The sequence below is a fragment of the Syngnathoides biaculeatus genome, chromosome 11 (assembly GCF_019802595.1).
Source record: "Syngnathoides biaculeatus isolate LvHL_M chromosome 11, ASM1980259v1, whole genome shotgun sequence".
Lineage (NCBI taxonomy): Eukaryota > Metazoa > Chordata > Actinopteri > Syngnathiformes > Syngnathidae > Syngnathoides > Syngnathoides biaculeatus.
Genome location: NC_084650.1, coordinates 7151561 through 7397809, shown reverse-complemented (window position 1 = coordinate 7397809; position 246249 = coordinate 7151561). Strand labels below are relative to the sequence as shown.

The window sequence follows — 246249 nt, the reverse complement described above, 5'->3', positions numbered from 1 at the left end:
CAGACAGAAGTCATATACGCAGTCCAACAAAGGCAAAGGCACAAAAACACGTGGCAAAATGCAAGGTCCAAAAGCATGAAAACAGGGTCGGATAACCACAAGGCAAAAACAAGACTTAACTATACTTGGCTATGATGGCACAGGAACACTGGCACGTGGCAACGAGGCAAATAGAAAAGGCTCGTAACTCACGCTAGACTCACACAGTCTCATACAACAAAATGGCAACTAGTAAAACAACACACAAGGGTTAAATGCAAGGCATGATGAGTGCCAATGAGTTGAGGAGCTGCAACCTTCGGGAGTGGCGCACAGGGCATTGGCCTGGCCATGCCCCTGACAATTGCAAATGTTTAATTTGTGCTGGATTATCAAGACAAACCATAATTTGTCACTGTAATGTTTGAGACAAAATTTAAAAAATGTGAAAATTCAGACAAATTTTGACAACTTGTTCTTGAAGTGATTTATTTGGTTGGCAGCCCCTTTCACTAAAATTTACCTTTGCACCTTGATGGAGAGATCTATTACACAAACATTGTATTATGTGTTATTGTTTTAATGGGTAGTGAAAAAAGTGTGACACAGGCATTAATTGTATTTCCAGTATTTTTCCTCAAATGGACTGTGTACTCAGCCCCCTCCTCTACACCCACAACCGGGCTCCTGCACCACAGTAACACCATCAATAAGTTCCCTGATGAGACCACAGTAGTTGGCCTCCTTTTGGGAGGGGGGGGGGGGGGGGGGTTGGAGGAGATGAATCTGCCTACAGGGATAAGGTGGCGTGGCATCCAGTGTGCTGCGGGAACAACACCTTGCTCCTGAACACAACGAAGATAAAGGATTTTATCATAGACTTCAGGAAGAGAGTGAGCGACAGTACATCCAGTCACTCATCATCAAAAGGGACAATGTGGAGGATGTCTCAGACTTCCGCTTCCTGAGATCAAGATCAGGGAGGACCTGACCTGGGGAATTGACACTGCTGAGCAAGTGAAGAAGGCCCACAAGAGGCTTGAATTCCTCAGGGTTCTCTGGATAAACATCCTTGAAGAACTGCTGGTGTCCTTCAACCACTGCACAGAGGACATCATCCTGTCATCTTTTTCCATTTAAGGCTATCTCATGCATCTTCCTCTCTAACACCCACTGTCCTCATGTCTTCCCTCACAACATTCATCAACCTTTTCTTTGGTCTTCCACTCCCTCTTTTGCCTGGCAGCTCCATCCACAGCACCCTTCTATAAATATACTCACTGTCTCGTCTCTGGACATGTCCAAACCATTGAAGTCTGCTCTCGAACGTTGTCTCCAAAACATCCAACTTTGGTTGTCCCTCTAATGAGCTCATTTCTAATCCTATCCAACCTGCTGACTCTGAGCGAGAACTTCAACATCTTCATTTCTGCCACCTCCAGCTCTGCTTCCTGTTTTCTCCTCAGTGCCACCGTTTCTTAACCCATCATGGCTGGGCTCACCACTGTTTTATAAGCTTTTCCCTTCATTCTAGCAGAGACTCTTTCGTCACATAACACACCAGACACCTTCTGCCATCTATTCCAACCTGCTTGGACCCTTTTCTTCACTTGCTTACCACACTCACCATTGCTCTGGATTGTTGACCCTAAATATTTGAAGTCGTCCACCCTCACTATCTCTTCTCCCTAGAGCCCCACTCTTCCACCTCCACTCCTCTCATTCACACACATATATTCTGTTTTACTTCGGCTAATCTTCATTCCTCTCCTTTCCAGTGCACGCCTCCATCTTTCTAATTGTTCCTCCGCCTGTTCCCTGCTTTCACTGCAGATCATAATATCATCTCCGAAGATCATGGTCCAAGGGGAATCCAGTCTAACCTCGTCTGTCAGCCTATCCATTACTATCGCAAACATGAAGGGGCTCAGCGAGGAACCCTGATGCAGTCCCACCTACAACCAACTTAAATTCTTTTGACACACTAACGGCACATCTCACCACTGTTCTGCTGCCCTCATACATGTCCTGTACTATTGTAACATGTTTCTCTGCCACACCAGACTTGCGCATGCAGTAGCACAGTTCCTCTCTTGGTACTCTGTCATAGGCTTTCTCTAGGTCTACAAAGATACAATGTAGCTCCTTCTGACTTTCTCTGTACTTTTCCACAAGCATCCTCAAGGCAAATAGTGCATCTGTGGTACTCTTTCTAGGCATGAAACCATACTGTTGCTCGCAGATACTTACTTCTGTCCCGAGTCTAGGCTCCACTACTCTTTCCCATAACTTCATTATGTGGCTCATCATCTTTATTCTTCTGTAATTTCCACAGTTCTGAACATCGCCTTTGTTCTTAAAAATGGGGACTAGCACACTTTTCCTCCATTCTTCAGGCATCATCGCTCCCGCTAGTATTCTATTGAATAAGTTGGTCAAAAACTCCACAGCTAACTCACCAAGTTGCTTCCATACCTTCACTGGTATGTCATCGGGACCAACTGTCTTTTCATTTTTCAGTCTGTTCAGTGACTTTGTAAGGTGTCCCTTACTAATCAATGCCATTTCTTGGTCATTCACGCTTGCCTCTTCTACTCTACCTTCTCTCCCATTTTCTTCATTCAAAGTACTCTTTCCATTGACTTAGCATTCTACTGGCAGCAGTCAACATATTACCATTGCTATCCTTCATCACCTTTACTTGCTGTACATCCTTCCCATCTCTATCCCTATGTCTAACCAACCTGTAGAGCTCCTTTTCTCCTTATTTCGTATCCAACCTGGAGTACATATCGTCATATGCCTCTTGTTTAGCCTTCGCCACCTCTACCTTTTCCCTACAATACATCTCAATGTATTCCTTATGCCTCTCCTCAGTCCTCTCCGTGTTCCACTTCTTCATCACTCATCTCTTACCTTTGGTGACTTTTTGTATTTTGGAGCTCCACCACCAAGTCTCCTTCTCCACTTTTTCCTACCAGAAGACACCCCAAGTACTCTCCTGCCTGCCTCTCTCAATACCTTTGCAGTAATATTCCAATCTTCTGGGAGCTCTTCCTGTCCATCTAGAGCCTGTCTCACCTCTTTCCAGAAGGCCACACAACATTCTTCCTTTCTCAACTTCCACCACCTGATTCTCTGCTCTACCTTTGTCTTCTTAATTTTCCTACCCACCATCAGAGTTGTCCTACACACCACCATCCTATGCTGTTAAGCTACACTCTCCCCCACCACTACCTTACAGTCGGTAACCTCCTTCAGATAACACCGTCTGCATAAAATATAATCAACCTGCGTGCTGCTACCTGCACTCTTGTTGGTCACTCTATGTTCCTGTCTCTTCTAAGTGTTCACGACTGCCAATTCCATCCTTTTTGCGAAGTCCACCACCATCTTCCCGTCAAAGTTCCTTCACTGAATGCCGTACTTACTCATCACTTCTTCATCGCCCCTGTTTCCTTCGCCAACATGTCCATTGAAATCTGCACCTATGACAACTCTCTCTCTCTCTCTCGCTCTCTCTCTCTCTCTCTCTCTCTCTCTCTCTCTCTCTCTCTCTCTCTCTCTCTCTCTCTCTCTCTCTCTCTCTCTCTCTCTGGGATGCTCAAGACTACTTCGTCGAGTTCGTTCCAGAATTTCTCTTTCAACTGGAGGTCACATCCTACCTGTGGGGCATAGCCGCTATTCACATTATACAAAATACCCACTCACTCAATCTGATACTGTTTTCACCTCCAAGACATTCTTAACTAGCTCCTTTTAAAATAACCCCTACTCTATTTCTCTTCTCATCTACTCCATGGTAAAATAATTTAAACCCTGCACCTAAATTTCTAGTCTTACTCTTTTTCCACTTGCTCTCTTGGATGCACAATTTATTAACCTTTCTCCTAATCATCATTTCAACTAACTCCTGAGCCTTTCCTGTCATAGTTCTAACATTCAAAGTCCCTACACTAGGCTGAAGGGTTTGTGCATTCCTCTTCTTCTTATGTCATTCCAGCAGAAATCCCAACACAGTGTACCCTGGAGGTAATGACTAAAACAACTCCTAACACCACCTGTCAGAAATTGAATAGTGTTTATCCAACAACTAAAGCAGTAAATGATAAACCAATATTTTCTACTAATGTTGCATGGACTGATTTCTCCTGTGTTAGCTTTACAGGGACAGGTGTTAAGGTGGGAAGTCTCAACAAAACATGTATCACGTTATCCATCGGCAAACTGCCCCCCTGCTCCCACACAGTGATGTATGGTGGTGGTGTGTTGGTCAAAAGTTGTATGACACAGTGATAAATGCACCAGGAATGTGTGCACTGGTGTCACTGCTCTTTCCTGTGACTGTGTTTCCATCCACAGCAAAGGATATACAATTGGCCGCATCCATCTTTGAATCTGCCTTTGGTTTCTCCCAAAGTCGAAGTTCCTTTTGGAAAGATGGAGATCCGACATACATTGATGCAATTGGCATCCCACGAGGCATTCCAGATGAGTATAAATTGGCTAACCAGATTGCTGCAGGATGGGAATCCATTTTATAGAAAACCCCAAATAAAAACGTTGACAGAATCAACAACATACATTAAAATGTACAGAAACAAGGTAACTATATGGAAGCAGGCTTTATTTCCATAAAAGAACAACTAGTTTCAACCTCACTCATGGCGTTCCACAACCACATGTCGACATGCTCCTGGCCGAGAAGGGTGGCGTCTGCTCACTGTTCAGTGACCACTGTTGTACGTTTATTCCAAATAACACAGCACCTGATGGGCGGCACACATGGGCCATTCAAGGACTCTGCACCCTGAATCACAAGATGAAGGAGCACTCTGGTGTAAACACATCAGCCTGGTCTGAGTTTTGGGAAAACATGTTTGGCAAATATGAAAACTTGGGGTTCTCTGTCCTAGTTTTTATAGCTGTGTTTGCAGCTATTCTTACATTGTGTTGATGTTGTATTCCCTGCATAAGGGCATCATAACTTATAACCACTGCTATTCCTCCATTAAAATTGGCAGAAATATATCCACTATTGGCACAGCTGGCGGAAGACAATGATATTGTTGACCATGATGATGATGTTATGACTTCTCTTCCAGACCTGTTCGTTGATCCAGAAGATTACAAGTAATTAGTGCTATATATTCCTCCTAGTGTAACTATGTTTGTTTTCATAAATGGGATTCTGTAGAATAAAGCCAAAAGGGTGATCTATTAGATGATGTGAGGTTTTGAGCAAATGTAGGATAAACAGAGGGATAATGTAGAAATAATTGTAAATATAATTAAGTAACTGCTCCTGCCTGCAATGAAGAATGCTTTGCTCTGCTCCAATTAAGTAACTCTTCCTACCTGCACTGAAGCATGCTTTGCTCTGCTCCAATTAAGTAACTGTTTCTGCCTGCAATGAAGAATGCTTTGCTCTGCTCTCGATAAAGTGGTAGCAAATCTTGGATAAACGGGGGAAATGTAGGAATAATTGTGAATATAATTATACAACTGCTTCAAATAAAGAAATGCTTAGCTCTGCTTTAGATAACATGGCAGCCGCTTAGCAGGAAATAGCACAAGAACAAAAACATCTAATCGTCAGAACTATTAGAACCAGGAGCACCTGCTGTCTGTTCAAGAAATAATGACCACACATGTACTCAGCAATCTTCCACATATATGCAGACACACACATACACGAACAAACAAGTACACTTTGTTTCCATCTATGTTTTGCTCGCCGGTCTCCTTTTTGTAACATCCATGTAAATAAGGGGCGTTTTGAAAGTAAATACCGTAATTTCTCGAAAATAATGGGCAATTTTTTCCAAAAATATTTTCAAAAAGTCCAGAGAGCGCATTATATTTAGGTATGGATGAAAAAAAAATACAATCACATTTTATAGTCGTATACAAGTACATAGTGTTAAAAAATGTATACATATACATTTCAATATAATATTTGATGTCTTATGTTACACATTTATATAAATAACAGTATTGTGCGCCACCAACCTGAACTCTGACCTCCGGGGGAGGCATTGCATTTTACGATCGTTAGCGTCACGTATTTGTTGATACTCCACTAAACATCAGAAATGACAGCCTGTGAGTTTGTTTTAACTTAAACGAAGACAAAAAATGTCGACTACAAGGGTTAGTTGTGCAGCCACTTTTAAAAGAAATATGACCAAACTCTGGCCGATGACACGGCCGAACCGGAAGCAAAATAACGTGAGCTATCTGCTAACAGCTAACTAACCTAACTACATAGCTACGATGCATATTTTTTAGATTGGAGATGAGTTGTGGATAAACTGCACTATCTACAAAAAAAAATGTGCACAAATATTTAATGCAAAAAATGTGTTAAATACTGTAGTTTATTTATTTAAGACTGTAATATGTGAAATGAACAGTATTAATAAAATGTCATGCCATCGCTGAGCATTTATTTTAGTTTTTCTCGGACTCTGTTCTGACAATTGCAGGGACCAGGACAAGTGTGTCCTGTGTCCTGTCCTAAGATATATATTACTGCTGCATCAGTGCATGCGCAAAGATTATTATTAATGATGACTTTGTAAAACAATACTACTATAACAAATACAAACCTAGAAAAATAGAAATAGATCATTTTCATTTATGCTGACTTGTAACAAAATATAAATATATTTTACTAAATTATGCATTTGGAACATTGTATTAATCATTTATTGTTAGTTGCATTCTATTTAATTAAAATAAACCAACCTCTCTTTCATTCAGTAAGCACTTAAATGAATAATTTGATGTCCACTGATGAAACTCACTCCTCGCGATCTCACCAGCCTGTAATTATTTCTAAGTCCACCAGATTTATGCATGCAACGACATACAACAGACCAACACGTAGTGTTGACACAATTAGGGAAGCTTGCCACATACTTCACGAGGTGTCATTTACCCATCACTACCAAGTACCACCTATCCAAAATGGCTAGTCAGAGTTTCAGAAAAAAAGACATGATTCTACACCACACAAATTAGGCACAGTTTGAACTTTAGCACTCCACTTAAATATAGGAAAATAAGAGTTGAAATATTAAACTATTGCTCTACACTCACATTTACACTTGTAGCAGTGGTGCGACCAACTAAAAAAAGGTGTTTTGGGCATTCTTTTTTTTTTTTTTTTTTTTTATGAAATCCTGTTTAAAATCTATGCTGTAAACAAGGTTGGGTGTGTGGCTGCTAGCTAACTAAATAAATCAATTTGCTCGCTTCATAAAGTAATTAAAACATTTGCAGATCTGTTGGTAATAACAAGTGAAATCAATGTACCATTAAAAAAAAGCTGGAAATCTTTGCAGTTAGTGCCCAAAGGAAAAAAAAATTGAATTTGAATTGAATTGAATTTGAAAAAGCACCTAATTTAGGGAAGTCCCAAATCCAAATGTGACCGGTGGACTTCTGCGTTGTGTAGTGAAGAGTATTTTACTTTTATTGCACTTTCATTATTTGCTTAAATATGACCTTATACATTTAATCAACAGATAAAGTGTTGTCCATTTGCTAATCAGACAAGAATGTGTTGTGGAGCTGGTGGTTGTCCTTGATCTTTGTACACAGAAAACCGGCTGGCTCCATCTTCCTCTCCCAGGCGTTGCCATGGAGATGAACGACACCAGATAAGGAGCGGAAAGTTACCATCCCGGCCCAGGATCTGACTGCGGGAGAGGGGGGGTGGGAGGGCAGCCACTTCTACCATGGACCCATACATGTAAAAACCTTGTGTTACTGGGCAGCTTTTGTCTTCTTCTTTGGCTATCCTGCCAGAAGACACACGTCTCGTGTGTGGCAGATACCTAGATAAGACCCAGACGTTTGTACTGCACATTCCTTTGTAATAAATCCATTTGCTGTTAACTTTTTCTAATTATTGGTCATATTTTTCTCGACTCCTGAACACGCGTAGGGTCCAAACTCGCAAATCCCTACAGTAGTTTTAAAGACCATGTCGTGACAGGATTAGTCTCGGAGGCAGTCTCCATTTATTTGACACAGCTGAGCAAGGCAAAACAAACACTTTGTAGTTTATGTAGCATCAAGCTAGGACCAAAACATGCATCGTCGAAAAGAGGAATACCCGACGTATTAATGAAATGCTTAATACAGATTGTGTAATCCCACAGCATGTCATCCTCTGTGCCATCCATGGCGTTTGTGAGGAAACATTTTTTGAATCCCAAGAGTCATGGTTCCCTTTATTTCTCATTATTGTCAGCACTTTGAGGGGAAGGTTCACCGTGCTACCAGCGCAGCCTCTTGGCCTAGCTCAACTACAATCTGCCTACCTGCCATGAGCAAGGTGAAACAAACACTTTGTAGGGTGGAAAAATAGTCAGCAACAGAGGCTGCATGATTCCTTGGGGCAGGATCCCAGTCATTCACAGACGACAAGAGTGAGGACACCTCATCTTCAGACAAACCTCTGTTGTGGTCCAATGCTCAGGCGCCTTAAACTGAAAAGATATGGCGAAATTGGGGTCAGGACAATGAGTGATGAACATCATGACCACTTCACCCCTGGGGTCCTCCACAGATCTACCCCTCCTTCGAAGGCATTCATCTGCAGCATCAATGGATTAGTTAAGGTAAATCCAGTAATCCATACCACTTTCATTTGCATGTGGCATGGTATGGTAGAAGTCCTTCATGGAAATATGAATATAGCCGGCAAGCAAACAAAATTTAATGTTACTGTGGTGCTTCCCAAGGCAGGAGTGAAGAAAGGTGAAGGTCCTCTGTCCGGCGTCCTCACGGTCCTCGTCCCTTTTTCTTCCTTGAAGTCCAAACACAGCCTCGGCATGATTTGAGTAGTCCACTCAAACGATACACTATCCCAGTTGAACTTTTCATTTGTGTTTGTGTCTGCTGCAATGCTCCACATGCATAGACACTGAATTTACAAGTGCAACTTGGTAGCTTGGGATGAAGTGCTGCCTTTACAAGTGAAAATGCTGGGAAGATCAGACAGTGTCGGGTTTGCATACGACTGACTGTGTTTATAGGGGTAAATATCTCCAGGTCTGACTGCAGCTGGGAATGAGTCTCAGAGTCTACAATATGCTCCAGAAATCTTGATACATTTTTGGCCACTAAACAGGACTGAATACTGTACTTTCTCAATTCAATAACAAAGTATGCTGACAATACTCTGACATATCTTGCATGCCCTCTCAAACAGGTTGAATTCAACAACTAGGGGGTAAAATGTATGCTATAATTCTTGAATTAGTTTTAATGCAAACAGGTCACAGACTTGTTAGTAAAACACTGGGACTTTAACCATCTTATTCACTTAATGACAAATCAATCTTACATAAGTTTCAGTGCATACAAACCCATTATGTATTGTAAAGAGGGACATAAGATCTGCACTTGGAAATAGTGTCAACTCTGGAGAGAGATCTTTGCATGGACCATGGAAAAGTGCACTTCTGGGTAAAGCTAACAAATCTTGCAAATTTGGTATTTTAATATTAATGTGAGCACTTGTAGCCCCTCTCTAGTATAAAATACTTCAACGAGGTAGCCACCTGAGTTCTTTTCTTACTCTAAAGTACGAAACTAATAAATTAACTCAATGTTAATTACTGTAAATGTCTATTACAATTTGACTCTTTACTTGTGCATTTATTTCTCTATCAAAAGTCTTTGAAATAATATTTCCCCTTATGAGTTAATATGATCCCAATTTAAATAATCAAGCTACCAAATAAACTGACCACTATTTTAACTGTCTTGCAGATAGTCAAATAATAAACCTGGTTATATAACAAAAAGTGTGAACATTTAAAAACAAAATAAAGGATGGAAAAAATCAAACATGTATACACAACAGTCAAATAAACAAAGTCAATTTAACAGGTACACAATGCATACATGCTCAGGGCCCAAACAAATATGAATATAGCCGACAAGCAAACAAAATTCAAACCCCAATGTCACTGCGGTGCTTCCCAAGGCAGGAGTGAAGAAAGGTGAAGGTGGTTTTTCCTCTGTCCGGCGTCCTCACAGTTCTCATCCCTTTTTCTTCCTTGAAGTCTAAACAGAGCCTCGCTAGCCGTGTTAGCTCGACGCTAGCGCCCTTGTCCTCTCCTTCGTGGTCAAGTACACAGGCCTGGCTAGCTAGCGTTAGCTGGTTCCTAGCACCCAAACCAAGTCCCATGCATGCATTCAGCCTCTGTGGTAGCGGCTAACTCCACCACGTTACGGCGTGATTTGAGGAGTCCACTCAAACAACACACTATCCCAGTTGAACTTTCAACAGTCCTTGTCGATCAACTTTTGATAAATGTCCACCATTCACTTACTTTGTCCTTTCGTTGCCCTCCAACCACCACTCTTCTGTTGCACTCCATCTAGCCTTTTTTTCTCTCTCTGTTTTTCCCATGTCTCCTCAACAAGTCACTTCCTGTCCTTCTTAAACAATGGTTTCAACAATAAAATGGCAAACAAAAGTATTTCTTTTTCGCAAATGAATCAAACACATTTAAATAATTTCAATAAAGTCAACACACACACAGTTTAACAGATATTCCCCCACATTGCATAAAGAAAACCTATAACCTAATTGCTACTCTATTATACTGAAATTTTACCTGTACCAACTTTTAGGGTTACACACACACTAGCATGCATACTAATGTGATGTGCATGTGTTAGATTGCACTTTAATAGAGTTGTCACACCAACATTTACAGATTTTGGTACTTGGTGTGAACATAAGGTGCAAACTATAAAGTGCCCTGTCTATTTAGGAGAAATTTTAAGACTTAAGTGCACCTTATAGAATAGGGTTTGGTTAAAGAGCAAAAATTGCAAATATGCAGGTCGCGAACGGTAAACCACGAATGGGCAAGACGGTACTGTATCACTAGTTCTGAGTAATCTCACTTGATCAAACCTTTTCCACCATTCCAAACTACAAAAATTAGTAAAATTATGCATGAGTATTGCTAAAATCAGATAGACACAATATTGGCCATAACTCAAGTGCGCGAATTGGTCGGAAATGAAAATCTTGGATCAGGACATCCCCAGTTAAAATTAAGTACAGTGAAGAAAACAAGTATTTGAACACCCCTCTATATTGCAAGTTCTCCCACTTAGTAATCATGGAGGGGTCTGAAATTTTCATCATAGGTGCATGTCCACTGTGAGAGAGATAATCTAAAAAGAAAAATCTAGAAATCACAATGTATGATTTTTTTCATGATTTGTGTGATACAGCTGCACATAAGTATTTGAACACCTGAGGATGTTTTTTAGGTTTTTAGGTAGTTTTTCACCAGGTTTTCACACACTGCAGGAGGGATTTTGGCCCACTCCTCCACACAGATCTTCTCTAGATCAGACAGGTTTCTGCCCTGTCACTGAGAAACACGGAGTTTCATCACCCTCCAAAGATTTTCTATTGGGTTTAGGTCTGGAGACTGGCTAGGCCATGCCAGAACCTTGATATGCTTCTTACGGAGCCACTCCTTGGTTTTCCTGGCTGTATGCTTCGAGTCATTGTCATGTTGAAAGACCAAAGCCACGACCTATCTTCAATGCTTTGAATGAGGGAAGGAGGTTGTTCCTCAGAATCTCAAAATACATGGCCGTGGTCATCCTCTCCATCATACAGTGCAGTTGTCCTGTACCATGTGCAGAAAAACACCCCCAAAGGATGATGCTACCACCCCCATGCTTCACAGTAGGGATGGTGTCCTTGGGATGGAACTCATCATTCATCTTCCTCCAAACACGGTTAGTGGAATTATGACCAAGCAGCTCCACTTTGGTCTCATCTGACCACAAAACCTTCTCCCAGGACTCCTTTGTGTCATCCAAATGGTCATTGGCAAATTTAAGACGGGCCATGACATGTGCTGGTTTAATCAGGGGAACTTTCAGTGCCATACAGGATTTCAAACCATGACGCCTGAGTGTATTACCAACATTCACCTTGTAAGCGGTAGTCCCAGCTCTTTTGAGGTCATTGACCAAGTCCTGTCGTGTAGTCCTGGGCTGATTCCTCACCTTTCTAAGGATCAATGAGACTCCACGAGGTGATATCTTGCATGGGGCTCCACAACTAATGACTCATGTTGAGCTTCTTCCTTTGTTCACCAAGCTGCTTGGCAATTTCTCCGCAGCCCTTTCCAGCCGTGTGGAGTTGTACAATTTTCTCTCAAGTGTCTTTGTTCAGCTCTTTGGCCTTGGCCATGTTACAAGTTTGAGTCTTACTGGTTATAAGGGGTGGACAGGAGTCTTTATCCACCTAACAACCTCACACAGGTGCATCTGATTCAGCATAATACATGGAGTGGAGGTGGACTTTTAAAGGCGGACTAACAGATGGGTCAGAATTTTAGCTGACAGACAGGTGTTAAAATACTTATTTGCAGCTCTATCACACAAATAAATTGTTTAAAAAAATCATACATTGTGATTTCTGGATTTTTCTTTTTACATTATCTCTCTCACAGTGGATATGCACCATCGATGAAAATTTCAGACCCCTCCATGATTTCTAAGTGGGAGAACTTGCAATAAAGCAGGGTGTTCAAATACCTCTTTTCTTCCGTGTTACACTTTGATTTCTTTACGTTTGATTTGTTTGTGGCTTACTCTACTGCAATAAAAATGTTATTTTAATATTATTGTTTATCTAGACACTTGTAGTGTTGTAATTTTTGTCTCAACTGGGCAATGTATAAATGCTTTGGTGTTGAAGAAACATTCTGGTACGCGCACGGCAGCCCCAGCTGAACGGAGGTGGTGTCACAGCAGTGCACTGGAAGTGATGTCAAAACTGTGCATCGCAGACATTCAGTGCTACACGGAAGACAGCATCTGTTTGCTTTGTTTGTGACTTTCTGAACTGCAATTAAAATGATATTTTATTGTTATTGTTTAACTAGACACATGTAGTGTTGTAGTTTTTATCTCAAGTGGGAAAAGTATAAATGCTGTACTGTTGATTAAACATTCTGGCACTCACGCGGCTGCTCCAGTAGACGTCTCCAGGTGATGAATGGTAACTTTACAGTGATATGATACAGTAAGTGTTTTATAATCCATTTTCTTTGCCGACTAGCCTCACAAGGGTCGTGGGGAGTGCTGGAGCCTATCCCAGCTGTCAACTGGCAGGGCACATAAAGACAAACAACCACACTCACAATCAGACCTAGGGGAAATTTAGAGTGTCCAATTAGTGTTGCATGTTTTGGGGATGTGGGAGGAAACCGGAGTGCCCGGAGCAAAGCCACGCAGGTACGGGAAGAACATGCAAACTCACCACAGGGGGGTCCGGGATTGAACCCAGGACCTCAAAATTTTGAGGCCAATGCTTTACCAGCCGATCTACCGTTCCGCCATTTATAATTATATTATACATAATATTAGATTACTGTATATATTATATTAATAAGGTTTTCTAATTAAAAACTTAACTAAATACCTATTTTTGTGTCAAATATGCAAAGTACAAATACTGTTAACATATTTTATACATTCTGGGACTTACATAGACATACATCCCCCGCTACTTCAGTTCTGGTACCAATTAACTGTGGAAAAAGAGGGATTAGTGTAGTGAACCCATTTTTCCAGACGAGGCAGGAACATGGGGTGATGTACTTGAGCAGAGGTAGAAGCAGGCAGGTTGATTACATTTTGTACAGACGATATCATCTAAAGGAGGTTGCTGACTGTGACGTAGTGGTAGGGAGAGTGTAGCTCAACAGTATAGAATGGTGGTTTGTAGGATGACTCTGGTGGTGGAGAGGAAAATTAAGAAGACAAAGGTAGAGCAGAGAACCATGTGATGGAAGCTGAGAAAGGAAGAATGTTGTGAAGCCTTTCGGAAAGAGGTGTGGCAGGCTCTCGGTGGACAGGGGGAGCTCCTGGAAGACTGGACTACTACAGGCAAGGTGATCAGAGAGATAGGCAGGAGAGTACTTGGTGTGTCTTCTGGTCAGAAAAGGGAGAAGAAGACTTGGCGATGGAACCCCAAAATACAGGAAGTCATTCAATGAAAGAAAGACATTAGCAAAGAAGAAGTGGGACACTGAGAGGACTGAGGAGAGGTGAAAGGAATACATTGAGATGTGATGTAGGGCAAAGGTAGAGGAGGCGAAGGCTAAACAAGAGGCATATGATGACATGTACATCAGGTTGGACATGAAAGAAGCAGAAAAGGGTGTCTACAAGTTGACCAGACAGAGGGATAGCGATAAGAAAGATGTGCATCTGGTACCAAGGTAGGCTAGACTCAGGACAGGAGTAAGTATCTGCGAGCAACAGTATGGTTTCATGCCTAGAAAGAGTATCGCAGATGCATTATTTGCCTTGAGGATGCTAGTGGAAAAGTACAGAGAAGGTCAGAAGGAGCTACATTGTGTCTTTGTGGATCTAGAGAAAGCCTATGACAGAGTACCAAGAGAAGAACTGTGGTAGTGCATGCGTAAGTTTGGTGTGGCAGAGAAGTATGTTAAAATAGTACAGGACGTGTATGATGGCGGCAGAACAATGGTGAGGTGTGCCTTAGGTGTGACAGAGGAATTTAAGGTGGAAGTGGGACTGCATCAGGGATCAGCTCTGAGCCCCTTCCTGTTTGCAGTGGTAATGGATAGGCGGACAGATGAGGTTAGACTGGAATTCCCTTGGACCATGATGTTCGCAGATGATATTGTGATATGCAGTGAAAGCAGGGAGCATGCAGAGGAACAATTAGAAAGATGGAGACATGCACTGGAAAGGAGAGGAATGAAGATTAGCCGAAGTAAAACAGAATATATGTCCGTGAATGAGAAAAGTGGAGGGGGAAGAGTGAGGCTACAGGGAGAAGAGATAGTGAGGGTGGACGACTTCAAATATTTAGGGTCAACAATCCAGAGCAATAGTGAGTGTGGGCCAAGATGTATGGATTAGAAACGGTGGCACTGAAGAAACAACAGGAAGCAGAACTGGAGGTGGCAGAAATGACGATGTTGAGGTTCTCGCTCGGAGTGATCAGGTTGGATAGGATTAGAAATAAGCTCATTAGAGGGACAGTCAAAGTTGGATGTTTTGCTGACAAGGTTCGAGAGAGCAGACTTCGATGGTTTGCACATGTTTAGAGGCGAGAGAGTGAGTATATTGGTGGTAGGGTGCTGAGGATGGAGCTGCCAGGCAAAAGGGCGAGAGGAAGACCAAAGAGAAAGTTGATGGATGTGGTGAGGGAAGACATGAGGGCAGTTTGGGTTAGAGAGGAAGATGCAGGAGATAGGCTCAGATGGAAAAAGATGACACGCTGTGGCGACCCCTAACGGGACAAGCCGAAAGGAAAAGAAGAAGAAGACTTCCTTTCTGTATATGTCCATATTATTATGAGTGTGTGCATCAGGTTAAATTTGTATTTTTGTAATAGTTTTTCATGAAACACTGACTGTAGGTTGTGTTCTAAAAAGTGACATTCTGGTCATGATCACTGTAGCTCTGACACAGTTGAGGCTGCTGTACCCCGAGTGATGTTGCCAAACCTAACTGAACTGTTGAGTAGTGTGCAGGGTTTGGCTACTGTTTTCATGAATGGCTAGTCATTCTGCCAGTGGTTTGGCCAAATGGATGGAGTCACGAGACTCCTTTCAAATATCCACAGACCCGCTTTTATTCTTGCCCACGTCTCTTTAGCAATCTGCTTCTTCCTTAACTATTAATCTTTTTTATGGTTTAATACATGTGATGAAGTACAATATAGTACACATACAACATGAAACGCCTGCTATACAGGCTCACTGTTCAAGGTGTCTTTTCAAATCATTTCCCATCTCTCAATAGGAATGCATTGGCAAGCCTTATTTTTATGTGATGGCCCTGTTCAATCGACATCATCGCGCAATGTGGAGCAGACGTTACCTACAAAATGTAAAATGAAATTACACATGAAGGTAATTTCTTCTGAAACGAAAGTACCTATGTGAGTCATTGCAACCACATTGTAACCAAAAACTCAATCATGCTAACTGTACCAGAGGTGTGTAGTTGAGTAACTGCACTACACTGATCAATTAAAAAATCTGCAATGCATTGAATCCGCGATAAATGAACCGGGATTTAGCGAAGGATGACTGTACTTGTATAACCTTTGAACCAGCTACCATTAAAATCTAACTTCTTCTTCTTTTTTTTTCAGCTTGTCCCGTTAGGGGTCGCCACAGCCTGTCATCTTTTTCCATCTAACCCTATCTCGTGCATCTTCCTCTTTAACAGCCACTATCCTCATGTCCTTTTCTTTGGTCTTCCTCTCGCTCTTTTTCCTGGCAGCTCCATCCTCAGCACCCTTCTACCAACATACTCACTCTTTCGCCTCTGAACATATCCAAACCATCTAAGTCTGCACTCTCTAACCTTGTCTCCAAAAGATCCAACTTTGGCTGTCCCTTTAATGAGCTTATTTCTAATCCTATCCAACCTGTTGACTCTGAGCGAGAACCTCAACATCCTCATTTCTGCTACCTCTAGTTCTGCTTCCTGTTGTTTCTTCAGTGCCACCGTCTCTAATCCGTACATCATGGCCGACCTCACCACTGTTTTGTAAACTTTGCCCTTCATCCTAGTCGAGACTCTTCTGTCACATAACACACCAGACACCTTTCGCCACCCGTTCCAACCTGCTTGGACCCGTTTCTTTACTTCCTTACCACACTCACCATTGCTATGTATTGTTGACCCCGAGTATTTGAAGTCATCCACCTTCACGATCTTTTCTCCCTGTTGCTTCACTCTTCCTCCTCCATGCCTCTCATTCACGCACATATATTCTGTTTTATTTCGGCTAATCTTCATTCCTCTCCTTTCCAGTGCGTACCTCCATCTTTCTCACTGTTCATCCCCCTGTTCCCTGCTTTCACTACAGATAACAATGCCCCCAATACAGTAATCCCTCTTTTTTTGTGGTTAATTGTTACCAGACCCAGCCGCGAAAAGTGAAAAACCGCGAAATTGGGGTATATGGTGTTTTTTTTTTTTTGCTTCATAGGTCCTTGTCGTCTTGCTGGGGATGACGCATTTTCCCCAATCAATGCGGCTTCCCGCTACAGTACTGTAAGAATGTCTTCCCGCTACAGTACTGTACGAATGTATGCTGTTTTTTTTTTAAATTATTATTATTCATGAATTAATTTGCTTCATTGGTCCATGTTGTCGCACCCGGGGATGGTGCATTGCCTTCCCCCGTAATATTAAGTACAGTACTGTACCAATGTATGCTTTTTTTTTTCTTTATTTCTTTATATATATTTTTTGTTTTGCTTCATAGGTCCTTGTTATCTTGCTGATGTCGCATTATACCCTTTCAATGTGGCTTCCCGGTACAGTACTGTACTAATGTATGCTGGTGTTTTGTTTTGTTTTTTTGCGCTTCATTGGTCCATGTCGTTTTTTTTTTTTTTCAATTAAATTTTTTTTTTGTTCCGGATACCCACAATGCACTGAATCTGTGATAGGTGATCCGAGAAGTAGAGAGGGATTACTGAACTCAGACAAAACTCAAGTTTATTCCTCAACAACCGGTAGGATGAGAACTATGAAGATGGCAAGGTGTATGGCACCAATGTCATGTATATCTGCAGTTTATATTCAATGTTGTTTCTCTTCATGTGTGCAAATTATGTTCCTTTTTCCAGACATTTATATATATATATATATATATATATATATATATATATATATATATATATATATATATAAACGGATTAGAGACGGTGGCACTGAAGAAACAACAGGAAGCAGAACTGGAGGTGGCAGAAATGAAGATGTTGAGGTTCTCGCTCAGAGTGAGCAGGTTGGATAGGATTAGAAATGATCTCATTAGAGGGACAGCCAAAGTTGGATGTTTTGCTGACAAGGTTCGAGAGAGCAGACTTCGATGGTTTGGACATGTTCAGAGGCGAGAGAGTGAGTATATTGGTGGAAGGTTGCTGAGGATGGAGCTGCCAGGCTAAAGAGCGAGAGGAAGACCAAAGAGAAAGTTGATGGATGTGGTGAGGGAAGACATGAGGGCAGTTGGGGTTAGAGAGGAAGATGCAGGAGATAGGCTAAGATGGCAAAAGATGACACGCTGTGGCAACCCCTAACGGGACAAGCCGAAAGGAAAAGAAGAAGAAGAAGAGCATAAAGACCAAATAATCAAACGAATAAAAGACATGCCTTTGTCGGCAAGAACTGTTCACCATCGTACCATCATGATGGCAAATCAAATTGAATTAGGTTCACGATTAACGGACGGGAGTCTCAACGCCTGCATGACATATGAAAGCACAAGAAGTAGTGTAGCGCCGGAGAAAAGGAGTCGGAGGCGGAGTGTCGGACACAGGAACAAAACTTGTTTTATTGGCAGACATCAAAACACGACTCGCATAACGGTGGGAACTCTGTGAACTCCCCACTCCGGAAGAGCAACAACAAAAACAGTCCATGCGGAACCCTGCACCCCAACTCGAGGACCCGCGGGTGAATTATGTAAACACCACACAAGCCCCCCCAGAATTCACCCATAGTCAAAATCCTCATGCCGTGGAGGGATGACGACCCGACCCCGGCGGGTGTGCACTGTAGGGGCCGAGGGGGGCGGGGCCGCACTGTCCATTGAGTCACGGGACAAGGGCCCAGGCAGGGTCAAGGGCACCCCGGCAGGCGAAGGGGCGCAGGGCAAAGGGGGACGACCCCGGCGCGGGGGGAGGGCCAGCCCCAAAGGCTGGGCAATGTCCAGGTGCGCAGGTTTGACCCTGTCCACGGAAACAGTCTCGGGTCTGCCGCCAATGTCCACGAACAGGCTCTTATCCCCGTGCTCCAGGACCCTGAACAGCCCATTGTATGGGGGGCGCAGAGGTCCACGGTGGGCGTCATGAAGAACAAACACAAAATCCGCAGCGCGCAGGTGATGGGACAGCCGGGCAGCTGGGGTGCCATGTCGCGACATGGGAACCGGCGCGAACCCTTTTGCGGCCTCCAGCAGGATGGCTGCAGACCAGGGCGCTGTGGCGTCCGGGATGAATTCGCCGGGGACCAGCAGTGGCTGGCCGTAGACGAGCTCGGTGGATGAGAACAACAGGTCCCCCTTGGGGGCGCACCTGAGGCCGAGGATGACCCACGGGAGCTTTGGATAAGCCAGTTGCCGTCCGTCAAGCCGGCACGCAGGGCTGCTTTCATGGAGCGGTGGAACCGCTCGCAGAGACCGTTCGCCTGGGGGTGCTTGAACCCCAAACTCTCAGCGACTGCGTTCCAGAGTTCAGAGGTAAACTGAGGGCCACGGTCGGAGGAAAGGTCGCACGGGGTCCCGAAGCGCGCAACCCACGTGCCGATGAACGCCCGGGCCACGTCTGCCGACGTTGTCGAGGAGAGGGGAACGGCTTCGGGCCAGCGGGTCGTCCTGTCCACTATGATGAGCAAGTAGGTGAAACCGTGCAAGGGAGGAAGCGGACCCACCAAATCGACGTTGACGTGGTCGAACCTCCTCTCGGGGACAGCGAAGGGCTCCAAGGGGCTTTCGTGTGGCGATGCACCTTAGCCCGCTGACAGACCACGCACGAGTTGACCCAGGCCTGCACATCTTTCTTAAGACCGCACCACATGAACTTCTGGGTCACCAGCCTCATGGACGGTTTCCTTCCGGGGCGGGAGAGGTTGTGGACCGCCTCGAAAACAGCCCGCCACAAGTTTGCAGGGACCAGCGGCCGAGGCTGATCAGCCGAGAGGTCGCACAGCAACCTGACGCCCGAGTCACCAGCTGTGACTTCCTCCAGGTGCAAACCCGTGTCAGAAGTCTTGAGGGCCTGCACCCCATGGTCCGAGGCCTGGTCTGCGCTCATGCGGGAGTAGTCGATACCCAGATGCACAGTGCCGACGATCGCTCTGGAGAGGCAGTCCACGACCACATTGGATTTGCCGGCGATGTGTTGGATGTCCATAGTGTACTCCGAGATGAACGACAGTTGGCGTTGCTGGCGGGTGGACCACGGCTCGGCCACCTTGGACATGGCGAAAGTGAGGGGTTTATGGTCCACATATGCCGTGAACTCATGGCCTTCCAATAGGGAGCGGAAGTGGCGGATCGCCAGCCAGAGGCCGAGGAGCTCCCTATCGAACGTGCTGTATTTGCGCCTCCTGGGGACCAGCTGACGGCTGAAAAAGGCAAGCGGTTGCCAGGCGCCGCCGACCCACTGTTCGTATACGGCTCCAGCAGCGTAGTCCGATGCGTCGGTAGTGAGAGCATCAAGTAGCCACAGTAGCATTAATGGTAAGAAGTACTTTTGTCATCATTTGTTAGCAACATCATAACAATGTTATTTAAAAGAATTCAGAGACTTATTGTACTCTAAAAGTGTTGGTTCCTAAATAAATGCGCAAATACACCTGTAATTATGTTGTACGGCTCGGGACGACCACACTTCGCTTGTGACTGGGTCCTTAAATGTTTCTTTTTCTTACTGGGCAGAATATGGCACCGAGCCTCCCTTATTTCTATCCGAATTATGGCAAAATTTGGTGATACAGTGGGGCATTTTCACGTGTCCGATGGTGGTGGTACTGCCTATAATGACACTACAAATCGGCCATGATTTCTTTGTTTACGCGTAGAATACGTCACATCCGTGCAAGAAGAAAATGAGAGGGAAAGGAAGACGAGTAGAGACAAGTGTGAAGGACCAGGAAGTGGCAATGATTAGTAAGGGGGAAGTTAGGAAGCCACTAAAGATGAAAAATGGAAAGGCAGTTGGTCCTGATGACATAACTGTGGAGGTATGGAAGCTATTTGAACAGGTGGCTGTGGAGTTTTTGACCAACTTGTTCTACAGAATATTAGCAAGTGAGAATATGCCAGAAGAATCGAGGAAAAGTGTGCTGGTTCCCATTGTTAAGAACAAAGGCGATTCATGTAAAGCACATTAAGTTACCTTGTGTATGAAATGTGCTATACAAATAAATTTGCTTTGCTTTGCTACTAGGCTTGTACTCTTGATCTGCTCTGACTTCCAGGAGTTCACTGTCATGGTCCCTGCGATTGGTCAACTCCCACGAGACCTTTTCAAATTGCCTAGCAATGGGGAAGTACAATTCGCTGTTCCTTTGCAACACATTGCTCTTGTTCCAGTGGGAGCTACTGAGGGTGATGACGTCATCATAGTGGACCTGGCTACAGACCAGTACCTGGTGATCCATATGCCCAGTATAATCCCAGGTGCACCCAAAAGTCCGCTACCCCTGACTTCGACCACTCCCCCAAATTCCTTGTGAACTGACACCGGTAACATTATGTAACAGTCATCCGCTCCTGTTTTCTGACTTTGATACTCTCCTGCAGCTGGCCCAAGCACATGTTGACGCTTTCAGTTCTGATAACCAATGAGAGTGCTTGCGGGAAGTGCAAATCAAATGCCACGTCATTCGCTAATGACTCGTTCCACTCCCCAAGAGGGGTAGCATCAGGAAGGGCATCCGGCATAAAAACTGTGCCAAACAAATATGAGTGCTCATCTGAGATGACACGCTGTGGCGACCCCTAACAAGGCAAGCCAAAAGAAAGTTTATTCGCGAATGACTCATTAGACTGCAGCCTTACTGACCTACAGATTGTCCACACTCCAATGCAGCTCTATGAGGCCACAAGCCAGTGCAATCTATTGGCCGCTCCCAAGCCCGGATAAATGCAGAGGGTTTCGTCAGGAAGGGCATCCGGCGTAAAAACTGTGCCAAAAACATTTATGAGCATTCATCTAAAGAATACCATACCGGATAGGTTGTGGCCCGGGTTAACAACGCCGCCCTGAGCACCATAAACCTGCACCGCGTCGGTGAAAATTCAGCAACTGTGGGTCGAAGAGAAAGAAGAGGAGGAAAGCGGGTTAGTCACCAGAAGAAGAAGAGGAATGCACAGAGCTGATAACTGTGTGTAGGGACTTTGAATGTTGGGACTATGACAGGAAAAGGAGTTGGTTGACATGATCATTAGGAGAAAAGCTGATATATTGTGCATCCAAAAGAGCAGATGGAAAGGTAGTAAGGTAGAAGTTTAGGAGCAGGGTTTAAATTATTTTAGTATAGAGTAGATGGGAAAAAAATGGGGTAGGGGTTGTTTTAAAGACAGCGCTGGATAAGAATGTCTTGGAGGTGAAAAGCATATTAGATCGAGTGATGAGGCTGAAATTTGAAATCGAGAGTCTTATGTATAATGCGATTAGTGGCTATGCCCAACAGATAGGATGTGACCTAGAGTTAAAAGAGAAATTCAGGAAACTAAATGAAGTAGTTCTGAGCATCCCAGACAAAGAGAGAGTTGTGATTGGTGCAGATTGTAATAGGCATGTTGGTGAAGGAAACAGGGGCAATGTAGAGGTGATGGGTTATTACAGCATCCAGGAAAGGAACTTTAAGGGACAGATGGTGGTGGCAAAAAGGATGGCAATGGCAGTAGTAAACCCTTTTTTCCAGAAGACGCAGGAACATAGAGTGACCAACAAGAGCGGAGGTAGAAGCACACAGGTGGATTATCTTTTGTGCAGACAATGTAATCTGAAGGAGGTTACTGACTGTATGGTAGTGGTAGGGGAGAGTGTCATCATAGGACGGTGGTGTGTAGGAAGACTCTGGTGGTGGGGAGGAAGATTAAGAAGACAAAGGTAGAGCAAATAACCATTTGGTGGAAGCTGAGAAAAGGAGAATGTTGTGCGGCCTTTGGGAAAGAGGTGAGACAGGCTCTTGATGGACAGGAAGAGCTCCTGGAAGACTGGACTACTACAGCCAAGGTGATCAGAGAGACAGGCAGGAGAGTACTTGGTGCGTCTTCTGGTAGGAAAGGGGAGGAGGAGACTTGGTGATGGAACCCTAAAATACTGTAAGTCATACAAGAAAAAAGGTTAGCGAAGAAGAAATGGGACACTGAATCTTGAGGAGAGGCAAAAGGAAATCATTAAAATGCGACGTAGGACAAAGATAGAGGTGGCGAAGGCTAAACAAGAGGCATATGACGACATGTACACCAGGTTGGATACGAAAGAAGGAGAAATTTATTTCTACAGATTGGCCAGACAGAGGGTAGAGATGGGAGAGGATGTACAGCAGGTAAGGGTAGTTAAGGATAGAGATGGAAATGTGTTGACTGGTGCCTGTAGTGTGCTAAATAGATGGAAAGAATCCTGTGAAAGGTTGATGAATGAAGAAAATGAGAGAGAAGGAAGACTAGAAGAGGCAAGTGTGAAGGACCAGGAAATGGACATGTTGTTGAAGGAAACAGGGGCAATGAAGTGATGGGTAAGTACGGCATCCAGGAAAGGAACTTTGAAGGACAGATGGTGGTAGACTTTGCAAAGAGGATGGAAATGGCAGTAGTGAACACCTTTTTCCAGAAGAGGGAGGAACATAGGGTGACCTCGAAGAAAGGAGGTAGAAGCACGCCGCTGGATTACATTTTGTGCAAATGACGTAATCTGAAGGAGGTTACTAACTGTAAGGTAGAGGTAGGACAAAGTGTAGCTCAACAGCATAGGATGATGGTTTGTAAGATGACTCTGGTGGTGGCGAGGAAGATTAAGAAGACAAAGGTAGAGCAGAGAACCATGTGGTGGAAAGTGAGAAAGGAAGAATGTTGTGCGGCCTTTCAGAACGAGGTGAGACAGGCTCTCTGGATAGGAGGAGCTCCTGGAAGACTGGACGACTACAGCCAGGGTGATCAGAGAGACAGGCAGGAGAGTACTTGGTGTGTCTTCTGGTAGGAAAGGGGAGAAGGAGACTTGGTGGTGGAACCTGAAAATACAGGAAGCTATACAAGGAAAGTGGCTACCGAAGAAGAAGTGGGACACTGAGAGGACTGAGAAGAGGTGAAAGGAATACATTGAGATGTGACGTAGGGCAAAGTTACAGGTGGGGAAGCCTAAACAAGAGGCTTATGAAATGTACACCTGCTTGGACATGAAAGAAGGAGAAAAGGATCTCTACAGGTTGGCCAGACAGCTAGTTCCCATTTTTAAGAACAAAGGCAATGTGCAGAGTTGTGGGAACTATAGAGGAATAAAGTTGATGAGCGAAACAATAAGGTTATGGGAAAAAGTTCTGGAGGCTACACTCAGGAGAGAAGTATCTGTGAGCTCCGTCACCAATAGAAAGTGTACCACAGATGCACCAATCGCTTTGAGGATGCTAGTGGAAAAGTACAGAGAAGGTCAGAAGGAGCTACATTGTGTTTTTGTGGATCTAGAGAAAGCCAATGACGGTACCAACAGAGGAACTGTGGTACTGCATGCGTAAGTCTGGTGCGGCGGAGAAATATGTTAGAATAGTACAGGACATGTACAAGTGCAGGAGAACATTGGTGAGGTGTGCTGTCGGTGTGACAGAAGAATTTAAGGTGGAGGTGGGACTGCATCAGGAATCAGCTCTGAGCCCCTTCCTGTTGGCTGTGGTAATAGATAAGCTCACAGATGAGGTTAGAATGGAAGCCCCTTGGACCATCATGTTCTCAGATGACATTGTGATCTGCAAAGAAAGCAGAGAGCAGGTGCAGAAATAATTGGAAAGATAGAGGCATGCACCGGAGAGGAGAGGAATGAAGATTTGCTGAAGTAAAACAGAATATATGTGCGTGAATGAGAGAGGTGGAGAGGGAAGAGTGAGGATCCAGGGAAAAGAGATAGCAAGGGTGGACGACTTCAAATACTTAGGGTCAACAATCCAGAGCAATGGTGAGTGTGGTAACGCAGTGAAGAAAAGGGTCCAAGCAGGTTGGAACAGCTGGCGCAAGGTTTCTGGTGTGTTGTGTGACAGAAAAGTCTCTGCTAGGATGAAGGGCAAAATTTATAAAACAGTGGTGAGGCAGGCCATGATATATGGATTAGAGACGGTGGCAGTGAAGAGACGACAGGAAGCAGAACTGGAAGTGGCAGAAATGAAGATGTTAAGGTTCTTGCTAGGAGTGAGCAGGTTGGACAGAATTAGAAATTAGCTTATTAGAGGGACAGCCAAAGTTAGATGTTTTGGAGACACGGTTCGAGAGAGCAGACTTCAATGGCTTGGACATGTCCAGAGGCGAGAGAGTGAGTATATTGGTAAAAGGGTGTTGAGGATGGAGCTGCCAGGCAAAAGAACATGAGGAAGACCTGAGAGAAGGTTGATGGATGTTTGTGAGGGAAGAGAGCACTTGGTGTTCGAGAGGAAGATGCAGGAGATTGGTGCACATGGAAAAAGATGACACACTGTGGTGACACCTAATGGGACAAGCTGAAAGGAAAATAAGAAGATGGTCTGCACTCCGAGGCCCCTCAACAACCGCAACCAGTTGACAAACTTATAAAAGGGGGCACCATACCTGTGATGCTGAATGAGTTAACTATGGGTTGTTCATGGGAAATCGAAGCCTCCCTTAACTTTGTGAGTCCACTTCACCCCTTCATCAATGGAACAGTTATGCCCTTCGAAACTTGTTCTGTGGACTCTCAGTGATCATGCAGGACTTCATAGTGACTTCTCGACAGAGCTGGCCGACTCCCTTGATGGCCGCTATGTCATCTTGCTTCTTTCATGACTTTCCCAAATGCATGGCGTCATCAACAAAAGACTTGTGGGTTTTGTCTCTTCTTGGAGATCTCGGACCTCTTGAGCACTCTGACACCAGAACTTGAAAAGTGCACCTCTGATTTTACACCTGGCCCACCCACCCTTTACTCCCTCACGCACACAAGAATCTGCCCATAATGCACGATGCACGGAACTAAGGATGGCCTGGCCTATCAAGGAGGTCCACCTTCTGTGAAAGCATCCTTGCTACGCCAAGGACTACACCATGTCCTCCAACATATGTGCTCGACCAAGACTCATGTGAAACCGAATGTGCTGCTCCACCGCAAACCAAAAATATAACTGAAATAACAGGTACTTGCATCGCACCCACCAGTAAGTGACACTTGTTGCCTTAATACCATCAAAACGCAGCCTCGAGAAGACCAGTCCAAAGTTCTCAGCACATGAGAAAGCATGCCTGGCAAACTAACCAAGCCCTGGTTGCTAAGTAACACACTAAGAGTAGCCATATTAGTTCTCAACCTTTGGAGTGCAACCCTTAACCAAAGTAGGCAGCTCCTAATAGCTTGCTAGCATGGAATCGTCCAGTGTTCTGTTTTTTTAGAAGAGGTTTAACAGCAGCTACTTAAAGAGCTTTCGGAAACTGTATACAATGTGATTTTATTTTTAATCTATACAGAAATGTAATATGCTCTATTGACTTTTTGAAAATATTTTTGGAAAAGTTTGCGCATTATATACAAGAAATTAAAGTGCCATTGTCATGAAATGCATGATTTTTAGTATGTTAATAATGAAAAAACGACAGCCGACATGGATCCATGCGTTTTTTTCAGCACAAAACATGATTTTGATGTATACATCTTTTTGTAACTCCCGCCATGAAAATCCTCTCGAGGGATTTGTTTTCAAGAAGAAGCAGGGAGTGACGTACAGGACAACCCTCAAGTGAACTTGTTTGTTTCCATTAGTTTTACCTCCGGGAAGGTAGCTTGTTGTTCCTTCATGTTAGCCAAAATGCTGGCTCGTTGCATTGCTGGACATTGCTTGAACACTCGGGAGGCACAAATACAAATTCTGATGGAAACATATGAAGAGTTCAGATGCAAAAGCAGCTATATACATTTTTGTTGTTTCTAAGTGGATATATCTGCTTTTGCATCTGAACTCTTCATATATTACCAAGAAAAAAAATATGATACTTCCAAAAGGCCTATTCAAATGAGCAGCCATTATGACCCATGGGCAGGTACCACTGGCTGAGGGGCGGAGGCTGGCTACAAAGGAGGGTAGGTGTGTACAGTCTATTCGTCCAAATGTCAGTGAAGAGGAAACTTGCTTTCTAGACCTCCTCAGCTGTTTAAAAGCTGTGAAGTCCCAGGGCCTGACTACCAGCAGATGGCGGACGAGGAGATGCCACAGACTCCCTCCATGCCGGGTGAAGCACTCAAATTTGATCTCAGCACACAGTTCATGACATCCAGACTCAGCACACAACCCGAGACAACTGGAAAGACAGAGGTTCTTCTCAACAGCCTCAAGACTCATGAACATTACAACTGAAGAGCGTGCAGACAACAAGAAAAAAGACAATAAAGATAGTAATGTAATGCATTTGCGCAGGAATAAACCTTGCCATTCTACCTTTGCTATGGCCAATGTCAGCCAGTATAGGTCCGATGATGCATAAAGGATGACAATTTGTAAAGCAGGAGTTTCAAGGGACACGTCAAGGTGAATGGAACGTTTTGCATTTTTATGACACTTATGGGTGGCACTCGGGTTTCCTCCCACATCCCAAAAATGTGCGACAATTGGAGACTCTAAATTGCCCATAGGTGTGATTGTGAGTACGACTGTTGTCTGTCTCCATGTACCCTGTGATTGCCTGGCAACCAGTTCAGGGTGTACCCTGCCTCTTGCCTGTTGACAGCTGGGATGAGCTCCAGCACTCCCGCGACTCTTGTGAGGATAAGCGGCTAAAAAATGGATGGATGGATGGCAGGCGCTAGAAATTGGTGTTATGTATGTATAGAAATACATGTGCCATCATGACACCCTAACCTTGATACAATTCCCCTGCATCTGAATCTGAGAGTGTCACTTCAATTTGCTTTCAAAGGTTGATCAACAAATAGTACTGTACTTTCATCCATCATGTTGCAAAATGGGACAATGACATTGCATGTAGTTCGACCACCCTAATTACTGACGTCTCCTTTACTCAAAGTTCCACACATAATGGGACCACGCCAATAATACCAGCTAATGTGTGCCATGATACTGAAATAGCATTTGTGAGGAAAAATGATCTGTCTCCTAAAGGGAAAGATAAAGTCGTACAACTTGCCCCTTGCCCAACTGTTCCCTTAGAGCGTATCAATATCATCCAGCAAACAAAACCACTTACCCTCTTGATATGTTTTATCGCCTTTGCAGACATAGTGTAGTTACGCCTGCCAAGACCATACATACATTTTGTCAGTACCAAGCCAACTTGATAGGTTGGAGCAGAAACAATTAAACATCAAAACACTACAAATTAAACCGCATGTGACTTGGGGTTCCAATGTTCCAGATGACCTTTAACTCGGGGACACTGGAAACCAAGTGGTCTTGTTATTGTTTCAATGGTTAGGGATAGGGAAAATCACTGTAAGAGACAATGGATTATTGATTGGGAATATTCATGAATGCTACTATAAAAACTTGGGAAGCTGAAAATGAAGAACTATCGAGCATAAGATTGACAGTATAAAAAAACAGAATGGTGTTAGATTTACTGACTGCATCGCAAGGAGAAGTTTGTGTCCTGGTAAATTAAACTTGCTTTACTTACATTCCTGACAATCTTGCTGATGGACAAGAAGTGGGTGCTGTCATAACAACAAAGAAAGATGTGAGAAATGCTCAAAAGGGATTTAGTCAACAGGGGATTCAATCCAATACAACTGAGTGTAGGGACTTTGAATGTTGGGACTATGACAGGAAAAGCACAGGAGTTGGTTGACATGATGATTAGGAGAAAGGTTGATATTCTGTGCATCCAAGAGAGCAGGTGGAAAGGTAGTAAGGCTAGAAGTTTGGGAGCAGGGTTTAAATTATTCTACCACGGAGTAGATGGGAAGAGAAATGGAGTAGGGGTTATTTTAAAGAAGAGCTGGCTAAGAATGTCTTGGAGGTGAAAAGAGTATCAGATCGAGTGATGAGACTAAAATTTGAAATTGAGGGTGTTATGTATAATGTGGTTAGCGGCTATGCACCACAGGTAGGATGTGACCTAGAGTTGAAAGAGAAATTCTGGAAGGAACTAGATGAAGTAGTTCTGAGCATCCCAGACAGCGAGAGAGTTGTGATTGGTGCAGATTGTAATGGACATATTGGTAAAGGAAACAGGGGCGATGAAGAAGTGATGGGTAAGTACTACGCATCCAGGAAAGGAACTTTGAAGGGCAGATGGTGGTGGACTTTGCAAAAAGGATGGAGATGGCTGTAGTGAACACTTATTTCCAGAAGAGGGAGGAACACATAGTGACCTACAAGAGCGGAGGTAGAACCACGCAGGTATTATATTTTGTGCAGACGATGTAATCTGAAGGAGGTTACTGACTGTAAAGTAGTGGTAGGGGAGAGAGTGTAGCTCGACAGCATAGGATGGTAGTGTGTAGGATGACTCTGGTGGTGGGTAGGAAGATTAAGAAGACAAAGGTAGAGCAGAGAACCATGTGGTGGAAGCTGAGAAAGGAAGAATGTTGTGTGCGGCCTCCGAAAGAGGTGAGACAGGCTCTCGATGGACAACCGAAGCTCCCGGAAGACTGGACGACGACAGCCAAGGTTATCAGAGAGACAGGCAGGAGAGTACTTGGTGGTGTCATCTGGTAGGAAAGGGGAGAAGGAGACTTGGTGGTGGAACCCCAAAATACAGGGAGTAATACAAGGAAAGAGATAGCGAAGAAGAAGTGGGATACTGAGAGGACTGAGGAGAGGCGAAAGGAGTACATCGAGATGCGACGTAGGGCAAAGGTAGAGGTGGCAAAGGCTAAACAAGAGGCATATGAAGACATGTACACCAGGTTGGACACGAAAGAAGGAGAAAAGGATCTCTACAGGTTGCCAGACAGAGGGATAGAGATGGGAAGGATGTGCAGCAGGTCAGGGTGATTAAGGATAGAGATGGAAATGTGTTGACTGGTGCCGGTAGTGTACTAAATAGATGGAAAGAATACTTTGAGAAGTTGTTGAATGAAGAAAATGAGAGAGAAGGAAGAGTTGAAGAGGCAAGAGTGAAGGACCAGGAAGTGGAAATGATTACTAAGGGGGAAGTCAGAAAGGCATTACAAAGGATGAAAATTGGGAAGGCAGTTGGTCCTGATGACATACCGGTAGAGGTATGGAAGCAATTTGGAGAGATGGCTGTGGAGTTTTTGACCACTTATTCAACAGAATACTAGCGGGCGAAAAGATGCCTGAAGAATGGAGGAAAAGTGTTCTAGTTCCCATTTTTAAGAACAAAGGGGATGTTCAGAGCTGTGGGAACTATAGAGGAATAAAGTTGATGAGCCACACAATGAAGTTATGGGAAAGAGTAGTGGAGGCTAGACTCAGGACAGAAGTAAGTATCTGCGAGCAACAGTATGGTTTCATGCCTAGAAAGAGTACCACAGATGCATTATTTGCCTGAGGATGCTCGTGGAAAAGTACAGAGAAGGTCAGAAGGAGCTACATTGCGTCTTTGTGGACCTAGAGAAAGCCTATGACAGAGTACCAAGAGAGGAACTGTGGTACTGCATGCGTAAGTCTGGTGTGGCAGAGAAGTATGTTAAAATAGTACAGGACATGTATGATGGCAGCAGAACAATGGTGAGGTGTGCCTTAGGTGTGACAGAGGAATTTAAGGTGGAGGTGGGACTGCATCAGGGATCAGCTCTGAGCCCCTTCCTATTTGCAGTGGTAATGGATAGGCTGACAGATGAGGTTAGACTGGAATCCCCTTGGACCATGATGTTCGCAGATGATATCGTCATATGCAGTGAAAGCAGGGAGCATGCAGAGGAACAATTGGAAAGATGGAGACATGCACTGGAAAGGAGAGGAATGAAGATTAGCAGAAGTAAAACAGAATATATGTGCGTGAATGAGAAAAGTGGAGGGGGAAGAGTGAGGCTACAGGGAGAAGAGATAGCGAGGGTGGATGACTTCAAATACTTGGGGTCAACAATCCAGAGCAATGGTGAGTGTGTAAGGAAGTGAAGAAACGGGTCCAAGCAGGTTGGAACAGCTGGCGAAAGGTGTCTGGTGTGTTATGTGACAGAAGAGTGTCTGCTAGGATGAAGGGCAAAGTTTACAAAACAGTGGTGAGGCCGGCCATGATGTACGGATTAGAGACGGTGGCACTAAAGAAACAACAGGAAGCTGAACTGGAGGTGGCAGAAATGAAGATGTTGAGGTTCTCGCTCGGAGTGACCAGGTTGGATAGGATTAGAAATGAGCTCATTCGAGGGACGGCCAAAGCTGGATGTTTTGGAGACAAGATTCGAGAGAGCAGACTTCGATGGTTTGGACATGTTCAGAGGCGAGAGAGTGAGTATATTGGTAGAAGGATGCTGAGGATGGAGCTCCCAGGCAAAAGAGCGAGAGGAAGACCAAAGAGAAGGTTTATGGATGTGGTGAGGGAAGACATGAGGGCAGTTGGGGTTAGAGAGGAAGATGCAGGAGATAGGCTAAGATGGCAAAAGATGACACGCTGTGGCGACCCCTAACGGGACAAGCCGAAAGGAAAAGAAGAAGAAGAAGAAGAAGGATTCAATCCAATCCCTTTTCTTAGTTTGTCTGTAAAATGGAAAAGTGTCTTCCTCAAGATTTTCGTTTCCTTTGCCATTCTGTTTATTCTGCGATCAATTTTGATGGTCGTCTTCCATTTTCTGCATTATGTCTCTGGTTTTGCTTTCCATTTTAAGCCATTAGAGATAATTTTAGCTGAACAGTCTAAAATTTTTTGCACCTCTTTATAAGGTTTCCCCTCTCCAATCAAACTCAAAATCAAAGTACGCTGTTATTCTGAACAATGTGTTGAAGAACCCATTTTCCTCAAGCTTTCGAGGAGAAATGCATGTTCAACAGGTACTAGATTCACCCTTAAAGGACTTTGTTGAAAAAAGTAGAAATAGGAGCACATATTATAAGTTAGCAGTGTAGGGATTTGCGAATTTGGACCCTACGCGTGTTCACGAGCCGAGGAAGATATGACCAATGATTAGAAAAAGTTGACAGCACATGGATTTATTACAAAGGAATGTGCAATACAGACCTCCGGGTCTTAGCTAGGTATCTGCCGCACACGAGATGTGTGTCTTCTGGCAGGATAACCAAAGAAGAAGACAAGAGCTGCCTGGTAACAAGGTTTTTATATGTATGGGTCCATGGTAAAAGTGGCTGCCCCCCTACAATCTGGTCCTGGGCCGGGGTGGTAACTTTCCGCTCGTTATCTGGTATCGTTCGTCTCCACAGCAACGCCTGGGAGAGGAGGATGCCACCAGCCGGTTTTCTGCGTACAAAGATCAAGGACAGCCACCGGCTTCACAACACAGCCTTGTCTGATTAGCAAATGAACAACACTTTATCTGTTGGTTAAATGTACAAGGTCATATTTAAGCAAATAATGAAAGTGCAATAAAAGTAAAATAGTCTTCGGTAGATAAGGGTTCAGTGTTTCTTTTAATGCCATAATTGTCCACAGATTTACCCTAGAAACATCTCTAAATTGGAAAAGTATTATCGAAATTCCTCTCACGCTCAGACATTCCAAAGACCCTGGCTGGAAAACTGACAGCTAATTAGCGTTTACCACATCTGCATCGCTTCTGTTCTGAAATGACAGTTTACACTTGCGCACACTAAACAATGACAGCGGCACTGCTGGCTGCTGTAGTGGATGCGCAATTACACTTTATTCTATTATGGCGGGAAAAAAGCATGTTCCATAGGGTAACTAAAATTGCTTGATAAAAATATAATTATATCATAATTTCTCAAGTATAACCAACTAGTCATTTATTAATGTTCCCCAGATTAATGTTTTACTAATAATCCAAACTCAACTATTACTATGGTGGTGAGGTGGATACTGTTTATTCACTTGGTGGATGGCTCACTTCAATGGAAAAATTGGTAACAAAACCCGTTAATTCTCCAGCAAAGAGGTGCAAATGGAAGAAAGAAAAGAAATACTTTAAAAACAGGGGTTTAGTCACCAACATTTTTTAAATATCTCAGTGGTATGAAAAAAGAAGCCAATTTTTAGTCAAGGTACAGATTTTTGCGAGACATGAATAATATGATTTGGCACATTCCCCCCCCCCGCCACATATTTCTCTAATTTACCAGCTATATACTCTTACATTAAAAGCTTCTTTCTCCATTCTGTAAAAAAAAAATATATATATGCTGTGGCAACCCTGAAAGGGACAAGCCAAAAGAAACACACACTCATTCAAACAGTATATAATAGTATACAAAAATACAGGATATTATAAAGTAATGTATGAAAGTATACTATAATAAAATAGGATTAAAACTGATACTGCTCATTCAAACAGTATATAATAGTATACAAAAACATAGGATAGTATAAAGTAGAGTACAAAGTATACTATAATAAAATAGAATTAAAACTCAATTTGGACCATCTGCAATGTACTGACAGCCTTGGGGTGGGGTGGGGGGCTGCTGTAGCACAGAGGTAGAAAAATCAAGTCATGAGAGTTGTGATGCAGCTGTCCCACATGCTGGAACATCAGATGGTCACAACTTTTTTTCTAAAATTTATATTGTTTCTTTGATTGATGTATGAGGAGAGAGAAGCAGTACTTCAAGAATTTTAAGTGTTAATAGAAGATAATGCAAAGTTGTGACCAATGACCACCCCCAAAGTAAGTAACTGTGGATGCTGCCATTGCTGAATGGCATTGCATAATATTTATTCACTCGACACAACCTGCACAGTCAAACTTCTAAAACCAAATACCATCATTTTTGGGATCAAGATTGACTTCAGATTTGTCTGGATTTAGAATCCAACATATCCATTTCAAATTCATAAATAAAGGTTTTTGGCATTTAACCACTGCCACTTGCCACAAGTAAGTCTTTTGTGTGTGTTTGTCAATGCACTACACAAACATCTAGTATACAGAATTTGGCTCGACAGGTGGGGCAGGGAACTCGACTGGACAACCAGGTCTCAGGTCTTTGCTGGTCTTGTCGGCTGGCGAACCATCGACCCAGACAGGACAGACACCACATGGGTCTGCAGAAACACTGCTCGCACTCAGGCTCAATGTCAGCTTCTAGATAACAGAGCAGTTCAAAAGTTATAGGCACCAACATACACACAAATACCAGGTGTTTATGATTGAGCATATAGACACAACCACAATGGTGTTTAAATAAAACAATCAATAATAAAACCAACAAACAAGCAACAAGTGAAAGTAGAAGCAATAAAGACTTGGGAATGCATCTTCAGGGAGGAAAATCAAAATTTGGTGATGTCGAAGGCTTCGGAGTTCAGTCACTGAACGAGAAGAATTCACAGTGGAGTGGACCTTCACCATTTGTGGGGGATCGGGCCCGACCGGGAATAGCACAAATCTGAGAATAATTGAAGATTTGCAATGAATTTTTTTCAAACTCCCCAAAACCTTGAATAAGGACAGACCCCAAGAAGTTTTCGCAGGAAAAACAAGGCCCTTCTTCCCCCAAAATAAATAAATTTTTAAAAGTTTCGGAAAATAATTCTGTGAATACATGAATCCCCAGGTGCTCAACAGATGCATATATTTGAGCTCCTGACAACATTGGTAGTCTGCATAAAATGGATTAGCTTGCAAAATGGTAAATACAGTGTTCCCTTGTTATTGGGGGGGGGGGTTGCATTCCTTACCCCCTCTGATAACAAAAATCAAGTGAATAATAGATGCAGTATTAAAATACCTAAGTATGATGTGTACTATATTTTTGCGACCATAAGGCGAACTTAAAAGTCTTAAATTTTCCCCAAAATGGACAGTGTACCTTTAGTGAATGGGCAACCCGCGAGTCTTGAGCTGCATGCACCTCTGCAGGAAAGCATATCGAAGTTCTGTTTATGTGCGTGTGCTGTGTTTGAGTTCATTATGGTAGTTGCAAGCAAGCGTTGCTTGCTTTTATTATAGTTGTTCCAGGTATTGTGACAACAAGCTCAGTGTGTGTGTCTGCATGTGCGTCGATGGATAAGTGAGATGGGACTCCACAGCGTGTGCAGTGGAAGGGTGAGAAGGAAAAAGAGCGTGGTGACGACCAGGAAAAAGTGCCTTTAGTGTTCTTGCCGCCCAGGTCAGCTGTGCAACGAGAGAAGGAAGAGTTTACCACCGAGCAGGACGACCTCGGCACGGAGGCCACGTCTTCCCTGCGTCTCCCGACCACGGTCATGAGATCGCAACAGGAAAGGTTACCACTGTATTTTTGCAAAACTGGCTTTCACATTGAATGAAAATAGCTCAAAGCTTCCCAGTCGGATGGTCATCTTTTGAGAATATAATTTGTCTGTTTTGCTTTCAAAATGCCAGAGAAAAAAGCACAGTGAAACAAAAATATGTGGATGAACACAGGACATTTTTACCAGAGTGGGAGAACTCATATTTTGTTGTTGTTGAGCGCAATGGCTCTCTGCCTTTTGTGTCAGACGTCCATCGCATTTCACAGCTTCACTTCAGCTCACTCCACACTAATAACATCGACTTGGAATTTCCAAAAAGCGACTGAACTACGGAGTTGCAAATTAGTGAAAAAAAAAAACCCACAGAAAAGCAGATTCAGTATTTTTTAAAAAAGCATCTAGAGATGAATGCTTGCATCATATCAAGTGGCTGGGAACATAGACAGTGTCAAAAAGCCATACATTGAGGGGTAATTTATTAAAAAAAAAAACCTCGGTAAAAATCTTGAAATCTTGTCCTGAAAACGAAAATCTTATAATAGTATCAGACCTTCAATTGTCCCGCCACACTGTTGAACAGAGAATATCGGACATTAGCATGGCAACTGATCCACAGTTGCACTCAGACCTCCAATCATGTGAGTATTTCGGTGTTTCATCAGATTAGAATTATGCCATACAAGACAAGACTTGTTGAACTGGTAATTTGTCTGTGTGAGAGAGCATTAAAATGTATTTTTTTTTAATTGCAGACGTGTGGTCTTGGTACTCTGTTGGAGTACATTTTTCTTATCATGTTGGTGTGTGACATTTACAATAAATCTGGCTGAGCAACATTATGTGTGTGTGAGGAGGGAATGATGTTCATGTGTATGATATGGCTCTTTGATGTGTATGATTTGACTCTCTGCCGTAGTAAAAAATGGCCACCCCTGGACTTGACCAATGAAGTACTGTACACACCAGTCACATTGTTAGCATAAATGCATGCACTAGGAAGTCCTTAATACTGCAAAGTGCATGTTTTTTGTTTATTTAATCGTAATTTTATCCGTTTTATTATTTGCCAGTTTTGCTTTTCTGTTTGCTGTGGTGTGATAATTTTAGTTTCGATGCGACACAGTGAGTGTCAACGTCTTGAGTATTGGCTTGCCTACACTGTCAGTCTGGGGGCAATGTAAGCTTCTTCTGCTTACAAAGCAAAGCAAAGCAAAGAAAATGTATTTGTATAGCGCATTTCATACAAGAGGTAACTCAGTGTGCTTTACATGATTAAAAGCATTTGAAAACAAAGAGATAAAACATTTAAAACAGGATTAAAAACAATAAAAATGCTAAACAAAATATATATTATAAAAAAAAAAGCCAATCAAGACCGCATACTGTACAAGTAATATGATTAAAATAGTGGTTCCCAAAGTCAACCTGGGCCCGGACCTACAGTGATTGTTTAAAAAGCTCCCGGACCCCCAACCTCAACTTTTGCCAATAATGTAGTGCTGGACACAGCGATGCCATTCTGGTACAAAGAAATACTCAATTTTAGTGGCTCACATGATCTTGGTTTTTATTTTTGCACAATAAATCAAAACGTGGTTCAACATTGGAAAGGGCAATTCTCACATCATGATTAGCTTCCAGAAAATTTCGTTTTTTCGTCTTCACTTCGAATAGAGTTGAAAACAGAAGAAGACAGAAGAAAAAAATTATTTTTTCTTTTCTTCAGAAAAATATTTTATTATTACTCAGACATCGTGTCCCAGACCCCCTGGAAAGACATTTTCAACCCATGGGTGTCCGTGGACCCTACTTTGGTAACCACTGGATTAAAAACTGGATATACTAAAAAAACCTTGAGAAAAAAAAAAGAAGAGTTTTCAACCTGGATTTAAAAACATTCATACTTGGGGCTGACCTCACCTCTATTGGCAACTTATTCCATTTGTGTGCAGCATAAGACCTAAATTCTGTTTCACCATGTTTGCTTTGGACTCTTTGCTCCACTATTTCAGCTGAGTCAATCAATGTTAGAGCTGTACTGGGTTTGGATTCCCTAAGCATTTCTTTCATGTATTCAGGACCTGAATCCTTTAGTGGTTTATAGACCAGTAGCAGAACTTTAAAATCTATTGTACAGTTCATTGGAAGCTAGTGTAAGGACTTTAGGATTGGCGTTATATGCTCTGCTAAATATAACTGTCTCATCTGCATAGCTATAATAGTCAAAATTAAAGTTTTGAAGAATTTGACCCGAGGGTAGCATATACAAATACAGAATAGCATTACTAGCAAATACAAATTTCAAATGTAAAATCGCAATTGTTCCTCACTGCCTAGTGAGTCCCATTATGTGGTAGCTTAGTTACACGCTAAAACACATGTGAGTACGCATGCTAACAATGTAACCAGTGTGTTCAGGTGTAGTTAATTAGACGAGTCACAGAACAACATTAAGAGATTTTGGAACTCAGGGTCCACACAAGGCATGCACACATTATAAGGTGTCTCATCTTTTTAGGAAGAATTTAAGATAACTAAGTGCACCTTAAGGTAAGGAAAATACGGTACTATATAAAAAAAAAACGAGAGCAAAATCCGCGAATATACGGGCAATGAGCAGTGAACCACAAATGGGGAAGAGCATACTTGCTGTACTGTGCTGAACTATACCAGTTCTTAAATTAAAGCGGATGTATGGAAAATCATTTTTTAAAATGATTAATAGTGAAGTTGCTTCTGACCCATCACGTGTCAACTCAAGAAAGTAAATCTTTAGGCATCAGCGTAGTTCTGAAAATGTGTCTGGGAGGCAAGGTTATTAAAGTAAATTAAATTGACAAAATAAACTAAAATTGAAAAAAGATTGGGCAGCATGGTGGGGCAACTTGTTAGAGCATTGGCCTCACAGTTCTGAGGACTGGTCTTCGAATCTTGGCCCCGCCTGTGTAATGTTTGGATGTTCTCCCCATCCCTGCGTGGCTTTTCTCCGGGCACTCCAGTTTCCTCCGACATCCCAAAAACATGCATTCATTGGAGATTCTAAATTGCCCCGAGCTGTGATTGTGTGTGCGAATGGTTGTTTTGTCTCTATGTGCCCTGCAATTGGCTGGCAACCAGTTCAGGGTGTACCCCACCTGCTGGGCTATGACCGCTGGGATAGGCTCGAGCACTCCAGTGACCCTTGTGAGGATAGTCAGCTGAGAAAATGGATGGATGGATGAAAAAAGATTTTCATAAGCAAAATTTTTCTCCTTTGGCTTGTCTCGTTAGGGGTTGCCACAGTGCGTCATCTTTTTTCATCGAAGAAAGACATAGGATTAGCAATTACAAGGAAAACACACAGAAATATACTATGTCGGGCATGGCCAGTATGGAGACTCATCTCGCAAGACCCCACTGCTGAACAAAAAACATCTTAAAGCTTGTTTAAAAGTTGCTCAACAGCATTTGGACTCTTCTTTTCTTTGGCTCTCACTCTAATGAGCTCATTTCCAAACCTATCCAACCTGCTCATTCCTAGAGAGAACCTCAACCTCCACTTCCAGCTCTGCTTCCAGTTATCTCTTCATTGCTACTGTTTCTAATCAATACATCATGGATGGCCTCACCAATATCTTATAAACTCTGTCTTTCATCCTAGCAGAGACTCTTCTGTCACATAACATGCCAGATACACGTAAATTGTTCACGTCGCATGACTTTTTTTGAAGCTGCTATGCACAATTTTTTGGGTTTTTTAAATGATTAATACCGTTTCAAAAAGAGGACTTGCAGGGTTGCTATTTCAGCATGGGAGACATTGATCCATATAATATGAGGCTGGCATCTAAAAAAAATTGCTAAATTTGATTTTTTTTTTAGCAAGGATCATCATTCTTGATCAAATTACATGAAAATGCTGCACATATATCGGGATATATTTTAGAAGTAACTGTCTGTGATTGACAGCTGACTACAGAACATGGAACAGTTTTTTCTGCATCCTCAGAGTGTTCCAAAGGGGTGAAAATGCCTTGATTTTCATTGATTTTGAAGCCTCGTTTTATATAAACTATGATTTTTTTTTAATTGGGGTACTTCCACAAAAGCAACTCACAAATGTTATGAAAACACCTGGAAAGTGTTTTGAATTATGCCGGAAATGCATGTCTCCATTGAAATCATTTTTTGAGCTTCAAATACATTGTGGTGGTGTATAAAACCAAAATCTCAATTTGTGCATCAAATTGCATATACTTACCATCTACATGACAGAGTCTCACCAGCTTGGTGTTTGCTGGCACCTGCATACAGCCAATACACGGCTCCACATCCTGTGTATTCACAGCAAATGAACAACATATCTTGGGTTTCATAATCTTAGCAGAAGCTACACCAGCAGTGGTAACATACAGTACCTGACCACTGGGGAGCAAGTAGGGCTGGTTGAGGTCCACATGAGCTTGGAACGTTTCCAAGAAAAGTTCACTAATTGTTTGGCGAATCACAACACTAGCAGAGTTCCTGATTGGTGCATGGACCTTTTCTCTGAGCTCGGCATACTCTGTTGAGTTCAATCTGTATGTGTGCATAGGTTAACAAAATAACAAAAATAGAGCAGTAGCTTTTTAACAAAACACATGCAGATATCTTTTTAGTAAATGTTTTGGAATAATTGCACCTGATATCAAACGGCTTAACTGCAGGGTTGATACTATGCACTCTGAGGGTGAGGAGCTGTGTGGGAGAGACTGAGTCGGGACTCAGTTGGTGCTGCCTGGAGTCGGTCACAGTCACGTGACAGTCACTCTGTGCAGCAATGTAGACATGATAGGTGGTGACCTGCGTGTAAGGAATGTAATAAACCCATTATCAACCTACAGTGAAGAAAATAAGTATTTGAACACCCTGCTATATTGCAAGTTCTCCCACTTAGAAATCATGGAGGGGTCTGAAATTTTCATTGTAGGTGCATGTCCACTGTAAAAGAGATAATCCAAAAGAAAAATCCAGAAATCACAAATGTATGTTTTTTTAATGAATTATTTGTGTGATACAGCTGCAAATAAGTATTTTAACACCTGCCTATCAGCTAGAATTCTGACCCTCAAAGACCTGTTTGTCTGCCTTTAAAAGTCCACCTCCACTCAAACGTATTATCCTGAATCAGATGCACCTGTGTGAGGTCGTTAGCTGCATAAAGACACTTGTCCACCCCATACAATCAGTAAGACTCAAACATAAACATGGCCAAGACCAAAGAGCTGTCCAAAGACACCAGAGACAAAATTGTACAACCTCATACGGCTGGAAAGGGCTATGGAGAAATTGCCAAGCAGCTTCGTGAAAAAAGGTCCACTCTTGGAGCAACCATTAGAAAATGCAAGAAGCTAAACATGATGGTCAACCTCAATCGGAGTGGAGTCCTGTCACAACCCATCGAAACGGAGGTAGGACCAAATGCAGGAGTCGGGAGACGCAGAGGTAATTCGGGAAAAAGGTTTATTGTTCCATGGTTGAGGATCAGGCAGGCAGTCAGGTGCAGCAGCGGTAGTCAGGACGTCGAGCGTAGAGAGCAGCTCAGCGGGCAGGCAGGAGTCGGTACACGGGAGATCGATCAAAGCAGGCAGGAGTATCAAAGGGGTCAGACTTACGAGGTCGGTCGGGTTGACGATCAGGGATACGGGAGTGCTGGAACGGGGCATGAACCGCAACGATCTGGCGCCGTACCAGTCGTCCCCATGGTCCTATATACATCGAGCCAATCAGCCAGCATGAGGCGCAGGTGTGTGTCTGTCTGGTCCAGGCCACCAAAAGCGAGGCGTCCTGCTGGATAGGTCAGGAGGAGGACCCGGATGCCAAGCACCAGGATCCCCACGGGGCGATTTGGGTGGATGACCTCGGTGAGGAACCCAAGGGCGAAGCAGGAACCAGACCAAGACATGCAACTGCTCCGGACGAGGACCTCCCACGCGGTGGTTGCGAGACGACCAGGGATTGTTCGCCGCCGAGGCTTGGCCAGGAGGCAGCCGTAGACTGGTCACCAACGAGGCTCAGCCACGAGGTGGCCAGGGAGTGGTCACCGCTGCCGAGGCCGGGTCATGAAGCGGCTGGGAACCATCAGAGGCGAAGAGAATGACGGAGAGAAGGACCAAAGCCTTGACCGCCACAATCACCATCACAGCCATCCTGAGGCCTTTCCAGTTCCGGGGTGGCCCATCAGAACTCCCCAACTCCTGTCGCCGTTGAGACAGGGGCGTGGGACTGCAGCGGACCGGTCGCCGTCAGGACTGGAACGAAGACGACTGTGGTTCCGTCGCCGTCTGATGGACAGGAACGTGAGGATGCCAATGAGCCGTCGCCATCCTCTGTTGCCGTTGAGACAGGGGCGTGGAACGACCACGTGCCAGTCGCCAACGGAGCAGAAGGGGGGCGATCGTGGACCGGTCACTGACGAAGCAGGAGTGTGGAGCGGCCGCGGGGTGGTCATCTCCGGGACTGGAACGAAGAAGACTTGGGTTCCATCGTCGTCTGCTGGACAGGAACGTGAGGCGGCAGCGGCGCCATCGCCACCACCTGGATGGGAATGAGAGGCGGCGACGGCGCCATTGCCACCTCCTGGACGAGAACGTGAGGACGCTCCGGAACCATCGCCACATCCTGGACGCGAACGTGAGACAGCGGCTGAGTCATCGCCAAATCCTGGACGGGAACGTGTAGGCGTACCAGTCGCCGTCAAACCAGGAGTGTAGGGTGACCGCGGACCGGTCTCCGACGAAGCAGGATCATGGAGCGGCTGGGAACCATCAGAGGCGAAGAGGATGACGGAGAGAAGGACCAAAGCCATGACCGCCACAATCACTATCACAGCCATCCTGAGGCCTTTCCAGTTCCTGGGTGGCCCATCAGAACTCCCCAACTCCTGTCGCCGTTGAGACAGGGGCGTGGTACTGCTGCGGACCGGTCGCCGCCAGGACTGGAACAAAGACGACTGTGGTTCCGTCGCCGTCTGATGGACAGGAACGTGAGGATGCCAATGAGCCGCCGCCATCCTCTGTTGCCGTTGAGACAGGGGCGTGGAACGACCACGTGCCAGTCGCCAACGGAGCAGGAAGGGGGGCGACCGTGGACCGGTCACTGATGAAGCAGGAGTGTGGAGCGGCCGCGGGGTGGTCACCGCTGGGACTGGAACGAAGAAGAGTTGGGTTCCGTCGCCGTCTGCTGGACAGGAACGTGAGGCGGCGACGGCGCCATCGCCACCTCCTGGACGGGAACGTGAGGCGTCGACGGCGCCATCGCCACATCCCGGACGGGAACGTGAGGTGGAGGTGACGCCATCACCACTTCCTGGACGGGAATGTGATAAGGCGGCGGCGACGCCGTCACTACCTCCTGGACGAGAACGTGAGGAGGCGGTGGCGACGCCATCACCACCTCCTGTACGGGAATGTCAGAAGGCGGCGGCGCCATCACCACCTCCTGGACAGCAACGTGAGGACACTCCGGAACCATCGCCACCTCCTGGACGGGAACGTGAGACAGCGATTGAGCCATCGCCACCTCCTGGACGGGAACGTGTAGGCGTGCCAGTCGCCGTCAAAGCAGGAGCGTAGGGCGACCCCGGACCGGTCTCCGACGAAGCAGGAGCATAGAGCGGCCGCGGACCGGTCGCCACCGGTACTCCTGGACACGGACGAGAAGCAGCTGCAGCGACGTCGCCACCTCCTGGACAGCAACGTGAGGCGGCGGCGGATCGGTCTCCACTGCCACATGAGCTCTGCTCGGCAGCGGATCAGTGGCCACCGCACCGTGAGCCTGCAGTGAAACAGCCAAGACCGCGACGTGGGCGTTGCGAGGTGGCGGATCCGTTCCCACTGCAACGTGCGCTTGGCTCGGTAGCGGATCAGTTGCCACTGCCGCGTGAACGAGAGTAGGTAGACAGTCAGTTGAAACTGCAATGTGGGTGTGTCTCGGGAGCGGATCCGTTGCGACAGCGACATGGGCCTTGCTTGGTAGCGGGTCCGTTGCTACTGCAATGTCAGCATAGCTCGGCTGGTTCTCTAATCCGGGTCTGCTGGTTTCACCGTTGCCGGTGAGGAGTGGGTGGACGAGGACGGCGTCTTTGTTGCCGCGCAGCGGGAGGCACAAGGGAGCGACCGGCCTGAACCCGCACAGCCAGGGCTGGACCGGCAGGACCATGACAAGTCCCATGCAAAATATAACCTTGTGGGGTCTCAATGATCCCTAGAAAGGTGAGGAATCAGCCCAGGACTACACGACAGGACTTGGTCAATTATCTGAAAAGAGCTGGTACAACCGTTTCCAAGGAGACTGCTGCTAATACACTAAGTCGTCATGGTTTGAAATCATGCAAGGCACGGAAGGTTCCCCTGCTTAAACCGGCACAAGTCAAGGCCCGTCTTAAGTTTGGCAATGATCATTTGGATGATCAGTGGAGTCATGGGAGAAAGTTTTGTGGTCAGATGAGACCAACGTGGAACTTTTTGGTCATAATTCCACTAACCGTGTTTGGAGGAAGATAAATGATGAGTTCCATCCCAAGAACACCATCCCTACTGTGAAGCATGGGGGTGGTAGTATCATGCGTTGGGGGTGTTTTTCTGCACATGGGACAGGACAACTGCACTGTATAAATGAGAGGACGAGCGCGGCAGTGTATTGTGAGATTTTGGGGAACAACCTCTTTCCCTCAGTCAGAGAATTGAAGATGGGTTGTGGCTGGGTCTTTCAACATCATAATGACCTGAAGCACACACCCATGAAAACCAAAGAGTGGCTACGTAAGAAGCATATCAAGGTTCTGGCGTGGCCTAGCCATTCTCCAGACCTAAACCCAATAGAAAATCTTTGGGGGAGCTGAAACTCCGTGTTTCTCAGCGACAGCCCGGAAACCTGTCTGATCTGGAGAAAATCTTTGTGGAGGAGTGGGCCAAAATCTCTCAAGCAAACCTGGTGAACAACTACAGGAAACATTTGACCTCTGTAATTGCAAACAAAGGCTACTGTACCAAATATTAACATTGGTTTTCTGAAGTGTTCAAATACTTGCAGCTGTATCACACAAATAAATTGTTAAAAAAATCATAAGGTACATTGTGATTCCTGGATTTTTCTTTTCGATTATCTCTCTCACAGTGGACATGCACCTAAAATTTCAGACGTGATTTCATGATTTCCAAGTGGGAGAACTTGCAATATAGCACAGTGTTTAAATACTTATTTTCTTCATTGTACACATACAATACTTTGTAGCCAGCAAGCAATACTAACACAGTTGAACCCAAGTTTTTAACCCCATTCAAATAGTTTATATTTTCTTCATCGGTAATAGTCACTATTATTTTTTTCCCTTTCATCCCCCCCATTAGAGTTATACTTGTGTGCAATGCATTACCTTCTTTAAACTTACAAGTAGTATATACTGTTCTAATATAATTTTCAGTTCAAGTATCATTCAAAGGTTTTCATACCAGGAAAATATGAACCTCAAAAAGTTAGCAAGGGGCAAATATACACTATTTGCAGACCCTTGGATGCAACTTGTAGTGAAGTGGTACTAACTGTGACCCCCCCCTCCCCCCAACATTAATTACCTCACTCTTTCTTATTGATATGTCCTTGGTTGAAGACGTCCTATCAGATCGGATACTGTAAGAGTTCCAATTAAGGATGATCATGGAAGGCCACTTATGTTGTTTTTACTTAATTTGTAGTCGATTCAAATTAATTGTACACCTAACTTGAGCTGTTTCTAATTTGATGCTCCCTTCTTTTTTTCCTCCACCTTTCTCTTTCCATTTTATATATAAAGAAATAGTTGTGGCATGTAATGTGAGAAACTTGTATACCCTAGTTTTTCCTAATAAAAGTCTAATGACACAAAAAATAACATTTAATGGGTCATAATTTGATCCCATTTGGTCACTCTGAAGTTTGCCAAAATATAATTTGAGTTATGTATATCTAGAATTCATCATTTTATCATGATCACAAAGCTAGAATTATGACAATGTGTGATGTCAATTGACGAGACAATCCATCCATCCACTGCCCGTACCGCTTAATGTTTCAATACTTTTGGAGGGGAGTGGATGTCTGTCTGACAATTATTCTGATGTTGCCGTTGAAACCTATAAGAAAGTTAATTATCTTCGTAACTACACGTATCATAATATCATTTTTAGAGCAATTTTAATCTTAATTCTGTTTTTCATGCTACACGAGTAAAGATATGCAAACAGACCTTTAACACCCAGCTGTCGGTGACGATAACTCTGGCTCCTGGCGCCCCTGAAGCAAACTTGTCGATCCGTCTGAATTCTATATTTATGCTGCTGGCCACTGAAGCCCAGTTAGAATGAGGAGGTTGGACAAGGGCCTGCAAGCCGCTGCTGATAGGATGGTTGTGCCAGCCTTGGCGCGACCAGTAGACGATAAGTGTAGAGCTGGCCAACAGGAGGCACACAGAGAAGACAAAAAACACCCTCCGCTGGTCGCTCATCTAGTGGGACACAACATGACAACACAGATGATATATGTCCGCCTATATATAGTTCTTCTCAAACATTTTGTACACATAAAATGTGTGGTGAAGAATTGGTTCATTCAGTTCATGAATTCAGTTCATAAACATTATCATAGCATAAGGAGTTTCAAATCCTTGTAATTTTCCAAATGAAACAAAATAATGTGTATTTTTATGAGGAAACATAGCACTCTATGATATTCCATCCATTTTCTGTAGTGCTTATCCTCAGTAGAGTTGCAGGAGCGCCGGCGCCTATCTCACAATATTGCTCTTGGTAAAAAAAAATAAAGTAATGACATAAATAGAATTTGCCTCAATTTAATGGCCATTGTGTACCCATTCTGGAGCAATATAAAAGTCTGCTTTCATAGAGGATAACAAAAATCTGAGAATATTTACAGATAAAAGGGTAAAATCAGAGGATTTGGACAATTTTAAACAATGGCTCAAAGCAACAACTTAATTATCAAAATAATTTGACAGTTGATTAGTTATTGATTAACTGATCAACTGTTGCACTCCTACTCCCGTGTGTGGTTGACAAACTTAACAATGATCTTTTTTTCCGGGTGAAAAAAAAAGGTTAAATTGACAAATACTGTAATTTCTTGAAAATAATGTGCAATTTTTTTCCAAAAATATGTTCAACAAGTTAATATAGCGCATTATATTTAGGTATGGATGAAAAATAAGAAAAATACAATTACAGTGTATAGTCGTATACATGTAGTGGTTAAAAAAAAGTATACGTATACATTTTGATATGATATTCAATATCTTATGTTACACATTTATATTTATTATGGTAATGTGCACCCCAACCTGAACTTTATGACTTTCTCGGGGAGCTTCGGATTTTAGGATTGTTAGTGTAACATGTCTGTTGCCAATGTACCAAAAATCAGAAAACGATTGCCCGTGAGTTTGTTTTAACTTAAACTAAGACAAAAACTGTCTACTACAACTGCTAGTTCTGAAGCCGCTTTTAAAAGAAATGTGTCATCGCTGACGCGAGCCACCCAGAATCAGGGCAGCAGTCAAAACAACGAGAGCTCATTGGGTTCAGGTCGTTATCAAAACAACGTGAGCTCCAACTACGTAGTAAGGGCATAATGAGTACATTAAAAAAAAAAAACAAAAAAAAAACGGGAGACCGAACACAATTGAAATGCTCGCTTTTTTAAATGTGCCCATTATGCTCGTTTCTACGTGAAGCCCCTTAGCTCTTAGTGGTTAGAGCACTGGTTTGGTAAACCAGGGGTTGTGGGTTCGTATCCCACTGGGGCCTCCACTCCCTGAGAAGGGTTGTGTCAGGAAGGGCATCCGGCGTAAAAAAAAAAAAAAATAAAAAAAAAAATTGTGCCAAACATATATATGCGTTCATCTGAGATGATACGCTGTGGCGACCCCGAAAGGGACAAGCCGAAAGGAAAACAACAAACAACATGCTCGTTTCTACGTAGTTTGAGCTCAAACTGTTTTGACAGGCATCTGACGCCATAGTGAAAGAAAAATTGTATTTGAATGGAGGGCGAGTAGGGTGCGCTGCTGAACCAAAACTCTTGGGATTCAAAACATATTTCCTCACAAACGCCATGGATGGGACAGAGGATGACATGCTGTGGGAGCAAGATGGTCATGATGCAATGCAGGAGGAAGTGGACCACGTCATCAATAATGAGTTCGACAGTGATGCACCAAAGGTAGCTACGGTGGATATTTTTCAGATTGGAGATGAGTCTGATGCTTCTTTGGAAGTCTTGGCCAAGGATGTGTAATGTAGAGGATAAACTGCACAATGCACAAATGTTTTTTGTCATATGTTCAGGTTAAACAGTGTTAAATAGTTTATTTATTTAAGACTGTTATATGCGTTATCAGCAGTATTAATAAAATGTTATGCCATTATTGAGTATTTATTTTAGCTGGTTGAGGGATTCTGTTCTGACAATTACAGGGACCAGGACAAGTGTGTCCTGTGGCCTATCAGCACATGCACAATGATTATTATTAATGATTGCTGTTTTTGAAAAATGATACAAGTACAAACCTAAAAAAATATAAATACAGATAATTCCTAATATTTTGAGCATATGGGTAGCAGCAAATTGTTGGTGTGCCTTGTACATTGGCAGAAGGGTTTTCCTGATTTTTTTAGGTCAACTTTGGGGGTGTGCATTATACTTCAGGGCACATTATACTCAAAAAATTACGGTATGTGTTTGAGCAAGTTGGTTGAAGTAGTTAACACACCTGGCCTGTAATTCTGAGGATGGGGGTTCAAATCCAGGCTCCAGCCTTTCTGTGTCAACTTTGTAGGTTTTTCCTGTGGTTGTGATGGTTTTCTACCACTTCCAAATACATGCTAGCTTACTGTATTTTCAGACAATAAGTTCAATAGTGAGCAGGACAACAAAAATATCCACAAAGCTAATCGTCAAAGGTATGTTTACATTGAGATGTCAGCAGACATGACAGCTTTACAGTGATGATTGAAGTAAAAGCTAAGTGTTGCCATAAGCTATTTCTATCTCAAAACACTTAGAATGGATAGCATCTAAGACATTCATTCATTTTCCCGACCACTTATCGTCACCAGGGTCGTGTGGCGTACTTGAGACAGCCACATTCAAATTGCTTTGTATTTGATTATTTGTGCAGCACAATGGAACCATATACACTGGATTTCTTTTTTTTTTTTTTTTTTAAATGTTCAGAACACTGGCTGACCTGGTAAAAGTATTGCAAATGTTTCTCCGGAGCAGCGTTACACATCCCCATGAAGTAACCTGCACAGAGTAGAGCCTGTTAGTACTAGCAAAACACACACTGAAAACACAACTTTTCATAATGTGTGGATTCTGTATACACACAAACACATACAAGTGATATACACAAATGTGAAGCTTAAGCGTTACAAATTTCTGTTTAGGTTTCACAATGATATTGAGCTAGCAACTATTGTGATGGGGGCGTAGCCAAAAGTTGACCAGCAATGCATAAAGGGGGCAGGAATTTTCCTTCTTACTCCAGAATATGCTTTCTGGGGAAGATGTAACCACTGCCTCTCTCCTCATCATGCACTTCTGCTTTCCAGGGTTCCAAGAGGAGAGGTTAGTTCAAAGCAACAAAAAAATATTCAACTCTGTAACGCTGGCCTCAAAACTTGAGGCCCATAACACATATGGTGGGTACGGAAAGTATTTAGACCCCTTAAAAATGTCACTCTTAAAATTATACTGCTGTCGTTTGCAAAAAATCATTATTTTTTTTCTTCATTATTATACTGTACAGAAAACACCCCAGATTGAAAGAAAAAATGAATTATTGACATTTTTACAGATTTATCAAAAAAGAAAAACTGAAATATCAATTGGTCATAAATATTCAGACCCTTTACTTCTTATGAAGCAACTCCTTTGCTGCCCGGGCAGTGTGTTTGGGATCAATGTCAGGCGAAAGACTCTTCCACGTTTCACCTTCAATGCCTTTGCTGGTGATCATATAATGACAATAATGGCTTTTGATTATTTTTTCATTGATTGGATTTGACGGAGGAATTAAAAGGAGTGACAGATGTTGCAGCATAAGAGCTGCAGAGTGAGAGTTCTGATGATGAGACAGAGGAGGAGCTTATTTCTATCACCGATATAAAGGAAGTGCTTGCAATGTAGGAGAAAGTTTTGAACTTTGTAGTGAACAAACATCCAGAAAATGTTGCAAGTGGTTGTGCTTTGGTGCCTTCCACATTTCAGAAAACAGTCTAAAAGAGGCACAAACAAACCTCTTGGACAGACATTTTTTTTTAAATGGCTATTGACACAGAAGAACACGTTGTGATTAAGGCTAAAGCTGTGCAAGAGAAAAGACCTAAAGATAATTGAGCAAAGCTAACAAGAAAAAAAAATACAGTAGCAATAAAGTTCCTCCAAGTTCATTAACTGTAAAAGTAACATTAAGCCGAGCATTTAGTAGCTAAGTGAAATGACACATAAGTTCAGCAAAAGTGAAAGAAAAGCAAACGTGTTGCAATTAACTTCAGAGATAGTGTAAAGAAGAGGCTGAGCGAAATTGACTGAGAAATCACCTCCTCCACAAACATCCTCCATCTGCCTCTGCCACCTTCCACCACCACCAGTATCTTCTCTTACCAAAAGTCGTTTCAAAAATCAAAAGCCTTTAATGTCATGATAGGACTGTGCATACAACGAAATATGAGCGCTTCTCCACAAGGTTCTTACGCAAATAAAATACAATAAAATAGCAGAACATGTTAGATGTGAGGTAGTACACTTTATAAAAACGGTTCCTTCTTTCCATTGTCTTTCGTTTTTACACAATATAATAAAATTTGTTGTTTTAAAATACACTTTTCTAATTTAAATATGTGGAAAATCAAAAATTGGGTGGCATTAAACTCATATCTCAAGGTACCACTGTACTGGAGTTGTAGCTGTTTTGTAGTAGATTACATTAAATGCCACCTAAAATTTCACTGTCTGTGTGTCTGGTTTATTTGGTAGCTCCTCTGTAATCGCGAACTCTTATATTTAATGTGTACAAACCTTTAGATTGATTAATAAAAGGTTTGTCATGCTATCCATCCATTTTATGAGTCGCTTATCCTCACGAAGGTTGCGGGAGTGCTGGAGCCAATCCCAGCTGTCATTGGGCATGAGCAGGTACACCGCAGGGTTCATACTCAGTCTGTCCAAAAAAATTTAAGGGCTTTTTAGGGGCATTCTTAGGGGCTGACACGAAAAATTTAGGGCTGACACGAAAAATTTAGGGCGATCGTGGGAAATCAAGAGTAAGGAAAAAAGACTCACCCAATGGTGCCATCAACCGTTCTTGGTTCATCAAATGTTCCAGTACCTCAGTACCTGTGACAGTGATCACCTGTCGCCCCTTCTGGTAGTTCTCATTGATATGACCATTGTCAACGTCTTCACATAACAGTCTACAGAAAAACAGATTCTAACTACAATTGCAACTATATACACAAATGTCTTCTACTGATGTCTGTCTCAGCATCCCAACTCTAGCTCCTTGAGCCTACCCAGTGCCTCCTCTATTTGTTGCTGCAGAGGTGCCAAAGTGGCTCTCTTGTCCTTTGCTCTGCCTCTGCGTGCTTTGGCCTCGGTGATAAACCTCAGATTCCTCTTTTCTTCTACCTCCTCACACAGCCTGTCAGCCTTCACAATAACCGTAGATATGTCAGTCTCTGTTCTGGCTTTTTTGGCTTTGAGGCAGTAGAGATGAAAAGTGGGCAGCGATGCCAAATGTAGCCAGGTATGAAGTCTTCCTTTCCCCACAGTGGTAGTTTTTAGCAATGTCACTGTCTGGGAACATGACTACAAACACTTTCGAATTATTTTCACAAGATTTGTAACTGTAATGGCTGCAGATCACTTTTAAAGTCCACACAATCTCTGCCTTTAACATGTCCGTCTTCGTGTATTGAACTACGTTCATAAAGCCTGACTTCTGGCTGGTTGAAGTCGATGGGTGGACAACTGTAGGTGCGCATGCACTGCTAGTACCACTGCCTGAAGTTGATGCTTCACTATCTTGATATTTTAGAAACAGATTCATACCAACGGAAGATGAGAGAGTCTTCGCCAAATCAGCGTGTCTCCTGTTTTTCCAGTGCGACTCCAGCGCTTTGACACTCATCTTTTCAAGCTGGTAACTCTGCTTGCACAGATGGCAGTAAAACTTACTTACAGCACCTTAAAAAGCTATTTGCTCCTTTTGTTGAATATTTTCCCTACTTTGTTTAAGATTATATTACAAATACAAATAACAGACAAATATAACGCAAGTGAAGTTAAAATGCTGTTTTATAATGGAGCGTTGGGGGGGGGTTACTTTTACAAGTTCTCTGACACGGTGCGTTAAAGTATTGGCCGCCTAAACCAAATAACTAGTTGGATCATACTTACCAGCAACAACTGAAATAAAGCATTTTCCAGAACTGGCAATGAGTCTTTCCCTTCTCTGAAGGGATACAGTATTTTGGGTCATTTTTCAAAAATTGAGGGTTTTCAAGCATGAACGGTGGTTCTGAGACCATCCCGTTGCATTTCAATTAAATTCAAGTTTGTAGGTTGACTCAGCCATTCTAAAACCTGTTTTTTTAAACCATTCAGAAAATTCTGAATCCAGCAGTATAATAGCAGTGCTTCAATTGAAATGACAAACTGGTGGTTGATCATTCTCCTAAAGAGTAGAATTCCAGGTCCTGAAGGAGAAATCCACCCAAAGACAATCACACTACCACCACGTTTGACTGGTGTGATGATGTTTGTTCCCCCCTGAAATGCTGTGGTACATTTACACCAATTTTCACGACCTTTCAAAAACCTCTATTTCTATCTGGTCAGTCCAAATACAAGGAGTCCTCGGTGTACGACTGAGATTCGTTCCCACAGTAGTTACCTCAAATTTCGATTCGAGGCGGATTTCACCGTTAAAGTCAAAATGTACAATGACCGCTGGGATTGGCTTCAGCATTCCCGCGACCCTTGTGAAGATAAGCGGCTCGGAAAATGGGTTGGTATGGGTACTTCGTCAAAAAAACTAAAATACATGAAAGTAAAAAATATAAGATGCTTCACTTACTATTAGGAAAGTGAGGCTGGGATGGCAAAGAATGAAGGGAGGGTACCCTCAGGTCTTGCTAAGTAAGAAAGTGCAGGTAGCCGTTGCTCATGGTAAATTCCTCCTCAGTGTGCTTGCCTTTCTGCTCTTTCAAAGTTAAGTAAATACGCTGTCCCTTTTCCCTTAATGAACATTAGGCTGATATTAAGCCTACGTTGATTCTGAGCCTCGATCCATAACTTAAGTAATCTTATTATCTCGTCAATGATCGAAGAACGTTGCTTTGTTTTTTTTTCTTCACAAAAAAGTTGCTTCGTGATCACTGTATCCCTCTCAGGAGGAAATCCTTCACGTGCGCTAAAATACGGGCTTTGTCCTTAATAATAATCGCCACGGTCATTAGGATGAATCTGGTCCCCCGATATCTTTCAAAATCAAACTTTTTTCTGGAGGTGAGGTTCATCATGTAAGAGCTGCGTTTCAAATTTGAACAAAATTGAATAGTGTTTAGGGGTTCCCCATGGAAATCACATTTTTCAAAATTAGTCAGGTTTTGGTAAAGAGAGTCGATCAGCAATGCGGCCATTTTCCGGAAAAAAATTTCTAAGCTATCGTCGAGCAACGTCGAAAACGTCAGGACAATCCCCGGAACATTCAGAAGCACTCATGAAATCCTTGAGCAGGTTGACCTCTCAGCCCTAGTTGGTGTTTACCTCTCAGTTAATGCGAAGTCATTGAACTGTCAACATGGCTGCTGCGAAACAGAAACACCCGCGGTATTTTTTGCTTGGGACCGTCCCAACCACAGATGATAAAGCCATCAAAGGAGCCAAACCTCCTTCCAGAAAACAGATTGTTCTGTCATTCATTGGTGCAAAAGAGGAATTCCAAAGACAAGAAGTCGCCAAGCCAATCAGGGAAGCTGCAAAATCTGTCGTTCAGGAAGTCGTGATTTTTTTACCAGAAAGCGAGGATACCAACAGTTGCGGAAAACAAGATGTCGAAGAAGGGTGAATCGTTACACGCTGATATGCAAGAGCTGATGAAAATTCCGAAGGATCGACGATTGTCAGGAAGACCGCTTAAACGCATCGAAGATTTCAAATCCGGGTTGGAGGAGACGTTTTCATTCTGGCCACGTGATGTCTTTGATCGTATTTCGAATGAAGAACACCCCCTGTTCCTGAAAAACATGATGGAGACCAGAACGAACGTGATGGGAGGCATTGATTCAAACTTGGCCACAACCGAGAAGAAAGTCGCGGAGCGTATCAAACAAAACACCATGTGCATTGAGAGAGAACGGCAATGACAGCTTGAGACAGAAGTGAATAAGGAACTGGTCGAAGACCCGGACGAGTCATCTGAAACAGATGATTCAGATGAATTCGCTCCATCAATATCAACTAGACTTCCCCATAGAAGACTGAAGAAGACTGGCTCAGATATACATGTCCCATTTGATGTAATGAAATCACTGATTCTTTGAATTACTTGATATAGACACTAATTTTCTTCATGAAGATCCTGAACAATGGCAGTCAAGAGAAAACTACGGAAAACATCAATGTCGTCCAAAACCTGAGGGTGACTAACGACAGCGCAGAGCGAGGTGTAAAACTAGCTGCTGAATTTCTAAAATCTGCTAATATAGGAAAAAAATACTAAAATACTTTGCAAGTTATTGAAAATGACAGGAAAGCTGTACCAAACCAATGGAAGAAAATGAAACCGAAATTGAAAATTGGTATTTGCATTTGTAGACCGTAGACAAACTGAGAAAAATGTAACATTTTACTATTGCAGCGTTCTGTAGATACATTTCAGGATGTATGTTTTGAATGATCGATGTTCATTTGAATGAATATTTTATGAATAATTTTAATCTTTCCTTTTGGCTATTATTTTATGAAATCACAGATATTTTATTGCTTGCGGTCAGTCCACTGATTCGAGTAGAAATGTAGGCTTTAATGTGTCAATTTGACTGATGCAATGTTGAGATTTCCATCGCAATGAGGAACCCCTAAACATTGAAATATTTCATCCGAATTTCACCATTTTACTTTTAATATCAAGCCTTATGCTAGAAAAAAAGTTCAGTTCAAAAGACTCAAGTTTTCAAAATCAAGGGGGACCAGATTCACCCTAAGAGTCATCCGACTGAAGCCCAAGTCTTTATGTTTGCTATTTCTGTCGGTGTTAATCCTTTCTGTTTTCTTTTTTTACAATGGTAAATTTTGGGTCCACGGTCAAAAAGAAAAAAGCTTTCTTCTACTGAGCCATGTGTAAAAAGGTGGGCAAAAAGGGCAACTAAAAATCCCATCAGACAATCCATATGCATAAACTAAAATGAAACACTGGTGCTGGGGCCATAATGGTGGACAAGACCTGTCGTCGTAAAGTCGAAACCTTTTGGGTTGAGACCGTCTTAAACCGAAAACTCCCTGTAATATTCTCCCAAAAGTCCTTGAAAGTGTGATGTTACACCCCCCGAAGTAATATGAGCCTTTATTGTTGTTGGTCAGGATTGGTTTTTGCCTTGGAACTGCCATTTTGGCCCCGTCTCTTCCATGTTGTTTTGTCATGAACACTAACTGAATTTGTCCCGAATTCCTTTGCTGTCTTCTGGCTGAATTATTGCTGTTTTCTTCAGGTAATCTTTGTAGGCCAGACCCTTGTAGGAAAGTTCTCCACTGTTCTATGTTATCTCCGTGTGAGGATAACAGCTCTCCCTGTTGTTTCCTGGAGTCCAAACGCTTCATTCAGAAAGAGTGACAGATGTCTATTTATTTATCATCTATTCTGGAATTACTTTGGATCGTGGGATTTAGTTGAGGCTCTTTTACATCTTTTGTCTGACTTGGTTTTGTCATGATTACTTAATTGAACAGGACAAGGGGTAATCAGGCTTGGGTGTGATCAGTGAAAATTAACTAAAAATTGTGATTAGCTAGGTGGCAAGACTGCAGAGCCCCAGGCCCCACAGTACTGAGGACCTGGGTTCAAATACCGGCCTCGGCTGTGTGGACTTTACATGTTCTCCCCGTTCCTGCGTGAGTTTTCTCCATGCACTCCTGATTTCCTCCCACATCCAAAATGTTGCATTCATTGGACAATCTAAATTGCCCATAAGAGCAATTGTGAGTCCGACTGTTGTTTGCTTCCATGTGTCCTGCAATTGGCTGGCAACCAGTTGAGAGTGTACCCTGCCTCCTGCCCGATGATAGCTGGGATAGGCTCCAGAATTCCCATGACCCTCGTGACGGTGAGCAGCTTAAAAAAATGGATGGATGTGATTAGCCATAAATAATTCACAAGTGAAATGGAAATTACTTTTTCCACAGAGAGCCAGGTTCTGAGTTTTTTCCCTTAATAAATTAAATAATTTAAAAACAGCATGATACGTTCACTTAAGGTATATTTGGCTGTTTACTTTTTGTTTGATGATCTTAACCATTTTTCACAGCACGATATAAAGCTGATTATCTGTTATACTATGGGATTTTGAAGAGTAATCTTTTTTCTAGTCTTTTACTGCAGACTCACATAGCAAAAAGCGTGACCCCAACAATGAGTGGAAAAAAACAGAATGTCCAAAATTTACAATCATTTCACATTTGATAAGCTTTAGTGTGATGTACCTATTGCAAAGTATAACTTGCTTAAAGTGCCACTGACACGTAAAGCATAATTGTTAATATGTTTTTAATTTAAAAAAAAAAAAGGGTTGCACAGGTGCAAAGGATGAGAGCTTTCTGGGTTCCAAATGACAGGTAGGTGTGTGTAGAGCTATTAAAAAAGTAATAGTTGGGATGGACGATGTAATCTTGTAAATCAGGGGTGCTAAATGTGTCTATGTGCGTTGTTCATCGCCGTTTTCGTTGTTCATCACCGCCCCAGAGGCCTTTAAGGTCTCAAGACCTTAAAGGTCAAGTGTCATCCCTATAAACATTCTAAAATCAATATTGTAATGAAAAATACATATAACATTATTCAATTCAATGTCTATATGAAAAAATAAATATGAGTGGCGAGCTCGTCATCCATGCGCAAATTTGCAGAAGTGTCATTCTACGACATCCAAGTGGTCGCCGTATTGGCTACATCCCGTCAGTGACGTCACCCGGACGTTCGCCAATGAAAACAGGCGGTGAAGCCTACTATGGGAGACGAACACGCCCCTCCTGACACAGAAGCTCTTTTCGAAGAAGAGAACATCACACAACCGAGTGAAGTTGCCGGGGCAATATTACGCTCTTGTTTCGAGCCATATTCAGATGATATGCGATCACGGTTAAACCGCCTCCCCGTCTGATCCACTTGCGCTGGCCGGTGTGGCTCATTTTTGGTGGCTTATCACGGAGCCGAGCCGGGCTGCTTTAGGGCGTTGTTCATAGCCGTTGCAGTACGCAATGAACAACACCATCGAGCTGGGGCGCTTTACTGCGTTGTCGTTGCACGCGGCTGAGTGAGGCATCGTCAGCAGCATTCTTCAGCACCACCGATGTCCGCAAGCCCGACGCGGAGCCTTCGCCGAAGCCGTGACCGGTGGACACGCACCTTAGCCGGTGTGGCTCATTTTCGGCGCCGAGGTGGCATATCACGGAGCCGAGCTGGGCTGCTTTAGAACATTGTTCATAGCCGCCGCCATCTGCGATGAACAACACCGTCGAGCCGGGGTGCTTTACAGCGTTGTCGTCGCACGCGGTTGAGTGTGCTATTGTCAGGAGCGTTGTTCATAGCCTCTATCTGTCCACAAACAAACACAGCAGCCTTCGCTGGCGAGCCCGACGCCGTCTGACTCGCACATTGAAACATTTAGCACGCCTGTCATACGTACGCAGATCTTTTCCTGCATTATGAGAGACCAAATACGTGGTCCCCCGCAAACTATTATTTTTTTTAGTAGTTGTATACACACCTACCTGTCATTTAGAACCCATGAAGCTCTCGTCCTTTGCACCCGTGCAATCCATTTTTCAAAACGAACCGGCTCTCTTGCAAACTTATGAAGGGTAAATCCATCCTCCCAGTGTTCAAGCAATCTCCAGCAATGCAAGGAGCCAGCATTTTGGCTAACACGAAGGAACACCGAACTACCTTCCCGGAGGTACAACTAGTGGAAACAAATGAGTCCACTTGAAGACGGTCCTGCCATGCACGTCACTTCCTGCTTCTTCTTGAAAACAAATCCCTCTGAGAATTTTCATGGCAGGAGTTATTCAAAATCATGTTTTGTGGTGAAAAAAACGCATGGGCCCTTGTAGGCTTCTGTTTTTTCATTATTGACATACTACACATCATGCATTTCATGACAGTGGCCCTTTAAGGAAGTCTACTTTTTGTTTAGTTTTCATAGGTGAACTTAAGGAAAATTAAACATGTAACCCATTTCTTGTTGGGTTTTGAATAATATTTCGTAAAAGGATGGGATAATTTATCATCTGATGTATAAATGTATGACCTGAATGAAAAAGTTAAAACACAGAACCTGACAGAATACTCGTTTTATAGGATTAAACAAGCTGGGACCAATTTTTTCACGTTTTTGCAAAAAAAAAACCCACATTTTTCACGTGTGGTTCTTGTTCTTTTAAACATGTAAACTAACAATATTAATAGGTAATTAAAAAAAGGTGTCATTTTCTCATTACCCACAGTCCAAGGAATGATGTGGTATATAAAATACATTATTTGAACCATTATTATTTTTTTTTTTTACTGTGGCAGTCCCTATATTTAGGGTTAATGTCAGGTAGCAGGAGGGGGGTTACCGTAACTCGCTCCCTGCTACCTGACATGAATACATTCCACGAATTTTCACATGCTCAACAATATTATTTTAAGTGCAATTAATACTGGTCAGAAATTGATGTCAGCCATGCTGGAACAAATACAGACTGACAAGTATTACTAAAGCCCAGTATGACGTTTGCAGTGTGGTATTCCAAGGGAAATGTGTTATAATTTCAACAGTACCGAGTGGGAGAGCAGAGTGGACCAGTAAGGTAGTGCTACTCCTCTTGACGTGGTAATGTACGAAATCCATGTCTTCACTTCCCAACCATGACGAAAATAGGTTTTGGATCGTCAAACCGGCTGAACGAAACTCGTTGGGTGTAAATACGAAGCACAGACAGAAAGCTGTGTAAGCTAAAGTGAAAGTTAACTCCGGACTTTCCATATTTTACACATTGAAACATTCGCAACAGTAATCTTAGTAATCTTTTTCTTCTTCTTTACGTCGCTTCTTCTTTCTGAATTTCCGACAAATTGGGCACTTTTAGTGCATCGCTGCCCCCGACTGGTCAAATGTTGAACATCTCTGATTGCGACAAACTTGGAAGTGCCAGTGAAGTGACAATCCTAAAACAGATCCAGACGGCACACCAGTAACGTGGACCACAAAAGCAAATGTGCATGTACGTCCATAATTGTTAAATTCCGTACCAATGCAAATCACGTTGAGATATTGCACTTAAATATTGGTTGCTACCAAACTAATTTTGATTGTAACTTCAACACGTTTACTAGACTATTATCTAGTTGTCCATCAATTTTCCATATGTAATAACATCAACACTTGATTAAATATTTGTATAGTTTCAGAAATAATGTCTCTCTAAGGAAAACCCTAACTACAATGTGACATGACAAAAATGAGTTCAACACTCATGGGGATACAGCCCAGTCAGTGTTCAGCACGAACTTTCGTCTTTCATTTGGGGAAGCTCCGTGTCCTAACACTGTACTGTATTGCTTAATGAGAAACCCACATTAACCTAAAACAGTGAGTGCACTGAACAGATTAATTTTTTTGGTGGGGGGTTTGGGGACTGTGGGGGAGATTGTACGTTAAATTCCAGCATTTTTTTGCGACGTAAAACACCAATACAGCACAAATTATGGACTTTCTTTCATTGTCTGAAAATAGTAGCGCACAAAATTGTAAAATGATTTTAAAAAGTAAATGAACTCCAGTTTTTTTTGTTACGTTTATACTTACCTCACTAGTACATGGAAGAGGTGCTTTTAAGATCCAACTAGACACTGTTTTCTGACCGAAGACCATCAAATCAGGGTCCGTTAATTCGTGGTTCGATTGTATTTGTCAAGCAAACCATTGCTGCCATCTACTGAGTTCAATCAACCCATGCTTTTTTTTTTTTTTTAAACATTAGAGATTGACCCGGGCAGTAGCTTTAGGAGGGATGCCGTGACTTCCCTTTCCCCAGCCACTTAATCCAAAGAATTAAGACTATCAAACCATTCTGGAGTGCAATCTTTTGCCCAGTGTCAGAAAGGTATACTGTAATTTTAACCTGAGGAGGCTGAGCACAGTGCTCACGAATAGCATGCCAAAGTTCCCGTCAAGACATGCGAACAGTCTGAGATTCAGAGGAATCGTTTTCCTGGATTCCTCAAAATGTTGTGGAATAGAATGCAAAGGGCACCATAATTTATGACCATGTAGTTTTATTGAGATCATTCTGTTGGACCACAAACTTAAAACTAGTGCCCTATTTCCATTTGTCAGTTATCTGGAAAGTTTTGTTTATTACTTTTGTCAGTTTCAAGTCTGGTGTTTTGGAGTTTTTCTTTCATTAACAGAGGTACCAGCAATTTTTCCATATGTATGTATAACTTGAGAAAAAAAAAGCTCAGAATGTTATAACAGTGACAATTGTTGTAATGGAAAACTTCATCACGCCATAAAAACATTGACATTGGAAAACATTTGATTATTTAATTCATAGTTATCTGTAACAGAAAATGTATTGCTAATAATTTCAGTTCTTGTAAACAAATCTGCCATTCTTCCCATAGTATGATTTTTATTGTCTGGTGATAAAGTTCTAGTAAGTTTGTCTCCATTTCCTAGACAAACTCAAAATTTGAAACAAATTGAAAAAAAAATGTACAACTGATAAAATATGTCATTAAATTATTAACTGTGATGACAGAGACTGACAAAGTAGAGAAAGCCAAAGTCTTTGTTTTTAAAGCACTGTGTGAGAATATGTGTTTGGACAGTGGTCACACAAACATCTTTGGCTCAACATTAGCTTTTACAGTAACCACATTGTGACATGAAAAATGGTAAAAATAAAATACATAATGGAGAGGCACTTTGGCTACTTCAGGTCAGGAAGGGTACTGAACAGCCCTAACTCATTAGGAAGCTGTAAAGAAAGCAGAGAGATTTTTAGTGTACTGATTAATCCATGAACCTTTCATCTTTCATTTGAAGAAGGTAAAAAGTACAGTGCCATGAAAAAGTATTGGCCCACTTCAGTTTTTTATCTGCAGTTTCCCCACTCTAAGACAAACACATGTAAATAGACAAAGATAAGACAAAGAAATACACAGTGTGGAAAACAAGTATTTTTAACAACCTGTGATCTTGCAAATTTTCCCACTTTGAAATCATGGAGGGGTCTGGAATTTTCATCTTAGGTGAAGGTCCACTGTGAGACACTATCTACAGTGTATGATTTTTTTTAAAATAATGTATTAAGTTACTGATGAAAATAAGTATTTGAACACCTATGAAAATCATTGTTAATATTTGGTACAGTAACCTTTATTTGCAATTACCAAGGCTTAACATTTCCTGTAGTTTTTATCAGGTTTACACACGCTGCAGGAGGGATTATGGGTCATTCCTCCACACACATCTTCAGCCAGGTTTCTGGGCTGTTGCTGAAAACGTTTCCCCCGACACGGAGGCGGGTCATGGGTAGGTGGGCAGCCACGTGCGGGGAGAAAAAAGCCCCCCCCCCCACCCCACCGGTGTCTGGGCACATGACTTGTAAAAGGGCTATGAATTGGGCCAGTCATTTTGAATATTTGATCGGGTTCCTCATCATCCATCTGTTGGGGAGTCTGTTGTTAGTGGAGAAGTAATCTGAATACTGTATGGAGGACAGCCTCCGCAGGCCTTGTGAATCACTACCGGCCTTGTCGACAAGGCCGAGCCGGCCGCTGGCCTTGTCGGCTGGGCTGGCTCGTCGTGGCGCCGGGTCGTGGTCACTCATCTCCGCTGCAGAAGTGGATCGGACGGGGAGGCGGTTTGGCCGTAATGCGTATATCATCTAAATATGGCTCGAACCTTTTGACCTTAACTTTAACATAGATTAGGTAACATGTGAATTGTGTATTTTAAAAAAAGTTTTTGACCAATTTATTCAATAGAATACTAGCGGGAGAGAAGATGCCAGACAAATGAAGGAAAAGTGTGCTAGTCCCCATCTTTAAGAACAAAGGCGATGTTCAGAACTGTGGAAACTACAGAGGAATAAAGATGATGAGCCTCACAATGAAGTTATGGGAAAGAGTAGTGGAGGCTAGACTCAGGACAGAAGTAAGTATCTGCGAGCAACAGTATGGTTTCATGACTAGAAAGAGTACCACAGATGCACTATTTGCCTTGCGGATGTTAGTGGAAAAGTACAGAGAAGGTCAGAAGGAGCTACATTATATCTTGGTAGACCTAGAGAAAGTCTATGACAGAGTACCAAGAGAGGAAGTGTGGTACTGCATGCGCAAGTCTGGTGTGGCGGAGAAATATGTTAGAATAGTACAGGACATGTATGAGGGCACCAGAAAAGCGGAGAGATGTGCCGTTGGTGTGTCAGAAGAATTTAAGGTAGAGGTGGGACTGCATCAGGGTTCCGCACTGAGCCCCTTCCTATTTGCAGTCGTAATGGATAGGCTGACAGACGAGGTTAGACTGGAATTCCCTCGGACCATGATGTTCACAGATGATATTGTGATCTGTAGTGAAAGCAAGCAACAGACGGAGGAACAATTAGAAAGATGGAGGTACGGACTGGAAAGGAGAGGAATGAAGATTAAGTAAAACAGTAAAGTAAAGTAAAACAGAATATATGTGTGTGAATGAGATGGACGGAGAAAGAAGAGTGAAGCTCCAGGGAGAAGGGATAGCGAGGGTGGACGACTTCAAACACTTGAGGTTAACAATCCAGAGCAATGGTGAGTGTGGTAACGAAGTGAAGAAACGGGTCCAAGCAGGTTGGCAACAACTGGCGGAACGTGTCTGGTGTGTTATGTGACAGAAAAGTATGTGATATGGATGAAGGGCAAAGTTTATAAAACAGTGGTGATGCAGGCCATGATATACGGATTAGACCCCCCCCCTGCCCCCACCAGATCAGAACCCGAGTGGTATTTGGTTATCGGACTTTTTTGCTCATCACAGATTGTCCATAACGAACACCATGTTCAGGCATAAGGGGGTCCACATGTACACCTGGCACCAGGGCACCCTACATCGCAGTTAGATGATCGACTTTGTGGTCGTGCCATCTGACTTGTGACTGCATGTCTTGGACACTCTGGTGAAGAGAGGGGCGGAGTTGTCAACTGATCACCACCTGGTGGTGAGTTTGCTCCGATAGTGGGATAAGATGCCGGTCCGACGTGACAGGCCCAACCATATTATGAAGGTCTGCTGGGAACGGCTGGCAGATTCCCCTGTCAGAAGGAACGGACAGGACATGCTGTAGAGACAGTGGCAGTGAAGAGACGACAGGAAGCAGAACTGAATGTGGCAGAAATGAAGATACTCTCGCTTGGTGTGAACGGGTTGGATAGAACTAGAAATGAGCTCATTAGAGGGACAGCTAAAGTTGGATGTTTTGGAGACAAGGTTAGAGGGAGCAGAGTTCGATGGTTTGGACATGTTCAGAGACGAGAGAGTGAATATATTGGTGGAAGGGTGCTGAGGATGGAGCTGTCAGGCAAAAGAGTGAGAGGGAGACCAAAGAAAAGCTTGATGGATATTGTGAGGGAGGACATGAAGACTGTGGGTGCTAGAGAGGAGGATGCACGAGATAGGCTTAGATGGAAAAAATTGACACGCTGTGGCGACACCTATTTGGGACAAGCCAAAAGGAAAAGAAGAAGATCTAAATATGACTTGAAACAATAGGGTAATATTGCCCCGGTAACTTCACTCAGTTGTGAAATGTTCTCTTCTTCGAAAAGAGCTTCCGTGTCATAAAGGGAGTGTTCGTCTCCCACAGTAGGGGCCAGACCGTGTTTTCAATGGCGAATGTCAGGGATGACGTCACGGGCAAGAGATGCAGCCAATACACCTTTCTGACAGGTGAGGCTTGGGGACACCACCTCTTCCACACGCACCATCAGCATGGAGGCATCCCAAGGTTGTGTCCTCTCTCTACAGTGTGGTGTGGGAGATTAGTGTGCCATGAGAGTTCTTCTGGCATGCCTTGGAAATTTATTACATTTGTCTTAATATGTGAAAATATTATTTCCAACAAAACTCTATCTTGTCATCTATCTAATGCAGCAGTGTAGAAAGACAGACAACGTTTCACAATTTTAGAAATTGACAAAGTGTATAATTAACCTGTGTATCCACTTTTGTGACATTTTTGTTTGTTGGTGTGCCGTGAGATTTTTCCAATGTTAAGATATATGCCTTGGCTCAATAAAGGTTGGGAATCACTGCTCTACACAAATGACTGCACCTAAACACGCCCAGGAGTTTTTACACAAATGACTGCACCTAAACAAGCCCAGTTGTCAAACTCCTGAAGTTTGCCAATGACACCACAGTAATCGGCCTAATCAAAGACTATGACGAGCTTGCGAATCAACAGGAAGTGGAGACGTTGGCGCTTTGGTGTGGCCGACAACTTGGAGCTAAACGCACTAAAGATGTTGAGATAATCGTGGACTTCAGGAGGCATCCTTCACCATAGCCGCCCCTCACGTAAGAGAGTTCCACCGTCTCGTGTTAACCGTGGCGATCTTTGAGTTCCTGGGAATTAATTTGTTAGGATAAGTGGCCTCGCCCTTTGATTGGATTAATGCAAACAAGAGTCGAGTGTGGAAGTTGTTGTCTTGGGTAAGAAATAATTAATAAATAAGCAATATTTGATACATAAATAAAAGTAAGTATCTTTCGGCTTGTCCCTTTCGGGGTCGCCACAGCGTGTCATCTCAGATGAACGCACATATATGTTTGGCACAATTATTACGCCGGATGCCCTTCCTGACGCAACCCTTCTCAGGGAGTGGAGGCCCCAGTGGGATACGAACCCACAACCCCATAAATGTGACATTTAAAACATTGTAACTAAGTCAAAGTACCATTACTTTTTAAGAGCTGGAGAGCCGAAAGTCTGTTCTGGTCTTGTCAATGCCCCTGACGTACCCTAAGCAGGTCCTGAGCGGACAGGCAGAAACTCAAGACACCATATTAGTCCGCCGTGGAGTCATATTCACAATAACGTGTGTGTTTGTGTGTGTCTGTATGTGGATGGTGCACCCCCTTTCCTCCTCATAAAATTTATCGGATCTATATGATTGACATAAATGGCCCAGTTTGAGTTCCAATCGGATAGTTCCACAGAAAGGCGACTGACTTGCATGGATGTTATTTTTTCCCCCCTAAAATAGGTAAATAAATAAATAACCATTTAAAAACAGTATTTTATCGCATGTTTCCTGGTACTTGTGTTATCTTTGCGTGCCATTTATATTTCTTTGATGATCTTGAACATTAAAGTGAGGAAACTGCCCAAATAATAAAATGAGAATTTGAGAATGGGGAAAATTCTTTCTCCTATCACTTTACACAAATGCCTACCTATATGGGTATCCATGATACTTTGCTCTGAAAATAGACAGCAGCCAGCTGAAGAACAACACTACCAGAGCAATACCTGCAACACACATAACTGACACAAACAAAAGAAACCAATGTATTTATGGATGTTTGAAAAAAAACAGTACAGTGTAGTGCACAAACATAAGCCAACATTAGATTTGTTGTATTAGTTCTGACAGAATGGGAGCAATTTGGTTCTTCGAAGCAGTTTTTGGAAGCTCCTGATTGGGAGCCATTTTTTTTGTCCTGTTAAAAGTCATGTGAGTGATGGTCAAGATGTCTGGTGGTGTATAAACACCAGAAGGGAAAAGAGGAAAGTTACCACACAAACTGGAATTAAGGAGTGAGAACCGCTTAACCTGTTTTGTAAGAAAAGTGCTTTTGAGATAACTATTGCTTTGTGCTTTCATTCATCCATCCATCAATTTTCTTAGCCGCTTATCCTCACAAGTGTCGTGGGAGTGCTGGAGCCTATCCCAGCTATCAACGGGCAGGAGGCAACTGAACTGGTTGCCAGCCAATCGCAGGGCACATAGAGACAGACAACAGTCGCACTCACAATCACACCTAGGGGCAATTTACAATGTCCAATTAATATTGCATGCAGTAAAACGGAATAAAATAAGACTAAAAGCTGTGGTTAACGAAAGGAAGCATATACATACTCTTCCTCTTCCCAATGTCTACATCAGAGGTCGCAGCCTCACACAACAGCACTATCCCCATGGTAACTGCAGCATCTGACAGGATGGAGGTCAAGGTTTAGTCAGTGTATTCCAAGAGTGAGCAATTCATTTTCCAAAAGGAAATGTTGTCAAGGCCCATGCCAACATGCAAAACCAAACCGTGTTTCACATACAGTGGAACCTCAGAATTCGAATGCCTCGGTAGTTGTATTGACACAAATAACATGCATTAAAAAAATGCTTTGGTTTTCCACCCAATTCTCCGTGTCCAAACACCTGGGTAAAGCTGAATCCAGGTTGACCAGGTAGCCGACTCAATCTGCATGATGCCGAATGCACACGGGGTAGTGCGGATACGAGCCGCTGCCAACTTCGAGTCAAGCAGTCACTCATATTCAAGTCAATTCGTTCTCATAGCACACCAATGTGTGCTCATAGTGTGAGCATGCACATTCACAGGTGGTTCAAGATATTTTGTTTTTCCAGTATTTTCTTTGCCATGGGCCCAAACAAAGACAGCGGTGCTACAGGTAGCAAAGGAAAAAGGAAAGTTGAGCGAACCACAGTGGATCTAAAAGCTAATTGCTAAGTACATAAATGGGGTCAGTGTTTGTTACAGCTCTTGCTAGCATCGCATAGCTAAATAAGAGGCAACTAGTGTTGAAACATGGACTAAATAGCATTACATAGGAAAGGCCAACGATAATAGAAGAAATGGAGAAACTGGTGGAGAATTACCCAGTCAAATCATCGAGGGTGACTTCAGCGTTACAATTCCTCTCTCCACATCCATCGACTGCTGCCAACACACCGCGACCCAAAAGATAAATTATAGACATTTAATTTTATTTCAGTTTATGCATTTTTTATTGTTTAAATACAGGATGATTGTATTTTCTATTTTTACATAAATAGGAATTAAATTAGGAATTCACTATATGGAGGATGGGAACAGATTATACTTATTTCTTACGGAAAAAATGCTTCGGAGGTGGAACAAATCGGACATTGAACACTTCCCAAGAACAAAATATGTTCAAACTCCGAGGTTCCACTGTATTAATGTATTTATTGAAAGCATTAATTTCTGTGTTTGTGTTTAAAATGCAATGCACACAGATGAAGGATACTGAAGAGGAGGACGATATGTGTCTCAGCCACAAATTGGGCTTGACTACTGCCGTGGATATAACTCTGGGGAAGGGGTAGAGAAAAAAAATTAAACATCCTTTTAACAATTACTTGATACTGAATTGGCATAAAGGACTATTAATCATTGCATGGCATGGCATCAGTAGTTTTTTTGTGGCCTTACAATTTGGCCAGTGTTAGGGTTCTTGTGTGCATATGGTGGTCCTCTGATGTGATTCCACATCTGGCCAGAGGTCATGATCAGGACAAAGCACTGAAATACACAAAAATGAATAAATTCAGTATGTTCAGTGGCCAAAGATATGTCACATAAGCTAGTGTATACATTTTTCTTTTTTTAATAAACAGTTTTACCGCAAAGCACAACTATAAATCTCTCATGTTGATCCTGGCCATTCTGGACCCAGTCAGCGGCTGTATGTATATTTTTGTGCATAATCCGTATGTTGTGCCCACCCATGTATAATTTTCACCCCCAAAGTTGATTTCAAAATTCTGGAAAACCTTTCTACCCATATATCATTCACTTTTACTTTGCATGATTTTGCCTCTACACATACGATAAACATGAAGTGTCTATTTTGTTCGTTTTCTCAAATAATTATTCTGAAGTAAAGCGCTTTATTTAAAGAGCAAATGACACCGAAATATAAATTTTAAAATAGGCATTGTTATCAAAACTACATATGATTAACGATGATAAAACAAGTCCGAAAAAGTGAGCGGAGGAGCGTTTTATTAAAGCTCAAAGTTACAAAGGTTTCTTCAGAAGGAAGTGACGGGGGCCATATTACACTATCGTTTTGAACCATATTAGATGATATGCGGATCACTTCTAACTGACAGTAGTAGTGGTATTTCACCGGCGGACCTCCCTTCTCCTCCCTTCACGCAGCACACCTCCCCGCCGACTCACCTCCGCTAACGGCCACCAGCCCGTACACATCGTTACATTTAGCACTCCTGACTTACATACATTATTCAGTTATTATGACGTGGGTCTTTTGTTACGTTCTGAGAGATGGATGAAGCTTTTCATTAATACTGCTGCTTTCGGACAAGTACACGAACACCACAATGCCTTCATGGAACATTCGCTGGAAATAAAACTTGTTCCGAGTTTTGTGACTATAAGTTCTTTGGCTATTTACAGCGAAGAAAATAAGTATTTGAACACCCTCCAAAATTCCAAGTTCTCCCACTTAGAAATCACGGAAGGGTCTGGAATTTTCATTGTAAGTGCGCATCCACTGTGAGAGAAAAAGAAAAATCCATAAATCACAATGCATGATTTTTCAACAATTTATATGTGTGATACAGCTGCAAATAAGTATTTCAACACCAGAAAGAAAACAAATTAATATTTGGTACAGTAACATTTGTTTGCAATTACAGAGGTCAAATGTTTCCTGTAGTTGTTCACCAGGTTTGCACACACTGCAGGAGGAATTTTCGCCTACTCCTCCACACAGATCTTTTCTAGATCACACAGATTTCTAGGCTGTCGGTGAGAAACGTGGAGTTTCAGCTGCTTCCAAAGATATTTTATTGGGTTTAGGTTTGGAGACTAGCTAGGCCAAGGCAAAACCTTGATATGCTTCTTACGGAGCCACTCCTTGGTTTTCCTGGGTGTGTTGTTCGGGTCATTGTCATGTTGAAAGACCCAGCCACGACCCATCTTAAATGAATTGACTGAGGGAAAGAGGTTGTTCCCCAAAATCTCAATACACTGCCGCGCTCATCCTCTCATTTATACAGTGCAGTTGTCCTGTCCCATGTGCAGAAAAACACCCCCAACGCATGATACTACCACCCCCATGCTTCACAGTAGGGATAGTGTTTTTGGAATGGAACTCATATGTCTTCCTCTAAATATGGTTAGTGCGATTATGACCAAAAGGATCCACTTTGGTGTCATCTGACCACAAAGCCTCCCATGACTCCGTGTCATCCAAATGGTCACTGGCAAACTTAAGATGGACCCTGACACGTGCTTGTTAAAGCAGGTGAAGCTTCCATGCCATGGAAGATATCAAACCATGACGTCTTAGTGTATTACCAAAAGTCATCTTGGAAACGGTGGTCCCAGCTCTTTTCAGGTCATTGACCAAGTCCTGTCATGTCGTCCTGGGCTGATTCCTCACCTTTCTAAGGATCATTGAGACCCCACGAGGTGATGTCTTGCGTGGGGCTCCACTCCGATTGAGATTGACCGTCATGTTTAGCTTCTTCCATTTTGTAATGATTGTTCCAACAGTGGATCCTTTTTAACCAAGATGAATAGCAATTTCTCCGTAGCCCTTTCCAGCCGTGTGGAGTTGTAAAATTTTGTCTCTGGTGTCTTTGGACAGCTCTGTAGTCTTGGCCATGTTACAAGTTTGGGTCTTTCTGATTGTATGGGGTGGACAGGTGTCTTTATGCAGCAAATGACGTCACACAGGTACATCTGATTCAGGATAATATATGGAGCGGAGGTGGACTTATAAAGGCGGACTAACAGGTCTTTGAGGGTCAGAATTCTAGCTGATAGACAGGTGTTCAAATACTTACTCGCAGCTGTATTACAAAAAATAAATCGTTAAAAAAGCATACATTGTGATTTTCTGGATTTTTCTTTTTAGATTATCTCTCTCACAGTGGACATGAACCTACGGTGAAAATTTCAGACCCCTCCATGATTTCTAAGAGGGAGAACTTGCTATATAACGGTGTTCAAACACTTATTTTCTTTACTGTAGCACGTGTTACACGTTTAAAACTGTCTTTGTACTTAGATTTTGTGATTGTTTTGTCTTGTATTTTATTGTGTGTGATTGTCTCAAAGGAAATGCAAGTGCTTTGTTATATTTTGCTGGTTTGACCAAGGGGATTTAATCTAAATTACCACGTAACGTGCTATAAACTGTGAGACAAATTAGTCCCCTATTGTTTTTTTTTTTTTTTTTAATAGCTCTATACACACACCTATCTGTCATTTGGAACACACAAAGCTTTGCACCTGCGCAATCCATTTTTCACGATGAATCAGGTCTTTTGGAAATGTGTGAATGGTGAATCCATCCTCCCCAGTGTTCGAGCAAAATCCAACAATACAACGAGCTGGCATTTTACCTTACATGCAGGGAAAAAAAATTGCAATTTCTCACTGCTACAATATGTATAAACACTTGACCCCGCTACTACAAAAAAACATCAGTTCCTGGTTCTTCTTCAACACAAAATCCTACAGAGACTTCTTGGCGGTGATGACGGGGGGATAAATAAATAAATAGATCAATATACGGCAATATTCTGACATGCTGTGAATAAGCAAATGAGTATATTCCGGCTGATTTTTTTTTTGGTCAGCAACATATTAAATTTCATGTTTTAGGTGGGAGTGGCACTTTAAACAATACTTTCTTTCAATTAACTTGCTTTAATTTGAAATTCACACCACTACTTTTGTATATATGAGAAAAAACAGTTGTGCTCATATGTTTTGATGATCCAGGTAGAATTTGTAAAATGGGAAGATTTTTTTTTTTTAACGAAAACATGAAAGGGCCTGGTGAAAACCCATTTCATTTTAATGTGATTAAAATTAAACTGTCATGCATTTCAGAAAAACATCAAACAAAACTACAATATTAGCACAAATTAATGGTTGTGCTTATTCAGTCATCAGTTGTATTTAAAAAAAAAAACATTTCACAAACTGTGTATGTAAGTAAACATATGAACACAATTGCAGTAATCCCTCTCTACTTTGCGGACCACCTATCGTAGATTCAGTGCATCGCAGTTTCTTCCACACCCCCCCAAAAAAAGAGAGGTCGTCTCACAGTACGTACGATATCACTTTAAGAACCCCCCCAAAAAAAAGCCAGATCTGCCTTTTGGAGCTGATTGGCTGCATCATCAAAGCTCCACCGAGCAACTCCCTTTCTCCCTCCCTTCTTCTTCCAATGCATCATTTTCTGGCAATTGAACATGTGTGCATACCATCTCTAGTTCAAGATGCATCCAAAGTGCTCGTGCTTGATCTTAAAGCTGCTGCTAAAACACCCAAGCTGAAGATACAGATGCAAAATTAGAAGATTGCTTGAAAATGAAGCTGCTTTCGTTTTGTAGACAGTAGATCGAAAAAAAATTTTCATTCGATTTGAATTTGTTCACCCACAGGTCTGATGCATTCAGGTCAGCAATGTCTACCTCCAAATCGTTGCTAGAAACACCAGGGATGAAACTCAGGTTGACAGTGTCCACTGCACACTCATGTGGATGATTGATGAATTTAAAAAGACGAGTGTGCTCATAAAATTCCCCAAAGCGTGCTTTGAATGACTGCCAATTTGATGTGAAGCCTGCTCGCTGATGGAGATCAAAATATTGAGCGGAGTTACTTGTCTCACACACATCTTTAAATTCAAAGTGCAGTAAAGGACCTATTTCCACCTATATCCACGGGAAAAGATTTCCAGCTTGCTTTGAAATGCAAAAACAGCTTGGTGAAGGGATAAAGTTATTTCCAATGCCTTGCATTTTCACATTAAGTTCGTTCAGATTTTCCAGTCCACGAGATAATAAACCTTGAAGAGCCAATCAGTGTCCGCTAGCTCAGATTGTTCAGCAAGTTTCATTCGAAGAAAAGTCCAAATTTCACTCGGGCAAGCTCCAAAACAGCAAAACACCTCACCTCTGGACAGCCAACACAAAACCAGACCAGGGTCATTTTTCCCAACTTCATCCAGCAGTGCTTTAAAAAGTTGATAACCCAAATGACCAGCAACATCACTTCACCAAGCTGTTTGTCACACATTTGTATACAAAGTGTCTCAGGAAGCAGAATGCAATGAAAACTCAGGATGGGTCCATTCTCCTGTTCACGAAAAAAAACCCGCCACATATTAGAAAATATTAGACTCGCTGATTAAGTCATGAAATTCTTGATCAGCAAACCTACTATTTTCTGCCTTGTGCCATTTTAAGACACTCACTCACATCTTGCTGGTCCAATCACTATTAGTATTAGTAATATATTTTGTAGACTATTGCACGATTCGTCACTTTAAACTGCTCCCTTTGCACAATTGTCATTACACTGGTCTATAACAGGAACCACGAACGGGTAAAGACACTCTGTACAAGCTTAACACAATGTGGGACATTGAGACACTTATCTCTTACCTGTTCTCAATGAAGATTTTACATCTTGCTTAACTCTTATAAGGAATAGCTCCTATGAACAGAAATGTCTCTTGTTCTTTGTTCTTGTTGCTTTGTTGTTCTTTGTTCTGAATGTCGTACCAGGGCAGAACCAATGATATACAGTACCGACACGAGGCTATAAGCTAGGCAGCTAAGAACCAGTAATGGTTAGATGCGTGCAAATTTCCCCGGCTGATGAAAATCCTCAACTGTAATAACCACAGTTTAATCCTGTCAGGATTACCCCACAGGAGGTTAAAGAATGACAAATTTGGGTGCGTTTTCTCAGTTTTGTTGCAGTTTGGTGCACAACATGTCGGCATCTTGGCCTAGCTAGAACGAATGGTCTGTAATCCTTAACACTGGAACAGTCACGGGGCGGGGTCAAGGAAGTTTCTTCCGGGTCTGGCTGTGAAAGTTGGCACATATGCAGATAATGCAAGGATTTAAAAAAACAACTTTATTTTCATTTTTTTTTTCAATTAATGTCCAAAATATATGTAATAATAATAATAATAATTCAGATTGGAGGGTTTATTGTACATATGTATTTTGGAAAAAGTCCTCCTCCAAGGCAGTTGTGCTTTTTGTGAGGATTTCTTTTGCTTTGGGAAAAAAAAATTCTCGCCGGTACAATAGGTACAAACACTTGAACCCGCCACTGTAGGCGTCTGCAAAAAACATCACTTCCTGATTCTTCCTGTTGTGAGAAATGGGGGAGAGATAAAAATAAATAAATCTATCAATATCCGGCAATGTTCTGACGTGCTGTGAACAAATGGATGAGTCCATTCCAAATGATTTTTTTTTTCTTTTTTTTTGGGGGGGGAGGGGGGGTTTAACAACATAAAAAATTTTATGTTTTAGGTGTCAGCGGCACTTTAATGTCCAGTGGCATGTGACAGACCCACGCCCCTTCCAAGCCCATGTAGGAATTGACTAACAGTATTGATTTTGTAAAGAAAATATGAATTTGAACACAGGTTTGTTTCACAATATAACTATACTATAAACACCATAATTTCTTGTGTGCCAGGCACATTTTCCCCATCTTAGAATAGAAATGGGACACTAAGAAAACTGCAGAGGGAAAGGAATACACTGAGATGCGACGTAGGGCAAAGGTAAAGATGGCGAAGGCTAAACAAGAGGCATATGATGACATGTACAACAGGTTGGGCACAAAAGAAGGAGAAAAGGCTCTTTACAGGTTGGCCAGCCAGAGGGGTAGAGATGGGAAGGATGTGCAGCGGGTAAGGGTGATTAATGTGTTGAATGCTGCGAGTAGTGTGCTAAAGAGGTGGAAAGAATATTTTGAGAAACTGATCAATGAAAAAAATGAGAGAAAAGGAAGCGTAGCAGAGGCAAGTGTGATGGAACAGGAAGTGGCAATGATTAGTAATGGGGAAGTTAGAAAAGCACTAAAGAGGATGAAAAATAGAAGTTGCAATTGGTCCAGAAGACATACCTGTGGAGGTATGGAAGCAATTTGGAGAGGTGGCTGTGGAGTTTTTGACCAACTTGTTCAACAGAATACTTGCAGTCGAGAAGATGCCTGAAGAATGGATGAAAGTGTGCTAGTTCCCATTTTTAAGAACAAAGCCGATTTGCAAAGCTGTGGGAACTATAGCCAAACAATGTTACAGTATGGGAAAAGAGTAGTAGATGCTAAACTCTGGACAAAAGTATCTGCAAGCAACAGTATGGTTCCATGGCTAGACAAAGTACCACAGATGCATTATTTTCCTTGAGGATGCAAGTGGAAAAGTAGAGAGAAGGTCAGAAGGAGCAATATTGTGCTTTCGTGGATGTGGAAAAAGCCTATGAAAGAGTACCAAGAGAGATACTATGGTACTTCATGTATAGGTCTGGTGTGGCAGAGAAATAGTTTAGAATAGTACACGACATGTATGAGGGCAGCAGAACTGTGGTGAGGTGTGCCATATGTGTGACCGAAGAACTTAAGGTGGAGGTGGATCAGGGTTCGTGCCGAGCCCCTTCCTGTTAGTAACAGATAGGCTGACAGACGAGGTTAGACTGAAATCCCTTTGGACCATGATGTTCGCCGATGACAATGTGATCTGCAGTGAAAGCAGGGAGCAGGTGGAGGAAAAATTAGAAAGATTGAGGCATCGAGGTTAGACTGAAATCCCCTTGGACCATGATGTTCGCCGATGACAATTTGATCTGCAGTGAAAGCAGGGAGCAGGTGGAGGAAAAATTAGAAAGATTCAGGCATGCACTGGAAAGGAGAGGAATGAAGATCAGCCAAAGTAAAGCAGAATATATACACATGAATGAGAGGCCCCTGGGACAAGAGATAGTGAGGGTGGAGAACTTCAAATACTTGTGGTAAACAATCCAGAGCAATGGTGTGGTAAGGAAGTGAAGAAATGGGTCCAACCAGGTTGGAACAGCTGGCGGAAGATGTCTGGTGTGTCATGTGACAGAAGAGTCTCCGCTAGGATGAAGGGCAAAGTTTATAAAGCAGTGGTGAGGCCAGCAATGATGTAGAGACAGTGAGACTGAAGAGACAACAGGAAGCAGAGCTGGAGGTGGCAGAAATTAAAACCTTGAGGTTCTCTCCAGGAGTGAGTGGACTGTATAGGATTAGAAATGAGTTCATTAGAGGGACAGCCAAAGTTAGATGTTTTGGAGACAAGGTTTGAGAGAGCAGACTTCGATGGTTTGGACATGTTCAGAGGTGAGACAATAAGTATATTGGTAGAAGGGTGTTGAGGGTGGAACTGCCAGGCAAAAGAGTGAGAGGACAACAAATTAGAAGGTTGATGGATGAAATATGCAAAGTACAAATACTGTTTACAAATTTCACATGTTCTGATAACCATATAAACATACATTCCCTACTAGTTTACAGGTTTCCCACTTTTTGCGGGTGGTTCTGGTCCCAATTAACCGTGAAAAACGAGGGATTACTGTCGTGGCATTATTAGTAGTATTAACATTATTATGAGTCGTAGGTCTAACCCTATTTTGGATCATCCACCATTTTTTTTCAAGGTGTAAAACTATAACTTATAATATACTTATAATATAACTATACTTTCCAAAACTAGATCCTGCCCTGCCTAAAGTAAGTACTCTACCTAGACTCGTCCTTGTCCCCACCCCATGTTCAAGTTGTTTCTCCGATTTTTGTGTATTTACAGGATTCTGCAAACTGCTACAATATTCCTATAATTTATCAAGGTGTACAAGCTGCCCCTGGGTATGGTCTGTGCTCTCGAGTTTCATTCATAGTTACCAGTGCTGAGATGGCCCAGACTTTGTTATTAAAGAGAAATTCCAAATTATTTCTTCGTAGATATGCCAGTCCACCAATAACAGCCAGGAGAAAGCCAAGAAGAAGAGGCCCAGCGTAGTTTGGAGGACGAATGACTCTTATCTAAAACGAAAATTTAACATTGAAACAAAAGCAGAATTAAAAAAGCAGACAAATATATGACTGGTATCCAGTCCCCTGCAAAAGTATTGAAGTTCAAGCTCAATTTCTTTGTTTTGTTGTATATTGAAGACATTTGGTTTTCAGATAACAACAATGGTTAGGGTTAGGGTGACAAAAGTTCAGAATTCCACCTTTCATTCTATGGTATTTAAGATAAGATGAATTTAAGATGAAGATATTTTGTAAAGTAGAGAGATGAGCCACAAAGGTTTGGGAACAAAGTTCTCTGGTCTGATGAGACCATTTACTTCGGTTGTCTTAATTAGTTTGATGATTTGAAACCTTTGCGTGAGATATATATATTATATGCAAAATAAATAAATAAATAAATACATCAAGAACGCCACTGTATTGATCTTTTGATCTGAAACCCAAATGTATTCAGGATATAAGAAGAAAACAAGTTGACTTTTCCATTGCATTACTTTTGATGAGATCTATACATATATATTAGGGATGCATGATATTGCTAAGGACCAACATTGCATATTAAAAACAAAATACAGTTGAAGCCAGAAGTTGACATCCAACTGGTTGGAGTGTTGGCTTCACAGTTCTGAAGACCAGGGTTCAAATCTTGGCCCCACCTGTGTAGAGTTTACATGTTTTCCACATGCCTGTGTGGGTTTTCTCGAGGCACTGCGGTTTCCTCCCACATCCCAAGAAAATTTTATCTTGTTAAATGTCAATAGGAGAAAATCTTTGAGAATTTTATATTTTCTTCTAGGTCAAAGACTTAGGAAGGAAGTCTCCTTATTATATGATTCTACATACATGTCCATCAATGGAGTCAATAATTGTTTTTGAAATGCTATATAAAATTCTATAGTCAGTCCATTGGGCCCAGGAGCACGATTAGTGTTAATACTTTGAATGGCAGCAGAAATTTCTTCTTCCGTGAGATGGTTATCCAAGTTTTGCTTTGCCTCCTCTGATAGCACTGGAAATACAAGTGAATCAAGAAATGCATCCCTCTCAAACGAAGTCTGTTGTATCTCGGATTTATACAATTGTTCATAGAAATCCCTGAAAGTACTATTAATTTCTTGAGGGTCAACAGTCAAATCTCCATTGGATGTCCTAATTATTAATAATAATTATTTATAATAATTAATTGCCCGTTCTGTTTGTAATTTCCTAATCCTCCAAGCCAAGAGTTTAATATTCATAGATATTAGTGCATGGTCGCTAATCACTATACTGTCATACCAGCAGTTTTTAACCATTGACAGAAGGTTTTGAGAGACAAAAAAGTAATCATATGCGCGATCGAGATTTCTGGGAGCCCGAATAACATGAAAATTCCATTTTAGAAGGATTAAAATATCTCCAAATTTCAACTAAATTCAAATCAACACTATATTGTTTTAAAATTTTCCTTGTTTTCGCTTTACTTGGATGTAAACCTGTGATACGATCCAATCCAGGATTTAATGTGCAATTAAAGTCACCGCCAATTATAACTGACCCATGTAAAGCAGAAATTGTGAGAAAAAGGTCTTCAAAAATAGTACCCTGAATTATCACATATCACCCTGCTGGGTCCTGAATTGTATTAGTGATTTGTAATGGTATAGTTTTGTGATCAAGAATTAAAACACCCCTTGCATAATTATTGCATGATGCATATAGTACATTTCCAGGCCACCTATTTCTAACCTTTTTGATTTCTGAATCAGTCAAAAGACTCTCCTGAAGGAGTACTATTTTAGCATTCAATAATTTAATTCTATTAATAACCTGTTTCAATTTATTAAGATTTTTAAGACCCCTGACATTCCAACTTGTAATCTTTAAATCAACAATTTTATGACTTGTACTTTTCATAAGCATACAAAATACAATATTATCAAAACAGTGACTTGGATTAACAATGTCTGTGCAACTTAAACTAAACAACATGAACCTTTATAAACAAAAATTTAGAAAGCATCCCCATCCCTTACTCTAAATAAAACAGATATGGGGACTAACACCAATCCACCGTGAGGAGGAGTGGTAAAACTATTCAAGCAAACGAAAAACAGAAAGAAACATAAATGGTGGCATCCACCCAACCCGCCCCAAAAATAAATAAATAGGACAGTAGCAACTCTACCATACCCGAAACTTACTACTCTTTTCTCCCCTTCACAAGAATAAATAAATGAATAAAATCAAAAGAAAAAGTAATAGGTCAAACTAACTAAAAATGACCATTGTTGACCAAGCACAAACTGAGCAATAAATATATAGGCGAAACTAAAAACCAGTAGAGGGGCACAACTTATAAAGGTCTGACATAGTGTATCATGAAGCACACCATAATGTTCAAGACATTGTTGTTGTTTGATAAGTTCTCAGCTTCTCTAGGCGTGGCAAACAGCTGTATTCTTCCTTCATGTAGGATTCTCAACTTGCAGGGGTAAATCTGGAATCCACAGTAAAGCCCTTTCTCCACAAACTTCTTTCTCACCACATTGAACTCGTTGCGTTGTGGCGCATGGTTTCGACCGACATATCTGGTGCAAATGTGAGCTTCTTTTCTTCATGGGTAATGTTGAGCTGCCTAGCGGTGCGTAAAACAAATTCTCTGTCTTGAAACTTCAGAAATCGAATGATCACAGCTCTACTTTGCCCTGGTTTTGGCCGCGCCAGAGTCCAGTGTACACACTCAGGAATGAAGCTCCTGTCACTGCCTAGTTTCAAACATGTTGGTAACTCGTGCTCCACAAACTCCAATAAGGACCCATTCATTTAAGCATTTTCACGTAGGCCAAACAGACGAAGATTTTTGCGGCGCCCCCGGTTCTCTAAATCATCCGCCTTGGTTTCCAAAAGAGTGATGCGTTTGGCAGCAGTAGCTAGCTCCGCTTTAGCCACCTCCAAATCATCTTCCAGAGATGATATACGCTCCTCGGCTTCAGTTATACGCATTGTATTGGAGGCTGCGTTGTTCCTGACCTCAACCATGCTTTCCTCCAAAGCGTTGATAGATTTGTTCATGGTTCATTAACAGGCCTCCTCGTGCTCTTCTCCGTGCTGCTGATTAGATTTTGGCTTTTCCGTGCCACGAGTTCGGCCATAGCTTTTACCGGTAGTCGTTGATGTGGTCTCAGACATTTTTCAAAGTCACTCTTACACTTGTATTCAGGTATCGCTCGTTCCCAAATCTTACAGGCTCCCATGTTGGCCAAAGTTGATCCGGCTACTGGTAACTCTGCGATGTTTTACAAACCTCTCTCTCCCACTGATGTGAGTGTGTTGATGCAGAAACTTCCACCTATGCAATCTGGTGGTGTCAATTGGCTTCAAGCAGTGCGCAGTGGTTACGGGACAAATGTGAGCAGGTGATATCCATGTCCTTCTTACACAATCATGTCCACTTTCACAGTTGAATACTTCTTCTTCTTCTTCTTTTCCTTTCGGCTTGTCCCGTTAGGGGTCGCCACATCGTGTCATCTTTTGCCATCTTAGCCTATCTCCTGCATCTTCCTCTCGAACCCCAACTGCCCTCATGTCTTCCCTCACCACATCCATAAACCTTCTCTTTGGTCTTCCTCTCGCTCTTTTGCTTGGGAGCTCCATCCTCACCACCCTTCTACCAATATACTCACTCTCTCGCCTCTGAACATGTCCAAACCATCGAAGTCTGCTCTCTCGAATCTTGTCTCCAAAACATCCAGCTTTGGCTGTCCCTCTAATGAGCTCATTTCTAATCCTATCCAACCTGGTCACTTCGAGCGAGAACCTCAACATCTTCATTTCTGCCACCTCCAGTTCAGCTTCCTGTTGTTTCTTCAGTGCCACCGTCTCTAATCCGTACATCATGGCCAGCCTCACCACTGTTTTGTAAACTTTGCCCTTCATCCTAGCAGACACTCTTCTGTCACATAACACACCAGACACCTTTCGCCAGCTGTTCCAACCTGCTTGGACCCGTTTCTTCACTTCCTGACCACACTCTCCATTGCTCTGTATTGTTGACCCCAAGTATTTGAAGTCGTCCACCCTCGCTATCTCTTCTCCCTGTAGCCTCACTCTTCCCCCTCCACTTTTCTCATTCACGCACATATATTCTGTTTTACTTCGGCTAAACTTCATTCCTCTCCTTTCCAGTGCATGTCTCCATCTTTCTAATTGTTCCTCTGCATGCTCCCTGCTTTCACTGCATATCACAATATCATCTGCGAACATCATGGTCCAAGGGGATTCCAGTCTAACCTCATCTGTCAGCCTATCCATTACCACTGCAAACAGGAAGGGGCTCAGAGCTGATCCCTGATGCAGTCCCACCTCCACCTTAAATTCCTCTGTCACACCTAACCATTGTTCTGCTGCCATCATACATGTCCTGTACTATTTTAACATACTTCTCTGCCACACCAGACTTACGCATGCAGTACCACAGTTCCTCTCTTGGTACTCTGTCATAGGCTTTCTCTAGATCCACAAAGACACAATGTAGCTCCTTCTGACCTTCTCTGTACTTTTCCACGAGCATCCTCAAGGCAAATAATGCATCTGTGGTACTCTTTCTAGGCATGAAACCATACTGTTGCTCGCAGATACTTACTTCTGTCCTGAGTCTAGCCTCCACTACTCTTTCCCATAACTTCATTGTGTGGCTCATCAACTTTATTCCTCTATAGTTCCCACAGCTCTGAACATCCCCTTTGTTCTTAAAAATGGGAACTAGAACACTTTTCCTCCATTCTTCAGGCATCTTTTCGCCGGCTAGTATTCTGTTGAATAAGTTGGTCAAAAACTCCACAGCCATCTCTCCAAATTGCTTCCATACCTCTACCGGTATGTCATCAGGACCAACTGCCTTTCCATTTTTCATCCTTTGTAGTGCCTTTCTGACTTCCCCCTTAGTAATCATTTCCACTTCCTGGTCCTTCACTCTTGCCTCTTCCTTCTCTCTCATTTTCTTCATTCATCAACTTCTCAAAGTATTCTTTCCATCTATTTAGCACACTACCGGCACCAGTCAACACATTTCCATCTCTATCCTTAATCACCCTAACCTTCTGCACATCCTTCCCATCTCTATCCCTCTGTCTGGCCAACCTGTAGAGATCCTTTTCTCCTTCTTTCGTGTCCAACCTGGTGTACATGTCTTCATTTGCCTCTTGTTTAGCCTTTGCCACCTCTACCTTTGCCCTACGTCGCATCTCGATGTACTCCTTTCGCCTCTCCTCAGTCATCTCAGTATCCCACTTCTTCTTCGCTAATCTCTTTCCTTGTATGACTCCCTGTATTATGGGGTTCCACCACCAAGTCTCCTTCTCCCCTTTCCTACCAGATGACACACCAAGTACTCTCCTGCCTGTCTCTCTGATCACCTTGGCTGTCGTCGTCCAGTCTTCCGGGAGCGTCGGTTGTCCATCGAGAGCCTGTCTCACCTCTTTCCGGAAGGCCGCACAACATTCTTCCTTTCTCATGCAAAATTCAGGTTTTTCTTCTCTCCCCGATCATCAGGCTCTTACACAAGAAAATTATTTGACCTTGTGTAGGAATAATTGTGATCATAATTATCATACATCTGCTTCCAATAAAGAAATGCTTTGCTCTGCTCAAGATAACGTGGCAGCCTCCTAGCAGGAGATAGCAAGAACAAAAACAGCTAATCATCAGAACTGTTAGAACTGCTGCCTGTTAAAGAAATGATGACCACACATGTATTCAGCAATCTTCCACACATGCACACGCACATGAACAAACATGTGCACCTTGTTTCAAACTGTTTTGCCTGTCGTCTCCTTTTTGTAACATCCATGTAAATAAGAGGAGTCTTAAAACTAAATAAATAGAGGCCCTGTAGCTCAGTGGTTAGAGCACTGGTTTGGGAAACCAGGGGTTGTGGGTTCGTATCCCACTGGGGCCTCCACTCCCTGAAAAGGGTTGCATCAGGAAGGGCATCCGGCATAAAAATTGTGCCAAACATATTTGTGCGTTCATCTGTGGTGACACACTGTGGCGACCCCGAAAGGGACAAGCCGAAAGAAAACTTTTTTAAAAACTAAATAAATAGAGGTGCTGAGGAGAAGATAATCAGAGAGTGCAGTGGTAAATTGTACGAGACAGTTCCTCTCCTCTCATCTCTCCTCGCGAGACTTGAACTGGTGTCTTTTCTTCCTTTTTTGTCCTGTTTACTGAATGTCTGATTGGTGAACCTGACATTTACTTGGTCCTTCGAGCCGGATCTCAAGATACCTGAGGTTTCCAGGGGCTGAGTTCACGTCCAGGCAAAGACCGTGGACACAGCACTTGAGACCCTTTCCAGGCAGAACCAAACCTCGAGAATACTAGTCCCTATCGAGTAGAATAATTAGTCTATAAAACTGAGAAAAGGGCAAGGTGTGTCCTGTACATGAGCTCCGTGAAAGGTGTGCATGTGTAAAAGTGTGAGTGGATGTACGCTACATCATTTGAACAGGAACTTGAGTGACAACTGTTTGAGGATGCAGAGGTAAGAATACTCCGCCACTTGTGGTAGAAGCTTGAGAATTACCTCAAACAGAACATAATTGTCACCCTGTTCAGGGGGAAGTGATTATAGTCACCCTAGGTGATTGGGAAAACTGAACTGTACAGACAATATCTTATTGGACAGTCTTAAACAATCTGAGACCAGATGCTGCTGTATTCACGGTGGTATGACAATCTACACAGACAATACTGGAAAAATAGAGGAATAGCGACAACTCCAGGGAACACAGTGACAAATGCAGAGCTACTAAAAAATTTGCTCATAGCAGTTCAATTACCAAAAGACATAGCCATATGTAAATGTGCACTACACAAATCAAATACAGACAAAGAATCATTAGGAAATGGATTTACAGATAAAACGGCAAAAGAAGCAGCAACCAAAACCTTTATGGAATTAGCTGACCATGTAACAAATGAAGACATACTTTGAGATGATGTGTTAAACAAAATGCAACAACAAAGTTTACCAGCAGAACTAAAAATGTGGAAAAAATAAGGTACTACATTACAAAATGGGATTTATGTCAGCACAGATACAAAATAAAAAGATTTCTACCAAAAACATTTTTCAAGTGGGCAGCAATGTTGAGCCATGGGAAGTCTCAGGTCTCAAAAGCGGGAATGGTAGCCCTGGTACAAAGGCATTACATGATCCATGGATTTAACTTGTATGCAAAAAACTTTTTTTCTTGGGCTTGTTTGATCTGTGTGTGACATAATCCACAAGGGAATGTGCATCCAAAACGTGGTCAGTTTCCTCAAGATCCACATCCATTCATCCCTCCATCCATTTTCTTAGCCACTTATCCTCACAAGGGTCGCGGGGAGGGCTGGAGCCTATCCCAGCTGTCAACGGGCAGGAGGCAAGGTACACCCTGACGTGGTTGCCAGCATATTGCAGGTCACATGGAGACAAACAGCCGCACTCACAATCACACGTAGGGGCAATTTGGACACAATGATAGATTTAGTCTAACTATACATACATTACAAGCACGTAAAGGTCTCATTCCATTCAAAACACTGTTTGGGAGACCATACAAATTACCAATATTTTCCACACAATGAGCGATAGACGAATGATGAAGGAAAAAAAAAAAAAAAAACAAGTGTGTCCCTTTCAGGAGTTATTAACAACCCCAAACAGCTTAAAAAAATTGCAAAAAGGGGTACTTGAGTTCATTTGTTGATTGTAGGAAAGTTATTGCTTTTGAAACCATTGTTAACACAAACAAAACTAATTTGTTTTTATTGACCACTTGTAAGATAGCTGTTCTCATTCCCACTGCCAAGGTCGGTGTAGTCTGGTTACACATGGGAGTTAGACTGCTGTTATAATGGTGACTAAACAGTTAAATTTTGCTGTTGGGTGTTGGATGAAAACGCTACCCGTTATTTTAATTTTTCTGCTCGAGTGGTACCTGTGGGAACCACTCAAGGTCCCACCGCCCAAAAATAAATAAATAAATAAAATCAAAACTAATTGGATAATTACATACAAAAACGCGTCCAAAAGATTGTGTTGTTTGCACAGATCCAGAGATAATACCAATGCTATTAATTGATAACGAAAGCAAAAAAAAAAAAAAAAAAAAAAAAAAAGTTGGGGGATTCTGTGTATCCATTAACTTCTTTTGTAAAACAAAAAAACACTGTTCTCTATTGGCGTGTCACTAGGAAATTTCACATGCATCAATTTGATAGGACTAGAAACAAATTGGGAATTTTATCAGCATTGATGTGTCAAGCCATTTTTGTGCCGTTGTCATGGTGGTGCGGCAGTAACTGTCTTTTTGATTTTTTTACGCCGGATGCCTTTCCTGACGCAACCCTTCTGCATTTATTCGGAGAGAGAGCTGGAGCCAATCCCAGCTAACTTCGGGCAGCAGCAGACTACACCCCGAACTGGTCGCCAGCCAGTTGCAGTGCAGATGTCGACACCACCATGTCCATCACTGAGCGGGAATCGATTCCACGCTGCCTTCACTCGAAATGTCCCTCTGAGGGAAACCCGAACTACAATGTGGCCCGCAAGAGAAATTAGTTTGACATCCCTGCACTACACCATCAGAAAAAAAAAAATGTAACTAGTTACTGTGCTTTCATAACGATATTACTGACATTTGTTTATTCATCCTATGTCTGTTTATGAATTCACATCTACTGTACATGCAGTTTTATCCGAACACTGGCATAGACTGAGCAAGAGCTGAATGACATGGACAAAATACCAGAAAGAAACGTGGATACACCTTATACACTGTAAAAGGTCATCTCAGCTGAGTCACCCAAGAGGAAAGGTGAGCAAAGTCCAGCATACGGTGGGTGCAGATTTATAGTATCTGAAAATAACTGAAGGCTGGTGAAGATTTAAGACACTTGACTCATTTAGGGGTGACTTGGTTGACATGACTTCAAAATGGCTAAATAATATGATAGCATGTTGGGCTGCAACATTGACAGCCGTAATGATATTTTTGTTCATATGCTACTTTTGGGACCTGTAAAGCTGACAAAAATACATAACAACAGAACCAATAATTATACTCAGTTAACTATGCCTACCACACATAAGATAAAGAGGCGCAACCTCATTTCAAATAACATTGGTAAACAACTATGCGGGAGTCACCGAGGCATGAGAGGAGGACTCAATGTGTGCCTCCAAGTGAGTCAGTTCAGCACTTTTTCAATTCCTTGGCAGAGTCTAATTAGTGGGGATTCCATCTTTGGGCTTATGCTAAATGAAACCCCCACTTTCTTCTCACCATTTGCCAGTTTAATGCTACCTTAAACCCGAATGCCATACAAAAGAGTATGTATACTATGGAGGGAGTATTTTAACCGAAAAAGCCTGAGGAACATTTTTTCATTCTTCTTTTTTTTTTTTACAAATAGGAAACAAAACTGGTTGTTATTAATGTAGAATGCAGCGAACAAGGTAAACTATAGTTACATCACATGCATGGGCCCTAGGCCACTAATGCGTGATTCCAGCAGAAATCCCAACACAATGTACCCTGGAGGTGATGACTAAAACAACTTCAAACACCACTTGTCAAAAATGGAATAATGTTCATCCAACAACTAAGGCAGTAAATGATAAATTTATATTTTCAACTAATGTTTCATTGGCTAATTTCTCCTGTTAGCTTTACAGGGACAGGTGTTCAGGTAGGAATTCTGAACAAAACATGGTGTCATGATATCCATCTGCAAACTGCCCCACTGCTCCCATGCAGCGATGTGTTGTGGTGGTGTGTTGGTTAAAAGTTGTACGACACACTGATAAATGCAGCAGGAACGTGTGCACTGGTATCATTGCTCTTATCTGTGACTGCGTTTCCATCCAAAGCAGAGGATATACAATTGACCCCTCCGTGGATATTGCGCAATCCGCGTCACTGACCAATCAGAGGCCAGAGATCTGCATAAACCAAAGCCCCTTTTTGCTTCCGCCATTTTCTCAGACAGCATTGCATGGTCCAGTATAGGTTTTGTTAGCGTTTTATCGCGTATTAAGGTTATTTAACAAAAAATATGGTTAAGAGGTGTAGTCACGGACTTTGTAATAGTGACGACAGGTATCCTGAAAGGCTAGTTGGTGGAGTTCGAGTCATACCCTTTCCAAAACCGAAGACCCAGTACGAACAATGCCTTCAATAGATCAAACTTTGTGGAAGAACGCATCATCAACTAAATCCATTTAATATCAACCGGAACAGATATGTTTGCACAAAGGTATGCCTTATATTTGATTTTCAATACATGTCTCGTATAAATGAATTCGAAGTTCTTCGCTAGCATAACATTGCCACGTGTGAACGATTGACACACTTATTCTTTGTTGAGCGATATTTAGCGATGATTGGACTGTACAAACGTGTCGCTTTCTTGCCGGTTCGCGGCCGAAGCTTAACCAGACTGTGTTTGCGTGAAGATATGCCCTATATTTGATTTTTAATACACGTCTCGTATAAATGAGACGTTCTTCGCTAGCATAACATTGCTACGTGTGAACGATTGGCACACTTATTCTTTGTTGAGCAATATTTAGCGATGATCGGACTGCACAAACGTGTCGCTTTCTTGCCGGCTCGTGGCCGAAGCTTAACCAGACTGCGTTTGCATGAAGATATGCCCTATATTTGATTTTTAATACACATCTCGTATAAATGAATGAGACGTTCTTCGCTAGCATAACATTGCTACGTGTGAACGATTGACACTTATTCTTTGTTGAGCGATATTTAGCGATGATTGGACTGCAGAAACGTGACGCTTTCTTGCCGGCTCGCGGCCGAAGCTTAACCAGACTGTGTTTGCACGAATATATGCCCTATATTTGATTTTCAATACACGTCTCGTATAAATGAATGAGACGTTCTTCGCTAGCATAACATTGCTACGTGTGAACGATTGACACACTTATTCTTTGTTGAGCGATATTTAGCGATGATTGGACTGCAGAAATGTGTCGCTTTCTTGCCGGCTCGCGGCCGAAGCTTAACCAGACTCTGTTTGCACGAAGATATGCCCTATATTTGATTTTCAATACAAGTCTCGTATAAATGAATGAGACGTTCTTCGCTAGCATAACATTGCTACGTGTGAACGATTGACACACTTATTCTTTGTTGAGCGATATTTAGCAATGATCGGACTGCACAAACGTATTGATTTCTTGCTTGCATTTAGAATCTATAATATATCGTTGATTTGAATTAAATCCGAAGCATGGAGTCTGTCTCAGTTAAGAATGTATTGTATTGTATTTGCCATTTTTACTGTTTGTCTTACGTCAGCGCACGTGGCTTGACGTCACTTCAGGAGGCGTGGTTAAGTGCCCTGTACGGAGGGGTCAATGGGCCGCATCCATCTTTGAACCTCCCCTTGGGTTCTCCCGAAGGCGAAGGGGAGATCTGACATACATTGATGCAAATGGCATCCCAACGGGATACCAGATGAGTATAAGTTGGTTAATGAGATTGCTGCCAGATGGGAATCCATCTTGTTATCGATAACTCTGAATAAAAACGTTGACAGAATCAACTAGATATATTACAATGTACAGAAACTAGGTAATTATACGGAAGCAGGCTTTATTGCCATAAGGGAACAACCAGCTACAACCTCACTCATGACGTTCCAGCACCGCAGAGCAGTCGACATGCTCTGAGAAGGGTGGCGTCTGCGCAATGTTCGGTGACCAGTATTGTACGTTTATTCCAAATAACACAGCACCTGATGGGTCACTCACAAGGGCCATTCAAGGCTGAACCACAAGATGAAGGAGCACTCTGGCGTGAGCACATCAGCCTGGTCTGAGTGGTGGGAAAAAGTGTTTGGCAAATATAAAAACTTGGTGTTCTCTGTCGTAGTTTCTATCGCTATTCTTGCATTATGTGGATGTTGTTGTATTCCCTGCATAAAAGCATCACCTAACCAACTTATAACCACTGCTATTGCCCCGACAAATTAAAAATTGGCAGAAATATATCCACTATAGGCACAGCAGAGTAATGACAGTGAGATTGTTGACAACGATGGTGACGTTATGACTTCTCTTCCAGACTTGTTCTCTGATCCAGAAGATTACAAGTAATTAGTGCTATATTTTCCTCCGAGTGTAAGATGAAAGGGTGATCTATTAGATGATTTAAGGATTTGAGCAAATGTAGGATAAACAGGAGGATAATGTAGAAATAATTGTAAATAGTATTAAGTAACTGCTTCTGACTGCAATGAAGAAATGCTTTACTCTGCTCCAATTCAGTTACTGCTCTGCCTACAATGAAGAATGCTTTGCTCTACCTGCAATGAAGAATACTTTGCTCTGCTCTCGAAAATGTGGTAGCAAATGTAGGATAAACAGGGGGGAAATGTAGGAATAATTGTGATCATAATTATCATACATCTGCTTCCAATAAAGAAATGCTTTGCTCTACTCTAGATAAAGTGGAAGCCTCCTAGCAGGCATGAACAAACACCTTGTTTCAAACTGTTTTGCTTGTCGTCTCCTTTTTGTAACATCCATGTAAATAAGGGGCGTCTTAAAACTAAATAAATAGAAGATAATTAGAGAGTGCAGTGGTGAATTGTACGAGACAGTTCCTCTCCTCTCTCCTCGCGAGACTTGAACTGGTGTCTTTGCTTTTTTGTCCTGTTTCATGAATGTCTGATTGGTGAACCTGACACCTTGTCTACAGCATTGGACACTTTGTTTCCCCTCCCTGAGTGTGTTATTTCAGATCTGGTGTTTGGTCCCAAAGCAGATGGAGGCCGCGGCATTTGTTGACCGAGCCCTCACTGATTATACTCTGGAAACAGGACACGCTCTTACGGCCTCCGGCTTGCATTCGCAAGTGTTCCGAGCAGCCATTTTGAAGGGCGTTCCAAAGTCTGTGGCGCAGGTCATGGAGGCAAAGCCGGACCTTCCCGGTGCTGAGGTTGACTGGTGGGTTGTCACATCTTAAACATCATTTGAGGAGACATGCTAAAGAAAAAGAATCAAAAGGTAGACAAACACAAAAGTACAGAAACAACTTGCTATGTTGCAGTTGCAATATCTGAAAAATCAGGAAGAAGGCGCTCATGCTGTGATCTCATCTCCCTCTGTCGGTTCCGATTGTTTGCGCCCCCTGGTGGCAGTGACATGTGCTTCAATAATTTCAATTATGGACGCCCTGGTTCTTGTGCCCATGTTTGCAGACAGCGACCTCAAGCGTCTGGATGGAGAGGCAGAGGCCAACAACCTGCACGTGGCTACAATCAACGAGGTTACAGTCAATCCCGAGAGAGAGGACATCTTACACAGCACCAGCAGCTACCGCAGGAGCAACAAGGATATCCCTCAGTGCCACACCAAGAGTATCTACCTCCTTCTGGTGGACAGTTTCTGCAATGATGGTGCCCTGAATTCACATGTTTAGGCCTGCAGGAGCCTTTGATGATCCTGACAGTAGGAGGATCCAGTTTATCATTTATGGTTGACACAGGAGCTCGGCATTCTACTGTCACAGCCCTGCCACCTGATACCTCTCTTACCAGAAAAAGCATGTCACTTGTTGGATTCAAGGGTGAAGAAACTGCCCTGCAATTGACAACTCCAGTGAGTTTTTCCTCAGACGTTTTTTTAATTCTTTTGTGTTTGCACCTAACAGGCCAGTGAATCTTTTGGGCAGAAATCTCCTCATCACCACGTGGCCTCCCATCAAATACAGCTCTGATGGACTTATCCTGGAATTTCCAGATGGTAACACCTACTGCTGCTCTGCCGCTTCGCCCTCCGGTGCCACCTCCCAGTTTCCGCTTGTTGAACAACGCCCTGTGGTATGCGCCACTGCCGACATCTATTGGGCAAGAGTGGATATTGACTCCAGTGGTTGGCTCAAAGCAGAGCACTTTTGGACTCTCTGGTCACCTTGGGTCCGTAACCTCAAATCTTATGATATGGTAACCGATTGTATGCATTGCACTCTGTACTATGACAGATCAGGGGAAGAGATCTATAGTGAGGCATTTCAGGACATTGATAACAACGTATGGGAATTGAACATGGGTGATTTGTGCACTCTGTACTATGACAGATCAGGGGAAGAGATCTATAGTGAGGCATTTCAGGACATTGATAACGTATGGGAATTGAACATGGGTGATTTGTTTGCAGGCAAACCAGGTGTCGCCTTTTCGGTGTTCCTGACTCCTGAACAACGCAAATGGTATATGATGGCGGATCCTCCGGATTCTATGCCTCCTTGCCACCCACGTCTCTTTGATGGTTTCGCCTCAGCACACAGCGAAGGACCTTGGTTCATTTGTCCTGGCATGCACACAGGCCACAGATTGGAAAAATTAATTTCACTCTCAGTTGCTGTATTCCTTATCACTTGATGCTTATTGGATTGAGTCTAACACATTTTTGCCAACTTCTGTTTTGGAGCACCAGCTTCTGGATAAGGCACAGTGCATGTGAAACAACTGACAGCGACTTTGCTAGTCAACTTCCTGATTCCTTTCCCACGTCGCTGTGGTCCACGAATCCCACTGATGTTGGTCTCTGCAATGTTTCACCTGTTGCGGTTCTGATGAAACCAGGACGAATGTGTGTTCCCTAATACTGTGTAAAAGAGGCTGGGATGAAATTCCTGGCTCTGATTACAACACACCCATTTTACCCTTTGAAAAGAAAGACACTGGAAAGTTTTGCATGGTCCATGACCTGCGAGCAATTAATGCGGCCGTTCTAACTCCCACTTTGCCAGTCCCGAACCCTCACTCAATATTGTCCCATACTCATTTCACTTGCATTGACTTTGCTAATGCTTTCTTTTGCATTGCTCTTCATCCCTCAATGAAGCAATGTTTTTGCTTTCACTTGGAATGGTGTTTGTTACTCCTACAATCGCCTGCCTCAAGGTTTTGTCCTTTCCCCTGGACTCTTCAACAACTGTCTTCGTCAGTTGCTCTCTCCACTTGAATTGCCTAATGTGTTCTCTTGGTGCAGTATGTGGATGACCTCTTGCTGGCAGCTCCATCTGAAACTTCTTGTCTTGAAGCCACCAGGTCTTTGCTCTCTCATTTGGCCTTTGTTGGCCTGAAGTGTTCCAAGTCCAAACTTCAGATTGCATGACCACAGGTTTCCTTTCTCGGACGACTGATCTCACACCACAGCACAGGAATATCTCCCTCTCACAAAGATGACATCCTCCATCACCCGAAACCAATGAATGTCAAAACCATGCTGGCCTTTATTAGTCTTTGCAACTACTCCAGACATCATGTTCCAGACTTTGCTGAACTCACTCACCCACTCCGACAGATGGTAAATGACCAGGGTATGCGGAACCTTTCTAACACTCTTTGATGGACCGCGGAAGCAGATACTTCGTTCATTTCCTTGAAACAGCATCTTTCCACTGCTGCAGCTCTTGCGATTCCCGATTATAGTCACATGTTCCATCTTGATGCGTCTGAAAAGGTCAGCAGTTTGTCTGCTTCCCTTTATCAGAAGGGGGAAGGAGGAAGTCAAGTTTGTCTATCCACTCCACTGGAAAAATACAAGCAAAGACATCCAACTTGTGCTTCTTTCGCATCTACTCTAGCCAGAGTGATTCAGAAAACACCTCACATTGTTCTCCATCACCCACTGACTGTGCAAACATCACACAGTACAGTCCACGATAAAACAAGTCAAGCTTTTACCATGAACAGAGGAAGATAGAGGAAAATTGAGGCGATTTTAACAACCACATATTCTCTTTACTCATGAAGGAGTAAACATGGGTCGAAGGTCTGCTCGAAGGTGAACCACATTGTTGTGTACGAAGAACTATGGAAGAAGACTCACTTCGCACTTAACTCTATGAGACACCGCTTGACAACCCGTACTTGATTATTTTCACAGACGAATGTTGCTTTAGGGGCAACGATGGCCTACAATTTGGATTTGCAGGAACCCAACCCACAGAAACAGGTTTTGAAGACGTTCAAGCAGTAAGAATTTCAGGCTCACAGTCAGCAAAAAGAGCAGAAATTTTGACATTGACAGCAGCTCTCAGGTTAGCAGAAAACCAGTCAGTAAACATTTACACAGATTCAGCGTAGGCACACATGACAGTTCATGTTGCTTTATAAGAATGGCAGCGAAACAATTTCCAAACTGCAACCGGTATACCCATTAAACATCAGGACGACATTCTCAAATTGTGAGATGCTTTACTGCTCCCAACAGCGGTGGCAGTAAAAAAATGCAAAGGTCACTCTCAAACTAATGATTTCGTATTGGTAGGAAACGAATCACCAGATCGAGCAGCAAAAAAGGTTGCAGGGTACCGACCAACACTCCAACTAACTGTAAGTGAGTCTGACTGTGACAATCAACAGGAGGTGACAGTAGAGGCAGTTAAGTTGTGGGAGGAAAAGGCAAGTCCAGAAGAAAAGAGCGTGTGGAAGTAGAAAGGGGGTTTCAAAGATCATGGCATATGGCAAAAAGAGAGTAAATGCATTCCATCTCAGACACAATTGAAAAATCCAATTTCTAAAGCCCATGGAACATGCCATGTAGGTGTGGATGAAACATTGAGACGACTCCACTCCTGGTAGCATACTTTTATGAGACAAATTGTTAAAGGTGAACTGCAGGACTGCAGCGTTTGCAGTAAGTATAACAGTATGCCTACAACAAAACCACCGCAGGGAGTACACGATCCGGACGTGGACGCTCCTGGTCAGGTGATTCAATGGATTTCACTGACATGATTAAAATAGTGTCAGGTTACTGGTATTTTCTAATTATAATAGATTCCTTTTCAGGTTGGCCAGAAGCATATCTCTGCAAATCTTAAACAGCTAGCATAGTGGTTAAAACATTTGGTTAATCATTACATTCCAACGCACGGGTTCCCTAGAAAAATTAGATCAGACAATGGAACTAATTTAAAAAAACAAAAATGTCCAGGTTGTGCAAAAAATGTTAAATTTGAAACATCATTTTGAGTCTGTGTATCATCCACAATCACAAGGTCAGGTTGACCACATGAACAGGAACATTAAGGAAAAGATAGCTAAGGCTTTAGTAGCTTCATCCACACTCAATTGGTTGCAAGCTCTTCCATTGGCATTAATGAACATTCCAATGTCATTAAATTCTTCAAGGTTGGACTCCATTTGAGTGTTATACTAACAGACCGTTTCCTGCACCCACAGCTCCACTAGCTGCGGGTGAAGTTCCAGGCCCACCTGGGCTCAGACAACTAACAATCAATTTCTCCCATTTGACAGAAACATTTGCAAATCTGTGTGGTTAAAAGTGATAAAACGAAAATGGTCTGAACCTAGGTGGACAGGTCCCTTCCAAGTCACAGAGTGGACTGCCACAGCAGTACATCTTGGTCGAAGGGTGCTGAGGATGGAGCTGGCAGGCAAAAGAGCGGGAGGAAGACCCAAGAAAAGGTTGATGGATTTTGTGAGGGAAGACATGAGACAGTTGGTATTAGAGAGGAAGATGCATGAGATAGGCTTAGATTGGAAAAGATGACAAGCTGTGGCGACCCCTAACGGAACAAGCCGAGAGGAAAAGAAGGAACTATTAGAGGATAAGTGACCAAAAGTATACTGTCAAAATGGTTAAAAAGTGGCTTGAGGATAAAGTCAATGTCTTGCAGTGGCTTCATAAAGCCTTCATCTGAATCCCATTGACAATGTGTGGGCAGATCTGAAAAGGCATGTGCAAGCCAGGCAACTGACAAACCTCACTCAGTAACACAAGTTCTGTCAGGATGAATGTACCAGGAATACAGCAGAGTACTGTCAGAAGGTTAGCTAAAACGTTTGACCAAAGTCATGTAGTTCAAAAGAAATGCTACGCGATACTAAGGAAATGTTTGTAAACTTTTGACCTAAAAGAAAAAGTGTCAGAAATGATCTCGCTCATTGTTTTGGCATTTAGTAAAATTAAATCATTTTGGTGATTATGACTGACCTGAAACAGGAGAAGTTTAGTCTGATTTGATTTCTGATTGAGACAAAAAAATAAATTTTAAGTTTAAGTTTTTGCACAATGTATGTTATCTTCTGGTTTCAACTGTACATATTGTGATGTGAAATCATACAGGAGGACAGAAGTTAATTTTCTACACAAACTAGCTCAAAGTTCAGTTCACCATTTCAAAAATGAAGTAGTTCTTTTCATAATACAAAACATTTAACTAAATTCACCGGTCCAAAAATGGACAGTTCATATTTATTTGTCCTATTAGTGGAAATTTTTAAAGTGTTCCACATACCTGCACATTAGTCCGGTCTGCCACCCACCTTGCCAGCTGCTCAGCTGCAAAGCCTTTGACCTGGAGCTCATAGGTATCAGACTTACGAGGTTTCCCTTTGGCAGGAAAATGGAGAAATGTTGGGGCAGAGTTCATATTAAGCTGCAAGAAAAAAAAAATTACAGAGCTACAGCTGGTATGAGGATGGCTGATAAAGAGCATACTGTGGTTCACAACCCGTGAATCTCGTTTTACCATCTGAAAGACATCTGATCCTTCATCAAAATCAACAGATGCAAAGAAGACCTTGTTTGTGAAGGCAGAGGAATAACGCCAGGAATTAGCGAGTACCTGAAACTCTTCATCTGCTTGTCTGGAAAAAAAAACATGCATTTGAATTATATCCATTTATCTATGTTCTATCACACTAACCTGACAGTGTACGCAAAACCCTTGTTCACAGTTTCACATGGAGTAATATTGATTTTTTTTTTCTTGACAAATGCCTGAAACCAGTACAATGTATTCACAAGTGTCATGTTAATTGGCTGCGACATACCTACAGACTGTGCACTGCCTTTGTGGCTGCAATGCTGTAAACATGATGACAACTGAGTAGTTTCTGGGAGGAGCCTTTACAAAGCGACGAAATTTATCGCCATTCATTCGAATGACGGAACGCCTGGAGGTCCACTCCATCATCTGGGTTACTTTCTCTGACAGGAGAGTCTACACAGAATACATACAGCCAGAAATTGACATGACAGACTACCCATCGTAGACATAGGTTAACCTCTTTGTTGACCTTTAGTGTCGAGATCAGTTAATACAGCACATCCAAAACAAAATATATGAAAAGGATACACTCCTGTATATGGACAAGAGGTTATAAACATATGGTAAAATGTTTTGATCAGTTATCTTTGTAGTGTGATGTGTAGTGTTCATTTTTGCATAATTATTTACTTTTACATCCAATACTAGCGACCGCTATGGCCACTACAGGTGCTGTCAGTCTGGTTTCTGGAGCAGAACTACATTTTTGGTTCCCAAAACACGTGTTTTTTTTTTTTTTTTACATTTTGTTTGTCATTTTTTTTTATGCCGTTTTAAGTGTTTTATCTCTCTCAAATGTCTTTAATCATGTAAAGCACAATGAGTTACCTCGTGTATGAAATGCGCCATATAAATAAATTTGCTTTGGTTTGTTCTCTTATGGCATCTGATGTGAAATTGTGGTTTTTGAATGATTCGAGACCTGGCGCAATGCATTGTGGAGAACCTCAAAGGCCGTGTGTATTCCAGTTTGGAGGGAATGTGATGAGAATAATGGTTTTTTGATGTGAAGTGAAAGTTTAAAGCCCACTGTAATGGTTTAATGAGTACTTAAAGCCCAAGTGTCATGCCTATAAACATTCTAAAATAGATATTGTAATGAAAAATACATATTACTATTCAGTTCAATGTCTATATGAAAAAATAAATATGAGTGGAGAGCGTGTCATCCATGCACAAAATTGCGGAAGTCTCATTCGCCATTTAAATGGTAGCAATATTGGCTGGATCTTCTGTCCATGTTGTCACACTGGGACATACCCCATTGAAAACACGCTGTGCCACCTACTATGGGAGACGAACACGCCCCTTCTGACACGGAAGCTCTTTTCGCAGAAGAGAACATCTCACAACCGAGTGAAGTGACCGGGGCAATATTACCCTATTGTTTTGACCCATATTTAGATACGCAGATCACGGCCAAACCACCTCCCAAACCGATCCACCCGTGAGCGAAGACAACCGCGCAGACAAACCGCCTCCCTGTCCGATCCACCTCCGCTAGGGTGAATCTGATCCCCCTTGATTTTGAAAACTTGAGTCTTTTGAACTGAACTTTTTTTTCTAGCGTGAGGCTTGATATTAAAAGTAAAATGCTGAACTATTTCAATGTTTAGGGTTTCCTCATCGCAATGGAAATCTCAACATTGCATCAGTCAAATTGACACATTAAAGCCTACATTCCTACTTGTATCAGTGGACTGCAAGCAATAAAATATTCACAATTCCATAAAAAAAAAAATAGCCAAAAGGAAAGATTAAAATGTATTCGTAAAATATTCATTCAAATGAACATCCATCATTCAAAACATGCATCCTGAAATGTACCTACAGAACGCCACAATAGTAAAATGTTACATTTTTCTCCATTTGTCTAGTCTACAAATGCAAATACCAATTTTCAATTTCGGTTTTCATTTTCTTCCGTTGGTTTGGTACAGATTTCCTGTAATTTTCCACAACTTGCACAATATTTTAGTAGTTTTTTTCTATTTTAGCGGATTTTAGAAATTCGGCAGCTAGTTTTACAATTCTCTCGGCGCTGTCGTTAGTCACCCTCAGGTTTCGGACGACAGATTGATGTTTTCTGTAGTTTTCCATTGACTGCCATTGTTCAGGATCTTCATGAAGAAAATCAGTGTCTATGTGAAGTAATCCAAAGAATTTCCACGAAGCACATGAACATAAATCTTTCAACTTGTATGTTCAGGGTGAAAACGGGGGGAAATTGGTTTCCTGTAACCAGTCCCGTGCCGACTCTTGTTATGTGGTTTCTTTGGGAATGAGATAATTGGTTCCGCTATTTCACGTTACTCTATCTTGTCGAGACTGTCACTGAAGAGACTGAGGGGAATCATTTCTGGCACGAAGTACCAGTAGTGATTCATGAACCCCTTCAAAACGGCTTCAGCTATCACTGGATCAATATTCACAAATTTTGTCAAATTTTAAGCCAATTGTCAATCATTGATCGGCGCTTCCGAGCTAATTGGACACATGAACCACCACGGCACATAAATGTGCGTCTCAAAAGTCACAAATCTTGCTACTTTACCCATGACAGACTTTAATAAGAGTCAATCCTTCAAATCGGCGACAGAATTTCTTAAAAGAATCATTTTGATTGCATACAAAAGTTTCGCCATCCAGCGAGCTTTGTGTGTCGCACCGGGTGTCTGAAAGTTGGATGTATTGTCCTCCCCTAGGTAAACTAAAAACAAGTCTAGCAGTTCTCGGTAGTCGCCTCACGGTAACAAGTTCACAGCAGCCGAGTTGGGGTCACCAGTCCCTGTCTAGATTGTTGTCAGAAGTTCAATTACATGATGTCGCTGCTCCAGCATAAAAGGATCCGAACTGCTGTCTCTTGTCAGCTCAGCAGTCAAATCCAGTTCGGAGTACCTGTCCCTGAATTTCGTAAACACTGAAATGTCTTTGCTTTTCGATACTTCCATACCCAGAGCATCCCAAGCCTTTGTGAGTAAGATTTCACCCACGTCTTCGACAGGAGCACCACAACTTTGCTTTCCAGAGATTTTCCTGGATGCAAATGCAGCCAGCTGTGAGATGTCCCGTATTAGCACTGGTATTATCAAATACCATAGCTGAAATATTGCCACTACAGTTCCATGTCTCCACTAGATTGAGAGTAGCTTTAGAAAGAAGATCTCCAGCTCTTTCCAAAGACTTTACAGGAAGGGCAGGAACACAGAGCAATTTGATCCCACCCTAGCCTGAAATAAACACGGGAAGACGATCATCTTTTGCTTATTTATCAGGTAACGTCTCCATAAGTTTGCCATCCCAGTGAATTGCTACTAGTCGGGGAGGAACCTAATCCGTCTGGATTCTCTCAGCAATGTTGGCGGCCGTGTCCTTCCGGTACCGGTAGGACTGCACCAGGTTCAAGTTTACTGCAGATGTAGTCCAATCACATGAGCTGATGAGAGATTCTACAGTTGCCGCTAGTGCAGAAGGAGAAATATTGTTCCTCATTGCCGTTGAAACTAATTTCGGTGATTTCAGTACATCAAATGGGACGTGTATATCTGAGCCAGTCTTCTTCAGTCTTCTATGGGGAAGTCTAGTCGATGTTGATGGAGTGAATTCGTCTGAATCATCTGTTTCGGATGACTCGTCCGGGTCTTCGACCAGTTCCTTATTCACTTCTCTCTCAATGCGCATGGTGTTTTGTTTGATACACTCCGCGACTTTCTTCTCGGTTGTGGCCAAGTTTGAATCAATGCCTCCCATCACGTTCGTCCTGGTCTCCATCATGTTTTTCAGGAACAGGGGGTGTTCTTCATTCGAAATACGATCGAAGACATCACGTGGCCAGAATGAAAACGTCTCCTCCAACCCGGATTTGAAATCTTCGATGCGTTTAAGCGGTCTTCCTGACAATCGTCGATCTTTCGGAATTTTCATCAGCTCTTGCATATAAGCGTATAACGATTCAACCTTCTCCGACATCTTGTTTTCCGCAACTTTTGGTATCCTCGCTTTCTGGTAAAAAAATCACGACTTCCTGAACGACAGATTTTGCAGCTTCCCTGATAGGCTTGGCGACTTCTTGTCTTTGGAATTCCTCTTTTGCACCAATGAATGACAGAACAATCTGTTTTCTGGAAGGAGGTTTGGCTCCTTTAATGTCTTTATAATCTGTGGTTGGGACGGTCCCAAGCAAAAAATACCGCGGGTCTTTCTGTTTCGCAGCAGCCATGTTGACAGTTCAATGACTTCGCGTTAACTGAGAGGTAAACACAAACTAGGGCTGAGAGGTCAACCTGCTCAAGGATTTCATGAGTGCTTCTGAAAGTTCCGGGGAATGTCCTGACGTTCTCGACGCTGCTCGACGATAGCTTGGAAATTTTTTTCCGGAAAATGGTCGCATTGCTGATCAACTATTCTTTACCAAAACCAGTCTAATTTTGAAAAATTCAATCTCCATCAGGAACCGCTAAACACAATTCAATGTTGTTGAAATTTGAAACGCAGCTCTTACATGATGAACCTCACCTCCAGAAAAAAGTTTGTGGATTTTGAAAGATTTCAGGGGGACCAGATCCACCCTAACTCCGCGGCAAGTGATTTAAAACGACGCCTGCGAGCGACGACGACGACGCGGCCAAACCGCTTCCCCGTCTGATCCACCTTCGCGGCGGAGTTGAGCCACCGCGGCCCGGCGCCGCGACGAGCCACCCCAGCCGAAGCCGTGTTGACAAGGCCGGCGGCGATCCACAAGACCACCTCGGCCTTGTTGGCAAGGCCGGCGGCGATCCACATCCACGGCTGCTGTGCAGAAGCCTTCTGATGCACACATCGACACATTTAGCACCCCTGATTTACGGATTACGTCCCCCACATCCCCAGCTATTGTTTTTTTTTTTTTTTTTAAATAGCTGTATGGACACCTACCTGTCATTTGGAACTCACAAAACTCTCATCCTTTGCACTGTGCAATCCATTTTTCACGAGCTACCTTCCAGCAGGTAAAACTAGTATAAACATACGAGACTGCTTGAGTGCGCTACTGTCCTGTATGTCACTTCCTGCTTCTTCTCGAAAACAAAGCCATCGAGAGGATTTTCAAAATCCTGTTTTGTGGTGAAAAAACAGATGGGTCCATACTGGCTGCCGTTTTTTCATTAATAACATAATAAAATCATGCATTTCATGACAGTGGACCTTTAAATGTCTTTTATATGTGAAACACACATATACGGTTAGAATTTGATGAATTATGATGTTATCTATTCTAATAACTAATTATCATAGTAATCTGTTATGCTTTTGGAACGTATGAGGTGAATAAATAATATCCTGCATTCCACCAGTGCCGAAAAGGAACATGGCTGCTCGAGGTGGTCCTGAACGAAGATAAGCGATAAAAAGGCAATGTTATAAACTGCATCCAGGCTTTTTACTGGTTCTTTCTATTTAAAATTTCTGCACGTGGCCCTAAAAAAACATGTAAATTATACTGATTTCTGTATGAATTGTAATACAGTGATCGCTCTTAACCTGTCACTGTACTTGATAAAATCCAACACCGTTGGGTGACAATTGGAGATATTTATGTATGCTTCTTGTTGCCAGGTTGGTTTCAGATATATTGACTCCTGTTGGATTGGCATGTTGAGTGTTTAAGGTACAAGTACTGCTAAAGATCCACTGCAAGTGAGCAAGAAGGAGTTACTGTAGCAGCTATAGTTCATTTCTCTTTTTTTTTTGTTTTCTTTTTTTTCCCACATCGTGCAAATGCCCAAGAAATTGGTCATTGCGTTATGTGCATTTGATTATGCATATTTTTAATACATTGCACAGATTACTTTGTTATTAATTGAGGCTTTGTTTTAATAAAATTATGTTTGGTCAAATCTAGGTTAATGTAAATCCCATTAATTATTGAATGAACTCAAATTCATTTAATATTCAATGAAGGTCTATGCCTACACGCTAAATCAGTTTTAAATACACATTTTTCTGCCACACTAGATGCCAGCACAGAGTAGTGACAGTACTGACATTTGGACTTTCATCTAGTGGCCAAAAGTCAGCTGTGGACTTCCCTTGAAATTAAGGAATAAAGCAAGTTGTGAGCTTTCCCATAAAGTTGTGGACTTTCCCTTGGTTTTAAGACAACTTTGGTGTCAATCTTTGTAGTCACGGGAACTTTTAAATCTTAAGGAAGTCTACTTTTTTGCTAAGTTTTCATAGGCACAGGGAAATTACACATGTAACCAATTTCTGGGTTTTTGGGTTTTGAATAATATTTCAAAGGATGGGACAATTTATCATCTGATGTTTTAATGCATGACCTGAATGAAAAGTTAAAACACAAAAACTGACAGAATACTAATTTCATAGCATTAAACAAGCTCCGACTATTTTTTTTCATGTTCTCCCAAAAAAAAAAAAAAAAAAAATTCACATGTGGTTTTCTTGTTCTTTTGATCATGGAGACCAACAATAGGTCATCTAAAAAAAAAAAAAAAAAAGTGTCATTTTCTCATTACCCACCTTCCAAGGAATGATTTGGTACCTAAAATATATTAATTGAATCATTAAAAAAAAAAAAAAAAAAAAAAAAAACCTTAGCGGTCCCGACCAATACAGTACGAGAGTGGAAAAGTGTACCTTATTAAAGAAGGCAACTCCATTTTGATTGACACAGAGATGTCAGCTTGAAAACTATATTTTTAGATTTGTTTTTGTCTGGTTTTGGCGTTACATTTTTAAGTTAAAAAAAAAAGAATAAATTTAACTTTTTCCCTTTCTCGGTGTATTTTAAGGGTTTATTTAACTGGTGACTAATGAACCCGACCTTTGGTAGCCTCAAACAAATGTCTTTGATATGATCGTAGAAGCAAATCTAATGTTAAGACAACAACTGACAACACAACATAAACTGTGTCGCCTCTTTATACATAATCCACAGGTTAGATTTTCTCTGATCACTGTTAGTTTAACCGCTAAAATACACATGAAGAAAGCCACAATTTCGACATCACATAAAACTGTCCCATTTGTTGTATGAACATTTCCCACAAAATATTGATGAAACAAAATCATAATACCTCTTTTTTCTTCTGTGCTTCAATGGAGTCATGGTAGAATATAAAAATGATTAACAAAGAAAATAAAAGTTTAGAACACATTCTGCAACTCTACAACCAACGACCTCCTATCAACTTTCTATTGGTTGTTTTTCTTCTTCGTGTTCTGCATTCTGTATGTGTATCGTATTACTGCCATCTTTCGACGCACTCAAACCAGAAAGTCTTGACGCCTTGTGAACTCACCGACCGCTTGGTTATTGGTGCAATCAGCGTCACGTTTTTTTAGGGCACCACGAAGTCACCCAGCTACACCATTTCCCCCATACCTGGTCTTAAAAGCTGTGGCGTTGCCCACAGTTTGCCATTTTGTACTGTTTTTCTTTGAAGCTGTAGGCTCTTCCAAAAGACTGATTCATTTTAAAATGACGATTAAGTTCCAATTTCTTTTTTAAACGTGAGGCTAATTGATTCGTTACGTTAAGATCGAGTTAACCTCAATTATTAGTGTAATTCAATTGTTTTAGTTGTTTTTTCGACTGTGAAGTCACTCGTACCGGAAGTACTTCCTTGTCGGCTGCGATGACGTGTCAATAAAGTTAATTCAAACCCAAGTGTTGTACATCACAAAGGCATCTTTTAAATATATAATTGCATAGTGAGTAACATGTCTTTTCCCTCATGAACCTGCTCACACTTTGGCAAATTAACATAAATAAGATCGACAGTATAAACTTGATGTATTTTAAAAATTCGTTTTATGATGATGTTGAGCAATGTTTAAAGGGGAAATCCAGTGGTTTGCATGAACAATGTTGTATCCAATAGGTCATGTAATATGTACTCTATTTTGACAATGTGATGTTAAATCATCTCTCATGTAATAGTGTTTTGAGAAGATTTTTATTGACTATTACGAATTTTCGGGGGCGCTGCCATGTTCGCGAGTCACCTGACCTACGTGGACAGACGTGACGTGTTACGTGGCGTTCCAAATGCTCGATTATATGTTACATAATTTATGCCCAGCGCCAATTTCTCGGCTTTATCCTCATCTGATGAACAAATAGCAGTATCGGTTGATCAGGAAAACAGAGGAATACTTTCATAGAGATTTGAACCTGTGGTTGTAAATGTTGATCCTGCTCACTCCAAGCGAGAACTTCAACATCTTCATTTCTGCCACCTTTAGTTCTGCTTCCTGTTGTCTCTTCAGTGCCACCGTCTCTAATCCGTACATCATGGCCCGGCCTCACCACTGGTTTATAAACTTGGATCTTCATCCTAGCAGAGACTCTTCTGTCACATAACACACCAGACACCTTCCACCAGCTGTTCCAACCTGCTTGGACCTTTTTCTTCACTTCGTTACCACATTCACCATTGCTCTGGGTTGTTGACCCTAAATATTTGAAGTCGTCCACCCTTGCTATCTCTTCTCTCTCTAGCCTCACTCTTCCCCCTCCAGCCCTCATTCACGCACATATATTCTGTTTTACTTCGGCTAATATTCATTCCTTTTCTTTCCAGTGCGTACCTCCATCTTCTAATTGTTCCTCCACCTGCTGCTTGCTTTCACAGCATATTCCAACATCATCTGCGAACATCATGGTCCAAGGTAATTCCAGTCTAACCTCATCTGTCAGCCTATCCATTACCACTGCAAACAGGAAGGGGCTCAGAACTTATCCCTGATTCAGTACCATCTCCACCTTAAAATATTCTGTCACACCTATCAGGCACACCTCACCATTTTTCTGCTGCCATACATGTCCTGTACTATTCTAACATATTTCTCCGCCACACCGGACTTGTGCATGCAGTACCACAGTTCCTCTCTTCATACTCTGTCATAGGATTTTTCTACATCCACAAAGGCACAATATTGCTCCTTCTGACCTTCTCTCTACTTTTCCACTTGCATCCTTAAAGAAAATAATGCATCTGTGATATTCTTTCTAGACATGAAGCCATACTGTTGCTCGCAGATACTTACTTCTGTCCCGAGTCTAGCCCCCACTACTCTTTCCCATAACTTTATTGTGTGGCTCATCAACTTTATTCCTCAATAATTCCCACAGCTCTGTACATCGCCTTTGTTTTTAAAAATGGAACGAGTACACTTTTCCTCCATTCTTCTGACATATTTTTGCCCGCTCGTTTTCTGTTGAATAAGTTGGTCAAAAACTCCACAGCCACCTCACCAAATTGCTTCCATACCCACATTGGTATGTCATCGAGATCAACTGTCTTTCCCTTTTTCATTCTGTTCAGTGCCTTTCTAACTTCTCCCTTACTAATCAATGCCACATCCTGGTCATTCATGCTTGCCTCTTCTACCTTCTCTCCAATTTTCTTCATTCATTACCTATTCAAAGTACTCTTTCCATCTACGTGGCACACTACTGGCACCAGTCAACACATTTCCATCTCCATCCTTAATTACCCTTACCTGCTGGACATCCTTCCCATCTCTATCCCACTGTCTGGCCAACCTATAGAGATTCTTTTCCTCTTCTTTCGTGTCCAACCTGGTGTACATCTCGTCATATGCGTCTTGTTTAGCCTTTGCCACCTCTACCTTTTCCCTCCGTCGGATCCCATTGTACTCATTTTGCCTCTCCTCAGTCCTCTCAGTGTCCCACTTCTTCTTCGCAAATCTCTTTCCTTGTATGCCTTACTGTATTTTGGGGTTCCACCACTAAGTGTCTTCCCCTTTCCTACCAGAAGACACACTAAGTACTGTCCTTCCTGTCTCTGTGATCAGTTTGGCTGTCGTACTCCAGTCTTCTAGGAGCTTCTTCTGTCCATCAATAGCCTGTCTCACCTCTTTCCGAAGGTTCGCACAACAATCTTCCTTTCTCAGCTTCCACCACATGGTACTCTGCTCTACCTTTTGTCTTCTTAATCTTCCTACCCACTACCAGAGTCATCCTACACACCACCATCCTATGCTGTCGAGAACACTCTCCCTCACCAATACCTTACAGTCAGTAACCACCTTCAGATTACGTCATCTGCACAAAATATAATCCACTTGCATGCGTCTACCTCCGCGCTTGTAGGTCACTGTATGTTCCCCTCTCTTCTGGAAATAAGTGTTCACTACAGCCATTTCCATTCTTTTTGCAAAGTCCACCAACATCTGTCCCTCAAAGTTCCTTTCCTGGATGCCGTACTTACCCATCACTTCTTCATCGACCCTGTTTCCTTCACCAACATGTCCATTACAATCTGCACCAATCACAACTCTCTTTCTCTGGGATGCTCAAATCTATCATCTATCTATTTCCTGCCAGAATTTCCCTTTCAACTCTAGGTCGCATCCTAACTGTGGAGCAAAGCCGCTAACCACATTATACATAACATCCTCAATTTCAAATTTCAGTCTCATCACCTAATCTGATACTCTTTTCACCTCCAAGACATTCTTAGCCAGCTCTTCCTTTAAAATAATCCCTAAACCATTTCTCTTCGCAAATACTCCGTGGTCGAATAATTTAAACCCTGCTCCTAAACTTCTAGCCTTACTACCTTTCCACCTGCTCTCTTGGATGCACATTATAAAAACCTTTCTACTAGTCATGTCAACTAAAAGAAAAGAAATGAAAAGAAATTATAATGTTGGTAACCAATAGCTGCTGGCTATCATCTTGGCTTAGGAGGAGTGGAGTTATTGGTTTGAGGGGGCTGAAACTCCATTTATCATTTGAACCAAACCTTGCATACTTCTATTCTGCCAAAAGGTTCTATCCCTGACAAGCTCGCTGGGCCCTCTTCTTGAGGTTGTTCAATTTTATCCTCTCCTTCCTTCCTGTTTCCCACAACAGCAAGCATGATGGCCTTTCCCTCATGTACTCACCCCCATCCAGCCCTGCTGAACATAAAACCATCATCTGTTCCTACTGGTTGATCAGGGCTGATACATAGAAAATCCAGCAGATTGTGATGAATGCCTTAGAAACCCAACTGGATCCCAAGACTGGAAACAATGTGACATCTTTCACCCGGCTCATATTGCTGAACTCACTTGTCACCTGGGATCAACCGCATTATTTAGTGCTCGTGAAATAACACTTCTGGTGGCTCGGTCTGTGTTAAGGAATTTATTACTATGTTAGTTATCATGATAAAAGTACATCATTACTACTGTACTTGCTGTTAGGATTGTTTTATCATGTGTTTGGTTCTGTTAGTCTTAGTCTGAATTGTTCTCTTTGTGAGCTGCCTGCGTGTCTCGAAGTGTGACCCAGTGAAACCTGGGAGGCGATGCCCCCCCTGCCGACCTCAAGCTGATACTCCTAAACACTGGGAAGCAATGTCTCCATTCTGACCTCAGCATGTTTCCCTTCTGATCTTAAGCAGATACTCTTCAACACCGGGAGGAGATAATGCCTTTCTACCACAAGATGATACCCCCAAATGCCATAAACATGTCTTTAAACAATGCCCTGCTTTTTCTCTTGTAGTTTTATCGGGACACTCTTGCAGCCTTGAAGAAACATGTACCTTCGTGTTTATGTGCTGTTGTTGTAGCCATCTGTGTCAGCATTTTTACTGTGTGAGCTTGTAACCATGTAACCCTTTGACCTGAGAAAGCAATAAAAAGAGCAGACAGGGACTACCACTTTGGAAGTCTGAGCGAGAACAGTCATGCATTGGGTCTCACAGCTGTCCCTCGCGAGAAAGAAGATCTTGGTTGGTTTGAGTTCACTCTCTACAGTCCTCAGGCTTGTCTTAGCTGTTTTTCTAGGAACATCTCTGACAGCCTTATAAAAGACACTTGGGAATTCACCCAAGGCTACTCCGTCTGTACCCAAAGGAAGACTCTTCATCTGCCCCAAGATGGGCTGCCTATTCCGTGTCGCCCTTGGTGCAGTGGGGGCAGCAGCTAGCCTGTCTTCTTGTTACTACACTCAGTCTAGCAGCCATACAGAGTGGGATAATCAGTCCCATGAAGTGGTCCTTCGCTGCATTGCTGCACGCAACCCCACCCCCTGGAGGACATTCATCCCCTGGATCACCACATCCACAACCCTCCCACCAGCTCCGCCACTGGTTCATCCCCGTTCATGGTCTGTTATGGTTTCCATCCACCGTTGTTTAGGGAACACGAGCATGCATGTGATGGATCACCTACACAGAGTTCAGGCCATGTGGAAGGATGTCAGGGCAACTTTAGCTTGGTCTGCTGAAAGGTACAAACAACTCACTAGTATTTGCACATAAGGTATGCTTTTTTCGCAATATTCTGATTTCCATGTTCTTCCTCGTCCTCAGTGCTGCTCCCATGTTCCACGCTTTGCTGACCTCTTCCACCACCTTGCAGTTGAGCCACCCACCTGCTCACTTCACCACAAGCTACACGGTCCATTTCGACAAACCGACTTTACGGCGCAAAGGTCCAAGTCCAAATTTCCTTGACAATAAACCATTTACCACAAACGTCTCAGCCTCCACTTGCTTCTGGGTTCATTCACAACTGATAACTTTTTATTGTGTAATATTTTTTTAACCATGTTTCTGTTTCTGTGCAAGTTACCAGTAAATTGCTAGAAAGTCTATATAAAATGTCTTAATATTGTATGGTGGTTTTCTGTATGATGTATGTATGTAAAAAGCAACAAACGTATTATATAATGTATTTACACTTGATCAGGTTTTGTTATCAGTTTATTATTCATGTTTATATCGATGGATGTTTGCTGGTTTATACATTCGAGAATATGTAGTGTATGTGTAAGTGTAGATCAGAGCGCATGTATGTTCTGTATAGTATATAATAACATGAGTAGGCATAAATATGAATGTATTTTTACATGGATGAATCTATGTATGAATTTCAATGTTGCTTAAATCAAGAACAGTTTGAGCTACATCTTACCTTTTTTAGTCATGCATCCATTTTCTTAGCCGCTTATCCTCACAAGGATCGCAAGAGTGCTGAAGCCAATCCCAGTCATCTTGGGGAAGGAAACAGGGTCCATACCCTGAAATGGTTGCCACCCAATCGCAGGGCACATAGAAACAAACAACCATTCGCACTCACAATCACACTTACGAGCAATTTAGAGTCTCCAATTAATACATGTTTTTGGGATGTGGGAGGAAACCGCAGTGCCCTGAGAAAACGCACACAGTCACGGAGAGAACATGCAAACTCCACACAGGCGAGGCCAGGATTTAAAGCCTGGTCCTCAGAACTGTGAGGTAGACGTTTTAGCAGCGAGTTGCGCCACAGTTATTTCCATGTCCGTCTTCCAAGCCGCTTATCCTCCCTAGGGTCGCAAGAGTGCCACAAACTATCCCAGCTATCTTGAGGCAGGAAATAGGGTACACACCCTGACCCTGTCACGAGTCAGTTGCAGAGCACAAATTGACACCCATCACTGAGCGGGAATCGATCCCCTGCTGCCCACACCAAGTCAGGCTTCTGTACCACACAATGTGGTGGTACAAAACAGTAGGGGTGATTGTAGTGACTACGCCGTCAATCACCCTTAGTGTTGTTTCATTCTTTAATATTTTCTTTTTCACTGTTGTGACTTATATTAAAAGGGTAAACTATGAACCTTACAATATAACCTATGCCTTCAGTAGAATTTATGGTAATGACAGCTTTACTGACATAGAAGGGGCATTTTTAAAAGAACCCCTATAATAAAAAGTAACTCTGAAGACACTAGAATGCTTTTGTTTTGGTTTCCATGGAAAAGCTGTATGAGAAAAATTATCTATCCATCCATTCATCCAGCTTTCTTCACCACTTACAGTATTTTCACGAGGGTCACGGGAGTGCTGGAGTCTATCCCAGCTGTCATCGGGCAGGGAGAAAAATTATACTGTATAATAAAAATGTAACTAGCGTCTTCCAAAAATATGTCACAAAATCAAGACATTCTATTTGGGACACATCACAGCAAAGACATTAGGGCGTTAAAGTGTTAAAATATTAATGTAAGATGGTTTTGTTAAGAAACGATCATTACCTTTTGAATGATAGGAATTGGCAATAATTCAAATAATCGAATCAGTAAATGTTTTTTTCAAAAGGAATTTCAGTGTGTCTTTTTTTTTTTTTTTTACTTTTAATGATGAAATGATATAAAAAAAGACCCTTTTGAGCCGTACAGTATGCGATTAGGTACAAAGGGGGAGGGGCGTAATGGGTCCCAAGTGATCCAGATCCAGGAAATGACAACCGTCCAGGCGTCCACTCCACGGTCACGTGGGAAGTGAAGTTCGTCTTGCTCTCGTTCAGCCAGTGATACGACCATCTCATATTCTCACGCGATGACCGAACAGCAGTATAATCGTGCAATGGATAGCAAAAAAAAAAACAAAAAACCAAGGTACCTAATCCAAATAATACAAACGTGACACTTTTGAATCAAGCTGCTTTTGCCAATGTGCAATTTGAGTTGTGGTTATGCTAACTTGTAAGCTAGCTTTGACATGACCAAGGTTGAATTTGAGAGACAGATAACTTGAATTACCCTGACAGTTGTTGAAAGTAGGGATATTTTCTGTTTACTATTATTCTCAGCGTTATAGATTGCCTTTTAAATGCGGTGTATGTTTAATGTGCTGTCCTTTGTCGGTTCAGCTAGCGTTTACAAGTGAGACTTGATGTTTGAGGCACACCTCAGCTATGCTTGAACGTGTTTACGTTTCGTAAACGGCTCCACATCTCGGTTAAGGTGCTATTTACGTATATTTACAGAAACTGTTTTATGTAGACTTGAGATAAAGTACATAACTTATTCTTGAGACTACTACTTAGACATTACAACAATGTAGCAATGTAGAGGAGCACGGTTGTAAACCAGCTCCACATAAAATTTGTTCATGCTTTGACTTCGTGAAATTTGAACTAAATAAATGGACCCAACTTCATTCCATGACTTGAAATAGGCCCTAAAATTATGTGAAGCTATTGAAAGACGGACAAATTAGAAGAATCATATGTGCAGTTAGGATGAAGATTCAAACAATTTGGAAATCTTTAACTCTAAATATTGATTTGGTATTCATTTCTGATCAGAAAAATACAAGGGAATGTTTTTTTTCACCCTGCCGTATAATTATCAATATTTTATTTCTCGGGGTTGTGGGTTCGTATCCCACCGGGACCTCCACTCCCTGAGAAGGGTTGCGTCAGGAAGGGCATCCGGCGTAAAAATTGTGCCAAACATATACATGCGTTCATCTGAGATGACACGCTGTGGCGACCCCGAAAGGGACAAGCCTAAAGAAACATTATAGTCTTTTTTTTTTTTAAATATCAGTTAAATTCTCAGTGACAAAACAAAAGAGAACCAAACAACAGATGGAAAGGCATTTTAACTTGAGGCTACACTAAATGTACTCAGCAGTTTAAAAAATATAGCTGCATAATAGCTGGTAGGAATACAAACACAACATGAAATTGGTTAAAGGGAAATCTGGTGAATTGGCATCATAAGATGTTAAGTGCAGTACTGAATTTCACAAAATTGCAAATGAGAATCTGTTCTCATTTTCCTTACCTGGATAGATAGCTAGATAAATAATGGTGAAAGAATTACTGCATATGATTATGGAGGTTCTCCTTTTTCAACTTTTAATCCCTCACTGGTAGTAATATTACATTTTTTTCCATGTAAAGAAAATATTGCCACTTGAACCGTAAATGCTTTTGTGTCAATCCTTGTGGCGATTAGAACAATAAACACTGAGTGGAATATGTAAATATAGGGACACCAGGGATTACAGCGAGGAAATGTACATTGGATCTCTCTTTAGCATTTACAATTTACGTCAGTATCAATCCATGTGTGATTGCCAATTTTGTTGTCCATTTTGTGAGTCTGGTACCATAACTAATGACATTCTGAAAAGTTATTTTTCTTTGTGAAAAGTGAGTGTATTTTTGTATCTGTGTCACCTTAAGATTTTTATTGATATTGTTTTGTGATTTGGTAATTAGAATTTGGAGTGATGCCTGAAAAATAATCTCCAGGCTGTGCAAGGGAGAAAATTTTATGCCTTTGAGACTTACTATTAACGTTGAAGCAATGGGTCCAAGGAGAAAGGCCTTTAAACTCCAACCTTTGGGGGCCAGCAGCAGTGGATGGGGAGTGCCCTTGTGGCCCATTGAGCCAAAGGACTACATCAATGAACTGTCCCACGAAGTTCTTTGTCATATATTCAGGTAAGCTTCCTGATAACTTATAATGTTCACTTATTGTATTGTATGTTGTATTTTCCTTTAGCTTTTAAGACATGCTGCTTAGTCTTGACTCTCCCAACATTTTTGTTTAGAATTTTAAATGAAACGTCCATCATCTAAGATTTTCTTCTTCGTGTAAAAATTTGAAGACAAGGGTGTGTGTGTGTGTGTCCTACATCTTCCTAACACCAAACAGTCCTCATGTCTTCGCTCACAACATCCATCAACATTCTCTTTGGCCTGGAATCTCCATCCTCATCATCCTTCTATCAATATACTCCCTCACTCTATTCTGGTCTTTATCTCCAAAACATCTAACTTTGGGTGTCCCCCTAATAAACTAATTTTAAATCTTATCTAATCATTGCCACTCTCTCTCATATGTGAATAATGACTGACCTCACCACTCTTTTTAAACTTTGCCCTTCATCCTATCAGTCTTCTCTCATAACACACCTGACACCTTCCGCCAGCTGTTCCAATCTACTTAGACCAGTTTCTTCACTTCCTTACCACACTTGTTAGTCATCCACCCTCGCTATCTCTTCTCCAGCCTCACTCTCCCCTTCCTCCAGCCCTCTGATCTGACATAATTTATTCTGTTATACAGTAATCTATCATTTTTCACGGTTTATTAATACCAGAACCACCTGCAAAAAAAAAAAGAAAAACTGCGAAGTAGCGGGGATGTATGTTTATGTAGGTACCAGAATGTTTAAAATTATGTCAACAGTTTTTGTACTTTGCATATTTGAGACAAAAAAGATATTTAGTTAAATCTTTAATTATAAAACCTTATAAACATAATATATAGAGTATTCTAAAAGTATAATATAATTATACATTATAAAACACTTACTGTATTATATCACTGTATATTTAGCATTCATCACTGAGAGACTTTTGCTGGAGCTGCCGTGTGGGCACCAGAACGTTTAATCAACAGTACAGCATTTAAACTTTGCCCACTTGAGACAAAAATTACACAAGTGTCTTTTAAACAACAACAATTAAGTAACATTTTTATTGCAATACAGAAAGTCACAAACAATCCAAACGTGTGGTCTTCTTGTGGAGCACCAAATGCCTGTGACGCCTTGTTTTGACCACTTCCGGCGCGCCGCTGTTCAATCACTTCCATTTCGCCGGTGTGGCACCCCTTCTTGACAAGAATAACTTTTGCTCGTGAGGAGAATGCGGGATGTATCTCTCAGCACTGAAAACCATTTTTTGGCCAAATCACCACAAATCCTCTTTTTTATTTCCTTGGGGCGGTCCGAAACGTAACAAACACAGGAAAATTGATCAATAAAGCAATCGTGAGTCGATAAACAAACAGCCATAAGCAAACAAAGCAAACATGAGTCAAAAGAAGCACATTCATGCTAGAGAACCCATGGGGTCACATATTTAAAAGAGGGTTTGGATGTCTTGGGTTCTCTAGGGTTAAAGTGTATAAAAGGTCCTCAGTGCACCTTTGTGCTAGTATTCAAAAGTTTTTTTTTTTTTTGCAGAATTCGAATCTGAAATCCATTACGAGGGAAACATTTTTATTTTTCGATTATCTGCAAAAAATGATCACACGTTGCTGGATTCGCCGGAAAAAAGACGGAAACGAAGCGGAAACAGGCAAGTAGGAACGTGACGTCAGAACCGGTGACAATGGCGAGCATTGAAATACATTCTAAGAACGACGATGAATTTTCTGATATTCCGAGCGATGAACACTATTCTGAAGGGTCCCACAAAGACGGTGAAGAATACGAGCTTTATAAAGTCGTTAAAGGTTATCAATTTGTGCCAGTTAGACAGCGTACATGTTCGAATGCAGATAAAATAGCTGGCCATGAAGAAAATGCCGAGTAAACAGGGAGCAGGATATGCCTCGTGAAGACTGGTAAGCATTTGTGAAGTTCTTGTTAAACGAATAAATAATAAAGGCTTCGATATCCTGAAATTTTATACAAAGTTTTAGGTCTTGTTTTAAAAATATGCAAATGCTGTGTATTTAATAAACCACCTGGCCGTTCATTGTACAGCTCGATGGATCTGCCTGTGCTTATATGAGAAAATAGCTGTAGTAGAATTACCTGAAGTGACATCAGAGGTCAGCCACAAGCGTTTTTCAGACTTGGGAAACTAGGTCAAAGTTCTTTAACTTTAGTTCTTAAACCCTTATGTTTTTTCGTAAAAAGATTGAAAAGCTTCTGCCTTTTATAATCCTTCTTAAACTGATATCGTACGCACTGAGATGACTTGTCCGTACGTGATATAGTTCATACTGTGAGATGACCGCGATGCACTGAATCTACAATAGCTGACCTGTGAAGTGAAGAGAGGGGGTTACTGTTTTCTCTACTAATCTTCATTCCTCTCGTTTCCAGTGGATGCCTCCACCTTTATAATTGTTCTTCCACCTGCTACCTCCTTTCACTGCAGACCATAATGTCATCTGCGTACATCATGGTCCAAGGGGATTTCAGTCTAACATAATCTGTCAGCCTCGCCATTGTTTCTCTAGATCCACAAAGAGACTATATGTACTTTTCCTTTAGCTTCCTCATGGCAAATCATGCATCTGTGGTACTCTTTCTAGACAAACCATACTCTTGCTTGCAAATACTTCTGTCTTGAGTCTAGCCACCACTACTCTTTCACATTACTTCATTTTGTGGCTCATCAACTTTATCAGAATCAGAATCAGCTTTATTTAGCCAAGTGTATAAAAAAACACCCAAGGAATTTTTCTCCGGCAGTTGGTGCTGCCCTGGTACGACATACAGAACAAAGAACAACAAAGCAGCGAGAACAAAGAACAAGAGAAATTTCTATTCACAGGAACTATTCCTTATAAAAGTCATGCAAGATGTAAAATCTTCTTCGTTTAGAACTGGTACGAGATAAGTTTGTCAACGGCCTACATTGTGTAAAGCTTGTTTACCCGTTCGCTGTTCCCGTGATAGACCAGTGGAATGACAATTGTGCAAAGGGAGCAGGTTAAAGTGACGGATTGTGAGATAGTCTGCAAAAATAAATTACTAATACTGTTATTGATTGGACCAGCAGAATGTGAGTATCCCAAAGATGGCACAAGGCTGAAAATAGCAAATTTGTTGAATGTAATGAATTAATTCCCAGAGGAAAAAAACTCTTCGAATGCCTGCTAGTTTTGACTTGCATTGATCTGAAGCACTTTCCCGTCGGAAGGACCTGGAAGAGCTGGTGGGCACGATGACCCTTTAATTAAATGAACTCAAAGTGAATAATATTTAATATTTGTGGTCACAACCCTTATTTGCCAAAACAGCTTCTAGCCTGCGACCCATTGACTTCACCAATCTCTTGTATTCTTCCTTTGACATGTTTTTTCAGACCTTTTTCAGTTCTTGTTTGTTTCTTGGTGGTTCTCTCTTCAGTCTTCTCCTCAGTCGGTAAAATACATGCTCTGTTGGGTAAAGTTCTGGTGATTGACTTTGCCAGTCCATTTTTTCCCTTGTTAAAGTCCTTTGTTGTTTGGACAGTATCTTGGGCCATTAGATTGTTGGACATTATTGCTTTCTTCAGACAAATTTGGATGCATTTTCCTGTAAATTACCAGAAAAATTATTTGTATACTTGAATTAATTCTGCTCCTGCCCTCATGAGTTATATCAATAAAGACTAGTTTGCTAGCTTCCATTTTTCTCCGGGCACTCAAGTTTCCTCCCACATCCCAAAAACATGCATTAATTGGAAACTAAATTTCCCCTAGGTATGATTGTGAGTGTGACTGTAGTCTGTCTCCGTGTTCCCTGCGATTGGTTGGCAACCGGTTCAGGGTGTACCCTTCCTCCTGCCCGATAACAGCAGCACTCAGCACTTCTGCGATCCTCGTGAGGATAAGCGGCTCAGAAAATGGATGGATGGAGTCTGTTCCAGAAGCAGGCATGTCAGCCCAAGCCTTGACATTTCCTACACCATGCTTCACAGATGAGCTGTGTTTTGGATCAGGAGCAGATCATTTCTGTCACCATACTTTGTCCTTTACATCACTTAATATAGGTCTCACCAGTCCGGAAAACATTATCCCAAAACCTTTGTGGCTCACCTCTGGATTTATTTGCAAAATCTAAACTGACCTTTGAATTCTTTTTATTGATGAGTGGTTTGTATCTTGTGGTATTTCCTCTATAGTTCTTCTCTTGAAGTCTTTTTTTTTTAACAGGGGGGATTGTGATATCCCTGTGATATGTTAAAATCAGTGGTTCACAGGCTTGATGCAGTTTTGTAAGGGTTTGCCATCAAATATTCGATGTTATTCACTTTAAATCAATTTAATTCTGTTCCAAAACCTTTGCTCACTTGTTAAGTGGGTGGCTTCAAACTAAACAAACACTGTCCTGAGTTGTTTAACAGATCAAAATGTAAATACTATTAAATGAAAGGTGGAATTCTGAACTTTTCTCTCATATTCACAGTCACTGTGATTTGACGGGACCTGCACGCCATCACACTCTCAAATCTGCACAGTCTAGCACGAAAAATCATGTGCGTAAAATTTGTTACGAGTAGAAATAGATATTGAAAGACGCCGCTTATTTTGTGTAGCCTTGACCAATGTTCCCTCTAAGCTGTGCCATTGCGCACTTGCCACACACTCAGCCCACATGAAAACCGATCCAGCGCAGTGAACCACAGCCTGACAGCTCTTTTTTTTTTTAAACACTGAAGCAATGAGCTGCTGCTCAGCCTACTTCTACTTCCTAGTTTACCTGACACCACCCCGCTCCGCTCTTAAAGTCTTACACTCATAATTACAAACACAATACACACCTGCAACTTTATATCTGTGGGCATGACTGGTTGACCACACCCATAACTTTATATCTGTGGGCATGACTGACCACAGCCGTACATTTTTCAAATGTGACTATATTAATCTTTTCATCCCAAACCTAAATTTATTCAGTACACGAAAAAAGCCCTGAGTTGATCTTGCTGTTTCAATACTTTTAGAAGGGACTGTATGTATTGCCTCTAATTATGGCATAGCTCCCATCCCACTCACCCCCACCCATTTTCTGAGTCGCTTATCCTCACGAGGGTCGCAGGAGTGCTGAAGCCAATCCCAGCTATCTTTTGGCAGGAGGCGGGGCACACCCTGATCTGGTTACCAGACAATCACAAGGCACACAATAACTGACAAGTCACACACTCAATCACACCTAAGGGCAATTTCGAGTCTTCGATTAATGCATGTTTTTGGGATGTGGGAGGAAACCAGAGTGCCTGAAGAAAATCCATGCAAACAAACATGGGGAGAACAGGCAAACTTCAGACAGGGGGTCTGGCATTTGAACCGCAGTCCTTGGAACTGTGAGACAGATGCTCTAACCCGTCCTCCATCCCACCGCCCTATATATACTGTATTTTCAGCACTACAAGGCACTTCAATTTTCTCAAAAGCTAACCTGAACAAGGTTGCTCATAATGTGAATATGGACATCAACATTTAAACAAAGTTAAAGGTTAAGTGTCATCCCTACAAACATTCTAAAATAGATATTGTAATGAAATACATATAACATTATTCACTTCAATGTCTATACGAAAAATAAATATGAGCGTAGAGCGCGTTATCCATGCGCAAAGTTGCAGAAGCGTCATTCTACGACATCCAAGTGGTCGCCATATTGGCTGCATTCCGTTCATGACGTCACCCGGACATTTGCCAATGAAAACACGCGGTGGACCCTATTATGGGAGACGAACACGCCCCTTCTGGCACGGAAGCTCTTTTCGAAGAGAACATCACACAACCAAGTGAAGTTACCGGGGCAATAATACACTATTGTTTTGAGCCATATTCAGATGATATGCGATTACGGCCAACCGCCTCCCATCCGATTCACTTCCGCGGCGGAGATGAGCCATTGCGGCTCATCGCAGCCGGCCGGTGTGGCTCATTTTCGGCGTCAAGGTGGGTTATCATGGAGCCTAGCTGGGCTGCTTTAGGGTGTTGTTCATAGCTTTCTCTGTCCGCAATTAACAACACCGTTGAGCCGGGGCGCTTTACGGTGTTGTCGTTGCATGTGGCTGAGTGCGGCATTGTCGGCAGCGTTCTTCAGAGCCGCCGCTGTCTGTGAGCCCGACGCACAGCTTTCGCCGAAACTATTATCCCGCCATGTACGTCACTTCCTGCTTCTTCTCAAAAACAAATCCCTTGAGAGGATTTTCATGGCAGGAGTTACAAAAAGTTGTATATGTCAAAATCATGTTTTGTGGTGAAAAAATGCATGCGTCCATGTCTGCTGCCATTTTTTCAGTATTAACATACTAAAAATCATGCACTTCATGACAGTGACCCTTTAAGTTATTGTTATTTTGTTATTGCTTTGCACTTGAAAGTTACTATATTGTGATTGCACTAATGTTTCATTTACCATAACAGTATCGGACTGTTTCTTTTCCGTGTCTACTGAATCGTGGGAAAATTCCCCCTCCACTACGTAGAAGAATAAAAAAAGTTACACTACCTATTGTACCCTGGTGTTGTCAAACGATAAACTGTGTCCCGAAAGTACTACGTCACTGACATTACCTTGGTAAAAACAAAATAACAGCTGTTTATTCATTTTGAGATTGAACAGAGTTGTCAGAATGCTTGACACAGTGAATGTTTTGTAACAACTGCTATTTTATTGTCATTTCAACACAAAACCCTGAGCGCCTCAGACATTCAAGACTGAGCGGCAGAGTTTAGATTCACAGATATGATACGGACACGTAGCGAGGAGAACCAAGGCACAAACACCAGTTTGATATTTGGAACAGACCTTTTATTTAAAAAAAAAAAAAAAACATACAAGACTTCATGTAAGTAAAATTCAAGCAGATTACCCCGTGATGTATGTTAGATTGCACTGCATGCCGTCACACTGCTTTTAAAAATACATTAAACATGAAGAACACACCTCAGGCTGGCCCAGGCTTCTTCTCTTGTTATTGTTAGAGCAATACATCAGCCCCCAAAGGTCTGGCATGTGAACTGATCTCTGGAAATTGTTCTGTGTGGATGGCAGAAACGTATAATGTGGTGCGCCATATATATGAAAACAGTTTTCAAATAGACCATTGATTGTAGGTGCGCCATGTACTCCACCTTATATTGCAGAAAATTCCTCATTGTTTTAAAAAAAAAAAAAAAAGAAGCTTGAACTGTGCTCAAACCAGTCGTCCACTACACTGCCTATTATACACTCCATCCAACCATCCATCCATTTTCTTTTGCTGCTTTTCCTCACAAGTGTTCCGGGAGTACTGGAAGCTATCCCAGCTCTCAAACGGGCAGGAGGCTGGATACACCGTGAACTTCTTGCCAGCCAACCGCATGGCACATGGAGACAGACAAGTCACACTCACAATCACACCTAGGGGAAATTTAGAGTGTCCAATTAATGTTGCATGTTTTTGGGACGTGGGAGGAAACCAGAGTGCCCAGGGAAACCCCACGCAGACACGGGGGGAACATAGAAACAGAGAGCGCTGGGATTGAACCCTGGACCCCAGAACAGCTGCACCACTGAGCCGCGTCATTATACACTCATTATGCATCCATCCATCCATTTTCTTAGCCGCTTATCCTCACAAGGGTCACAGGGAATGCTGGCGCTTATCCCTGTTGTTAACGGGCAGGAGGCGGGGTCCACCCTGAACTGGTTTCAAACCAATCGGAGGGCACATAGAGACAAACAGCCGCACTGACCATCACACCTAGGGGCAATTTAGAGTGTCCAATTAATTTTGCACGTTTTTGTGATGTTGGATGAAAACCAGAGTGCCCAGTGGAAACCCACAAAAGCACGGGGAGAACATGCAAACTCCACACAGGTGGGTCTGGGATCGAACCCGGGACCTCAGAACAGTGAGGCCAACGCTTTCCAGCTGCCCCACCGTACCGCCTTACACTCATTTTATATTTCAAAAAAACACGCTTGAAATTCACAGCCAAGAATTCCATTAATCCTCTTACAGAAGCCTACACCATTTAGAAACAAACAAAAAAAATTGTGAAATTCATTAATAATGGCTGATGAGTGAAATTACAAGACGTTTTAAGTTTGGTTATTTATTATGCAGTGTTTGTAATTGGAACCCTTCTCAATTGTTGCCAGGAATTCTAAAGTCATGCCTTATTTTCTAGGTACCTTCCAATGAAGGACATCATATGCATGGAGTGTCTGTCCAGCAAGCTCAGAGAAGCTGTCACTCTCTACTTGCGAGTGATCAAAGTAGTGGATCTTTGTGCTGGTCACTGGTGGGAATATATGCCCTCAGGTAAGCCCTTCCGAACAAAGTCACGAAAGGTACATTCATTGCAATAGTAAAACTGACTGTTTAACAGCTATTGACAACTAAATTTTGTCGTTTGCTCAAATCATTTAAGTTAATTTTTTCCATCCATCCATCCATCTTCAACCGCTTCTCCGGGTCGCGGGGGAAGTAGCTTCAGCAGGGATACCCAGACTTTCCTTTCCCCAGCCACTTCTTCGAGCTCTTCTGGAGGGATCCCAAGGCGTTCCCAGGCCTGCTGAGAGACATAGTCTCTCCAGCGTGTCCTGGGTCGTCCCCTGGGTCTCTTTAGCATGGGACGTGCCCGGTACACATCACCAGGGAGGCGTCTGTGAGGCATCCAGATTAGAATTCCCAGCCACCTCATCTGGCTCCTCTCAATGCGAAGGAGCACCGGCTCGACACTGAGCCCAACCCCCGATGACAGAGCCTCTCACCCTATCTCTAAAGGAGAGCGCTCTATCTCTAAGGGAGAGCGCTCTATCCCTAAGGGAGAGCGCTCTATCGCTAAGGGAGAGCCCGGACACCCTCCCGAGAAAACTCATATTTCACGACCCAGAGCTCATGACCAAAGGTGAGGGTAGTATAGGTGAGGGTAGATCAACTAGTAGATTGAGAGCTTTGCTTTTCGACTTAGCTCCATCTTTACCACAATGGACCGATACAAAGTTGCATCCCTGCAGATGCTGCACCGATCAAACTGTCGATCTCCCACTTCATTCTTCCCTCACTTGTGCACAAGAGCCCAAGATACTTGAAGTCTTCCACTTGGGGCAGCATCTCATTCCTGACCCTGAGAGGGCACGCCAGCCTTTTCCAACTGAGGACCATGGTCTCAAATTTGGAGGTGCTGATTCTCATCCCAGCCGCTTCACACTTTGCTGCGAACTACTCCTATGAGTGTTGGAGATCACAGCTTGATGAAGCCAACAGATCCACATCATCTGTAAAGAGCAGAGATGCGATGCTGATGCCACCAAACCAGACACCCTCTATGCCTCGGCTGTACCTAGAGATTCTGTCCATAAAAGTTATGAACAAAATTGGTGACAAAGGGGAGCCTTGGCGGAGTCCAACTGTCACTGGAAATGAGTCTGACTTATTGCTGGCAATGCGGACCAAACTCTTACACCGGTTGTACACGGACAGAACAGGCCATATCAGCGGGTTTGGTACCCCATACTCCCAAAAAACAACACCACAGGATTCCCAGAGGGGAAACAATCAAACGCCTTCTCCAACTCCGCAAAACACATGTAGACTCGATAGGCGAACTCCCATGCACCCTCGAAGAAGTTAATTTTTTTAAATTCCTTACACAGAGCACCCCAAATTTCTTCAGATTTTTCATTCAACCATCCATCCATTTTTTTTCTGCTTATATGAAGCTGGGTTGCGGGGGTAGTAGCTTTAGCAGAGGATCCCAGACTTCCCTCTCCCTAGCCACTTCATCCAGCTCTTTGGGGTGATCGGAGGTGTTCCCGCGCCAGCCAAAATACAGCATGTCCTGGGTCGTCCCCGACATCTCCTCCCGGTGGGACATGCCAGGAAGAAAGGAAATCCTAATTAAATTCCCGAACCACCTCATCTGTATCCTCTCAGTGTGGGGGATGAGTGGCTTTACTCTGAGCCCCTCGAAGAGGGACAGGTATTGGCTCCTTTCGGCCTCTTGTATCCGGGATTTTGTTCTTTCGGTCAGGCGGTTGTGACCAGACACGAGGGTAGGAAAGTAGATTGACTGGAAAATTGAGAGCTTCGCCTTTTAGCTTAGCTTCTTCTTTACCACAACAGATGGGTACAAAGTCAGTATTACTGCAGACGCTGCACAGATCCACCTGTCGCATCCCCAACGTGGAAAGGACACTGCACCCTTTTCTGAGTGAGGACACTGGTTTTAGATTTAGAGGTGCTATTTTTCATCCCAAACACTTCACACTTTACAGCGAAGTGTTCCATTGAGAGTTGGAGACCATGGCTTGATGAAGTCAATAGAACCACCTCAGCTGTGCCTAGAAATTGTGTCCATAAAAGTTATGAACAGAATTGTCCGAACTGTAACACCGGCTGCAGAGAGACCAAACATCCCATATTAGGAGGTTCGGTACTCTATACTACCAAAGTACCCACCACAGGACTCCATGGTCGAATGCCTTCTCCAAGTCCACAAAACACACTTGAGTAGTTGAACAAACACCCATGCACCCTTGAGGACCCTGCTGAGCGTGTAGAGCTGGTCCACTGTTCCAATTCCAGACACATTGCTCCTTCGGTTTCCTGACAGGCCCACCTTTCCAGCACCTGTGAATGGAGCCTGAGAAGTGTGATTCCCCTGTTGTTGAAACACACCCTCCGGTCCCCTATCTTAAAAAGGGAGACCATCACCCGAGTCTGCAAAAGTGCAGTATTTTAGTTTTTCTTTTTTAAGAAATCTGCAAAATTTTAACAAATTCCATTTTATTCTATCAATATGGGGGAGCTGTGTGTACATTAGTAAGAGAGAAAATGAACTTAAACTTAAGTCTGCAGCAGTCACCGTGATTTGACAGGCGCGATAGCACTCCCGCGCCATCACACTTGCAGGTTTGCTCAGTCGAGCATGAAAAATCATGCGCAAAAAATTTGTTACGTACATAGATGTTGAAAGACGTTGCTTATTTTGTCTAGTCTTGACCAATGCAATTGTGCACTTGTCGCACATTCTCATTGCACATGAAAACCAATCCAGCCCAGTGAACCACAGCCTTAGTTCTTTTTTTTTTTTAACATGAAAGCACATGGTCTCCTGCTAGTTTACCTGACTCCGCCCGCCTCCGGCTCTTAAAGGGGTACACTCATAATTACAAACACCACCAGTGTTTTTTGTTAGCAACACAGTCTTGGCAACAGAGAGCAAAGAGAGTTAGACATGCTGCTTGTTTACTCTCGATAATAATGGTAAAAGTAAAAAAAAAGAAGCGTTGTTGCTTGAATGAATGTCGGGGGAATTCATTTTCCTATCCGACTTTTGCAAGCGAGGCGGAAAATTCGATACGCGTCAGTTGACTGGTTGAATGTGAAACACATTTGACCAATGAAGACGCTTGTTGTATACGAGACACTTTATGGGGCCATTTGCAGTCATTGTGATTTGACGGGTGTGCCATCGCACTCGCAAATATGCACAGTCGAGCGCGAAAAATCACACGCGTAAAATTTGTAGAAATACATTGATAAATAGATATTGAAAGACGGCACTTATTTTGTGTAGTCTTGACCAATGCAATTGCGCACTTGTCGCACAGTGGTAATGAAAACCGATTCAGCCCAGTGAAGCACAGCCTGATGTTTTTTTTTTTTTTTTTTTTTTTTTTTTTTTTTAAACACGGAAGCACACGGTATGCTGCTCATCTTACTTCTACTTCCTAGTTTACCTGACACCGTCCCCCTCCGGCTGTTAAAAGGGTACATTCATAATTGCAAACACTGTCCACCACCAGTGCTTCAGTTAGCAACACAGTCTGGGTAACGTAGCGCAGAGAGTTAGACATGCTGCTTATGTTTACTCTCCCTGGCACGAATCCCCTTGGACTATGATGTTTGCGGATGATATTGTTATCTGCAGTGAAAGCAAGGACCAGGTGGAGGAACAATTTGAAAGATGGAAGCACGCACTGGAAAGGCGAGGAATGAAGATTAGCCGAAGTAAAACAGAATATATGTGCATGAACGTGAGGGGCTGAAGAGGAGGAGTGAAGCTCCAGGGAGAAGAGATAGCGAGGGTGGATGACTTCAAATACTTTGGGTCAACAATACAGAGCAATGGTGAGTGTGGTAAAGAATTGAATTAACAGATCCAAGCGGGGTGGAACAGTTGGCGGAAGGTGTCTGGTGATCTATGCGACAGAAGATTCTCCGCGAGGATGAAGGGCAGACTTAGATGGTTTGGACATATTTAGAGACGAGAGAGTGAGTATATTGGTACAAGGCTTCTGAAGATGGAGCTGCCAGGCAAAAGAGTGAGAGGAAGACCAAAGTAAAGATTGATGGATGTTGTGAGGGAGGACATGAGGACGGTGGGTGTTAGAGAAGAAGATGCATGAGATAGGCTTAGATGGAAAAAGATGACATGCTAACGGGACAAGCCGAAAGGAAAAGAAGAAGGTGCATGTCCACTGTGAGAGAGATAATCTAAAAAGAAAAATCCAGAAATCACAATGTATGATTTTTTTTTTACGATTTATTTGTGTGATACCGCTGCAAATAAGAATTTGAACACCTGAGAAAACCAATGTTAATATTTGGTACAATAGCCTTTGTTTGGAATTACAAACGTTTCCTGTAGTTCCCCTGCTTAAACCAGCACATGTCAAGGCCCGTCTTAAGTTTACCATTAACCATTTGGATGATAGAGAGGAGTTACGGGAGGATGTTTTGTGGTCAGATGAGGCCAAAATTGAACTTTTTGGTCATAATTCCACTCACCATGTTTAGAGGATGACGAATGATGAGTTCCATCCCAAGAGCACCATCCCTACTGTGAAGCTTTGGGGATGTTTTTCTGCACATGGGGCAGGACGACAGCACTGTATTAAGGAGAGGATGACTGCGGCCATGTATTCTGAGATTTTGGGGAACAACCTCTTTCCCTCAGTCAGAGCATTGAAGATGGGTCGTTGCTGGGTCTTTCAACATGACAATTACCCGACGCACACAGTCAGGAAAACCAAGGATTGGCCCCGTAAGAAGCATATCAAGGTTCTGGCATGGTTTAGCCAGTCTCCAGACGAAACCCAGTAGAAAATCTTTAGAGGGAGCTAAAACTCCGTGTTTCTCAGCAACAGCGCAGACACCTTTCTGATCTCGAGAAGATCTGTGTGGAAGAGTGGGCCAAAATCCCTCCTGCAGTGTGTGCAAACCTGGTGAACAACTACAGGAAACGTTTGGCCTCTGTAATTGCAAATAATGGCTATACCAGTTATAGACTGATAGATGGGTGTTCAAATACTTATTTGCAGCAGTATCACACAAATAAATTGTTAAAAAATCATACATTGTGATTTCTGGATTTTTTTCTTTAGAAGATCTCTCTCACAGTGGACATGCACCTACGATGAAAATTTGAGACCGCTCCATGATTTATAAGTGGGAGAACTTGCAGTATAGCAGGGTGTTCAAATATTTATTTTCCTCACTGTACATGGCTCATCCTCTCCATAATATAGTGCAGTCGTCCTGTCTCATGTGCAGAACCCCCCCAAAGCATGATGCTACCACCCCCATGCTACACAGTAGGGATGGTGTTCTTGGGATGGAACTCATCATTCGTCATCCTCCAAACACGGTTAGTGGAATTATAACCAAAAAGTTCTATTTTGGTCTCATCTGACAACAAAACTTTCTCTCTCGACTCCTCTGTATCATCCAAATGGTCGTTGGCAAACTTAAGACAGGTCTTGACAGGGGAACCTTCCGTGCCATGTATGATTTCAAAAATTGACATCTTTGTGTATTGCTATCAGTCACCTTTGAAACGGTGGTCCCAGCTCTTTTCAGGTCATTGACCAAGTCTTGTTGTGTAATCCTGGGCTGATTCCTCACCTTTCTCAGGATCATTGAGACCCCATGAGGTGATATCTTGCATGGGGCTCCACTCTGATTGAGATTGTCAGTTATGTTTAGCTTCTTCCATTTTCCATATGATTGCTCCAACGGTGGACCTTTTTTCACCAAGGTACTTGGCAATTTCTCCGGCTTTTCCAGCTGTGTGGATTTGTACAATTTTCTCTCTGGTGTCTTTGGACAGCTCTTTGGTCTGGGCCATGTTACAAGTTTGAATTTTAATGATTGTATGGGGTAGACAGATTTCTTTATGCAGCTAATGACCTCACACAGGTGCATCTGATACGGGATAATACATGGAGTGGAGGTAGACTTTTCAAGGCAGATTAACAGGTCTTTGAGGGGCAGAATTCTAGCTGACAGACAGGTGTTCAAATACTTATTTGCAGCTGTATCACACAAATAAATCGTTAAGTCATACGTTGTGATTTCTGGATTTTTCTTTTTAGATTCTCTCTCACAGTGGACATGCACCGACCATGAAAATTTCAGACCCCTCCATGATTTCAAAGTGTGAGAACTTGCAGTATAGCAAGGTGTTCAAATACTCATTTTCTTTACTGTATCTATGAATTCATATTGGATGCTCGCTGAATTTTCAATTGCCCCTTGACGTCACCTGTGCTTAGCATTATAGATCATTCGTTCTAGCTAAGCCAAGATGCCGACATGTTGTGCAACAAAGCTGAGAAAACGCTCCCAAATTTGTCCTTCTTTCACTTCCTCTGTGGTTAACCTGACAGGATAAAGATGTGGCTATCACAATTGAGGCTCGTATACCTGCCAGGGAAATTTGCACACATCTAATCATTCCTGGTTATTAGCCGCTGAGTTATAGCCTCTCGTGCTAGTACTGTATAAGCAACAACATACTTTATGAGGCGGCACGGTGGCACAGCTGTTCAATCCCGGACCTCTGTGTCCGAAGTTTGCATGTTCTCCCTGTGTCTGCGTGTGTGTACTCGTGCCTCCTTCCCGTTGACAGCTGAGATAGGCTTCAGCTTTCCAGCGACCATCATGCGGCTAAGAAAATGGATGGATGGATATATACGTGTAAGCACACAACACCTCCCGGTTACTATTTACAGCAATGCAGGCATGCAAACTGCCCTAACCCACCGCCCGCCATCCACCCCATCGGACGAATGCGAGAAGCTGTGTGCTTGAAAAGTACAACTTGGGGGGGGATAAAAAACGCCTGGCCACGCCTGCTGTACATTCTCTACATCAAAACCAACTCCTCAGAAAAGCTTTAAATCTCCGCGGTCCATATAATGGGACTGTTATTGTTCATCGTCAGCACCACGCCCCAATCCAACACGTCGACTTGCGCCTGTGTGTATTCTGGCTCAAACGCTTGAACATTGTTATTTTTGTTTTGTTTGCTCAATGGCGGGAGTAGTGATAACACAGAGCATCGACTTGTGTAATACTCGCTTTGTTGGCTCTGAGCACACAACACGTCCTGGTTACTATTTCCGGCAATCTGCGCGTGCAACCCCCTCCCTCCAACCCCCACCGCCAGGCGTTCGCAAGAGGCTGACTGCTTGAAAAGTACAATTTGGGGTTTGGGGGGGAGTCTGGCCACGCTTGCTGTATAATATCTACATCGAAACCAACTCCTCAGAAAAGCATAAAATCTCCGCGGTCCATATAGTGGGACTGTTATTGTTCATCGTTAGTGCCACGCCCCCTCTCCAACACGTCAAGTGCTGGCTGTGGGTATTTTGGCTCAAGCGCACAGGCTTGAACATTGTACATCATGCTATTCTTGTATTGTTTGTAATTATTTTTCACAAAAATCGCCCACAAAATGCCAGCTAGTGTACGTTCTCTGTTCAGTGAAATGTATCCACGAGCAAAGGGTGGTCAGAACAGGAAGCACTGCAGGCATGGCAAACACTAATTGGCTGTCAGTTTTCCAGCCGTGCTCATTGGAATGTCTGAGCAAGAGAGGAATTTCGATATTTTTCCAATTTAGAGATGTTTCTTGGTGAAATCTGTGGATAACTCTGGCATTAAAAGAAACACTGAACCCTCGTCTACTAACTTTTAATGTGTGCTCCCATTCCTATTCGTTTGGACAGAGTGTTCCCTTAAGTCTGTTTGTAGGTATTAAGTAGATTAAGCAGTGATCAAAGGAGCCTCAGGGAGCGGCGGGAATTGTCTTAATCGGCGTGTTTAATTGTGGTATAGAGCTCGTGCACCTACGTCATCAATTCATGTCATTGGGTGGACGTGTCGGTCAAACAAACCATTCTTCAATGCTAAGTCGGTTGGCGACGACAGGAAAATGTCTAATAGCACGAAGCCCAGAGTTTTGTCCGATACCGTTAATAATTTAGAAGTTGATAAACGAAGATACGTGGAAAAATGAGAGGCACTTGGCATAGAGGACCTATATTTAATGCTGAAGTCGATGTTTTCGCCGATAAGAAATTGGACTATTAATCCGCTTCTGCTTGTCTTGAACAAATGGATCTACACATCTATCTGGTAAGTCGTCGAGATTTACACGGAAGAGTTTGAAGGCGTAGAAAAGTCAGGACGCATACCAATACTTTGTTGCTGGATCCTTTCTCAATCAAGAGTAAATGCCACATAGTGGTACACCCAGAAAGATTTTTTTGAATACAAATACCGATATTTAAATAAATGACCTCTGGTTTTACACAATCTCGCGTTGATTATCTATGATTGGGAAAACAAAAGACGAGTTGGCTCCTCCGTACACAAAGCGTGCTGCGGCCACACATTAAATATACATTGTTCTCAGATGAGTCCAATGCGTATTTAAAAAAAGAAAATAAACCCCTGGGATAGGCTTCAGCCCCCGTACACATAAGCACGTTGCGGCGACACTTGAACCTCGGTAAACCTCTGTATGACCGACAGTTTATTTTCTTTTTTTAAATACGCATTGGACTCATTTTAGAACAATGCATTTTAGGGGGAAAAAAAGTATTTCGGGGAGATGTTTCCCAAAGAACACGCTTCATGTACGTTGGAGATGACTCCCTGTCGTTTTGTTTTCGTTTTGTTTTTTTGAACGCATTGTTCTCAAATGATTATAAATACTTCTTGGGAAACTGAGATTGAGAAGAATAATTCCTACCTGAAATGAAGTGATCAGTACACAGTCATGTGTATTTCGTTGGGCACCATCCATCAAATTTAATTGCCGAAATCCATCGATCTTTTCTTGTCTTTTCAGCTGGTATTCCATAGAATGATCTCTTTGAATATCTCTCTCATTTGTTGTAACAACCAACAGCACAACAAGTCTCGGGAATTGTGAATATTCTGCTCCGGTTCAATGTCCCCCACACTGTCGAGCAGCTCCTTTTGACTGGCAATATGGCGCCGTGAAAATGGTGACGTCACGTGCACGAGGTCTATAAGCGGTGGTCTATTGTTATTTTTCCGCTCTCTCCCCAAAAGGCAAAGGACACTTAAGTACATGCCTGTATGTAGGTATTAAGTAGATTCAGCAGTGATCAGAGGAGCCTTGGGGAGTGCTGGGAATTGTGTAATTGGCTTGTTTAATCGTGGTATTGTGGTCGTCTAATGTGTTATGTTCCCTCGTCTGACATTTTGCGCGCTGCTTATATTTGTAAGATGAATCAATGAAAGCGCCAGTTTATGTCTCCTCCTGCGGACTTCAACTTGAACTTGTACTGGCTTGTGAGCCTCTGCACTGTCTACGGCATGGCGCTCTCTATGAGTAACTTTGGGAAAAGATTCAGCGAATCGGTGATGGTTGTCCAAAAAAAGTCTGGAAGAAACTCTAATTGTTAGCAAGTCATTTCTTGTATGCTTGAGTCCCAAGATGACTATGAAACACAGCGCAGATTTGGAATGTTTTTATTAATTTTTCTGCTTCAGGTTTTACAGATAGCAGCTTCTTGCTCCTTTTGAAGAAGATGCCTGATTTGGAGCAGCTATATGGCCTCCACCCCCGATACCTTGAGAGGAGACGAGTCCGAGGTTATGAGGCATTCAGTATACCTGGTGTCGTGGAGGCACTACAAGCCTGTCCCAGTTTGCTGGTCAGTATGCAATGTATGACAGTGACTGATCCCTAGTTCTGATGCCACTGCCAAGCTCTAATTTCCATTAGCATAATATTTCCTTGTTGAATTTCGAAATATAATTACTAATGTTAGAAATTAGTCTTAAGGGTGTGACTTATTCATGTCAATAAGGTTTGACTAAAATTGGTGAAAAAATATCTCCCATTAACTCTCTTTCAGTTAGAGCACATTGGCTGGAATTTTATGGCTACTTAGCAAGTCACTATAACTCATAGTGCAGGGATTCCCAATGCGTTGATTGCCGAGGCAGTTTTGGTTGATCATATGACTGCATGCCCCCCTTCCAAAAAACACGATCGTGCACGTTTATTGATTGACAGTTGGTTTGACCAATCCTGGCCTCTTTTGACATCACTGCGCATGTACACATAAATGCACGGTCTTTGTTTTCTCCACGGGAGTGGCAGTGATGCACCATTCCCCCCACTTTTCACTCTGTCTCTATGTGGTTAGCTTAAAATATTAAGTCCATTTTCTGTACAGAATATCCTTGGTGTGGAAGATGTATAAGGTGTTAGAAAACCTCCAAGACTGGCGTCACAAACGCTACATTTCAGATCAATTTTTTTTCCCCTTCAATGTGTGCCAAATAATCCTCCAGCATGTTTACAAACAGACAATACAGCCTTTGGTTTGTAATCAGTTTGCAAGAAAAGAGCGAGAAGGCTAAGAATTTGTATTGGAATCCAGGATACTAAGTTGTGGTTTGGCTATAAAATGTATTTTTTGTGACTAGTTCTGGAACTTTTCTGACACAGGCTATGCACAATATTGATGCCGACAACAAACATCTGTTTATTGATGTTTTGACTTCTGACAAATCCATTAAGATGAATTTGTGTTTCTGGCAATATTTGCTCATACTCAGCCAAATGCTTCAGAACTCATTGAGGGTTCGCACGCATTCCTAAAAGTCCCTAAAAACCCCTAAATTTTCAAAGGTGCGTTTAGGGGCTCATAAACGTCCTTAAAATCCGCGAAAACCGGTCAAGCCCCTAAAAAGGCCTTAAATTATAAAAAATCAAAGGGAGGACCTCTAACGCCAAAATTCTCCCAAAAAAAAAAAAAAATCTTTTATTTTAAAAAAAATAGCGATCCGTCTGGCGTCTGAAACAGCCGGAAATTGTCAACGGAAGTCACCGTGTTGACAACGAGTCGCCATCTTTTCGTTGATATTCCATTGTTCGTTTCCGTGAGTCGGCATTTCACTTCGTCTTCGTTACGTCTTTCATCGATCCAACTTGTATCATGGGGAAGTGCATTTTTCAAGATGCTTGGGTTGAAAGTAAGGAGTTTGGAAGCTGGGTGTGTCGAGATGCAAAAGATCGGCACATGTTTTACTGCCAACTGTGCAAGCAGAGCACCGGAAAAAAAGGAGACATGCCGATTTGGCGAAGACTCTCTCATCTTCCGTTGGTATGAATCTGTTTCTAAAATATCAAGATAGTGAAGCATCAACTTCAGGCAGTGGTACTAGCAGTGCATGCGCACCTACAGTTGTCCACCCATCGACTTCAACCAGCCAGAAGTCAGGCTCTATGAACGTAGTTCAATACACAAAGACGGACTCGTTAAAGGCAGGGATCGTGTGGACTTTAAAAGTGATCTGCAGCCATTACAGTTACAAATCTTGTGAAAATAATTCGAAAGTGTTTGCAGTCATTTTTCCAGATAGTGACATTGCTAAAAACTACCACTGTGGGGAAAGGAAGACTTCGTACCTGGCTACATTTGGCATCGCTGCCCACTTTTCATCTCTACTGCCTCAAAGCCAAAAAAGCCAGAATAGAGACTGACATATCTACGCTTATTGAGAAGGCTGACAGGCTGTGTGAGCAGGCAGAAGAAAAGAGGAAGCTGAGGTTTATCACCGAGCCCAATGCACTCAGAGGCAGAGCAAAGGACAAGAGAGCCTCTTTGTCACCTCTGCAGCAGCAAATAGAGGAGACACTGGGTAGGCTCAAGGAGCTAGAATAGGGGTGCTAAGACAGACATCAGTAGAAGACATTTGTGTATATAGTTGCAATTGTAGTTAGAATCAGTTTTTCTGTATACTGTTATGTGAAGACGTTGACAATGGTCATATCAATGAGAACTACCAGAAGGGGCGACAGGTGATCACTGTCACAGGTACTGAGGTACTGGAACCTTTAATGAACCAAGAACAGCCGATGGCACCATTGGGTGAGTCTTTTTTCCTTACTCTTGATTTCCCACGATGGCCCTAAATTTTTCGTGTCGGCCCTAAATTTTTTCCGTGTCAGCCCTAAATTTTTCGTGTCAGCCCCTAAGAAGGGCCCTAAAAAGCCCTTAAATTTTTTGGGTCCGACTGAGTATGAACCCTGTCATTGGACAACGCTTCACAGTATCGATCGACCTGAAGCTTACTGCGAACGCAACTAAAACATTTTTTTAAGGCAAAGGAGGAATGTTATGCAATGGTCAAACTTGATCAACCGACCTGGATCTGAATGAGCATTAATTTTACCTGCTGAGGACAAAACTGAAAGGAAAATGTCCCAGGAACAAGCAAGAACTGAAAACTGTTGCATTAGAGCCCTGGCAGTGCATCACCAGGGATAATTTCTGATAATGTTTGCATTCTAGACTTAAGGCGGTAAGTGACTGCAAAGACTATGCAGCAAAGTATTAAAAAGTGAAAGTTTGAGTTATGATTGTTAATTTGTCCCATTACTTTTAGTCTTTTAAAAGTGGGAGGCATTACAGATTAAGCCAGAAGTTTACATACACCGCAAAAACATTTTTTGTCTCACTGTCTGAAGTCAAATCAGACTAAACCACTCCTTTTTCTGGTCTGTCAGCATCACCAAAATTATTCAATTTTGTTCAATGCCACAATGATGAGGGAGATAATTTTTCCGAGAATTTTATATTACTTTCTTCAAGGTCGAAGGTTTACATAGATTTCCTGTGTATCAAGTAGCATTTCATTTGAACTGCATGACTTGGGTTTAACATTTTGGGGCAATGTGACGGCGTGACCCCCGACGTTAGATGTTAGACTATCATCCACCTCGTCACTTGATTCAGGTGTGGCCAATACGTCGACGTACATAAAGTCGCGTTCTAGCAAGCCAGCATCCTATTTACGGCAATCCCGGCGATGTGTGCTCCCCCCCCCTCACAACAACACGTTACGGTGGGCGACAGGAATGTTTGTTCCAATGTATCGCTAGCTTGTTGCCACGTACGCCAATTATGTTGAACTAAACTTTCAGCATTTTCAAAACATTACGGGTATAGACCGTTCATGTTTATTCCTTGACAGGCCAGTTCATTTAACTTTTCTTCAGATAAAGTTTGTCAGATCAAGAATTTTTATTGATGAAAAAATTTAAATACCGTTTTATATCATGTTCTACTAGTATCAGTTAAAATTAGAAATGATAATTTTTGAGTTTGAAATTTTTGTTTTCTATTTTAGTTATGTATGTTTATTTTATTTTTAATTTACAGTTATGTTATGTTAATCCAGTAAATTATGTTAAAGCCATCCCTAATCACACCCGCAATTTATATGCAGGCATTACTGACCACACCTGCGTGTGTGCGTATGTGTGTGTGTGTGTGTTTGTGTGTGTATGTGTATATATTAAAGGAAATTCATTATACTATTTGGATTACTAGATATATATCTAAGATAGTGAGCAATGTGGTCGAGTGTATCAGTACAACGTGACGTAACAAGTTTGAGACTTAAACGTTAATATTATTTACAACAGATGAACTTCTTTAACATGTTTTGCTGTACGATGTAGAAATTGTAGCATATATTTTCATTTATATTCTATATCTATATTGTAATATGTATAATGTGAGAAAAAGGACAATTTTAATGTCTTTTTACTGAACTGTCAAAAGGGAACTGAATAGTTCACTTAATTCATTTGTCTTGAGATAAACTGGCATATTTTAAGCATATTTTAATGACAAATGTGATTTTGTGCTATCCAGTGATAGGGGCATGGGGGGCAAAAAAATCTGGGCTTGGCCCTTGGGGAACTTCTACCCAATTTTTTTTTTGGTCAGGTCTTAGAAATTTTACTTTCAATTTTTGTTTGAATTTTGTTCACAAATATCACCAGAATGGACCACAGCCATCCATTTTTTCAAAAATATGCCGGGGGGCATGCTCCCAGACCCCCTACCTGCACCTTCAGTGCTCGCATTTGTTAGTGCTCGTACAATCAGAGGTGTACAGACGGTACAGAAGAGAGCTCAGCACAGTGATAGAGGAAGAGGGCCGAGTCTGACAGTTTGGGGCGGTTTGTGAGAGAGTCCATAATCCAGGAGCAGAGCTGTATGTTCAAACCAAGGTAAAGCAGTTTCCTAATCAAAAAACATGGTATTACATGCAAAGCTGTAATCGACAAAACCATCCGGACATATGAGTTCCTGTGTTGTAGGTGTTCCTATGCTGATTGGAGAGCAATGGTCATGGCATCCTCTGTTAATCTCTTTTTCCTGTAGGTTAACTGAAAGGGGTCAACGGTCAGGAATAACATAGTTTTTATGTGCCTTAGTACAAGTCTCTCCAGGCATTTTGTGACAATGGGGGGCGAGCGATAAACCAGTAATCATTTAAGCAATTCACAGTACGCCTTTTGGGGACAGAGATTATGACATCTGATTTGAGGCAGGGTGGTACTCCTGAAAATAATCCACGGGGAGCGAAGGGGTCTCGTGATATTCGCGGGGATGTTGTGCGCCTCCTGGAACTCAGCCATGATATCCACACTGGCTTGTAGTCCATAAATTATGAGCTCCTGTCGCCTAGTAATCAGGTCTAATTGGGAAAACTCAAGCACACAAGGAAGCAAACACGTAAACAATTGCCATGCTGCGGAACAAAGAAAGACCCGCTGGATTAGTGCGTGTCACCATCTTGCCATGTATCCCATTTGCGGTCAAGTTTTAGCTTCGTGGCTGATGTCTTGAGATGTTGCCTTAATATCTCCATGTAGTATTCTTTCTTCTTGATGTCATCTGTTTTATGAAGAACTGAACTTCCTGCTGCAGCAAAAACGCCCCACAACATGATGATGCCACCTCCATGGTTCAAAGTTGGTATGATGTTGTCAGGTCTACCAACTTCCCCCTTTTCCCTCCAGATATAACATTTGGAACTATGGCCAAACGGCTCCATTTTATTTTTATCTGACCACGGGAAATGTCTCCAGAAGTTAAGATCTTTGTCTTGGTGGTTTTTTTTTTGCAAACTATAATCTGTTTTATTTTGTGTCTTTAGGAACAATGACTTCTTTCTCGGTGAATGGCTTTCACCCCATGTCAGTGCAGGATTTGTTTCACTGTGGATAATGATACTTTCTTACCAGCTTCATCCAGCATCTTCACAAGGTCTTTAGCTTTTGTTTTGAGGTCGATTTACACTTTTTGGACCAAACTTTGATCATCTCTAGGACACAAAGCTGGTCTCGTTCCTGAGTGGTGTGATGTCTGGACATTCCCACAATGTTTATTCTCACGTATAATTGTTTGAACAAATGAACCTTCAAGCAACTTGAAATTGTACCCAAGGCTGAGCCAGACTTGCAGAGCTCCATGACTCTTTCTCTCATTTCCTGTCCGATTTATTTTGATTTTCCCATGATTTCAAATATGGAAGCAGTGTGTTTGAGATGCGGCATACATCCCTAGGTGTGTCGCCTATCAACTCACAATTTAACTTATCAGGAGCTTCCAAAGCCATGACCACATCTTCTGGACTTCCCCATGTTCTTTAAAGACAATACTTTTTGTAAACTTCTGACCTTGGAGAAATTAACATACAATTCTCCAAGAAAGACCCTGTCATTATTGTTTAACAAAATTAAATAATTTTTGTGATCCTGACTGACCTGAAACAGGAAAGGTTTAGTCTCATTTGACTTCAGACAGTGAGACAAAAACAAGTGTGTTTTTGCACAGTGTATGTAAACCTATGGCTATAAACTGTATGAGATGCACGGGAAGCTGTTCTAATTCCTCCACAATTTACCTGATTGAAGCTAAAAGTCTGCAGTTATTGCAATTACTTTCAAGAAGGATGTATTCATAATGTCAAGGTTTCCCAAACGGTATCGCCAGTTAAAGTGTCTGCAATGTGCTGGCCGGTTGGTGTGTCTTAGTGTGCTCCCATATTTCCGAATCGGATATAAGCAGGACTATACACTCGCGATTCAGAGGCTCAAAGTAAGCACGCGCTCTCTTAGTTTTTGGATACAAGATCCCGGATGTGGGTAGCATGGGCAGAGTTCTGAAAATGACGCTCACTGATTTGGTCAAAAGGGAGCTGTCAATCATTCCCACGGATGCATCCATTGTGTTGTCTTCCCAATATTTATGGTCCTGACTGTACGGGTAGAAAAGCTGTACTGTTCTAAATTTTGTAGATAAATGTGTTATTTTTACCTGTATTTCAGGGTGTTGAAACATCCCACCTTGAACTGGTGGAAGCCATTTGGAACTACATGCCACAGGTTCACATACTTGGAAAGTTCCGGAATCGTAATGGGGCGTTCCCAATTCCTGCTGAGAATAAACTAATCATCCCAGTTACTGCAAAAATCCAAACACTTCACCTTGTGGGTGAGTATGGTGTACCAAAACGACTAAAAATACTACAATATCATATTGTACAGGACAGGCCATTTGTTTTGTTTTTTTTCAGTTACCCATGCCCCAGTTCGCCTTAATTTTCTTTGAAAATAAAATTTTCTGTAATTTTGCTGATAAATGCACACGCTGACATATGGATACGAATAGACGCACTCGTGGTGTAACAACATCTTGAGGCCAGTATGAATGAAGCTACCATGGTCTTGTCGTATTCATCACTGCTTTGTCAATCACCTTTTACATCCATCCATTTTCTGAGCCGCTTATCCTCACAAGGGGCACGGTAGTGCCCCAGCCAGTCCCAGCTATCCTCGCACAGGATACGGGGTACACCCTGAACTGGTTGCCAGGCAATTGGAGAATAACCTTTTCTGTTGTAACAATTTAAAGTAAAGCTTATTAATGCAATTCAAAATACATTGTTAAATTATTTAAAAATTAAAAATAGAATGGCCAACCAGCTGAATGCATTCCAATTTCATCCAAGTTCTGCCATTGAAACTCAGCTAATCTTCCCTGTTCATGTGCCATCAAAACTTTTCTTATTTTGGAAAGTTACTTGGGCTTCTGGCCTTTACGTTTCATGCATTTGAAATCAGCCTCCTCATTTCTCTCATCTTGTCTCTTTCATACTGCTGTTTTCTTTATCAATGTTATACCCATGTTCAACAGGCATTGCCCAATATTAATCATCCATCAATCCATCCATTTTCTACTGCTTGTCTGAGGTTGGGTCGTGGGGGCAGTAGCTTTAGCAGGGACACCCAGACTTCCCTCTCCCCAGCCAATTCATCTAGCTCTTCTGGGGGGTTCGTGAGGCGTTCCTAGGCCAGCCAAAAGACGTAAATCCTTCCAGTGAGTCCTGGAACGTACCCTGGGTCTACTCCCACTGGGACGTCCTCAGAATACCTCACCAAGGAGGCGTCCAGGAAGCATCCGGATCAGATGCTCCAGCCACCTCATCTGCATCCTCTCCATGTGGAGGAGGAGCGGCTCTATTCTGAGCTCTTCCTGAACTTCTCACCATATCTTTAAGGAGGAAACTCATTTTCTGCTGCTTGTATCCAGGATCTTGTTCTTTCGGTCACAACACACAGCTCGTGACCAAAGGTGAGAGTAGGAGTGTAGATCAACCAGTAAATTGAGAGCTTTTGCTTTGGCCTTTGCTCCTACTTTGGAGTATGACTGACTGATGTAAAGTCCGCAACATCCACTGATGCTGCTCCAATCCACCTGTTAATCTCTCATTCCATTCTTCCCTTACTCATAAACAAGACCCCAAGATACTTGAACTCCTCCACTTAGTACAGGATCTCATCACTTGACCTGAAGGGGGCAAACCACCCTTTTTCGACTGAAGACATACAGATTGTCTCAGATTTGTAGGTGCTCACTTTCATCCCTGGCACTTCTAACTTTGCTGCCAAATGCTCCAGTGAGAGTTGGAGATCACAGCTTGTTGAAGCCAACAGAACCACATCTGCAAAAAGCAGAGATGCAAGACTGAGGACATCAAACCGGACCTCCCCTATGCCTCTGCTGTGTCAAGAAATTCTGTCCATAAAAGTTATGAACAGAATTAATGACAAAGGACACCCCTGACAGAGTCCAACGCTCATTGGAAGCAAGTTCGACTTACTGACATCAATGCAGACCAAACTCTTACAACGGTCATACAGGAACTGAACAGCCCTTTTTAGAACCACTCCCGAGGGACCTGATCGAACGCCTTCTCCAAGTCCACAAAACACATGTAAATTGGTTGGACAAACTCCCAGGCACTCTCAAGGAACTTTTCGAGAGTGAACATCTGGCCCACTGTTCAACAGCCAGGATGAAAACTGCACTCCTCTCTCCTAATCTGAGATTCGACTTCCTGACAGACCTTACTTTCAAGCAGCCCTCACTAGACCTTACCGGGGAGATACCCCAGAGATAGGAGAGCACGCCTCAGAAAACCCAGACTCTGCTTCCTCATGGGAAGGCATGTCTGTGGAATTGAGGTCTTTGAAGTATTCTCCCTACTGACTCACAATGTGCCGAGTCAAGGTCAGCAGTGCTTCATATCCACTATACACAGTGTTGATGGTGCACTGCTTCACCCTCCTGAGACGCAGGATGGTGAACCAGAATTTCCTTGAACCCATCTTGTAGTCATTCTCCATGACCACACCAAACTTATTCCAAACTCGCATTCCGCTTGGCCAGCCGGTACCTATCAGCCTTGGGAGTCCCACAGGCCAGAAAGGCCCAATAGGACTCCTTAAGCTTAATGGCATCCCTCACACATGGTGTCCACCAACGAGTTTGGGGTTTGCCCCCATGACTGGCGACAACCGCCTTACAGCCACAGCTCCAGTCGGCCGCCTCAGCAATGGAGGTGTGGGTCATGGTCCACTCATACTCAATGTATCCTGTCTCTCACGGAAAATGAACAAAGTTCTGTCGGAGGTTGAAGTTGAAACTGCTTATGATGGGATTCTCCCAGATGTTCCCAGCAGACCTTCACAATACATGTGGGCCTGCCACGTCGAACCGGCATCTTCCCTCTCCATTGGAGCTAATTCCGCACAAGGTGGGGATCAGTTCATAACTCTGGCCCTCTCTTAACCCTAATGTCTAAGACATGCGGCTGGAAGTTGGATGACACCACCACAAAGTCAATCATAAAATTGCAACCCAGGGTGTCCTAGTACACCCTTAGGCTTGAACATGTTGTTTGTTAGGGACAATCCCTGATGAGCACAGAAGTCCAATGACAGAACACCACTCAGGTTCTGATTGGGGGACCCATTCCTCCCAATCATGTCCTTCTACGTCTGTCATTGCCCACTTGAGCACCCTCTCTACGGACTCCAAAAAGGGTGGATACTGCTATTTTGGGCATAGGCACAAATGACCTGTCGCCCCACAAAAGGCGGAGACCCTCTCGGCCACTGACGTAAACCCCATCGTACAGGTGCCAAGCCGGGGGGCAATAAGTACACCCACACATGCTCTCACTGTGGGCAAGTCCAGATTGGAAGAGAGTCCAACCCCTCTCAAGAGGACTAGTACCACAGCCCAAGCAGTGTGTGGAGGCGACTCCAACTATGTTTTGTCAGAACTTTTTGACAGCACACACCAGCTCAGGGTCCTTCCCTGCCAGACAGGTGACGTTCCATGTTCATAGAGCCAGCTTCTTTAGCCCGGAATCAGATGGCTCAGGTCTCTGCCTTTAGCCACCGCCCAGCTCGCACAGCATCTGACCACTTTGGCCCCTTCCACAGGTGGTGAGCCCATGGGAAGGAGGACCCACGTTACCCTTTGGGGCTGTGCTCGGCCGGGCCCCATGGGTGCATGCCCATTCACCAGGCGATTGCCTTCGAGACACACTTCCAGGCCTGGTTCCAGAGGGTCAAAGGGCTGTGAGCCTCGTACAGTCAAGGGAAACTTTAATCCATTTATGTTTTTGATCATAGGAGTCTTATGGTCAGGCTTTGTCCGGTCCCTCACATAGGACCAGTTTGTCATGGGTGTCCCTACCAAATGAGTAATGCCCCAGACAACTTTAGCTCCTAGGATTACCAGTTTTGGTCGATTATCTGACTGCTTGCTAAAAAAAAACGTCAGCCTATCATCCATCTCGTCACTTGATTCAGGTGTGGCAGATACGTCAATCGCACACACATAAAGGTGTGATCTAGCAAGCTAGCCTCCTACTTACGGTTTCTCTTTTGCTTTCTCCAAGGCAGTCCTGACGATGCGTGTGAGCCCCCCGTCGGTAGATTGCGAGAGGCTGGCTGCTTGAAAAGTAGATTTTGTGGTAAAAAAGTCTAGGCACCCCTGTTTTAGAGATTACCTGATCAATGCTTATTCTAATTGAAAACCCAACTGACTGGGTAGCTTAAGTTAGCATCTGATTATGGCTGGGATTTACCTTCAAATAACAAATTTTGACACACACTGTTTTAAAACATAAAGGCTGGTAATGTAGCAATGCTGTCAGGCATCCGTATATTCTTCCTGATCAGCATAAAATAAGTTTATTATTATTGTCTAATCCAGAGGAAATGTATTTGTCTATCATACAAATGTAGGTAAAATTTCATAAAAAAATATTTTAAAAATTCTCAACACAACAGAAATGAAATAAATTAGCGTCAAAGTCAGTCTCAAGATTTTGTTCGAAATGTCACTTAGATTTGGCAAGTTCTGTAACTCCCGGAATGTGATGTCATGCAAAGACAACATTTAGCCAGAGAGTGAAAAAGCTACTAAACGTGGTGAGGAAGTGTGTTGTATACGACTGTTCTGCGTCAAACGCTGACGGAGTCAGATTACATGAATGGCCAAAAGATGAACAGAAAGGCAGCTTATGGACCAGGACCAATGTGCTTTTGTGGAAGCAATGTTCATCAGGTTGATCATTCCATGGAAAACAATACATGGACACTGAAATTAAGTCACAACTTGCTTATTTCCCAACCCATTTTAAAGAGGGTTACTGTTAAACCAATAAACCTACGCGGTTAAAAAAAAAAAAAAAAAAACAATCTCATGTAAAAGGTACTCCAAGCTTCCTTGTCATAATTGTACATACATCATTTTACACAACCATATGTAGCATTGTATCCTCCCATTCTTGATCAGTTTTCTTGCTGTCCACACACATGGAATGTGCTGACGACTTTGACCTCCCTAGTTTAGCATCGGCACAGTGTTCAAAATGGCCACCATATCTACCAACATATGCAGTGCCCTGTGAAAGTATTCGCCCCCCTTGAACTTTTCAACCTTTCGCCACAATTCAGGCTTCAAAAATAAAGATATAATTTTTTTTTTCAAGAATCAACAAGAAGTGGGACATAATCGTAAAGTGGAATGACATTTATTGGATATTTGAAACTTTTTTTTTACCAAATAAAAAAAAAGTGGGGCGTGCATTATTATTCGGGTCCCTTGCATTAATACTTTGTAACGGCACCTTTTGCTGCAAGTCGCTTGGGGTATGTCTCTATCAGTATTGCACATCGAGAGACTGAAATTCTTGCCTATTCTTCCTTGCAAAAGAGCTCGAGGTCAGTGAGGTTGGATGGAGAGCATTTGTGAACAGCAGTCTTCAGCTCTGCCCAGAGATTCTCGATTGGATTCAGGTGTGAACTTTGACTTGGCCATTCTAAAACCTGCATACGTTTATTTGTGTACATTTGGATTTATGTTTTGGATCATTGACCTGTTGGAAGATAGATCTCCGTCCCAGTCTCAGGTCTTTTGCAGACTCCAACGGGTTTTCTTCCAGAATGGTCCTGTATTTGGCTCCATTCATCTTCCCATCATTTCTAACCATTGAAGGGATTTGCGAGTTTGGACCCAACGCGTGTTCACGAGTCAAGGAAGATATGACCAATGATTAAAAAATGTTTACAGCAAATGGATTTATTCCAATGGAATGTGCAATACAGAAGTCCAGGTCTTATCTAGGTATCTGCAGCACACGAGATCTGTGTCTTCTAGCAGGATAGCCCAAGAAGAAGACAAGAGCTGCCCGGTACACAAGGTTTTTATATGCATGGGTCCATGGTAAAAGTGGCTGCCCCCCAGTCCCCGCCCACCCCCACCCCACCCCCCGCAGTCTGGTCCTGGGCCGGGATGGTAACTTTCCGCTCCTTATCTGGTGTCATTCATCTCCACGGCAACGCCTGGGAAAGGAGGATGCCACCAGCCGGTTTTCTGCTTAGAAAGATCAAGGACAACCACCGGCTCCACAACCCATCCTTGTCTGATTAGCAAATGGACAACACATTATCTGTTGATTAAATTGATACGGTCATATTTAAGCAAATAATGGAACTGCAATAAAAGTAAAATAGTCTTCATTGCCTCTCTTGATCTATGGAATAGATCACAAAAACAAACACGAAAATCCCAAAAGTAACCCTTCAAGAAATATGGAAAGCATAAAACCCTCTCTAATCGTCCAAGCATACCTTTTAACAAGTGCATAGCCTCATGATGCAGAACATCCATAAGCTTTAAACCTGCAGGGCAGTACTAGACATCTCAAATACAGCAAAACATTTCTAAAAAAGTAATATCACGCAAAAAGTATGAGTAGAATTGCAGGGCAAGGGCAATGCAATCACGGGGGAGGTCGACATCATGACAATCAGGAAGCGGTGGAAGTTTAGTATCATTTTCAAGGGGCCCGATAGCAACAATAAAATCATCTTGAGGAGTGTGTCGGCGCGGGGGTCTAATGAGGACATAATTACCGCGGCCATCAGCTGGGGGACCAGTCGCCTTCTTAATAAGACGGGTTAAAAGAGAACGAATACAAGGAATGCAACAGCATCCACAGAGGGTGAGAATAGAGGTGAAGACACAGTGAGATGAAGATTGATGAAATGACACCCTTCCATTTACCAAACACATTCATCCAGTTATCCCACATAGACGTGTCAACACCAGAGTGTTCCTTCATTTTCTTAGTAAGGGTTTGGTTGGGTGTTATTCAGCAAACACCTCCTTTCTCGGCTAACAGTGCATCTAGTGCAATTCTATTTTGGAAAGCCATAATAGATGTAGCCTTAAGTTGCTCATGTACAGCTTCAAGTCCTTCAAGGGTGAAGTTACCCAAACGTTGCTCATTATGATGTATGTAATTGATACGGTCGACATTTTGGTTAGGAGTAACAGGGATAAGAGTGGAAATTACAGGTATATTTTCGAAACCAGCAACTACCTGATCAGCCAGTTTATACTCATTTGGGACACCACGGGGACGTCAATAGCGTCAATGTAGGTGGGGTTGTCAGCACCGAGCCAGGTAGGTTTGAACCTACGTGAACGATGTAATAGGCCAAGGGCATCCTTGATGTGTTCAGGACCAACTGCCAGATCATGTAGGGTGACAGGAACAACGGAAATAGACAAAAGTAAAGTTACTAATGCACATCTGCTCGTACTTTTGCGCGGGAGGCGGTCGAAGAGACGGTTCCCTCCGCACCACTACCACACATCAGCACGGCTGACATGTTAGAAGAAAGTTGTTTTCTGGGTCTCTGCACACTGATCATCAGAGATAATGCCAATTGGGGCACCATTACCTGTAAGGAAAATACAGGTGAAGTTTTGGTGTACGCGATTAAACAGGTTTGTTCTTGTGGGCTTGTGTTACCGGGTGGGCAGTATCCCAAATTTTGCATTCATTTTAGTCGGCACATAATTTTTCTCAAGATCTAGAACAAAGGTGACGTTGTCAGAAGAAGAAACAACACGTAACAAAGGTCTAGGTCCAATGCACACAACACAGTCACTCGGGATTTTATTAGCCACTTGTTCTGCCATTAGTAACTAATTGTTGTTTACTGCGCTAATGCCTGTCAAAACCCTAAACCACTCATCAACAGATAAGGCTTCGTTTATAATACAACTCTTCTTTGATAAATATTTTCCGGGTGTGTTGTGCTAACAGCTGGCACTGATGTGGGTGTAAGTATGAGGTATTTTTGTGGGGGGCAGACCAACGAGGTTCTGACCACTTACGAGACAGTCGTTTAAGGTAGACAGATGACCACTTAGGAAGATCAAGTGCAGGAGGTGGTGTTAGAAGAGTGTCCTGGATCTGTTAAGAGAGATTAGAACCAAAAGAATGCAGTTGTGTCCAAAACTTGGGAGAGACAATGCCCTCCTCCAGCGATTGGAATAAGGAGGAAGTGTCAGGCATCAGACAACTTGTAAGAAGTTCGTAAGGAGATAAACCTGTAGAGTGAGACACAGTTTGTCTCACAGACATTAGAGCAAGAGTGAGAGCCTGAACTCAATTCATACCGGAAGAGGTACATAATTTAGCCAGTTTTTTCTTCAATGTGTGATTCATACGTTCAACTGAACCTTGACTGGGGGGGTGATAAACACAACCAAACTTCTGAGTTAACCCTAACCACTTCTGTACAGTAGCTTGGTCCGTAGATGTGAAATGTGTACCGTTGTCCAAGCGGATGAGAGCGGGGAAACCATGCGTTGGAATCTAGTGGTTCACCAAAGCTTTCATTACCGACATGGCGTCTTCGCGAGCGCAGGGGTAGGCTTAAGGCCATCCGGAAAAGGTGTCAACAAAAACAAGAAGGTAGCGTTTACCCTGAAAAGGAGTGATCATGTCTGTGAAATCCATGGCCAGTTCCGCACCAGGCCAGGTGGGTGGGTCAAATGAACCTGCCAACAGTCTAAATGTGGGGCGAACATTGTGTAGCTGGCAAATATTACAGTCATGACAGTGGTCATGACACAAGTCAGACATTTTAGGATGCCACCACATGCGAAGTTTGGTTAGCATGGCTCTGGAGCCAATATGAGCCATAGAGTGAGTTTTGGTCAAAATATCTTTTGTTCAGGAGAGGCGTTGAGCTGTATTTTAACCAATTCACTAAGAGACAGAGGTTCAGGTAGATCAGGAGAGGATTTGTCAGATAATTGGGCAACAAGTATCTGTGGGACCAGCCAAGTCGGCAGCGTTATTGACGGTAGCCACCACCGAAGGTTTGGCCAGGGCTTTGTCTAATCGTTGGATCAGTGTCAAATGTGTAATAAGCGCACCTTTGGCTGTTTTAAAGTCATTCCATTTCCATGCAGACAGGTCCAGCACAGGACCCGAGACAGTGTATGATGAGTCAGAATGGACAGTGACAGCTTGTCTGACCACCAGTTCGACTGTGAGACAGAGTACGAGCACTTCCGCTGCCTGGGCTGAGGGAGCAGATGTTTGTACGGAAGAGGAAACCGTTAAAAATTCACCTGAGGGCTGCTGCTCCAATATATCAGCCGCCAGACCCAAAGAGCCATTTGGCGTACCGTAACAGCAACCATCAGTGAACAGGACCCTGCCGTTAGTCAGAGGTTGGACAAAGAGATTAGCACTTGGACGAAGAGAATCTTTAGAATAGAAGAACGATGCTCCAAGGACATAGTGGATCCTTCAGAGGATACCAATCTGCCCAAGAATGTCACCGATTTGCGACAGCACTGAAGCTTCTTTCTGGAAGCTTTGAATCCCAGCTCATGCAAACGAAGCAAAACAAGTTTTGTTAGAGACAAACACAACTCTGCTGTTGGGGCTGCCAACAGGAGGTCATCAACATACATCAGGAGTTTACATCCGTCTGGGAGTTCTAGATCGTGCAGCAATGATTCCAGGTGAATTTTTTAAGCCTTGTGGTAACCTGGTGTATTGTAAATTGTGTCCCTGATATCTGAATCCAAACAAGTGTCTACACTCTGATGCGAGTGGGACAGAAGAATGCATTTGCCAAATAAATTGCTGTGAAGTATTTCAAATCAGGTGTGATGGTAGACAACATTCTGTGGTCTGGTAGAGGTAACAATGGTATGTTTGTTACATCATTAATGGCTCTCAAATCATGTGCCGTACGATAAGTGTTACCATCTGCTTTTAAAACTGGCCTGAGTGGTGTAAACCATGAGGAGGTGGATGTTTCCAAGACTCCAGAATTCCACAGGCCAGTGAGAATGTCCTCCAGCTTATGGCTGCTAACCAGGGGACAAGGATATTGAGGTCTGTAAACATGAGATCCTGGAAAACCAATGATTTTAATGTCTGGTGTACAATGTCCAAAATCAAAGGGTCCAGAGGACCAAACTGATTTAGGCAGTTCGTTTAACATTGACTTGGGATCATCAGTGTAGTCCGTGTTCTCTTGTTAGGGTCTCATGTTCTAATATGGTCATATTAGTTGTCAGAGATGCGTCAGGAACAATTATGCGGTATTCATCTGCAGATTTGGAGATCTGTACGTTAGGGAGGGGTGTGTCCTCCCAGTCAGTCATTTGAGTCAGTCGTTTCATCATAAGTCCCAGCTGCCGGGCCTCATGTCCTGGAGACAGAGCGAGTGAAATGTGGGGTACTGACTCTTCCTGTATTTTGAACCATGTCATTTGATCTGGTGAGCAGGATCCCGCTACACCCTCTCTTGCTGTGTAAATATGTGTGGATGTAATGTCCCAAGCATCACCTTGTATGCATGCAAAGTTTTCCATGTATACGAGATCGTGGGTGCGGTTGTAATATAGTGTGCAATGGTATGGATCTGGTGGAGGCAGGTAAGCCCTAAGAGTGTTTAACCAGAGCTTCCACAACAGAAATTGATGTATGAGACAAGACTTGAGCAGTGTTTCTGGTTCTAGTCAGGCCCAATCAATGTCCACAATTGGAGTTGGTTCACTCTCAGGTGTCATAAGCCATCGTCCAGAGTGGCAGACGGTGTCAACTGCCGGCATTATAAACGAATGGTGGTAGGTCTGTCCAGCCAAGATTGCCTTCCTGCGTATACCGGCTATTACCCCAGAACCCACCTGCCTGTCTAGGTGGTTGTGCCTGCCAAAAAATTACATCTGGTGTGGTTTTGGATCTTTATGTCTTCCCTGTGGTACTTGTAATTTAAGAAGTTGTTTTAGGAGTTTAGCAATTTCATTATTTTCACCCTGTTGTTGGCTTGAATAAATTTTGAGGTGATGCACTAAGTGTCGTCTAAATCGAGGCTCATCTCTGGACAGGAGGTCAGCGTGAGCTTTAAGAGTAGTCTGTACTGATTCAGGGAGACCTGTCGGGATCACAGTCCTAACCAGACTGTCCAGGGTGATGTCTAGTCGATTCAGTCCAAAGTTTAGTAAACTGAGTGAAGTGCTCAAGTGGGTAACATAGGGGAAAGAAGTAGGTGCGGCTGTAACAGGAGTGGGGAACCTCTCTCTGAGAGCTGCGGCCAGATGCTCGAAGTGTGCTCTCCTTATGGTTCCATTGGGTACGTTAAGCATACCTGCAGTTGTCTCGATTTCTCATTGTTCAATACAAGTGCATGATCTAGATGCTGCTTGTCTCCAGTCTCCCATGCAGAATGTATATCCCTGTAAAGTTTCCACAAATCTAGACAGCGATGCATTACCACCAGAAGAGAGACGAGACAAGCGAGCAAGACAATCAACATCTTAAAGATCAAACGGCTTGTAAATTGGACCTGCCGGAGCCTCTACCATAGGCATCATTGTAAAGCAAAGCAAAGGAGAATAAAATTAAAGGCATTTGAAAACTAAGAGATAAAACATTTAAAATGGGATAAAAACAATAAAAATGACTATTTAAAAACGACAATTAAAACCGCAATAAAGTGCAAGTAATAAAAAAAAGTGGATATATTCTAAAAAAACCTGAGAAAAGTTTTCAACCTTGTAGTATTTTGTTTCCTTGTTATATAGTAAGAATAATATAATAGTCATCGTGTTATTTCCGATGCGAGAGGACGCTTTACATCAAATCAACAAGACAGTTTTCACCAACCCCCCCCCTTCATCGCCTCTCGCTTCCTCTGTGTGTGTGTGTGTGTGTGTGTGTGTGTGTGGGGGGGGGGGTGTACTTTCGTGTGATTCAGGGCGGTTGCATGTGTACGTGTTCAACGTGCCTCCTTCCTCATTTTTGCAGTCCTTCACTCGCCTCCACATATCAAATACACCTTTTGTTTTCCACTTACTTTGCCTTTGTTCGACTTACCATTACATTACCATTTTTCTTCAACTTTGGCATTGCCGTCACCGTCATTAAATGCACACTGCGCCTTCCTCTGTTCATCTCTTTAAATTCCATGAGTCCTTATCTTATCTGTCTGTTACATCTTTCATAGTCTTTTACATTTATATTTATATTATATTAACATTGTCTGTCAATTTCCTATAACTTCATCGTCAGTTTGTTCCAATCGCGAATATTACCCAAGTTTTGCTTTTGCCATTATTTTAATGCGCACTTCCTTTCTTTATCCTGTTTATTTTTGTCAACATTAGCAATCATTTGCCGCTCGTTTTCAATGTAGATTTTATCTTAAATTGGATTATATTCAGCACATTCATGATCAAATTCACCATCCATGATTATTTATTTAATTTAGTGGTCACTCTTCTTCGACCTAAACCCAACCGAATTCCTATTGCACAACAAATTAGCCTATACTATTCGTTTTTTTCATACGCCAGCTTGTGACGTCCCAGGCTCAAACTGACGGCAAACCCTCTGTTTTTAAGGGTTTTACGGGATATACAACTTCTCTTTATCTCTTATTCCCTTAATCTCTTATTCTCTTTATCTCTTATTCTCAAGAACTCATATGAGGCATGAACAATCTGATACCAATGACTTCTCAAATTTAGGCAGTTCAATTTGCAGAATTTGACAGTAAACAGCCTTCTGCTTACATTTTTGGTTTTGGTCGTGACCTGGAGAAGTCCGAAGTACAGACGACCACCCTCGACTCGTCCGTCTAACACTCCTTTGTTTCTCATATGTCTCTCTATCTCATCTGTCGACAGCCAACGCTCGTCTACCTCCCTCGACTTCCGGTCGGGGTCACCAAATTGTAGGGATTTGCGAGTTTGGACCCTATGCGTGTTCACGATTTGAGGAAGATATGACCAATGATTAGAAAAAGTTAACAGCAAATAGATTTATTAAAAAGGAATGTGCAATACAGACGTCCAGGTCTTATCTAGGTATCTGCCGCGCACGAGACGTCTGTCAAACCATGAGGCTGCCACCACCATGTTTGACAGTGGGTATGGTGTGTTCAGGGTGATGAGCTGTGTTGCTTTTATGCCAATTATATCGTTTTGCATTGTGGCCAAAAAGTTTGATTTTAGTTTCATCTGACCAGAGCACCTTCTTCCACACGTTTGGTGTGTCTTCCAGGTGGCTTTTGGCAAACTTTAAACGAGACTTTTTATGGATATCTTTGAGAAATTGCTTTCTTCTTGCCACTCTTCCATACAGGCTAGATTTGTGCAGTGTATGACTGATTATTGTCCTATGAACAGACTCTTCCACCTCAGCTGTAGATCTCTGAAGTTCATCCAGAGCGATCATGGGCCTCTTGGCTGGATCTCTGATCAGTCTTCTCCTTGTTCGAGGTGAAAGTTTAGAGGGATGCCCGGGTTTTGGTAGATTTGCAGTGGTCCAATACCCCTTCTATTTCAATACGATTGCTTGCACAGTGCTCCTTGAGATGTTTAAAGTTGGGAAATATTTTTGTATCCAAATCCGACTTTGAACTTCTCCACAACAGTATCTCGGACCTACCTGGTGTGTTCCTTGGTTTTCAGGATGCTCTCTGCACTTTAAACAGAACCCTGAGACGATCACATAGCAGGTGCATTTATACGGAGACTTGATTACACACAGGTGGATTCTATTTATCATTATCATCAGTCAACATTGGATCATTCAGATATCCTCACTGAAGTTATGGATTGAGTTTGCTGCACTGAAAGTAAAGGGCGCAAATAATATTGCTCGCCCCACTTTTCAGTTTTTCATTTAAAAAGTATAAAACATGGGGTGTCAAACATACGGCCCGCGGGCCGGATCCGGCCCGTCTGGTGGTTTGGTACGGCCCGGGGAAGAAAGCTGCATTGTATAAAAAAAATATGAATTTTCTTTAAAATTTGTAGTTCTTGTATTATCCGCTAGGGGGCGCAGTGTTTTAGTACGTGCAGACAACATGAAACCAACACTGCGGCGGAACTAGGACCACCTTGACCTGGTAAAATTGAACGTCTGTACAGCGTCTATTGGCGACAATTGCATTATCTACTTTTACGTTTGCCTCGCACCCTCATCAGCAAAATGTCTTTGTCAAAAAGGAGAAAAGTAGACACAGAGTGTCGGACTTTTCAAGAAAAATGGACATGTTCTTATATGTTCACGGAGGTGAATGGGAAACCCGTGTGCCTGGTGTGCCAGCAGCAAGTTTCGGTGCTTAAAGAATACAATATACGGCGCCATTACGAAACTCAGCATGGTGAAAAATACAACAGTTTGCATGGAGAATTGAGAAAACAGAAGGTAAATGAAATGATGGCGCGTCTGAAGAAACAGCAATCTGTTTTCACCCGGAGCCGAGAAGCCAGTGATGCTGCGGTGAAAGCCAGCTACCTAATTGGGAGCCAAATAGCAATGGCATCAAAGCCGTACACTGATGGAGAGTTCATCAAAAACTGCTTGCTGACGGCTTCTGAAATTGTGTGTCCTGAGAAGCTACATGCTTTCGCCAATATAAGCTTGACAAGAAATACCGTGGCAGACAGGATTTCGGAACTCTCTGCAGATTTGGACCACCAACTAAAACGCAAAGTGGGGTCATTTGTGGCATTTTCTGTTGCGATTGATGAGAGTACTGATATCACGGACGTTGCTCAACTGGCCATATTCATTCGTGGAGTTGACAAGACTTTGAATGTCACAGAGGAGTTTCTCGAGCTGGTGCCGATGATCGACACCACAACAGCTGAGGACATTTTCAGTTCCGTCGTTGGAGCGCTGGACAGAGTCGGAGCGGACTGGTCACGCGCCGTAAGCCTGGCTACTGATGGTGCTCCGTCAATGATCGGTAAAAAGGCAGGTGTTGTGACAAAGTTCAGAGATAAAGTACAAGCCGCAAATGGGGGAGGTAATTTTTGGACATTTCATTGCAATTTGCATCAGGAGGCATTGTGCAGCAAATCGCTAAGAATGGATCACGTCATGGAGGTGGTTGTCCGAACTGTTAATTTCATCCGAGCGAGAGGTCTTAATCATCGTCAATTTGACAGCTTTCTCAGTAACTGTAACATTATCCATGGTGTGCCTTATCACACGAACGTACGATGGTTAAGCAGAGGTGCTGTGCTAAAGCGCTTCTTTGATTTACGTGATGAAATTGGACAATTCATGGAGAAAAAAGGTAAACCTGTTAAGGAATTACAGTGCCATCTGTGGCTGCAGGACCTTGCGTTTATGGTTGACATCACTGAGCACTTGAATATTCTTAACAAAATGTTGCAGGGACGCAAAAAATCGTAACACAGTATTATGACAGCATACGTGCATTCAAGTTAAAGCTCGGGTTATGGGAGACGCAGGTGGCAAGCGGTGACCCTGCTCATTTTCCCTGTTTAAAAGATATGTGCGCAGCAAGTGTTAATTCTGACGTGAAACGGTACAAAGAGAAGATTTCAGGGCTGTTGATGGAGTTTGAGAAAAGATTTCAGGTTTTTAGCGAACTCGAAACAGATTTTGCAGTTTTTCGCTCACCATTCACAGTCAAAGCTTCTGATTTGCCCGTTGCCATGCAACTTGAAATCATTGATTTGCAGTGTGATGTAGAACTGAAGGACAGATTTGACTCTGTAAGCTTGGACACATTTTACAAGTACCTCCTACCAGGCTATCCCGCATTGACAGCACTAGCTGCTAAAACATTGTCCATGTTTGGGACAACCTACCTTTGTGAGCAAGTTTTCTCACTAATGAACATTAATAAAACAAAGCTGTGCTCAAAGCTCACACATAAGCATTTGAATGAGATTCTGAAATTGGCTGCTTCTCAGGACATGATGCCTCATATTGATGCACTTGTGCAGGATAAACGATGTCAAGTTTCAAGGGCAAATTCCAAGCAAGACGAATAATTGCTGTGAAAGTTATTCATTTGTTCAAATTGCTTTCCAGATGTTGAAAAACAGTGTTTTTAAGTTCCACAAGGCTGGTACTAAATGTTTTTGGAACATTGTTACTATTTCTGTGATCAGTTTTATGTACAACACACTTAAATATATGTTTAACTGTGTAAAAGTGTTGTTAAAATTGCACATACTTTATTTATGTTCTTATGTTATTCTCTTGTTCATAATATATTGTTCATAATGTAAAAGGAAAATTCTGTTAATAAACATTTTGATAATTTACTCATTCTTTGCACTAATTATTAGTATTAGTGACTAATAGGAGAAAAGGATCTCTACAGGTTGGCCAGACAGAGGGATAGAGATGGGAAGGATGTGCAGCAGGTAAGGGTGATTAAGGATAGAGATGGAAATGTGTTGACTGGTGCTGGTAGTGTACTAAATAGATGGAAAGAATACTTTGAGAAGTTGATGAATGAAGAAAATGAGAGAGAAGGAAGAGTTGAAGAGGCAAGAGTGAAGGACCAGGAAGTGGAAATGATTACTAAGGGGGAAGTCAGAAAGGCACTACAAAGGATGAAAAATGGAAAGGCAGTTGGTCCTGATGACATACCGGTAGAGGTATGGAAGCAATTTGGAGAGATGGCTGTGGAGTTTTTGACCAACTTATTCAACAGAATACTAGCGGGCGAAAAAATGCCTGAAGAATGGAGGAAAAGTGTTCTAGTTCCCATTTTTAAGAACAAAGGGGATGTTCAGAGCTGTGGGAACTATAGAGGAATAAAGTTGATGAGCCACACAATGAAGTTATGGGAAAGAGTAGTGGAGGCTAGACTCAGGACAGAAGTAAGTATCTGCGAGCAACAGTATGGTTTCATGCCTAGAAAGAGTACCACAGATGCATTATTTGCCTTGAGGATGCTCGTGGAAAAGTACAGAGAAGGTCAGAAGGAGCTACATTGTGTCTTTGTGGATCTAGAGAAAACCTATGACAGAGTACCAAGAGAGGAACTGTAGTACTGCATGCGTAAGTCTGGTGTGGCAGAGAAGTATGTTAAAATAGTACAGGACATGTATGATGGTAGCAGAACAATGGTGAGGTGTGCCTTAGGTGTGACAGAGGAATTTAAGGTGGAGGTGGGACTGCATCAGGGAGCCCCTTCCTGTTTGCAGTGGTAATGGATAGGCTGACAGATGAGGTTAGACTGGAATCCCCTTGGACCATGATGTTCGCAGATGATATTGTCATATGCAGTGAAAGCAGGGAGCATGCAGAGGAACAATTGGAAAGATGGAGACATGCACTGGAAAGGAGAGGAATGAAGATTAGCCGAAGTAAAACAGAATATATGTGCGTGAATGAGAAAAGTAGAGGGGGAAGAGTGAGGCTACAGGGAGAAGAGATAGCGAGGGTGGACGACTTCAAATACTTGGGGTCAACAATACAGAGCAATGGAGAGTGTGGTCAGGAAGTGAAGAAACGGGTCCAAGCAGGTTGGAACAGCTGGCGAAAGGTGTCTGGTGTGTTATGTGACAGAAGAGTGTCTGCTAGGATGAAGGGCAAAGTTTACAAAACAGTGGTGAGGCCGGCCATGATGTACGGATTAGAGACGGTGGCACTGAAGAAACAACAGGAAGCTGAACTGGAGGTGGCAGAAATGAAGATGTTGAGGTTCTCGCTCGGAGTGACCAGGTTGGATAGGATTAGAAATGAGCTCATTAGAGGGACAGCCAAAGCTGGATGTTTTGGAGACAAGATTCGAGAGAGCAGACTTCGATGGTTTGGACATGTTCAGAGGCGAGAGAGTGAGTATATTGGTAGAAGGATGCTGAGGATGGAGCTCCCGGGCAAAAGAGCGAGAGGAAGACCAAAGAGAAGGTTTATGGATGTGGTGAGGGAAGACATGAGGGCAGTTGGGGTTAGAGAGGAAGATGCAGGAGATAGGCTAAGATGGCAAAAGATGACACGCTGTGGCGACCCCTAACGGGACAAGCCAAAAGGAAAAGAAGAAGATTACTATTAGTGACTAATACAAAGGAAAAAAGTGGTCTTATTGTTAGTTCTATGTAATTTTGCAATGAGTTTACTGGTCCGGCCCGCTTGATCTCAAATTAAGCTGTATTCGGCCCGCAGACCAAAGGGAGTTTGACACCCCTGGTATAAAATATCGAATAAAGTTCGTTCCACTTCACGATTTATCCCACTTGTTGTTTATTCTTGACAAAAAATGAAAGTTTTATAGCTTTATGTTTGAAGCCTGAAATGTGATGAAAGGTTGAAAAGTTCAAGGGGGCTGAATACGTTCACAAGGCACTGTAACTGGATTTTAACACCAGGAAAATTTCCGTTTGCTGTTTTGAAGCATTCTTCTCTGGAGACCCTTTCAAGGTCAGTCAGGTTGGATTGGCAGTGTTGCTGGACAGTAATTTTTATGTCTTTCCAGAGATGTTCAATTAGATTAAAGTCTGGGCTCTGGCACTCAAGTACTTCATCTTGGCTGTGTGCTTTGGGTCAATGTCGTGTTGGAAGGTGAATCCATGGCTTAGTGTGACTTCCAAAGCATTCTGGACCAAGTTCTCTTGAAGAATTTCTCTGTATTTGACCGCTGTGATCTTACCCTCTGTGTGATCTAATTGTCCAGTTCCTGTGGCAGAAAAACAATACCACAGTATTATGCTGCCACCACCATGCTGATCAGGAGGGATGATGTTCGCCAGGTGATGAGCAGTGCCTCTCGTTCTCCAGATATGATGCTTACAATTTAAGCACAAAAATTCAATTTTGGTTTCATCAGACCAGAATACATAATCGCCTTTCAGTGATAGTCGCCGTTTTAAACTTAAGTAGGCCATTTACGTGAATCATAAAGATCTGATGACTTTGTCACTGTTGTCATAGGCTGTTTGAGACAGCCTTTTTTAAAGAGGTCAATCGACATCCTAAATATTCTTCTTCTACTTTTCCTTTCGGCTTGACCCGTCAGGAGTCGCCACAGCATGTCATCTTTTTCCATCTAAGCATATCTCCTGCACCTTCCTCTCTTAACACCCACTGCCCTCTGTCTTCCCTCACAACATCCATCAACCTGATTGAAATTGGTCCAAAAATCCATTTAAATTCAAGAAATTACCGAGTTGATTAAAAAAATAACCTTCATCAATCCTGGTGATGAAAGGAAGATTAGAGCTGCATCTACGGCTTGCTAACAGGGAAGCACCCAGTGCTCTGTTTTTTAGAAAAGGCATAACAGCAGTTACTTTAAGAGCTTCAGGAGTACACATAGATACACATACACAGGATGAGAATTTACCAATTCAGATTTTATTTTGCTCTTTTTATTTTATTGACATTAATGCTGTGGATAGAAAAAAAAATCTGAGGTTACTCACTATTTACTCACTACTCTGTACTTTACTCTTAGTTAAGTTATTTTTGGGGGAAGTACTTTTTAATTTTACATATTATTGTAAATTAAGGTATAGCAGAGATCAATCTGGTGGAAGCTGAGAGGAAAAATATTGTGGGGCCTTTCAGAAAGAGATAAGACAGGTTCTCCATGGAAAGGAGGAGCTCTTGGAAGACTGGACTACAACAGCCAAGATGATCAGAGAGACAGGGAGGAGAGTACTTGGTGTGTCTTTTGGTAGGAAAGGGGAGAAGGACACTTGGTGGTGGAACCCCAAAATACAGGCAGTCATAAAAGGAAAGTTTATAAAATTGTGGTGAGGCCAGCCATGAAGTACGGATTAGAGACTGTGGCATTTAAGAAACAACAGGAAGCAGAAATCAAAATGTTGAGGTTCTCTCTAGGAGTGAGCGGATTGGATAGGATTAGAACGTAGGATCATAACGACATACTGTACATTTAATTTCTGATCTGCAGGCACTCCAAATCAGGGAGAGACAGTTTGCCCTTGTCTGGTTGCCGTAGTCTGCTGTGGCAGTCGATGTGCGTAGGTACATTAGGGTCCAACGCAGACCGGGCTGGAACAACTAATTATGGAATGCTTTTGACAAAGGTCGCTCAATGTAATAGAGATGAGTACCATCATTTTCAACAAGAATAGACAGCCTTTGTGGGGAAAGAGTGTTCTCTTGTGTGTCTAAATTATAATGGTAAAATCGCAATGATGAAATGCTCAAATATAAAGCGCCACTTCGACACACACCTTACTGTGGGGTATAGCAGGAGAACGCATGTCAAAAGCTACTTTCCGAGTCCAAGTTAGTCAGCAGCAAATCCGTGTTTGGACCCCACAAGGTAAAGGGAATTCAGATAGCTTTGCTGGTGCTTTAGCAATTGTGAGAAATGTAAAGCCATACATAAATTGGGAGTATCCCAAAGCATTTGTACTTGTTTCCAATAAAGTATTTGACAACTTTGCATAAAACAAGATTATCAAACGAATAAAAGACATGCCTTTGTCAGCAAGAACTGTTCACCATCGTACCATCATAATGACAAATCAAACTGAATTATATTCACAATTAACGGATGGAAGTCTCAACGCCTGCATGAAGCTTAATCTAACCATGTATGAAACAGACTATAAAGCCATCAAGAAAACGATGCAGCACCAGAAGTCGCATTAATGGTCAGAAGTTCTTTTGTCATCATTGGTTAGCAACAGCATAACAATGTTATTTAAGGGAATTCAGAGACTTATTGTACTCTAAAAGTTTTGGTCTTACATAAATGTGCAAATACACCTGTATTTTGTTTTTAAAATATTGTTTTTCTCTTTTGAAATTATATTTTTAAATATTTGGCATTTATGGCTCTGTCGAAAAAGTTCCTGACCCCTGTCCTGGTGGAACCGTGAAGCCCACATGCCATCGGTGAAAAGAGTTGTTCCGGGAGTACATCTAGTAATAAATCATAAACGGCCCTGAAATTATTAATCTAGTTCACGGATGCTTGGATGAAACGCAAAGTTTACAAAACAGTGAAGAGGCCGGCTATGATGTACGGATTGGAGATAGTGGCACTGAAGAGACAACACTCCGAGCGAGAAGCTCAACATCTTCATTTCTGCCACGTCCAGCTCTGGTTCCTGTTGTTTCTTCAGTGCCACCGTACATCATGGCCAGCCTCACCATTGTTTTATAAGCTTTGCCCTTCATCCGAGCAGAGACTCTTCTGTCACATAACACACCAGACGCCTTCCGCCAGCTGTTTCAACCTGTTTGACCCGTTTCTTACCACACTCACCCTTGCTATCTCTTCTCCCTGTAGCCTCACTCTCCCCCCTCCATCCCTCTCATTCACGCACATATATTCTGTTTTACTTCGGCTAATCTTCATTCTTCTCCTTTTCAGTAGATGTCTCCATCTTTCTAATTGTTCCTCCCTGCTGTCACTGCATATCACAATATCATCTGTGAACATCATGGTCCAAGGGGATTCCAGTCTAACCTCATCTGTCAACCTATCCATTACCACAGCAAACGGGAAGGTGCCCTGGGCTGATCCTTAATGCAGTCCTACCTCCACCTTAAATGCTTCTGTCACAGCTATGGCACACCTGACCACTGTTCTGCTGCCCTCATACATGTCCTGTACTATTCTGACATATTTGTCCATCACACCAGGCTTATGCATGCAGTACTACAGTTCCTCTCTTGGTACTCTGTCATGGGCTTTCTCTAGATCCACAAATACACAATGTAGCTCCTTCTAACCTTCTCTGTAGTTTTCATTTCGCGTCCTCAAGGCAAATTATGCACCTGTGGTACTCTTTCTAGGCATGAAACCATACTGTTGCTTGCAGATACTGACTTCTGACCTGAGTCTACCCTCCACTATTCTTTCCAATAACTTCATTGTGTGGGTCATCAACTTTATTCCTCTATAGTTGCCACAGCTCTGCAAGTTCCCTTTGTTCTTCAAAATGGGAACAAGCACACTTTTCCTCCATACTTCAGGCATCTTCTCGCCTGCTAGTATTCTGTTGAATAGGTTGGTCAAAAACTCCGCAGCCACCTCTCCAAATTGTTTCCATACCTCCACCAGTATGTCATTAGGACCAACTGCCTTACCATCTGTAGTGCCTTTTCGAACTTCCCCCTTGCTAATCATTGCCACTTCCTGGTCCATCACACTTGCCTCTTCTACTCTTCCCTCTCTCTCATTTTCTTCATTCATCAACTTTTCAAGTATTCTTTCCATCTACTTAGCATACTACTGACACCATCTATCCTTTATCACCCTTACCTGCTGCACATCCTTCCCATCTCTATCCCTCTGTCTGTCCAACCTGTAGTGATCCTTTTCTCCTTGTTTTGTGTCCAACTTGGTGTACATGTCGTAAAATATCTCGTTTACCCTTCGCTACCTCTACCTTTGCCCTCCGTCACATCTCAATGTTGTTCCTTCGCCTCTCTTCAGTCCTCTCACTGTCCCACTTCTTCTTCGCTAATCTCTTTGCTTGTATGACTTAATGTATTTGGGGGTTCCACCACCAAGTCTTCTTCCCCCCCTTTCCTACCAGAAGACACACCCAAGTACTCTCCTGCATGACTGTCTGATCACCGTAGCTGTAGTAGTCCAGTCTTCCGGGAGCTTCTCCTGTCCATCAAGAGTTTGTCTCACCTCTTTCCGAACGTTCACACAGCATTCTTTCTTTTTCAGCCTCCACCACATGGTTATCTGCTCTACCTTTGTCTTCTTAATCTTCGTACCCACCACCAAAGTCATCGTACACATCCTATGCTGTCGAGCTACAAACTCCCCTACCACTACCTTACAGTCAGTAACCTCTTTCAGATTACATCATCTGCACAAAATATAATCTACCTGCGTGCTTCTACCTCCGGTCTTGTAGGTCACTCTACGTTCCTGCCTCTTCTGGAAATAAGTGTTCACTGCAGCCATTTCCATCCTTCTTGCAAAGTCCACCACCACCACCTGTCCCTCAAGGTTTCTTTAAATGGATGCCATAGTTACCCATCACTTCTTCATTGCCCCTGTTTCCTTCACCAATATGTCCATTGCAATCTGCACCAATCACAACTCTCTGTCTGGGATGCTCAGAACTACTTCATCTAGTTCCTTCCAGAATTTCTCTTTCAACTCTAGGGAACATCCTACCTGTGGGGCATAGCCGCTAATCACATTATCCATAACACCCTCAATTTCAAATTTTATCCTCATCACTTGATCTGATACTCTTTTCACCTCCAAGACGTTCTTAGCCAGGTCTTCCTTTAAAATAACCCCTACTCCGTTTCTCTTCCCATCTACTCTATGGCAAAATAATTTAAACCCTGCTCCTAAACCTCTAGCCTTACTACCTTTTCACCTGCTTTCTTGGATGCACAATATATCAACCTTTCTCCTAATCATCATGTCAACCAATTCCTCAGCTTTTCATGTCATAGTCCAACATTCAAAGTCTCTCCACTCAGTCGTAGGCTCTGTGCATTCCTCTTCTTCTTCTGATGATGAATTAGGTTTTCTCCTCTTTTTTTTTATTCGACCCACAGTAGCTGAATTTCCACCGACGCCCTACAGGTTCGTGGTGCCGGGGGCGGGTGTTTTGAACCCGGGCCACTACCGATCCTTTATGGGATTCTTTAGATGAATGCTCATATTGGTTTGGCACAGGTTTTACGCCGGATGCACTTCCTGACATAACTCTCTGCATTTATCCAGGCTTGGGACTAACCTACAGATTGCACTGCCTTGTGCCCCCTTAGGGCTGCATTGTGCCCACATAGGGCTGCATTTATTTATTTAGGAACGTCTTTGACATTCTCAATGGTGAAAAATGAAGTTAAACTGGCTGATATTAGTCAATACTTTTCCAGAATGAGAGTGCTTAAGAAGAAGATGCTATTTATGTGGCACTGTTTCAAGCAGGTGTAACATACAAGAGAAAAGAGAGTTGGTTATATTGTTTTTTGTATTAATTTCACCAAAATCCCTCACATTGTGTTTTGGGTTATCTTCACTATTGTCATTTAATTTCCAATCTGACATGTTTATTTATTTTGGCATTGTACTTTATATTTTCTTTATTTTGAAAGTCATCGCTTTATTTTGAAAACCGGTGGAAATGATGTAAGTCAGGCCTGTCTCTCGCCAGTGGGCCAGGAATCTGATTGCGAAAGGTGCCCTTTTGTATGACATGAAGCTCACACTTTTGATTTCATTTCATATGAGACAGGAATAAAACAGCAGTCATACAGCAACCTCTGTGTCCAGTCTCCCTCTATGCACCAGAACACAACGCAGTGTAGCCAGGTTGTGTGGACTGGCCCGGCGACACAGGCATCAGGTGTAGGTGGAGATGGGCCTGCCTCAAATTGGAGGCTCGAGCCAAAAAAAATCAAATGAATGAAATTCAATTTTAATCTTGGATTTATAAATGAACATGTACTTATATTCTATATATTTTTTCATGCATCAAGAAAATTTATTTTCCCTTAGGGAGATTTTGCAGCTACGTCACAAACCACACAACTTTTTGTTTATGACGCCACATTGGTAGGCAAGCTTTGGAAGGAGACTCTTGTCTTATCACAATGAAGAAGATTTTCAAACGATCTGTTTTCTCCGTGCAATACAGAGTGTAATACAGTAATGGTTACCACTTGCGTGGGAGTGGGCTGTCATAATAGACAGGATAAAACAAAAGAAGAAAGTCTTTTCATCCATTTTCTGTGGACTCACGAAGATGTGGATTGCCGCCATAAGACGGGAGGGATAGCAGCCTTCCAGTCCCAGCCGTATTTGCAGTGATCACTTTATCGAAAGTAAGTACATCTAGGCAAGAGCTATTAATTTGTTTGCATTTTTTATGATGATATTATAATATTACAGTTCATGTTTGTGGCTATTGAAAATAAAAATAACTATTACATACGGATCTATCTTCAATCTGGAATCAAGACAATGTATACATAAGTGTGTAAAAATTTTTACAGTGGCAGTGAGAACAAACGATCCAGCTTCTTGTATAAAGGTGACCATGTTCTTGTTTACAAAACCTGCGGTGAATTATTTGTATACATCCAGACTTTTGTTGGCTTTTAATTCCACGCTGCTTTATGGGGAAGGATTATGTATAATATAGTTGTATATGTCTGGATAACAGATGTTTGGATAATTGACAACACTCATAACAGAAGAAAACTCTTATCCGTGGTCTCTATGGATCACTCCTTATTGACTTGATTTTCTCCACTTTACGGTCCTTTCACTGCTGATACAGATGTTTGATGTTGTCAGACAAAGAAAATTCATCACGGCATTCACTTGTGCTCTCCATTATTTAGAGGGAAAAAAAAGAAAGAAAAGAAAGCATACAAAAACAACCAAAACCTACGCTAGCGCGTCTGGATTCTTCTGTAGAAGCGTGCGTACCAATATGGCTGAATAAACAAATGCACATGGTCCCGTGACGTCACATGCAAATCCGCCATTGTACACTTCAGAGGCTTCAATAGTGCTTCTAAATTTTCTCTTACGACACCCCACCCTAGGAAGAAGACAACAACTGACCATATGTGGCTGCAAGACCTTTTTTTGTAGAAAGATCTCCACATCATCTGTTTTTTTGCTTAAAAGCCACAAGATTATCTGCTCCTGTTTCTAGAACAGCAGTGTTGTATTTGCCAAAATTTCCCATGTGCAAATTCAAAATACAGTACCTGGTTTTTTTTTTTGGGAGGGGGGGGGGCGGTTTGCTCAGAATCAGAAGCAGCTTTATTGGGCAAGTATGTAACAACACACAAGGAATTATTTTCTCCGGTAGTTGTTGATGCCCCAGTACATCATACATGTTGAGTACGGAGAACAATAGACAGGTTTTTTTTTTCTTATAAGAACTCAAGGATGCAGTCTTTTAACATGTAGACCTCATGGAATGCCCATTTCAGTGATAGTCCAGTGCAATAATAATCGTACAAAGGGTGTCAAGACCTCAACGAGTGTATCCAGTTTAAAATGACGAGTCGTGCGCTTTCTTATATTATACTAATACTGATTGGCCCTGCAGGGTGTGACAACAACAACTTGAGGCAGAAAAGGGCCTCATGTTGCATTGTAATTGTAAGTTAGCTGTTCAAGAATTTAATAACTTAATTGCAGGAGGGAAGAGGCTGTTGGAATGCTTGCTAGTTTTGGTTTGCATTGATTGGTAGCACCTACTCAATGTAAGGAGCTGGAAGAGCTGGTGGCTGGGTCATGGAGGGTCTTGTTCTTGTTCGGGTGGCGTGCAAGTCCTCAATAGTGGGTAGGGTGTTGCTGACAATCCGCTCAGCATTTTTAATTGTCCGTTGCAGTTGGAGTTTGTCCTTTTTTTGTTGCAACCCCAAACCAGATTGTGATTGAGGTGCACAGTATTATTTCAATGACTGCTGTGTAGAGCTGTCTCAGCAGCTCTTGTGGCAGGCCATGCTTCCTCAGAACCCGAAAGAAGGATGTGCTTTGCTAGGCTTTTTTGAGCTTTTTTTGAGGGTTGACACAAGACAGTTGGACAGTGTGAGGGGCAGCTGTCGTAAAGGAGATAGAGTCATTGGCAGATGGCAGACGAGATGCTGAGCTGAGAAGCTTGGAGGAGAGGAGTTACGGGATAATGGCGTTCAACACACAGATGAAGTTGACGAACAGGATCCTTGCATAGGTTCCCTCGTTTTTTTTTTTAGGTATTCAAGGATGAAGTGCAGACCCATGTTGACTGCATCATCTGCAGACCTATAGTATTAGCTTGGTAGGCAAACTGCAGTGTGTCACTCTCGAGGTGCTCCAGCATGTGGCGTTCATGGGGACTTCATGACTAAAAATGTCAAAGCAACAGGCCTCTCATCCTTTAGACCCGAGTTTGCTGGTTTCTTGGGGGCCAGGATGATGGTGCATCATTTTAACCAGGTTGGTACATCACACAGTTTTGGAGACCTGTTGAAGATCTTTGTGAAGACTGGGGAAGTTGGACTGCGCAAACCTTGAGGGAGGATTGGACATGAGGTCTGGGCCTGCCGTTGCCTCAATTGACTACTTTTGAAAGTTTAGGGCTTTGGTGATATCACATTTTTCCTAATGTGCATATTCTAGATCTTGAGACACCTTTATATAAGGTATAGAGCAATCCAAACAATCATGTATCATGCTGTAAAATGTAAATTATTTTTGTGCTTCTTTTTTGGTATGCACAAACAAATGCACATTGATTTTATTGTAGTACTTGAATGCCTTTTGTCCTGGGATGTCATCAAATCATGCAACAAATCACTTACAAAGCACACTCGTAAAAGATTCTACTTTGTTACAGTGGGTGGAAAAAGTGTGCAAACCTTTTTTTTCCATTTTTTAAATTTATCCGTAAATTGGTCAGAAAAAGTAGTCTGATCTTAATCTAAAGCACAATAATAAAGAGTCTGTTTAATTAATACCACACAAACAATTCGATTTTCACATTTTTAATGGAAAATAACACGCAAACATTCACAGGACAGGGAAGAAAAAAACAAGTTAATCCTTGGTTTAAAAAACTGGTTGACCCTACTTTGGCAGCAGTAACCTTAACCGAATGTTTCCTGTAGTGGCAGGAAATGAACTTTTCCATTGATGAAAGCTGTCTATCCCTTGAAGAAAACCACACCCGTATCATGATGCTTCCTCCACTATGCTTAATATTTGGGATTTGATTGGATTTATTTGGTTGAGCACATTAATACTAATAGGGTTCTAATGTGGATTTGCTGCGCCATTTTCCCTTCCCCACTTGGCGTTCTGTTACCCCCCAATTCAGTTTAACAATTCAGCTTTGGGTTCATCTGTGGACAGAATATTTTGCCAGCTGCAGAGCATCCAAATGTTCTTTAGCAAACTTGAAACATCCATCGTTTGTGTTTTCTCATGAACCCGATCTTGTGTAATGTTTTATTTGTGCCAGTGATTGCTGTAAAAGCCTTTTCGCACTGCACTTGGTAACGTGTAAGCCAGCGCCTACTGCACTATTCATTGTGTCTGCTGAGGTAGGGCAGCGTGGAATGTTGCAGCAAAAGTAGAGGGTGGCTGACGTAACGCAGCCTCAAATAGATAAATGCTCATTTTTTGTTCTGTGTGTGCATATTCATCCTGTTTTGGGTTTGTCTGTTTCAAGTCAACCAAAAGAAAGACATGAGGACCAAAGCTTTTAGTTTAACTTTAAGTTTGTCATAACTTAATACCGTTTTGATTTTGCAACAACTTTGGTATTTCAAAGATTTTTATCATCATCTATGATCACTGACATTTTGAAAACTGTGATGCACAGCCAAAGCATTAATCATTATATAGTGGAACAAGAAAGTGTGTGAACCCTATGGTATTTCTTTTATTTCTGCATAATTTGATCATAAAATGTGACCTGATCTTTATCTAATATCACAAGAACAAACTAAAGTCATTGCATACAAGGAATTACATTTCGCTATTTTCCATTGAAAACAATGTAAAAGTTCACAGGAAGGGGAGAGAAAGTAAGTAAACGTCTAAGGCTATGGATTGCACAAGAGTTAATTAGGGTCAGGTGAGCATCCACATGAAGTCCAATCAATGAGCCAGGATTGGAGGTGTGACTTCAAGCTGCATAGGCCACTAGAAAACACACCAGATTAGTGCCATCTCCTGTTAAGAATCATTTTCTGATGTGTGCCAAGCCTGGTTCAAAAAAGCTTTCAGAAGATCTACAATTAAGTTGTTGACCTGTATAAAGCTGGGAAATCTTATAAAAGCGTTTCAAAAGGTCTTGATGTTCATCAGTCCCGGGTAGGTTGTCTATAAATAGAGAAAGGTTAGCACTGTTCCTTCTTTTACAAGGAGTGGCTATCCTTTAAGAATGACTACAAGAACACAATACAGAATGCTCAATAAAGTAAAAGATGAAGTTTGCATTTTCTCCAAGAACTCCAGTTTCCTCCAACATCCCAAAAATATGCATGGTAGGTTAATTGACTAAATTGGCCGTATGTGTGAATGTGAGGGTGAACGGTTATCGATACGTTTCCTGTGACTGGCTAGCAACCAGGGCAAGGAGAGGTTTTGTCTATTTTGACTTCGGACAGTGTGGCAATTTTTTTTTGTTTGTTTGTTTTTATGCACAGTGCGTGTAAACTAATGGCTTCAACTCTGTATGTGCAAGTGTGTGTTGTTCACCGTTTGCAGTCCCGCATATTTGCGGATTTTGTTCTGTTTCCCCATAATGTACTGTATTATTACAACCTTAAGGTACACTTAGAAGTTTTAAATTCTCTCCTAAATAAATGGGGTGCCTTATATCTGGCACGCCTTATGTACACAGTGAATTCCAAAATCTGTAAATGTTGTTGTGTGACTAGTGCAATAAAGTACTGTACACCGGAACACATTGGTTTTAGTGTGTATGTAAGCTACCATATGATGGCACTCATGAAGGAGTGAGGAACAATTGAATTTCACATCTGTAACCAGGAGAACGTTATATTGCCCCACACACAGCCAATGTAGGCAAGTCATTCCTGAAGATGTTGGAGGTCCTTAGTGCCGGAAGGCATGCTGGGAGGATATAAATACCATTTAAAAGTGCTTGTTTTGTGTCATTTATTTTTTTTCTGTCAGTTTCTTGTATTTTATTATTTGCTATCTATGCTATTCTGTTTGCTATGGTGTGATAGTTTTAGTTTTGATGTGACACTGTGAGTGTGATCATCTTCAGTAATAACTTGTCTACACTAGCTCTGTGCGGGACAATTTAAGCTTCTCCTTACAAATATAAAATTGCAATTGTTCCCCAATTCCTTGTGAGCGCCATCATATGGCAGCTTACATGTACGTACTCTTAAACACAAGCTAGCATGCATGCTAACAATATAACCGGTGTGTTCAAGTGTTCTTCATTGGTCTAATCACACAAGAAAACTTCCAGATTTTGAAACTTGTTGTGGACATAAGGTACACTGTCCATTTTGGAGAAAATTTAAGACTTTTTAGTGCGCCTTATGCTCGAAAAATATGGTACATATACATGAGTATTTAAATACTGGGTCCATTATTTGCGGATTTTCAATATTCGCGAAGAGGTAAATGACGTAACCCCCGTGACTAATGATGGAAGACTATATATTTACATGTGCACGCTCGCGCACATTACAGAGGCAGGTCTAAAAAACAACCTCCTCTATAAATGTTAGTTTTGTTCATTTCTTTCAGTGCACATGCTTTATCAAACAACTACACTTGCTACATCAGTACTGACATCCTGTAGCAGCATTTTTGGTGTTGCATTGGTTTATTTATTATGATGTTTTCTTTGTTGTTATAGGTGTAAATGTCCCAGAGATCCCTTGTGTGTCCATGCTGCGCCACCTTTACCTAAAGTGGGTCCGTCTCACTAAACCTCAGCCATTTAAAGAGTTCCTCTGTGTGAGCCTGAGATCCTTTGTAATGCGGAACTGTGCAGGTCCAACCAACTCTCTCAAATATGTTCCACTGGTTACTGGTTTAGCTTCAGCCCGAAATCTTGAGCAGCTGGAGTTGGTGAGAGTTCCTTTCCTTGGAGGGCTCATCCAACATGTGGTCGAGGACAGCTGGAGATCAGGTCAGGAAAATGTTTTCCCCACTCACAACATATGCACTCAAGTCTTAAAAGGAAAATATAGAATTAAAAAATATGCACTAAACATCCCCAATTTTACAACTTAATGATATCCAGTCAAAGAATTGGTTAACTTGGCGGAGAACTGTACTGCAATATACCTGGACTCATATTTAATACTTTCTGTTACATCAGTAACATGAGAGAATCAAATATATGGACAGCTCTCAGTATGATGTAGTATATATTGTGCGTGTGTGTATATATATATATATATATATATATATATATATATATATATATATATATATATATATATTGTATATTGTACAAGTGGTTTTGTGTAGTGACTGATCTTTCTCTCTTATAAAACGTTAAAGGTGTGATTGTAAATATTTCATCTGAGTTACTTTATCTTAGATCAAATATGTTTTATACTTCTGTATTTATATTGGTTTAAGCATCTTGTGGAGTACTGCTCGTTATTTCATACTTGCCTAAGTTATAAACACAATTACCGAAATCACTGATCCGATCATAAGATGGAGCATTGATTCTATATAAAAGACCTGTTCATTTGGTGTTTATACTTGTATACTTAATTGTTCAAAATAATATATCTTTACAATAAAGTATCTTTGTTCACCATTTATGCCAGTAAGGCATAGTGACAGACAGCACAAATTAAGGGTCTTCAATTAAATGGATCAACAATCTGCTCTTTGTGACATTTTTGTTTGTTGGTGTGCCGTAAGATCTTTCAATTGTAAATTACTGTTATGGCCTTGGCTTCAAAAAGGTTGGAATTCGCTGCTCTGGTCAGCTCATGTTCAACAGAATGGCAGCATGTTTACAAACACCCACGACCGGTAGCACTAGCTTTCTTGGCTGCTTATCGTTTTGTTGATGGCTTGCAAACCATCTTATATTAAAAGTATGTGAAAATACCTCAAGCAAGCCTTACACAAAGTCCTCTCCTGTCCTGAGCATCGTTGACCACCAACACACATTTTTCGCCCATTATCTTCTTATAATAAAGTCGGCACGATCCACTCCTGATGTCATCCCCATGGTAATGAGTGTATTCAGTCACATTTGAGTTGACCAGATAAAGCCTACTGATTGTAAAGAACAGGATACGATGATATCCGACAATGCAATCATGAACGAGCAAATTTGTTTTGTCTTCTGAGCCGCACATTACGTTGTCTTTTTTTTTTTTCTTTTTTTTTTTAAGACTATACGCCATCAGATTGTACAGTTCTACATCAAAAGACACTTAAAAAAACCTGTATAAATCAACTATAAACTGGCTTTTGCATTTAGATATACTGTCCAAGATGATGACGTGGAGTAAATATCTTTCTTGGAGCCGATCATTTACATCACTGATCGGATTGGCGAATTATGACTTCAAAACCGATCGGAAAAAAATGCCAATTGTCTGTCCGATCAGGCCGATCAAATCTGTGTAAAGTGTAGATGATAATAAAGGCTTTTGATTTGACTTGATTTAATGTATGCATCATTTGTAGGATAATGCAGTAACACCAGTAGAAGGAAAACTGATTCTGTTTGTATTGTGACTGTATTTGGACAACAAAACTGATTCTGTGGTGTTCTTGCAGGAGGATTTCGGAACCTTCACACCATTGTGTTTGGAGCCTGTAAAAATGCCCTGGAAGTGGACTTGGGTTACCTTGTCATCACTGCTGCTCGCAGGTCCTTACACACACACACACACCTAACATAGTACACACTCGTCTTTACTGTACATATCGTCAACTAGATCAGTGGTTTTCAAACTCGGGGCCGCGGTGCTATGTCGAGGTGTGTGGAGGGCAGTCATGAACACTTTTCAGTTTTTAATTTTACTACCGAGCACACAAGCCCACTCCAGCCACTGAAATGACAAATGAAATGATGAAAGATGTTACAAGAAAAAAAAATGAGTTGGATTTTTGTTTATTCTTGGTGGCTTGGTAAAAGTGCCAGTATCATTTTTTAACTGTAAAAGTGACCGCTGAAGTGATGATTATTGCTATACAAGCCAATGTGTATTTATAGAAAAACTGTGTGTGTGTGTGGGGGGGGGTTGCAAAAAAGTTTGGGAACCATTGCGCTAGATCTTGAGCATAGCCTGAGTTCAGTTTGGAACAAGCCTTTGATATTTGTATGGTTCGCAAATACAGTCAACTAACTAACTTTCTTACGGCTTGTCCTGTCTGTGAAACATAATTTCTGAACTGAAAAATTTATGATTTAATGTTAATCACTGCATTCCCAATCCTTCACTGTTTCAACAGACTTCATGAGCTACGTATCCAGCCATCACTGACTAAAGATGGAGTGTTCTCAGCTCTCAAGATGGCTGAACTAGAATTTCCTCAGTTTGATACTCTTCATCTCGGATACGTGGATGAGTTCCTGCTCCAATGTTAGTTCATACTTTTCAATATAATCTCCATTCTGAGAAATTAGATGATATTTTATGTTATTGTATGTTAAAGGTACGTCAGCTGCGTGTTCAAGACGTATCATCTAGAATCTAACCTCAGTCTTTCTCGTGTGGTCTTGCATGTTCTCCCTGTGCTTACTTTGGTTTTCTCCGGGTATTCAGGCTTCCTCCCGTATTTCATAAATATTGAAGACTCTAAATTGTCCATGGGTGTAAATGAGAATGTAAATATGGTAATTGCTTGGTCAGAGCTCTGGGGCTCGGTGGAGCCCTGAGCTTGCTCCCCACTGAGCCCTGGAGCTTGCTCGCTGGGGAGCAAGCTCACACCACTTGGCGGAGCGAGCTCGTCAGACTCCCCGTCATTCTGCCAGAAGAAAAAAAGTATTCAACATAATTCACAGCCACAGGTTCAAATCTGTATGGAAGTATTCCTCCGTCTTCCCAATCAACTGATACTGCTATTTCTTTATCAGAGGAAGATAAATCTGAGAAATCAGCACTGGGCATAATAGTGTCCTATATAATCAAGCGTTTGGAATGGCACGTAACGCGGCACATCCGCACATGTAGGTCATGTGACTCGCGAAAATGGCGGCGCACCAGAAAATTCGTAATTGTTGATGAATCTTCTCAAAACCCTATTAAATGAGAGAGGATTTAACATGTTATCGAGATAGAGTTCATATTACATGACCTATTGGATACATTGTTACTCCAAACCACCGGAATTTTCCTTAAAAAATACATCTGTACACGACAAAAAAAATATTTATCACCGCGTTATAGTGGTTTCATGATATGTTCATGGTGACTATGTTGGTCATTTTCCTGTTAAATAACCCACGAGCAATCAAATCTGAACAAAGAAACTGTTGGCTGGACATTCATCTGGAGGATTTTCTGGTAGCAGAATTAATTGTTCCATTAGTCAGCAAAGCAGGCTTAGGCCATCATGTTTGACTGTTAGATTCATGTTCTTTTTTTTGAAGATACTGTGTTATTATGACACCAGATGTAATGGGGTAACTGATGCTGTAGTAGTACACATGCCTGACTTTGGTATAGGCAGCGTGGGATCAATTACCGCTCAGTGATGGTGCCCATATGTGCCCTGCGACTGATTGGTGACCAGTTCAAGGTATAGTCTGCCTTTTGCCCAGTTTTTGCTAGAATAGGTTCTGGCACTCCCGTGACCCTTTGTGAGGGAAGATGGATGGATTGATAAATTTAATGGGCATCTTGAATAAGGCCAGTGAGGTCTGCTTTTCTTTCCATGTCATTCTTGGTTCTTTTGTGATCTCCTAGAGGAGTGTAACACTGTGGCCCATGACATCGCCAAACATGCATAAACCCGACCTCGACAACTTAACAAAACATTATCGTGACATTCGTGAAAGAAAATTTGTTGGAACTTGCAAAACACTTTCATCTTGCAGCAAGACACTGGTGACCCTAAACATAAAGCTAAAACTACAATGGAATGGTTTAGATAAAAGAGTATTCAGGCATTAGAGTGGCACAGGCAAGGTCCAGACTTATTTCACTTTCATGATCTCTGGCCAGACCTGAAAACTGCAGATGCTGTCCATTCAGTCTGACTGAGCATGAGCTGTTTTTGAAAGAAGAGTAGGCAAAAATTTCAGTGTCTAGATGTGCCAAGCTGAATGAGACATACCCCAAAAGACTTGCCGCTGTATTTGCAATAAAAGGTGGCTCTACAAGATAATATAGTGGGGCTGAATTTCAAATATGTGCCAAATTTTTCAAATATTTATTTGCTGAAAGTTATGAAAACTACATAATTTCCATTCCACTCAAATATGTATGTGCTACTTTTTGTTTGCTACTTTCTGATCACACAAAAGCTCAATAAAACAAAGTTTCCGCCTGTAAGTTAGCAAGATGTGAAAACGTTCAAGCAGTATGATTACTTTTTCAAGGTTTTGTAGCTAACGATGCAGCTCTTCTGCTTACTCTTTGTCTTTGACATGATAATGCTTCATCAGCCACTTAGCAATTCTTTTGCTGTAAAACTTTTGCTAAACTAGCTGATCATATCATTGGTGAAATAAAGTGCAAAATGGCGTGTTGATGGAAACATTTTCAGAACCACGTAGATGATTAAAGATCGATGACATGGTTGTTTCATTTCACTTCTCCTGACATAACTCTTTACCAACAAATAAATTAAAAAGTCAGTTTTCCATAATCTCCCGTTCAAAGTCATTGTTGTATATTATATCTGACCTGTAAAACAACTTTATTTAGCAGTTATCAAACACTTCAGTTATGCAGAAATAATCCCAATTGATCTTTTGAGTCTGTATATCTTTTTTTTTTTTTTTTTCAATTAATACTCCCAACAGTAAAGTGGAAAGATGTTGAACAACAGTGATCAAATTTCAAAATGCAAATTTGAAATTAGCAGCAGAAAGTCTATTTTAATAATCACGCAGAGATAAAATGTTTTACATGTATACTTTTGGGGTAATTAAAATTTGTTGTCTTCAAATATAGGTAAGATGAGTCATTCACAGCTGGTAAAGTATGGTCTGGCTGATATTGTAGAGAACCCAGGCATCATCACTGATATTGGCATTAGAGTGGTGAATGAGGTGTTCAGTAATATAAAATTCCTGCTTATCTACAATTGCCCTCACCTTCATAACCCTCACCAATGGATTACAGGTAATCAATAATTATTCATAGACACATTACCCATGTACTTGTGGGTAAAACATTCTGTGCTACATTTTGTGTCCTCAGATCAGTCAAGGTGGAGTCGACTTGTTGATCTCACATTGGTACGCTGTCATGCTATCAAACTGGAGTCTTTCGCCCAGTTCATAGAAGCACTGCCCAGTTTAGAGTTCATATGTCTGGACCAGATGTTTCGAGAACCACCAAAGGTAATTTTAGAACATATTCATGAGGGATTTTTAATAACACTTTCTCAGACTGATAATTCGCAGACGAGTCAAACTGCTGCAGTGTTGTTCTTAATATTTGCTAGGAGGACTTGGTGTCAGATTTTTCTCTTTTTTTAACCTCAAGTATCGAGGCTGGTATCAGTAGGCTTCATGCATACCAGATACAGAGAAATAAGGTCAGTATCAGCCTGATACCAATACCTGTTATCAGTACTCACCTGACACTAATATTACCACTCACTTAATCATACTGTTTTGACTTGGAAATGTTGTGGATTTGGGCTTTTAGGAGTCATTAATATGTAGAACAAACTATGGAGCTACATCATAAATAAATGCATAGTACAAGTATTTTAGGCAGGCTCCTATTTCTGGAGACTGGAGTTCAGATCCTGGCCCCACTTATGTGGAGTTGCATGTTATCCCCATACCTATGTTTTTTCTGAGGGCTACGGTTTCCTCCCACATCCCAAAAACATGACTGGTAGGTTAATTGAAAACTCTAAATTGTCCTGCAATGGACCTTTCCGACTGGTGATCTTAAGCTCCGCCCCCTTAGCTACAGTTGCCATTTCCCACAAACTTTACTGCTCACATCCTTAATGGCGACTGAACAGAACAGGTTTGAAGTCGATTCTTTATTTGCCAAATGCGTCAGATTTGTCCAAGATAGTTCTACAGAGAGTTCTCAACCATTTCACGCAAGGATATGTACACGGAATTAAGATTTTGGATGGAGCAGGACGCAATGTCAGAGTTAGAGCGAATTATTGGCGATCGATGCAAAAAAAAAAATTACGCCTCAAACTTCATATTCAAATCCAAGAGGATAAAATAGTGGAATCGTACTGCACATGTAAAGCAGGGTGAGTACTTTTTACTTGGAAAGATCATGAGTAATATCATTGTAGTCTTTATGTGAGTTAGGTTTGATTTTCTACAAGTGGATTTAAACAATGGTGATTAACTCAGTCAGTACCGTCGTCACCAGATAAAAAAGTTTGACTTAGCTCGTAATCGAACCCAGTCCTCTGTCTTAAAAGTCTGATTTGATACAAATAGGCAAATAGATATTTATTTTGCATGACATCGCGCATTTACGTATCACTAACCCAACTCTTCGGTATAAAACATTACACACTTCATTCAGCAGGTTAGTGATAAACTAAGAAAATGAAAGTTTTCCGGCAATGTATAAAGCACTGATAATAATTAAATCAAACTCAGAGAAGATACTTCTCTATCGCTTACCTTCGAACATACAGCCTTCTTTTTCTTGATACTGTTCACATTTAGTTGTCCGTGCGGTCTTCCCCAAGCCTTAATCCATGTATACACTTCGTCAACTGTGTTTTAGGCTTTAGATAATGAATCAACCGAGCCCCTTGTAACGAAGAAGGATATCTTTCATCAGAAATGCACATTCCCCAAGCGCATCTGAGGACCATTTTCTTCGTAACATTAACATTTCCAAGCGCACGCTACTGACAACCAGTGTTGCTTGTAGGACAACATGGCGGCAGGGTCGTGTCAAGCCAGGGCTTAAGACAACACAGCTATCTGATTGACTATTATTGTATGATTAATTGACAGGTTGGAAAGGTCCATTGTCTGGCAACCAGTTTAAGGTGCACCCCGCCTCCTGCCCAAAGTTAGCTGTGATAGGCTCCTGCACTCCTGTGAACTTTTGAGGATAAACAGCTTGGAAAATGGATATGTTTGATATTTTTTTTGCTCTTTTCAGGGCGTTTTAGTGCCATATGTTTGAGCCATTGTAAAAATAAATTACTAGGATAGATGAAGACCAAAGAAAGTTATTGGAACTTGGACTAGTCACTTTTTTTCCAGGACATGGACATGAATTGGACATGGGAGTCCAAGACACAGGACTTAATGTGACATGATGACTGACTTGATTATTGTATTGATTGAGGAATTTTTTTTCATATATTCTTTGATTATAGATAACTGGCAAGTAATTAAATTGAAATTGAAAATGAATGGGAAAAATATTCTGTTGTAGAATCATTTTGGTCTCCTCGATGAAAGAAACACACTTGTCATTGTTTATGTATGTCAGGGATGTGCCAGAGTTGGCCTGAGTGCAGGAACTGGTATTGGTGTGTCCTCGGCTCTCGTCAGCAACCACAACTCTAACAATGACAACAACAACCACCACCACCGTCACCATCACAACGAAGCCAACCTGCCTGCTCCTCCACCTCCTCCGCACCCACCCCCTCCTCCACCGCCTCCACCACCTCCACCTGTTTATAACATTCAAAGACAGCATCAGCAAAATGGTAAGTCCCATCAGCATTTTCAGTAAGTGGAGAAACAATCATACCAGTTGGTCATACACTGTTTTGTATTGCTTTATATAGTGGTCTCTAGTTGGAAGCTGATTAACTTTCAGATTTGATCCCTGCATAAAATTATGAACATTTAAAACAAGGGTGTCAACCTCATTTTTCGCGCGGGCCATATTGTAGTTATGGTTTCCCTCAGAGGGGCCGTCACTGGGCCGCAATTTCTCAACTTTATCATTTATGATATACAGAGATGACAATTTTCTGCGGATTCGCGGAATTCTGAGTTTTTTCGGGCTGAAATTATCTTTGTGAAACGTGTAAATCTGTTGAGAAAATGTTTTTTTGGGGGGGTATTGTCTGTTTCCATTCCATTTGGTGTTTATAATAACAACAACATTGCAATTCCCGGCAGTATTTTTGCGGTTTTTAGTCGGTATTTTCACTCTGACGTTAACATGTTAGCATGTTTGCCAGGATGGCAAAAGTCTTGGAGCGAAAAGATGAAGGTCGTGCCGGTAAATAGATAAAAACCACGGGGTAAAAAATTGTTTCAGATGGTCATGGCTTGAAAAAAGAGTAACCGTGCAGATAGGAACGAAAACTGTATCAACATGTCTAACCGAACACATACAAAAAGTGTACATTCCCAGCAAAGTACTGTGCACTCTGTGTTCCGATAGGAGCAAAAAAATATCCAGGAGCATATCAAACCAGGAAACACAAAGGTAAGTTAGATGTAAATTTCTCATATTATAAAATTGACAACTGTTAATACGATGAGGTCTATCTGTAGCACTGGCCCTGTAGTTCACGCATTTTATCGCTCACTTTTATATTTTATTTTCTCTCTCTCTCTCTCCTCTCTCTCTCTCTCTCTCTCTCTCTCTCTCTCTCTCTCTCCTCTCTCTCTCTCTCTCTCTCTCTCTCTCCTCTCTCTCTCTCTCTCTCTCTTCCCTCTCTCTGTGTGTGTGTGTATATATATATATATATATATATATATATATATATATACACACACACACATACACTGGTACCTCGGTTTTCGAATGTCTTGGTTTTCATACAAATCGGTTTTTGAACGAAAATTTAGAGATTTTTTTTTGCTTTGGTTTTCGAACGAAAATCGGTGTTCGAACACCCCGACCAGCTGACCCACGACGATTTGTTACTGTGCTTTCGAATGCACCCCGGAAAAAAAACGGAAAAAACGTAACGCACGCAAGTGCTTGGCACAACCAGTTGACTGACACATTGCTCTGCTCGCGGACGTTTCCCAGTACTGTAGTGACTTTTTTTCTTCAAACTTAGCAACATTAACCCCCAATCATGGCTCCAAAGAAGGCACGTGGGACTGCTGGTGCTGAAAAAAGGAAAGTGGTGCGTAAAACTGTCAACTTCAAGAAGGGTTTGATAGCCGAGCACGAATCTGGTGTGCGTGTTTCTGAGCTATCGAAGAAGTATGGCATGGCAAAAACGACGATCAGCACCATTCTGAAACACCTCAAATCAAGTGATGTTGCTGAAAGAGCAACCGCGGAGGCCACGGATCTTGGAGGAAGTCGAAAAGTTGCTTCTTATTTTCGTTAACGAGCAGTAGTTAGCTGGGGATAGTGTTGGTGAGGAAGGGAGGTAGGATGTCTCAAGTGCCGATATAAAAGCTATCTGCGCCAAATGGAATGACATCCATAAAATTGTAGAACTCCATCACCCTAACAAAGCAGAATGTTGCAGAGCACTGCAAAATTTCAATGACATGTTATGAGCCACTTCAGGAAGGTGCTCAAAAGATGGCAGGTCTACATTAGATTCTTTCTTTGTTAACCGAAGACATTTGAAACAGTTGTTTTGCATTGCTTTTTTTCTTTTGTTCCATTAACCCTACCTCTAGTTGCGATTTAAATGTTTTATACATGTTACGTACTTTCTGTGCAAATAAAAAAGAATTTGTTTTATTTATTTATTGCTTGTTTAAAGTTATTCTGCACTTTTGTTAATAAAAAAGGTTTACAAGGCTGGGGCCAAGTCGCTACAGATACAGCAATGCACTCTCAGCCTAGCATACTCCACTAGGCTAAAGCATTCATTTTAAGCAAAAACTAAATATATATTTATTAAATTATTTAATTACCATAATTTAATGATTTAATTATATAAAGTATTCAAACTATACATGTATTTCTATGATGGAATACATTGAGATGCGACATAGGACAAAGGTAGAGGTGGAAAAAGCCAAACAAGAGGCATATGACGATATGTATGCCAGGTTGGATACGAAAGAGGGAGAAAAGGATCTCTACTGGTTGGCCAGATAAAGGGATACAGATGGGAAGGATGTGCAGCAAGTAAAGGTGATTAAGGATAGTGGAATATGTTGACTGGTGCCAGTAAAGTACTAAGTAGATGGAAAGAGTACTTTGAAAAGTTAATGAATGAAGAAAATGGGAGAGAAGGTAGAGTAGAAGAGGCAAGCGTGAATGACCAGGAAGTGGCAATGATTAGTAAGGGGGAAGTTAGAAAGGCATTGAACAGAATGAAAAATGGAAAGACAGTTGGTCCTGATGACATACCAGTGGAGGTATGGAAGAAATTTGGAGAGTTGGCTGTGGAGTTTTTGACCAACTCATTCAATAGAATACTAACACAAAAGTGTGCTAGTCCCCATTTTTAAGAACAAAGGCGATGTTCAGAGCTGTGGAAACTATAGAGGAATAAAGATGATGAGCGACACAATGAAGTTATGGGAAAGAGTAGTGGAGGCTAGACTCAGGAAAGAAGTATCTGCGAGCAACAGTATGGTTTCATGCCTAGAAAGAGTCCCACAGATGTATTATTTGGCTTGAGGATGCTCGTGGAAAAGTACTTAGAAGGACAGAAGGAGCTACATTGTGTCTTTGTAGACCTAGAGAAAGCCTATGACAGAGTACGAAGAGAGGAACTGTGGTACTGCATGTGCAAGTTTGGTGTGGCGTAGAAATATGTTTGAATAGTACAGGACATGTATGAGGGCAGCAGAACAGCGGTGAGGTGTGCCGTTGGTGTGTCAGAAGAATTTAAGGTGGAGGTGGAACTGCATCTGAGCGCTGAGCCCCTTCCTGTTCACGGTAGTAATGGATAGACTGACAGATGAGGTTAGACTGGAATCCCCTTGGACTACGATGTTGATGATATTGTCATCTGCAGTGAAAGCAGAGAGCAGCCAGAGGAACAATTTGAAAGATGGAGGCAAGCACTGGAAAGGAGAGGACTGAAGATTAGCCAAAGTAAAACAGAATAAATGTGCGTGAATGTGAGGGGCGGAGGAGGCGGAGTGAAGCTCCAAGGAGAAGAGATAGCGAGGGTGGATGACTCCACATACTTGGGGTCAACAATACAGAGCAATGGAGAGTGTGGTAAGTAAAGAAGTGAAGAAACGGGTCCAAGCGGGGTGGCACAGTTGGCGGAAGGTGTCTGGTGTTCCATGCGGCAGAAAGGTCTCTGCTAGGATGAACGGCAAAGTTTATAAAACAAAGGTGAGGCCGGCCATGATGTACGGATCAGAGACGGTGGCACTTAAGAAACAAGAGGGAGCAGAACTGACGGTAGCAGAAATGAAGATCCTGAGGTTCTTGCTTGGAGTGAACAGGTTGGATAGAATTAGAAACGAGCTCATTAGAGGGAAAGCCAAAGTTGGATGTTTTGGAGACAAGGTTAAGAGAGAGCAGACTTAGATTGTTTGAACATGTCCAGAGACAAGAGAGTGAATATATTGGTAGAAGGGCCCTGAGGATGGAGCTGCCAGGCAAAAGAGTGAGAGGACGACCAAAGAAAAGGTTGATGGAGGTTGTGAGGGAGGACATGAGGACAGTGGGTGTTAGAGAAGAAGATGCACGAGATAGACTTAGATGGAAAAAGATGACACGCTGTGGCGACCCCTCACGGGACAAGCCAAGAGGAAAAGAAGAACTTAAGTTAATTTCTTTTCAAATTTATGTATCATCGTGTTGTAAAAAGTTTGAATGTGATTACATATATGTATGGATGAGTTTATTTATATTTTAAGACATCCACAAAGCTATCAAATGCATTTAAACTGCCTCTATCACAGCTTTTTCATTTTATGATTTCATTTTTTATACTTTTTTCTTTTAAACATTCCTCAAGGGAAAGAAATTCCCACACAAAACACTAAATTTCTCCAGAAGTCATAATCCAATTTTCCAAGTTGTTAGTACATTGTACACAAGTTGAAGTGATCAATTCCAACCAAACTCATCATATTATACAGCATATACAGTTCACCGTTGGTTTTGGGAAATCACATCAAATTTTATTCGCGGACAATATCGGCACGAGGTGACCTTTTGCCCGACTACGAGCCGACTACGGTATAACCACGGTGTCTGCTTGCATTAAAGCATTACCCTTAGAGAGAGAGAGAGAGCGAGAGAGAGAGAGAGAGAGAGAGAGAGAGAGAGAGAGAGAGAGCGAGATAGAGAGAGGAGAGAAGAGAGAGAGAGATCGCTATCGATCTAGCTCCGAGATCGATAGCAGAGAGAGAGATAGAGCCGAGAGAGAGAGAGGAGAGAGAGATCGAGAGCGATCTCTCTTCATCTCTCCTCTCTAGGACTCTCTCGTCTCTCTCTCTCTCTCTCTCTCTCTCTCTTCCTCTCTCTCTCTCTTCTCTTCTCTCCTCTCTCTCTCTCTCTCTCCTCCTTCTCTCCTCTCTCTCTCTCTCTCTCTCTCTCTCTCTCTCTCTCTCTCTTAGAGATCCTCTCTCTCTCTCTCTCTCTCTCTCTCTCTCTCTGATAGAGAGAGATAGAGAGGAGATGAGAGAGAGAGAGATAGATGTAGATTGCAGGTTTTCTCCAGGCACTCCTGTTTCCAGTCCTTAAATGATTCTTTTTCTTACTGGGCAGAATATTCCGCGGATTATTTCTGTCCAAATTATTGCAAAATTTTGCGATACAGTAAGGTGTTTTACGGTGTCTGATCGTGGTGGTGCCACATGTGAAGACACTACAAACCGGTTCTGATTTGCGCACGTAATAAGTCACATCCACGCACGTAGGTCTTGTGACTCGGCAAAATGGCGGCGCCCATGAAAATTCGTAATTGCCGATAAAAATCTTCTCAAAACACCATTAAATGATAGAGGATTAACCTTAAATTTTCAAGGTACAGTACATATGACATGACCTATCGAATACATTGTTAATCCAAACGACCGGACTTCCCCTGTAATGAGGTATTGTAATTATCTAGCTAAATAATCGTTTAAAGTTTTGAGCATTTCGGCCTCCCTCATGTTTAGTTTTCTGAAGGGTGGATAGAGTAATTCCATCCATTTTCTGAGCTGCTTATCCTCACAAGGGTCGCGGGAGTTTGCAGTCACAATCACACGTAGGGGCAATTTAAAGTCTCCTATTAATGGATGTCTTTGGGATGTAGGAGGAAACCAGAGTGCCCAGAGAAAACCCACATGCACACGTCACTCAGCCGGGGCCTGGATTTGAACCCCAGTCCTCAGAACTGTGAGGCCAACTCTAACCAGTTGCCCCACTGTGTCACCTAGAGTAATTCAATTTTTTTTTTTAATCAAATCTATTAAGGGAGAATTTAATGTTTGGAATAATTCAAATGTGGTCTTAAATGGAATCATTGAGAAGAAATTTAGGGAAGGTTTTCATTTTTATTGTGGGTATTCTTCACAGTAGTGCTATAGGTGAGTTATTCTATCGTATGAAATCATCTTTTCAGAGCAAATAATTTTTTTTCCACAAAAGTCGTGTGTAATTCAAATTGGTTTAGCTCTGTGAATATTGGTGAAATATTAATTCCTAAAAACTTAGTTAAAAGAATGCGGTAAGGGTTAGCTCTCTGATCTTTTGGATTCCATAAGTCTGCTGTTATTGTGAGTATTGTTGTTTTGGTCAAGTTAATCAAGGAATCTAATATTTGGGGAAAATGTTGTGAGATTGAAGCCGCCTGAAAATATGATGGGTTTTTTAAATAAAGAATATCATCATCATACAGAGTGAGTTTGTGTTCTGTCACTGCCAAGTGCATATGTTTTACTAGCATTCTGACGTACATTCGGTATGGAAAATATTCAGAGCCCCTTAAAAGTTTTCACTTTAATATTGTAGCCATTTGCTAAAATCAATTAATGTTTCCCCTCAATTTAGTATTCAGACCATTTCCTCGGTATTTAGTAGAAGCACCCTTTTGATCTAATACAGCCATGAGTCCTTTTGGAAATTATTAAATAATTTTTTCACACCTGGATTTGGGCATCCTCAGATCCTCTCCAGTTCTACCAGACTGCAAGGTGAATGTTGAACATAAAACATTTTCAGGTCTCTCCAGAGATGCTCAATTTGGTTTTAAATCAGAGGTCTGCCTGGGGGATTAAAGAACAGTCATTGAGTTGTTCCGAAATCATTCCTTTGTTATTTTCACTATGTTCTTTGGGTCATTGTCTTGTTGGAAGGTTAACCTTACCTAATGAACCTGAGGGCTCTGGAGAAGAATTGCATCAATCATATCCCTATACTTCGCTGTATTCATCTTCCCTTTGATTACAATCACTTCTCCTGTCACAGGATGATATTGCCACCACCATGTTTCACTGTTGGTACTGTATTACAGTTGTCCCCAACCTTTTTATCACTGCGTGACAATTTTTACTGAGAAGGGTTACATAGGAGGTTAGTATTGAATATTGTTTGTATTGAAAATCAGATATGATAAACATGATAATGAAAAATATAATAATGAAATAAATGTAAAATAAACAAAAAATACATGGGAAAAACAAAGAACAAGAACCAGCAATTCCACAGTTCTTTCTCTTATCTAAATATACCTACACAACTGTTAATTTTTTAAAAATAATTAAACACTTCATGAATGTTATTTTTCAACAGATTAAATACATTTGTCAGTTTTAAACATCTCCTCTCGTTTCCCCTCTCCCTTACCTCACTCTGTTGGCGACCACAGCCCTAACGCTCTCTGACTGGTCACTATAATAACGTTTAAACATTCCTTCAAAATAAGATACAGATACGCCACGAACGTGAATTTAAAGTGCATGAAAAAAAATGTTCTCACCATAACGCTAATACCTGAGCTTGATTCTCTGCAACTAGATGGTCGCGTCTGTGGGTAATGGGAGACAATGACACCCCAAGTGTGTTGCTCATGTCACGTTTTTTCTGTTGTTTTGTTTTGGTTGCCGTCACTGCAGAAAACCCTGCTTCATACAGATAGGATGTCGGAAACGGCAACAGGGTTTTCATTGGTTTGGTGGCGATCTCCGGATATTCTGCCATGACTTAAATCCAGCACAGCGGCAGGGTTGTTGTCTTGAAAATACTTGTAAGGGCACGTCAATCACCAGCAGTTGATCTTCTTCTTGCACAGACACGCTGGATTCACCTGGTTTGTTGTTCAATGAGTCGTGGATCCATCCCTTGGCAGTTCGTGGGTCCTTTTTGGTTGAGAAGTAGCACTCGAACTCATTTAGTAGCAACGGCAGGTAATCGTATACCAGCTGGGAGAATGAAGGCTCAATCTCGCACAAAATCCTCGCTGTTTGAAATGTCAAATATCCCTCTTTTCACGCGGCATCTCCACAAATCTAGTTTGACTTTAAATCCAGCCACTTTTTCTGCCAACTTGAAGAACCTTGACATTTTCCCCCTGAATATGTCACACAAGTAACCCAGTTTTCCGACCCTCCTCACAAACCTCCTCAAAAAGTTGCTAGTTAAGGGTGTGTGCTTTGATCTGGTTAATAAGTTTCTTTTCTTGGAAGGTGTAGGCTCTACTTCTGTCTCTTCACTGGACCTTTTCCCCTTTGAAAAGAAACTTTACAAAGATGTGTTTTTTACTCATTTTGCTAGCTTGTGGGGGTAAATTTGGCCGTTGAAGTGACCGAGATGTAACCAAGACAATCTGGTCATTTTTCAAGATAAGAGATTGTGCAGACTTGGATAATGAATAGAACGGAACTAATTATTTCTTAGGTGGCCCGGTACTAATTTATCGACAGACCGGCCCCGGTGGTTGGGGACTACTGCTGTATTAGACCGCTGATGAGAAGTGCCTGGTTTTCTCCACACATACCACTTAGAAGTAAGGCCAAAAATATATATCTTGGTCTCATAAGACCACAGAATCTCATTACTAACCATCCTCAAGGGGATTTCTTTTTTTTTTAACGCAAACTCCATGAAGCTTACATGGCTCTCGTAACAAGGAGAAGCTTCGGTTGGGCCACTCTACCATAAAGCCCCAACTGGTGGAGGCCTGCAGTGATAGTTGACTTTCTAGAAGTTTCTCTCAATTCAGGACTACATCGCTGTAGCTCACCCACAATGATCTTTGGGTTATCCTTTACATCTCACACCAAGGCTCTTCTCTCACATTTGCTTACTTTGGCCTGACTGCCAGCTCTAAGAAGAGTTGTGGTTGTCCAAACGTCTCACAGTTAAGGATTATGGAGGATACTGTGCTCTTAAAAACCTAACGTGCAGCAGAAATTATTTTGTTATCTTTGCACTACACAAATGACTGCATCTCGAGGCACCCGATTGTCAAACTCCTGCACTTCGCAGATGACACCACAGTCATCGACCTCGTCAAAGACTGTGACGAGTCCAGATATTGACTGGAAGTGGCGAGACAGCTTTGGTATGGTCAACACAACCTTGCTTTGAACACTCGTAAGAATGTAGAGATTATTGTGGACTTTAGGAGGCATCCTTCACCACATCTGACCCCAACGCTGTCCAAGAATCTGATGTCAACCATCGAGCCCTTCAAGTTCTTGGGAACTACAGTGTGGCACGGGACCTGAAGTGGGAGACGGACATCAACTCTATCCTTTAAAAAAAAAAAAAAAAAAAACAGCAAAGGATGTACTTCTTGTGACTTCCGAGGAAGCATGGTCTGTCACAAGACCTGCTGAGACGCTTCTACACAGTGAGGATCCAATCAGTACTGTGTACCTCCATCACAGTCAGGTTTGGTGGGTGCAACAAAATAGGACAAACGCTGACTACAACGGACAATCTAAATCGCTGAATGGATTGTCGGCACTAGTCTACCCACTCTTAAAGACTTGCACACCATTCAAACTAGGTCCAGAGCGAGGAGGATCATTTTAGACCCTCCACATCCTGGGCACCAGCTCTTCCAGTTCCTTTTTTCGGGTAAACGCTACCCATCAGTCCAAGTCAAAACAAGGAGGCATTTGAACGGGCAATTAAGTCATTAAAGTCTTGATCGGCAAACCTACTATTTTCTGCCTAGTGCCATTATTGGGACAAACCCTCATATCCTGCTGGTCCAATAGGTATTAGGAATATGTTCTGTAGACTATTGCACGCTTTGTCACAACTGCTCCCTTTGCACAATTGTCAATACACTGGTCTATAACGGGAACCGCGAACGGATAAGGGCACTCTGCTCTTCCAAATGAAGAAGACTTTGCATCTTGCGTATCTGTGACTCTTATAAGAAATTGTTCCTATTAACTGAATGTCTCTTGGTCTTTGTTCTTGTTAAATTGATTTTTCTTTGTTCTGAATATCCTATCACGGTGACACCGACTGCTGGAGACAAATTTCTTGTGCGTTGTTACACACTTGGCCAATAAAGAGGATTCTGATTCTATTCAGTCTCTGAGCTCTTGAGGCACTTCCTTTAACCTCATGATTCTTATTCGCTCTGACATGCACTGTAAGGTCTTGTATAACAGTTACATGTCTTTCATTATCAAGTCCAATCAGTATAATCAAACACAGTTGGACTTCAATGAAGGTGTTGCACCATCTCAAGGATAATCAGAATAAATGGACAGCACCAGTTAAATATATGACTGTCACAGCAAACAGTGTGAATACTTATGGGTGTGTGATATTTCAGTTTTTCTAATAAAGCTGCAAGGATTCCAACAATTCATTTTTTCCCCATCTATATAGGGTGCTCCATGTACACTAATGAGGGGGAAAAAAGAACTTAAATACTTTTAGTAAATGGCTGCATTATAACAGAGTGAACATTTTAAGGAGGTTTGTATATTTTCCATACCCACGGTACAGCGGGAGCAGGAGGTTCAATGACTATTGCAAATAGCATTGGTGAAAGAGGACACCCTTTTCTGGTTTCTATTTGTAAAGTAAAACTTTCTGATGTGGTCCTATTTGTGGTGACTGTCGCTTTTGGTGACTTATATAAAGTTTCTATCCAATCTACCAGTCTCCAACGCTAAATTTGGAGGAAAGCACACTTAACTGTATTGAAATCACTGTGACATGCTTATTAAATTTAATGGACTGATGTTTGTGAAATGTCTACCTTAAATGAAACCTTTTTGATCAGAGTAGATTATCAATGGGGGTATCTTCTCAAGTCTCACTGCAAGGGCTTTGAGGATGATCTCGAGAACTACATTAATCAGTGATAAGAGCCAATAATTACCCTGTAGTGGGCTCTTTGCCTGACTTCAGTAATAATTTCATTTTAGCTGCGTTCATGTGGCTACTTACAGTGAAGAAAAGAAACTATTAAAGCAACCTGTGGTTTTGCAAGTTCTCTCACTTTTAAGTCATGTAGGGCTCTGAAATTTTAATTTTAGGTGCATGCCCATTGTGTGTCATGACCATAACACGAGGCTGAACCCAAAATGCACGACTCACGAGGCCAGGTACAATTCAGGAAGCGTCTTGATTCAGTCCAAGGTCGAAAAACAGGCAGGCAGTCCAAAGAAGCAGCAGTACCAAAATCAGCAGGTGTGAAGGCAGGGTCATTAACAAGGCAAGGTTCCTTACATAAAGTGGCAAAGACATAGGGTTAGGGTTGCGGGATCGTGACATAGTAGTACAACGATATGGCAATGACCAGACTGCATGTGTGGCAATAAATATATTGACCGTAATCACCAAAACGTCATACAGGTGAGCGTATATGCTCATTGGAGCAGGTGCACGCCACATCGGAAACAGATGCACCCATGACAGTAAAACAGCCAGCTCCGGACGGCCCAAGAGCCTCAGGATGCAATGCGTGGAAGTCCCTAATGAGCGAGGGGTCGACCACGAAATGGGAAGGAACCCACGACTGCTCCTCGGGACTGTGGCCCTCGCAGTCCAACAGATACTGCATCCTGAGGTCATTTCTAATCCTATCCATCCTGCTCACTCTGAGCGAGAACCTCAACATCTTCATTTCTGCCACCTCCAGATCTGCTTCCTGTTGTTTCTTCAGTGCCACTCTCTCTAATCTGTACATCATGGCCGGCCTCACCACTGTTTTAAAAAGTTTGTTCTTCATCCTAGTCGAGACTCTTCTGTCACATAACACACCGGACACCTTCCAGCAGCTGTTCCAACCTGTTTGGACCTGTTTCTTCACTTCCTTACCACACTCACCATTGCTCTATTGTTGACCCCAAGTATTTGAAGTCGTCCACCCTCGCTATATATCTTCTCCCTGTAGCCTCATTCTTCCCCCGCCACCCCTCTCATTGACGCACATATATTCTGTTTAACTTCAGCTAATCTTCATTCCTCTCCTTTCCAGTCCATGCCTCAATCTAATTGTTCCTCCACCTGCTCCCTGCTTTCACTGCATATCACAATATCATCTGCGAACATCATGGTCCAAGGGGATTCCAGTCTAAATTCATCGGTCAGCCTATCCATTACCCAAGGAACAGGAAGGGGTTCAGAGCTGATCCCTGATGCAATCCCACCTTAACCTTAAATTCATCTTTTACACCTACGTCACACCTCACCACTGTTCTGCTGCCCTCATACATGTCCTCTACTATTTCTAACATATTTCTCCGCCACACCAGACTTCCGCATGCAGTACCACAATTCCTCTCTTGGTCCACAAAGACACAATGTACCTCCTTCTTACCTTCGTTGTACTTTTCAACTAGCATCCTCAAGGCAAATAATGCATCTGTGGTACTCTTTCGAGGCATGAAACTATACTGTTGCTCGCAGATACTGACTTCTGACCTGAGTCTACCTTCAGCTACTCTTTCCAATAACTTCATTGTATGGCTCATCAACTTTATTCCTCTACAGAGTTCGTGCACCTACGCCACTGAAGTCACGTGACTGGCCATATTGACGGTCTAACAGAGCATTCTTCAATGCTAAATCGGTTGGAGACGGCACGAAAATATATATAGCACGACGCCCAGAGTTTTGTCCGATACCGCTGAAAATTTATAAGGTGATAATTAATGAAGGTACGTGGAAAAATGAGAGACACTTGGCATAGAGGACCCATATTCAAGTCGATGTTTTTGCCGATAAGAAAGTGGACTGTTAACCTGCTTCCCCTTGTCTTGGACAACTGGTTCCACACGTACCTGGTGAGTAAGTTGTCGAGATTTACACGGAGGAGTTTAAAAGCATAGAAAAGTCTGGACGCATACAAATACTTCGTTGCTGGATTTTTTCTCAATCAAGAATAAATCCCACATAGTGATGGAGGCACTCGGATTTTTTCAATACAAATACCAATATTTAAATAAATGACCCCTGGTTTTACACAAACTCGCATTCATTAACTATGATTGGGGGAAAAAAAAAAAAAGACTGAGTCGGGTCCTCCGTACACGAAGCGTGTTGCGGCCACACGTTAAACTACGTAAACGTCACTGTGACTGACATTTTTTTTTTCTTAAATATGCATTATTTGAGAACAATGCATATTAAAAACAAAAGAAAATGTCTGTCGGGGAGAGGTTTACCAAAATTTAACATGTGGCCACAACATGCTTCTGTGTATGTTGGAGACGACTCCCTGTCTTTTTTTTTTTCAAGGCATTGTTCTCAAATGAGCCAACTTTGCATAATAAATACTTATTGGGAATTTAAGATTGAGAATGGAGAATTGAGAATAATTCTTACCTGAAATGAAGTGATCGCTACACAATCGCGTGTATTTGGTTGGGCACCATCCATCACGTTTAATTGCCAAAATCCATTGATCTTTTCTCATCTTCTCATCTGGTTTTCCGTAGAATGATCTCTTTGAATATCTGTCTCATCTGTTGTAACAACCAACAGCACAAGTCTCAAGGCATTGTGTATATTCTGTTGAATAATTTGGTAAAAAAACTCCACAGCCACCTATCCAAATTGCTTCCATACCTCCACCGGTATGTCATCAGGACCAACTGCCTTTACATTTTTCATCCTTTGGAGTGCCTTTCGAACTTCCCCATTGCTAATCATTGCCACTTCCTGGTCCTTCACACTTACCTCTTCTCTCTCATTTTCTTCATTCAGCAACTTATCAAAGTATTCTTTCCATCTATTCAGCACACTACAGGCACCAGTCAACACGTTCCCATCTCTATCCTTTATCACCCTTACCTGCTGCACATCCTTCCCATGTCTCTCCCTCTGTCTGGCCAACCTGTAGAGATCCTTTTCTCCTTCTTTTGTATCCAGCCTGGTGTACATGTCATATGCCTCTTATTTAGCCTTTGCCTTTACCTTCCTGACGCAACCCTCTGCATTTATCCGGGCTTGGGAATGGCCTACAGATTGCACTGGCTTGTGCTACCCATAGGGCTGCTGATAGTCAAATAAAGGCAATCAAATAAGCAAAGTCAACACAATTACAAGTACACGATTCACATACGACCTAGGCTAAGTTAAAGTAAGGGTCCGAAGACATATGAAGACAGAAGAAAAAGAGAGAGCAAACAGATTCAAACCACAATGTCCCTGCAGTGTTTCACACGGCAGAAGTAGAGAAAGTTGAAGTTGAGGGTTGTGTCCACTTGTCCAACATTCCTCTAAATCCCCACGGTCCTCATTGTAGTTGTAGTCTTCCTCCTTGTGGTCCAATGTAGGTCTCGCTAACGTTAAAGCGTTGCTAGCGTTAGCTTGTCGGTAGCTTTAGCGCATCGTCGTTCCACGACTTCTCTGGATCATCCAAATGGATGGAAAAAAGATGGTCATGGGCATACTTAAGACAGAACTGGGCGTCTGCTGATTCAAACAGGGGAACCTTCCGTGCCATGCGTGATTTTAAACCGTGAAGTCTTCGTGTATTATCAACAGTAACCTTGGAAACAGTGGTGCCTCTTCAGGTCATTGACCACCTCCTCCCATGTAGTTCAATAATTGATACGCCCCAAGGTGAGTTCTTGCTTGGAGCCCCAGTCTGGGGGAGATTGACTGTCATGTTTACCTTCTTCCATTTTCTAATAATTACCCCAACAGTTGATCTTTTTTAACCAACCAGCTTGGCAGTAATCCCGGGGCCTTTCACAGCCTTGTGGAGGTCTACAATTTTGTCTATGGTGTCTTTGAACAACTCTTTGGTATTTGCCATGTTATTAGTCTTGTCTTTTTGCAGCTAACGATCTGGAACAGGTGCTTCTAATTTAGAATAATAAGTGAAGTTTAGGTTAACATTTTTCTTTTTTTTTTCAGACTCCTCCATGGGAGAACTTGCAAAATCATAGGGTATTCAAATACTTATTTTCCATACTGTAATTCACCTTTATTCTGTATCTCCTTTACTATTTTGAAAAATATAGCATCTAGAATGCTGCAGCTTGGGTTCGAACCAGAACGAAGAGGTCAGAGCATATGACTCCAATTCTGAAGTCTTTACACTCAAAGTCAGGTTTTTAGCAGTCTTTAAAGCTCTGATGCTTATGTATAAGTAACTCAAGGTTACGGTCCTGAATACATGAAAGAAATGCTCATGGGATTTAAAGTCAATAGGGCTCTGAGTCAATTACTGGAGAGGAGAGTCCTAAGCAAACATGGTGAAGCAGTATTTAGCTACTTTGCTGCACACAGATGGAATATGTTGCTGACATAAATGATATCAGTTATAACTGTGAATGTTTTTTTTAGTCCAGGTCAACTCGTTACGCTTATGATTTTTACAGCATTCCCACTTAAATTATATATCTTGTGCTGTATAGTGTTGTAATTCTACTTTTATTTTTTACTCTTTTGAATAATCAAATGGAAAAATTAAACAAGATACAACACGCTTTTGACAATTAATGACAACAGATCAGATTAAGAGTCAGGGCATGATGTTGGCATCATGAAACAGTTGGCCATCGACGTATTGCTTGTCAACAGCCAGTCACGTTCATTTGCCTTTCTAACAATGGTTTTTCATCATCTTGTACAAGATTTACTACAAGAGTACAAGACTAACCCTCGTTGATTTACTTAGAGACTAGTCGTCCCAAATGAAGTAAATTTTAGTCCACGATCTTTTGATTTTTTTTTTTTTTGTTGGAAGTGTTAAAATTTTACAATGATCGTACATGGTTGGTTTCATGGGTTGGGACCTCCTAATCAATGAACACGGTCAAAGGTAATCTTGTTAAGAGGATCTTGAGTACAGACATCATGAACTTTCAATTTTGTACCTTGGGATCTTCTGATGCATTTTCTGAAATGCCCGAAAAAATGAGATTGTCCCGCATGCTTTGTAATTGAATGTTCAGTGTGGTTTCTTTCGTGATTTTACATTACAATGAAGCTTTGTAATTCCGCTGACATTGACATCATGATTCATTGGAGTTTAGCATTATCTAATCTTAGTTCCTTGACATCATGCTGTGAACGCCAGGCAGTTTCTGAGTTTGGTGATCTCTTGGCAAAGCAAGTTGACTGTAATTGGCAACTTCTTGTCGATTGAGAGTAGGGCACTAGTGTGTGCCTCTGTCAAAATCAAGAACAAAGCAAAAAATGCTGCTAAAAAAAGAAAAATGTCTTGTAGTAGCTGTTTTTCTCAGGTTTCAGTGCTGCCATTTTTTTTGTCTTCAGGTATCACGCCTTCCCTTGCATTGTCACGCCATGCTTTTCTAACTCACAGCAAGACTGATTCACTCTCTTTGAAAGTTACCCCTCCTCCCTTCACACCTTCCTAGAATCTGTCTCAAAGTTCTTACCAAACTATCAATTACAGTAGAACTTGAAAACAGAACTCGAGTCATTTGTTCTCACAGCCCCAATGGAGGTCAATGGGATTGAGGATGAAGAAGAAATCATGCAGGCAGAGCCAGAAATGGAGGGGAAAGGAGCTGAAACAGCAGTACCAGCAGATCATTATGAGGTTGCAGGGCCCAGTCACCCCACTGGTTCACCACAACCTCCTGATGTTGATGAAGAGCAAGCAGGTTTGATTGTGCTATTTTTTGTCACCAGCATCAGTCAAACTCACTTATTTTATTTCTTCTTTAACTGTTAAAGCGGCACCGTGGGTGACTGGTTAGGTTATTACATAAACCACACAATTTGAGGACTCTGGTCCAAATCCAGTCTAGCCTTTGTGGAGTTTGCATGCAATCCCCATACCTATGGTGGGTTTTCTCCGGGTTCTCCCGTTTCCTCCCATATCCCAAAAACATGCATTGTTAATTGAAGACTCTAGCCCTAGATGATAGTATGAGCGTGAAAGGTTATTTGTTTGTATGTGCCCTCGGAGTGGCTGGCGACACATTCAGGTGTATCTTGCCGGTAGCCGAGTTGACTGGGACCAACTCCAGACATCGGTGACCCTAGTAAGGAAAAGCAGGATAGAAAATGGATGGATGGATGATCTTTTAATGTCTGTTGGTAAATGTAACTTATCATGTCCTTCCTAGGTCCCAGTGGTTTGGTCCAGCAGAGTAGACCACCTGGTGTTGCCATTCCCAAACCCTCGCTGGTTCTCTCTGACTCAGATAGTGAGGAGGACGAAGGCCTAGTTTCAAGACTAACTCCAGCAGCTTCCTGTTTGCAGCAACCTATTTCTTGCACAGAAGGTTTTCACACAATACACATAACTTATCAGTCATTGCTTGTTTGTCATGTGTGCATCTCACATTGTACTAAATGCCATCACCCTCTGGGCTACTCAAGAAGAACTTTGTATATTATCTTGCATTACACCACCCAGGAGTGTAGCAGCAACACTCAGTTGTCTAATTTGTGTCTGTAGGTGTACCATACTCATGGTGCCTCTGTGTGTTTCCAGGTAAAGGGAAGACTCCTCTGCGTCGGTCCAATAACTTACCTGCATCAGTAACTCAGGTGAAACCTCTTGCGTCAGAGGGCAGCTGTGAAAAGAGCTGTCAGGTGACCAGTGAACAGATCAAGGCGGACATGAAGGCTGCATCTGAAAACAACCGCAAGACTAGCAGCAGAGTAGTCGATACCGACTCAGGGGAAACAGCTACAAGGCTGGGGCCAGACAGGACAGTACAGTGCCCTGGTGTCAGTGAGGCGGCAGAAAGGATGATAAAACCTAGGGTAGGCCCTGGACATGAAAGGGTTGATACTGGAAGGGGAAGGACTAATGGGAGCCCGGAAAACCAAAGTGGAACACATATGAGTGACAGTGGCGTGAGTGAAGTTGGGGTAAGGCAGACCTCTACTGCTGCAAGTGTAGAACATCTTGAATCCAGAGATTCGACTGAAAGCCTACCTTCGGGACAACTGGCTTGTCAGAGACAAAGACGATCACCTGTTGATCACTGTTCAAGTAGTACACAGAAGCGAACTCTGGCTATTGATGACAGCTCCTCCATACCCAGACGACCTTTGACCCGGTCTTGCACTCGTATGTCCTCTGGACCACTGGTGCCAGAGATGGGTAATGTTTAAATAATAACATACTCTACATCTAAATCACTGAGCTGTCAAAGTTTGGTATGGGTACCACGAGTGGTGCAATGGGTTCATCTAGTCTAGTGGTACCTCAAAGAATCACTGAACAAAATACAAACAAAAATGTTTTTTTTGAAAACATTAAATACAATAAAAGATAGAATGAATGAAAATATCAAATGCCAAGAAAATGAAGATACAAATCAAGAATTACATAGTGATTTGTATTTACATTAAAATTACTGGTATGTTTGAAGAAAGCTGGGATTGGCATTTTTTTCCATTTTTAATTAAATCATTTAATTACACATTTAATATTGTCCTCTTTTCCCACACAGTGTTAATCCTCAAACTCTGCAGGAATAGTGTGGTTACAATAATATTAAATATAGGTCTTGGGAAGAAAACTATCTTGTGTTTGACGAGCCAATAGGCCTACTATGCTACTGTATTTTAAATGACTACATTATGGTGGCACTGGAGAGCAAACTATTTTAATACAAGGTACATTTACATACTGTAAAAAAGTTTGAGAATCACTGATCGTGATTATCTGAGGTCAATTGTCAAGTTAAAAGACTTTCAGTTATTGGTATGATCTATTTTTTAACATATTTTTTTTTTTTTTTAATTTATGAATAGATCTTCCAAGAACGAGGCCTCGAGTAGCAACAAGGAGGCGTAGAATGGCTGACAAATCAACCAGTACTTCAGACCCAGTAACGGAGGATGACCATGTGCAGGTAAATACACATGCATAATACTTTTACTCTTCTCTTTTTCACTTTGACAGTACAGGAGGTCCTTAGTTTATGACAGTACAGACATTTCAGGTTACAAAATGGAGCACAAAAAAAAAAACAATCAGTACTTTGCACATGTAGTGGTGCCTCGGTTCTCGACCAGAAATCTAAATGTTTAACGGTATCGGACAAAACTCTGGGCATCGTGCTATAAGACTTATTTTCGTGCCGTCACCAACCAACTAGGCATTGAAGAATGCTTTGCTTGACCATCAATATGGCCGTTCATGTGACATAGGTGACGTAGGTGCACGAGCTCTATTGTCACTGATGGACTCCAAGCCACACCACGTCAAGATCCTCCTCCCATACACCCTCACCTGAAACCACCACCCACTGAGATGCAAAAGGCCCCGCCTCCACGCATAAAGAATCTTATCTGTGAATATGACTAACGTGCAGGGTCTTTTCCAGAATAACTCACAACCTTATGGAGATCAGGCATTTTTCATCCCTGTAAGTACCAGGCACAGAAGGTTCATCAATGAGATATGACATAAAAAAGTATGACTTCAAACTTAGTGAGGATAAGATGTGAATCATTCAAACCATTGTCTCCAGTTATCTCTGCAAGACCAGCTCTTTTTAATGTCAGGTCACTGGGTAATAAATCAATGTTGATTAATGACATCACTAATACCTATGATCTGGACTTTTTGTTATAAAATAAAATGTGGTCAACAGAAAGTAGGTCTAGTAGTATTTTAAATGAGATAAGACCAGACCAAATTTTATTTTTATGAACAAGTGTTGAATGGGGGGGGGGGGGGCAGTGGCATTGCTGTTGTATTTAAGTCATTATTTCAGTATAAAGACATTTTACTGGGTGATTTTACCTCCGTTGAATATCTGTGTTTTTTCATTAAAGATATGACCCAAAGATTATTGTTGTTATAATTTATAGACCAAGATATAATACAAAATTTATGGACGGTTTTTCAAGACTGCTGTCAATTATTTGTACTGATTACAATAACTTGTCATAACAGGAGACTTTAATATTCATGTAGACAACAACATGGAAATAAAAAAACCTCTTTGCAATACTGAACACATTTGACCTCTCTCAACATATTAAGAGTCCAACTCACACTCAAAGTTACATCTTAGACCTGGTCATCGAGAAGGATGTTGACATACTATTAATTGACATTAAGGATGTGGCTATTTCTGACTGTTTTTGTGTATTTTTTGAAAATGTACATAAATGAGACTACTGCCACTAAATTTATGGAGACTGCAGCTGTGCCACAAACTGTGAATCCTGAGACAATTGATAAACTTTTGGACAGTTTCACCTTAAAAATCTCAAATGCCGCATGAAAACCAAGACCATCTTGAGGTGCCCAAAAACACTGTGGAGGAGCACTAAATCAAAGTATAGGAAAGCAGAATGCAAGTGGAGAAAAAATAAACTCCAAATTGACGATGACCCCTCCAGACAGTGTCTCCCCCCCCCCCCATTAGATACCTGTAGCTGCAGAACTTGAAACAGCTAATAAATGCAATGAGTTAGTGCCTGTTATTCTAGTGAAAAAATACAATCCATCATTTTAAATATCAGCACAAATCAGCAAAATGATACTACATCTGAAGCCACCCAGGGAATGATGAGTAGAAACATAATGCATGAAGCTCAATTTTGAGCTTTGTGGCAAAGGCTTTTAACTATTCTATATGTTTTCTTGGTTTCTTATTTTTCAAACATTTTCAAAAAATGTCATCATTATGGTAATTTTCTCCATTGGATGGCACAGTGAGGACCACTGAGCAATAAACTGACATTCTGAAATCTACTGCTCCTCACAATTTGACACTTCATTTGGCAGTTTGTCCACTGGGGGCCACACTGATGACTGCTTACCACTTTATTTACGTCCGGAAATTGAGTGCTTCTCATAATTTCACATTCTATGTTGATGCACTTGTGAAGGCTAAGCAATGAAAAGTTTCCAGAGCAAAGTAAGTCTGTTATATAAAATGCGGTGCCATCCAATGAAGAATACAGTTCCGTGAAAATGAATACCTCCAGTAGAAATATTTTGAGACATTGAATATTCCAAAATGTCAGTCAACAGCTTCAGTTCAGAAGAAACTGGTTTGGTAGAACCCTTTGTTGAACTGTTTTTTTTTTTTTTTTATAAAATACACTGCTGCAAGGTTAAAAGTTAATTTATATTTTTTACTATCTTTACAAAAAGGTGGCACCACACTGTTTCAGAATGTGTACCACTATTTTGTATGCTGCAATGAGTCTCTTGTGATTTTCAAGATTTTAAGATGGATGCGGAAATTTAAGTACATTTATAATAATTTGTAGACCTTAAGTTGTGTGCGTGTCTGTGTGTGTGTGTGTGTGTTGTGTGTGTGTGTGTGTGTGTGTGTGTGTGTGTGTGTGTGTGTAAGTTGCACACGTAGATGAAAAAAATGACAGAATACTTTTGAAATTCCAATAGTTTACGTAAAGAAATTTCAGATTGTTTACACAATTTCCAATATTTGCAACAAGCTAGTAATAAATTTTAATATATTTCAAATGTAGTTGGAATTAATTGTGCCAAACAATGCAGAAATTTGGATTGTTAATTTTAGGTTATGAAGCCATGACTATAGTAGTCTGGCCCACTTGAGATCAAATTGGGCTCAGTACAGCCCACAAACTAAAATGAGTGTGACATGCACCTATGGTAGCATTAGCAACAACCATTTTTCATCAGCCCAGAGGGCATTGCCGTGTAACAAAAAGAGCAATTTAACGTGTCATGCTATATTATCTAAATCTAAATTCCAAAAAATACCCATTAAGTGAAATCCATCTAGATTTTTTTTCATTTTTGTTTTTATTGAATTAGATTTTTTCATTTACAGGATGTTTTTTTTAATTTACAGTGCATGTTTACTGGGTTTTTTTATTTACAGATTGCATTTTTCTTTCATTTACAATTTTGTTTATTATATTTTTTCATTTGTGATGTTTTAAGTCTGTTAAACGCCTAACCACTCACTATATTAACTTTTCTGAGAGGCATTAACATTTTCTCACATTTTTTCGTTTAAACATTCTCAATGTTCAAATCTTTGTAGATTAAAATAAAATAGTACAGTACTGTATTCTAAAAGATTTAAAGGCATTTGTTTGAGGAAAAATGTATTTAAACACCCCTTCATCCATTTTCTTCCGATTCATCCAGGACCAGGTATAAGTGTAAAAAGAAAATTATAGTTTTCAGAAATAAGTTTAATTTTAATAATCAATCTATGAGGTTGGACACAAGAAATTATTAATAGCGACTCAGGCATATTTTACAGTTCCTCTGGCCAGTTGGCTCGGTCTTATAAACAGACATGCCACCTGAGATTATGTTTCAGAACTCAAGCCGCAATGCGTTGTGCGCGTGCGCCGAAATGCTGCGGGGGGTAGCTGGGGGTCACAGTACTTCGGACAGGCAATCACGGCAGTGCACCGCTCCCACGGCGGCCCCAAACTTCGCTCCTAGACGCACGCATCCTAGCTCACTGCAGTTCGCTGAAGGTTAATCTCCTCCATGCCAAGTATCGTGTACAGTACAGAATGTGTTCATCTTGTCTAATTTACAAAACTGTTCGATACTAGCAGTGTGGAACTTTAAAAAGAGGGCATGTTGAGAAAGGATGAGGATGCCCGAACAATTGATTCCTTGACAACCATGGCCAATAAACATCAGTGAAATGCACTGAGCACGGGTGCACTTGTGCGGCAGTGGGGCTTGAGGGCTGCCACGACACAAGACATGCACAGCGCCAAGGTGATGTGAAGCACTGAAAGAAGAAGACCTCAAACGAATATCGTAGATGACTGCTTCCCATGCTGCATGTGAATATGGACAATTTAAGCTCGTGTGTCTATGGGACCTTTCTACAAAGCTGCGACGCATTGTGCAGGTGCGCCAAAATGTTGCGGACTCGGCCTGTCGGCCCCGCGACAGTGGTCCCAGTACTACAGGGCGGTTGACAATGGTCTACACTCCCTTAGCCAATCGGGACACAGAACACAATAACGGGTTTTCCGTTGGCAAATCTGGATACAGAACACAATGCGCAATCATACACTGTAAAAAAAAAATGTTTAAAAGCCTGTTAAGACCCCAAAAAAATTGCGCGCACACACACACACTAAGAATAAAATTGTAATAGCGACGTCGCATGAAGTGAACGAGGGAGCACAGCGAGGAAAGACTGTAAAAAAAATAATAATAATAATACTTTGGCCAGTGAAGGTACTGGCCAAGGAGGATCAACTTTTACCACTAGGTGTCGCATTAGACACAGAATCTACTCTTCAGCTGTAGCTTGTAGACAAGACTAAGTGTGGTCAAACCAGTACCTTAATATTGTTTGGAATTTAGCTGAAGGATTGTTTGCAAATGGTGCCAGTTAAACATCATATCTCCTCCAGATCTGCAACGTTAAACCTAAGCAAAATTCCAACTGACAAAATAATTAGATTCGATAGTGTTATGAAATAAAATATCTAACATTGGCTTTCCTCTGCCATGCATGTATCCATCCATGTATGGTCAAGTTATTTGTTTCCTTTTCCACCAAAAGGTTGACTGACATCTCAAGTGTTAATTTCTCCCTGAACAGAATAGCCAAATAACTAGATGCACACCATAAACAAGTTTTTAACATGTTACCATTATGCCTCTTTTAGGTATTATCCTTGAAGAGTAAGAACCTGGTGGGCATTACTTTGACCAACTGCGGGATCACCGACTTGGTCATTAAAGACTGCCCCAAGATGATGTTCATTCACGGTATTGCACAGCATATTGAGTTTATTTCACAATAACACTTGGAAGGGTTTGATTTTCTACAATATAATCACATAAGTGCTCTGATACGTTTATGATATTTGTATGCTTTTCATTTTTGTTAAAAAAAAATCCTTTTCCCTTTTGTGAGTAAAGCTACCAGATGTCGAGTGTTAAAGAAGCTGCGAGTGGAAAGTGCTCCTATTGTGAACAGGTTTGACTATGCACAATGTAAGAAGCTGAACATGGAACAGGTCCTGGATCAGATTCTGAGAATACCTCCTGAGCGCAACCGCATCATCTACATGCGTCCTATGCATCAGGTCCGTATGCAGGCGTGTCTCAAAGTTCAGTCATTATGCACTGTGCGGTGTGTAGTGGTTAAAGTCGATTTTTTTAAGATTTTTTTTGCTTACATCGGAATGAGTCCTCTGTTATTCTCGAGGTTTGCTGTTTTTGTGATCAGACCAAAGCTCTGGCTGATGTAAAAGTTTTGCTTATCTTAATGCCAAAGAACTATGTTGAAATGAGGAGACGCGTTTCATATATTTAACCCATAGCCCTGTCTAATATCTAAAAATATGTCCTGTAGCATATATGGGCAATTATAAACCTTTTGTTTTGTCTCTACCTTTGTTTTTGTACTTTATACACCAATGTCTGTTCAACCTGCTGGTAAGTAATCCACAAAGTTTGAATCAAGGCAAATGGACTGTTCTTTGTTGAATGCTAAAGGCTTCTTCAGTTCAAAGTTTTTGTATGGAGTATTTATGCCTTGGTGTGTGTGTGTTCCCTGGATGTGTTCAACCGGGTATTGTTGTGGTCGGTCAGTATATAGTGAAACGACCATCCTGGAAACCAGCCGGTAATTCTTTCATGTTGCGGCAAAACAGTTCATTCGGACCACTCTTCCCATTGACTGTCACAATCCTTGTGATGTGGGGGATGTTATGTTACATTGTTGTAGGCAGACTATAGGTAATGTCTCAAACTTCCGCCACTGTTGAGAGATGGCTTTTCTATTTTAACATAGATGGCTTCTTCTACACCTCTTTCAAAGCAGCAGTCCTCCCCGACCAAGAATCTTGGTGATGTTGTCAAAGGAACATCCCTTCTCCTTGAGATCAGAATGAACCCCTAAATGTGAACCAGAAGAAGGGCTCTGCCAATGGTGCACCAGGCCACCTGTGCAGCGGCTGCGTAGGTCTTTGCACTCACTCGCTGTACACAACACACAACACGGGTCCAGGATAGCAACACCCTGTGGTTGATCACTTCCAAGGAAAACCCATTGAGGCAATCTCAAAATTTGGAATTGAGTGGGTGAAATGTCTTCAACCAGCAAGAATTGTCCAACTGCCTTGATTCAATCTTTACAGATTACCACAACGTGAATCAATGAGAAGCTACACAGTGGTGGTTTTAAGTTGTTTTGTTCAGTTACTTAAGTTTTTGCTTCTGTGTTTTAAAGATCTGGTATTCTAGCTAGCCTTAACTCTTTTTCTTCAGATTGACTCTGTAGCATTGGAACGTCAGCTCTTCCAGGGTCCCTATCCCTATCACATCGCTATCGTTCATGAATTCAGCAATCCTCCAAATATACGCAACAAAGTCCGCATTCGCAGCTGGATGGACACCATAGCCAACATCAGCCAGTGAGTAGTATCTCTGATGTATTTTGAAATGGTGTTAAAGGCTAGATTTACTTAGCATATTACAAGTCAAACATTCCCCTTTTTGGCTCTCAAATCCCACAATTGACACAATAACAACAACAACCATGAATCGGCTATCTTCAGATTGAATTTCGGCCTCTTCCAAATGTGGATAAAAATTCCATGCAATTGAATCCATTTGAATATTTTAGAAAGGAGGCGGCACAGTACAGACTGTTTAGATCGTCTGCCTCACAGTTCTGAGGACTGGGGTTCATATGCTGGGCCTGCTTGAGTAGAGTTTGCATGTTCTCCACATGCCTTCATGGGTTTTCTCTAGGCACTGTGGTTTCTTTCCACATCCCCCCAAAATACCTGGTAGATTAACTGAAGACTGTAAATTGCCCAAAGGTGTGAATTTGACTGGTTGTTTGTTTATTTGCGCCCTTTAATTGGCTGGCAACCACTTCAGGGTGTACCCCATTTCCTGCCCTAAAATATGTGCGATAACATTAGATAATGGATGGATGGATTTTAGAAAGGAATCAGTCTGCCTATTGGGTATGAAATTGGACAGATGGGCTGCTGCTTCTTCAAATAATCACCAACAAAAGATGGCGATGGCATTTTGGCACAAAAAAGTTATTTCACACGACACCGGTGAATTCTGACAATGAAAGTAATGGAATCAAACCCTATAAAACATTGATTCCTTTACCTAATCTCCTTGTTTTATGACATTTTTGCAAGTAAATATGATTCTGATTCATCCCAACAGTCAAACATTGTGGTGTCAGTGTGATTAAAGAAACCATGAATTCTGCTCTTGAACAGAAAATCCTACTGGAGAATGTTCAGCCATCAGTTTGTAATTAACTGAAGCATACTTGGATCTTGACGCAAAAACCTTTCATTTTTGCTGAATTAAAATAATTTTGCAAGCAATTGAGCCAATATATCTCCTCGAGCCATCACCTTATCATGGTGGAGGGGTTTGTGTGTCCCAATGATCCAAGGTGCTAAGTTGTCTGGGGCTTCATGCCTCTGGTAGGGTCATCCATTGCAAAAAGGTCCTAGGTGAGGGACCAGAAAAAGTACGACTACAAAACCCCCTATGATGACCACAAAACTTTGATCTTGGTTTCCCTTGCCCGGACGCAGGTCACTGGAGCCCCGCTCTGGAGCCAGGCCTGAAGGGGGGTTCGAAGGCGAGCGCCTGGTGGCCGGGCCTGCACCCATGGGGCTCGGCTGGGCACAGCCCGAAAGGGGAACATGGGTCTCCCTTCCCATGGGCTCACCACCTGCAAGAGGAGGCATAGGGGTCGGGTGCAATGTGAGCTGGGCGGTGGCCAAAGGCACCTTGGCAATCCGATCCCTGGCTACAGAAACTAGCTCCAGGGACATGGAATGTCACCTCTTTGGCAGGAAAGGAGCCTGAGTTGGTGCGTGAGGTCGAGAAGTTCCGACTGGATATCGTCAGACTCTCCTCCACGCACCACTTGGGCTCTGACACCACTCCTCTTGAGAGGGGTTTGACTCTGTTCCACTCTGGAGTTACCCACGGGGAGAGACGCTGAGCAGGTGTGGGGTATACTTATTGCCCCCCGGCTTGGGGCCTATACGTTGGGGTGTACCTGGGTGGATGAGAGGGTAGCCTCCCTCCGCCTGCAGGTCAGGGGATAGGTCCATACTGTTGTTTGTATTTATGCACCCAACAGCAGTGCAGAGTACCCACCCTTTTTGGAGTCCTGAGAGGGAGTGCTGGAGTGCGCCCCCTCTGGCAACTCCATCATTCTGCTGTGGGACTTAAATGCCCACGAGGGCAATGACAGTGAGACCTGGAAGGGGATGATTGGGAAGAACGGCCCCGCCGATCAGAACTCGAGTGGTGTTCTGTTACTGGACTTCTGTGTTCATCACGGATTGTCCATAACAAACACAAGGTTCAAGTATAAGGGTGTTCACATGTCCACTTGGTACCAGGACACCCTAGGTTTCAGTTCGATGATCGACTTTGTGGTCGTGCCATCCGAATTGCGACCACGTCTTGGACATTCGGATGAAGAGAGGGGCACAGCTGTCAACTGATCACTACCTGGTGGTGAGTTGGCTCCAAGGGTGGGAGAAGATGCCAGTCCAACGTGGCAGGCCCAAATGTATTGTGAGGTTCTGCTGGGAATGGCTGGCAGATTCCCCTGTCAGAAGGAATTTCAACTCCCACCTCTGAAAGAATTTTGCTCCCATCCCAGAGGAGGCGGGGGGACATCCCAGTGGACGATGTTCCATGCCTCCATTGCTGAGGCGGCCGACAAGAACTTTGGCTGTAAGGTGGTCGGTGCCTGTCGTGGCGGCAACCCACGAACACATTGGTGGATACCAACAGTGAGGGACGCTGTCAAGCTGAAGAAGGAGTGCTATCAGGCATTTCTGGCCTCTGGGACTCCCAAGGCAGCTCATAGGTATCGGCAGCTTTGGTGGTCGCTGAGGCAAAAACCCGGGCGTGTAAGGAGTTTGGTGAGGCCATGGAGAACGACTTCAGGACGGCTTCGAGGAAATTCTGGTCCACCGTCCGGCGTCTCAGGAGGGCGAAGCAGTCAACACTGTGTATAGTGGGGACGGGCCACTGCTGACCTCAACTCGTGATATTGTGAGTCGGTGGGGAGAATACTTCGAAGACCTCCTCAATTCCACCAACACACCTTCCCACGAGGAAACTGAGTTTGGGTGCTCTGAGGCGGGCTCTTCTATCTCTGGGGTTTAGGTCACCGAGGTGGTTAAAAAGCTCCTTGGTTGCAGCGCCCCGGGGGTAGATGAGATTCGCCTGGAGTTCCTGAAGGCTCTGGATGTTGTGGGGCTGTCCTGGTTGACACGCCTCTGCAACATCACGTGGACATCGGCGACTGCCTCTGGATTGGCAGACTGGGGTGGTTAGTCCACCTTTTCAAGAAGGGTGACCGGAGGGTGTGTTCCAAGTATAGAAAGATCACACTCCTCAGCCTCCCTGGTAAGGTCTACTCAGGGCTACTGGAGAGGAGGGTAAGTCTGGAAGTCGAGTCTTGGATTCAGGAGGAGCAATGTGGTTTTCGTCCTGGCCGTGGAACAGTGGTCTACTCTACACCCTTGGCAGGATCCTTGAAAGTACTTGGGAGTTCGCCCAACCAGTCTACATGTGTTTTGTGACATTGGAGAAGGCATTCGACCGTGTCCCTCAGGGAGTGCTGTGGGGGGTTCTTCGGTAGTATGGGGTACCGAATCCCCTGATACGAGCTGTTCGGTCCCTGTACAACCGCTGTCAGAGTTTGGTCGGCATTGTCGGCAATAAGTTGGACTAGTTTCCGGTGAGAGTTGGACTCCGCCAAGGTTGCCCTTTGTCACCGATTTTGTTCATAACTTTTATGGACAGAATTTCTCGGCACAGCCGAGGCGTAGTGGGTGTCCGGTTTGGTGGCTTCAGCATCGCATCTCTGCTCTTTGCAGATGATGTGGTTCTGTTGGCTTCATCAAGCCGTAATCTCCACCTCTCACTGGAGCGATTCGCAGTCGATTGTGAAGCGGCTGGCTTGAGAATCAGCACTTTCAAACTCTGGTCCGCAATCGGAGAAGGGTGGCGTGCCCTCTCCAGGTCAGGAATGAGATCCTTCCCCAAGTAGAGGAGTTCAAGTATCTTGGGGTCTTGTTCACAAGTGACGGAAGAATGGAGCGGGAGATAGACAGATGGATCAATGCAGCGTTTGTAGTGATGTGGACTTTGTATCGGTCCATTGTGGTGAAGAGGGAGCTAAGTCGAAAGGCGAAGCTCTCAATTTACCGGTCAATCTACGTTCCTACCCACACCTATGGGCATGAGTAGTGGGTTGTGACCGAAAAAACAAGATCCCGAATACAAGTGGCCGAAATGACTTTCCTCCGCAGGGTGTCCGGGCTCTCCCTTAGAGATAGTGTGAGAAGTTCGGTCATCCGGGAGGGGCTCAGTGTCGAGCCCCTACTTCTCTGCATTGAGAGGAGCCAGATGAGGTGGCTGGGGCATCTGATTCGGATGTCTCCTGGACGCCGCCCTGGTGAGGTGTTCCGGGCATGTCCCACCGTAAAGAGCCCCCAAGGACGACCCAGGACACAACTGGAGAGACAATGTCTCTCAGCCGGCTTGGAAACGCCTCGGGATCCCTCCAGAAGAGCTAGAAGAAGTGGCTGGGGAAAGTGAAGTCTGGGTATCCCTGCTGAAGCTTCTTTCCCCCCGATCCAAGCCGGAAAAGCTGTAGATGGCGGGCAGACGGACGGACCAAAATATCTCCACAGAGACAGGAAAGACTCATTGCCAGTTGTGCTCAATGCTTGAATTCAGTTGTTGCTCCTGAGGATCCCATTACCTTTTCACACAGGCCCAGGTAACATTATCGAGTTTTTTTTTTTTACTTTTTTAAAAACAACATTTGAACTTCACTTGTGTTCTATCTGTCTATTTACATTTGATTGCTGATTTATAATGCAGCCCTACGGGTGCACAAGCCAGTGCAGTCTGTTGGCCGGTCCCAAGCCCGGATAAATGGAAATGGTTGTGTCAGGAAGGGGATCCGGTGTAAAACTGTGCCAAACAAATGAGCGTTCATGTAAAGAATCCCATACCGGATCGGTCGTGACCCAGGTTAACAACACCCGCCCCCAGCATTGTTAACCTGCAGGGCTTCGGTGGAAATCCAGCTACTGTGGGTCGACGACAAAGAAGAGGAGGCAAGTGTATTCGTCGGCAGAAGAAGAAGAGGAATGCACAGAGCCTACAACTGAGTGTAGGGACTGTGAATGTTGGGACGATGACAGGAAAAGCTCTGGAGTTATTTAACATGATGATTAGTAGAAATGTTGATATGTTGTGCATCCAAGAGAGGTGGAAAGCTAGTAAGGCTATAAATTTAGGACAAGGGTTTTAATTATTTTACCATAGAGTAGATGGGAAGAGAAATGGAGTAGGGGTTATTTTCAAGGAAGAGCTGGCTGAGAATGCCTTGGAGTTGAAAAGCGTATCAAATCGATTGATGAGGCTGAAATTTGAAATGGTTAGCGGCTATGGCCCACAGGTAGGATGTGACCTAGAGATGAAAGAGAAATTCTGGAGGGAACTAGATGAAGTAGTCCTCAGCAACCCAGACAGAGAGAGAGTTGTGATTGGTGCCGATTGTAATAGACATGTTCGTGAAGGAAACAGGGGCGAGGAAGAAGTGATGGGTAATTACAGCATCCAGGAAAGGAACTTCGAGGGACAGATGGTGGTGGATGGAAATGGCAATAGTAAACACTTTTTTTTTTTTTTTTTTTCAAGAAGAGGGAGGAACATATACTGACCTACAAGAGCAGAGGTAAAAGCACACAGGTGGATTATATTTTGTGCCGACGATGTAATCTGAAGAAATTACTGATTGTAAGGTATTGGTAGAGCAGAGTGTAGCTCGACAGCATAGAATGGTGGTATGTAGGATGACTGGTGGTGGGGAGGAAGATTAAGAAGACAAAGGTAGAGCAGAGAACCATATGGTGGAAGCTGAGAAAGGAAAAATGTTGTGCAGCCTTTCAGAAAGAGGTAAAACAGGCTCTCGATGGACAGAAGGAGCTCCCGGAAGAGTGGACAACTACAGCCAAGGTGATCAGAGAGACAGGCAGGAGAGTACTTGGTGTGTCTTCTGGTCAGAAAGGGGAGAAGGAGACGTGGTGGTGGAACCCCAAATTACAGGAAGTCATACAAGGAAAGAGGTTAGCGAAAAAGAAGTGGGACACTGAAAGGACTTAGGAGAGGCGAAAGGAATACATTGAGATGCGGCGTTGGGCAAAGGTAGAGGTGGGAAAGGCTTAACAAGATGCTTACGACGACATGTACACCAGGTTGGACACAAAGAAGGAAAAAAAGATCTCTACAGGTTGGCCAGTGCCCTCCGTTATTATTGGCACCCCTGGTTAACATGTGTTTATTCGCTTCTAATGATTTTTTTTTTCGAAATAATATCAGACTTTAATGGGAAAAAAGAGAAAAATACACCCTTCATTACAAGTGCATTTATTCAGTGGGGAAAAAATCCCACATAAAGAAAATTATTTGACATCAAATAATGTGTCACAATTATTAGCACCCCTGGTGTTAATACTTTGTACAACCCCCTTTTGCCAACAAAACACCACCTAATCATCTCCAATAATGTTTCACAAGATGGGAAAAGACAGAAAAAGGGATCTTCAGCCATTCCTCTTTGCAGAATCTCTCTAAATCATCCAGAGACCCGGGTCCTCTCCTCTTCAGCTCACTCCACAGGTTTTCAATGGAGTTGAGGTCTGGGAACTGAGATGGCCATGGGAGGAGCTTGATTTTGTGTCTGGTGAACCATTTCTGTGTAGATTTGGCCATATGTTTAGGGTCATTGTCTTGCTGAAAGACCCAGTGACGACCCATCTTCAGCTTTCCGGCACAGGGCAACAGATTTTGATTTAAAATGTCCTGGTATTTCAAAGCATTCATGATGCCATGTACCCTAACAAGGTTCCTAGGGCCTTTGGAAGCGAAAGAGCCCCACAGCATCACTGACCCACCCCCACACTTCACAGTGGATATGAGGTGCTTTTCAGCATACGAATCTTTTGTGTTACGCCAGACCCACTTAAGAGTGTTTGTTGCCAAAAAGCTTAATCTTGGTCTCATCTGACCAATGTTTGCGTTTATGATTTGAGTGAGGAAAGGTTTTCTCTGTGCATGCCTCCCAAACAGCTTGTTGGCATGTAGAAAGCGCCTGATTGTTGATTTGGAGACTTTGTGACCCCACGATGCTACCATTTGTTGTAATTCTGTAACAGTGAGCTTGGGAGATCTTTTGATTTCTCTTCCCATCCTCCTCACTGTGCATGGTAGCAAAACAAACATGGGTCCTCGTCCAGGCTTTTTTACCACTGTTCCAGTTGATTTGAACTTCTTAATTATTCTTCTCACAGTGGATATGGGCAGCTGCAGTTGAGTGGCAATCTTCTTGTAGCCTCTGCCTGACCTGTGAAGATCGACGCACATCTGCCTCACTTGTATGCTGTGTTCCTTTTTCTTTCCCATGTTTAAGAGTGGGTAAGAGAAATGGCCACTGTGTCTTGTCATATTTATACCCCAGGAAAACAGGAAGTGATGAATTACTAATTAAATGTTCCTACATACCCCCAAATGTTGTAAACTACTGTAGAAATGACAGAAATGCTTGAATTTTATTTATTTCCTTGGAATTGTTAAGGGTGCCAATAATTGTGGAACAGGTGATTCAATGAAAAATAATTATTTTTTAGTCAGGGATTTTTTTAATTGTCTTACAATTCATTTGAGTTGAAGGTTACATTTTCCTAAAATTTTCAGTGTGACAGTATTCTTCTGCAATAAACACTGAATTTATTTTAAGGCTTTTAACACATCTTAACCGGGGGTGCCAATAATTATGGAGGGTACTGTAGATGGGAAGGATGTGCAGCAGGTAAGGGTGATTAAAGCTCAAGTGTCGTCAAACGAATGATTTTTGGTATATTATTAATGAAAAACCCACAGCCAATATGGTCCCATGTGTTTTTTCTCCACAAAACATGATTTTGACATACACAGCTTTTTGTAACTCCTGCCATGAAAATTCTCTCAGGAATTAGTTGTCGAGAAGAAGCAGGAAGTGACGTAAAGGACAGTGGCACCCCCTCGTGGACTTGTTTGTTTCCATTAGTTTTACCTCCGTGAAGGTAGCTCGTTGTTCCTTCGTGTTAGCCAAAATGCCGGTTCATTGCATTGGTGGACATTGTTTGAACACTCGGGAGAATGGAATTACCCTTCATAAGTTGAAAGAGACCCTGTTCGTTGTGAAAAATGGATTGCACGGGTGCAAAGGACGAGAGCTTCCTGGGTTCCAAATAACAGGTAGGAGTGTATACAGCTACTAAAAAAAAAAATAGTTTGAGGCAGACCACGTAATCGGTCTCTCTCATAACTTAACAAAAGATCCGCGTATGAAATGTGTCGATGTGCGCATCGCCCAGCCAACAATGTCTCACTCAGCCTGCAACATAGCTCAGCTCCACCCCCTCCTTATAGAGCACGGCGGGCTGAAACTCAGCCACATCGGCTGAGGCGCCGCGTTCAGCGGTCACATCTTCCGTGAAGGCTGCGTGTCGGGCTTTGCGACGGGGCGGCTCTGAAGGACCCAGCCGAGAATGCGTTACTCACGTGCGAGCAAGAAGCACACCGGCTCGACTGTGAACACAAAGCGGCACCGCTCGGCTCTGTCATAAGCCACACCCGGCCGGCTGCGATGGCTCATCTCCGCCGCGGAAGTGGATCGGACAGGATGCGGTTTTGCCGTGATGGCATATCATCTGAATGTGGCTCGAAACAATAGTGTAATATTACCCTGAGGGCTCGAAACAAGAGTGTAATATTGCCCCGGTAACTTCACTTGGTTGTGTGGTGTTGTCCTTTTCGAAAAGAGCTTCCGTGTCAGAAGGGGCGTTGGAAAAATCCGAATATCTCTGTTGTTCGGCTTCCATAATAGCAGGCACTGCGCGTTTTCAACGGCAGAAGTGACGATGACGTCAAGGACAGATGACGCGCTAATATGGCAACCACTTGGATGTCGAGGGACACTCAATTGCGCAACTTTGTGCATGGATGACGCGCTCTATGCTCACTTTTTTTTTTCGTATAGACATTGAAGTGAATACTGTAATGTATTTTTCATTACAATATCTATTTTAGAATGTTTATAGGGATGTCACCCGCACTTTAAGCATAGCGATGGAAATGGATTGACTGGTGCCAGGAGTGTGCTAAATAGATGTATTGAATACTTAGAGAAGTTGATGAATGAAGAAAATGGGAGAGAAGGAAGAGTAGAAGAGGCAAGTGTGAAGGACGAGCAAGTGGCAATAATTAGTAATGGAGAGGTTAGAAAAGCACTACAGAAGATGAAAAATGGAAAGGCAGTTGGTCCTGATGACATACCGGTAGAGGTATGGAAGCAATTTGGAGAGATGGCTGTGGAGTTTTTGACCAACTTATTCAACAGAATACTAGCGGGCGAAAAGATGCCTGAAGAATGGAGGAAAAGTGTTCTAGTTCCCATTTTTAAGAACAAAGGCGATGTTCAGAGCTGTGGGAATTATAGAGGAATAAAGTTGATGAGCCACACAATGAAGTTATGGGAAACACACAATGAAGTTATGGGAAAGAGTAGTGGAGGCTAGACTCAGGACAGAAGTAAGTATCTGCGAGCAACAGTAAGGTTTCATGCCTAGAAAGAGTACCACATTGATTAGGACATTGATTAGTAAGGGAGAACCGAAAAAGCCACTGAACAGAAGGAAAAATGGAAAGACAGTTGGTCCCGATAACATCCCAGTGGAGGTATGGAAGCAATTTGGGGAGGTGGCTGTGGTGTTTTTGACCAACATATTCCACACAATACTAGTGGATGAGAAGATGCCTGAGGAATGGAGAAAAGGTGTGCTAGTTACCATTTTTAAGAACAAAGGCGATGTTCAGAGCTGTGGGAACTATAGAGGAATAAAGTTGATGAGTCACACAATGAAGTTATGGGAAAGAGTAGTGGAGGCTAGACTCAGGACAGAAGTAAGCAACACACAACAGTGTGGTTTCATGCCTAGAAAGAGTACCACAGATGCATTATTTGCCTTGAGGATGCTAGTGGAAACGTACAGAGAAGGTCAGAATGAGCTACATTGTGTCTTTGTGGATCTAGAGAAACCCTATGACAGAGAACCAAGAGAGGAGCTGTGGTACTGCATGCTTCATTCTGATATATGAAATATGTGAGAATAGTACAGGACATGTATGAGGGCACCAGAGCAGTGGTGAGGTCTGCTGTAGGTGTGACAGAAGAATTTAAGGTGGAGGTGGGACTGCGTCAGGGATCAGCTCTGAGCCCTTTCCTGTTTGCTCTGGTAATGGATTGGCTGAAAGATGCAGTTAGACTGGAATCCCCTTGGACTATGATGTTAAAAGATGCAATTGTGATGTGCAGTGAAAGCAGGGAGCAGGTGGAGGAACAATTAGAAAGATGGATGCATGCACTGGAAAGGAGAGGAATGAAAATTCGCCGAAATAATACAGAAAATATGTGAGTGAATGAGAAGAGTGGAGGGGGACGAGTGAGGCTCCAGGGAGAAGAGAAAGCGAGGGTGGACGACTTCAAATACTTGGGGTTGGATATGATTAGAAATTAACTCATTAGAGGAACAGCCAAAGTTGGATGTTTTTGGCGACAAGGTTTGAAAGAGCAGATTTTGATGGTTTGTACATGTCCAGAGGCGAGAGAGTGAGTACATTGGTAGAAGGATGCTGAGGATGGAGCTGCCAGGCAAAACAGCGAGAGGAAGACCAAAGTAAAGGTTAATGGATGTTTTAAGGGAAGAAATGAGGGAAGTGAGTGTTAGAGAGGAAGATGCATGATAGGCTCAGATGGAAAAAGATGACGCGCTGTTGCAAAATGGCAAATGCTGAAAGGAGAAGAAGAAGACATTAGATTGCTGATTTTTAAAGAAAGTGGTGTAACTGCAAGCATAAAAGAAGAACTAGACAATACTTTTTCACTGTATGGAGCACATTCCAAAATAAACCTGTGCACACTGAACTCCTACGTGTAACTGGTGAGTGTTTGGAAAGATCTGACAACATCTGTCTCATCCACTCACAAATACATAATATAAACATGACTAACTACAGAAAAAAACACACTTGAAATACAAAATGTGCAACACACGAAAATGGAGTTTATTTATGGTATCTGGAATATTCATTGTTTGTTCGTCTGTCTTGCAGGGAGTTAATCAAGTACGAGTTTTTCCCAGAGGCCACCAGGACAGAAGCAGATGTGAAGAAGTATCTTAAATACCCCTGGGGGCGAGACATTTATACACTTGAAGGTAACACTGACTCAGATATTCATCAGTACAGGTGGAAATGGGAATCAGACTCAAATTGGTCCGAGACAGTACTGCTATGTTAACCTGGTTTTCACTAACCTCCACGTTATGCTCAGGATTGTTGGATGGCGCCCCTTACAGCATGATAACAGACTTCCCCTGGCTGCGGACACTGAGAGCAGCTGATCCCAACAGCTACGCCCGCTATGACTTTGAGGACGATGAGAACAGTGAGTATCATCTCTCTTACTGAAAGTGGAATTTGCAGCCTTTTACTTTCTTTTGTTGTGTGTTAGCCACCATCTACGCCCCGAGGCGGAAGGGTCAACTTTCGGCCGACATCTGCATGGAGACCATCGGGGAGGAGATCTCAGAACGACGACAGGGCAAAAGAGGAGTATTCCAGAGAGTTGTGGTCCTCTTCCTCCATCACTGCGATACGCCTGGCGAACCTGTTGATGATGACTACATTTAGGGACGCTCTGTGTGACACCTGACTGGCAAGTTTTACAGTGTGTCGGCCAGCTGGGTCGCTAAGATCTGCAGTGCACACTTGACTTGTACCTGTGGGGCACTGGCTAAGATGATTTTACCTCTAGATGAGCCCTTTGGAAACAAAACTCCAAATGATGAATCTTTTTGTCTTACTGCTTCCTTTTGCTTTCATTAAGCAATTTGGAATATGTTGGATCTCATTTGAGCCTTGTATTCTATCACACCTAAAAAGATGTTTCCGGCAATATTGAAATATTAAAATCATGGCTTCCATGTATTTGAATATATCTTTTTATTATTATTATTGAGATTTAACCAATGGAAGTTTCATCAGCATAGATGATTCCTTTTGTCAATTTGGTCTCTTTACAGACACAGTTCCACTATGAAATTACAGGTGAAAATTACCCAAGTTGGCATTTTTTACTAGTATGTGGCTTGACAATGCTCTATTAAAAAGTGTATTAAATCCACAACAGTGGGGGGCATGTAAGCTGTGGACTCCTGCAAGTAACCTTATCGCATTCATAGAGTCGACTAAGTTTGAATGCCATCACATCGTAACTTGGCTGCTGCCTGTCCTGTACCCCAATGTTTTACAATTCCAAATGGGTATAGGTGATATTTAGAAATACCATATAATATGTTTTTGATTTTATTTTTTGAAAGAATTTTTTTCCAGGTTAAATTTTTCAAAGTACTTCCAATACCTTGATTATCATTAGCCAGTTTAGTGTCAAGTGACATTCTTCTCCAGCATAGAAGTGTCAGTTCGACACACTGCTCTCCCCAGTCAAACTTGTGAGATTTGGGATATGTCAGATATGGTTTGGAAAATGGATGGGTTGTTCATTTTTTGTGGTTGGGATGAGAGGCCAGAGGGATGGTAAAGGTGAACACAATGATTTTTTTTCCCCTTTTCTTGAACCTATTGTACAGATGTGGATAGATGTTATTTCATGCTGTTTATATGTTTATAAGAAAAGCTATTTCACATAAAAATAAAAATCAGCAGGAATTGAACTTTTTTCATCTTTGTCGTCACTGTGACTCTTCCATATTGATTCTTCCACTGACCTTAATGTTTCTGTTGTTGTACAGTCCTTCTGATGCTTTTGAGTTGTACTTTCCCCACACAACTGATTCTTGCGGGTTCAAAACTATGCCAAAACAATACAAATGACACTGCATTTTCAGTACTTTAATTTAACTTTAAACTATCGTAGTTTAACTGTTAATATGAATAACTTTAGTATACACCCCTGTGCTTCTGTCAAATAATTCACCATTTCGCCCAGACAACTGTAGTAATTACAAATGCTTCAGTAGTCACATGTACTTATTTTGTTTGCAATGGAAAAGAAGAACAAATGCACATCATTCCACATAGAACTCCAAAAATGGACTCGACAAAATGAACCATCAACTTCAATATACGGTAGCACTCCCCAGAAAAGAGAAAAATAATATTTTTTGTCGCCAACATTGTGTTTGTTCCACATCTGCTAGAGTTTTGGCCCTCAAAATTTGCTAACTGGCTCTCAGATTTGGAGGGTGCCTCTTCCCAACTGTTGTTTAGAGATTCCACAGGTGTCTGCAGGATTTTGAGCTGGACTCATTGCAGCCACTTAAGAACTCTACAGTATTTAATATTAAGCCATTTGTGGGGGTGTCATTGTCCTGCTGAAAGACCATTGACCACAGACAGAAACATTTTTTTGACAGGCCCTGCATTGCACCCCAGAATTCTTTATAATTCATTGCAAGCTGTCAAAACATCGGGTACAAGAAGCAAGAAAAGCAACCCCAAAACATCAATGAACCGACATAATGATTGATCTCAGAGTGTTCTTTCCTTTGCGTCATTTTGTTTTAGGTAAACATTACACTAATGTACTTTACTAAAAAGCTCTACTTTGGTCTCATCTGTCTACAGGACATTCTCCCAGAAGGATTTTGGCTACTCCATGTAAGTGTTGGCAAACTCCAGCCTGGACTTTTCATATATGCAAGCAGAGGTGTCCTCCTGTTCCTCCTACCACTGCGGCGTCCCTTTTCAAATGATGACAGCTAGTGCAACCTAAAACTCTGTCTGTGTCTGCAGGTGAAATTGTACTGTTTGGAAGTGTGTCGAGATTCTTTGTCCACCATTCGAACGGTACTTTGCTGCATTCTTCAGCAATTTTGTCTCCTGTCCCCACCCTGGGAGGTTGGCTTCAGTTCCATGGGATGTTGATTTATTGATGTTGCACACGGTAACATTTACGTCTCTGAAGACGGCCATGAGGTTGTCCATAAATTTCCACACTTTAGGTTTTCAAATTCTCTGATGCTTCTTTGTGCACTTTTTTTTTCCCCCCATGCTCGGGGTTGTACACGTTACAGAAAGGTCGTAGGTTTTTCCCTATTTGAACTGGCGACAAGAGTGATGTCTAAATTGGCAGCACTTTCCACAAGAGAGTGTAAATAATTGAAAGGAGCATGGCATACTTGAAATACTGTTGGTCATTGTTCCAATGCAAACAAAAGAAATTAACATGAATACCAAAGCATTTGTAATTGTTACAGTTTGCAGCGAGAAGTGGTGTTTTATCTGACAGAAGCACAGCAGTGTCCTTTTTCTTTTTTTGGCTATCATTATAAAGATTAAAATAAAAAGGTGAATCCTGTGATTGTCTGGCAACCAGTTCAGGGTCTACTCTACCTCTCACCCGAAGATAGCTTGGATAGACTCCAGCATGCCCGTGACCCTAGTGAAGACAACTGGAACAGAAGATGAATGAATGAAAAGGTCAAATCCTTAAAAGTCATTTGAAAACAAAACTGAACAAAAGCTCAAAACAGATCTTGCACATGAAGATGGAAGTTGGACTTCAATACTGTAATAGCAAAGATGACAGATGAGTTACAGAGCAGTACAGATGAGGCATCTGGCAGCCGGAGATAGGACACCTCACCTGTACACTTTCTAATTTGGATGCCACCTGTCGCCGCTCTTCCTGCTTTGACAATTTGGGACGACAGACAAGAGACACACATTCTCAAGTGCAGCAAACGCCTCTGCTGCTGTGACTGAATGTAAACAATGTGAAACTGTCCTTGGTGCTTGCTTGTCATTGAACTTCCTTTGACACAAAACAGTGAGTGACCTTATTTCAACACAGTTTGAACATCGCCTAGTCTGACCTGCATAGCCATTTTTTATACACCATGACTGAAGTTGCAGTATTAATTCAATTGAAATTATACAAAAGTGATACAGAAAATGGGAAAATAAGGTAAACAAATATTGTTTACAACTTTTCCAGCATGACTGTGGCTGAGATTTAAGATCGAAATCAGAAATGGTTGAATGAGTTCACTGTACAAGAACTTCAGAGCCCCGACTCCAAACTGTCTAACATCTTTGGGATGTCAGGCCCTCGGAAGCAAACAAAGAAAAACCCATGCACTTCTAAACCTTTGCTCTGATAATCATATGGTTGACTTCCAAATATAACCCTTTATATATATATATATATATATACTAATAATAATGTGAAGTACATATATACTGTACAAATACATACACCCTAAGACATATTTGTATATCATTATATCATCAGACTCACCCATACATATACTGTAATGTACATACAGTATATATTCTTTTCACTCATTCAAACAAATTGAAAAATTCTGACATTTCTGTAATTTTATATAATTGATATAATGTTCTTGTATGGTACTGTATTTTTTAAACCTCTTAAATGATGACGATAATGACGTTTTTATATATTTTTTCATTTTGACTGTGTCTGAGAGTGTCTGAGACTTTTTCATCAATTACTACTCCAGTAAATTTATTTTGATTTTGTTTTGTTTGATTTGTCGAGTGAAAAAACTACAATACCAATTCCACTGATGTTATGATCTTGTGTTAAACAAACAAAAACAGAATACAATATTTCAAATCATGTTCAACCTACATTTAATTCAATACACAATCAACACAACATATTTAATGTTCAAGCTAATAAACTTTTTGGGGTTTAGCAAATAATAATTAACTTTAATTTTATGGCTGCAACATTACACAACAAAAAAAGCTGGGTCATGCTCATGTTTACCACTGTGTTACGTCACCTTTTCTTTTAACTTCTTTTTCTTTCGGCTTGTCCCATTAGTGGTCACCACAGCGTGTCATCTTTTTCCATCTAAACCTATCTCATGCATCATCCTCTCTAACACCCACTGTCCTCATGTCCTCCCTCACAACATCCATCAACCTTTTCTTTGCTCTTCCTCTTGCTCTTTTGCTGGCAGCTCCATCCTCAGCACCCTTCTACCAACATACTCACTCTCGCCTCTGAACATGTCCAAAGCATCGAAATCTGCTCTCTCTAACCTTGTCTCCAAAACATCTAACTTTGGCTGTCCCTCTTACGAGCTCATTTCTAATCCTATCCAACCTGTTCACAACAAGCGTCAACCTCAACATCTTCATTCCTGCTACCTCAAGGTCTGCTTCCTGTTGTTTCCTCAGAGCCACCATCTCTACTCCGTACATCATGGCCGGCCTCACCACTGTTTTGTAAACTTTGCCCTTCATCCTGGCGGATACTCTTCTGTCACATAGAACACCAGACACTTTCCGCTAACTGTTCCACCCCGGTTGGACCTGTTTCTTCACTTCCTTACCACACTCCATTGCTCTGTAATGTTGACCCCAACTATTTGAAGTCGTCCACCTTTGCTATCTCTTCTACCTGGAGCTTCACTCTTCCTCCTCCGCCCCTCTCATTCACGCACATACATTCTGTTTTACTTCGGCTAATATTCATTCCTTTTCTTTCCAGTGCGTACCTCCATCTTTCTAACTGTTCCTCCGCCTGTTCCCTACTTTCCCTGCGGATCACAATATCATCTGCGAACATCATGGTCCAAGGGGAATCCAGTCTCCAATCTCGTCTGTCTGCCTATCATTTACTACCGCAAACAGGAAGGGGCTCAGCGCGGAACCCTGATGCAGTCCCACCTCCACCTTAAATTCTTCTGACACACCAACGACACATCTCACCGCTGTTCTGCTGCCCTCATACCTGTCCTGTACTATTTTCACATATTTCTCCGCCACACCAGACTTGCGCATGCAGTACCACAGTTCCTCTCTTGGTACTCTGTCATAGGCTTTCTCTAGGTCCACAAAGACACAATGTAGCTCCTTCTGACCTTCTCTGTACTTTTCCACGAGCATCCTCAAGGCAAATAATGTATCTGTGGTACTCTTTCTAGGCATGAAACCATACTGTTGCTCGCAGATACTTACTTCTGTCCTGAGTCTAGCCTCCACTACTCTTTCCCATAACTTCATTGTGTGACTCATCAACTTTATTCCTCTGTAGTTTCCACAGTTCTGAACATCGCCTTTGTTCTTAAAAATGGGGACAAGCACACTTTTCCTCCATTCTTCAGGCATCTTCTCTCCCGGTAGTATTCTATTGAATAAGTTGGTCAGAAACTCCACAGTCAACTCACCAAATTGCTTCCATACCTCCACTGGGATGTTATTGGGACCAACTGTCTTTCCATTTTTCCTTCTGTTCAGTGCCTTTTTCGGTTCTCCCTTACTAATCAATGTCACTTCCTGGTCATTCACGCTTGCCTCCTCTACTTTACATTCTGTCCCATTTTCTTCATTCATTAACTTCTCAGAGTATTCTTTCCATCTACTTAGCACACTACTGGCACCAGTTAACATATTTCCATTGCTATCCTTAATCACCTTTACTTACTGTACATCTTCCCATCTCTATCCCTCTGTCTAGCCTACCTGTAGAGATCCTTTTCTCCTTCTTTCATATCCAACCTGGAGTACATGTCGTCATATGCCTCTTGTTTAGCCTTTGCCACCTCTACCTTTTCCCTATGACACATCTCAGTCATCTCTGTGTCCCACTTCTTCTTCGCTAATCTCTTAGGTCTTACCTTACCACCAAGTCTCCTTCTCCCCTTTCCTACCAGATGATATCCCAAGTTCTCTCCTGCCTGCCTCTCTGAATACCTTGGCAGTGGTATTCCAGTCTTCTGGGAGCTCCTCCTGTCCATCTTGAGCCTGTCTCACCTCTTTCCAGAAGGCCACACAACATTCTTCCTTTCTAAACTTCCACCACCTGATTCTCTGCTCTACCTTTCTATCCTTAGTCTTCCTACCCACTACCAGAGTCATCCTACACACCACCATCTTATGCTGTCGAGCTACACTCTCTTACAGTCGGTAACCTCCTTCAGATTACAACGTCTGCACAAACTATAATCCACTTGCGTGCTTCTTCCTCCGCTCTTGTAGGTCACTCTATGTTCCATTCTCTTCTCGAAATAAGTGTTCACCACTGCCAATTCCATCCTTTTTGTGAAGTCCACCACCATCTGGCCCTCAAAGTTCCTTTGCTGAATGCCATACTTACCCATTACTTATTCACCACCCTGTTTCCTTCACCAACATGTCCATTTAAATCTGAGATCGACAGGCGGATCGGTGCAGGGTCTGCAGTGATTCGGACTTTGCATCGGTCCGTTGTGGTAAAGAGGGAGCTAAGTCGAAAGGCGAAGCTCTCAATTTACCAGTCATTCTACGTTCCTACCCTCACCTTTGGGCATGAGCTGTGTGTCGTGACCAGAAGAACAAGATCCCAGATACAAGCGGCCGAAATGAGTTTCCTCCGCAGGGTCAGGGATCTCCCTTAGAGATAGGGTGAGAAGCTCGGTCATCCGGGAGGGGCTCAGTGTCGAGCCGCTGCTCCTCCGCATTGAGAGGAGCCAGATGACGTGGGTGGGACATCTGATCCCAATCCCTCCCAGACGCCACCCTGGTGATTTATTCTGGGCATGTCCCACAGGGAAGAAACCCCAGGGACGACCCAGGACACACTGGAGAGACTAGGTCTCTCGACTGGCTTGGGAATGCCTCAGGATCCCTCCAGAAGAGCTGGATGAAGTGGCCGTGGAAAGGGAAGTCTATGTATCCTCACTAAAGCTACTCCCCCCACAAAATGACCCGGAAAAGTGGTAGAAGATGGAGTCCTGGATGGATGGTGAAATCCCTGTAATTGTACATTGAGGAACATTGAGGAACTTTGTCCTTAAACTGTTTGAAAATTTTCTCACACACTTGTTCATAAAGAGGGGAACTTCACCCCATCTTTACCTGTGTATAACTGAGTAATTCAGGGAAACTTCTTCTATACCCAGTCATCACAACCACCTGTTCCCAACAAGCCTATTCACCTGTGGGATGTTCCAAACAGGTGTTTTATGAGCATTCCTCAAATTTCTTTGCATTCTTTCCCACCTGTCCCAGCTTTTTTGGAACGTATTACAGCCATAAAAGTCGAAGTTAATGATTATTTACCAAAATCAATAAAGTTTATCAGTTTGAACATTAAATATCTTAACATCAACACGACGATGAACTCCAGGTGCATTCTGTTGTTGCTTTGTCCACAAAGGAACTTTGATCTTTTCTGTAAATGTACTATGCACGAACGAATGAGTGCTGTCACCTAGAGGTCAGATGCAAAATTACACTAAAGCATTAAATTAATAATGCTGTGAACAAGGGCAACTGATCAGCACGTGAAAACGACAATAAAATATGCATAACAGAAGAATACTTCACGACATCTTGCACGGCAGAACTCTCCCCGCCTGACATTGTGCAAATGTCACTCCTCTACTTGCATTGTCATTTTCTAATGATCCTGAGTTCTCTTTGGGAAGAAGTAGGATGACCTCAGACACAGGTCTGAGGAATGTTTTGACAGTCTCCGGAGTGGTTATCCTGACCTCTATCTTCCTAACCTTCCCATCACTGCTTGGGAAGGTTGAGGTGACCAGTCCCATCAGCCACTTGTTACGAGGGAGCTGGTTATCCTTCAGAAGCACAATGTCTCCCGTCTGTAGGTTTCGATGTGCTGTAAGTCATTTGTACCTCGGTTGAAGAGTGCTGAGATACTTTTCCTTCCAGCGGGCCGAAAACTTATTGGAGATTGCTTGTGTAGCGCCTCTCTAGTATTAAATTGTTCGACGAGGTAGCCACCTGAGTTCTTTCCGTACTCCAAAGTTGGAAACTAATAAATTAACTCAATGGTAATGACTATAAATGTCTATTACAACTTTACTCTTTAATTTCATTTAATTCTCTAACAAAAAGTCTCTGAAATAATTTCCCTTATGAGTAAAGGTTAACTAATGTAAGATAACCCAGCTATCATACAAACTCCCCACTTCTAACTGTCTTGCAGTAAGTCAAATAATACACCTGGTTATATAACAAAAAGTGTTAACATTTAAAAACAAAAAAAAGGTCAGAAAAGCAAATCTCTTTGCTCAACAGTCATTCAGTAAATAAATTGAACATAACAGGTACACACTGCACACATGAGCTAGGCTAACCTAAGATGAGGGCCCTAACAAAAATGAATCTCGCCGGCAAAGCAAACAAAATTCAAACCCCAATGTCACTGCGATGCTTTCTCAGGCAGGAGTGAAGAAAGGTGAAGGTGGTTTTTCCTCTGTCCGGCATCCTCACGGTCCTCATCCTTTTTTCTTCCTCGAAGTCCAAACGCAGGCCTCGCAAGCCGCGTTAGGTCGACGCTAGCGCCCTTGTCTTCTCCCTCGTAGTCCAACACACAGGCCTTGCTAGCCCAATCCAAGTCCCATGCATGCACTTAGCCCCTGTGGTAGCAGCTCACTCTACCACGTTACGGCGTGATTTGAGTAGTCCACTCAAACGACACATTATCCCAGTTTAGCTTTCAACAGTCCTTGTCGAACATGTTGATCAACTTTTGATAAATGTCCACCCTTTTTCTCAACCGCTTCTCCCGGCCACACCATCCAACTTTTCTCTCTCTCTCTCTCTTTCTCTCTCTCTCTCTCTCTCTCCTCTCTCTCTCTCTCTCTCTCTCTCTCTCTCTCTCTCTCTCTTCTCTCTCTCTCTCTCTCTCTCTCTCTCAAATCCCAGGTTACCACAATAAAGCAACAAACAAAAGTATTTCATTTTCACAAGTGAATCAAAAAGATTTAAATGCAAATCCTTCTGAAAGAAAAGAAAGTCAGCACACACAGTTTAACTGATATTCCACCACATTGCATAAAGAAAACCTATAACCTAATGGCTACTCTATTATACTGAACTTTTACCTGTACCAACTTTTAACTGGGTTACACCTGCACTTGTTTCCACTGATACTTGAAGAGGTCTTTTCCTGTGAGGTTGCCTGGTGGAGCTGGTAGACCCTGATTTGAGTGTGGAGGGTGGATGCCTGTGACCTGGGTGGCCTGAAGGGCGGAGGGGCAATCGAGCTGCTTCGTTCATCTTTCTAGGACTCTTTCTGCATGATTTTGAGAAAGCCCTCATCCTCCAATGACATGGCGCACTTGTTGTCATTCTCTGTCTTTTCAAAAACAGTTTGACCTAGTTCGTCCTCAGGTGGCACATGGGAATGTTTGGGCTTGTGAGGATGAACAGCAGACTTCCCGCCGTCACTTATCCTCTCTTTGAAGAGAATGCGTTTGAGCACACAGGGAAGGATTCCACGTTGTGACTCCCTGCCATAGCTGGCTCTATCTTTCACGTTGATGCGATTCTGGCTAGGAGTGAGGTTTGACGGACGTCCGTTCTGAAGGACATTTGTCTTGTAGACATTGATTGTTGTTGGACTGTGGGGATTGTCAATGCATACTTCACCAACGATTACCCAGCCTAGATCTAGGCGCTGACCAAAAGGTGCGTTGTTGGGGCAATTGACCGTTTGTCTCACCTTATGTACTCTAATCATGTCTCTCCCCAGCAACGGTAAGTTTTCAGCATCAGGATCCAACTTTGGGAGGTAAGGTTAAGTGGGTGTGCAGAAGGGCAAACTCTGGTGTTGCAATTTCTGACCTGTTCCTCATTATCTCGTTACATTCCATGAGAGGAGGAAGGTCAAAACACTCACCCCCCCTGACTGCTTCGATCTGGAATCTTACTGCATTCCTCCCAGTCATCTCTTTGATGGCAGCACAGGTTCTCATTTGGTAGCGTGACAGGCTGCCTTGTAGTCCAAACAGCTGGAAGAACTCTGACCTGGCCAGTGAGCGGTTGCTCTGGTCATCAAGGATGCCATACATTTTGACAGAGCGTTCCCGCTGACCTTGAAGATATACCCACACCAGAGAGATCTTGGAACAGGATCGTGCTGGGAGACCTGGCCCACATACCTCTGTACATCTTGAGTTTACCTCTGGAGTACTCCTTTGCTGCTCTGGGGAAGTTGACTCTGGCTCCCGCGTGCCATGTGTGGGAGATGAGCTGGTGTCTGGATGTGGAGCTGTGCAGTGTTGATTACTCTCACACTCTTTGCACTTCAGAACCACTTGACAGTCTTTCACTCTGTGAGTTGAAGAGCAGCACTTGGAAGAACTTGTTCTTTCAGGAATGCTTTGCAGTCTGTCATTGGCTTTGACCTGAAGACTCTACATTTTTTAGAGGATGGGGGTTCTTGTGGATGGGACAGAACTTGTCAAGGGTCTCCTTAGTTAGTGAAGACACATGATAGCTGGGATAGACTCTAGCACTCCCGCGTCCCTTGTGAGGATAAGCGGTTCAGATAATAGATGGATGGAAATTTCCAATCAACACGATTCCAGATGACTGAACAAAGACCTTTTTTTCTTTCCAAAACACATGATGATTTGCAAGTGAGACAAACGGCCGCACTACATCTACAAGTGAGAAAGACTTACTTGATGTCAGTGCCTTTTTTTTTTTTGCTTTAAGAATCAGTGGCTGGTATCAACAGCTTTCACAAGTACCTGATACCTTGAAATAAGGGTGGTATCGGCCCGACAAGATACCTGGTATTATTGGTATTCATCCACCCCTAATTAAATGTATTTATTTTACATTAGTTTTACATGTCTTATTATACCTCAACACTCAGACACTACACATTCAATACTTCTATCAAAATAGAGTTTGCATGCTTTACAGCCCTTTCAGGTTTTTATTCAGTGACTGTACTCCCTCAACATGGCAAAAACTTGCATGTTTAACTCAGAATTACACAGTATGTACAGGATGCGGCCCACTTCTTGTCCAAAGTCATCTGGAATTTGCTTGAACTTACCAGTTACCCGAACAGGTAAAAAATGGATGACTCGTTCATGTTATCTGATATTGTGACTGAAACATGATTACAGTATGTCTTGCAAAGTGACTTTTGGAATCCATCACATGAAACTAAAGAAATATTTTGTCCAACTGGCCCTTTTCTCCATTTAAGAATTTCAAAATGCAAGCCGAGGACTTGAACTTTGGACCTTCCTCCGAAATGTGTATCATTTATGGAGGTTGCTGAAAGAAACATAAAAATTCCTATTGGATTTTGAGTCGTCAGTCTCAGAAGCTTTTTACTTATCCTGTCGCAGAAGAATAAAATGAAGATGCTTACCTTGTTCTTAAATTTGGACGCCTGTCCATATGAGGGATAAGACGACATTGTGTGCTAGTTTGTGTGACTGTGTGTGAGTGTGTGCGTGTGTCCATAGTTGGCTGCCATGTCTAATGGCCCAGTCTGTTAAGCTGCTGTAAACAGTGAACCAAACATTACCTTATTAAGACACAAAAGACAGCAGGAGAGAAGAGCTTGTTCTGCTCTCACTCATCTGTCTTGAACCACTTTGACTTTTACATGTCACACTAAACTTAAACTGTATACAGTACGCATATACTATCCATCCATCCATCCATCAATTTTCTCAGCCGCTTATCCTCACAAGGGTCGCCCGAGTGCTGGAGCCAATCCCAGCTGTCATCAGGGAGGAGACAGGGTACACCCTAAACTAGTTGCCAGCAAGTCGCAGGACACATGGAGACAAAGAACAGTCACACTCCCAACCACACCTTGGAGCAATTTAGAGTCTCCAATGAATGCATGTTTTTGGGATGTGGGAGGAAACCGAAGTGCCAAGAGAAAACCCACGCAGGGACAACGAGAAGATGCCAACTCCATACAGACTGGGCGGGGATTTGAACCCCATTCCTCAGAACTGTGAGGCCAATGCTCTATGCATGTATTTACAAGAACCCGAGTCATATCTGAAGGTAGTCTTCATTCTCAACACATTTTCACAAGTATAACTCTCAGGAAGCACAGTGGTGGTGCACCTGTAAAAGCGTTGACCTCACAGTTCTGAGGCGCTGGGTTCAATCACGGCCCCGCCTGTGTGCATGTGTTCTCCCTTGTGTGGGTTTTCTCCGGGCACTCTGATTACCTCCCACATCCCAAAAAACATGCGTTAATTTGACACTTTAAATTGTCCCGAGGTGTGATTGTGCATGCGACTGTTGTGTGTCTTGATGTGCCCTGAGATTAGCTGGCACCCACTCAGGGTGTACCCTGCCTCCTGCCCAATGACAGCTGGGATTGGCTCCAGCACTCCCGTGACCCTTGTGAGGATAAGCAGCTAAGAAAATGGATGGATGGATGTATTACTCTATTAACTGGACAAAAAAAAAATTACTCCCAACAATAGCAAACTCATGAAATCCTACAGATCAAATCCCTGATTACCCCATTCCAATAAGAAACATTATTTAGGTAATAATATTTAATCAAAACCCCCACAACAAACCAATCTATATTCAACACTATTTCTTGAAAAAATCATCTTGTCATGGCCCTACCAGTCCCTTTCCTGGCTGTGCTGGTCCCCGATGCGGCACACACCTGACGTAATCAGCGGAGGCACGCACCTGTTCCTCGTCTCAAGTAATTACGACACATACATATAGGGCTACCCGTACGGTCTGGCCTTGGCCAGATCGTTGTCTCATAACACGCTCCTGCAACTCCGTGTTCATGTTCCTGCTCTCTTATGTACCCACCCCTGCGTTCCTCCCTACCTGACTCTTACGCCTGCTGATTCTATTACTGCTGCTCCCGCGGAAAGCCTGCCGGTACTTTGACATTGGATTGAATAAAGACACTTCCCTAACCGCTCCTGAGACTTGTGAGTCGTGCATTTGGGCCAAATCCTGTGTTGTGGTCATGACTGAACGATCTGGCCATAACATGGACCCAGCTGACACAGATTCGTTCCGCCATGTCTTGCAAATCCAAGGAACATGTCTCACCAAGCACGAAGAAGCTCTCCAAGCAACTAACCACTAGTTACAGTAGGTAATGGCTAAGCTGCATTCCTGGTCCGCGTCCCGGTCCAGTGAAAACGGCGCCAGTCCAAAGACAGCCACTGCAGCAGTGAGTCCGAGTTCGCCCGAGTCCGCTCCTTTACGGGTCGCTGATGCTCAGCAGACCGTGTACTCTTTCACCACTCTCTCGGCCAGAGCGATTGTCTGGAGACTCGGGCAACATTAAGCCCTTCCTCACTCAATGTGAACTACATTTGGAATTACAGTCCTTTGAATTACAGCATTTCCCACCGACCACTCCCGGATAGCGTTCGTGATCTCCCACCTGATGGGGAGGGTAGAAGCATGGGCCACCGTGAAGTGGAGCCGCGGCTCCGACACATGCTGATCCTAGGCTTCCTTCATTAAAGCGATGACGGAGTACTCATCCCCGGAACGCGAGGTGGCAACCTCGCTGATCTAGCTCCGGCAGCATCTGGGCGACCGAGAGCCGGTGAAATGAAGCAGTGTGCGTTTTTCCAGGGGCTGTAGCTCATGTTCAAGGACCGCCTCATTCCACTGGAGCTGCCTTCAGACCTGGACTCTCTCATCGCCCTCGCCCTAAGGATCGACCAGAGGCTCGTGATACAAAAACGGGTCGACTCACGACGGTGGCACGCTCGACAGAGCCTCGGCTCACACACCGCTCTCCTGCCGGTCCTTGTTGATGGGATGGAATCCATGCAAGTAGAGGGGGTCAACGGCTCTCTCGAGGAGCGACCAAAACGCCGGTGAGAGGGCCGCTGTTTCTACTGCGGACAGCTGGGCCACCTCGTGGCTCCATGTCTGGTCAACCCTGGACAACCCGTGCTCAGAGTATCCACGACGGTGTTTGAACTACACCGCGGGCGCTTCAGCTCGATCCCGACTGTATGTAACGTTAAGTGCAGGTGGACAATTATGCACGGCTATGGCGTTTATTAATTCTGAGTCAGATGCCAACCTCCTTAATCTGCAATTGATTGACAGATTGCACCTAGAGACCTTTAGAACACAGCGTCTCTGGCACCCCTGTGCAGCCAATGGCATGTTTCTGTGCCAGATAACTCACCGGACTCAGATCTTAGGCATGACGTTACCAGACGCACACACCAAACGTTTGCGTTTTCATGTTTTTGATTCATAGAGCAGCGATATCATCCTGGGGAGTCCCTGGCCCAAGATGCGTAACCCTCTTATTGACTGGCCATCTGGACAAATGAAGTCGTGGCGTCCTTCTCATCCTCTGAGAAGGGGGGCTCGCAGGTCATTCTGAATTTACTGCGGAACTCTCAGCAGGAGACGGACTTAACCATAGTGCCTCCCTGCTATTTAGATCTGAAGGAGGTGTTCTCTGATGTCAAGGCCAAATCTCTTCAGCCTAATTGACCATATGACTGCGCTATTGATTTGTTGCCCGGCACCTCACTCCCGTGGGGGAGACTCTTCTCTCTTTCAGGCCCAGAATACCAAGCCATGAAGGACTAAGTGGAGGAGTCACTGGCGGCGAGCCTCATCTGACCCTCGTCATCACCCACCGGAGCCGGCTTCTTCTTCATGGAGAAAAAAGACAAATCCCTGCACCCCTGCATCAACTACCGGGGTCTGAAGATGTCACTGTTAAAAAACAGGTACTCTCTTCCCCTAATTGCCACAGCCTTCAAGCTGCTGAAAGGAGCCAGGATTTTTACCAAGCTGGACTTGAGGAACGCATACCACCTGGTACGCATTAGGGAGGGAGACAAGTGGAGGACTGCTTTTAACACGCCTACAGGACACGATGAGTATTTGGTAATGCCTTTTGGACTCACTAATGCACCAGCTGTGTTTCAGAACCTTGTCAATGACGTTCTTCGCGAAATGCTTAATAGACATGTTTTTGCATACCTTGATGACATCCTGATTTTTCGAAAAATCCCATGTCAGGCACGTTCGTGCTGTGGTGCAACAGCTGTTGCGCCACAACCTATATGTCAAATTGGAAAAATGTGAATTCCACCGGCCCTACGTCTCGTTCCTGGCCTTTGTCTTAGCGGAGGGGGAGATTCGCATGGATCCCGGCAAGGTTGAGGCAGTCCTTCAGTGGCCCACTCCTACTAATCGCAAAGAAGTACAGAGTTTTATCAGGTTTGCTAACTTCTACCGCAAAGTCATTCGGAATTTTAGCACCATAGCTGCCCCATTGCATGCGCTCAACTCACGCCACTGTGCTTTCGACTGGAATCCGGCCAGCCAGGCGACCTTTCGTAGGCTCAAGGCTGGCTTCACTTCAGCTCTGGTCCTCATCTTGGCTGATTCTGAAAGACATTTTGTTGTTGAGGTCGACGTGTCGAATATAGGTTATAGGGGTGGTTCTCTCCCAGAGAAGTCCCAAGGATGGGACTCTTCAACCCTGCGCATTCCTCTCAAAAAAACTAACTTCAGCGGAATGAAATTACAACATTGGTGACTGCAAATTGCTGGCCTTCAAGACAGCCTTGTCAGAATGGAGACATTGGTTGGAGGGGACACAGGGGACTCTTCGTACTTATGGATCATAAAAACTTAGAGTACCTAAAATCCGCCAGGAGGCTTACTGCCCGACAAGCAAGGTGGGTGCTATTTTTTTTTTTTTTTTTACACAGTTTCACTTCTTTATGATCGATTGGCCGGGGACTAAGGACAGAAAGCCCGATGTGCTATCACGTATACTTGAGAGGGAAAGAACCGAGTCCAATCACCCCCCTATTCTTCCCGACACTTGTTTCGTCTCAATCTTCACCAGTGAGATCAAGACCCAAGTGAAAGAGGCACTTAAGGACTCCCCCAGCCCTGCAGGCTGCCCTGATGACCAGCTATATGTCGAATCACCACTAAGGGGGAAGGTAATTGACTGGCGCCACACAAATCGCACCGTGTGTCACCCGGGCATGGCCAAGACGCGGACGGTAGTGGAGCAACGTTTTTAGTGGCCAAACATCAAGAAGGATGTGAGGGAGTACGTCAATCCGTGCCCGGTCTGCTCTGCGAACAAACCCTCCTGGCAACGCCCCGCAGAGGAGTTACGCCCTCTGGCCGTTCCTCAACACCCATGGTCCCGCATTTCCCTGAATTTTGTGACCAGTTTCCCGGCTTCACAAGGTTACACCACCATTCTTACGGTGGTGGACCAGTTTTCTAAGATGGTTCATTCATTGCCGAAAATCCCCTCCGCCAAGCCAACAGCCGAGCTCCTGATGGACATAGTGTTCCAGTAAGATGCTGTAAGCGGACCTGGGAGAAACTGAACTGACCAGAAGGATGCTTCAATGCATGGGACGCACCTATAAGGCCGCGGCAGACCGCAAGAGGATGAGGGCGCCGAATTACAAGGTGGGATAGTGCGTCTGGCTGTCGGCGAAAGCCCTCCTGCTCTGGATGGAATCTTGCCAGCTTGCTCCCAGCTTCATTGGTCCCTTTCCAATCACTAAGGTTACAGTAACATTCTAGCTCCTGAAATCGATGCGGGTCCATCCAGCCTTCCATGTTAGTCTACTCAAGGCAGCTCGGTCGTCTCCGTTGGTCCCGCCTACCGAGCCCCCTCCTCCCGCCACATGGTCGACGGGGGCCCAGTCTACGCTGTGCGCTGGCTCCGCCTCCCCCTCCGCCTCCGCCTCCTCTCATCAGTGACTTTCATGTCTCCCATCCTGGGGCATCTGGGCCCTAAAGGGGCCAGCCGTTAAGGGGGGGTAACTGTCATGGCCCTGTTGGTCCCTGTCCTGGCTGTCCCGGTCCCCGTTGCTTTGACATTGGACTGAATAAAGACACTTCCCTAACTGCTCCTGAGACCCGTGAGCCATGCATTTGGGCCCAGTCCCTGTTCTGGTCATGACACTGTCACGAACGGGGCTCGAGGGCGGACCCAAATGTACAACTCCAGAGACAAGCGGGCAGTACAGAGGTAACCTTTATTCGGTCGAAGGTCAGGGATCAGGCAGACAGTCCAAACAAGCAGAGGTAATAGTAACGTCTTACGAGGGCAGTCAAGGGACAGGCGTGGGTCGGTACACGAAGAGCAGAAGTCAGGCAAACCGGAGTGCGGGAACGAGGCATCAAAGGCAACGATCTGGCGGAAAACTAGTCGTCCCCCAAGTCCTACTTATACTGAGAGTACTCAGCCGGGACAAGGTACAGGTGCGCGCTGACTAATTGGCTGGCCCCGCCCAGCCTGGGCAGGAAGCCAGGAGCATGACAGACACATCTGAATTAAGACGCTGAAATAACTTGCCTATACATCTAGTTGGAAGAATAGCTACAATACAAATGAAAACCTTATAAATAGATACATTAAAAAATATATATTTTCAATGATTCCATTTAATACCACATGGAAATGGTTTCAAACCCTGGATTCTGTTGTAATAATTTTTTGTTTGAACAATAATAAAAATAGATTTTGTCAATCCACTCTTCAGAAAAGTAAACAGGGGGAAAGACTAAATGAATGCAGCCAGGACCATCTGGAGAGAGAGACTACGTTTCACAGCTGGCCAGGGAACCCCTCAGGATCCCCCTGGAAGAGTTGCTTGAATTGGCTGAGGAAAGGGAAATCTGGGCATCCCTGCTCAAGCTACTGACCCTGCAACCCGACCAGATAAGAGGTAGAAGATCGAGGGATGGATATTTAGCAATACCTCATCAAATGGATCCACTACAAAGAGGAGGCTCATTCTCGGCTGGAATTGGAAATGATAGACTGTAACAGCATCAAACTCTCAAAACTCCCAAATCTAAAACACCATAAATCCACTTTAACAACAGGATCTCAATTAGCTCCTAGTATGATCACCCTAATCCTGTATAATCTGGATTTCGACAACTGAAAACCCCTTTTTAGCACATCAGAACAATATGAAATTGACCACCTACAACAAATATTTAATGATAATGTTTTTCGGACACACGTTGAACTGTTCTAATAATTATAATATACAGGCAGAACCTGATTCAATACAATGTACTAAAAGAAAAAAAAAAACACCAAATACCAACACTCCAGCGCACCCTTGAACTGGTGGAGTGGAGCAAATAGTGAAGCTTCTACCGCAAAGTCAAAGAACTTGCTCAAAAGTAATATCATGTACTAAAGCGGATACACGTAATCACCAAATGAGAAGAAGAACTTTCCTTCTCCGGTGACTGTAGTTACTGATTTATTGCAACAAATCGCTCCTGAATATGCAAATTACTTTAGAATCCCCTCACTTACACTGGTCCTGTGGATTTATAGTTTACATAGTCAATCCCGCCGCACTTCAGATGTAAACACGGGTTCACGACCCTTGTCCTGTATGCTTCTTATCCTGTGCGATCTTGTATTGCCATTCGCTCAGTAGGGGTAGCACTACTGACCCATACAACACTCATATCTAATGTCTCTTTGTTCTAGATATGGATTTACTTTTCTCATCTTGTTTACAGCGTTGTGCTTTGTCTTTTGTCTTCTTTCCTCTCTCCCCTCCAGAAACTTTCTTCTGTTTGATTGATCTGATTCTCAACAAACATCACATCTTGTGTTAAACATTATAGATGTGCAAAGTTCCTCTGGCTGGGTGCATTGTCGTGGTTGACTGCTCTGGGATTCCGACATCATCCGAATTGGAAGGAAGTGCTTCGACCTGCTTTGCGGAATCTGGAATTACTGTAGGTTCCGCATTTACCAGAACGGTTCACAATCACAGTCTGTGGCTAGGCCTTCATTTTGTTGACCACAAAATTTCAACATTTACCATTGTGGGGCCATGCCAATCGGAAAAAAAGAAAAATCTCTCGTAAAGATAATAAATCAGGGTAGTCTTTTTGAGACATCCAATAATCTGACTTTGATTGAAAAGGGAGGATCGAGGTCAAATTAATTATTGGTATATAGGTACCTATGCATGTATGTATGCTTTACACTACTTTATTTGTTCTAATAATTATCAGTCATCTCTTTAAAAAAAATCTGATTATGTACTGGTTAGGTAACTTCAATCCCACTTTTTTCAGACAAATACAAGTATTCACTTTTGAGCACTCACAGATACCAAGTACTGATACCACTAGAACCTTTGATATTTGGAATTTTAATTCACAATGATGGATACCGTGTGAAAGAAAATGTTTTTTTTTTTCTTCCTGACACGTGCTAATTCACCAGTGTGTCAAACCGCTCCAATGTAGAGCGAAGTAGGACTTGCTCAACAAGAGATGTTATATTTTATTTTATTATTATTATTTTGCTTTAAGAATCAGCAGCTGCTGTAAGCAGTCTCCACAAGTATCCCAAACCTTGAAATAAGGATGGCATCGGTCAGGATGATAATTGCTTGTCTTCATCTTTATATATTTTCACATTTTATTCACATCGTCCCTCTTTTGTCTTTGTGGTTTTTTTTATTTCCTTCTCTACAAACCCAGTCCTCACATGGAGACCTCCAGTGCCACTTCACTTCACTACTTGCATCATCTCCACTACTTTATTGAATCTTCATCAAACGTTGTTCCTCTCTGACTCCACGACTTGTCTTCGCTAAGCAAAGCAAAACAAATTTATTCGCGCATTTCATACGCGAAGTATATCAATGTACAGTTAAACAGGGAGAAAAAACAATAAAAATTACAACAAAAGCTATATACATATATATATAGAAATGAAAAAAAGTAAAATTAAAAACACCATACAGTGCAAGAAATATTATTTAAAGTGGAAATACTCTAAAAAGCATGAGAAAAAAGAAGAGTTTTCAACCTGGATTTAAAAACATTCACAGTTGGGGGCTGACCTCACCTCTGTTGGGAACCTCCATTTGTGTCCAGCATAATAACTAAGTGCTCCTTCACCATCTTTGCATTGGACTCTGCGCTCCACTATTTTACCTGAGTCAGTTGATCTCAGAACTTGACTGGGTTTGTATTCCGTATGCATTTCTTTCGTGTATTCAGGACACAAATCATTTAGTGATTTATAGAACAGTAGCAGAGCTTTCAAATCGATTCTAAAGCTGACTGGAAGCCAGTGTAAAGACTTCGGAATTTGAGTTATACGCTCTGACCTCTTTGTTCTGGTCAAAACCCAAGCTGCAGCATTCTGAATACAAGACTTCACTATAGATATGTTCTTCAGATGGTAAAAAAAAAAGAGTTTTTGAGATTGATTTGAAATGACTATTGAAAGTCAGTTCAGAATCTTTCAGAACACCAACGTTTCAGACTTAGTCTTTGTTTTTTTTAAAGATAGGGATTCCAGGTATTTATGAACAGCAATCCTTTCCAGAACATAAACTCACTGTACTCTTTGTGAAACCCTTATGAAATTCTATTTGCAATTGGATGGATTGGATTGTTTATGGTTGGCCTAAGGTTCAGCGGTTCTGAGTTTGAATCTCAGCTCAGCTCTTTGTGTCTCTCCCTGGATACTTTGGCTTCTTCCAACTTTTCAGAATTGTGTATGGCAGGTTAATTAAAGAATATAAAATGTTCAAAGGCTCCAATTTGTGTGTTAATGACTGTTTGTTGATTTTATCAGATGGACAGGCCCCACCTCACCTGTGATCGGCGGTACAAAATTTATGGATGGACATCATTTGACAGTGAAGGAAACAAAACCCACACCGGTACATGGAGAAAATGGGAACTCCACACAGGCGGGGGCCAAGATTTGAACCTTGGTCCTCAGAACTGTGAGGCCAATGTTCTACAGCTGTGCCACCGTGGCACCCCATTGGTCTTGGCCATCTTTCTGTTAGCACCTATTATTTGCTGGTTCTCCAAGACTCCAGACCCGGGACACCTTTTATTATTATCAACAGTAGACTGTTCCATTGATGCCAAAGTGACTCTGATTGTGAAAACAAATTTGTGTCTTCACAGTTGATTCCTTTATTTACATGACTTCTGTGAAAAAGTCGAACAAAATACGGTTGCGGCATATTCGTGGCCACATGATGATTTACGACAGGGAGCCAAGTGCTTAGTAGCTGCACAAACGCCGCAAAAGTATGCTTCAGGGATTCGGCTTTCCTATGCAAATGTATATGATAATGTATTCATGCAAATTAAGTTCATGGATTACGTCTTTAGAGTTTCAAATAAATATCCTCCCTAAGTTTGTGTTCTGGGGAACTTCAAACACGCCCGTGGCTCCACGATGATATGAATGCAGTTATGTCCTGATGGGAGTTTTTAAAGGTTAAAATATTTCTTGGATTTGCCTGGGTGTGCGTGTGCATGTGTGTGTGTGTGCACACATGCTTTGATACTCCAAATAATGACCCGCTTCCTTTTCTTGGTGTAATCAATCCCACATGCTATTCAAGTATGCTGTCCACTTAGGTGCCCGAGCAGAAAAGCCCAAATTTAGAAGAAATATGAAAAGATGTCAAAAGCTTTTTCTCATTGAGTGAATGAAATATATCCCCTCCAAACTTACTCCTCCTGCTTTTCATCAATTTTCCCTCCTCGCATGCTATGTTTTTTCAACTTGTATATCTTCCCAGTCCTCCTCTTGACCCCCCACTAACCGACTCGTCTCAGCTTTTCTACCAGTAGTTCGTAGTGTTTTCCCAGACAAACTTCGCAGGTCACCAGTGGAAGTCTCTGGGGTTTTCTGAGATCAGCACCATCAGTCATGTGCAGGGGGGGCATTCTCTGGCTTCGGTGCCGCCTTCCAGTGACCATACAAGGTAACAGAAGAATGCTGGCTCGAAAGTCCATCTGCTTCATAAAGACAACACAAGGATGCCAGAGGGGTCCCACACTGATGGTGATCACTGTTTTCGGGGAGTGTTCAAAGAAACAGACCAGACCAAGACTTGCCGAGTGACCATGATGTGACATCTTCCAACAAGGTACAATAACACAACCTTATTTTCTTCCAAGTTCTTTTCAATCTGCTTAAATTTACTAGACAGGCAGTTGGACTTAATTTGGGTCATGGTCTATTTATGACAGTTACAACCTGAGCAAAGTGCTTGTTGAGACTTTGAATATATTTTTTGTGGGACACCTACAGTGTTTGGGTTACAGTTCAGTACAAAAGATGTATGAAAAATGTAAACTTTACAAAGGTGATGAATATAATATTTAATACAGCTTTTATATTCAATCCCATTGTACTGTGGAGGGCTACCTAATGAACTGTCCACTGAGTGCAGCCGTAGGCTAGCACAACCTCCTTCGCACATTACAGTAATTAAGTTTCTTACGAAGCCACACAGGTTTTTAAATTCACAGTGATAATTCTTCCGTTTTGCGTTTGAAAATTGTATTACACATGGTGACACAGAGAGAAACATGACCAGGCCCAGTTTCGCCCCATCAAAATTGTGTGAACTTAAAACATTGCTCACTTTGTGGGATCCAAAAGTGCAAAATCCAGCCTTGTTAATTTGTCTTATTTCTTTTGGAAACATCTTTCTGTTGTTATTTTAAGACAGTTTGGATTTGACATTTTTCAAAATTGTAAAAATTTTTTCAAGAGGCTTGTTTAAAGCTCTACCGACACTCATGGCATAATTTTTAGTGTTTTTAACAAAAAAAAAAAGGCATCCGAAATGGACCCATCCGTTTTTTCACTACACGTCATGATGTTGTCGTATATGGATTTTTGTATCTCCCATCATGAAAATCCTCTTGAGGCATTCGTTTTGGAGAAGAAGCAGGAAGTGACGTTTTTTCCAGACGCCCTGTTCTACCGCTGTTTTTTTTCCTGCGTGTTAGCCAAAATACCGTCTCGTCGTATTGCTGGATATTGCACTCTTCACACGACGTGGGACGTCAGTCGACCTTTAAGTTACAAGAGCTTGTCTTAAGATTCTAATCAGATCAGTTCATGATATTTCAATAGGATGATCCTTTCACTTACAACGAGACATTTCATCCCCAAAATCCATCCATTCATTTTCTGAGCCGCTTATCCTCACCACGGTCGCGGGAGTGGTGCATCCAATCCTAGCTGTCGTTGGCAGGATACACCCTGAACTGGTTGTCAGCCAATCGCAGAGAACATGGAGACAGACAACAGTCGCACCCACAATCAATTTAGAGTCTCCAATGAATGCATGTTTTTGGGATGTGGGAGGAAACCGGCGTGCCCGGAAAAAACCCACGCTGGCACATGGAGAACATGCAAACTCCACACAGGCGGGACTGGGAATTGAACCCTCAGTACTGCGAGGCCAACGCTGTACAGCTGCCCCACCGTGCCCCCCACTCCCTGAAATAAGTGGGGGAAAAAAATCTTTCAATGGAGCTTGTAGGAACTGACTTGATAAAATTTTTTAAAATAAGATCTTGTATTTTTAAATCTTTTTGTCTTGATGTAAATTTTGAAAAAAAAGTCAAAACAAATCTTTGAATAAGAATTAAATAAGACTGCATTTTTGCAGACTAACGCTACAACTAGCTGGCGACCAGCCTAATGTATGTTTTCCCCTCGCCTAAAGGCACCTGGCATGGGCTCGGGGAGAGAGGATTGGATAGATAAGGCCATAAAATTGAAATTGAATTCCTTGGGACATAACTGGTATCGGGCCTCAAATAAAAATTCTGTAACAAGTAAAATAAACGATTACATTGTGAAAACGTTGATTTTGTGTGGGTGAATTTCGTTAGCACAATTTCCACCTTTCTTATACTCATTCATTTAATACATATCACTTTTAATACTACACAGGGACAACAGTACTGTATACCTATTTCAGAGGAACTAAAATTACATTTTTATTGTTGTTGCTGTGAACAGTTGGTGATTGATTTTAAACTTGGTACAGCAGTAGTGAGACACAGCTCACGAGACATTGTTCATCGAACTGTTCTGGGGGGAAAAAGGGGGAATACAGATTCTCCATTATGCTTGTTTAGACAGCCAAAGTGGACACACACACACTCAAAAACAAAACCACGACATCGTACACGTATTGGCCACAACAATAGGCACAGCTATGATAGTACTCGTGATTTACTGAAAGCCATATTCAAAGTTCTGCCATCACAAAGAATGCCCAGGTTTGGACTCTCATACCAAAACATTACACATCGTGACATTTTACACCATTGCAAATTACAACCATGATGATGAATATTTTGTAAACCTGAGCTTCTTGTCTTCATAAAGCTCGAGTTTTGAAATAGCTTCCGTACCCACCATACATGCGCCTTTTCCTTAACTGTGGCCAGAGATCAGAAATGTGGCACAAGTTGCCAAAAGGTCAATGCCTACATCGGTGCAAAGGTCAGTGAGGACACTCAGGCTGGTCTGATTGGCAGCAAATTTGGCTTAAAAAGTCTTTCTAATGGGACTTCGAGGAAACAAAAGGTAATTTGCAGATAGTGCAATATTGAACATTCTTTTCATTGAAGCACAACAAGTTTCAAATCCCATCTCAAAGCAAAACATGGTATGGCGTGTGGTATTAGATATATTTATATCTGAAATGTTCAGACACAAAAGCAGATATATCAATTTTTGTTGTTTCTGTAGATTCTTTGATTTATATAATATTCAAATATAGATATAAAATTTGATATATATCCTATATAAATCAATGAATCTACAGAAACAACAAAAATGGATATATCTGCTTTTGCGTCTGAACTCTTCATATATATATATATATATATATATATATATATATATATATGAATGTGTGTCTGTGTGTGTGTATTTAGTTTGAATATTATATATCTTACTGATGAAAATGCATTCTATTCCATTCATGATTTTCTGTTCCCTCAGTACTCACTGCTCATCCACTCACAGACGGATGTTGGAAGGCGATTTCCCAAGAGGTGACATCCATACATACACGTTCAAGTTAAAGTAACTTTATTGTCAAATGTGTTATACATACATGAAAAACATCATACAGTACCTGAAATAGCATTCCTCTCAGACCTGTGGTGCTACAGACTCAACGGTTCAAAAGAAATTAATTGTTTTCGGATTTCAGAGAATGAGTGAGGAACTTCGTGATGTACTTGATAAAAAGTCACAGCGGGAAATGCTTGATTTAGTTTGTTTGCATCTTAAAGCATCTTGCCAATGTGAATGGTTCTACTGGGTTGACAGAACTTTCACATGATCCCTGCCCCCTCCTCAACCCTCCCAAACACATTCCCCCCCACCACCCCCTCCCCGACATCAGTCCCCCTTATGGAACAAAATCGCATCATTCCCAGGGTAAATTTCACATTGTTCCTGATGTCTACTTAGCCAGTTTTTCGTGTTTTATTTACTGTTGAATTCAAACTAATTGTTCTTTTGTACTTTTACACTTATGTGAAGCTCCAGCTCAACAGCGCCCCTCAGGGGAACTAGTGGTATTGAAAAAAAGATGGATGGATGCGCATATTGATTGGATACAACAGTTTAATTCACTTGTACATTTTATGCTTGAGAGCTTTGTTAGTGTAAAAAAAAATATGTTATCACGTATCATGTGCATTTTTCTTGCCAGATTTGCCACAGTGGCTCAAATACACAAATACAGTATTATCAGGAAAAATATTGGACATGCTGGGTCATGGATTGAATGACAGCGTGTGTAGAAATAAATGGACCTTTCTGATGGCGATCTTAAGCTCTGCCCCCTTTGCCAAGTCCCACAAGGTTCAAAAATGGCGAATGAACAGAATATGTTTGAAGTCAATTCTCTATCACGGATAATCCAGATAATATTGGGGTATGTTTTTTGCCAAATGCGTCAGACTTGTCCAAGAGTGTTCTACAGAGAGGTCTCAACTATTTCACGCAAGGATATGTACACGGAATTAAGATTTTGGACAGTGCAGGACACAATGTCAGAGTTACAGCAAAATGTTGATAGATGAAAAAAACGTTTGATGCCTCACAAACTTCATATTGAAATCCAACAGGATAAAATAGTGGCATTGTACTGCGCATGCAAAGCAGGGTGAGTTACTTTTTACTTGGAAAGATCACGAGTAATATCATTGTAGTCTTTGTAATTGGGTGTATTCATTTGAATTGGCTCTTAATGGAACCTGTCTTAAAAGTCCGATGTGATACAAATAGGCAAATAGACATTTCTCTTGCATGACATCACGCATTTATGTATCACTTACCCGACTCATCGGCATAAAACATTACACACTTCATTTAGCAGGTCAGTGATACACAAACAAAGTGAAAGTTTTTCTCCTGCAATGTATAAAGCACTGATAATAATAAAATCAAACTCAGACAAGATACTTCTCCCTCGCTTACCTTCGAACATACAGCCTTGTGTTTGTTGATATTGTCCACACTTAGTTGTACATGCGCTCTTCCGCAACCCTTAATCCATCGTAGACACTTCGTCAGCTGTGTTTTAGGCCATGGAAAATGAATCAACCGGCACCCTTGTAACCTAGCAGGATATCTTTCATCAGAATTGCACATTGCCCAAGCGCATCTTCGTAACATTAACTTTTCCAAGTGCACGCTACTGACAACCAGCATTGCTTGTGGGACAATATGGCGAGGAGGGGCGTGTCAAGCCAGGTGTTAAGACAATGCGGGTATCTGATTGCCTATTTTTGTACGAGTGATTGACAGGTCGGAAAGGTCAATTACCGGCTCTCAGGCAGACCCAGGCACACGCGCACATACACCACAAGATGTTTACAAGCACCTGCCCTTTTTCCCTGGATGAAAAATGCTCTTTTTGCCCTCCCCCTATTAATCAAATTGAAAACAAGTACAAAAATGAGCAACGCTGTCATCAAGAACGTCCATTAGACGCTTGTGTCGCCCTTCTCCTCAAAATGCTCTCTTCAGCTTCCAAAAATGGCAGTGTAACTTGCACAATGAAAGTCACTCAGTTCGTAGTCTATTTTGTTCTTTGTACGGCAGGCAGATAAAGTCAAATGGAGTGGGTTTCCTGTGTGTGATTTACAGAACTGGGAGGGGGAAATACGACCATGTAAGGAAATGTTTGGCTTAACAGAAGAGACGTCTCTTTGGCTCTTATCATGGTCTGTATAAACACACTTGAACACACGTTAGTCTGCCTCCACACTGAACATCCAGGTTAACTAATGTCATGCTGGTTTCGTGTGTTTTTCCACTTGAGTGGCAGAATTGTGGAGGGTAATGGATACACGTTAATGTTGTAAAACCATCGTTGTTCTTCATTAGTAATGCTGACCCCATTAGATTTGTGCTAGTAGTTAAATCCAAAACTGGAGCATTGGAGTTTTATTACACGGTATTCCATGAAAGCAACACTAAATGCTGAAGTGGGATGACATACAGTTTGTGCTTGTATGTGTGTGCATGCATCTAAAAAACTATGTTGAGGTCTTATTACTCCAATGCAGCCCATCCCAGCTGTCAACGGGCAGGAGGCAGGTACACCCTGAACTGGTTACCAGCAAATCGCAGGGCAGATAGAGACAGACAAGAGTCACACTCACAGTCAAACCTAGAGGAAATTTAGAGTGTCCAATTAATGTTGCATGTTTTTGGGGATGCGGGAGGAAACTGGAATGCCTGGAAAAACCCACGCAGAAACAGGCAGAACATGCAAACTCCTCACAGGCAGGGCCGGGATTCTAACCAGTTGCCTCAACGTGCTGCCCAGGTGGGATAGTTTGCAAGAAATGTTCGAAAAGTGTTTGCCTCACAGTTCTGACATCCAGAGTTCAATTTCGGTTCCTGCCAGTGTGAAGTTTCCATGTTCTGCTTGCATGGGTTTTCTCCGGGCACTCCGTTTTCCTTCCACATCCTAAAAACATAGGGTTTTTGTGTGCATGTGCCAGATGAGTTATACTTTCACACATTCCACATTTTTTTCAAAGCACTTGGAGACAAGATGCTGGTTTTGACTTGTCTCACACACAAGGCTGAGAGAGGGCAGTTGTGTTTATTAGTGGGTTACATGTACATGTACAGTAGATCACACTTCATGAGAACAGGCTTTGAGACTTGCCCTACCATGGCCATTATTCTTAATATGGACTTGTTGAGCCCAGGCAAAGAGAGATGAAGCTCCCCCTTCTTCTGCTGGCCTTCATTGAGACCCCCGCCAACCTTCAACCCGCCCTCCTCCCTTTCTAGAAAAGGGAATGTATGTAGCCAGCTGGAATAGGGGGGTGGGGTGAAAATCTATCTGTGGGAGCAATCACACATTCTGAAAGAGGGAATGTTTATCCAGTGCAGTGATCCCATTTTCCATTCTCCCAAAAATAAAAAGGGCAACTCGGCCCTTATATGGACCGACAGAGAGTTTCCAGTCGAAGTCTTCCAGTTTCTCCAAATATTCCTGCAGGCTGTCCTACTGGCCTGTTTATTAGAAACACCACTGTCAACCTATATTTAAAATGGTATTTTGTTTTATCAGGTGTTGCAGAGGAGATGAGGTGACGTCGCTTCATTGATGCTCTTCACTCTGACTTGGGTACATCTTCTAATGCAGTGCAATCGTCTTCAACCAACGCTTTCCCTGTTTGCCCGCTTTGCTTTGACACTGACAGAGAAGTATTCGTTTAGTTTAGCAGGTGTTAATTTTCATATCTTTTGACCCAAAAAAACATTTCTGTAAAACAAAAAAACCCAACTATTTTTCAATTATTTTTTATTGTTTTATGCAGCCTTGTTTTTATATGGGTAAATCCTTCCCATGCAGAAACAGCCACATTTGAAGGCCTATTTTGAAAAACGTATTGATGATTTAACATTTCAAGCATTTATAGTAAAGCCGATCCTCATTGACAGAGCAAATGGCGGTGGCCTATTATGACACATTTCTCACAGGAAAGACATGCAATAGTTCCGATACTTTCACAAATGTACACAGAGCTCAGAAATCAAATCATTCATTCGGCGGTCTGCTCTTGTGGCGCTCATTGAAAGGATTAAGATGATTAAGCAGTAGGAATAAAATCTTATGCTCTGTATACAAATATGTTATTTGTATCTTCAGATAATGTTGCAAATCATCAAACTACTGTAATTGGAAAAACATTTTGCCATTAAAAGTGTGAAAAATATTAAGTTAGAATATATTTCCCATTATGAACAATTATTGTCGTGTGAATGATTGAAAACTGGCAACTCATTCAAATAGTTACATGAGTAAAACTGATTCCTTTCTGTTATCGTCATGTGAAAATGAAGCTCAAATTTAGCATTCCGGTTGTAAAATACGGTGGTGTAGAACTTCCCAGCATCATGCTGAGAACTGTTTCTCAAATGTTATTGCTTCACTATTGATTGACATCAAAGAGGTAAAATATCAGAAGCAGCTCTCCGTATAATGCTTTGTACTGCTACACCACTCGAAACTACAATCAAAATAAACTGTGAAATTAATACTAGCTGACATTCAATCAAATGTGAGCATTGATATTATTATTCCATCCATCCATTTTCTTTGCCACTTATCCTCACAAGGGTCGCGGGGAGTGCTGGAGCCTATCCCAGCTGTGAACGGGGAGGAGGCGGTGTACACCCAGACCTGGTTGCCAGCCAATCGCAGGGCACATCGAGACAAACAGCCGCACTCACAATCACACCTAGGGGCAATTTAGAGTGTCCAATTAATGTTGCATGTTTTTGGAATGTGGGAGGAAACTGGAGTGCCCGGAGGAAACCCACACAGGCACGGGGAGAACATGCAAACTCAACACAGGCGGGTCCGCGATTGAACCCAGGACCTCAGAGCTGTGAGGCCAACGCTTTAACAGATTATCCACCATTCCGCCTGATATTATTATTACTTTTTTTTTGTAGCACACACACACTTACTCTTACCCTCACTATATTTTTGGAAGATGTCAAAATATCCTCCAACATTTGAGTAAGACCATCTGAAAAGTTGTGTATGTGTGTGTAACATGAGAGGGAACAGCACAGGAAGTTTGAATGATGTCCACTGAGAGTTCAAGTCATTTCCTGTTTACCGTTCCCATGTAATAGTCTGTTTGCACCCCTGCCCCCACATCCAAAGTGATCCCTCCCTACGGCCCACGGTGCAGTGCTGCATCTCTGGTCAGTTGATAGTCTGAGATGAAGCACTGTAGCTCGGGACGGAGGTCCGCTTCAGAGAGCGACATTTAGAAAGTTTACAGGTGCATCACAACTATAGTTCACGTTTAGAATTAATCTCCTGGAAAAAAATAAACTTGTCATTGATCGTCATATTTACTGATATTGTATATCTATGTATTACTATATTTTTAAATCAATATAAATTTGATTTACTGCCTAATTTGTCCCTTGCCATTTATTCCATACAAAGAAAGCAGTCTGGAATTTTCTGTTTTGCTCCTCTCTCCTGGGGTCCAGTTTTCCCAGGAATCCCTTGACTCGTCTAAAAGGGGATTCCTGGAAATACTGTTCTTAGGGGCAAGGCCAAGCGACAATTTGCGTGAGAGCCGGAAGCTTATGAAATATGAGTGTCAAAATCAAATGGTGGTGAGTTCATGTGTTCAATGCACAGTATGAGTATACACACATATGCATAAATAGTGGCAGCGTGCAACTGGAGGGTCGCCCGAGTGCATGTTTTCATTGTGTCCCTGGGTTAGACAGCCAACCCACAATGTGATCGGACTTTTGGTGGAGGTCGGAGGGGCCGTAAGCGCAGAATGGCAGTCACGCTTGCATCAGACTGCACCAGGGGACTGTGGCGATACAAGTAGGCTACCACTACTAGAGTGTTACTGTGGAGTGAGAACCTCTTTGAGTGCCTAGAAAAGTGTATGTGTGATTATAGTTGATGTTTTATTTTTTATTTTTATTTTTTAGAAAAGGTTGTGAGAACGCACGATAATAAACCACACCATGATAAACCTCATGCATCTGTGTCATTTTTTGTTTTTGGGTTGTTTGATTGTCAAAAGTCTTCCAAATGTGAGACTGAAAGGAGAAAATGGCTAGAGAACACATAGTACTGTACAAATGTAACAAATAAACTATCGGGATGTAATTTTGAGAATGACTTCTCTCAATGAAACTATAGAAACCATCATACAGATGATACATCAGACATTGACTATCCGGGAAAGACAAATAAATTTACAGTAGGTATGCTTCAATCTTAACTAGAGTCACACTATACGGACAAAATATTAAGCCACCCTTAAAGGACCTCAAATGCGATGAACCTTTGGCACTTATTCTGTTGTTTGAATTTAAAAATGAGGCTTATTTTCTGATAAACTCAAGCAAGATGCCATTTTTTATTTTTTATTTTTGAGGGAGAAGCAAGACTTCCATTCAACAATATATAAAATATGAGTAAACACTGCCACATCATGGGGCAAATACTTTCCATTTTCCACACCAGCTATACACTGAAGTTGGTCTCCAGTTTTGTCACTGATGCCACACTACCAAGGCTTATCGATTTTGACAAAGTTATTGAACGCTTGCTCCAAACCATATTGATATTTTTGGAAATAACTGCCTGTTTAATTTTCTTCGATAACTCTAACAGTCTCACGTAGTCCACTTGGATGTGCATAGAAGCTAAGCAAATCCTTTGAGATCATTTAAAATTGTGTGCGAAATTTGGGACACGGTTTGGGAAAGGGTCGCACGGTGAGGCAGCTGTAGAGCATTGGCCTCACAGTGCCAAATTTGTCAAATGCACACAAGCAATTTATTTGTCTCAGGTAGTTCAAGACACGCCTCTGCGACAGACAAAAATTTGACAATAAATGAATAAATAAATAATTGGGTTGTCAAACTACAAACTCGAGTCACTGAGCGTTGAGCAGTTGAATGTGAGAGGGAAGAAACTGTTGGAATTCGCATTGGCATTAATTGTTTCTGTCTCTCCATAAGAACAATGTAATACGCTGAAACAATGAAATAAATGATCAAAAATACATTCTGCCAGGCCAGCCGGTACCTATCAGTTGACTCAGGAGTCTCAGAGGCCCAAAAGGCCCGATAGGACTCCTTCTTCAGTTTGACAGCATCCCTCACTGTTGGTGTCCACCGACGTGTTCAGGGGTTGCCGCCACGACATGCACCGATCACCTTCTCTTATTGCCAAAGCTCTAGTTAGCCGCCTCAGCAATGGAGGTGGAGAACATCATCCAATCGGACTCAATGTCCCCCGGCTCCCCTGGAACATGGGCAAAGTTCTTTCGGAGGTGGGAGTTGAAATTCCTTCTGGCAGGGGAATCTGCCAGCTGTTCCCGGCAGACCATCACAATACATTTGGACCTGCCACTGCCACTTCTGCTACCACCCAGCTCACCATACACCCGACCCCTACGGCCGCTTTCACAAGTGTTGAGGCCATGGGAAGGGGGACCAATGATACCCTTTCAGACTATGCCTGGGCGAGCCTATGGGTGCAGGCCTGGCCAGTAGGCACTCGCCTTTGAGCTCCACCTCCACGCCTGGGTCCAGATGGAAGCCGTGGTGACCCATTTCCGGGTAAGGGAATCCTGAAAATCCATTTATGTATGCAATCAGTTTCTCATACCCTCAAGACAAAAACTTCCTCTTTCATTATTTCTGTGCATGTCTCAGTGCCCAATTTGAAATGAGTAGCAATCACCAGGAACACAAAATAATAATCCGGTGAAGACCCAGAGGTGAGAAAAATGGTTTTAATGTTTAAAAAAGGCGCCACGGTGGGGCAGTTAGAAAGTGTTGGCCTCACAGTTCTGAGGTCGCGGGTTCAATCCGAACCCGCGGCCTCACAGTTCTGAGGTCGCGGGTTCAATCCGAACCCGCCTGTGTGGACTTTGCATGTTCTCCCCGTGCCTGTGTGAGTTTTCTCCGGGCACTCCAGTTTCCTCCCACATCTCAAAAACATGCAACATTAATTGGAGACTCTAAATGGCTCCTAGGTGTGATTGTGAGTGCAGCAATTTGCCTCTATGTGCCCTCTGATTGGCTGGCAACCAGTTCAGGGTGTACCCTGCCTACTGCCTCTTGACAGCTGGGATAGGCTCCAGCACTCCCGTGACCCTCGTGAGGATAAGCGGCAAAGAAAATGGATGGATGTTTAAAAAAAGTGATGCTAAAACAGTGTTCCTTCTGCATGTGCAAGTTAAACTTGCCAATAAACAACAAGAGCCACAGTATGAGTGTAAAATGTACAACCCATGAGCCAGAACTGGCGCATTCGATGGTCCAATCTGGCCTGTGGTGATTCACTGCGATTTTTCAATAAAAATAGCCACAAATATCCCCTGTAGGGCGCACTGGTGACCATTTAAAAGACTGAAATTGGTTGTTATTCAACATTTAATGCCTGATATGCATACACACGTGAAGGCTAAAAGATGCCATACTTCAGAAACAAAGTAAGTCGGTTTTAATATTAAATACTGGTCCAGGGCGAGGCTTACGGCCATCCTATCCTGAGAACGACCTTATCTCATCAGATCTCGGAAGCTAAGCGGGTTTGGCCCTGGTTAGCGCTTAGATGGGAGACCGCCTGGGAATACCAGGTGCTGTAAGCTTCTCTCCCTGGCTAGATGCAGAGGAGTTGCGTCAGGAAGGGCATCCGGGCATAAAACTGTGCCAAAAAAATATGCGTTCATCTAAGAAGACATGCTGTGGCGACCCCTAACGGGAGAAGCTGAAAGAAAAAGAAGAAGACTGGTCCATGGCTCCCCTTTGTCACCAATTTTATTCATAACTTGTATGGACAGAATTTCTAGGTGCAGTCGAGGTGTAGAGTGGGTCCAGTTTGGTGGCCTCAGCATCGCATCTCTGCTCTTTGCAGATGATGTGGTTCTGTTGGCTTCATCAAGCTGTGATCTCCAGCTCTCACTGGAGCAGTTCACAGCCAAGTGTGAAGTGGCTGGGATGAGAATCAGCACCTCCAAATCTGAGACCATGGTCCTCAGTCGGAAAAGGGTGGCAGTCCTCTCCAGCTCAGGGATGAGATCCTACCCCAAGTGGTGGAGTATCTTGTATGTATGTCTTCTAGGTGAGGGAAGACTGGAGCGGGAGATTGACAGACGGATCTGGGAGGGGCTCAGTGTCAAGCCGCTGTTCCTCTGCATTGGGAGGATCCAGATGAGGTGGCTGGGGCATCTGATTCAGATGCCTCCTGGGTGCCTCCCTTGTGAGATGTTCCGTGCATGTCCCACCGGAAAGAGAGCCCGGGGATGACCCAGGACACGCTATGTTATGCTACGCTAAGCTATGAGAGACTATGTCTCTCGGCTGGCTTGGGAAGAGCTGGAAGAAGTGGCTGGGGAAAGGGAAGTCTGGGTATCCCTGCTGAAGCTACTTCCCCTGTGACCCTACCCGGAAAAGCGGTAGAAAAATGGATGAATGGATGCTGGTCCACCTTTACACCATGAAGAATACAGTTCTTTGAAAATGATTACATCCTGGAGAGACCGAATATAGTATGATCAGTCAAAAGGTTTTTCATGCGCTGGCACAAGTTGTATTTTTATGTCTACATTTACAAAGCAGGGGGAACAACTTTCAATCTAAAAAAAATCCACTTTAGTTTGCATGACGTGATGAGTCAGTTGATGTCAAATATTTCCTGATGGATGTGGAATCTATGAAATGATTCATGTTGTTTTATATTTTGGAAGTACATCCATATTGATCCACTAATCTAATTTCTGTAATGTAATTGCAGTCATTTCTGTTAAGAAATTTCAGATTGCTCATTTGATTTGAAACAAGACAATCAATAAATATTTTCCCAATTACTGTATTTGATTTTACTCAGTCATGAATACAGTCACCGTATGAATATGCTGCCAATGCCCCCTTGATATCAAACTGAGGTAAATGTGCCCCTTTAAAATGAGTTGGACCCCCTTTCACAAAAGTACAGTTCCTGTGTAAATGAACGGCCTTGTTTTAGCCAGAAGGTGGCGTGGTTGTATCTTCAAGTGCCACACAGTCCCTCTGCTGACTCAGCTTTTTGTCATGACCTGAAGCGCATGTCAACACCAAGAAACCTCCTCCTTCTTTATGGCGTCAGGTCGTTATGAGCTCTCGTTTTTTTTTTCATGTCAAGATCTGAAATAATGGTTATGTGCTTGTGTCCTAAAGGCTTATTCATTTTCCTCCTCCTCCTCCACACTGGCGCACGCCCCAATAGATGGCAGTAAGAACTACGTGTAATTTCTCGCAAAACCAGGAAGAATGGAGAGGGAAAAAAAGAAAATAAAAAAAGGTTATCAAAGGAGGGAAAAAGACCGAATAAAGTTTACTCGTCCTAGAATACGTTTGTAGACTTTTACTATTATTATTATTTGTAATGTTATAAATGAAGAAGTAGGCCATGAAATAACAATTAGTACATTTGGGGAAAAAATGTTTCAAATACTCTTGAGTATTTAAATTTCTAAACAAAATTAATGCAATTTAAGATATTATGGATCATTTAACACATGTGCAATTTATAGACCAAAGTGGATTTACACCTGATGTACCTTTATTAAAACAATTCATTGTGGTCTGGAAATACAGTATTTGACAAATTTGTCTTTTTTTTTTTTTTTAGCTGATTGAGGACAATTTTGATGTGATGAATGCAAATATGACATTAGCTTCTGGATTTGGTCAATTTCGTCTACCTTTTGAAATGTGGCCACACTTTTGTTTACATGTACAGTTGCTTTTGTATTGGAAAAGATTCAAGGAGCAGACGTGATGGGCGACTGTTGTGCTGGCCATCACTGACACACTGGACAAGAATGTACAACTGTATATGAAAGCTTCCTCAACACCATTTTAAACAGTTAAACCCCCAAAAAAACCAACCTATTTATACTTGAAATTCTTCATATTTTGTGACCTTTTTGAGTTGATGTGATATGATATAATATGAAATGGGATGAGAATGATGAGAATTTTATGTGACTATAAATCTTGAAAGTGTCCATTCAGCCCCCTTTATTGGAAAACCCTGAAAGTGAAATCAATGACCTTCATAAATCGACATATATGTGCATATTCTACTCCCAGTAGAAATACTGTATATCTGCTCTGTGAATGCTACAGTGGTTTGTTAGTTTATATCTGAATGTACTGTATTACCAAACAGTTTTCACAAATTTCTGTTTCTGTTTTTGGGGGGGACCTGGAACGTATTGATTGGCATTTCCACTCATTTACATTGGATCTGCAATGCCCCAACGTGCCTACTGGTACAAAGACCCGTTCAAAGGTGCTTACAGCTATAGTTAGTCAACTCAGAATGAACATAAAATATAAGTAAATTGAAATTGAGCTACCCAGGACAATTGCAAATAAAACTTTGGATATTTTACTCACAGATAGGAGAGACAATGATGAGTTACTTGAGCAATGATTAAAGTTTAAATGTTTCTGTTAATCTAAATGTTCAATTACGAGTTTTTGGAATCAGCGTCTATGGGCGCTGGGAATTTGGCATTCCCCCTGGGGCGGCACACATTCACCTCTGAAAGGAGTGGCGCAGTGATCCGGCTTCCATATTGTGTTTTAACAAGTACAATGACACTTTGCAGGGTGTGTCTCAAGTCAACTCAACTGACTCACTCGTCAGTCATTGTCTGACTTATGCACACCCAATGTTTGCTGACGTGCTTTTTTTTTTTTTCAAGTTGATTGTACACGTTGGTGAGAGCACACTGGCCACATTTTGATCAATTTCCTTTTGAAATATTAGTTACTTGAGTTATAGACATTACTCAATGTGGTAAAGGTGTCAATCCATGCACTCAAAGGTTTTTCATTGACACATCTACAGAACTTTACATACACTGTTGAAAAATATTATTTTTTTTGTCTCATTGTAACGGGACAAGCCGAAAGGAAAAGAAGAAGAAAGAAGAAGATTGTCTGAGGTCAAATCAGTCGAAACCTCTCCAGTTTCTGTTCAGTCAGGATAACCAACATTATTTAATTTTGCTAAATGCTGCAATAATGAGAAAGAGATTTTGTTCCCTAATGTTATATTATTTTCTTTGAGGTCAAAAGTTTACATACATATGCTTATTATTGAAGACTATTTTACTTCTATTGAACTTTCATTATTTGCTTAAATATAACATTTAATCAACAGAAAGTGTTGTCCATTTGCTAATCTGACAAGGATGTGTTGTGGAGCCGGTGGTTGTCCTTGATCTTTGTACGCAGAAAACCGGCTGGTGCGATCCTCTCTCCCAGGCGTTCCCGTGGAGACGAAGGACACCGCAAGTTACCATCCCGGCCCAGGACCAGACTATGGGGGA

At 42.3% G+C, this 246249-nt stretch overlaps 3 protein-coding genes, 3 long non-coding RNA genes, 1 other non-coding gene and 1 pseudogene across 23 annotated transcripts; 5 read left to right on the top strand and 3 right to left on the bottom strand.

Moving 5' to 3' along the window:
- Window positions 1-31893: 31893 nt before the first annotated feature.
- tmem129 (transmembrane protein 129, E3 ubiquitin protein ligase) lies at window positions 31894-58416 on the bottom strand. Of its 7 annotated transcripts, none has more exons than XM_061835190.1 (8): window positions 58149-58241; window positions 48592-50523; window positions 48294-48352; window positions 45279-45536; window positions 39696-39856; window positions 39433-39592; window positions 39276-39348; window positions 32111-33905 (listed from the first exon to the last, which is right to left on the bottom strand). In XM_061835190.1, exons 2-8 carry the CDS (start codon window positions 48641-48643, stop codon window positions 33721-33723), a joined length of 948 nt encoding a protein of 315 aa, XP_061691174.1. In that variant the 5' UTR covers window positions 48644-50523; window positions 58149-58241; the 3' UTR covers window positions 32111-33720. The 7 variants fall into 7 exon arrangements, with proteins under 7 accessions (XP_061691172.1, XP_061691174.1, XP_061691173.1 ...); XM_061835189.1 differs by lacking the exon at window positions 58149-58241 and adding an exon at window positions 50623-53144; XM_061835192.1 differs by lacking the exon at window positions 58149-58241 and having other exon boundaries at window positions 48592-48649; window positions 50393-50503.
- Window positions 58417-59634: 1218 nt separating this feature from the next.
- magt1 (magnesium transporter 1) lies at window positions 59635-101508 on the bottom strand. 6 transcript variants are annotated; one of them, XM_061835428.1, is made up of 11 exons: window positions 101204-101508; window positions 100979-100995; window positions 94126-94295; window positions 93822-93939; window positions 93588-93728; window positions 75124-75264; window positions 66832-66921; window positions 66647-66710; window positions 65496-65570; window positions 64810-64900; window positions 60359-61946 (listed from the first exon to the last, which is right to left on the bottom strand). In XM_061835428.1, exons 3-11 carry the CDS (start codon window positions 94266-94268, stop codon window positions 61928-61930), a joined length of 882 nt encoding a protein of 293 aa, XP_061691412.1. In that variant the 5' UTR covers window positions 94269-94295; window positions 100979-100995; window positions 101204-101508; the 3' UTR covers window positions 60359-61927. The 6 variants fall into 6 exon arrangements, with proteins under 6 accessions (XP_061691411.1, XP_061691412.1, XP_061691413.1 ...); XM_061835427.1 differs by lacking the exons at window positions 60359-61946; window positions 101204-101508 and adding an exon at window positions 59635-60352 and having other exon boundaries at window positions 100979-101187; XM_061835429.1 differs by lacking the exon at window positions 100979-100995.
- Window positions 81121-81193, top strand: trnap-ggg (transfer RNA proline (anticodon GGG)). Its single transcript has one exon. It is a non-coding gene; the product is annotated as a tRNA-Pro (tRNA).
- Window positions 101509-101545: 37 nt separating the features above from the next.
- On the top strand, window positions 101546-106598 carry LOC133508898 (uncharacterized). The gene is made up of 3 exons (XR_009797177.1): window positions 101546-101615; window positions 102488-106155; window positions 106238-106598. It is a non-coding gene; the product is annotated as an uncharacterized LOC133508898 (long non-coding RNA).
- Window positions 106599-108131: 1533 nt separating this feature from the next.
- fbxo38 (F-box protein 38) lies at window positions 108132-209915 on the top strand. 3 transcript variants are annotated; one of them, XM_061834580.1, is made up of 22 exons: window positions 108132-108309; window positions 109926-110150; window positions 118351-118484; window positions 127983-128146; window positions 134635-134800; window positions 164594-164869; window positions 166495-166588; window positions 167173-167303; window positions 169842-170012; window positions 170091-170233; window positions 172335-172557; window positions 173247-173291; window positions 188573-188743; window positions 189212-189370; window positions 189583-190200; window positions 190857-190957; window positions 195711-195813; window positions 195967-196133; window positions 197320-197465; window positions 208294-208397; window positions 208514-208627; window positions 208694-209915. In XM_061834580.1, the coding sequence occupies exons 2-22, from the start codon at window positions 109981-109983 to the stop codon at window positions 208870-208872; spliced, it is 3579 nt and encodes a 1192-aa protein (XP_061690564.1). In that variant the 5' UTR covers window positions 108132-108309; window positions 109926-109980; the 3' UTR covers window positions 208873-209915. The 3 variants fall into 3 exon arrangements, with proteins under 3 accessions (XP_061690564.1, XP_061690566.1, XP_061690565.1); XM_061834581.1 differs by lacking the exon at window positions 108132-108309 and adding an exon at window positions 111683-111797 and having other exon boundaries at window positions 109966-110150; XM_061834582.1 differs by lacking the exon at window positions 173247-173291 and having other exon boundaries at window positions 108133-108309.
- On the bottom strand, window positions 208496-220466 carry LOC133508478 (uncharacterized). 4 transcript variants are annotated; one of them, XR_009797063.1, is made up of 5 exons: window positions 220367-220466; window positions 211597-211655; window positions 209970-210052; window positions 208674-208849; window positions 208496-208607 (listed from the first exon to the last, which is right to left on the bottom strand). It is a non-coding gene; the product is annotated as an uncharacterized LOC133508478 (long non-coding RNA). The 4 variants fall into 4 exon arrangements; XR_009797062.1 differs by lacking the exon at window positions 220367-220466 and having other exon boundaries at window positions 211597-217029; XR_009797061.1 differs by lacking the exon at window positions 220367-220466 and having other exon boundaries at window positions 211604-217029.
- Window positions 220467-230578: 10112 nt separating this feature from the next.
- On the top strand, window positions 230579-239882 carry LOC133508816 (uncharacterized). The gene is made up of 3 exons (XR_009797161.1): window positions 230579-230930; window positions 233819-233871; window positions 237426-239882. It is a non-coding gene; the product is annotated as an uncharacterized LOC133508816 (long non-coding RNA).
- Window positions 239883-242394: 2512 nt separating this feature from the next.
- Window positions 242395-242514, top strand: LOC133509288 (5S ribosomal RNA; annotated as a pseudogene).
- Window positions 242515-246249: the final 3735 nt, after the last annotated feature.

Coding starts and splice junctions, on each gene's coding strand:
- tmem129 (XM_061835185.1), bottom strand. CDS start 58,353: ATGGAAAGTCCGGAGTTAACTTTCACTTTAGCTTACACAGCTTTCTGT. Junction 48,353..58,148: donor CCACTCTGCTCTCCCACTCG/GTACTGTTGAAA, acceptor TACTCTGTGCAG/GTTACTTCATGGGGATGTGT. Junction 39,593..39,695: donor GTTAAGCCGTTTGATATCAG/GTGCAATTATTC, acceptor GCACACATACAG/ATTGAACTCAACAGAGTATG.
- magt1 (XM_061835426.1), bottom strand. CDS start 101,059: ATGTGTTCTAAACTTTTATTTTCTTTGTTAATCATTTTTATATTCTAC. Junction 94,296..100,978: donor AAGCACAGAAGAAAAAAGAG/GTATTATGATTT, acceptor TATTCTGTGTAG/ACTCTCCTGTCAGAGAAAGT. Junction 66,711..66,831: donor ACCCTAACACTGGCCAAATT/GTAAGGCCACAA, acceptor CCCCTTCCCCAG/AGTTATATCCACGGCAGTAG.
- fbxo38 (XM_061834580.1), top strand. CDS start 109,981: ATGCCTTTGAGACTTACTATTAACGTTGAAGCAATGGGTCCAAGGAGA. Junction 110,151..118,350: donor GTTCTTTGTCATATATTCAG/GTAAGCTTCCTG, acceptor CTTATTTTCTAG/GTACCTTCCAATGAAGGACA. Junction 173,292..188,572: donor TCAAACCAGGAAACACAAAG/GTAAGTTAGATG, acceptor TTGTTCTCACAG/CCCCAATGGAGGTCAATGGG.